We start from the raw sequence: 258,966 nt of genomic DNA on the forward strand, positions 1-258,966 counted from the left end.
TCCTCCAATTTTTCTTTGGTCTCATCCTCTAGGAGACTGGGGTAATAAGGAAATCTGACCAAAAAAAGTACCTAAATGTTTTTTTTTTTAAATGTGGGAAAAAAGTGAGATGCCTTTAAAAAAAGAGTGACCACGTTACACATTCTGGTGTAACTTACAGTAAACTGGTAATGCTACTAGTTTACAAGTTTATGGGGTTCACTGAATGCACCATTAGTCCAACCTAAGCCCATATAACTGTGGACCTCCAGCCATAGTTGGAAAAGGCCCAGCTGGGATTTGAAGTCCCAGCTGCTTGATGGGGACATTTTTAAGAAACTTTTTGGGGTTATATAAGAAACAAGCTATACATACTGCATTGATACCCTTGTAATAAATCTTTTTCGGCCAATTTTTTTCAATATTCTTTGGTTTCATACCTTGTAAAAAATCTCGCTGGACGTGGGGGTGGAGGTCCAGCATGGCCAGTGGAAGCTGCATGACTTGTCTGGAACTGAAAAGGCGTTGCCATTCTGGACTGTCTGAGCTGAAACCATTAATCCATTAATCCATTAGATGTCAACTATTAAATTAATTGCCAACTACATTTTTCGCCATTTTCAGACATTTAATAGACCAAACAACTGACTAACTAATAACTGATCAGTTAATCAAGAAAATAATCAACTGATTAATCAGCAATGAAAATAATCATTTATCGCAGCCCTACCTGCAGGTGGTTGAAAGGTAGGGCCATCCTCATCCCCACAGACCTCACATCTGCAGCCTACACAAACACCATCAATGTAGCCAGTGTGGCCGGGCAACACAACATCCCCACTGTCTGTAATCAAGTAAATGCTGGATGGAATCAGCTTAAAGTACAAGGATGACAAGGTTTTTAAGTTTGATATTTTTCCCATATTCTCTCTCTCACACACACACACACACACGGTCACACCTCACACTTGGTCCCACTGCCAAACTAACTTTCCTCTCCTTCACTCCTGTACACATACACATTCCTCACAGTCCCACTAGCTCTGAAAGTCCAGACGAAACAGCATTTTGAGTGTACATAACTACAATATCGTGACATATTTCCAAGTGAAACAGGATAGACAGGAGGGACATATCGTTAGGAGGAATTTGATTTGAAAATTGAAAAGTGGGTGGCTAACTAAAAGTTGAAGACTGATTGATAGGTGGATGTCATGATATTATTGGTTGAAATTGGTTGGTTCAAGCGTACATAAGAAATTAATTTTTCATATTTAATTTGGCCTTTATCGTTAAATAGGTGCACAATATGACTGGGGATGTGATCTAAAAGGGTTAAAAAGGCATTTTTTATTTCATGTCAATTTTTAAAGTATGTTTCCCAGAGAGGTGAAGAGCTACCTAAACAGCATCACAGAATAATAATACATATCCTCAGATGCATTGTTATATGATGGGGCATGTTGTACAGGGTGTTTACACTGCTTGACATGTGGCCAGTGTTGTAAGTAGGGACAGGAAAAAATATTGCTTGTTACACCATTATTAAGCATTCAATGCTTATTACACACATATACTTGAGAAATAAAATCAAGAAAGGCTGATCAAGTGGCCAGGGAGCTATAAAATCCAAAGTTGAACCAAACTTTACTATTGCTCATCTTTGCAGAAATAATATACAGACAAGATAATCACTGGCAAATTTAGATTTTTGTTTATGCCATTAATGTGCACACACAACCAGGCAAGGCTTAGAGCAAAAACATAATTCAATCTATCAATAAGTGAGGCTACTATTATTGCAAGTACAGTACAATGCAGTTATACTTCAAGAGTACTGCATTTTATGCAATGTTCTCATGTTCAAAATATTGCACAATGCAGTGAAACTGCTGTATGTGTCCTAAATATTACATAATGTATGAAGCCAATTCAGTCATAGACTCAAACATCTATGTTGTGAAACACAACACTACAGGAGGTAGCAATATTACATTTGATTCCCCTTTGGCCACTTTTCACATTAAATCTGCTCAACCACAAAAACCAGGTTCTCTACCTGCCTACAAAGCACCCTTGCCCCACTACATGCGAGGGGGAGTCGAATTCCAGCAGGGAGTCAAATTTTGGCACAACTCCATCTTCCATCAAGTCAGCGTGGTGTCTGTCATCAATTTATATTTTAGTAATAGTGTATGCTTTTTTTATTTATCAAAAATTGGTCAATGAAGAATTGGACAATCTTCAACACATTAATGTTATAGACTAGGCCTTTCTCACAAATGGTTTAACTGCACTCAGCTTGCTAATTCAAGAGGTTAAGGCCCAAGATCAACCCTAACAATATTGTAACCTATTAATGGAAGCATCGGAAAATATGATAACGTTCAGTTCATTACATTTTTTTTCGCAATAAATCAATTAGGTCCTCAAATGATTTTTGTTTATTAATTAGTCTATATACTCTCACCATTTTCATGTTTAAGTGATACATTGTCATGTAATTACAGTACCGTTAATACAAAATATAATTAGTACAAACCTTAAATATTCTTGCTACATTAGCAATTGTGAGGTCCATTTCCCGAATGTTGACTGTCTGGGTTCCACACCAAAGACTAACTCTTTCGTGCTCTTGCTGCATAGTGTAATTGAGTGTTGGTGGAAAAGGCAGAAATCTAGCTAGTTTTTGTCTGCATTTTATAGACAAATGTGCATGCAAACAGGTGTCCTTTAACCTGGACCAAAACAATTCCTTTAAGTCTTTGATGCACAACATGGGTCAAAATATTATTTTGAGGTATTGCTCAATTAACTTGTCTTTGATCACCACTAATCCTTATTTTCATTTTTAATTTCTTACTTTTTGAATAAAAATCAAAATGTCAAAAATTACCCATGTATGCAAGTGTGATTTAAAAAAAAGAGATATACTATAATAATTTTGTTAAAATAATTATTTTAGAATTAATGTGACCAAACACATTTAATATTTGAAATATGTTTGTCACTTTGTCACACATAACACACTTATCACTGATAACTGATAACACTGACACTCTCTCAGCCTTTTGTAGCTTAAGGCTCACTTCTGATCTGAGAAAAACAGTCCAAATATATGTCAGGATTTACAGCTGTTTCTAAGGTGCCTGTGTTTGGGGAGAGAACGGTGCCTGTTGAGGGCAGGAGGTGGTTAATTTTGTCTCTAATAGTTAGAATTTTATCATAAAAGAAGCTCATAAAGTCATTACTACTGAGAGCTATAGGAATACATGGATCAGTAGAGTTATGACTCTTTGTCAGCCTGGCCAAAGTGCTGAGAAGGAACCTAGGGCTGTTTTTATTTTCTTCTATTAATGATGAGTAATAGGCGGCTCTGGCATTACAGAGGGCCTTCCTATATGTTTTAAGACTATCTTGCCAGACTAAGTGAGATTCTTCTACTTTGGTGGAATGCCAAATCCTTTCCAATTTTCGCGATGTTTGCTTTAATTTGCAGGTTTGGGAGTTATACCATGGAGCTAACCTCTTACGTTTTATTATCTTCTTTTTTAAGGGGGCGATGGAGTCGAGTGTTTTTCTTAATGAGAAAATAAAATGGTCTCATAATCAAACACAAAGCACATAACCTTGTTAGTGTTGACTCAAACACAACGGCTCCTGTATTGTCCGAAAGTAAGAGCCGAGTACAATCATTTACTGTTTGTTTGCAACATGAAATGAAACTTCTCCTCACCATTGTTGCACTCACTTAATTAACCTTCCTCTTTGTTCTGTATTTGGCGGTGCAAGGGACGATAGGTTGGTCGAGGTGGTCTATGCCAGTGATATGTAAATGATATGTAACAAAGGCCCTGTTTATACCTAGCATTAATGTGTCTCGGGTGATCCAATCACAAGTGGACAGCTCTAAGTACAGGTGTGAATGCACCCAAGACGCACTGAGGACGCATTGAGATCCGATCACTCAGACGACTTTCAGGGGTGGTCTGGGCTACATGTGGCCACATTCATTTAGCAGTGTAAATGCAATGTGTCCTGGGCCACGCTGAACGACCGCCTACTCAACTGACATCCTCTGTTATCCGGCAGACTAGGCATGAGAATTGAATTGCTGCCTCCTGTGTTCAACTTGTTTGATAACAGTATAAAGAAACACATTATTTTGTTTTTCCGTTTTCATGTGAATTAACAGAACTACAGTTATTAGTTTTGCTGTGCTGCTCAACATAATGGAGCCCAGGATTTATCAGGAGGACAGCTACTTTACTCCAAACAGTATGAACATGGACTGTGTGTGTGTGACAGCTGACCTACTGGATGTGTAGAAGAACACAGAACATTAATTCAAATTCCTGACCACTCCTGTTGGTGTGTCGGAGATTTAAATAATCAATGAAGTTAGGCTGTTGTGTCTTGTGCGTTACTGCGCACAGGATCTCTCAATGGGGAGATGCAGCTGCGGGGAAATCGTTGCATATAACTCTATATTTGTTACACATATATGTTCTGACACGGCACTAGAACAAATCAATATAATGGCCATTTAATTTTTGTGAGGGGGCACATACAATGCATTGTATATTTGTTTATCTTGTTATCAAACAAGTTAAACACAGCTTTGGACAGGACCCCCGAGGCCTGTACTACGAAGCAAGTTCAACATACCCAGGATATTTCATTACCTAGCTTCACTGAACCTTACAGTGGCTGTGCAGATAACCAGTACTTCAAAGCTGGTTATCAACTAGCTCAGTCAACCCGGGATTTTCTTATCCAGCTACGAGCGTGTTCATGTGAAAGAGGCAGGGTTAATTATGAGCGACCTCATCAGAACCATGAATGAAGTACTTTATATGATATGAGATGAAACAATGATACCAAGTACCTGTGGAAAACTTCTGTTTAAGGGACAGCAAAAAGTCACATTCAACAAAGTGAAATGTAAACGATAGACTGTAATCATACAACAGATTAAGAAGATGTAGATACACTAGAAATAATTTCCACATATTAAAAGTAGGCTAAAGCTTAAAATACATAGCCTATAGGAATGATTATATATGGTTTAAGTATAGAGTGAGTATTTTTTGCTATTTAGTTGGATGATGAAGAAACCATGAATATGTCACATAAAAAAAGAAAAAAAGAAAGCAATGCTACACTGTTTCTGTTACCAAAGCAACGATCAGAAAAGTAATTAATGACTGATGAGGTCTATCTGACCCAAATGTTGCATTTATGATTATGGGAGCCAATTCACAGTGTGTGGATCATTTTTCTAATAAAAGACAATATTTCATTTTTATTTCCAGTTATCACAGAGTTATGTTGAGCTGCAGTGATGGAATCAGAGTGTAAAATCATCCATACTGTCAGCTATCACTCTGTGGATAAAATAAACTTCGCACAAATAAAATGAACTTTGCACACTTAAAATGCAGCTAAAATTATCATTATGGGTTTAGTGTTGTAAACCATCTCTCCGTTAGTTAGAAGCTCTGTTTTAAAACCAGAGTGGAAATAGAAAGCCTGGGCCAATAAAATGTTTCCACTGACCTATAACAATATATATTACTCTTTTTTACTTGTCACTTTATTGTAACTCAGGACTTTTGTCCATGTCGAGATCCTGTAGGAGTGATGACTATTTTTTTTATTTTTTTTTTTTTACAGTGATCTGATTGGTTTGTGGCATGGATTCTTATAATACATCCATGGTTACTGGTCGCAGTGTTGTTAGGTTGAGATCCGATCTTCTGAGGTTAAACTGTCCCGGAGCAGGTTAGCTGTTCAGCATAAATTACCATGGTGATGTACCCCGGTAAGAAATGAACCATCGTCGCAGGACTGAAAACCCAGAGTTAAACTGGAAGTTACCTCGCTAACCCCAAATTCTGCTTTGTAGTACAGGCCTCTAGTGTAGGTGTAAACAGAGCCAAGGGGTTTTTGGAGAGCGGTAAATGCAGCCTGGATCTCCGAAAAGGGCCTGTGTGTATATATATTTAAATGTGTGCGTGTGTGTATGTGTATATGTATATATACATACACAGTGGGGTCTAAAAGTCTGAGACCACTTGTCAAGATACTTCTATTTTGCATTTGTTTTGAATGTAATACTAATTTTTTTCATTAAAAATAATAATATCAGCTTAACAATTTGAGTGAAACATTGAGTCTTTGAAAATGTGAATTTCAGAATTTCAGTGGGGCTGAGGTCAGGTGACTGTGGAGGAAAGTCCATGACAGTCAGGACTCCTTGGTCTTCTTTGGTCTTCAAGTAGTTCTTGCAAAACTTTGAGGTGTGTTTGGGGTTATTATCCTGCTGCAGTATGAATCCTTCTCCACAAATATGAAAACCAGAGGGTATAGCATGTCTCTGAAGAATATAGTGGTACTTCTCCTTGGTCAGGATGTAGTCAATTCGGTGCAGGTGTCTAAATCCAGAGTAGGCAAAATACCCCCAGACTTGAATATTCCCACTATCATGTTTCACTCTGGTTTTGATACACTGCGGTATCATTCTCTATCTTGTTCATCTCCTTACATACACCCTTTACTGCCATAAATCTCAAACTTGGATTCATCAGTAAATAGGCCTTTTCTCCAGTCATCCACTGTGAAATGCTGGTATTTCTTAGCTCATCCCAAACGATTGGCCTTGTTTCCCTTCCTGAGAAGTGGTTTAGAAACAGCTACTCGTCCTCTGAGACCACTACAGGACAGCCTTCATTTGACAGTACTTTTCACTTTCACTTAGTTCTGATACCATGTTTCCCACTATCACAATGCTGTTTAGTAAGCAATGATCTGCTGGAAACTTGAGGCAAAGCCATATTTATACTAGGTGAACACTGGTTGCAAGTTGAGTTACTTGAACTTGAAGTTGAGTAGATCAAACCAACCTGAGTGTCATCTCAACCCATGCTTCAATGGTAGGGAAACAACTCAAAGAAATCTAACCTTCTGTACAAAGGAGTTGGTCAGTGCCACAAATTTGCTTAAATTTGATTGCTGACCCAGAAATAGTGCAGAATCTTAAATATTTCTTCTTCATTGTACATGTCATAACTTCTTGTGATTTTAAATGTATCCTCAAATTTTCTGATTATTTCCAGGTTTATGTGAAAATAGTAGAGATTTTCAATGTTTTGAACTCCACTACATATGTGTGTGTGTGTGTGTGTGTGTGTGTGTGTGTGTGTGTGTGTGTGTGTGTGAATGAATGTGTATTTATTACGAGCTTTGTAGAGATGGTAGTTTTATTCTGAAAACGGGAACGGAATCAGACCGGAAGTATAGCTGTTACAGAGCTTTGCAAAAAAAAAAAAAAAACAAACGACAAAAAACCCACAGGTTATTATCGCACCAATAGAGTCGATTGAAAGACGTCCAGCGGCAGCAAACAGGTACCATTTTGTTCTATAAAACATCTGTGTAAAGCCTTTGAAATGTGCAGTCGAGCCAAGGTCCAAGCTAACGTAAGCTTCAAGTTGGCCATCTAAAATGAAACTAATCGGAAGCGATGCCATGTTTAAACTGTCAAAAGCTAGGTTAAGCTCATGTCATAAACCGACATGACAATTTACCTTATTTAACCCAAATTACAACAAAAGTCTGTTATTCATCTTTACAGTTTGCGTGCCTCGATAGAGGAGTCTGGTATGTTCATTTGTGTCTGATAGCGTTAAAGATAGCTATTTTCTTTTGTCGACTCCAGTTCAGACGTGACATCTGTTCATACGTAATGGTGTTTTTCCGTCAAAACAAAAATGCATCATTGCGTTTGAACATGTTGGAATTGATGCAATAAAACACGTCTTGTGCTTGGGGCGTCCTTTATTTACACTCCACCTTTTGCAGATCTTAATTTTCTAATTTATTCAAGCATTAGGTTAGCTACATCTTTGCTAATGTGGGTATTGGCCCGCTGTTACTTAGAAAATTAAACTACAGCCGTGTTCATCAAAATGCTGGAATAGTGAGATGCATATAACTGAGGTTTGAGGTTCTAGGTGGCTGTAGTGGTACATAGTGGTACGTGAACATGTTCAATCAAGAATCCTTTTGCGTTTTCTGGTGGAGTACGTGCTGTAGTCCATGATTGGACTAAGCCCTGTTTCCATAGTTTCCTGAATCGTCTCGGTCGGCTGTGATGTCAGTACAGCACTGCCCTTTCACACTCCCCCTCTCCCCGTTATTTCCACCTCTGATATCAGCGATGAGTCACCTAGCAGGCTGACCGTTTCAATGATTAGGGCCCTAGCACGAAAGTGTCAGGGGCTCAGCGATCCCTGGCACTGACAGTGCGAGGAACCTATTGTTTTTGTTAAGATTATTTGGGCCCGAGCATGAAAGTGCCAGGGCCCAATTGGCATCAAAAAGAAGGTTGTTGTAACTCGGCCTTACATCGTTCAATCTGCCCCAAGAGTCCAGACTTGAACATATCTACATGTCAATTTTGAGTCATAGTCATAGCGCCACCTACTGACAACAGGAAGTCAGCCTTATGTGACAAACTTCATCTGATTTACCTTAAATTTTAATGGTGTGGTCTACACATGAGGTACAACAACATTATGTATAATGGGGTGGTTGTGGGTGTTCTCTAGCACCACAGAATGGCTATTTTTTTGAAGGTGATAATTATCTCCTATATGCAATGTTAAGTATTCATGAAAATGTATATCAGTTGCCTTCTGGTACATGTATTGCTGCATTAATATTTCACTTATGTAGTATTGCAGTGTTTCCTATTTAAAAACAGCTGTGGTGCTTTTGGCTATAATTCTAGTTTTGGACCTTATATGTCACTGTCTGGGTCTAAGTTATGTTAAAAGTTGAGGCTTATTTCTAATTACTACTTCTGAAGCATCTGGACTACACTTTAGTTTTAGATAACATTAGGGCTAAATTGTAATCCTTATTTTGACTTAACATTTATAACATCTTTTGCAGTGGTGGTAATGTTCTTGCTGGGGTGGTGCACCACTGCTAAATGAATGCAGAGGAAACACTCTATTGCTTGACCAGATATCAATCCATCCTCAATACGTCTTGGGTGCATTCACACCTGTACACTTGTGATCGGATCACCCGAGACGGATGTTAATGCCAGGCATAAATAGGGCGGCATGTGGCCACATTCTTTTAGTAATGTAAACACAATGTGTCGTGGACCACATTGTAGGACTGCCTACTCAACTGACGTCCTCTTTTTTCCGGCAGACGAGGCACAGGAATTGCATTGCTGCCTCCTGGTCCAAAGCTGTGTTCAACTTGTTTGATAACAGGATAAACAGACTATTTTGTTTTTCATGTGAATTAAAAACTTAATCCACCTCCCGTTTTTTCCTGTTTTTCCTGTTCCCCTAACTGGTTACCCTCTTCAAATCGACAATTAAAATAGAAATTAAACCAAAACCAGAAACTAACTTGTTTTTCGCTTGTCTGTCTAAAAAAATATTTCAGAAGCTAAACGTTGCTGGATAGTTTCTTCTTTCCTGTCAAGTTGATAACTACAGGTTTTAGTTTTGCTGCGCTGCTCAACATAATGAGCTCCGGATTCAGGAGGGGATGGCTGCTTTACTACAAACTGTATGAACCTGGACTGCGTGTGTAACAGCTGACCTAGTGGATGTGTAGAAGAAAACAGAACATTATTAACATAAGATCCTGACCAATGCTGTTTATGTGTCGGAGATTAAAATAATCAATGCAGTTACGCTGCTGTGCCTCATGCGTAAATGTGCACAGTGTCTCATTGGAGAGATGCAGCTGCAAGAGATCACTGTATATAACTCTCTTTCTCTCTCTCTCTCTCTCTCTCTCTCTCTCTCTATATATATATATATATATATATATATATATATATATATATATATAAATATATATATATATATATATATATATATATATATATATATATATATATAAATATATATATATATATATATATATATATACACACACACACACACATATATATATATATATATTTTGATGCAGCACTAGAGCAAATCAATGGGATGGGCATTTGATTTTCGTGAGGGCGCACAATGCATTGTATATTTGTTTATCCTGTTATCAAACAAGTTGAACACAGCTTTGGACGGAGCGGACACCTGCACCTAACGCCGGTTAATTACGAACGAATTTGGTCTTCGCGAACGGAAATGATGTTCGTGTTTATTTGCATGAAGTGAGATCTGATCACAAGTGGTCACTCAGGACGCATGTTAATGCCAAGTGTGAACTGACGTACTTAAAGCTGTGCACTTGTGATCGGATCACCCAAGACTTAGCCTATGTTAATACCAGGTGTAAACAGGGCCTATGAGCAACAGGAAATGAAGCCTAAATGACACATAGTTCATCAAATGTATACACAATATATAACAGGTCATCTCCAGCACAACATACTGCACAGAGGAAATAATATTTTACCCATTCACACAGTGTCCGATAGTCTTGACAATACAGAGCTGTGTCAACAGACCTCCAATAGTAATACCACGCATGAGCAAGTCTTGAGCTCCATGGTGATATAATAATGATGATAATAATGACATGGCTATGAATTGTCAGGATTATCGGACACTGTGTGAATGGGTAAAATATTATTTCCTGTGTGCATTTTATGGTGCTGGAGATGCCTTATTAGAAATTGTGTGTACATTTGATGAACTATGTGTCATTTAGGCTTCATTTCCTGTTGCCCGTAGACAATAAGAGAAATATTAATGCAGCAGTGCATTTACCAGAGGGTAACTGACATGGATATACATTTACATGAATATTGGACATTGCATGTAGCAGATAACTATCACTTCCTGTGTCCACTATGTGGTGCTAGAGAAAACCCACTAATTATCCGTCATGTTGCTGTATATCATGTGTGGATTGCACCATGTAAATTTCATGTAAAATTGATTTTTGTCACATAAGGCTGCCTTTCCGTTGTCAGTAGGTGGTGCTATGACAATGACTCAATATTGACATGAAGATGTGTTCAGGCCTGGACTCTTATCAAACATGAGAAATTTGGGGCAGATTGGTCAATGTAAAGTGGAGTTACAACAACTTTGTGTTTAATGCTCCAAACATGTTTTGGACAAAATTGTCCAGTACACCACGCCAAGGGCGTTCCATGAAATAGTTGTTCATTAGGGGTTCATTAAAATACAACACCTGTCAATGGCTTCACTCTGCAACAGAAAGCAAAGTAGATTCAAAATGGCAGACTTCCTGTCGGACTTCGGGTATGGCTCCAAGAGGCTTTTTTTTTTAAGTCTGGAGATGTTACATCTGCCTACAAAATTATATACGTCAAATTTAAAGGTGGGGGCTGTGACTTTGAAATTTTCTGGGAGGTTCCCTCGAGCCATTTTGCCACACCCATGCCCAAGACCCATATCAGGTTACATGACTTTTGATGCATGTGCAAAGTTTTTGAGCAGCCCTAGCACCTCAAAAATGCTAAAAGTAATTAGGGGGCACTATAGAGCGGATGTGCCACGCCAAGCCCAATTGTGATTCTAATCACAATACTTACTAATTCAAACATAAGTGCAAAGTTTCATGAGTTTTCGCGCATCCTAAAGGTCTCAAACATGTGTTCGTAAAATGAAAATTGACGAATGAAATCCAAAATGGCTGACTTCCTGTTGGGCGAAAAAATTCAAAATATGTATTATGTCGATAATGACGAAAGCAATGAACCCACCGAATTTCATGCACATCAAAGAAATTTTGTTCCAAAATGGCCTGAGTCCAGTCACTACAGAACTTTGCAATTTCCGCCAGTTCTGACAAGCATCCCAAGCCTCTCAAAAATGCAATGGTGTGGGGGAATAATAATAATAATAATAATAATGTTATTAATAATAATAATAATGATTTTTACAAGAACAATAGGTTCCTCGCACTTTCAGTGCCAGGGACCGTTGGGCCTGTTGGGGGGAGGAGGGGTACATAAAAACACGTTCATGAAAAGCAACCATTTACGGCATACGGCCTTTAGAAACTGAGTACAATTAGCTGTAAACCATTAGGGATGTTCTTAATTATTTTATTATTATTTATTTAATTTTGACCGATTAATACTATTACCTTTGTCTCCCCCTTCTAGCAGTGAGAATAAAAGAGGGCAATCGTCTGTGATTGTCTGACACAGGCATGCAACACACTATTGTGTACGCACTGAATAACAGACACAGAGAGGGCATAAGAACGGATATGTTTTGACAGTCCACTGGCCCAAAAACATGGGATGTGTCCCAGTATGCCCAATGGCCAGTACACCACTGGTCATAACCTACTGTTGTGGCTGTAAAATGGTGGATAAATTGTTTTGAGTGTCACAAAAACTTAGAGGTTGACGTCTGAAAATTGTGACTACAAGTTTCTGTTTTGTTAACCTGTTGTTTTTGATCATGAATAAGCTGGGAGTGAAGGACGAGGAGGGGGAGGTTTTTGCTCTGAATTGAATCTGGAGGAGTGACTGTAGTTATCAACTTAACAGGACAGAGGAAACTATTAAGCAACGTTTAACTTCTGAAGTTTTTTAGACAGACAAGTGAAAAACGTTAGTTATTTTCTGGTTTTGGTTAAATTTCTATTCCAGTATACAATATGAAGAGGAAAACGGGTTAGGGGAACTGGAAAAACAGGAAATAACGGGAGGTGGATTATGTTTTTTTTAATTCACATGAAAAACAAAATAATGCATTTCTTTATCCTGTTATCAAACATGTTGAACACAGCTTGTTGAACAGTGCAATTCCCGTGCCTAGCCTGCAAGAAAATAGAGGACATCAGTTGAGTTGGCAATCCCTCATTGTGGCCCAGGACGCATTGCGTTTAGGCTGCTAAATGAATGTGGCCACATGCAGCCCAGACCACTTCCGAATGTGGTCTGAGTGATCAGATCTCAATGCGTCCTTAATGCGTCTTGGGTGTGTTCACACCTGTACTTAGAGCTTTCCACTTGTGATCAGATCACCCAAGACGCATGTTAATGCCAGGTGTAAACAGGGCTTTACAAACATGAATGCATGTCCTGCAGCTTAGCTTGTTGAACGAGTCACCAAACAACGTCACCGCAAACGTCAATTAGCGGCTAGATAGCTAATTAGCTATCTGTCCATGCTGTCTGTCCATATACAGCAGATTGTATAGTTTGTCTCCAATGAGACATTCACTTTTGAAGTTAATCCGTGGTACACATGCGTGCCAAACCGTGGGGGGTGATCTGTACAGATCATGGATCAGCTACGTTCTGTTACACCACTAGGGGTGTCAGTATGTAGCTTTCAGCCCTTATCTTGTTGAGCTCTGAATGTAGCAGTTAGTGATCAGTGGGCCCATGTGTTGTGATTAAAAGTAATAAATCTCTGCGGCAAGCTGATGTACGACATATACCTCAGAGTAGGGATGGGTATAATTAAGATTTTTAGGGTATTACTACTCTTACTGATACTGCTTATTGATCCAGTACTCTTACTGGTTCTTCTTGTTATTTTTTAAGAGAAACAAATAAATTAAGAATAGCAAAACTGACATTGCACCCATATTTATAGCTAAACCATCAGCTGGCTAATGGTTACTTTAAATTAGTAACCCATGTTTGTATAATTAACCCTGTGTGGGCTCTAGACTGCTAGCATACATAACATACCTGAGGTTGATGGGGCAACAAGAGATAATCTACAAGCTAGGCAGTCAAAAACTGTACATTTCTCTGCCTGTATGTGATGCACTTCGCTAGATGTTTTGAAAGATTGCTTGTGTTTCTGCCCTTACATACAAAGACTTGTTGCACTTGTGGCAATGAGCATTGTCAAATTGACTCTAGTGAAGTGTAACCAGACTTTCGAGTGTTTAGATCTCTCTGCCATTGTCACTAAGAGCAGGGTCTGTGTGTTTGTGTGTTCGTGTGTGTGTGTGAGAGAGAGAGACAGAGAGAGATCTCTCTTCTGGATTGGGAATAGCGAAAATGCATTAGACAGATGTCTTAATCTTATTGCAAATTAGAAACGGAGTTGGTGAGATACGTCATAATTAGGGAGGGCTAGTGAATTTTGATTTCTAAATCAAAGCAGACAGAAATTAGCTAATTTTTAGCTGAAAAAGCAGTTTTTGCACATACAATATGTGTATTGCTGGAAAAACCACATGTATTGAGATCATAATGCCAACATAAGCCTATGTAAACATTGTAAAAAAAAAGATGTTGTGTGTTGTTACCCTTTAAAGGGGCCCAGTGGAGTTTTCTTGTAAACAGACAAAAGTTATTTTTACATGAGAGTTACTCACCAAAACGCATTGTGTCTATCCTTAAGCTCTAACAAAAGCGCTGAATGCTTTTCCTTTGTTATAAAACAAAACCGAAATTTATCAGTATTTCAAACCCTGCATTGTATACATCCATCTTGTTCCAGAAGTTTGAACCATCTTACCCACTGGGAGGAAGCACGAGTAAATTGCAATCCCAACATGCCAAAGGAGTGAGGTCCACCAGAGATATTACCTTCACCTCCCTACTCCTGAACCAAGCCAAGCAAGGAAAACAGGTGAACAGGTGTGACACACTCTGTCTCCTGCAATTAACGTATTTAGCCTTTTCCCACAGGATAGTGTTGATAGCCTCTGTTCCATATTTGCAGGCCAGACAGCAGCAGTAAAACACACTGTGATAACCACAAACATGATGGGAGTCCCTGTGTGCTGTGTGGTCATGCTAGCATTCATTTGTCACAGCCACAGCCTGGAAACACAAAACCCACTGTACAGGCCCAAAAGGTAAGAAAAAGCTTTTAGCTTTTTATTTGTTTACAAATTGAATTTGTTTTTCTTATATCCTGCCTCTTAGTCATTCCTCTTCTTGTGAACTAACACAATTATGTTTACATTCAATGTTTATAACCAAAACACAGTGAGTATTCCTGAAGTCTAACAAAAATGTTGAATGTATAACGTTTGCAAAGCAGATTTAAAAATTTTTTTTTTATCTGTATTGTTTACATTAGCCAGTCTTTCCTCCTTTGTCATGGGTCATTCCTGTCTTTGCTGGTGCATTGCTACATTACTGCCACCATCTATCAATCAGTGGAACAGCACAAAATTATTGGCAGGAATGTGTATTGTGTCGCCTGCATGTGCACAAGATACAAACAAAACAGCAACCTGCTCATAGAAATATTGTTATGTAGTGCTACTAGTGGTCAGAAACTCCTCTGGGAAAGCTTCTGTTACAACAGTTGTATTTCAATTTCTTACATTGCTGCATGTTCTAAATATAAGCAAACATGATAGAGCATCAGAGGGGTGTACTATGAAGCAAGCTCAACATACCCAGGCTTTCTTTGTGTGAGCTGGCTCGACAAACCCTAAACTCACAATCAGAGATAAGTGGTATCATGACGGTGGATATGAACTTTCTTTGTTAACCCAGACTTTCTGCTTCAGGCTCTGTGCGTGTCCCCATAAAAGGGGGCGTTTGGCACGTCATTTGACTCTTTTTCCGCACAAAATGGACCGATCGTGTGCTGCCTGCTTCAGTCAGGAGGAACAAGTCATTAAAACGGAGAGCTACGAATATTATAAATACATTATCACAGCAAATATCACAGTTGCTGCAAATAAGATGAGAGATGAATGCTGGCAGAAAATTGCAAATTCGTTAATTAAAACACTAATTCATTAATTTATTAATAGCAATTCATTTAAATACTTATTTTACCATTCAATGCCCTCTCCGTGCCTCCCACATCCAAAGCTCTTAAACTTTAAATTTGATGCAGCAGATTTAAACATTATACTCAAGAAGTGCATTTAGGTCCGACTCTGTCTCATAATGGAGGATAATCAATCAATCAATCAATTTTTATTTATATAGCGCCAAATCACAACAAAAGTCATCTCAGGGCACTTTTCACATAGAGCAGGTTAAGACCGTACTCTTTAATTAACAGAGACCCAACAATTCCCCCATGAGCAAGCACTTGGCGACAGCGGTAAGGAAAAACTCCCCTTTAACAGGTAGAAACCTCAAGCAGAACCTGGCTCTTGGTGGGCGGCCATCTGCTTTGACCGGTTGGGTTGAGAGAGGAGCTCAGTGCATCATGGGAAGTCCCCCAGCAGTCCAGGCCTATAGCAGCATAACTAAGGGCTGATCCAAGGTGAGCCTGGTTGGCCCTAACTATAAGCTTTATCATAAAGGAAAGTTTTAAGCCTACTCTTAAACATAGATGGTTCCACAGGAGAGGAGCCTGATAGCTGAAGGCTCTGCCTCCCATTCTACTTTTAAAGACTGTAGGAACCACCAGTAAGCTTGCATTCTGGGAGCGCAGTGTTCTAGTGGGATAATACGGTACTATGAGCTCTTAAGTAAGTAGTAAGTGGAAATCACTTTAGATTTTGCCCAAATCAAAGTGAAATTAATATTATAGATTGAATATTATCTGTGATAAATACCAATAGACTAATCAATTTTATTTTATTTTTGTTCAAAGTATTTCTTCATTAGTTTTTTGTTTTTTATTAGTTATTTTTTTCATTATTTGAAATATAGTTTGATCTGTTGTAACTAAATCCCATCCTACAAGTAACCCCAACCTCTTGCACCATTACAAATTTACAATATGGCCTATCAAATCAACGGTAAGTATGATAAAAGACTAATCAGTTTTCTAATCGGTGTTCTAATAGCTGCAGTACCAGCAATGTTAAACAGAACTGGCAGCAAATCAAGTAGTTAGTGAAGCCGAAGCTCGGAACATAACCTACTCCGGACCAGGTTAAGTTTGCAGCATAAGTAACCATAGTGATCTAGCCAGGTTAAAAGAGAGCCACCTTCGAGACATTGAAAACCCTGGCTTTAGTCTCAACGTACCTCGCTAACCCACTAATCTCACTTCATATTACACCCCTCTGGTTGTTCAAGTTGTTGGTGTTGTTAGTGTACAGGGAGAATATCATCAACTAGGTCTGTATCTGATTCAGGACTTGGAATGGGTATCAAAAGGCTTTTATCAAATAGGAAATTAGTTAATAAGATTTTCCATGCCTAATAATGCCAGTTAATGTCCAACCCTGTTGGAGAGGAAGGTCATGAAGGTTGACCCATACAGATAGACAAAGATAAGCTAGGCATAAACCCAAGTCATTGGGTTAGTCTGAACTGGTATCACTCTCTCCCTCCATCTGTCACTCTCCTGCTTTTTTTTCGGCAAGTCAGTTAAATGACAATGGGCCTCATTCAAAACAGTACGTATGCACTGTACTTAAACCATGCGTACAAACTTTTTAAGCACAAATCCAGGATTCATCAATATGTTCTTACTCTGCAAACAAATTTAGAACTGCCTTAGACGATGCATATACACAAATCATAAATGTCCCACGATCTTAAAAAATGATATGGTCAACATTTATTCAGTGTAAACAGTATATTAACCCCATCATTTAAAAAATGATTGGGCCTAATTATACAACAAAAGTGTGAAATTGTTAATAATGCAATTTATTTAGTAATTATAAAATTAATAGCTAAGATGTTGTAATCGATAAATTATCATCATAAATGTAGTGAAATTATTAATATATTAAAATTGTCCTGTTCCCACTTTTAGATGACAGTATATTTAGTTATATATCAGTTATATATCAGAATTTCCATATTGGAATGTGACATTAGTTCATTATCCCCATCAGATTTTGCCACGATATATCATGCTCATAGACTATAAAAAAGTATAGATGTAGTCACTGTGATCTCACCCATTGGTTTGTGAACTGCCATTTTGAAGCCTTGAGTTTAGCAATTTGATCATCGCCATATTGGATTTGGTTGTTGCCATGTTTGATTTTTGGAGCCAGAAGTGACCATATTTGGACAAGAGGGTTGAGCTGACCATAGCGCTAGCTGCTAGCTTGGTTAGCATGATGCATTTACAATCTATGGTTAACAGTGATAATGCTAATGCTAATGCTAATTTCCACTAGTGAAAAACAGGCCTAAAACCATTAAAATGAAATGTACTCACCGGAAAAACTGAACATCCAACTCCTTAGAGGGTCTTAATCACAACCAAACACTGAACAAGACTTTTTTAGGCAACAAAAATGTAATAATTATCTTTTAAGAACTGGAAACGCACTGTGAAATAGCAGCAGCTACGCCTATACTCTGGGGTTACCCCATGGATACGTTACATAATCAATGTTTTCGCTATGGAAGCAACTTGTCAATCGCAACATCACAACATAGCCACGCCCTAAAGCATACGCTGCTTTATCATCTATTTTACTCTAAATGGGACCATAATTTACAAAATGAAGACTTGAAACTAGTGATTGAGACCATAAACGCATTAGGAAACAGTTTAATGAGGTAATAAATCAAGTGAGAAGTAGGGTCATTTTCTCATAGACTTCTATACAATCGAACTTCTTTTTGCAGTCAGTGGAGTCGCCCCCTGATGGCCATTAGAAAGAATGCAGGTTTAAGGCACTTCCGCATTGGCTTCACTTTTCAGGCTGGGAGCTACCCTCTTGGTCCAGACGAATCTATCCATATAAGCCACAACCATTTGTGCCTAGATAGATTTTCCACCATTATGAATTTTGTCCAAATCTGTTTTTTCACTACTCTTCTTACAAATTTTGAGCAATTGGTGTCAAATTTGTTAGATTTTTGATATTGAAATAATACATTTTTAAACCTGTGTCTTTAAGTTCAGTTTTACATAAACTCTCATAAATCAAAAATTGGCTTAAGCAATTGTAACCAAACTTACTGCATATATTTGGATGCTAGATCCAAGCTTCGTTATGCAGACCTGGGATATTCTGCCACCAGGGGGCGCCACAGATAATAAAAGTTTATATTGAAATTTGATATACACAATCTATGTTTATGTGTCAGTTTATGCATAAAATTTGGTAATGCTTGATTAAAATGGGTGTAGCTTATTACAACAAAGTTGAAAGTTTCCAGACATTTCACATTTCAAACTTCAAAAATCAAAATAAATCACCTGTGCTTCCCACAGAGCGGAATTTTTTTCAGCACATCCACTGAATTGTGAAAAAAGTTTGCCCCACTGCAACCTATGGTCCATTCAGAAGTCTGATACGTTATATTTTTCAAAATATGCAAAATCAATTAACATCTACAGTGGGATCCAAAAGTCTAAGATCACATTGAAAATCTCTGATATTTTCACATAAACCTGGAAATAATCATAATCAGTTTGAGGATTCAGAAACATTGATCTCTGTTCTATTTCTGTTTATTCTAAGCAAAAAGGGTTTTAGCATCAAATCATGGCTAGACTAAAGGTTTCTATGGTGGCAGTGAACAGAACCCTAAAACAATTTGCAGAGACCGGATCAGTTGTATCCAAAGCACGATCAGGCATACCAAAAATGACCACACCGCTCAAAGATCAATACATCACGCTTAGTTCTCTGAGAGATAGATAAGCAACTTCATCACAGATACAGAATTTACTAAATAAAGATTGCAAGGCTCCAATCAGCAAAAGAACTGTCAAAAGAAGACTGTCTTGTAGTGGTCTCAGAGGATGAGTAGCAGTCTCTAAATCACTTTTCAGGAGGGGAAACAAAGCCAAATACCTGAGGTGGGCTAAGAAATACCAGCATTTCACAGTGGATGACTGGAAAAAAGTCCTATTTACAGATGAATCCAAGTTTGAGATTTATGGCAGTAACAGAAGGGTGTGTGTAGGGAGACGAACAGGAAAGAGAATAATACTGCAGTGTATCAAAGCCATAGTGAAACATGGTGGTGGGAATATAGTCTGGGTGTTTTGCCTATTCTGGAGTTGGAAACCTGCACCAAATTGTCTACACTCCTTCCCACTCCATCAGAGACATGCTATACCCTCTTGTTTTCATCTTTATGGAGAAGGATTCATTGCTTTGCAAGAACTACTTGAAGACCAAAGAAGACCAGGGAGTCCTGACTGTCATGGACTTTCCTCCACAATCTCCTGACCTCAACCCCACTGAACATTTATGGGAGTACTTGAAGACTGAGAAAGACAAGCATTCTGTGACATCACAAGAAGCTCTTTGGAGTATTGTCAAATCATGCTGAGATAACATGGGTTATCAGGTTTTGTACAAACTTGTGGAGCCCATGCCAGCTCGAGTGCTGTCATTAAAGCAAAAGGACATACCAAATACTAAAAGATATTCTGAAATTCATGTACATTTTTCAAAGATACAACTTTTCACTCAAATTGTTAAGCTAATATTATCATTTGTAATGAAAAAAATAGTATTACATTCAAAACAAATGCAAAATAGTATATATGATGATAGAAGTCTTCATTCATTCATATGCAACCAAAATTGACACAGACATTCTTTGCATACTAGATATAAAGTATTCTAAATGGTGTTCAGATTGGTAAGTCCCACAATGATATTGAATATCTTGCTCTAAATAGTACTGTATGCACAACATTTTCATTTGATCTCATTCTGGTCCAGGGTTTGAATCCCCAGGTGGCCAAGTCCTACGTGCCAATAATATAGCAATTTATTCATGTGATATGTTTTGAAGTGCTTATTGAGGTCATATTAAGTAGAATGCTCACAATGTGTTTGGAACCCCAATCATTGCTGCTAGTGGCTATATTTAGGGATCCAAGCAGCAAAGCTGCTGGGACCCTATTGTATCTGTTAGGATCATCATCATCATTATTATTATTATTATTCTCCTTCTTCTCCTTCTCCTTCTACTACCACTACTACTACTACTACTACTACTACTAGTAGTTCTTCTTCTTCTTCTGCCCTAAAAGTATCTTGGTCTCAGAAACCATAACAGTGACAGTTCCCAAACTTGGCAGATAGGTTGGAAATCTCACCCACTACTCAGACAAACAAGTATACTGATTGGCCCAACGATGGCGCTATTACAACAGACTTTACGTTTTGGCCTATGACTTTTGAACTGTAAGTCTCAGAAACAGACAAAAGATTCACTGAGTGTTTGGTCATGTTACTAAGTGTGGCACGAGATTCAAAAGCCAGTGCACACTCCAGCAACAGCCCGGCACTTTGGCTCAACAGCAGTTAACACAACTCTGAAAAGTCTTACAGTTTTCTCTCAGGTAATGTTACATCTAGCATTAGCACAGTAAAAAAAAAATGAATCAGCCTGGAGCTCCACAGTTAAATAACGTGTAAATGATGGTGCTATAACCAGAAACTTTATGTTTTGGCCTATGACCTTTGAACCTTAAGTATCAGAAACAGAATTCTTTTTTTCCTGGATTCTGTGGATCCAGAAAAATCTATCCATATAAGCCTCCCCCATTTGCACCTTGGCTGATTTTCTGCCATTTTGAATTTTGTCCAAATCTGTGTTTTCACTACTCCTCCTACCAATTTTTTAGCAATCGGTGTCAAATTTGGTACATAGCTAATCTGGACTGAGCCGGGAGAAGGTAGTTTTTCTGATTTTTGATATTCCATACCATTTTGAAATCATACATTTTTAAACCTGTCTTTAAATTCAATTTTACATAAATGCTCTTTAATTAAAATTGGCTTAAGTGATTGTAACCAAACTTGGTTCACATGTTCAGATGCAAGGCTCAAGCTTTGCTATGCAGTCCTAGGATGTAATGTCGGTAGGAGCCGTCACAAATGTGAAAAGTTTATTACTTGTAATCGGCTGCACACATTTGAATGAAATTTGGTTTGCACGGTCTAGGGTAATGACTTAGTCGATGCATAAAATTTGGTAATGATTAATGAAAGTGGGCTTGGCTTATTGCAGCAAATCTAAATTTTAAACTTCAGTAAATCTAAATAAGTGATCTACATGTCCTACAGAGCTGAAATGTTTTCAGCACATCCACTGAATTGTGACAAAAGTTTGCCTCACTGCAACCTATGGTCAATTCAGAAGTCTGTCACTCTATATTTATCAAAGTATGCAAAATCAATTAACGTCTATATCTCCAAAAGTCTTCATTCATATGCTATGCATGTGGCAATTTAAGCATGTGGCATGTTTTCAAATTCTTCTGAAGGTCATATTACGTTGAAGACTGCCCTTTGTGCTTGGACCCCATTCATCACCTTTTGCGGCTATATTTATTGTGAATGCTGATTCGGAATACACACTATTGTTCTTCTAAGCTGTATTAGTGTGAATGCTGAAGCATTCTTACTTTTGTTCTTCAAATCTTTTATTCTGTTTCTTGTACGTTTTTTAATTGCTAACTACTTCTGCATACTTTCAAAATGTTCAGCTCTTTAAGCACATTTCATCTTTCTAGCATATTCTAGTAATTTTATATATTCTTTTAAAATATTAAAATTTCTAATTGAAAGTCTATGGGAGGAATGTTTGAAAGTTTGTATCTTAAAAACTAAAAGTACTGAAGTATTCATACTTCTTGGACAGGTGTCCCTTGTGGAAATACTTAACATATTAAAACATGGTGCCAATGGCACCACCATGTGGTCAGTAATTACATGTTTTACATTTTGGCTCATGAACCGTGAGCAGGGTTTGTGCTAGCTGGCATATGCCGGCTTTTTGCCAGTATCATGTGTAGTTGTCCAGCAGATGAAAAGACCAAAAATGTCCGGCGGGAAATATGCCTATTGCCAAATAAATAAATACCATTATTAATAGCATATTAAATAACCTAATACTGTGTGACCTATAGTATGTTGTCAAGACAACTTAAATATAAACGGATATTATGCAAAAGTTTGTTTTGCCTTCGCTCTGTGACTAAGTGTGGCACAAGATTCAAAAGCCGGTGCACATTGCAGCAACAGCCTGGCGCTTTGGCTCAAAAGCAGTTAACACAACTCCAAAAAGTCTTACCGTTTTCTCTCAGGTAACATTACATCTAGCATTGGCACAGTGAAACAAAAGAACAGTTTTAAAACAGTTAAATAACATATCGTTAGGAAGTTTAACTTTTCAATGGCCCCATTGAGATTGACATGCTCAGGGAGACCACGGCAGGTGGAGGTGGTGGTGGAGCTGTAGCCGCAGGCTGCGCACATGGCTGCATTAAATTAATGATAGCAAAGCTATTTGTTTATTTTATTGTTTTAACCTATATGCTCAGTTTGCAAAGCTTGCGAAGAGTTCATTCTGCTGACTACTTTTAATAAAATACATTTGTTGACTCATTGTTTGTGTTTTTTGTGTTTTATTGCTGTTTAAATGTAGACTATTATATGGCTATTCAAAAGTCCTGTATGGCCAGAATTCTGGAATATTAATGGACATAATGACCGTCAAAAAAAAAAAGCATAAACTCTGACTGTGAGGCCTATCACAACAATATTTGCACAGTATATTCCTTGGATGATGCTGATTTGACTGACATAGGCCACACCCATTTTCACCTGGAAAAATTTCCTGCAACTTTGGATTTTTTGGTTATCATATTTTTTGCTTCTGTTGTAACATATTTAATCTAATCTTCACCAAACTTCGTAAATACCATATTTAGGTGACCCCACATAAAACCTATGAGATCGTTTTTGGGTATCACTTACTGTTTGTCCGTAATTTGTTACCAAAATTTTGAAGGTGTGGCCTGATGCACTTAACAGGCCATAACTCTTCAATGCTAAATTTGATTGCAACCAAATTTGGGAATGTTGTACATATAGCCACACTGCACATGTGTGTAACATTTGATACGATTCTACCTAGAGGGGGAACTACTGTAATATTATAACATGATATTTGTACAATTCTGTTGTCTTTAATAAAATTAAACTTGGTACACAAGTTCTCCAGGAGAATATGCAAGGCATATTGAAGCATTGCACCAACAGCCCCATATATTGGCATTAGTGAAACACCACCATGCTACCTATTAACTGCCATATCTCTTAAATGTAATATTCAAGGGTAACCAAATTCAGCAGAGTTGTACAGATGGTGATGCTGAACAAGTCTGTAGCATTTGTCTGTAGCATTTGATACAATTTCACCTGTAGGTGGAGCTACAAGATTTTAAGAATTTTTTGCTGGAGCAGCAGCTTGCAGCGGCAGTAGCAGCAGCTTGCAGCAGCTAACAGCTTCCAGCTCTTGCTCGCATTTTCTTCAGAAAATGTAAATATTCTAGTGACAAATATTATTCATGGCTCCGCCCAGTTACCACAGTTACATTACAATCAAGCGCACCTGCAGAGCGGCCATCCCAAAGTAAAATGAGGTATCAGCTACATGAGTCTCATGCTTTACGTAAGACTTGTGTTTTAATGCTGTTGTTCTACTTGTGAGATAGAATGTCTATCCCTTGTGGTCTCCTCTTTAGGACCCCTGTCAGAACCGAGGGTGTTTGGGTTTTCCATATAGTAGTATTTGCTATACGGTGCTGCTTGAAAGTTTGTGAACGCTTTAGAATTTTCTGTATTTCTGCATAAATATGACCTGAAATGTGATCAGATATTTACACAAGTCCTAAAACTAGATAAAGGGAACCCAATTAAACAAATGAGACCAAAAAAATCATTTTTTTCCTTTTTTTTCATGTATTTGTTGAAGGCAAAAGTATGTGAACCCTTGCTTTCAGTAACTGATGTGACCCCCTTTGACAGCAATAACTTCAACCAAATATTTCTGGTAACTGTTTATCAGCTCTGCACATCGGCTTGGAGGAATTTTAGCCCATTCCTCCTTACAGAACAGTCTCAACTCAGGGATGTTGGTGGGCTTCTCAACATGAACTACATGCTTCAGGTCCTTCCACAGCATTTCTTTAGGATTAAGGTCAGGACTTTGACTCGGCCATTCCAAAACATTATCTTTCTTCTGCTTTAACCATTCTTTGGTAGAACAACTTGTGTGTTTAGGGTTGTTGTCTTACTGCATGACACATAGTCTGTTGAACTTCAGTTCACAGACAGATACCTTGACATTTTCCTGTAGAATTGACAAGTACAACTCAGAACTCATAGCTCCATCAATGATTGCAAGCTGTCCTGGTTCAGAGGCAGCGAAATAGCCCAAACCATGATACTACCACCACCATGTTTCACAGATGAGTTAAAGTTCTTATGCTGGAATGCAGTGTTTGCTCATTGCCAAACATAACGCTTCTCATTCAAGCCAAAAAGTTCAATTCTGGTCTCATCCATTCACAGAACATTGTTCTAATCACCTTCTGGCTTATCCACGTGGTCTTGAGCAAACCATAGACAGCAGCAGTGTTCTTTGTGGAGAGTTTTGGGTTTCTCCCTGTAACTCTGCCATGCACACCATTGATGTTCAATGTTCTCCTGATGGTGGACTCATTAACATTGACTGTAGCCACCGGAAGAGAGATCTTTAGTTTCATAGACATTACTCTTGGGTGCGTTGTGGCCTCCCGGACTATTGCACGCCTACTCTTGGTGTGATCTTTGTTGTTCGACCACTCCTGGGGAGGGTAACAATGGTGCTGAATTTGTACACGGTCTGCCTTACAGTTGTCTGGTGGAGTCCACACTCTTTAGCAATGGTTTTGTAACCCTTTCCAGCCTGGTGATTATCAACAACTCTTCTTCTAAGATCCTCAGAAATATCCTTTGTTTGAGCCATGATACACTTCCACAAACCTGTGTTGTGAAGCTCGGAGTTTGACAGTGAAGACCCCGATTTCTCTTCTTTAAACAAGGTAGGGCCTCCCAGACTCACACGTGATTGTCATCCCATTGATTGAAACAACTGACTGTAATTTCCCCTTCAAATGAATTGATGATACTAGGGGTTCACATACTTTTGCCATGCACAAACATGAAACACTGGATCATTTTCCTCAATAAATAATGAACCAGTGTAAGGTTTTTGTCTCATTTGTTTAACTGATGTCTCTTTATCTAGTTTTAGGACTTGAATGGAAATGCTGTATTCTAGATTCTTAGCTGTTTTTTTGATATTCATATGGAGATGTTTTTTGATAGATTGTATAATTTAAGCTGTTAAGCTGGTTTTTCATATCTACAGTATATGAAGATGTTTTTTGATAAATTGTATAACCTAGGCTATTTGTCAAATGTATTGGGTTTTTCTAATGATTTTTAAATGGCATATGAATCAGGTACTTGCTCCTCCTACAGTATGTAAATGTGATTGAGGACACTCCTCCCCATGATAGAGCACACCTGTGTCCTATCCCCTATATAATGTCTGTTGAGTTGTTGTGTCCCCTCAATACCCTGAAGAAGACTGTCATGTTGAAACATTGCTAACTTATTTAACTATTCTTGCATTATGTGTACGAGTGTGCGACTACCTTTCTTCACACTTGTACTTTCATTGTGGTCAGCATCTCTATAATACTGGTGTGCATTCCTCTTCTTTCCCATCCTGAAAGTTAATCATTTCTGATGTAAAAAACACCAGATTTCCACACAGTCAGAAGAATAATAACTGTGTGTCCTGGTATTGGTTCAGTTATAAAATCCAAGCACAGCATGAAATATCTCTCCTGCTGGCTGCTGAAAGCTGAAGAGTCACTGGATGGTAAAGGAGGACGGTAAAGGAGGATATGGTTGAGACGGTGCGTGTCTGCTTAAACAGGAATTAGCGAACTTCACTGCATTTAACAATGGAGCTGAGAGCTTGGGGCAGGAAACAGTCGCTCTGCGTCATGCTGTCCTCCATTTCCATCATCCCTCTCTGTTTCCATCACACTTATGTATTTAGGTCATTTAGAGACAAGACTGTAAATGTTTACAGCCTGTCATGGTGTCACCCTTCCTTAATCTGTATATAATAACGTTAAATGACACAAAGAAAACAGTAATTGAAACTGCAAGTCGAATCAGAGGCTCATTGACTGATGCATAGACTCAGCAACTTTTAGGGGCCAACCCTAGTTTATATTATTAGATTCTGTTTCTCACCTTAATTATCATTTCCACCTTATCATGTAACCAGCAGGTCACTCTAGAAAACCAGAAACAGAAACAGGATTTCTGCTTAAATGAATAGCAGGGACTAACAGGGAATAACAGGTACATGTGTGTAAATGGTGCTTATGAATGGTTTACACATCTGGCCCCAGATTTACTTACTTGTAAACCCACTGGAGATGAAAATTTCATATCATGATTATAGTAACCAAAACTATCACAGTTATCAGTATTATTGTTAAAGTGTGCTAAAAATGTTCAAAAAGTACAATACACACACTGTTATCATTTCACAGTATTATATTGAAAACCACATATAAAATTAGCCAATGCCTTTTTACCATTTCAAAACCATATCAAATGTGCATTAACAATAAGGATGGCACTGTGTGGCCATGAGAGGCAACTGCACTTTGCACTGCAGCAAAAAGGAATGCCTGTCTGGTCTACTGTATGCATGTACTATATTCCTGTTCTCATTAAGCTGTCACTTTTCTTTTTCTGACTTTTTCTTGTTGTTCAGTAACATACAGAAACTCCTCAGCTGCATTCAGACTGAAAACAGTCTGAATGACTTTTTCTTGTTGTTCAGTAAAATACAGAAACTCCTCAGCTGCATTCAGACTGAAAACAGACCTGTGTAAAACAAAACAGGGGGTTGTGTTAGTTTTACTGTGGTTTATCGTGAAACTGGTAACAGTTTCATCCGTGAAACCCATGATAAATTTGTGTTTCACCTTTCATTCAATTTGCTCTCACAATCTTTGTGTTATTAGTATATGATTTTCTAAGCTATGTTTGAATTGATTGCCTAATGCAGCTTGTTGCAACATGACTCTTTGGTTGCAGCAAAAGATGAGCTTGTTTCAGTTTCTTGCTGGACAACCCTGCGCTGGTGCCCTCTGTGCCACAGTACCTCTGTGCCTGCCCTGTGGCTAATTGGGATGGATGAGGGCATTGTTTTTTCATGCAGTGCTCATGACAATGTGAATACAGCTTAAGGGTGCATCCAGAAACATTAGCTCTCTGTGGTAAAACTTAGCCCTCTCATTAATTTGAATAGGGGCAGTGCGTTGATGCGGTAGGGGCGCCAATGCAGAGGGTTCGGCAAAACAACCCAGGTTTATCTGACAAAGTTAAATGGCTCAACTTTGCTGCAATGTAATGTCCTCTGGCAAGGTGCTGCTTTGATCAACCACATACATGCAAGCACACATTCCTGGTGGGATTACTCTGTAACATGAATGCTGTAGTGGAGTGTTTACATTGCGATCGTCACAACAAAAGATAAAATAATGGCAGCCCGGACAACTTTCCAGAGTTGTAAGATCCTGTCTGTGAGTATTACAGTTGCCTTAGGCCATAGCTCAATATGCAATCAATGCCTGGTACTGTCATCCACACACATTCTGTAAAGAAGGGCTTAGTAGGCATACATGTAAAAAAAAAAAAAAAAAAAGCATTATATTGTAGCGACTCTTAAAGGACATAATTTACCATAATTGGTGGTTCAGAACAAACAGTTACGTGCTCATTCTATGTATTTTTTGTGACTCTTTTCAACAGTTTGTGTTCAGCAGCTTTTTAGAAAGCAGTGTTAGCTGTGTGAAAAATAAATGACACACACCTTTGAGTCGTCAAAAGAGAAACTGTTCGTCTGTCCTTTCCTGCAACTTCCACACTGGTGACCCTGATGTTTGCCTGCTGGATGTCTCCAGAGACATCTCTTCATGAACATGGTAACAAATGCATTCTCCCACAAGCTGCCTGAGTTCTGGGTATCATCTGCCTTGGCCTGGTTTGCTCAGGCGGAAGCACAATTTGTGTTTCAGGAGATCACTGCTGATGACACAAAATACTATTTGGTGTCAGCCCTCAGGAGTTCAAGAGAAACCAGAATGGCAAGCTTCCTCAAACACCATCCAACAGAGGACAAATATGAAATGCTCAAGGCTCACCTGTTGAAATCCTTTGAACTGTGTGATGCTGAGTGGGCCAGCCGGCTCTTCACTCTGCAAGGGCTCGGCAACTGCAAAATGGTTGAACTTATGGAAAGGATGCTGGATCTCATGGGAGAGCACAAACTGGACTTCCTCCTCCTCCAACTTCTTCTGCAACAAGTGCCATCTCAGGTATGGGCTGCTCTGGCCAACACCACCATCACTGACTGCCAGGCTCTGGCCAAGGAAGCTGATAAATTCTCCCAGCAGGACAACAACATGGTGTGGCTGCGCTGCGCTGGGGCAGGTCCCCCACGGCAGCAAAGTATCATTGGCCTGTGTTTTTACCATGCAAAGTTTGGTCCCAAAGGCAAGTGGTGCTGTACTCCTTGCAGCTTTGTCACGGCAGGAAATACCAGAGCCGGCACACAGTAGTGGCCATGAGCGTCATCTGAACAGGCAGGCTGCTGTTCATCAAAGACGCCATCTCTAGACAGCGGCTCTTGTGCAACACAGGTGCGATGAGAATCCTACCAGCATCAACAGTGGATGTCCTGGCCAATGGATGCCCCCCCCGGCCCTCCTTGGCATGGATTTTCTATGCGCCTATGGACTGCTGGTGGATGTCAAAAACCGCTGTTTAATCCATGCTGTCGCCTTCTGTTCGTATGCATTCAGTGGAGCAGACTCCCTCAGGCTGTCTAGCATGCTCCGAGTTTCTCCCCCTCCTTGCCAAGTTTCCGGACCTTACGCAGCCCACCTTCTTGTCATCCGCCACCAAGCTCGGGGTAGAATACCACGTCATCGCCACCAACCACCAGTCTATGCCCAGGCTCAACACCTCGACCCACCTGCCAGGCTGGAAAAGTCATCTTTTTCAAAGTTGACGTCATCTGTGAGACCACCGGATGCCTGTCCACCCGCCAGACATCCCCAAAACAGCGGTAATCCCACTGTTCAGACTGATTGAGTTCTTGTGCATGCAGTTTGGCCTTAAGAACGCAGCGCAAATCTTCCAGGACCTCATGAACTCTGTGCTAAAGGACTTACCCTTTCTCTCAATCTACCTGGACATCATCCTCGTCGCCAGCACCTCCAAAGCAGAACACATGTCCAACTTCTGGACTCTCATTGAGCGGCTCGGCCAGCACGGGCTGATCGTCAACCCAGCCAAGTGCCAACTCAGGCTGTCCACCATTGACTTCCTTGGATATCGACTCATCAAAGAAGGGGCAGCTCCTCGACCTCTGCCTCGCTTTCCGACACTTCTGCTCTCTGCTGGAGGCTCAACAGTTCATGGTCCTTGTTGACCACAAACTACTTACATTCGTCCTGGCCAAGGTGACCGAGCTGTGGTCCGCCCACCAGTAGCGACAGCTCTCCTACATATCGGAGTTTACTACAGACATTCAACATGTTGCTGGAAAAAAACATTGTCACAGACTACCTCTCCTGAGCCATCACAGGAGCTGTCCACTTGGGGCTTGACTATGCCCACATGGCTGCAGACCAGGCCTCAAGAAAGATATGAGGGACTGGGCTGCCACCTGCGTGGAGTGCCAGTGTGTTAAGGCTCACTGCTACACCACAGCCCCCCTGGCGCAGTTGTCAGTGCCCCCCTCCCACGGTTTCACATACCTCCTCACCATGATGGACAGGACCACTCAATGGCCAGAAGTCCCACTGTCGTCACTGAGGTCTACCAAGGCATTCATTGGGACCTGGGTCGCCCGGTTCGGCACACCATCTGACCTATCCTCTGACTGAGGCCTTCGAGGTCCTCATGTCTGAGCCCTGGAACACAGTTGCAGAAAGCCTCATACCACCTGCAGGCTGAAGGGTTGTGCGAGCAGTTTCATGAAGGCTGCTCTGTGGGCCAGCCTTAGGGACAGCTGTTGCATCGACAGACTCCCATGGGTCATGTTAGGCCTCAGAACTGCCCCCAGGGGCCCCATCTGCTGAAATGGTTTATGGCTAACTGCTGCAGGTCCCGGGGATTTATCCCCAACATCACAGCTCCCTGGTCTGCGACCCACCAACGGACCATGCTCCTGGATAATGCCAGGGTTTTCACACAGGTCCCCACTTCCCAACATGGCCTCCGTCACCCCTGAATTCCACCGGGCGCGTGTGCGCCGCGTTCCGGCTCCAACGCAGCTGCCGGAGCTGATCGCGGCCACTCCAGTCAATGTATCCAATTCCACCGGGCGCACCGCTGCGCGTTTCAGAAGCGTCCCAGAAGCGTCCCAGAAGCGTCCCAGAAGCGGCTCTCCGCTCCACTGGGCTAAAGACAGGTGGCTCGTCTATTTTTTACGGAAGCCGCGTCAAGCAGTGCAGAGCAGATCGAGCTGGGCAGGAAGTCAGACCCAGAAGCAGCATTTTCAAAATAAAACGCCCCGTGCAGACTCCTGGTTGTATATCAACAATAAACTCAATTAAAACAGACGAATAAAGAAATTATTTAACTATGTAGCCTACTTAACAATAGTAGAAGCACAAAAAACAAGGAAAATGACCAAATCAACGAAAGTTTAGCAAGTTAGCAAAATTGGGCAGTTTAGTTGCCCTGCTACTGCAGTAATTACGGTAGCTTCAAGGGACTTTATCAGCTTTGACTAGGCTGCTGTAATTATTGTAGTGGGAGTGCAACTGACTTTAAACGGCGAAAGGCTTCCCGGCAGTGAAGACGCTCCGCTTCTGACATGCTCCCGGTGGAATAGGGCGCTGTGCAGATGACAGAGCAAAACCGCGTCAGAGCCGGAACGCGGCGCACACGCGCCTTGTGGAATCCCGGGGTCAGTCTCACGTCCCCACAAGCATACAACGAAATGGTATGGTACAGTCTTGTATAGAGGATATTCTGGAGGATCTAATAGAAGTGAGTGTACACAAAGTCACATAGTGGAGGAGGGGCCAAACCATTTAAAATTTTATAAACTAGGCACAAATTAGAGAATAATCTAAAATTGTCAAAGCACAGTAAATTGTATTTCTACAGTACCCTACAGTGATAGAAATGCATTGGCTTTTTGTCGAGTGTTTAGAGTTTTTTTGTATAAGGACTCAAGAGGTTTTATGGCTGTTTCTCCAGCCTGCCCCCAACATATGATGCAATAAGACATATGGGAAAGAATCATAGCATGCAAGAATATTTTGGCTGTGTCCAAAGAGAGATAGTTTCTAATATGTCTAAAATTTGCTAAGTTGTACTTTATAGTTTTAACTGATTTTTTAAACATGTTTCTTAAAGTTCAAATTTGGATCCAGTGTCACACCAAGATATGTAAAATCAGTAACTATGTCAGTTTTTTCACCTTTGATGAAAATATCAGCATTAGGAGGTTGTACCATAGTTTTAGAGAAAAATATCCCTCTTGTCTTGTTTACATTTAGACTCAGACATGACTGATCAAGCCAATGTTTGATCCTTTCCAATGCAGTTGTTAGCTTATCAGCAGCTAACTCAGCTGTTTTTGCATGTGTGCACACAACTGTGTCATCTGCATACATTTGTAGTTCTACATCATGACACTGTTGAGGGAGATCATTAATATATAGGCTAAATAATAGGGGACCTAACGCTGATACTTTGTGAAAACCTACTGTGTACTTCATGTTACTGGACAGTGTGAATGTGATTTTTGAACAAACAATGTGTATTACCATCTTCAGGTTATTTTACTATAATAAATAATGCTCTGATCTGTTACTAAACCTGTGCATATATTTGTGGTCATGGATCTATAACAAGCCGTCCAACGAGCTGATGAGGCCTTTTACCAAAAGGTGGGCTACTTTGAAATAATAGTAATAATAGGCTGACTTCATGAAAGCTATACCTCTGCTATAATGAAATAAGCTTGCAAGAAAAGTGTGCTACACATTATTGTACAGATTAAATAAGAACAGCAAAAATAATTAAAGCTGCAAGCAGCGTTGGTCGGGACCTCGCACTCTGGCCGTCGGGATCAGATCATTTTGCTTTTTAAAAATGAGGGATATTTCTTACAAGTGTGGTGTGCTTTTATTTTGAAAGTTTGACAAGATGAGAATTTTCTGCAGGGTGAGACATGTCTGTCTTGCTCATATCTGTGTCATCAAAATCATGCAAGTTTTGGGCCCATTCACTTAAATTTCAATTAGTAAATTGAAAACTCTCGATGAGTTTGTGTGTAAAACATTAATTTCCTAATTTCTAATCCTCTATTTTTAGAAAAGTAAAGACTTTTAACCCACATGACCTGGTCAAAGTTTGATTGAAATCTATATTGTCAGGTGTGTAGAGACAATAAGTAACTGCAGCAGGACCATAGACTGTATAAAAATATGGATGTAGTTACTGCAACATCACCCGTTGGTTTCTGAAGAGCAGTTTTGAAGTTCAAAGTGAGCAGCTCCGGCTGTCGCCATCTTGGCAGTACATGACTCTGCCTAACACCCAGCCAATCAAAAATGGGCAAAGAGGTGGGCTGAATGGCTGAAACGAGCCACTTAGCGGCTGGTGGACCTGTCATTCAAAGCAGCCATGTCTTTCATTATGCAAAACTTTACGGCTTAATAAAATTTAAACGGGCGAGTTATAAAAAAATTCACCCTCCATACAGTTGTAATGAAAGGGGAAATTAGCTATAGAAACCAAAACCAGGCTGTAAACATGTTTATTTTTTGTTGTAAAGTTGGGCATTTTAACATGGGGGTCTATGGGGATTGACGCGCTTTTGGAGCCAGCCTCAAGTGGCCAATCAAGGAACTGCAGTTTTTGGCACTTCTGTATTGGCTTCATTTTTCAGCCCCAGAGGTTGCCGCTTGAGCTGGACACAGATGTAAAAATGCTCATATATTTGAATGGAGAGTGTGAGCGAACCCACACCTTTTTGAACATTTACTGCTTCCACATAGTTTTAGATACAGACTTCATTTGAACTTCAAATGAGTTACGAGACTTTGACCTACAAATCTTGAATTTACATGTTTTTTCTATCTTTTATTGTTTTTAAGATATTAGAGTGTGAGTTTTAAAGTATTTTCTTGCTCCTGTGATTTTATAATGAGTGTATATTGCAGAATGTTTCACAGCACTGAGGGAGTGACATCACCAGGAGCAGTTTGAGAGGAGAATTTTAGAGTACGCTTTTTGTGAAATCTCCTCATAAATCCCATGACTTTGGCCAAATCTTACATTAAAAATCATATTTTGTAGCAGGAAATTTTGTAGCAAATCCATTGATACAGGTTTGAAAGTGGTCAGACTTATAGTTTTGATGTCAGAAGCCTCTGTTTGACACAAAGTTCATTCCCATAGAGTACCTCGCCATTGTTTTACATTTTAAGGTGTGATGTGGCACTGCAACTTATAAAGGGCTTATAAAATCCAAACCGTTTGAGTTATTACAAAGTTTGTAAAAACTTTTTTTCAGCATAGTGTCATAAGTCATGTATCAAAGTTTGAATCCGATACCATTAACCCCTCGGAGGAGATAGCATTTGTTCTGGGTCCAAAATTGGCACAAGTCGTACTTTGATGGGTGTATTGCGGACTTCCTGTTGGATTTAGGTCAGGGGTGTCAGTGTATGATTTGTAGGTCTTGATGAGACGAATAATTGAGTTTTGGTTTGATCTCTCTACAACATTCCTACGGGCCGTGGTGGTCATATTAGTTACATAGGAGGTGCTCTTGAGCACATTTTGGCACTTTGGAGGTTAATTTTTACGTTTTATCAAATTTTTCACCAGACCTGATGTACATGCCAAATTTGGTGAGTTTTTGAGCATGTTTAGGAGATCAAATTTAGGATTTAAGTGGCAGAATAATAAAGAAAGAAACAAATGGAACAAATACAAGAAGGTCTTTGCCCCTTTAGGGCTCAGGCCCTAACAAACAAACACATGAAGAACAACAGGGTCCTCTGCCTTTTGGGTTCAGTCCCTAAGTATGATAATTATGATTACGCCAATGTATGGTATGATAGTTACAGACTATGAGAGGAGGGGTGCGGACTTGGGCAACAGACATCCAGAGGCAGTTCTAGAGTCTGATGCGTCCTCAATCAGAAAATCCCATCCTATGTACTAAATAATCAGATATTAATCAAAAAGCATTTATAGAATCTAAATATTTTTATTTTGACACATTTATATTAACAGTTAAATTCTGTTAGCTGCTAGATGGCATTAGTCATGTTCTTGCATTTTTAAAGACCTTTATTTAATTTTATGATAAAATTTACAAACGCCATCTCCTAAGACGTTAGCTAGGCTACATGTTACATGACATTATGTATCTTTGTTAACTAACTTTTTGGCTTACCGTTTGCTATCAACAATCATCCTTTATCATCATTTGATATTATCTGCTCCACTTACCACTGTCCTGCTTTCTTTTCTGTTCCTCCTCTTTCTTTTCTCGCAAACAGTAGTTATCTGGATGTAACCCTGGCCACCCCTTTAAAACCATGCATGACTACTAATAACCGACTGTCCTGCTGTAAAGCAGGAAATAAATCATGTTATTCTTATGTGTGTCCCTAAGGTCTCAGGAAAATGTCTGGTCCGATCCCAGCGACTGTGTGTTGAGAACAAAGCAGTCACAGGTCTTCACAAACTCTCACAACTTCTCTGTGGATATTCGGATGCCCGGTGTTGTCCCAAGTGTGGTGAGTCTGTTTCTCTGAACCATACTTCTAAGTCTACATTCTCTGACTTCAACAGTATACTCATCATTACAGCTGACACCATTAATCAATTGAATGAATCAATGAATTGAAGGAAATTGATGGTTGTCTTGATAATGGATAAATCTACAACAGTAAACTTCACTGGAATTATTAATTATTATTATTAATGTTGTTATTGTTAATTAGAATTGGCTAGTAATCAAGGGTTCCTACTTTATAGACATAAACAAGGCAGCATGGGGAGCATCCTCATCAGCTTTCACTGTCATTTATTTCTCTCAATATGCATTTCTATTTTTTTTTCTGCAGTTCTAGTCAGCTGTTTTAGAATGTGACATTAGCTAAGGGGATTAGTTAAAGGCAGTGCTTTAAATTTTTGAGATAAACTTCTCAGGCCGATGCAAATGCAAAAATTGCAATGTACAACATGACCACACTAATAAGAAAAAATCGACCCAATAAGATGAAAAGTTACCTAGCGCTGCCTCCTTCTGCCAGCTAAAAGGCTAAAAAAAGCTAAAGGAAGCCCCACCAAAGATACAAATAGTAGCAGTAGTAAGAAGTCTTCCCTCGCAAAAAGTGATATCAAAATGAATGACATCCATTCATGGCAGCAGTTTCCTTGACCTGGGACATGCCATGTTTGTTGACAAGTCTGCCAGCCTTGCCTAACTAATTTGCATATTGAGATCCGATCACAATGCAGGCACAATTGAGAAAACCCTGGTAGCCAAATGGTTTCAGTGCATGTCACATAACTGCAACGTGTGTGGTTTGACCGTCTGAGCATCACTCACTGGTCAAATACAAAATTTGTGGCTGCTACATGTGCACAACTTTATTCACACAGTAAACAAGCATTTGGTGCCACTAGTTTCAATATCTTGTGCCCTATTTTAACCACGCAAGCGCAACAACACACATAGTAGTGCAGCAATGATTATTAAGTAGTGATTATTAAATACTCTCTCAGCCAGTTACATCACTCCTCTCATAGCTCTGAAACAGCTGTGCCAATCACAGTTCGGCGTGATAATTACAGCTCAACAAACTGAAGCTTTTCTTCAGGAAATGTCTGAATGATTCAGAGCGCCACAACATTAAGACACATCACCACAAATCTGCAGTCAAGGACAGAGTATGATTTTTTGAACATCTACACTGTGCGCACAATTACTAGGCAAGTGAGTATTTTGACCATATCATCATTTTTATGCATATTTTCCAACTCCAAGCTGTATAAACTTGACTGCTTATTGGATTTAAGCATATCAGGTGATGTGTATTTGTGTAATGAGGGAGAATGTGGCCTAAGGAGATCAACACCCTATATCAAGGTGTGCATAATTGTTAGGCAGCTTCTTCTCCTCAGGCAAAATGGGCCAAAAAAGAGATTTAACTGACTCTGAAAAGTCAAAAATCGTAAAAAGTCTTGCACATGGATGCAGCACTTGTGAAATTGCTAAGATATTTGGGCGTGATCACAGAACCATCAAATTTTTTGTTGCAAATAGTCAACAGGGTCGCAAGAAACGTGTTGAGAAAAAAAGACGCAAATTAACTGCCAAAGATTTGAGAAGAATCAAACGTGAAGCTACCAGGAACCCATTATCCTCCAGTGCTGTCATATTCCAGGACTGCAACCTACCTGGAGTGCTGAGAAGTACAAGGTGTTCAGTGCTCAGAGACATGGCCAAGACCATGATTTTTATGCAGAACAATGCTCCATCACATGCATTGAAGTACTCCACTGCGTGGCTTGCCAGTAAAGGCCTTAAAGATGAAAGAATAATGACATGGCCCCCTTCCTCACCTGACCTAAACCCTATTGAGAACCTGTGGGCCCTTCTTAAATGGGAGATTTACAGTGAAACAAAACAGTACACCTCTCTGAACAGTGTCAGGGATGCTGTGGTTGCGGCTGCACAAAAAGTTGATCGTCAACAGATCAAGAAACTGACTCCATGAATTGAAGGCTTGTGACTGTTATTGAAAAGAAGGGTGGCTATATTGGTCACTGATTTTTTTTTTGAAATTTCAGAAATGTCTATTTGTAAATTTTGAGTTGTTTGTTTATTATTCTCACTTTAACAGATGAAAATAAACAAGTGAGATGGGAAAATTTGTTTTTTCATTTAGTTGCATAATAATTCTGCGCACTAATAGTTGCCCAATAATTGTGCACACAGAGAACTGTAGTTGTTCAATAATAAAATTGGTCTTCATAAATACAACTTGCCTAATAATTGTGCACATAGTGTAGTTACCATAATAATGATAGAAATAAAAAAAAAGATGAAACCGTTTATATTATTGCATCAGACTGTCACTATTTCAGCTATAATTCCAATGTATCTCACCTTGTAAATTGTCTCATAGTTCAGTAATTAATGTTACACTTCAGTGTGTCTCAAGAATAGAACATGAGATGCTATTTTTGTTAAAAAGAAATTGAAAAAGAGGTTATTATGAGCCCTGGTAACTGGACGTCTAAACAGGCAGAATATTGAGTTATAACTGCCCAGTTAGACTGGTTACTCTGTAGCAGCCTGGTGTCATCAGGTGATTTAATGAAGGTCAACACAGTGAACAGCTGTGCATAATGGCACTGTGCTCTGGCGCAGCACTTCTCTAATTGGAGGCTGCAGATTCATCAACGTATCTGTCCTTCTGCCTTGAGATACTGCATGGATTTAATGAACTTAAGAAGACGTTTGTCTTCTGATAGTATAAAGCAGCTGTGGACAACAGATACTGTAAGAATCACCCACATTCATTTATAGATCAGTGCAGACTGATTTACTGGCTTTCCTGCTTTAACCATATTAAATGTTATATTCTGTGCCAATTTTGGTTGGAGTCTGTTGAACTGAAATATGTTATTTACATTTCTTCAAGGAGGGTTGAATCGAGGGCAGCTGGACTTGGTTGTAGATACCTGAAGATTTTTCGCCTCTCATCCAACAGGCTTCTTCAGTTCTAACTGATTGGTGGGGAGTCCTAGGTATTTAACCCCTGTGGGGTTGTTATCATGGTCATGGATACCACTTGGTTCGTTAGTGCTCCTGACTGTTGTAATGACAGTTGTTAGTCATTGGAGTCTCCTGAGGTGAAAACCTGAGGTGAAGTGTAAATGACAGTCATGGGGGTTGTCACATGAGGCCGAATGTGAATGGTTGTTTAATCTCCTGGGAAGGGATGAAAGGACAGCATTGTAGGTAGGGGATAAGCAGTGTCATAGACTATGTCCATGTTGAGGGATGGTCTACTTTGACATAGAGACCCTCTTTCACTCCTCTTTCAAACCATCTGTCCATCCTTTCCAAAATATGCATGTTGTTGTCCTCGAAAGAGTGTCCCTTATTGTTAAGGTGTAGGTAAACTGCTGAGTCTTGATCTGAGGAGTTGGCCCGCCTGTGTTGAGCTATGCGTTTGTTTAATGGTTGTCAAGTTTCCCAGATATACAAGTCTGTGCATTCCTCACTGCAGTGGACTGCATACACTAGATTGCTTTTCTTGTGTTTAGGTGTGCAGTCTTTCAGGTGGACCAGTTTTTGTCTGAGATGTCTAGAATGTTTACAATAGCTACAGAAGGAGAAAACCATCAATTGCGTACAATATCATTGATTGTTTACTGTAGAAGCCATCCCATGCATATATGTGCTTCCCAAGATTCACAAAGAAGGAGCCCTCCTCAGGCCCATTATTAGCAGCATCAACTCAGTTACTTACAACACTGAAACTGGACCCAGATAAAATCATGGTGTCCCATGATGTGACCTCATTTGAATATGCATCCCAACTATGGATGTGGTGGAAACCACTACATGACATCACCCTTAGTGATAGAACCAACTTCAGCCTAGACCTGATTTGCGAACTGCTGGCCCTCTGTCTGAACATCAGGTATTTCCAGTAAACTGAGGGGTTTTACAGACAAAAGCATGGCTGTGTCACGGGCTCACCAGTATCTCCCATTATGGCCAACCTCTTCATGGAAGAAGGATAAAGCATAGCCCTGAATTCCTTCAGAGGAACAGCACGGAGCCACTGGTTTAGATATGTGGATGACACATGAGTCAAAATTAAAACATAGGAAGTGTAAGCCTTCACAGAACACATTAACTCAGTGGACAGTAACATCAGGTTCACACAAGAGGACATCAGGAACTGTACATATTGAAGAGAACAGGAGTCTCCACGTTGGGGTATACAGGAATCACATACACACAGATCAATACTTACTCTGACTCTCACCACCCACTGGAGCATAAGCTAGGAGTTATCAGAACCCTGCACCACTGAGCTGATAATGTACCCAGGCCCAGGCCCAAGAGAAGGAGCACAAACACCTGAAGGATGCGCTTAAAACTTGAGGATACCCTAACTGGACATTTTTGAAAACAGCCACAAGATCCAGGAAGAACACCAACACTGCAGATGGTGAAGAAAAGAAAAGGATAGATGTGACAACATCATCATTCCATACATGTCTGGAGTATCTGAGAAACTAGCAAGACAGCAAGACACTAACACAGAAAGTGGTCCACCCGAAAGACCGTACAACCAAACACAAGAAAAGCAACCTAGTGTATGCAATCCAATGCACTGAGGAATGTACAGACTTGTATATCAGGGAGAATAAACAACCATTAAACAAACACATGCCTTGACACAGGAGGGCCAATTCTTCAGGTCAAGACTCAGCAGTTTACCTACACCTGAAAGATAAGGGACACTCTTTCAAGGACAACAACATACATATTTTGAATAGGAAAGACAGATGGTTTGAAAGAGGAGTGAAGGAAGCTATCTATATCAAAGTAGAGAAACCATCCCTCAACAGAAGAGGAGATCTATGACACCACTTACAATGCAGGGTTCAATGTTATAGTTTTTTTCACTTGTCCAGTTGTGCAAGAGGGTCAGAGATCAACTTTTCCAAAGTCAATTTTTACTTGCCCCTAGAGATATTGTTTTATTTATTAGCAGTTATCAAATAACAACACAGACTAACGTTAATTGTCATGTTTAATTTTTAAGTAAATTAAACAGAACAAGGACACAGAGTGTAATAGATACGAAGCAACAAACATTCTTGCATATCAAAAACAGTATGGCCCATCCCCTATATTTAACTGAAAACTGAATTCTTTTGATCAGCCCAGTTTCTTTCAAATAATGGAATAGAGTCCGTAAGCTGATGGCAAATACATTTTTTAGATTCATTTCTTCCACTCCAAGCTTCCTGATTTCCCTCTTTAATGTTTCTTATTCTACAGAGGATTTATGGCAGTGAAATATTACATGCTCCACCGATTATCCTATTTGACAGTGCTGACATAATCCTGAGGGATGTTTGTTTCACGCATCACACTACTAGCCTACTCAATTCTTGAATGGCCAATGGCATGTGCCAATATTCTCTGATACGTGCAAGGGGAGGGGGCTATGCTGTGTGCCAGAGAACGAGAACATAATTTATGATACGATGATGATTGAAAAAAATGATTGAAACACTTTTTATTTTATTACTTTTTTTTTACCACTTTCCCAATTGCGCAAGTGGCATTTTACTTGGCCAATTGGGCAAGTGAGTTGCTAGATTTACTAGCCCGATGTGGCATTTTACTTGCCCTGGGCAATTGAGTAAGCCTTATTGTTGAACCATGCAGTGCTTTTCTTTCATCCCTTCCCAGGAGATTTAATAACCATTCACATTCGTCCTTGTGACAGCTCCAACAACTCTTGTTTACACTTGGCCTCAGGTTACTCCAATGACTCTTAACAACTGTCATTACCTGCCAGGAGCACTAAAGAATCAAGTGGTATCAGCAACCTTGATAATGACCCCACAGAGGTTAAATACCTGGGTTTCCTTGGTTTTTGTGGTCTTAAGGACCAGATTATTGCCTGAACCTCACTCAACCAGATGTTGAACCTCCTCTGTAGTGTCTCTTCACTGTCAGATAAATCCTACTATAGTGGTGACTTAAGCAAACTTCACTGCAGTGTTAGAGGAGTGGATGGGGGTGCAGTCATGCGTGAAGAGAATGAAGAGGGCTTGACTAAACGCACAGCCCTGCTGTGCACCTGTGTTCAGGATTAGGGTCGAAGATGTGTGGTTGCCCATTCTGACATTTTGTGGTCTGTTAACGAAGAAGTGGCTAATCCCAGGTTGTTGAGTTTGTCTACCAGTTTATGGAAGATTATAGTATTGAAAGGACTAAGAACCAAAGTCAAAGAATCCTGACATATGTGTTTGAAGTGCGATTGAGACTGCATCCTCTGTAGATCTGTTTCCTCAATAAGCAATCTGGTAGCTGTCCTAATCAGTGGGGATGATGGCCTTGATGTGAGAAATTACAAGCCTCTCAAAGCACTTCATAACTGGTGTTAATGCAACTGGGTGATGGTCATAAAGGCTTTTAACTGCTGTCTTTTTGGGTGGTTTTTAAGACAGGTGGGGACTATAGTCTGTTTTATGGAGAGGTTAAAGATGGTGGTGAACACCCCTGCTAGTTGGTCAGCACATGACTTCAGTGTGTGGCCTGTCACCTTGTCTGGTTCTGCTGCTTTGGTGATCTCTACTTTCGTCAGAGTGGATCTCACCTGGTGGCGCTGTAGGACGAGTACATGCTCCACCTTGGGCGGTGTCATATGAGCTCTCACTCTGCTGATGGTGAGTAACCACATGGCCATCTTAATGATAGTCATGTGGTCCTGTGAATGTTCTACTATTATTCATTCATTAATGTTATTGTATTCTTTAATGTTTCAGTCGGACACTTACCTGTGCATGGCATTTCCTGTGCCAACTAGTCGTGATGCATTTATTGGTGAGTACATTTTTTCAAATATATTTAGTTGATCGACAAACATACAGCGTGTAGCCCTATTCTAAAACCAAAAATCATTAGTAACTACACAGACTAGATGGTACCTTTCTAGGAGATGATGTAGGTCAGCTGCAGTCTGAGTTGTACCAATGGCTACAGTAGTCATTGTAAAGGTAGTTGAAGAAGAGTATTGAGTTTTGGTAGTAGCAGCAGTAGTAGCTGGATTAGTTTTTGCAGACATAACTGTCAACAATGCAAAGGTTAAACTTTAAGAGAAGATATTCAAGCCTATTTGGGGAAAAAACACATTACCCATAAGGGGGGTGACCTAACAAAAGTAAACGTGTTTTAGTTTATAACTCATAATGCAAAATATGCAAAGCCCTCTTTTCATACTAGTCATAACACAGGATTGATTTTATATGTTGTTTACTAGACACATTTGTTTTTTGATGGTACAGTGTCACTTCAAAAAAAATGCTTTATCTCAACCAAAGGAGCTCGAAATTGCACAAAATTGAATGGGCACCACCAGTATGAGCTGCTTATGTAGCATGCCAAGTTTGGTGCAAATCCAACTTTAAGTACTTATAAATACTCCACATAATTACTGATGTTTCTTTCTACAGTACACTTGATCAATGATTAGACATTCTTTTTACAGCCTCTGCCCAGTTACAGCATCTAGTTTGTTGGGCCTAAACCATGTTGTCAGACAAAAGCAGGCTTGTAAACTCTTAAGCCTGGCTACGGGGCTGCCCTTGTCTTTTAATCCCTGAAACAAAGGGAGAGTGCCAAAAGGCAGCTCACACAGACTACAACTGCCAGCCTGCCCCGCAGTTTGCACCTTGGTGCGAAATCTGCGAGAGCCCCAAACTCTCATCTCTCATTGGCAGAGATGCTCCAACGCCACAGGGAGTCCTGGTGACACAGTTGTGACATCACCTCAGCTTTAAATACTGGCTGCACAGATATACTGATTACCTTTCCATTGTAACTGTGCAACAGGAAGCTTGGCTTTCCCCCATGAGCCAGTTTACTAAAGGAGGTATCTCTGTGCATGTGTATTCCCCCTTGCCAAGTTTGAAGATCCTCCCCTCGCTGGATGAACTGAGACTTCTCCCTGAGTTCAACTGAGCACAATTTCCGGATCCGAAGAAGAGACCGCTGTTGCAAGCTAGCGCTCTCCTGTCACCTGCAAAAAGAATAAAAGGATTTCTTCACGAAGACGCAAATAACTTCTATGTACTGCTGCCTTCCGACCAAGTCCACTGTACTGTGTTCCTCGCTGATCACCAGCTGCCTAATAGCCAGCTGGTTATCTGCTCTGACTCCAGCTACACTACTACACTCGTCACATCTTCATTTCTCACTTCTCCATGTGGAACAAAAATGGTATGAGAAACGCCAGGAAAAAGGAAGTCAAACACACTTTCTGGCTTGCGACTTCCTTGTGATGGGCCAGGGAATAACTGTGTATTGGAAGAAGATCAAAGCTCATTCCAAGATCTCTGGTCCTGATAAGGATGGCAACGATCATGGGCGTTTAGCAAGGATTGGCTTCTGATTACCCAGGCCAGTGTGGTAATGCCACCACCTGCCAACAGGCGAGAGAAAGATGAGGGGCCCCTAAACCTGCACAATCTATGTAGATCCTCAGAACCTAGAGATAGCTATTCAAGCTATCTGGCAGCTGGTGGACCTCTCAACCCTCGTCATGCGAGCCCAAAGAGCTGCAAGCTCTATGCCCCATCCAACCTCACCTGAAATCAGACAAGGGCCTGTTGGTCTTTACTCCCGATGGTCAGGGACTGGCTCGCTGGGTCGTCCTGACAGACCATAGGGAGGTGATGTTGGCCCACAATCATGATTCTCCTGTTGGAGGTCACTGGAGCTACAAGGCCACCCTCAGGACCCTTCAGCAGGTTGCCTACTGGCTGTCGATGGCCTGCAACATGCTGCTCTACATCCTGGTTTGCTGCAAGTTCTCGACCCCCACTCCAGAGCCGAGGGATCACCTTTCCGTGGTTCCTCTTTCAAATGGACTGGATCGGCCACTGCCCAATTCCTCTTGAGGTAACATATACCTCTTAATGGTCACATGTGCGTTCACCAAGTGGGTTGAGTGCCTCCCAGCACCCAATGACATGGCCATGACAACCGCTGTCCTGCTGCTGAACCAAGTGTTCAGCTGCTAGGGACTGCCCCCCTCCATCAACTTGGACTGAGGCACTCATTTCCCCGTGGGCGTGGTGACTGCCATGTTTGAGATCCTGGGAGTGGAAGTCAACTTTAATGTCAGATGTCAATGAATATGTCAGCGTGACAACTGCCTATATGGCACACCAGTATGTGACCATCTTCGGGCCATGTTTGCGTGGGCCCAGAAGGACCTGGAAGCCAGTGTCAAAGGAGCCAAAGGAAAACGTCCCACCGTGAATACCATGTACGTGACAAAGTGTTCTATTTCAGGTTTGCCAAGCTGGTAGCTCAGTCCAGGTTCCTACCCAGCTGGTCCGGCCCTTTTGAGGTTGTGAGAAAACTCTCTCAGGTAGCTTCCCGAATCAAGACTGTTCAAACCAAGCCAGGTGCCAGCATACAAATGGGTCTATGCGAATCAGATCAAGCTCTTTAAGCTGCTTTCACTTGTAAGAGGAGAGTTAGCCTGCATGCCTGGAAGGGGGGAGCAAGCTGCATCCCAAGGTGGGGAGGACACCCCACAGTAGCTCTGTAGGGATAGATGCATGCCTCAAATCTCCCTGCTGGCATGCATTCCTAACCCCTACTCCCCTCTCACCATAGTAACTAAACTCTGGTCTGTTCCAGGATGAGACTCCCTTGGGTCCTTGGCATCTTCCTCAGCCTACGAGTCACCCGCTTGCTGATGTGGCTGACCTCAGCCTGCCAACCAGTATCACACCGAGTATGTGTATCTACACCAAGAGAATCTATGTCCAGCTAGATCCCTGGGATGTGTACTACAAACACATCTGCCTGCCTCCATGCCTGACATAGGGCAGATTGAGCAGAACCCAAACACACGACACAGTTAAGCATGCCAAGCAAATGACTGTTTGCTTCCTCAAACAGCTACGGAAGTTCCTGGTCACGGAGGAAGACCTCAGTTGCGGGAAACGTTGAAAGCGATTCTTTGGAGGCCTGTTCACTGCAGTGGCTGCCAACTCTGTCAGCACTAGAGCACTCCAAAGGCAATGAGGACATGCCAGAAATCCAACAGAGACTCCTCCTCCAATGAGAACAGTTATAGGACTTGGGTAAAACCCCTCAGGGTACCTTAGTCACTGTTAACTTTCATTCTGCCTCATTAACAGCACGTTGCATGCCATAGGGACATTGTCAGAGGTGGTTAGAGACAACATAATGTACGTGCATATAGCCAGGGATCTGATGCAGGACCTCATTAGGGAGATTAGCTCCTCAATCAGCAACCTGAGCAGTGGGCAGATACCAGCCTATCTTGTCCCCCCAAGCCTGGTTGAGCAAACCCTTAGATCTGCTACGACCACTGATGTGCAATCCTCTGGCATGTAGTCTTGGCAGTACAATTCCAATCTATGTAGATCCTCAGAACCTAGAGATAGGGTTCATTCTCAACCCTTTCCATCGTAGAATGGCAGAATGTGTACCAGTTAAAATCCATGCTGAGTGTAGGTTTTTGGCAAGGCAACACCAAGCGGCAACCTTTGGGGCTGAAAAATTAAGCCAGTGCAGAAGTGCCAAAAACTGCAGTTCCTTCAATGGCCACTTGAGGCTTGCTCCAAAAGCGAGTCAATCCCCATAGACCCCCATGTTAAAATGTCCTACTTAACAGCAGAAATAAACATGTTTACAGCTTGGAACAAAAAAACAGTTGTGGTCGCTATAGCTAATTTTACCTTTCATGACCACTGCACAATTTTTTTTATAACTCACCTGTTTAAATTTTATCAAGCTGTAAAGTTATGCATAATTAAGAAAGGGGCCGCTTTGAGCCTCTAACCCATCCTGTTCCTGCTCCTCTCCACTTCTCTTCCTTTGGTTTCTACCCTAGTGTCGGTGGTGAACACTGAGTGGTCAGGGATTGTGGTGGATTAACGCCACAGACTGTAACTTAATGTGTTGTGCAATTATGTGATGTGTAGTGTAGTTAAGCTTAGGTAGAAACCATCTGCCCAGATGATGCCTTAGTTTAACTTCTCAGATGCCAGAGCCTCTGCGAAACTCATGGACTACTGAACTGTATGAACTGTCTAACTTTCCTCCCAAGGATAAAGACTTTGTTTTCAAGGACATGGACTGTGTAACCGTCAGATCACACCTCCTACATGGACTAGTTGGTCCTTTAGTTACTCTGAAGACTGGCCAGCACCCCACTCTTCAGACCAAAGGGGGGGATGTTGGACCTCAACCATGTGGTCAGACAAAGGCAGGTCTACTTGTAAACTCTGAAGCCTGACCACAAGGCCGCCTTTGTCCCTCAATTCCTGAAACAAAGGAAGAGTGCCAAAAAGGCTGCTCAAACCACAACTCCCAGCCTGCCCTGCAGTTTGCACCTTGGTGTGAAATCCCCAAACTCTCATCTCTAATTGACAGTCACCTCAGCGAAGTACCAGCTGCACAGATACATCCATTGCCTTTCCCTTATAACCGTGCCACAGGAAGCTTAGCCTTCCCTTGTGAACCAGTTTACTAAAGGAGGTAACCTCAGTGCATGTGTATTTCCCCTCGCCAATTTTGAAGATCCTCCCTTTGCTGGATGAACTGAGACTTCTCCCTGTGTCTTCTCCCAACCAAGCACAATTACTAGATCTGAACAAGAGACCGCTGGTGCAAGCTACCGCTCTTCTGTCACCCGCAGAAGGAAGAAAAGGATTTCTTCACGTAGATGCAGATAACTTCTTCGCCCTGCTGCCCTCTGACAGAGTTGACTCAACTGTATTCTTTGCTGCCCATTGAGAAACCAGTCACTGCTAGTCCTTGAGGAAATGAGGATAGCGCTGCCAGGACCATGCATCAGAGGACCTGTGCTGGACCCCACTGATGGACTAAACATAGCTACATCTGATCGCTTTCTGAAAGTGACCCAAGTAAGAGGCTAACATCTGGGCAGAGACTGTGTTGTGTTTTGTGTTTTGTTAGCTTTATTACTTATTAAGCTTTATTGCTACTGTGTTGTGAATTGATGGACCACCGAGTCCGTGGATACTGGTATCCCTCAGATATTAGCATTCCTAAGTGAACTCCTTTTATGAGACTACCTTATTGTTTGGTTATTGGTTCCCGTTTCCAGGTGGTGCCCCGTTATTATTAATTGATTTTAATAATTAATAATTACCATTGATAATTATGAATCATTGCTAAAACATGCTCCTCCCAGCACTAACAGATTGAGCACTTCAGAGTCAGAGCTGCTCTGTGTCACATTGTCCTCCATTTCCATGATTCCTTTCCGTTTCCATCAAACTTGTATATCTAAAGTGATTTCACTGTGACTTACTATAAATATGATGATGCAGCTAAAGAACAATCATCGACGTTTGGGGGCAGCCCTAACAATAATCTAGCATAGCCTACCTGGTAAACAACACAAGTTTCATGTGGTTATGCAGTATGTCTTCTAGTGTTGTCATACAAAATGCTGGTGAAAATTTTGTTAAAAATGTAATTTTGTATAACATAATTGTATCACATTGCTGTGGTCTCTGGGACTTTACCTGTTGCCTTATTGACCCCCATCTGCCATCCTCACCCATTGCTCTTTCTACCTTGAATGGAGATTTCTTACCACGGACTTGTAGTCAAGCGATTTGAAACTGACAGCTAGTAAGAAGAAGATGGATTCAAGCTTGTTGCACAAAATGTTAAAGGTACAGGGAACTCAAAATCATTAGCTAAATAGGTGTTAATTATGTATAGTATGTTGTCTTGCCATCAGCTTTTATAGAAACATAATGAACCATTGTTAAATGAAACAGCAGCAATAGACCAACACATATTTTACTGTTACAGCTGTTTGACAGTAACATTTAACAGCTTGTCAACCTCGTCCCTCTCTTACCCCATTCAGACCAACCCACTGATGTGTGTTAAACTTGTTTGGGGGTCTATCTGTATAGGACGGTGGACAGGGGGCAGAGGCTACCCTCTTTGATGATCTAGCATTGCTACCAGTAATAGAAATAAGTCCACTGATACGAAATTTCAATTTAATTTAACCAACTACTGAGGGAGTGTGAGAGAAAGAGCATAGGGTTGTGAGAAAAAGAGAGAGAGAAGTGGAGAGAGAGAAAGAAAAGGTGTGCTGGGTAATCAAGAGAGATGGAATGTGCATCTGGACAGAGCACATAGAGCCAAAAGGGACTTAAAACACAGTGTCTGAACCAGGCACTAAAGATAGAATATTTGATGAAGAAACAACATTGAAATTACAGCAGGAAATTTACAGCAATTGACACAGCTGTAATATGTGATTTACTCCAAAACTATAGAATATATCAAAACATAGTATACACAAAATTAACAGAAAGTCATTGAAATTCTTTGGCCGAAATGTGTATGAACCCTGAACTTTGAGATGGCAAGATAGCGCCAGTGTGTCAGCTGCTCCAACTGTTGTGTGTGTTTCTGCTGTTTCTAACACTTGCTGCACATTTCGTCAACACTCTATTGGTGTATGATCGCCAAACGCTGCCAGATCTGAGAATCACCGCCAAAAATCTTGTCAAATTTGATCATTATGGGAGAAAAACTGACCCTCATTTCCTATCGGATATCCCAACATACATCCGCCGCACTCTAGCGCCACCCCCGCGGCGAAAACGGCACCGACGCCAGGGAAAGCGTAGCAGCTGTCTTGTGAGGCTGAGGGCCAGGTTGGTACGTCCTGATCGAGGCGGATATGGAGCTGGGCCTCGCCTGTGTGTCTCTCGACGTTCCCTGGACCCTGTAGCTGCCTGTTTAGTCCCGGTGGTGGGCTCGGATGTGGTGTTCCAGCCCCGCAGATCCTGCTCTCCTTGTCTCCGCTGGTGCGGAGTGAATCTGGGGATCCTGTGGCCTCTGTGTCGGGCCTCCTCGTCAGCTGTTCGCTCTGACCCGCCAGCTCCTGCCAGGTTTGGTCTGGTCAATGCCAGATCACTTGGGAATAAATCATTTATCCTCAAGGATTTCCTCATATCCTGGGAACTGGATTTCCTCTTTATCTCCAAGACTTGGCTGAGTGTTGGTGAGTCCAGTGTCTTCACAGAACTCTTACCTGACGAGTGCTGCTATTTTAATTCTCCTCGGATGTCTGGCTGAGGAGGAGGAATTGCGACTGTTTTTAAGAGTGACTTTAAATGCAAACAGATATCGCTGTCATCCTCCTTCACCAGCTTTGAACTGAGTCTGTTTGAGCTGGGGCATTCTCACACGGTGTTGTGTGCTGTGGTTTATCTGCCTCCTAAATACAACAGAGACTTTTTATCAGATTTTTCTGTGTTCTTGGCTGATATTATGCCTAAGTATGACCGGGTCCTTATCGTTGGAGATTGTAATATTCATGTGTGTTGCCCTGAAAATCCTTTGGTGCGGGACTTTTTAAACATCATTGACTCTTTTAATCTTGTGCAGTCTGTACTTGGGCCTACACATGAACGTGGTCGCACACTTGATCTTGTTTTATCTCATGGTTTGCCTGGTTTGCTTTTTTTCTCTGATCATATGCCTGTACTGTTTGAAGCTGCTGTTTGCTGTCAAACAGTTAAACCTAGCGCTGCTGCTTGCACATGTCGAGTTATTAACCCTTCCACTGCTGCTCACTTCTCAGATGCCTTCAGTCAAAACTGCGTTATGCCTGAATCTGTGTATGAGGATACAGAGGCTCTTAACTCATGGTTTCTCGACACCTGTCAAACTGCCATAGACATTGCGGCTTCATTGAAGACCAGACAGCATAAAACTAAATTGGAGGCGGAGCCCTAGCTGAATGAAACAACCCGTGCTGCCAGGCAGGATTGTCGAAGAGCTGAGCAAAAGTGGAAAAAGGACAAATTGCAAGTGTCTTTTCAAATGTTGAGGGATTACTGGCGTCATTACCAATCCACTGTGAAAGAGGCTAAAAGAAAATATTTTTCTGATATTGTCTTGTTAAACTGCCACAAGCCTCGTGTGTTGTTTAAAGTGATCAACTCTGCTCTGAATGCACCACAGACTGTTGGAATTGAGGCCTCCCCAGCTGTGTGTGAAAAATTTCTTCACTGATAAAGTCACTTCTACCAGAGCATTTATTTCACCTCCTGCCATTGACCCTTCAGTGTCTGTCCCCTGCTCTGCTGGGTTGGACACATTTGAGCCTGTGACCTTGCCCTTTGTTCAGGAGATTGTGGGTCATTTGAAGCCCTCAGGTTCTCCAGATGAAACTGTCCCTCCCCAGACTTTTTAAGGAGGCTTTCCAGACTGTTGGACCATCTTTTCACACAGTTATTAATAGCAGTCTGTCCTCTGGAGTGGTTCCTGTTCATTTTAAACATGCCGTTGTGCAACCTTTGTTAAAAAAACCTGGGCTGGATCCTACTGTTTTGGCAAATTTCAGGCCTATCTCTAAATTGCCTTTCCTCTCTAAAATCTTAGAAAAGGTTGTCTATTCTCAGCTCATGGACTTTTTAAATGAACAAAATATTCTTGAGATTTTCCAATCCGGTTTTAAAACATTGCACAGCACTGAATCAGCGCTTTTAAGAGTTTTTAATGACATCTTTTTAGCTGCTGACTCTGGTCACTGTGTTGTCCTTGTACTTTTAGATTTGACTGTAGCTTTTGATACTGTGGACCATGAAATCCTGATTGCTCGTTTGGAGCAGTGGGTGGGCATCAGTGGCACAGCACTTGAATGGTTCAGGTCCTACCTGTCACATCGAACCTTCTGTGTCAGCCTTGATGACTCTGTGTCCTCCACTGCTCCCCTCTCATATGGGGTACCACAGGGCTCTGTGCTTGGCCCTCTTTTATTTTCCCTCTATCTACTCCCACTTGGTTCAATTCTCAGGAAACATGGCATTTCTTTTCATTGCTATGCGGATGACAGTCAGATCTATGTCCCCCTAAAAAAGTCAGACTCCTACAGTGTTAAGCCATTGCATGAGTGTTTACATGACATTAAAGCCTGGATGTCTCTAAACTTCCTAAATTTTAATGAAAAAAAGACAGAAGTCATGGTCTTTGGTGGCACTTCTGTGACCCCCCTGGTTGATCTGGGTTCTTTGGCACAGTACCACAAGCCAACTGTGCACAATCTGGGGGTAAAAGTGGACACAGACCTTAAATTTGACAGCCAGATTAAAGCTGTGGTGAAGTCAAGCTTTTTCCAGTTGAGGCAGCTGGCAAAAATTAAACCAGTCCTTCAGAGACAGCACTTTGAGACAGTAATCCACGCCATTGTGACCACTCGGCTGGATTACTGCAGTGCACTTGATATGGGGGTTAGTGCGTCCTCCATTGCTCGTCTTCAACTGGTGCAAAATGCCGCTGCACGTCTTTTAACTGGCACAAGCAAGTTTGAGCACATTTCACCTATTTTAGCTTCACTCCACTGGCTGCCTGTCCATTTCAGGATTAATTTTAAAATTATTTTATTTGCTTTTAAAGCCTTGAATGGCCTAGCCCCACCTTACCTCTCAGACCAATAGAAAAGAATAGGCCAAAAAACAGAGGCATCTCACAATTTTAGAGCCGTTATTGTGAAACTAATAGCTTTTGCGCTGTGGACCAACAAAGCTATTACACATTCTGATGTGAGACTCGATTGATTTTTCAAGTGCTATATAATATTTTAACCAGGGTGTTTTTCCTCCTCAGTGGACTTTATACCTCATGCCAGTATGGACACAGTCCATCACATGCTGCTGTTTGGCTGCCAGACTCCATTCTCCACTAGCAACTACTGGTAATATTCAACTTCAGGTCACTGTTCTGTTTTTAGTGTTGAAAATGAACATTTTTTTTATTACATTGTTTTCTTTATTAACATTTTATTCTACCTATTAATGAAAGGCATGCTTGTATTAGTTCAATATAGGCAGGGTGCTTTTTAGGCAATTTGGCTTTTTTTTGGTGCTAATTTCCAAAATTTGTTTGAACACAAAACTGCAGTGACCATGACAAGTAATATTTTTTCCCTGATAGCCTGTGTGTCAGTCCTTTTTATGGAAGTGCCTGCAGGTTTTCTTCCCACCAAACACTAGATTGTTGTTGTGGGAACAGGTGTTTAGAGGTGTACCTTTTGTAATTCACTGTGTTTCCCCATTTGATTGTGTCATTTCTCTCTTAAGGGACTGCGGCAGTGTACAGGGCACTTGTGAGGATGAAGCCTCCATTATGTATGCCTGGGCTCAGAATGCACCACCCACTAAATTACCCAAAGGTATGTCTCTCAAAGGGTTGGTTCACAACTATTAATAATCATATTTATTAACTGACTTCTAGTGGTATCTAGTCATGTGGAGGGTTTTTGCTGTCATTTGTCCAGCTTCTGTCTTTGAGATTTTTGTCTCCTCTTTAATTATTTTGTGGTGCTTACAGCATTGAATTACACATTACTGTATAATCCACTGACCAGTCAAAGTAGGATTGTGTATTGTCAAGTATGGGTTTTCATGTATAGTTATCCATCTTTTCTTTCTTTTGTATCTCAGTTTAGAGTGCCATGTGGATTTGTGTCTTTCTCTTACCTGTTTTTCTCTCTGTTGTCTCATCAGATGTTGGCTTTAAAGTTGGAAGAAATTCAGGCATGTCCTACTTTGTACTGCAGATCCATTATGGAGATGTCAGTGCTTTCAGAGGTAAGTCTCAGTGGAAGTTAAAGTATTGACAACAACTACTGGAACGATTCCCATGTAATTTGGTATAGACATCAGTGGTGCCCAGCTGATGAAACTTAATGAATTTGTTACTTTAACTTTTCATCTAGTAGCACCAGCAGGTCGAAATCTTTGCTTATCCCTGGAATTAGATATCTCAACAGATACCAGTACAGACGTTAATGGTTCTCAAATGATCATTCCTTATGACCTTGGTGATCTCTGTCTTTGCTATAGCAGAATCATAATGTTTACAGTTGTGGCTTTGAATGAAATATCTCAACGCTTATTGGATGAAATTTTGTACAAAAATCCATTCCCTGCCACGGAATAATTGTAATCACTTTGGTGATCCCTTGACTTTTCATCTAGTGCCACCATCACTTTGTCCAATACTTTGGTTAATATAGTTAACATTGTACATTGTAATTGTGAGCATATTAGCTTGCTGATGTTAGCAATTAGCTCAAAGCACAGCTGTGCCTAAGATAGCCTCACAAAGCTGCTAATATTGCAGACTTCTGTAGACTCTGTACACCATATCTACAAAGGAGGTGTAGCGTAAGCAGCACATTGGCAGAGCAACAAAACTCTTAGTCCTCTGTGTCTACACAAGATGCATTCGGGCAGTGTTGAGGGTCTAAGGATACAATGTAATTCAATCCAATACAACAGAACTGCACTGTTCAACATTCTTGACATAGTTTAAGAGGAGTTGACTTCATATCTCTTTGAGGATCTACTTTTTTGTGGTTGTAAATTGGACTGCCATGATAAAAGGTGTTTCTAACATTTCACCCACTTCCGTTTAGGTAATTTACATACAGTACACATCAACTTTGGTAATTATAGTGCTTATTCAGATGAAAAAATAAATTTGGCAGATGCTAAGTCTTGTTTTTTTTCTTTTCTTCTGCAGACCATCATAGAGATTGCTCAGGACTTACCTTAAAAATGACATCCAAACCGTAAGTATTTACTTAAAAGCATCAACCTTTCTGTTGTATAATAAAATACAAAGTCTTGGTAGAGGTACTGTGAAATTAGGTGCTTGTTGGACATGAATAAAGAACGACACGGTGTTCAGCTTGTCTCCTTGAGACTACTATATGTGTGTTTCTTCTAGAGGACCAGGAAGAATGTATGTTTAGAAATCAGCTTGACAAAAAGGAATAGGAAGGAAATGTCAGGCGAAAAGTGATTAAAAATGTGACCAAAACTTTACAGCTTCCTACCCTCTAACTGTGTATCTGTGTGCCCTCCTCAAAGGCAGCCATTCATTGCTGGCATATACCTGCTCATGTCTGTGGACACAGTTATCCTTCCAGGAAAAAGAGGTATGTTTAATGTCTATTTTCTTCTATGTAAATGAGTCAAGTGCAAAGATATGAAATTCTTCTTATAGGCTTCTCTGAGAGACATGTTCTTTCAATATATGTTTTATTATACATACAGTGATAAAACAAAAAGTGGCATAAAGGTGACCATTGGGCATATGGCTCATACAAAGATTATGACAGAACAGACATGAAGTTGAAAGAAGTTAGTTTTTTGTGTGTGTGTGTGTGTGTGTGTGTGTGTGTGTGCACATGATAAAAGGATGTGTATGATTGTTATCTCTAGAACAGTGTATGTCATACGAAGAGGTAAAGAAAAATAGATCAATTAATTGGAGTTAAGTTAAATTTACATATGATTAATAATTAATAGTTATAATATATATATTCATTGTAATATAGGTTCACCACCATCATTATTATCACCATCACAACCATCATCATCACCACCACAATTAGAATTAGAATTATATGAAGGAGTGACATCGTTTTTGGACCGATCTTGGTAATTTGTTGTATAATTGTGTATCTAAGTCACCCAAGGCTGTGTACCAAATTTGAAGTCGATAAAGTCAAAATCAAAGAAGTAGATGTCACACTACTGTTTTTTATGTTATGTAAATTAGCAAAAAATCCATCATGGCGGACTTTTATGGTCCAAGACGCTTTTTTGAAGAGCACATTGAGCTCGACTCCTGTGTGAAATTTCAAGTCAAACCGGACTTATGCTGTGGGGGGCGTGGCCTTTCCAATTTTTCCCAGAGTTTTTCGGCCTTAATTACAGCGCCACCAATATTGGGCTCATATTTCTTGGGAAGCACCTGCATATCATTTGCTGTTACTCAGCCAAGTTTCATGATTTTCCCTCATTCAAGCTCACGGCAATTTGAGCCACTGTGGCAAAAAACAAATGATACTCAGTAGGGCTCCACCCCTTTGGGCTTTGAACCTCAAATATAGCTGCAAGCACCAGATCAGATTATGGGTTCAAACATTTTTGCACTCAACAGAAGGAAGCAGCTCAATCGGCCAGAATTAAAGCTGCAAGCAGCAATGAGCAGGTTCCATTCTTGACAAAGCTGAGCAAAGTCACTTTTTAGTTTAAAGGAGTGAGACCAATCACACACTTATTTCATCAATAACTGAGCACTCAAAGTTCCGGCATTTGTTCCCCTTCATCGGATGTGAACAAAACTCAGTTTGTATGTTCAAGAGATAGTGAGCATGCCACTTCAGATTTTGGTTAATACTTGCCCCCAGAATGTGCACACCAAATTTTGTAAAATTCTGTCCCCCAGGTTTTCAGATACATATCTGTGGAGCCCCCTATGGGCCGGGCTCAAAATGCTATGGTAGACCTATCCCCAATCATGGACTGAAATTATGTCCCAAGATTTATAATAATTGGACAAATTCAGTGGATGTACTGTAACAATTACAGCTCTGTAGGACATACGGGTGGTTTATTTTTTATTTTTTCAAGTTTGGAATGTGAAATGCCTAGAAATTTAGATTTGTTCCAATAAGCCACACACACTTTAATCAATCATTACCAAATTTTGAGTCATGACCAAATGCATGACAAATCTTTAAACTTTTTGCATTCGTGGTGCCCCCTAGTGGCAGAATATCCCAGGACTGTGTAGTGAAGCTTGGACCTAGCATCCGGACATGTGCACAGGTCTAAAAATGTGTAATTTCAAAATGGATTGAAGTATCGAGACTTCCTTGATAGCTTTTGATCCTTAGATGGTGCTGAGCAAGTTTCAGGACGATTGGCCCAATAGTTTCTGAGGAAAATAAGTTTCTGAGTTGTCGAAAATAGGATTTTGAGAAAACTGAGAAAAAGTTGCAAAGCTTGATATTTTCAGAGCAGAAGACTGTTGGAGCAAAGATGCAGTTGAATTGAGAGGTTAAAATGATGAAAGCATTTTGACTCTAAACCATAAACTTGATTGTTACTGCACCACCTTGAGGCCAGTATGTCATCTTATGTGCTTGAGTATTGGGTGGAATTTGCAAGCCACCCGCCAATTTTGGTGACTTATGGTCTTACGGTTTTTGCTACATGAACACTTTAAGTGGAGAAAAACAAAGAAGAAGAAAGCTTCAAGCAGCAATGAATGGGCCCTTGCACCTTGCGTGCATCGGAGGGACCAGCAGCTGTGGTATTGCTACTGGAGGTCAGTTGACATTGTGGAAAAATTATTTGTGTTCCCCAGGTCATTCTCTGGTCATCTTCTGTCCTGGGAGCAGTAGGTGTCTTTCAGAGCAGTTCATCTCTCTGCCTATTGAGGTTGGCTGGTATAAGCAGCTGTCTTGATAAGGCTGGCTGTCTCCTATGTTAATCCAAGGTCAGGGTGAGATATGCTGTGCTTTGTGCAGATGGTCAGACTGGTCTCCTCTTAGAATGGTTACCATTCTAGGGGCCAAGGGTCCCTGGCGCTGAAAATGCAAGGAACCTATTTCTTTTGTAAAGATTATCATTATTATTATTATTATTATTATTATTATTATTATTATCATTATTATTATTATTATTATTATTATTATTATTATTATTATTATTATTATTACCCCATGCCATTGCATTTTGAGGGGCTTAGGATGCTTGAAAACTCTCTCGGACATGGCCAGCTGGCTCCATAGCACCCCTAAACGCAGTGCCATTTTGGAATGAAGTTTCTTTGATGTTCATTAAATTTGGTGGGTTCATTGCTCTCATCATTCTCAACATAAAACATATTTTCTCAAAATTTTTTCGCCCAACAGGAAGTCAGCCATTTTTAATGTGGTGTGTCAATTTTCATTTTACAAACACGTTTTAGGCCTTTAGGATGCCCAAAAACTCATGAAACTATGCACCTATGTTCGAAGTAGTAAATATTTCAATTAGTATCACAGTTTGGCTTGGGTGTGGCTCTTCGGCTCTATAGCACCCCCTAATCACTTTTAGTATTTTTGAGGTGCTAGGGGTGCTCGAAAACTCAAGAAACTTTGCACATGCATCATGCATCATGCGTAACTTGATATCTCATATGGGCCTTGAGTTTGGGTATGGCAAAATGGCTTGAGGGCGCCCCCTAGCCCCAACCTTTAAATTTGACATAGATTTACAAAATTTGATAGGCAGATGTAACATCTCCAGACTCAAAAAAAGTCTCTTGGAGCCATACCTCAAATCCAAAAGGAGGTCAGACATTTTGAATTTACTTTGCAATTTTTGCCCAGTTTTTGCCATTTGCAGGTGTTGTAGTTTAACAAACTCCTCCTAGGGATTTGACCCTATTGACTTCAGATTTGGTCGGTGTCATCTTACGACCTGTGTGAGGAAAAGTTATCAAAATGTTGACTTTTCATGAAATGCCCTTGACGTGGCATGCTGGTAAATTTGTACATTTCACTATGAAACAGGAAGTTGTTCTAACTCCACTGCACTTTGTCCAATCTGCCCCAAATTCCACATGCTTGACTGGAGTCCAGGCCTGAACACTTTGACACAATGAGTCATAGTCATAGCACCACTTACTAACAACAGGAAGTCAGCATTATTTGATAAACATCATCCGATTTACATGGTGTGGTCTACACATGATATACTGCAACATGACATATAATTAGTGAGTGTTCTCTAGTATCACATAGTAGACACAAGAAGTAGTATTTAACTCCTTCGTGCAACATCCGATATTCATGACAATGCATATGCATGTCAGGTGACTTTGACTTAATGTACCCCACTTGGGTAGCACTGCCTTGTGGCAACAGGAAGCAAGCTTTATGTTACAAGCTGATTCTGATCTCCATAAAAACTTCCCACTCTCACCAAGGTCAGAGTCTTCTATGTACTGTTTAAATGTTTCAGTTGAATGGCAGTCCTCTGATGTTACCTGATATTGTTGAGTTCCTGATATTGTTGAGAAGTCATTTATGGAATTCATGACTGTGTCTCCACAGATTATGATTTGTAGAATCACTTAACTGCCTTAATTGCATAAATGTTGTATTTTTCTGAACATGTCAATCTATATTACAATTACAATTACTAAATATTATAAACTGTATTGTACAGTGAAGGGTAAAAACTCGCTTTTAGAGGTGTGTGCACCTCTGTCTGCCAAATGTAGCCACTGTTGGGACGGGCAGTAGTGTGTTTGGTTATTAGCAATAATTGTGTGATGTGACAGGTGTGTATTGTGCTTTATTAAGGCAAGGTTCTTGTCCAGCTGTTTAAATTAATTCAATGTTAAACACTGCTGCATTTGTCGTATTTTCCTTTGTAGAGGATCTCTAATTAAGCCTATTATACTTAATGTTTTATTGGTTACATTACCAACCCTAATTGCAAAAAATTAAGGGACAATCAGCAGTTAGTGTAAGGCACATTGTCCACTCCCCATAAGCCACAGTCCATTACTGCTGTTGAAATGGGAAAAGAGTAGCAAGGGCAGAAATGTTACAGTGTACAGTGATAACAGATTTGGCCTGCCTTGACATTCCTCCTTTTTTCTTTGTCAGTTACAAACGCAGACATTGGCTGTGATTACACTTCATATCCCTTCTACCCGTTTGCCTTCAGGACCCACACACACCACCTTGGTAAGTCATACCAGAGAATTTGGCTTTCAGAGTAACTTTTATCAGTGGTAGTCTAGATGAGTGTTTCTGTCACAGGGAAAGTGGTCAGCGGCTACAGGATCCGAGATGGGAAGTGGAGCCTGATTGGGAGACAATCTCCTCAGCTACCACAGGTACGTTATCACATCAGAGAGCAACTTAAAACCGACATTTTCATGCCACCCAGTAGCGGAATAGTTAAGGCATATACTATTAGAACCGCAATGTCCCATGATTGATTCCAGCAAGGAACCTTTGTTTCTTGTCCTCTCTCTCCTTGTTTCCTGTTTGCCTGTTCACTATCAATAAAGGTAAATATGCCCAAAAATTAAATTTCAACCTTTAAAATGTCATGTTTTATACTGTAACCCACTGCTGCTGTTGCCTTGGACTTTCTATACAGAAACCCAGTCCAGGTTACTCCAGTAGACTCCAGTAGCCTTACTCCTTGTGTCCACATGATCTGGCTGCGTCATGTTCCAGTTGTGCTATGCTCGTTCACTGTTTCAATGTCCACTGGAAATAATTCAGAAGCAGAGCGTCTGTTCTTTAGCTTCTGCATTTCTGATAAAGTTCAGAGTTGTCAACAGGCCAACAGTTATGCCTGGAGGAGATACAAGCATGGATGACCTTTTATAAGTCTGCAGAGTAAATGAAAGACCTGGGGCCATATTCATAAAGCTTCCTAGTACAAAGAGTTGCTCCTAGTGACGAAATTCGAAGAAAATTCTTAGAATTATGTTTTCTACAGTTAATACTAGATCCTGGTAAAGATAAAAGTTATTCACAAAGCATCTTAGCCCATAAGAGAGCTCCTAAGGTGAAAAACTGTTAGGAGAAAGGAGGAGGCCTTTAAAGAGGCTTAGAAGTTTCTTAGGCAGAGGAGGAAATGGCAGAAAGACAAAGAGGTAGGAGAAATATTCTCCAAACACTGAATGACAGTTAATGAAACACTACAGATTAGATTGTGCAGGGATAATGTTTGTAGTCGATCTTATTAGCGATACGCTCACATAGCCTACCTGGCAGCTGGCAGCTGGAGAAAAAAAATTACATGCCAACCAACACTGCTACTTATAGAATGGCCCGCAATCACAGAAATTGTTGAAAGCTTAGCCATTTTTCCCCCAGTAATATCAAATTGATTAAGTACTAAAAGGACCAGCATGGTAAATACATGTAAAAAAAATAAATATAACAACTATCAGCATGTGAAGAGGCTACATGCACAAGTTGTTTTCAAACATTTTGAAGGCTACTTTTAGAGTATGGCTCACAATTTATTCAACAGAGATGTTCATTACATGAAATAGTATTTATAATAACACCATGTCTTAATGGAGACTAAATTCTGTGATTAGGCATATCGATTTCACTGTCCATTCTATGCCCATTATCACTAAGAGTGCTTTTTTTTTTGATCAACCAATCACACACTTAAAAAAAATGTCATACCTAGCAATGGGGTCAACCACACCTCCACACTAAGGTAAAAGTTTCTGTCCCTTCCTTGCTCAGAGTTGCTCTTAGAATTTTCCTAATTCACTCCTAAACTAGGACTACTTGCTAGAAATTTTTAGGCCAAGTTAGGAGCTCTCTGAGAGTATTCTCAGAATGTTTGTGAATATGGCCCCTGATCTTAGTTAGCTGTCTCACTTGGGCAAAGCAGGACTTCAATACTTCAGTCACCTGAGCATCAAAAGACAATTCTGAATCAAAAATAACACCTAGGTTGCAAGCCTCTTGGTGAACATTATTAGACAAGGCACCCAGAATAGAGGAGAGATTGTTAATACTGCTAGTTCTGGGGCCACAGGGTGTAATTATTATAATTTCTGATTTGGAGTCATTCAACTGCAGGAAATTTTGGGACATCCATCTCTTAATTTCAGCAAGGTAGAACATAATACAAGAAACATTGGTGGTACCACGCTTTAGCAGGACATACAATTGGATGTCATCTGCGTAGCAATGGAAATTGATGTCTACGCATGCATTTGCCCTGGGGGTAGCATGTATATAGTGAATAAGAGGGGACCCAAAACAGACCACTGAGGGACCCCACAAAAGAGAGGAGTGCAAGAGGAGGAGGCATCTCCAAGCATTACAGAGAAGGACCTGTTTGACAGATAGGAGATGAACCAATCCAGAGCCACATCACTGATGCCAACATAGTTCTACAGATAGCTGATTAAGATATTATGGTCCACTGTGTCAAAGGCTGAGCTGAGGTCAAGGAGAATTAAAAGAGGAGTACAGGTAGATGTGTGCTTTGTGACTGTACTTGAATATGACAACCCTTTTTGCCTCTAAGGCCACACTTGAGCCCTGCATGAAAAAACATAGCCCTCTCATTCAGTTAAATGGGGGCAGAGCTTTGACGCATTGGAGGGGTGAATGCAGAGAGCTCCTGCAAAGGATTGCGGTCATTTGGCAAAAAAGTTGAACCTGGTTCATCTTTTGCTGCAGAGCATCGTGACGTCATCCAGCAAAGTGCTGCATTGGCCAATCAGATAGATACAAGCGGTCATTCCTGGTGGATTACTTTGTAACATGAATGATGTGTTTCTGCTGTTTATCTCGCAATCATCACAAAGAAAGATAAAGTAGTTGCTGCCACGATAACTTTCCAGAGAAGTTAAATCCTGAGTGTGAGTATTATAGTGCTGCTTTGCAGTGTTTTGGTGTCTGATAATATTTTTTTACGCAGGGCTGTTTTTGGTATGAATGCAGCCTAACTTTCTCTGTTATCACTCATTTTTTTGTATAACGAACGCTTTATTGAATGTTTCAACAAGGTAGCAAAGACAGACAAACGATCATTTCACTTAACAGGGGCCCTATAAATTAACTTGCACATATACACACCTAGATGGAGGTTGGGGGATACACAAACATACACAAACAATGACAGATACGCAGGTTCCAGACCCGGTTGATACTCACTCACTGGATAGAATGGCAGCAAATTATTTCTGGGAGCCATAACAGAGCCGGAATGTGACGCAGCCTGATGCTGTGGACATTGCAGGTTAGCCTGTCACTGGTAAACAGTATAGGATTCTGATCAATCTGGACAGGGCCAGGCTAGCAGTTTCCCCCTTTCTGGTTTTTATTCTAAGATGAGTTAACTGGCTTCTAGCTTAATATTTAGCCAAGAGATATGATAGAGTGGTATCGAGTTTCTCAACTTGGCAAGAAGACATATTTCCCAACATGATGAGCTATTCCTTTAATCAATGGTTTTGATAATTGATCAACCATTTAAGTACTTTATCAAGGTGAGTGTCGGTGAAACAAAACAAGCATTTCAAACTAAAACCAGAATGCAGTAGTTTATGTAATTTTTGCATTATTATGTATTGAAAATTTTGCATTTATTTTTTTCAATAAATTTTCAGTTAGGGTGCTGTATGTTGTTTGCTCAGCAGTGCAAGTATTTTCTCTCCAGGCTTTCTATCCTGCTAACAAGGAAGTGAATGTGAAGTATGGTGACATCATTGCAGCCAGATGTGTGTTTACTGGTGAGGGCAGAATCTCCAAAACATATATTGGGTAAGTTCTGCTTTAAAACCCAATGCACTAATGCGTTTACACCCCATTGTTGATCAGAGTACCTGTATAATAGATGAGCTCTTGTTTGCTTTCCCTGGACTGTGTTAATATTGACATACAATGTAGCTCCTAGGCATTTATCATAGGAATGTAAGATGGGCACTGTGACTTTATTCCCATCATGGTCTGTTCTCCTCTGCCGATGTGACATGTGACATGTATTTCTTGTATGGGCACAAGTCTATGTCACTAGAAACTGAATTTAAATCATTTATATTTGAATTTGAATTGCTCAACTTGAAAAACTGCATTCAAAAATTAATTTGAATCACATAATTTGAATTTGTATCATTTAACTTGAATGATTGTATTGAAAAACTAAATCTGAATAGCATAATTTGAAATTTAATTCATTAGTTTGGAACAGAATTGCAATAAACTTGAAACTAAACTCTCTCCAACTCTCTATATACTTCCACATTCAGTTCTGGTAATTCAAATTCAGTACTTGCAATTCAATTTCAATGCCAAATTGAGAAAGAAAACTTCCATACATATTCTAATTCCTGATTTCCGTTCATAAACGCACCTTATAAAACCAGATATGGGTCATTATCTGTTTTTTGTTTTCCTACTACTGTTTCTAAGTGGAAGTGGTTTGGTTTTCTCATTTTAAAATGAAAAGTACATAGCTTGAAAAGGAGCTCTGTGAATCTGCACTTGATTGCTCTTCCTCAACAACCAGATGTGTGTCTCAGTAAACTGAAATTGAATTGCAAGAACTGAATGTGGAAGTATACAGAGAGTTGAATTTTCAGTTAAGGATAAAATACAGTTTCAGAGCAAATTAATTCAATTTGATAATATTCAATTATAACATTAAATTTCAAATTATGCTATTTAGATTGTTTTTCAGTGCAAGTATTCAAGTTAAACAATACAACTTAAAATTATGTGATTCAAATTCATTTGTTAAATACAATTATTGAAGTTGAGCAATTCAAATTCAAATATAAATGATTCAAATTCAGTTCTAGTGACATATTTCTGCCCATACTCTTGCTATCTAATTGCTCATGCAGTGATACCACGTAAATATATGCTGTATGCACTAATGGGGGAACAAAGCATTATAACCAGGCATTCAAATTAAAGAATACACTGCATTAAAAAATGCTCGGGTCTGTGTTCAGTCATGAAACTTGCCTTCATGAAATACGATTCAGGAAGGCAGATTTGAGTGATACATCCATGAGTTTAATCTAATCAAGACACCAAAAATGCACAAAGGTTTATAATACTGTAGACAGGATAACTGTCCAGATTACAAAGTAATCTACCAGGAATGTGTGCTTGGACACATTCATACTTGCATGCTTCTTTCCGAAAACCTATAAAGTATTCTGTTGGAGGGGTCACACGGCTGGCTTTTCCAAAATTGGAGTACAGTTAGAAAGTTTGTTGTTGAACCAATGGATCTATGACAGTTCAACCAATGTGTATGAGTTAAAATTGTTTTTTTTGTAATCACAATCAAATCCTTAACTGATCCTACATGCATCCAGTATTTCAAAGAAACTTGAAACTAGCTATTGCCTTCACAGTGAGACCAACTGTAATTGAGATATACTATAATATAATAATCTGGAAGCCCCCCTCCCAGTAGGAGCTTGTAGTTTTGAAAGTTTAATTCATACATATTTAAGACCATAAAAATGTAGATATTGCAGTATTAACACATAAGGAAAAAACAACTTACTAACATTATCTTTAATATTAATAAACGAAGATAAATGTCCACAGTACTTCTTTGTTTTATGAATGAAGTGGTACTCGAGTTGAAGCAGCCACAGTGCCTGAGGCCCTATTTACACCTGGCATTAATATCTGTCTTGGGTGATCCAATCACAAGTGGACAGGTCTAAGTACGTCTGTTTACACCTGATATTAACATGAGTCTCTACATGCGTTTTGAGTGACCACTTGTGATCGGATCACTTCCCCGCACTATATGCAAATAAATACATCATTTACGTTTGCAAAGACCAAATTCGTGGTTGTTTTTAACTGGCGGGACGAGAAGGGGTCCATGTATCCTCTGTCCAAAGCTGTGTTCAACTTGTTTGATAACAGGATAAACAAATATACAATGCATCGTGAAATTCAAACGCCCGTCCTATTGATTTGCTCTAGCGCCGCATCTGAACACATATATATATATATAAAATACAGAGTTAAATGCAGCGATCTCCCCGCAGCTATGCGCATTTACGCACAAGGCACAGCAGCATAACTTCATTGATTATTTGAATCTCCGACACGCTGACAGGATTGGTCAGGATCTAATGTTAATTCATATTCTGTGTTCTTCTACACATCCAATAGGTCAGCTGTTACACACACAGTCCAAGTTCACACAGTGAAAATGTTTGGAGTAAAGCAGCTGTTGTCCTGATAAATTCTGCGCTCATTATGTCGAGCAGCGCTGCAAAACTAAAAATGTAGTTATCAACTTGACAGGACAGAGGAAACTATCCAGCAACGTTTAGCCTCTGAAATATTTTTTTAGACGGACAAGTGAAAAATGAATGGTTTAATTTCTATACCAATTGTCGATTTGATGAGGAAAACGGGTTAGGGGAACGAGAAAAAAAAAAAGGACAAAACAGGAAGTGGATTACATTTTTTAATTTACCAGAAAAATGGAAAAACAAAATAATGCATTTATCCTGTTATCAAACAAGTTGAACAACCTCAAACCCTGCCCCCAAAGTTTTGTACTTTTGGAAAGTATCACCCCTGTGAGCAGAGACTTTTTGGAGTTTGAAACAACCTCCTTGGACATCATTTAGATCCTGGTACCTCTGGTTGAAACGCAGGTAGTTGAACTAAGTTCCTGAATAGGTTCCTAGTCCATGGGAAAAGTTACTGCAGTGGAAACGCGTCTTTACAGATCATCTGCCTTTCTGTATGTACTGCAGTGAGTGATGTATTTATCCCCAGGTACTTTTCTCTGTTTTGTCTGCAGTGGTACCTCCGATGATGAAATGTGCAACTTCTATATAATGTACTATATGGACAGCAAGCATGCGATCCCCTACATGAACTGTATGGAGACCGGCTCCAAAGAGCTATTTGAGCATATTCCAGCTGAGGCCAATGTTCCCATTGCTATCAGTCCAGGTCATATGAACTCAATGATGCATATGGGACACTCAACAGGTACAAAGGCATTAAGTACTGTCTCTGTTGTGTACCTCAAACCCAATGTTATTAATTTAAGTATTTCATTTTTTTGTTTTTACATTGGATAAAATGTTAATGTATGCCAATGTAAGGTTCACACTTTTTTCACATGTTTCTCCATTTATGCCTCCATGTCTTGTTGAACTTTAATTATTTTTCAAAATTAACCTGCCTGGCTTTGCTTTTGTCCCAAAGATCATCAAGATAACAGATCACTGATGGATACAAACAAAGGAGGGCAGGCTCTGGATCAGGGTGAGTTCAAAGCCAATGAGCTGCATCACTGTATTATTACAACCATACTAGGGTGTAAAACTATTTACTTGGATATTGAAGTTTTTTTTTTACTACAAGAACCAGGCTGATAATCAGACCACTGTGTTATTCAATCTGATATTGCCCTCTTGGCAGTCATTTTCTGTAGCCATCCACTATGACTAACACTAGCCATATGCCATTTACATTATAAGTCAATACTAAGAGTGTGTTATTAGAGTAGAGTATAGATAGCATAGGTTTACAGAGAACAATAATTGACATAAAGCCTACATGTTTTGGCAGATAACTGTACAACTGGACAACTTGTTCTACAAAATCTGACAGAAATTAACACACTCTCAAATTAATGCACTCTCGACTGCTAAAAGCTCTGGGCACTGTGGAAATTAAAGTTATGGATATATTCCAATTCTGATTTTGAAATATTAAATAGCAGGACAAACTAATGCCATTAATATTGCAATTAAATTGGCTACTATGTACAGTGTATAATAAAACTGAGTACGTCCCTTTGCAATATCACTAAAATGTTAAATGTTTCAGAATTGTATCATCTTACAATAATTGTAGTATTTTTAGGGTTATTTGTTATTAAAAACAGGTTATACTAAATTGAAAACACGAGCCTCAAAGTACAACCTCAATGCAATGAAAGTGAATACACCTGTGACCAATTTAATTCAATTCAATATTTATTTATATAGTGCCAAATCACAGCACTTGGTGACAGTGGCAAGGAAAAACTCCCCTTTAACAGGAAGAAACCGCAAGCAGAACTGGGTTGGGCAGCCGTCTGTCTTGACCGGTTGGGTTGAGCGAGAAAGAGGGGGGGTTGGGGGCACAGAGAATCAGAATAACAACAATAATAACAATAGAGCTATGACTAGTAATAATAATAGCAGCAATAGCTGGAAAAGATCCCAGGGCAGGACACCAACAGGACTGCGCCACCATCCCTGCACCATGATTGATGAGTTGATGATCAGTTTTCTGTAAGATGAGAAAGCACAAAAACTCTGGGGAAGAAGCCAAGTTAGTAACATGCATCAATGGCACATGAATGCATACAGATGGAGAGGAGCTCAGTGTATCATGGGAAGTCCCCCGACAGTCCAGGCCTATAGCAGCATGATTACAGGCTTATCCAAGGCAAGCTTGGTCAGCCCTTACTATAAGCTTTACCAAAAAAGGAAAGTTTTAAGCCTACTCTTAAATGTAGAGAGGGTGAAACCAGTGAAACAAAAGTGAGTACACCTGTGACCACTGATCCAAAAATGATTACACCTGTGACATCCAATTAAGACTAATTACCTGAACAAGGTTATAAAAGAACCTGTGAACACTACAACTTTCTCAGTTTTGGCCTGGGTTGTGCCAAATTCATCATGGCTCCACAAGGTAAGGAATTGCCTGAACAAGTAAGAAACCAGATTGTGAGACTTCATAAAGATGGGAGAGGGTACAAGATCATCAGTAGGCTACTGAACAGAGGCCAACAGAAGTTGCTGTAGTGGTTAGGAGGTACAAGAAGACCCATACTACCAATAACAGAAGGTGTGAAGGCTGTCCTCGAAAATGATGGCTCACACAGTTCGCTATTTACACAACCTTGCATTGAAAAACAGATGGGCTAGTGCCTCCACAACCTCCACAGAGGATTGGTCACAAAACAGCACAAAACTGCATGATTAAACTTTGCCAAAAAACATGAAAAGAAACCTGATGAATATTGGTGGCACATTCTTTGGTCAGATGAAACCAAAATAAATTTGTTTGGCTCAGGTGGGGTCCAGCATGTTTGGCATGGACCTGGTCAGGACTACAACAGTGACTGCTCTGTGCCAACCGTGAAACATGGGGGTGGGAGTGTGCTGATAAGTGTGCTGATATGGGGCTGCATAAGTGCAAAAGGTGTAGGTGAGGTGACATTTATAAGTGGCACTATAAATGCAAGTTTGTATACCCAAATACTCAATGAAAACATGACAATCATCCCAAAATTCAAAAATCACCTAAGAGTTTTTAAAGAAGAAAACAGTTAAAACTATTACCTGGCCAAGTATGTCCCCTGACTGGAATCCAATAGAACACCTTCACAACTGAAAAGAATCATCTGTGAAGAATTTGGGAGATTTGTTCTAGACTGGTATCATTCATGCCCAGGATCATTGAATCTGTTATCAAAAATAAAGAAGGGCATACAATGAAGGGTGTGCTGACTTTTTTTGCAGTTCATTCTCACTGGTTTAACTCTTCTTGGGTATTGTCTAAAAACAAATAAAATTGTATTAAATGAATCAGGTGGTGAGGGACAAACTGAAACCCACAGTGAAGGGGAACAGAGAACATTTTACACACAAGGTCTTCCACTCCAACCTCCTGAGAGAATTTTCCAGCATATCAAGGGAGGTTGGTGGGGGCCCTGTTCAGAGGACTTCAAAAGGACTTCACACAGTTATAGATATGACCATTGTGAACAAGTACAGTAGAAATGTCAGTTTTCATGATGGGTTTATTAGCAGGCAGTGCTTACAGAAACATTGATCAGCCATTTCTAACAGTGCAAAAAAGCTTGACCATCATAAATATTAACCAGTGATATTCACATGATGTTTGGTTAACAATCAATTGTCATTCCAACTCAGTGATATAAACTGTGTTTTAGCCATGAGTTGTAAAACCAGTGTGAACGGGCGAATTTGGGGGCCTTAGGAAAACTCAGTTATGGGGCCTTCTTCACACTTCATTTTCACCCTTTCTCTGATTGAGAATATTGGTATTGGTGGTGGTAGACAAAGTACTTAAGTCTTTAAGCTATTAATACCACACTAACAATACTTTGTTAAAAGTAAAAGTGGAGGTCATTTTAGCAGCTTTATATACTGCTTGATAGCTCAAGCTGTCTCTGTTGATCATATATTTTGTGTGTAAAATCTTAATCTGTAAAGTAACCAGTAACAAGCTCCCAGATAAATGTAGTAGAATGACAAGTACAGTGTTCCCTCTGGAAGAGAAGGAACTGAATCCTCCCAGTAGAAGTGGAATATAAGTAGGCCTATACAGTTTGTATAAAATGGAAATATTGAAGTACATGTACCCCATAACTGCAAGCATAATGCTTGAGTAAATGTACTTGGTTACTTTTCAACGTATGATGATATCCACAACTGCAATCAAATGTTGATGATTTCCATAGCTGCAGTTACCAGGTTTTCCTCTGCTTTTCTGACATGAACTGCTCACTGAACCAGCCTGTGAAGAAAAAAAAAATATTATTATTATTTATTATTATTTATTCAAGTGAGGGAGGCCACTTGTACTTTTGGCTACTTGAATATTATTCTCCTTATGCTGTGTTGGATTGCATGTTACCTCGAGGAGTTTCGCAACCCTATCAACACGTGAGTCAAGTGCTACGCAGTTTCACAGCGGCTCCTCCAGAACAGTCAATTAATCTGTAGAGTGTGGGGGGTGCTGTTTTGCTGTCCTTTTGTACATAATTTTGGGGTATAATGAGTAAGGATAGTAACACAATTTTATATGTTTCATATCTAAACATCATAATAAATCTATAGCTGTTCAGGTGCCCTTTTAGTTGGGGGCCCTAGGCAGTTGCCTACCTTACCTAATGATAAAGTCCGTCCTTGAGTGCAAAGCTGAACTGTGGACAGCAGACAGAATTTCTTGTCTGCTTCCTGCAGACTCTCCCCCTGTAGTGATCTCAGATTTATCGCTTCTGGAGGGCACACATCCTGTTTCTGCATAAAAAAAATTTCAAAAGCTCCAAACGGAAAACAAAATCTGACCACAGATCACACATTTGGTTATACACAAGACTTTAGTGAGTGAGTATATGTTAAAATCCTGTTGTTCGCAGTGGACTTTGGGGAGAAGCCACTCTAGTCAAGCATTCAGAGCTCATTTCCCACAGATTAAATACAATTGGTCAACAAGGAACACCCACAGTAATGTTGAGAGAGGGATGGTTACAATTTGAGTGGCATTTTAGTGGACCAATAGAAAATCCCTTCTGGGACTTTTGAGTCACATGAGGAGAGAGACAATTTTTTGGGAGGCAGTTTTTCTTCTTGGTCGACTGAAGTCCAAAATGAGAGCAGTTTTCCACATAGTCTTTTAGACCGAAAATAGATCAAGTGATGTCTTCTTTACAGGAAAATATATTTCATGATTTCAGTGTTTGTAGTTTGCTTTTTTTTTAATGTGATGTTTTAAATTTTATCTGCCTGTCCTTTTGCCCCCACTATTATTACATTGCGGGCAGAATGTTCAACCTCCCTGTCAAGTATATCTCAGAGTTGTTCCACATGCAGAGGTTCTCAACAACACTCTCATTGTGGGGTGTACTAGGGCTAGACAAGAGGAGAAGTGCAGGGGCCTGGCTGAGGACTTTTTTAAGATGTGGCAGGTGAAACCATCAGTTGAACACTTTCAAGATGGTGGTGGAAAATTGAGGAAAATTATCCAATGTTACATATTTTTGCGTGGCAAAAGTATGTGAACCTGTAGGATTATCAATTTATTTGAAGGGGAAATTAGAGTCGGGTATTTCAATCATTGGGATGACAATCAAGTGTGAGTCTGGGAGGCCCTGCCTTATTCAAAGAAGAGAAATCTGGGTCTTCACTATCAAGGTCTGAGCTTCACAACACAGGCTTATGGAAGTGTTGTCATGGATCAAAGGATATTCCTGAGGAGCTTAGAAGAAGAGTTGTTGATGCTCACCAAGCTGGAAAGGGTTACAAAACCATTCCTAAAGAATTTGGACTCCACCAATTGACAGTCAGTCAGATCGTGTACAAAGTGAAGATGTCCAACACCATTGTTACCCTCCCCAGGAGTGGTTGACCAACAAAGATCACACCAAGAGTCCTGACCTTTATCATATAGAAATGCTGTGGAAGGACCTGAAGCAGGCAGTTCATTCAAAGAAGCCCACCAACATCCCTGAGTTGAGACTGTTCTGTAAGGAGGAATGGGCTAAAATTCCTCCAAGCCAATGTGCAGGGTTGATTAACAGTTACTGGAAACGTTTGGTTGAAGTTATTGCAGCAAAAGGGGGTCACACCAGTTACTTAAAGCAAGGGTTCACATACTTTTGCCTCCCACAAATATGTAAGATAAATAAATGCAAAAGTTTGATGTATTGATCTTCTGATGATGTGGTCACTTTTGGTCTGCCTGATAGTGCTTTGGATACAACTGATCCAGTTTCTGCAAAGCATTTTAGAGTTCCACACACTGTTCCCCTAGAAACAAATTAGTCTAGCCATGATTTGATGCTGAGAAAGCTTCTCTTTGATTAGAATAACAATTTGACTTCTGACACTTTCACTTAGTTCTGCTGCAAGTTAAATTACTTGAACAAGCCTCTGGTGGGTAGATAAATCCACCTGAGTGTCATCTGAACACATGCTTCAATGGAAGCGATACAACTCAAGGAAATCTGCCTTTTGTACAAAGGAGTTAAGTTGGTCAGTGCCACAAATTTGCTTAAAATTAATTGCTGACCTAGAAATAGTGCAGAATGTTAAATATTTCTTCATTTACCGTCATTACTTTTTGTGTTTTTAAATGTTTCTGAAACCTCAAACATTCTGATTATTTCCAGGTTTACGTGAAAATATTAGAGATTTCCAATGCGGTCTCGGACTTTTGGACTTTGGACTTTTGTATCAAAGTCCAAAATTCCTGAATTTTCACACATTTCCATAACACATGAATGAGTGTACCCTCCCCTCTTCATCTCCAGCAGGTAGAGTCATCTTCAAGCTTGGCTTTGTGAAGTCTGGCAGGGATCCAACATAATTTGAATTGTATTAGCCTTGTGCATGCCTCCCATGACATGTACTTCAAGTTACTTTGAATGTTGGCCCATTCCTGCTCTGAAAATACAATAATTTTTCACTAAGGATGGAGAGCTGCACTTCTGCAGTAACATAGAATAAAACATGGATACTTTGTGACCTTTCCATAGCTGGAGAAGATAAGATCTGCACAAACTGAAACTGTCGCTGGAAGTGACTGTAAATGTAATTAAACTTTGGGACTACCATATCATCTTTATTATGTTGGCTCTATCTATATGTAGTTTAAATTGGTCTATCAAATGTTCAGTATTCAGAAGATCTGAAAGATTGTGTGGAAATAAAACAACAAGATATCGAATACCCTAGGCTGGCCACTTAATATGCCCTAATTCAAATACTTTTTTGGGACAGTAGGATGTTATGGGTATGGCCTCAGATTTGGACCAGCTTATCTTGTATCCAGACAGTTTTGAAAAGTTAGTAATAATGGACAGTAAAGATGAAATTCACATCTCTAGGCTCCTGACAAAATTTAAATAACATCTGCATAAAGTATCAATTTATATATTATAGGCCCTATACATATACCTTGGAAGTTACAGTCTGACTGAAAAGCCATGGCTAATGGCTCCAGGGCAAGAGCAAAGATAGCGAGGGAGGTGGGGTCATCCTGACGAGTGCCTCTCCTTAGTCTAAACTATGGAACTATGGGGAGATAAGTCTATTCATTCTCACAGCTGCAGTGGGTTCTTTATAAATCAGGTGCATCCAGCGACAGAAAACCTCTCCCCCCCCATCAAGGTGAGAGAGATTCAGGCTTGACTGCAGTTGGGTGACCACGTTCCCCGCCAGGGAAAAAATCCGTTCGCTTGGGGTACTGGTGGCTGGAATAACAAGCAGCTTTTAGAAAGCTTGGGTAGACGGCAGAAACGGTCCTCGTTACGTGCCTACAACTCCAGTGGGTTTTCAGTTGTGGGAATGTGGGATGTCTGAGAGTAATCCCGTACCTCATCTGCACCGTTCTAGTCTCGCTTTTTTTGCCACTTTGCATCTCCAGTTCAACTTCAAAATTGTCCTCAATGTCAGTCTTGGCATTATGTTTACCTACAGTGAAAATTAGACACATTTATGGCACAATTTTATTTTAACTATTCAACTACTTACCTACAATTATTTGCGCAACACAATCCAAATAGCAAATAGGCTATGGAATAGTCATTGTTATTGCTGTTACTAGTCAGCTAACATTGGTATAATTATAGTTACTTTAGTTAATGTCAGTTAACCTGTAGCTTCAGGCTGTTCCTCCCCTCCGTCTTCTCATATCAGCGAAGTCAGGTGCATGCGGCCATCCTCTCTGTTATTATATGGGAGGAATTTTAGATGTTAAAACCGGGCATGCTGTGATTGGGATGGACTCTGCCAACCTCTGACTCTTAGCGTGTTGTTAGAGAGACAACACGCTGAGAGTGAGGTAGGGGGCGACTTGTGACTTTTAACAGCTTGAAGCCAGGAATGTTAAATATTTCATGTCTGAAAAGGGCTTTAGACAGAGCAGGTACAGTATCAACAGAAACAGCATTACATTGGACTGTTGTGAGTGACCTGAGTCTGAGGGCATTGTTCTTAATTCATCCCTCACCTCATTAGCTATTGGTAGTGAGTGAAATAACTTGACTATGGATACAAACAACTGAAAACAGCTTCCTTCAGATATATCTGGCCTTACCCTTAGGAAAAGAGTGAGGGTGTCCAGTTGTATTATTCCCTGCCCCAGTAATCACAGCAGACTTCTCTCTGTTGTATATAGTTTTTGTGAACAAGGATTTGTTATCATGTTAGGATCTTTAGGATGCACAAATCCATACAAAAATTGACATATGATGTTTCAATGTTCACAAGTTCATTAAGGCTGTTTACACCTGCGCTGAATATGTTCACATTTTTGCAGTCCACCATAATAGTGGAATTAAAACAGCAAATTTCACTGGAAGTTTACATTAATATCATAATTAGAAATTGCAACACAAATACAAAAAAATGACATCGAGATAACATAGATAATATTGAAATATATAAAAATACAGCCAATAAAACTTATAAAAAAAGATACATTATTCTTAGGGCCCTATTTTAACAATCTGAAGCGCATGGTCTGAAGCGCGTGGCGCAATTGCATTGAGGGTGTGTCCAAATCCACTTTTGCTATTTTAACAGCGGAAAAATTGTCGCTGCAGCAGGTGCATGGTTCAAAGGGGTTGTCCATAGTCTCCTAATTAATCATGGGTGTGTTTTCGGTGTAACATGCAATAAACCAATCACAGTGTCATCTCCCATTCCCTTTAAGAGCAAGGTACACTTGCACCTTGGCAGACTGTTATTATGACGATGCATTTGCCAAGTAGTAAGAAGGAGCGCTTCTCTGCAGAGGAAACGGATCTGCTTGTGTGCAAAGTGAAAGCGCACGATCCATAACGAGCACACTGCTGCTCCCGGACCCTCCCGTGGTCAGCCCCAGACCACCAGATTAAGGTCCTGTTCATTAATTTGTTGCCAATTAATCATCGTTTGATTTTTGAAAAGGTTTATTCTCTTAAATTACAGCTTTGGTTTCTTTAAAATCATTTTGTTCAGTAATGGAGTAACAGGTCAAATCAGCAGGGTTTTAATTGCTGAAAGTATGGAAAACTGATTACTGTACTCTCAAAAATGTTAAAGAATATTTGTTAAATATTGTTCAAAAATTAAATCATTAATTTTAATCATGTAAAGAATCATTAACACAGTTATCAGGACTTGATCAGCTCTCCAAGGTGCTGATCCTGCTGCTGGCAGAAGCTAGAAGATGGGCAGATTTATTTCCTTCTCTAGTTTAATCATTGTTTTCACCTCATTTATTTCCTCATGTGTTCCTCATGTTATCATGTATTAATGTAGCAGGAAAGTCGATCTGTGTTTGATCCATTGTTGTTTACTGTTTAAATACCTACGTGTATTGCCATGATTTGGTCAAATAATTAAACAATTTAATCCATCAATTACTGCAATTAGTTAATTCTGATAAATAGTATGACTAAACATTATGACATGTATTTTTTTAAATATATTAATATACATAATAATAATCTTTCACATTGTAATCCTTTTATTTGTTATCTTTTGCATGTTTGTGCGCTGCTACACACAGGACGTGTGTGTAACAAGCAGAGTGCATGGGTGTTTTGTAGGCGCATCTTGATAATGCGCCCTTAAAATAACAGAAACACTGCGCCATTGACTTTGGACCAGTTTTTTGTTGGTCAGTAGCTCTCTGCTTCCTCAAGATAGCAATGCGCCAACAATGCGCCTGACCACACCTTACTTTAAGACTGACACACCCATGGGCGCAAGTGCCATTGCTATTTTAACAACGTGGGCGCTGGACGGGAAAATGACAACTGCGTCGATCTTAAAATAGCAAAGCTGCGCTTAGCGCCGCTCTGCACCTGGCGTAAGATAGGGCCCTTAAAGTCATGAGCCTTGCCAGTTGTAGTCAGCATTAATTCATGTTCATGCAACAAAAGATTCCAATTTTTACCAGTTTATCACCAAGTGTAATAAAGTATAAGTTTTGAAAACTAGAACTTCTCAAACCATTCCAGTGGACACATCCATTTTTCTGCTCTTCATCCGCACTCACCATTTTAAGCCTACAGGGGGTTAATTGATTGTCAAAGATTTTGACTGGAATAGACATTTTTCAAATTTGCATAACAAAAGCTTTTCAAGTGTAGCAGTTCTTTTGTTATTCTTGCTGAGCTGTGTTGCACATCTAGGCCTTACAAATACAAATATGTATGCTGTCTTTTTGCATCTCTACCAGAGAGAGACAACACAATTGATAAAGAGGTACTCCACCGTTTTTCCCGTATCAGCTTGTTTCCGGGTGTTGTAGAGTACTATTGCATATGTGAAAAAGGTTGTATAAAGCTTTTTGTTGCTCCAGAGGGAGCGGTGTGAAAGCTGATAAATTGCCTTAAGTGATTTCACTTGAGTCGGCATTGGGGTCGGGCTTGGTTTGGGCTGCTGCTTTACATTACAGTAATGTTATTGTAGCTTGATAGTTTGGTTAGCTTGACTGCTTATAAAGGCTGCTCAATTATGGCAAAAATCATAATCACGATTAATTTGGTTAATATTGAGATCATGATTATTTAACACGATCACTCACTGACTCATGGAACAGAAATGCTTCCATTTTATGAAATGTATCAATCCACGCAGACTCCGAGACATGTGCGAGTGACATGCATCTCACAAAGACCCCTCGCCTTCTTTAAGCTCCCAGTCTATTTCTGTCACATTTAGTGAAGCGTAATCTGCACAGACAGCTGTATAAATCACACAAATATTCCGCTGTATATGTGTTTTGAACTTATTAATTGTATTTATGTTGATTGATCAAGGCTCCCAGTCTGTCTGTGAGCTGCCTGTTTCACCACAGGCAGATTCCCCTCACTTGCTATGGTGGGCGTGGAAATAAAATCAATGATGCAGTAAATACAAACACTATTGATTTCTTCCTGTGGAGCCGACATGAAAACTATTTCGGTTCAGTAAATTTCTGCTGTCAGTCAGCCTGGTGAAAGCAGTTTGTCCGGCTGCTGTCCTCTCAGCTCCCCTGGAGCTGCGGCTGACAGACGGCCAGTTCTGTGGAAAGAGACGCTGAACGTAGGTTGGAGTTGGTGTATATTGAATGGATAGAGCGCATTTATGAGCTGCTCACATCTCGCTTACTATGTGGATTCGCAGTGAGAGTGAGTTTGGGCTTTTAGGGAGAGTTGAAAGCGCACCGCTGTAACAGAAAAGGGTGCGTGGATTTCTGATAACGCAAGACAAAACGAGAGCATCATTGCAAAATGGAACAAAGTATGATAATCGTTTTATCTTGATTATCTTGTTTTCATAATCGTTGGAAGCCAAAATCATACTTCAAAATAAAATTCAATCAATCACCCAGCCCTACTGCTTATGTATTCCAATTACTGTACACACAATTACTGTAATTAACACCATGCCAGTTAAAGTTCTTCATGCTCTGTCAGACTTTTAAAAGAAAGGCTTTTTACATTTCCAGAGTGAGGGAATCAGGAAAGAGGAGAGAGAAGTGAGGAAGAATTGTGGGATATAATGGTGTTGAAAGAAAAACAAGGAGAAAGTAAAGAACTGATTCAAGAAGGTTCAAGATTAATTTATTGTCATTTTAAAACACAAGATTGTACAATGAAATGTCGTTTGTAGTCCCTTAGTGCTATTCACAAAAACAGAAATTATATAAATGGATGGTACAACAGCGGATACTTCTGTATCTCTTGCCAGATAGCAGCAGGGTGAACAGGCTGTGGTTTGGGTGGGTATCGCCTTTTAGTATCCTTTGTGCTCTATGCAGACTCTTCACCTCACTGATATCATTGAGGCTTGGTAGTGATGGGTACTGATGATGTTCTGGGCAGTTTCAGTCACCCGCTGCAGAGCCATCCTGTCTTGGGCCATGCACATCCCATGCCATTTTGTGATGTTTCTAGTCAGGATGCTTTCTATTGCTCCTCTGTAAAAGTTAACAAGAACTTGAGATGAGAATTTTGCCGTCTTAAGGGTGGAGATGTGTGATGTCCATGACAGGTTCTTTGGAGGTTGGAGGTTCCAGGAACTTAAAACTTTTCACCTGCTCCACTGATGTAGACTGGAGTATGTGTTTTTGCCCCCTTTTTTTATAAAATCAACAATCGGCTCCTTGGTTTTGTTAACATTGAGCAGTAGGGGAGACCAGTGACAGTTGTAACATGGGACGGTTGTAACACCCTGAATTCCACCAATCAGAAACAAGCTACAGTGATTACGCCCATTCTACACATGCTCAGTCAGATTGTCTTCTTGCTTACAAAAAAAGGAGCCACGTTTGAAACTCCCAGACAAAGTTGCCAGCAAAAGTGTTTTTTTGAGGTAAAAATTTAACTTTTCCGTCAGATGTATTTTTTTGGATATTGTCCTGAGATCAAATGTCTAGGAATCCAAATAAGTATTATTAGAATCACTGTTTTGTAAGCTAAAAATAGAAATGGCTAACATGTGTCAAACTAGCAGTCAAGCTAGTTAACATGAGGTGAAAGAATGGCTGGTGATACTGGGACGGTTGTAATGCCTTGTTACAACTGTCTCTAAACCAAGTTTTATTTATAAAAGGCTTACATAAACTGGATGGATGGATGGATGGGTGGATGGATGGATGGATAGATAGATAGATAGCAAATTAAATGTAAAATGTCATAAAATTACATGCTAAGTTAATAATAATCAGTTGCATGCTAATAGTGGAAACACGTGTTTGCTTACAGCAGGCTAAATATCAGAAAGAGGAAGACAGACAGGGGAGTCCCACTTCCTTTGCTGGAGAGGGCTTCAGATGGCATAAAACAGTCAGGAAAGTGGCCAAATCATATGGCATTTGCCATGTGACCCTGTACTGAATGTTGACTTAAACTAATCCATTTTGATTTCATGTTTAAACCTTTTTGAGGATGTGTGTTCTACCCATTAAATAATTTTCTTGCATTATAATTTGATGGCTTCCCCTCTTTTTTGTCATGTAGTGTGAAAAAAGGCCTTCATTATTTTAAAAAAAAGAAGTGAATAGTCACAATAACATGAATGCTAAATAATCTTTTTCATTCCAAGTATTTGATTGATTAATTATGTATATTTTTGACATGTTACAACTGTCCCTGGCATGTGTTACAACTGTCCCAGTGTACAGGAACAGTTGTAACAGTGGAGTGTATTTAAATCAATTTTGCAACCTGTACAGATTTCATAAAACCACTTAAATACATTGTTTCACTAGTTGACACATTGAATGCAAATGGACAGTTCCAGTGTAAATGGTTTTTGATTTATCAGGAAAATTGCAAAAATTGTTACAAATGTCCCTGGTCTCCCCTAGATTGCTCTCTGTGCACCATTCTGCTAGATTGTTGATTTCCTCCCAATACGAACTCTCACCTTTGTTTGATATCCGGCCAATGACGGTGATGTCATCCGCAAACTTCACAAGAGAGTTCTCACCATGTCGGGGGTTGCAGTCATGGCTGTACAGCGTGAATAGGAGGGGGCTGAGCACACAACCCTGGGGGGCTCTGTAGTTGAGCACTAGGGTGGAAGAAGTGTGACCACCAATCCAAACTGTCTGGGGTCTGTTTGTGAGGAAGTCCAATATCCAGTTGCTGAGTGTGGTATTCAAGCCCAGAGTGCCTAGTTTTCCAATCACGGGGGACATTGTATTAAATGCTGAGCGGAAATCAGTTAACAGCATTCTGATGTAGGTGTTGTTATTTTCAAGGTGTGCGAAAACTGAGTGGAGGACAGTGGAGATGGCATCCTCTGTGGATCTATTGGTTCTGTATGCAAACTGGTGAGAGTCCAAGCTGTCTGGGATGTTGTCTTTGAGCTTGAGAACCAGTTTTTCAAAGCACATCACAATAGAAGTGAGTGCCACAGGGCAGTAGTCATTTAGACTAGACACAGACGCAGACTTTTTAGGTACAGGGATGATGGTACAGGTCGTCCACTAATCGGAAGATTGGCGGTTCGATTCCAGGTTCCTCCAGTCCACATGTTGAAGTGTCCTTGGGCAAGATACTGAACCCCAAATTGCTCCTGATGGCTGTGCCATGAGTGTATGAATGTGTGTGAATGATAAGTTCCCTCTGATGGACATGTAAGGACCTTGCATGGAAGACTAGAAAGGCACTATACAAGTACAGTCCATTTACCATTTACCATTTGATGCCAGCTTCCTGACCAAAAGGCAGCTTTTTTGGCTCTGGATAGAGCCCTCACCTCTCCATTGATCCAGGCTCTCTGGTTGGGGAATGATTTTATTGTCTTTGTGATCACCACATCATCAACACATTTGCTAATGTATGATGTCACTGTTGTCCTCAAAATTGATGTGGTTCTCCTGGGTGGCGGCATCTCTGAACATGTGCCAGTCTGTGCACTCAAAACAGTCCTGTAGAGCTGCTATAGCTTCATCTGTCCACACTTTAACAGTTTTTACTGATGGTTTGACCCCTTTTATCAGCTGAGAGTAAGTAGGCAGGAGAAGCAGGGAAATATGGTCTGATAGACCAAAATGGGAACGAGGGCGAGCTTTGTAGCTACCAGAAATGTTTGTATAAAAATGGTCCTGGGTATTGCTTCCCCTGGTGGGGATGTGGACATGTTGGTGGAATTGAGGTAAAACAGTCTGTTTGTTTAAAATCACCAGCTACAATAAAAATACCATCTGGTTGTTTTGTCATGTGAATGCTGATGACCTCATGCAATTCCTCCAGTGCATTTTTTAAATTTTCATCTGGAGGAATGTAAACAGCAACTACAAACACACTGTTGATGTGGTTGACATCTTAACATTAAAAACTCATTATAAACTCGACATCATTTTGTATGTTGACACTGTTTCGATGCTTTCAACTGTTTGTTTGTCAGAATTCTACATTCTGCATTTACAAACAAAATGAAAAAAGTCAATTACAGTCATTTTCACTTGGACAAGTGACTTTTGTGCCTGGACAAGTGAAAGGTAAATTTACTTGTGTGAAGGACAAGTGCCTCAAAAAGTGTCAAGCCCTGCACAATATGTGTATGTAGGTCAGAGTTTAATCGTACAAGATCATATGAGTCTTTTAAAAAAATATTAATGTCTCCTTTCGACTGACTGTAACTTAGCAGGGAAATGGAAGAGATTACAGTATATATAGCAGGTTTTATTGTGTGTACAATAGCTTATACACTGCCCTAGATTTAAATCTATGACTTTCTATTCTAGTCTATTTTTCTTTCTATTGTTTCCCGCTGGCTGACATCTTTCCTTCTCTAGAGTCAGCTTTTCACTGTCCCAACAGAATCTATCCAAATCTCTACTCCTAACCCACTTTTCTGTAGAGGAAAAGTGTTTTTTCCACTACTGGCTATGTAGTAGACAATAAATATTGTACTTTATCATTTCAACTTTACTGTCCCAGTGACATAATATATCTGCCTTCCTAACAATACAACTACATTTGCCCTGTTTAGTAACACAAAGCTTAGTTTCCTTTTCCTTTGTTTCCATTCTTTCCTGTCCTTCTCTGTCTGTCTGTGCAGGTGACCTCTATTCTCTTATGTCCAAGCTGCTAGGACAAGAGAGCAAGGACATAGTTCACATTCATAAATACAACCCCAGCGAGATGAAGAGAGTGAAGGCTGAGTTGGTGACTCAGATTCATAGCTCAATGCAAGAGAAAGACCTGGGCTCTCCCAGTGCCAGACTAGCCTTCCAAATAAGGAAGAATCCTGTTTTGGTGAGGGACAGAGTCCACAAATTCCATCAGCTTGAAGCTACAGTCAAGCCGCCAAGAAGCAAGCTGCTATCTGAAGGACAAGGTGGGTCCAGGATGCTATATTATTGTAATCACTGATGCTGAAAAATAACCCTTTGTTTTTGTCTTTTGGACACCCCTTCAGTTTTGCAGAATAGTCGTGCTATGAAATTACTATATTATTTATATTTTTTGCCCAAGATCTGCGATCTGTGTTATCTATCACATTATCACACTAAAGTTATATTTGTAAGTCTTTTAGTCATTAAAAATTAAAAAGTCATTAAAAAATCATTAAGTCAATTAAAGATAAATATATGAAATAGTATGTATACCTTACTGTTTAAGCAGGACTCTACTGTGAGAGAAAAAATCTTAAGTTTCTCCATTATTTTTTCTCCCTGGCTGTTGCATCCTTTATTTCCCCCTCAATTCTGCCTCCTCTCTCCTCATCTTTTCCTTCAATGTCTGGAAAATTCAAAGATACCTCCCTTTTAAAAATCTGACAGTGCACAAAGCTCTACTTGAACTTGCAGAGTGTTATTACAGTGACAGATGATTAACAATATAATATTGTATTTCAGGCTAACTGTAAGGACCATACCACTGGTTTTCTATGTTTAAGCCAAATAACGGCTATCTGCTTACACTTTCTGTTAGTCCCAAAACATGAAGCCATATTGTAACTTTTGTAATATTTTGCTGAATTCTTTAAATTTTCAAAATGAAATGTTCAGGTGATACACCCACCTTAAAATTAATCGCTTCGCCCATCAAAGCACATGTCCACATTTATAACTCATGGTAATTAGGATTTTTCTTGTAAATTAGGAACACCATACTAATGCTGAACAGGTTCTCTATTGCTCTCAAAACAGCCTGAATTCTTCATGTCATGGATTTCACCAGATGGTGGAAACATTCCTTTCAGATTCAGATCCATGTTGACATGATTGCATTACATAATTTCTGCAGATTTGTCAACATACTACAACATATCACCACTTCACAACATAGTTTTCTCTATGTTGGGAGGTACAGTCATGGGTTCACAGGGTGAACAAGAGGGGACTGAGCACACAGCCCTGGGGGGCTCCAGTGTTTAGCAGTAGAGTAGAGGAGGTGTGACCACCAATCTGAACAGTTTTCTGTGAATCTGTTGGCTCAGAATGCAAACTGGTGAGGGTGCAGGCTGTTTGGGATGTTGTCTTTGATGTGCAAGGGAACTTGTTTCACAAATCACTTCTTAAGAACGGGAGTGAATGCCACAGGGCAGTAGTCATTAAGACTTGACACTGCAGACTTTTTAGGCCCAGGGATGATGGCGTCTGTGTTGAATCAGGTGAGAACACTCTCTTGTGACAGTGATCTGTTAAAAATGCCAGTAATGACATCAGCTAGCTGGTAGGCACATGTTCTCAGTACACAGCCAGTGATGTTATCAGACCTAGCAGCTTTACTCACATTCGCCCCCAGCAGGGTTTTTCTCATATCTGTTGTGGACAGTGAGAGTGGCTGGTCCTCCGGAGGCAGGGCAGATTTGGCAGGTCTCTTTTTGTTGAGGAGATGAGATCAAAGTGAGCAAAGATCTTAAGCTAATCGGTTGGGAGTAGGCTGGCAGGAAAAGCTGAGAGATGTAGTCTCATTGTCCAATATGGGGGCAGGGGAGGGCTTTGTAGCTGCTAGGAATGTTTGTGTAAACATGGTCCAGGGTATTGTTTCCCCTGGTGGGGGTGAGGACATGCTGGTGAAATTTAGGTCAAACACCTCTGAGGTCTGTTTGGTTAAAATGCCCAGCTACAATAAGGATACCGTCCATTTTTTGAACTGTATGATGGCATCATACAGTTCTTGCATTGCACATTTTGAATTTGCTTCTGGGGGATGTAAACAGCAGTAATGAAATCAGTGGTAAATCCTTGTCTTCTGTAGGCAGGGAACGCAGTCTGTTCATCAAGTGCAATGGCTTGATCCAGTATGCTGTGATGGACCCAGGCCTCTGTAAAGATGAGGGCACAGCAGTCTCTGATTTCCTGTCACTGGGTCAGTTTGAACCTTATTTTGTCCATTTTATTTTTCAGCAACCAGACATTGGCCAGAAGTAAACTGGGCAGTTGGGTGGTCAGAGTTAGCTTAGTGTAGCTCTTAGCCCAGCTCTCTTCCCCCACCTCCTGGGATGGTTGCACTGCTTGTGATGGTATTTAGTCTGGCAGATCTGGCTAGGTGTGTCCGGGACATGAAGGCTTGGACAGTAGATGATATGGGCAGTGATCGTCTCTAGGTCCGTCACACTTAATTCAATCCCTGTGTTTCCATTTCCAATGTTGATGGGTGTTGATCTATCATAGGTATAATGTGCTTTGGTATTGGTAACAGCAAAATAAAGTACCAACAATAACAAATTTGTCGCGAAGTTTGAGGGAGCTGCTGGTTGCTGCGTCTACATGCACCACCATCTGTCTTTGTTTATTTTTTTATTTGGTTAAAAATTCAATAAATAAATGAACACAATGCTGTTTTCAGTCTGGTAACTCAGTCTTCCCCTTGGAAACAGCTGATGTCTGTTTGCTCTTGCATCAGTGCAGAGGGTTTGCTTGTTTTAATGGGGGATTTGGTAGAGTTGCATTATGTTCACATGTGGGTACAATGGTCAGCTGTGGCTCAGGAGGGAGAGCAGGTTGTCCACGAATTGCAGGGTTGACAGTTTGATCCCTGGCTTCTGTCCGGTAATCTAAGTGTCCTTGGAAAAGAAACTAGACTCCAAATTGTTCCAATAGACAGGCCAGCACTTTGCATTGTAGCTTGCCATCATCTGAATGTGAGTGTGAGTGAGATTGAATGTATGAGTGAATTGGTGAATGAGAGGCAAATTGTAATTCCAGTCCAATAAAGCTGATTCTCGGCTCTTACTTGGCACTTTAGAATATTACATTATTGTTTTTAAGCCATACCTGTGTAGCTTTGGTTTTACTTTTATGGTTACTGTTTTCCTGGAAAATATATTTTCTCCAAAGTTGCAGCTGTTATTTGAATGCATTCATGTTACTCTCTATTTTCACAACCTTTTTGGGGCCTGCTGCGAAGTGACAGCCCCACTGTGCATTTCTGCCACTGTCAGGTTTTTTTTTTAAAATGCTTTATTGATTCACAAAATACAAACAAAAAAACAAAAGTCATACATTTCTGACAATAAATCAGCGTACAACTTAGACTTACCATTTCTAAACCCCTCCCAACCAATTTACAAATCTAAACCAACCCTATACCAATGCGCCCCTCAAACAATATCAGTCATAAACATCATTGCTATACTTTCATCTTATAGCATAGATAACATGCAGTGTTGATACTGTAGAACAGCACTAATAGAAAAAGAAGGAAACAATCATTAGCCTAGATAAAAAAAAGAAATGAAATGAAATTTTTTAAAAATGAAATAGAATAAACATGGTGGTCTTTTTTTTTATATATATATATATATATATATATATATATATATATATATATATATATATATATTGACATTAATTACTATTCCACTGGCGCCCATGTTTTAGCGTAATCTGTCTCATTATTTTGTAGTCAGAAAGCTACCTTTTCCAATCTAATCATTTCTTCTGCTTCAGTGATCCATTCTTTCTGAGTTGTTGTATTTAAAGCAATCCAGTTATTCATGATTACATTTTTTGTGACCATGCATACTGAAAGAAAGATATTTTTATTCTTTGAAGATACTCTGCAGAAGTTAGGCAAATCTCCCAATATATGTGATTGTGGTGTGAGTGGAATGACTATGTTAGTGTAGTTCATTGCTTTCTTTGTTATCCCAAACCAAAGACCAAAGTTCCTTCCACAGTACCACATTTTATACACTTACTATCATCATTTATGCCCATGTTATATAGCTGTAATGGGGTGTAGTATAATCTATTAAGTATTTTAAATTGCCTTAGCTTGTTTTTTGTACAATGGAACAGCTGCCTTACAGTTTTCCATATATCATTCCTGCCTTAGCGGTTGATTTATTGAGGTAGCTGTGTTAATTCCAATGATCTTTGAGCATCATTTCAAGATGTTAAATGACACTTCAATTGGGCATTCCATGATTTCCTTTGGAAATAGTTACATAACATATAGACATTTCATGTCAATGCATAAGCTTTGTGACATATTTTCTTCTATGTATTTCCGATCTTTGCTTACAGAGGGATCAAATAATTCACTAAAAGGATAGATAGTAGTGAAAAAAGTTGGGTAGCTGTAGTCCACCTTTCTTGTATGAATTAGACATCCTTAAATATGAACATTTGGCCTTTTTACCATGCCATATAAAGGGTGAGATTGTTTTATGCAAATGTTCAAACCAGGTTTTTTGTATTGTGACAGGTAACATCATTAGAGTATAAGTGACAGTAGGACGAGTATTCATCTTTACCATGTTCACACAACCCCACAGAGATATGGGAAGGTTTGACCATCAATCTGTTGATTTGTGTGAGATTTATATCACATGTTTGATAGCTATTTGTTGTAATTCGTAATCCTAAATATATTAGCTCTGTTGGTTTCCATTTAATTTTTGTATTTTGCACAAGTGATATTGCAGTGTTTGTTTAGAGGACATAGCTCACATTTTCCCCATTTTACTTTGTATCCTGAAAGTGAGCCATATTGAGTGATAATCTGATTGATATAACAAAGTGAGGACTGACTCATTGACTTCCAATTTTTATGCCTTTAACATTCTTTTCAAATCTTATTTTCTCAGCTAATGTTTCAATGATTAGATTTAATAAAAGTCCTAAAGCTGGACATCCCTGTTTAGCTCCTCAACATAAAATGAAAGGTTTTGAAATGACATCATTAGTTCTTATTGAAGCCGTGGGCTTTGAGTAGATCATCTTAATCCACTGCATAAAATTGTTACCAAACCCGTATTTCTACAGGGAACTGAACATAAATAGGCTATTCAGTTCGAGCAAAGGCTTTTTCAGCATCTAAAGTAAACAGTGCTGCCAGGTGAAGGAGCTTTTTTGCATAATGAATGATATTGAATGATCTCATTGTGTTGTCAGATGTGTTGTCATGATTTTTCATGAAGCCAGTTTGGTCAGTGTGTATCAGCTTTCCGATTACCTGAACTAATCAGGCTGCAAGAATTTTGGCCAACATTTTATAATGCAAATTTGCTAATGATATTGGACGATAGTTACTACAAATTAAAGTGTCTTTATCTTTTTTATGAATTACAGTAATGTGAATAATGAAACGTAAGTGGAAAACTACCATTGTTGAAAGATGTTTGAAAAGCCTGCACAAGTAGAGGGGATAGGTCCTCGCAAAACCCATGGTGGAATTCTGCATTATAACCATCAGGCCCTGGAGATTTGTTCTTAGAAAATGAGTTAATGGCTTTATTTATGTCAAATAGAGTTATTGGCTCTTCCAATGCATTTTTTAAGCAGGGGAGATAAATATTCTTTAAGAATTCCTGTGGTAGATTTTCATAAAAGTCAGTAAAGGTCTTATTTATTTGATCTGGATCAGCGGTAGTTGAGTTATTTGGTAATCTAATACAAGATATGGTATTTTTAGTCACCGGTTTTTTAAGTCTTGAAGCTGGCAACTTTCCTGCCTTCTCCCCACATTCATGATAATTTACTTTTGATCTTTTTAGTTTATATTCAATTTGTTCCTCATAATGTCATCATATTTCATTTTTAGCTTACACAGTTCAGTTCATATTCCATCCTTATATTCATTTGACAGTGAATTTTGTAACAGCTTGATTTCTGTTAATCTGTTTTCTTCTAGGTGCTGCTTTTTATTCTTTAGGCTACTTATGTTGATTAATTCCTCTCTAAGGCAACATTTTAAAGCTTCCCATATCACTTACACTTTGGGTCTTTTTGGCCAAGTTGATAGTTGAGATCTGGGAATGGAGCAACATGCAAAAAGTCAGACCAGCAATCGACAAGTTGTTCCTTGATATCTACAGGGCCCAGACCATCTTTATGAAAAGATTCACCCTTACCTTTCAGTGCTATCTAAGCTGAAAAATCGTCCATTAAACAAATAGTGCAGTACCAGTGAGTTAAAAAAGGCAACCAAAAAGGCAGCAATACAAATGTATATGAACAAATTCAGGCTTATTTGGTCCTCCAAAACATGCAAATTAGCCTTCTACCTTCAAAACATTGATATACCTTTTGTAAATGACTAATTAATGCTATGATAACATTACAAATATGTTGTAAGTCTCCTATAATTTTTTAATTAATTATGAAATATTCATGAACAAATCATTAGTAATAATAATAACACATTTAATATGTACCACACTTTTCATTCATCGTGAAACTCAAAGTGCTATAGTCTTAATAACATAGATGATTAATGATTCATTGATATATTATGAATCACCTCTGAGCCGTTCAAAACAATTATAAGAAATTATGTTATGATATTATATGAACAAAGCACTGTCTAATAATTCATAGATAATTTGTTTTTATATGGATAAACATTTACAGATTATTTACAGTCAGGGCAAATACAAAGACCTACCACCACAGAAATTTTCAATTCCCAGCTTTCCTGTGTTTTCAGTATTGGCCAGGTGCTTCGTAGAACACAAGTGGTTGTGTTTGTGAGTCTAATGGAGTGGAATAATTTGAACCTGTACGTATTGTGACTTGCCACTATAGCTCCTCATGCAGGTGAACAGTAACCTGTAACAAAGGCTTATGCATATACACAAAACATTATAAAAAAGTGTTACTTTGTTAAAATAAATAAATAAAATTTTAAGAATTAAAAAATGAGGCAATATCTTGCAAGTAAAGAAAAGCAAAAAAGAGGAAAATTAGTTTAACTTTATTAAAGTAAACATGAATATCAATATTTTAATATTTTTACCAACTCTTATTTTTATAGTATAATGTCAAATCTACTTTGAATAATTAGTAAGCATTAGTAAGTTTAATAACCAAATTAGCTCATTCTTGACAGTATCATTGCTTTCTTGTAACACAGCAGTTTAAATTTAACATTATTTAGACTTTAACATGGAAAGACAATATAAACCAAAACAGAGGTCAACAATTCTGACACATTACTACAAACAGACCTGATGTTCCCTCCACAAAAAATACATTTTGACCCTGCAATGTGTTTAGTTGCCAGTAATCAGCTTCCAAAATGACAAACATACAATTTTAAAGTGCTGCTAAATGTCTCATTTATAAAAAAAAGTCCACTCAAACTAGAACTTCAAAAAGCTCCACACATACTGGAACACACAAAAAGCTGTGCACAAGCCATGTCAGGCCAACAGCCATGTTTGATTATGTGAGTCAAGATCATGTAGGCAGATTTTAGCCTCAATAATTTGAGTCTCATAAAGTCTTTGAAAGACTTGAAAAGTTTGGAAAGGATATTTCGGACTGAAGGTGTAAGGCCTGGGAAACACTGCCTACCTCTACTGGCTGGCAACTTTCCTGCCTTCTCCCCACATTCATGATAATTTACTTTTGATCTTTTTAGTTTATATTCAATTTGTTCCTCATAATGTCATCATATTTCATTTTTAGCTTACACAGTTCAGTTCATATTCCATCCTTATATTCATTTGACAGTGAATTTTGTAACAGCTTGATTTCTGTTAATCTGTTTTCTTCTAGGTGCTGCTTTTTATTCTTTAGGCTACTTATGTTGATTAATTCCTCTCTAAGGCAACATTTTAAAGCTTCCCATATCACTTACAGGAGCCCAAGAGCTTATACAAAGTCCTCCCCCCCTTTTCAACAAGTCATAAAAACATACTGAGTCATAAAACAATATAACATCAAATAGACAAAGAAACCTTTATAGCAAAAAACAAGAGAAAAAGAAAAAAATAATCAAAACAGAAATTTGAACACTTTAAACGTGCAAGAAGTGTAATACATACCCAGTCACACAAAATTCTATTTAGATAAAAGATATTTTTTTAAATGTGTTTTTAATGTTATTAAAGAAGATGACGACTTCAAAGTTGTACTTAGTGAATTCCAGAGATGAGGACCTTTAAAGTTGATAAAAAATTGATGATTGGAAGTGCAACAATAAGTTAATCAAAAGTCCTTTGATCGCCTCATTGAATAAGAGTGAATTTCTGATGATAAAAGGAAAAAATTATTAAATATATCTGGAAAATTTTGCCCGTGATATATGAATTTGAACATAAACACACGTTAGAAGAGTATTTACAGAATAAATTGACAAATTTATTTATTTAAATTTCCTAAACAAAGGTGCAGATGGCTCTTGGCTAGTGGAGTTCTTAAAAACCTTTTTTGGATTAAAAGTAACTGATTGAGGTGTGAAGGATATGTAGCAGCCCAAATAATATTACAATAATTGATATATGGATAGATTAAACTATAATACAGAGTTAAATAAGAAGAAGGATGAATCAGAGAACAAACTTTCCTCAATATTCCAATCATTTTCATTGACCTTTTGCAAACATGTTCAAAATGTTTTTTCCAAGTTAATCTTTCATCTACAATAACTCCTAAGAATTAAGTAAATTAAAAACAAACTGTTCAAACTCCCATCGTACAAATCCAAATAAACACCCCTACTTGGGGTGGCTATGATGTAAACACCAATCACAGATAAAGGGCATGTGAAAATCAATTGTTTTTAATCATTTTTTTCAGCTATGCCTCTGAGACCACAAACAGAAATAATGTGTCATTTTTTGTAGCAGACTTCTGAAACATGTTATCATCTGAACATCATGTTAATTACCAATTCTAATAAAATTAGGAAAAGTTGTAAATTATCAAAGTGATAAAACTTGTCAAAAAACAAGTATGTTTTTGAGCTGTCAAAAAGACTCCAAGTTTCCAGAACCCCAAACACAACATTGGAGTTAAAAATGACCAACGATTAGGCCAACTATTCATCTCCAGAGATATACCACAGTCACCTCTGATGCCAATTTGAGAATAACTAAACTGTTTTGTGTGTTTGTTTATGTGCATCTGGTTCTCTGTCTCTGTGTGTGTGGTGTAGACTACCATCTGGAGCAGGTCTCAGCGTGGCCACAGAGTTCTCTCCAGCTGGGTCAGGTATCAGGACTTGCCCTTGACTCAGATTCTAATTTGGTAATTTTCCACAGAGGTGACCACCACTGGGGGACAGAGTAAGTTGCTTGATATGATGCTCATGATATATCCATTTTCTGTTGATACAGGGCTTCTGTGAGTATGCATAATCAGATGTGGCCGAAAATATTGGTACCCTTTCACCTTTTTTTAAAAAAAAACAACTAAAACTTCTCTGTATTAAGTTGAAATGGATAGAAGTATATGGTATCCATCACTTTCATCTTTATTTCACATTGAATATAACTGAAACTTTGCTTTGATTTACAACTTAACATATTATTTAATACAATAACACAAATGAAAATGGCATGGCCAAAAATATTGGAACCTTTAACTTAATATTTTGTAGCACAGCCTTTGGAGGCAATAACTGCAGTCAAGCACTTTCTGTAACTCTGAATAAGAGTTCAGCCCACTCTTCTTGAGCAAACTGCTCCAGTTCTCTCAGGTTTGATGAGCAACATCTCCCAACTGCAAGTTTCAGCTCTCCACAGATATTCAATGGAATTCAGATCAGGACCCATAGCAGGCCACATGAGAACGGTCCAATGTTTCCTTCTCATCCAATCTTGGGGTTTTTTGATGTATGGGGTCATTATCCTGCTAGAAGACCCATTGCCCTGCAACTAAGACACAGCTTTTTGACACTGGGCTGCATGTTTCACTCAAAAATGTGTTGATAGTCTTCTGATTTCATTGTACCCTGCAGAGATTCAAGGCACTCAGTGCCTGAGGCAGCAAAGTAACCCCAAAACATCACTGAGCCTCCTCCATGTTTCACAGTAGGCATGGTGTTCTTTTCTTTGAAGGCTTCATTTTTCCCTCTGTAAACATAGGGTTGGTGTGATTTACCAAAAAGCTCATTTTTCCAAAGCACATTCTCCCAGAAGGACTGTGGCTGGTCAACATGCATTTTGGCAAAGTCCAGTCTGGCTTTTTTGTGTTTCCCTCTTAGAAGTGGGGTCTTCCTGGGTCTTCTACCATAGAGCCCATTTTCATTCAGACAGCGGGAGATGGTGCAACTTAAAACTATCGTATCTTGAGCTTGAAGATCAGCTTGGATCTGTATTGAAGTTTTCTTTGGTTCTTTCTTGACCATTCGAGCAATCCTTCTGTTCAATCTTCGGCCAATTTTCCTCTTGCAAGCACATCCATAGATGTTGGCTACAATTCCATGGGCCTTAAATTTCTTAATAATATTGGCAACAGTGATCCCAGGAACATCAAGTTCTTAGGAGATGGTCTTGTAACCTATATGTTGATTACCTTTTCATTACCTTTTTTTTAAAAATATTATTATTACCTTTTTTCTAATGTCTTCAGACCACTCTCAAGTTTTCCTTCTGTTTTCCATGTTCACTGTGATGCACACAGTGACACAAAACAGCAGAGTGAGTAATTTTCTCCTATTAAATGGGATGCATGAGTGGTTATAAGATTGAAAACACCTATGATACTAATTAAAAGACAATAGTCTGCATGAAGTTTCACTACAAATCAATTATTTCTTACAACTTCTAAAGGGTACCAATAATTTTGTCCAGGCTATTTTAAGATGTCTTTGAAGATTAAGCAAGAATTCAGTTATTTACAACTTTTTTGTTTTGTTCCACTGCAAACCAAACATGCATTGATAATAAAATATCTTTTAATTTCAAATGGCTAATGGTGCATTATTTTAATAAATGTGAGGGTACCAATAATTTCGGCCAGGTCCGTAATGCATCTGACTGGCAGACAGCACTGATCTGGTTTGAATAATTGCCCATATTTCCTAATTTTTAGGCTTGATGCTAATGGATAGCCATGGTATTTTTTTAATATGTTTAAACCATTTTGTAAGCCTGCTATTGCTGGATGCTAATGTCAGTCTTACTCACTCACATACATTCAAAAGCAAAAAAACAACAAAGATCCAAAAGCTGGGGCAGCTGTAGACTACTTTTCACTATGAGTGAGACCTAGCAGAATCGTGGCGCCCTTGCTGAGTTAAGGGACTCAAAAAGCGTGTCTATAAGGAATTACTGGGACTTTTAAAAAAAGAACTACATGAAAACAATCCACCAACATTGTTGTTTCATTAGTACAGCATCTAAATCAGAACAACCGTCCCATTAGAGCAGAGTATGTAAATTATGTTCACTACACAGCACACCCACAGAGCTATATATTCATGAGAGACCAGAAACTACTGACTAATTTGTATCTGTATGTGTGAATGCACTGTTAGACAGGGCATATGGACGCAAATTACATTGATACGATGTTATTGTTGCAAGCACACTGTCAGAGCAATCAGACAAGATGAAATGGGGCTACACTGTGCAGATTTTCTCTGCTGCTGAGAATATGCAGCTGATATTAGGCTCACTTCTTTAACGATATAACAAAACAAAAAATACTGTTATCCTTGCTGAGTTTTTGTTCTGTTTTTTCAGCTCTTTTAACAGCCAGGCTAGATACCAGCAGAGGTCCCTTGGTCCTATTCAGCAGTCTACTATTTTGGTTGTGAACCCCACCAATGGCAACATCCTGAAGGCTTCTGGCAGAAACTTGTAAGTTCTATTGTGCTTTATTCCTCTTGGTTATGAAAGAGAGTGCTGAGTAGGATCAGAAACAGCCAGTTATTGTAGCACACGTGCATATCCTTGATGTACTGTGGCTTGGATTGTACCTCATTTATATGTTGCTTTGCTAATGCCTGCTAATTGAATAAATGTAACACAGTATTTCCTGTATCGTTAAGGCGGCCTGCCCCTAGCTGATCCAGCCAGGCTATTCTGGTCCCAGAGGCACTAGTCACACTAGACAGAGCAGTCAGTGCCTTGTAATCACCCGCTGTAAGGTGATCAATACCCCACAGTTCTGAGCAATGCAACTGGCCCTGGAGAGAATCCCCACAAGTCTAACATACTTGATATTTGCAGTCCTGTCACTGTGGACATTTCAGCATTCAGCCGTGCTTGAAATCTGTAGGGCTGTAGTCAACCAAAGAAAATGTTGGTCGACTAAAATCGTCCATAATCTTCAACTAATCAATCAGTAGCGCGCGTGCATGCGGGGGGGGGGGGGGGGATAATGGGACAGAGTGCACAGTAAACTCAGCAGCCACACATTTCTCTGTTCTGTATTTCTGTCTTCAGGTTAGGCTAACCCATTGTTGCTAACTTTGGAGCTAACCCCCTTCACTTTTCCAGCATTTGGGGAAACAACAGACGTGACTTTTTTGCATTTATTAACTGACACACTGTAGGCTACATCTACTGCCAGACTGGCAACTTACTACTAACCTTTTCCTCTGCTCCGCTTGTGTCCACCGTCACTTCTCTGCCCCTCGCTCTTCCCCACTCGCTAGGCAAACATACTCCTTAACGGAGCCACGCTACCAATAGTTTCCCAGGCAACGACAGAGGTTGACTCACATACCGGAACAACGCTGCACAGAGACTCCCAAACGCTGTCGATTTCAAATCAAAAACCAAATATTAAAAAAAAAATTTTTGGCCTGGTGGGGGGTTCTCGTTGTGTCATTATGGAGAAACACAGATTCAGTAAATGTTCAGTACATTCAATAAACATTGAATATAGTTAGACCCAGCAGTCTCCGAGTTCAAAGTTGTGAAAACAACGGGGGAGTTTTGAATACACCCCTGTTTTCACAGGTAATTTGTTAGTCTGTACCTCTCGCCGCATGAAATAATGGATTACTCCTGGAAAGCTATTGATGTAGTACTTTTCTCCTTATGAAAATAACACAGAGATTATTCGACCAATGAGAATTTAGTCAGACGAGAGCATATCGACCAACTAAGTAATAACTAACTAAGTAACTAAGTAATGAATTGGTTTTGTTTCTTGTAGTTTCTTTTAGTTCTCTTTTTTGTGCTCTTTTTCTCTCCCTCTATCTCAACCTCACTCTCTCTCCCTCACTATTTTCTCGCTAATTTTCTAACAAGACAGAGAGGCTTTTATTTTTAGCTGTATATTTTTTTATTTAGTAAGTAACCACAATGAAAAATAGACAATTTTTTTCAGTTTCCATGTAAGTGTTACTTTTATGTTCATCTACATTCTCTCCCTCACTATTTCCTTTTGCTTATTTTCTAACTTGGTGGTGAGGCACACTGATGGGGTGTGAGAAGGGCAATTTCACCTGTTAGGTGTGCCATAGATTCTTAGGAGTCATCTTCAATGGGGGAACTAACATTTTACATCCTGCATTACAAGCAGAGTGAAACCAGTCTCAGAGCAGTCATTGCTTTCTTCAACTCTTCTAATGAAGCATTTGTCTGATGTTGCAGGTTTTACTTGCCACATGGAATAACTACAGACAAGGAGAATAATTACTGGGTTACTGATGTGGCTCTTCATCAGGTAAGATGCAGGTGATATTCTAGCCTAAATACCACCATTAATCAACTCAAGGCATCTAAGCATTTATAATTACTCTGATTTTTTCTTTATTCTGGAAAGTGCAGCTTTCTTTAAAACATTAGTCAGAAAGTAATTGATGAATTGAAAAAACAAATTAAAGCTGCAAGCAGTGTTGATCAGGCCCTCACACCTTCATGCATGTCGGGGTGCGCCCCAGTGGAAGGGCTTTTGTTGCGGGCATGCAAATGTGTTCAGGACTGGGCTCTTATGGGACACTGCTCAAAGGAATTAAATTATAACTTCCTGTGTCCACTATGTGGTGCTAGAGAGCACCCGCAATATGTCATGTCACTGTGTATCATGTGTAGACCACAGCATGTACATTTCATGTAAACTGGATGATGTTTTTCATATCAGCATGATTTCCTGTTGTCAGTAGGTGGCGCGATGAGTATGACACAATATTGACATGTACAGTGCTGCTTGAAAGTTTGTGAACCCTTCAGAATTTTCTGTATTTCTGCATAAATATGACCTAAAACGTGATCAGATATTCACACAAGTCCTGAAACTAGACAAAGTGAACCCAGTTAAAAAACGAGCAAAAAAAATCTTTTTTTTTCATCTTTTTCATTTATTTATTGAGGAAAATTATCCAATCTTACACATTTGTGGGAGGCTAAAGTATGTGAACCCTTGCTTTCAGTAACTGGTGTGACTCCCTTTTGCAGCAATAACTTCAACCAAACATTTCTGGCAACTGTTTATCAGCCCTGCACATCAGCTTGGAGGAATTTTAGCCCATTCGTCCTTACAGAATAGTCTTAACTCAGGAATGCTGTAGACTTCTTTGCATGAACTACATGCTTCAGGTCCTTCCACAGCATTTCTTTAGGATTAAGGTCAGGACTTTGACTCAACCATTCCAAAACATTATCTTTCTTCTGCTTTAACCATTCTTTCGTAGAACGACTTGTCGTTTAGTGTCGTTGTCTTACTGCATGACCCACTTTCTGTTGAGCTTCAGTTCACAGACAGATACCTTGACATTTTCTTGTAGAATTTGCTGGTACAACTCAGAACTAATAGGTCCATCAATGATTGCAAGCTGTCCTGGTTCAGAGGCAGCAAAGCAGCCCAAACCATCATACTACTATCACCTTGTTTCACAGATAGGATAAGGTTCTTATGCTGGAATGCAGTGTTTGCTCATCGTCAAACAGAACACTTCTCATTCAAGCCAAAAAGTTTGATTTTCGTCTCATCCACCCACAGAACATTGTTCCAATCACCTTCTGACTTATCCATGTGGTCTTGACAGAACCGTAGACGGCAGCAATGTTCTGTTTGGAGAGAAGTGGCTTTTTTCCTTTCAACTTTGCCATGCACACCATTGATGTTCAATGTTCTCCTGATGATGGACTCATTAACATCAACTGTAGCCACTGCAAGAGAGACCTTTAGTTTCTTAGATGTTAATCCGGGGTCCGTTGTGGCCTCCCGGACTATTACGGGTAGGCCCTGGGTAGGGCAACAATGGTGTTGGATGTCTTCAATTTGTATATGATCTGCCTGACAGCTGACTGGTGGAGTCCAAACTCTTCAGAAATGGTGTTGTAACCCTTTATAGCTTGGTGAGCATCAACAACTCTTCTTTTAAGGTCCTCAGAAATCTCCTTTGTTTGAGCCATGACACACTTCCACAAACCTGTGTTGTGAAGCTCAGACTTTGACAGTGAAGACCCAGATTTCTCTTCTTTAAATAAGGCAGGGCCTCCCAGAGTCACACTTGATCGTCATCCCATTGATTGAAACACCCAACTCCAATTTCCCCCTCAAATGAATTGATAATCTTAGGGGTTCACATACTTTTGCCACACACAAATATGTAACATTGGATCATTTTCCTCAATAAATAAATGAACAAGTGCAAAGTTTTTGTCTCATTTGTTTAACTGATGTCTCTTTATCAAGTTTTAGGACTTGAGTGGAAATCTGATCATGTTTTAGGTCATATTTATGCAGAAATAGAGCAAATTCTAAAGGGTTCACAAACTGTCAAGCAGCACTGTATATGTGTTCTGGCCTGGACTCTAGTCATGTGAAATTTGGGTTGATTCGGCAAAGTCCAGTGAAGAACAACAACTTTCTTTTTAATGACAAAACATGAAAATTTATGGGCACACCACTCAAGGGTGTTCTGTGAAAGTCAAGATTTTGATAACTTTTCATTACAAAGGTCTTTAGATGAAACTGACCAAATTTGAAGTCGGTCAAGTTGAATCTCTAGGAGGAGGGCGGGACCTTTATCAAGCATGAGAACTTAAGGGCAGATTGGACGATTTATGTTAAAGTTATAACAACCTCCTGTTTCATGGCGAAACATCAAAGTTTGCCACATTGCCACGGCAAGGGAGCATTTTGAGTAAAAACAAAAAGATTTTGATAACTTTTCATCACAAAGGTCCATAAATGACACTGACCAAATTTGAAGTCGGTCGAGTACTAGGAGTTTGTTAAAATACAATGGCTGCAAATTGCAAAAACTAAAATTGCAAAGTAAATTCAAAATGGCTGACTTCCTGTTGGACTGAAGGCATGGCTCCAAGAGGCTTTTTGTCTGTCTGGCCTACCAAATTTTGTTCATGTACATCAAATTTAAAAGTGGGGGCTTTGAGTTTTACACTCTTTTTTACTCTTACAACTTAGCTGACCAAATTTTAGGTGGATTTGTTTAACCTGCTAGGAGTAGTTAGTAAAACTTAGGGTCTATAACTTCTTATTGCCAGTAGGTGGCGCTATTACTATGATTCAGTATGAGCCTGTACACGTCTTCAGACCAGGACTCTTATCAAACGTGAAATTTGGGAAAGATCTTACCATGTGAAGTCGAGTTGCAACAGTTTGTTTAGCAATGGCGAAACATGGAAATTCGCCGTGTCACTGTGGCAACAGCGTTCAGTGAAAACTCACAATCTTCACAATATGGCATCAGTAAGGTCTTAAGGCTTTTCTAACCAAATTTGAGGTGGATCTGTTCATACTGCTTGGCACAGATCGTAAAAGTACAGCATCTGTAACTTCCTGTTGCCAGTAAGTGGCACTATGACCATGATTCAATATTGACACAGTTGAAGGGCTTTTCTTGCGGGCTCTTACCGGACGTTGCATGAACGACTTACATATCACTTCCTGTGTCCACTGTGTGGCGCTAGAGAACACTCACTAATTATACATCATGTTGCTGTACATCAACTGTAGACCACACCATGTAAATTTCATGTAAATCGGATGACATTTGTCATAAAAGGCTGACTTCCTGTTGTCAGTAGGTGGCGCTATGACTATGACTCAATATTGACATTTAGATGTGTTCAGGCCTGGACTCTTATCAAGCATGAGAAATTTGGCGCAGGTTGGACGATGTACATTCAAGTTACAACAACTTCCTGCTTCAGTGCGAAACATCACCGTATCACGTTCACCGCATCGAAGTTGGTTGGATTAAATCTCTAGGAGGAGTTTGTTAAAATACAAAGGCCAGAAATGGCTAAAAGTTTCCTGTTGGACTTAGGGTATGGCTCCAAGAGGCTTTTTTGTGCATCTGGACATGATACATGTGCCTACCAAATTTCGTTCATCTATGTCAAATTTAAAGGTTGGGGCTTTGACTTTGAAATTTCCTAGGGGGTGCCCTGGAGTCATCCCTGTCATGGCAAAACATCAAAACTCAATGCAATGCCACGGCCACACGGTTCAACGATAGCTAAATCTTTTAAAACCTTTTAATCACAAACTAGTCTAGATCAGGGGCTCTCAACTGGTCTCACTCTGGGACTCACATTTTCCCATGGTCATTAAGTCGCGACCCACTTTTATAGAATTCAAACCAAGCACATTTATTTTTCAAAAATATCCTTCAAAAACACACATATGTCATCTTTTTTTTTAACATAAATACATGTATTTACATGTACAAAGTGCATTTCAGAGCACATTATTAAGAAACTGAGGAGGACCATGACAACTGCATGTACACTAAAATAAATATCAAAACTGCACAAAATAAATAAGGCCACAAAATTAGATATTTTCACTTATATACTTATATCGCTCCATCAAAGCTAAAACAGCCAGAATGTGCATTAGCTTCTTTCCACAAGCTCATGAACAGCCAAGCACCTTAAACCTGTCCATGCAAAAAAAATCAGTTTGGATCCAACCTAAGCACTGAGACCCGGTTTGTTATTCAGGATAAAGTTAGAAGAAGCAGCGGGTCTGTCGGGCAGCTGAGTGAAGTGGAGCCTGCGGAGGAAGCACTGGTTAGCCTTGGCATCACTACAGGCAGATTCACTCGCTACAGTGGGTGAGGAAATAAAACCAATGAATCGATAAGTGCACACACTGTTGATTTCTTCCCGTGGAGCCGACATGCAAACTATTTTGGTTCAGTAAATTTCAGCTGTCAATTAGCCTGGTCAAGGTAGGTAAGTCTGTGGACAGAGACACTCGACGAGTGTTGGAGGCATTTAGGGAGGAGAGAAAGCGCACCGCTGTAAAGGAAAGGGGTTTGCTAGATTTGCAACATAAGACAAAATGAGAGCATCATTGCGAAATGACAATAATAAACAGTAAGTTAATTGTTTTATCTTGATTATCTTGTTTTCATAATTGTTGGAAGCCAAAATTTTAATCGAAAATAAAATTTGATTAATCGCACAGCCCTATTTTGTACTCTCAGTTGCAAGCACTTCATTACATCTCACACACTGGAGTTGCTGCCCCTTTTTATACTCAGTGTACAAAAATTCACATTTTAAATACCCCGGGTCATATTTCCGCGTCGCCATCTTGCCTCCGAACATCAACACAAACTTAAGGTGAACGTCAATCAAATGATGGTTACCATGGCTACAGCGGGAGACTGCTGCACGTCTCTGACGCATGCCTGTCAAAAAAAATTTTTTTCCAAATAAAAGACAAGTCCAACATCAGATGCACATTAAATATTATTTAATTATTATTTATCTATAATAATTATTTTATTTTAGACCCGCTGTCCGCAACCCACCCAGAACGGGTCCGCGACCCAGGTCTAGATGACACACACTGATTTTTAAGTTGTTACGATGAATTCTGTAGGAGGAGTTTGTTAATATACAAGGCATTCAAAATCAAAATTGACCACTAAATTCAAAATTGCTGACTTCCTGTTGGGTGTAAGCTATGGGTCCAAGAGACTTTTTTGTGCGCCCTGGCATGATACATGTTTGTACCAATTTTCGTACATGTAGATCTAACTTGGCACAGGGGCTGCTTCGTTGAAATATTGTAGGGGGCGCTGTTGAGCCATTCTGTCACACCCATGCCCGCCACCTATACAATATTACAGACTTTAAGACCTGTCATATGTGTGCAAAGTTTTCTGAGTTTTCAAGCATGTCTAGCCCCTTAAAACACCTTTGTATTTTGTAGCGAACAATGTGTTGCCATGGCAATTGCTTCTGATGAAAACTCAAAAGCTTCAAGTGTTATCATCATCAAGGTCTTACACCTTGGCTTACCAAATTTGATGTGTTTCTGGCTAACCTGCTAGGAGTAGTTAGCAAAAGAGTGGCACTTAAGACTTCCTGTTGCCAGTAGATGGGGCTATGACTATGACTCAATATGAGCCTCTACTTGCCTTCAGACCAGGACCCTTATCAAGCATGGGAAATTTGGAAAAGATCTAATTATGAAGAGTCAAGTTATAACACTTTGTTTGTTCATGGCAAAACATCGAAATTTGCCGCACCACCAGAGCAAAGGCATCTAGTGAAAACCCACCATTTTCACTATATGTAATCATCAAAGACTTAATTCTTTTCTGACCAAATTTCAGAAAGATCTATTCATGCTGCTTGGTACAGCTCATAAAAGTACAGAACATGTGACTTCCTGTCACCAGTGGGTGGCGCTATGAGTATGTCTCAATATTGACACATAGATGTATTCAGGATGGGACCCTCATGAAGCATGAGAAATGGGGGCACATTGGAAAATATACGTTGGAGTTATAAGGACTTCCTGTTTTAGGGCAAAACAACAACATTCGCTGCAACGGCAAGGGCATTCAGTGAAAATTCATTTTGATGATTTTTGATCACAAATAGTCTAGATGACACACACAAATTTTGAAGTCAATCTGACAAAACCTGTAGGAGGAGTTATTAAAATACAAAGCATGCAAATCACCAAAAATGATCGCTTAATTCAAAATGGCCGACTTCCTGCTGGGTTTACGGTTTTGCTCCAAGAGACTTTTTGTGCATCTGGGCATGATACATGTGCGTACCAATTTCTGTGTGTCGGTGAAACATGCCACAGAGGATACAGTTTGAGGGGCACTGTTGAGCCACTTTGCAACGCCTATGTTCAGGATCTATAAAATATCAATATTATTAATTATTCTAATAATTAGAATTATTATTTCAATCACAAGAGGGGCCTAAATATATTTCTAGTTTAACATGTAGTATATCAGTTAAATCCTCTAACTGAATTAAAGTGTGAGTAATATTTTGGGAATTGGGCCAAAATCACTGTATATGAATTTGTCCTTATTTCACACCAAGAAAATCAAAGGTAATCTCAAGTGTCATATTCAGTGTCATAGACAATATAAGGGTGGAAACACTAGTAATATATTGCTTTAACAATTCACAATGATGATCTGTTAATGATTAATTTATCATTTACACATCATCATCAACAATTATGTATATATAATTGTTGATAATTCATTTAACAGTCTCAAGTCACTCCAGGTCTGGTGCTTAAGTATTAAAAACACAATTCAATACACAGTTCAAATTACAGAAATTGAAAACAGGACCACATAATGCAACCAACAAAGTCCTCCTTCTGTACTCTCATCAGGTGTTAAAAGTGAGCAGTGACGGCAGAGACAGAACCTTGCTGGCACTGGGAGAGGCTTTCACACCAGGAAGTGACAACAACCACTTCTGCCAGCCCACTGATGTGGCTGTTGACACTGACACTGGGAACATCTTTGTGTCTGATGGCTACTGCAATGCCAGGATACTGAAGTTCTCTTCTGATGGCAGATACTTGTCTGAGTGGGGTGCAGGTAGTAATCTGACTGTACACACACACATCACTCACACACACACGCACATACATGCACACACACACACAGTGGAGATATATATATATATAGATATATATAGATATATAGATATATATATATTATAAACCAAGCACATTATATTTATTAAAGTTTAGAATATAATATTTTTTCAAGTAATAGCCTCACAGTTTATCTGGAGTTGAACTGCAGCCAAAGTATATGTTTTGTAATCAAAATTACATTAATCTCATAGAAATCCTACTGCTGAACTTCACCTGAGCTCTCCTTCACTAATAGTGTGTATTTAGAGGGCTGACCCAGATGCAGTGTAAGAGCTGATTGTGTATTGAGCTTTGCCTGTTCAAAATGTGCCTGTTTGGAATGGGCCGATTGCTTGGCCCCCGGCCTCTACTTCAACACATCGGAAAATTAATAGGTACAGTTGATGTTAGGTGTGAATACACCAACAACATGAAAGAAACTAACTGTTATACACAGATGTTATAAATAATAAGTACTTTAATAATAAATAAATGTTTTTTTCTAATTTCAAGTAGCCAAAATGAGGGCTGCATTTAAAAATAAAGTAATGTGCATCATAAAATAAAGTGGATTGATCATATTGGGCTTTTAGATCGTTCCTGTTGTCTGTGCCTTCAGTTTAGATTTGAGTGGGTATGTTTGCTCCAAAGATTTGTGCTTTGTCTGTAGTGGCGCTTCACAATCACCACAGTCTCAGAACATATGAGAAGTACTGTGGACTCTTTACCAGGACTCTTAAAAATATAAGCTTGTGTAGGCCTGTCTTGGCAACTACTCACTCAAGGTAAACTCCATCTTATTGCAATTTCATAAGAATATGTGAAATGACAAGAAGGACATTTCCAACTTTTTTCACAAAAGTTGGTTGCAGTTTCATTTCAGTAGTGGACAAATTACTGGGTAATTATTATTGAATGACTTGCTGATAATTTACTCTAAATAATAAAGCTGGTAACTAGTAAGCAGTTAACTTCATTGATTGTATGACCTGGACTTCCGTGAAAATGGACTTCCATGAAAATCAATAGTGACTTTTAGTCATTATTTGTGGAGATTCTCTAATGTGGAATTCTAGGGCAGTTTATGATGACAAATAATGATCAGGTTTTTGTGGCAGATGAGTTAATTAATGCCCTCATAAATGTATTACATATTATAATACAATAATACTATTATTACAAATGGAAAAATGTGATGTGGACAATAATTTATAATAATATTTTAGACAAGTGTTTAGAGCCTTCACCATCCCAGGATACTTTTTTATTGTAGACTTGTTTGTAACAACTTAAGTTTATCTTTTTAAAATGTAAACCAATCAACTCTAGGGGCCCATTTTCCTGAAATAGGGCACAGGTGCAGACGCAGGTCTCAATTCCTGGCACATGTGGATGTGACCAACACATTTTTTGAAATTTTCTAATTTTTGTTGGTGCAAACTGGGCACAACCAGGCGTAACATGGAAGAGAGGCCAAATACATTATTAGTGGGAAGAATATGGAAACAGCAGGTGAGCTTCAGAAATGACCACACACAGTAATGATCAGATGAGCTCCTTTCATCCCCTTTAAAAGCAGCAACAGGTGAAATGAGGATGAGAGAGTTCCACCAGATATTCCAAAATACAAATTGGACACCCCAAACATTAATATTCATCGCTCCAAATATGGTGACAATGATAGAATGAAATTTCATGTAGTAAGAATCTATTCTGAGTGACCATAAATCAACATCAGACTCGCTGCAAGAAACAGCCTTTTTCTACTGCAGTTCAAGGTTGGACCAATTTTTGATTTCCAACGTTAATACTGAGAGCAGATTATCATTTCCAAATTTCCAGTTTTGGTTGTGTCATGTCTTTAATAATTTTGTTACATATTCCAGTAAATTGTAAGCTATATTTGCTTACATTGCTGCTTTCTTCATAGAATGCAATAATTCAGTGGGTTAATACATCACTGACACCAATGCAGACACAATCTGCACATTAGGGGTGTGGCCGAATCCAAATACATTATTTGGCAAAGCACAAATAGTGGGTTTTTTATGAATATTTGTTTTATACAAATATTTTAAAAAATTATTTTTTGTTTTCGTGAAGAAAAAAAAAACATAGTCACATACCAGTGCGCAGGTCAGTTACATCGCTATCTCAGTCTCTGCCCTCTGCTCCACTGTTACATCTATCAACAGGTCTCAACAAGGGGAGTAGCATCCACCTCCTACATGACACACATTTCCTAATTTGGACATCACTCTCGTTGGGGGTGTTCCCCAGAAATAAAGCAGAGCTACTGACACATGAAGTGCTCCCAAGGGACTCTCCATAACCTGTTGTTCCCCTTCTCTTTTCTACAAAGTTAGGTTGTAAAAAATAGGAAATAAATGAAAAGTGCAAAGCAATAATTTCCTTTGAAGTTCTTCCTTACACGTTACATAAATAGGTAGAGGTCTGTCTGCAATGAGGCAATAACTAAATTTAGCTCAGTAGTCAGCACAGTCATCTATGATCTGGGAGACTCCATTTCAAGACCTGGTGTGGGGATCTCCTTTGTAAGGTAGTTTTTTCATGAACACTTGTAACACTTTATTTTTCTAAAATTAAAAGCACAATAAAAACAAGAACAGGATTTTTAAGCCTCTTTCCACTTTTATTCGAATACAGATACTAATACGAATAATTTTGCTGCCTCAACAAATAGAGACATAAATGCAAATACTGGTCCCTCTGCAAATCCCTACTGCACATATTCAACCATCTTGTCTTATTTTTCTGACTGAAGGCTCATCAGACAGGAGGAGGCGCATACCATTCCGGATTCCCCACAGCCTGGTCTTCCTTCCTGATAGACAGGAAGTGTGTGTGGCTGACAGGGAGAATGGACGAATCCAGTGCTTCATAGCTGAAACTGGAGAGTTTGTCAAGGAAATAAAGAAAGAGGAGTTTGGAGGGGAGGTGTTTGCCATCACTTACAGTCCTGCCGGGGGTGAGTTTACTGACTAAGCTGGCCAGGGACCTTCACATCTCATCCCCTCCCCTCTCTCTTTATTTCTCTCCATTTTCTATTCTTCTATACTCTCATTCACAGTACAAGATTATTACCCTCCAGGAGGCGCCATAACAGTACAAGATCATTACCCTTCAAGAGGCGCCATAAATTATTGCCAACCAGGACAAACCATTTCAAAAATATCTCCTTCCACACTGCAATATAGACCTTAAACCTCTTGGCAACTTAGTACAATGATTTGCCCCCCAACCAAACTGTTGTGCTGTGTGTATTTTTTTAATTATATTTGTCTACTTAGGCACACTTTTTAAGCCTGTGTTGCAAACTGGAGGTGTAACACAGAAAGAGAGGAATTAACAAATGATGCTGCTGAATTTCATTATGGAAAATGTAAGATCCAGTGTTTTTGGAGCTTGATCCATATTAGAGGCTGAAAGTCATCTTAGCCACTTAGCCCCAACTGAAATGCTAGAATATGCCTTTAATACATGTTTTTAATTCAAGTATTCCCTTCATACTGTGTAGTTGTAAGTGCTTAACAATTATTTGTGTTTGTGTTTGTGTGTGTGTGTGTGTGTGTGTGTGTGTGTGTGTGTGTGTGTGTACTCGTCTTTGTGCATGAAGGCTTAATCTTTGCAGTAAATGGGAAATCTCTGTATGGCCATTCAGCTCCACTCAGAGGGTTTGCAATAAATTATTCAACCAAGGATGTTTTGGATACCTTCATCCCAGAAAAAAAGGTAAACACACACACTCCTATCATTCACTCATTCCTATCTAGACTATACTGAAACACAGGTGTATGCTGTATGTGATCAATGCCAGCAACTTATCAAGCCACTACATTGTAGACCATTTGCCTGCCAGAATACCGCAACTATTCCACCCCTTCCATTATCCATACCCGTTTATCCTTTGCAGGGTTGCAGGAGACAGGAGCCTACTCCATCTTTATAAACACCACTACTCCATCTTTATTAGGGGTGTTGATGAAAAAGAAATACTTGACATTATTAAAAAATGTATTTAAAAATAAAAAGTCCATTATTCTGTTTTAAAAACATTACATAAAACACAGTTAATGTAAATGTTGCGACTTTATTTTAAATGTGGTGAACTGTACACGTACATTAATTAAACAATTATATAATTCATCTTGCGGCACCCTTGGCACCACCCAATGCCCCATGGGGGCTTCTGCGTTTCATGAAGGTGGTGAGTGAGTTACTCTATCCTCCACTGATACCAAGCGTGATGAGGATGCATTGTAAATTATGGTTTCAGGGAAACATTCTGCAAAGGGAAGTAGGGAAATGGGAGGAACAGGGGGGAACGAGAGAAGGTGTCTTCCTTCCCCTCAGTGACAGATTCTAACAGTTCAGGAACATGTCCCACAGAGGATGCTGAGGCAGGTTATTCCACAACCCGGTTTGGGTGCTGCCCTTATGGAGGTCGCTCCCTCTAGTGCCTTCTTCAGAAGTGTTCCTCAAATATCTGCTTTCAAGGTTTCTCCCTCTGTGCCATGATTTTCATATATGACCCTATTATATTATATTATATTATATTATATTATATTATATTATATTATATTATATTATATTATATTATATTATATTATATTACATGAATTAATGTTTTTAATTGCTAATGAGTGAATGAGTAGTATTGTTACATAAAAAATGAGACCTTACTCGACTTTCTCAGTTGTCTGTAACACCCTGTGGACAGATTTCTATGTGAAGGACCTGGGCCAGATTTTTGACGTGACGTTTTTGTGCCTCTCTCCCACTAACATCAACAAATGACCAGCATAACCACACTGTACTGGGGCCTGTTTCAGAAAGTGAGTTTAGTGAAAACTCTGAGTTTGTTCACTCTGAGATGAGGGAAACTCTAGGTTTTCAGTTTCACAAAGAAAGTTAACTTAAACTTGGGGTCAGTTACCGCAGTAACTGACTCTGTGAAGCTAACCTGCTCTCTGGCAGGTTTTCGTCAACAAACCCTGATTTTCTTTCTGTCTCCTCATTCATTCAGTCCGTATCAAAGCGCATTCATTAGCAGAGGTTTACTATCTGTCAGAATCTAAATCCTGGTCGGATATTAGTTTAGTTACTCAAGGACTTTCTAAAGTTACCTCTTTCATGCGCATCAGTCATTTCTTTGAACAGTGTTTTTTTTCCTCACATTCAGATATCACACAGCCTGAATTCATCCTCAGCTCAGAAAACCTCTTCATGTCCTTCTGTTATAACTCTGAGACTCTGTCAGTTTGTCAGAGCAGCTCCTGTGCTGAAATGTTTATTGCACATAATGTGTAAGCTCAGTTTAAATTTAAACAATTGTTATGAAGCTTTAGACGTGGGATCAATGAATAATTATCTCTATCACTCATGATGTGATTGGTTGCACTGATGGGACATCATTCCTATAATATTATATGTTAATATGCTGAGTGAGCAGGATTGTGGTGCAGCTGCAGAATGTAGTTTGAAAGTGAGATTTTTAAATAGGGAGCATAATCTTAACGTGTTTTAACAGCATTTCAGTGACAATGTTTAAATTGACTACATTTGTTGAAGTAGCTGAAATAAAGTCACTGAATACTGTTGAGCTGAGATACAAATAGATGTCTAAAAATTTTACATATTCTGTATTTTAACCTTGGCGCCTTTTCAAGTACAAATCACCAAACACATTATTACTGGATCAGACTGGATGTCTCTGTCTTTGATCTATATATGTTTTAAATCTTTAACTATATTTTTCATCTTCAGTTGTTGCCGCCTGTTATTTGTCTGTCAGATTAAAGCTGAACAAATATATTTAAAATGTATGCAGCCTGATACACAATCAGATTCCACTTTATCATCATTAAGGAAATGTAAGTCTGCTAAATGATGAATTAATGGACAACACTGAATAAAACTTTATTGTGTTAACTTATTGACACTTTTCCCATTTATTTATTTTTTTTTAAATATAAATGTGCAGCATCCGCACACACATGCATTAATATCACTACGTCCACTGGATTAAAATGGAGGCTCTGCCTTTTATTTACCTGTTGCCATGGTAGTATCGGGGCTCCATTGATGATGGCTTTTTTTATTCATCACGCACACGCTTAACTAAGAGTGAACATACTCAGAGTTGATTGAACTGACTCTAATCAGCTGTTATGAAATCGAAAACTCTGAGTTTCCCATCAACTCAGAGTTCAGGGTTTGACTTAGAGTTTGCTGAACCTGCTTTCTGAAACAGGCCCCTGTTCTCATTATGTGGCAACACAATTTAACAGCAAGCCAAGCAAGTCCAATAAATTCAAAAGCATTGGGCAGAACACACACAACAACACAGCAAAAACGGTGCTATCCAACCAGAAATACCCTGCAGTTATTAGCTCTCCAGCCAGCAGAGCGATAGCAGAACATAGCTCACCTCTTTTCCAGTTGGAAGTCCAAAAGTCATAATAAGCACACATTTCACAACAAACACACAGCGTGTTGCTCCCCAGCCACAGCTCGTTGCTGCCCGGATACAGCCTGTTGCTCCCTGGCCACAGCTCATTGCTGCCCGACAACAGCTTGTAGCTGCCCAGGTCATAAAATGAGTCTTATTTGTAATAATGGAGTATCTTAAATTTTGAGATGTTGCTTGGTAGCATGATAAAATATCAACCCACAGGATAGGCGGTTCAGCAGCGGATCTTTGTTGTGTGTAAATTCTCAGTGTCTTCTCTCTGTACAAAATGTAACCAGTCAGGCAAAGTGACACAAGTTTTATGTTTAGGAGTTGTGGTAATTTGTGTAAGCTGATGGATTTGGAGAAAGATTATCAGACATTATCCAATGTCAATTTACTGCCCACTACAGTACTTCACCGCAGATCCTGCATGTTTAAAAACTAGTGTATTCTCTTGAGTCATAAGGAATCAGAGTATTAGGTGCTTGTTAACCAGTTGAAGCTTAGTATATGAATAGGACTATTTCTTTTGGCCTTGGTCTTTACGCAGTCTCATTTGGACTCACTTTTTACTTTAAATTGGTGTGTTCAGTCTTTGATGGGGGCAGTTTTGAGAGACCTGTCTGTCTGTGCATTAGGGCAGGGAAATAATTCAATATTATTGTTTATTGAGTGGAATCTTCTCAGCGACATCTTCTTAGTATGTATTTTTGCATTTTGTCAGGGTCATGCCAAAAAGCAGTCACCCACCAGGAACTAATTTCCGTCTGTGTGTGCGTGCAGCCTGTAAAGCTGTATCGCCCAGTTTATTTATGCCTACAGCTGCTTTTATCGTCTTTTGGTGGAAATTAGATTTTGGGTTGGATGAAAAAACAGGTGGAAAGGTGCCATCCTTTTTATATGAAAGTATTTGCTCAAACAGAGTGGGATCCATGACAAATACTGCTCATAAAGATGGGTGAAATTTTTCTAACAAGCTCTATAGTGTGAAGTTATGGCACAGAACCAGTTAAATAGTCAGTTAAACTGTAGGCCAGTGAGCAGTGTGATAGAGGTTGGTGCTGTTCAAACAGTTTTACATCAAGAAATAAATATGATTAAAAATGAAGCAAAAATGCAGTATAAAAGATAAAGCCATAGAAAAATATTACACAGCATAAAACTATAATCCAAACTAAATGGTTAATTCAAAGTGATTGGCGGCAAACACAATGTAAGACTGGGTTGTTTTTTTTAATCAAGGAAAGGGTTTTGCTCAATTGAAATGGAGATAATTTGAGAAAGAGGAAGTTTAGGTTACAAGGTATGAACTGCAATCACTTATTAGCAAGGAGAAAATGAGATTTTACTGGTCATACTGGCCAGGTTTTTAAACTGGTAAAAAGGACTGGATGGCTTATAATCTTTAAAATATAACCCACAGGAATGAAGTAGAATTAATTTGATGGAGAAAAAAAACCTTTCAGTAACAAGGTATGAGCTGCAATTGCTGCAGTTGCCAAGTAGGTTTGCACATACAAGGAAGGTGTTGTGGTGCATAACAGTCAAAATATACACAAAATTAAGTAATCTCAAATAATATGAAAAAAATGTATTTTAAGTGATTAGAGCTGCTACAGATTTAAATTTTATAAAGAAAATGTACCAAATATTGACCAGGAATGTGCAAATGTTCATAGTGTAAACAGTATATGCAGTGTGCAATTAATGATAAAAATAATACAAGTTGTGTTAATGTAATGCACCATGTTATGTTTGGGGGGGTAGAGAAACAGAACAACAACAACAACAATTATGTGACTGTTTATGTAGAAATAGAGTATAGTGCTATGCTGAGCGAGGATTATGTGAAAAAAAGAGGAGGTGTGATGTTTAGTTTTATGTATGTGTGATATTTATTTATTGTGCAATTTGAGTAAATCAGTGAGAATCTCTGTGCATAAGATGGTAGCAGAAAACACTGTGTAGTAATTGTCAACCTGAGGTAATATTTTTGCATTTTGCAGAAAATCATTGTTAAATTTGTTTATCCAATGTAAAGCATAACACAGTTAACTGCATTACATATGATAGTTACATTAAAAGTGTGCAGCAACTCTGTGGGTGTCAGGCTCCTGTATCAGGTGGCTTGCATCACCTAGGTCACATGTGACTTTTTGGTATATGGTCTCCACCTCCTGCACATGCATGTCACCCAGAATTCAGACAACCTTACATACATTGTAACTCTCATTTTATTGTCTAAGTAGTGGGTGAGTCATTGGACTGGCCTACCACGTTTGCTCGCTATACATGTTGCAGTTTCAGATACATTTATGGCCAAATAATAATAATAATGAATTAAAAATATTACAAATCCAAGCATTTCTATACTGTATGAATGAGAAGTTTCCTAATGCACACACAAATTTTAACTACAGTAAGCCAAGCTGAGCCCTCCAGTCTAAACTTATGGCCTACCATTTGGACCAAATAGACATGTTTTATACCCAGACCATTGTGATTAGTTTGGAAATAAGTTTTGGGATGGTGGTGAATCTTTTTTTTTTCCTTCATTTGCAGGAGTTTGAAATGCCTCATGACATAGTTGAAACCAGGGACGGCAGTGTCTTCGTTGGGGATGCAGGCAGCAAATCAGTCTTCAAGTTTACCACTGAGAGTAAGCTCAGCTTCATTAAGACCATTATGAATCAAACTAACTTAACTTGTTACATTCCAAATCACTATTTTCCTCTAGGTATTGGTGATATTGGTGAATATAGATACATTTTTTATTAATGGAGGTTTTAGTTGTGGCATAGCAGATGAACTATCTACCTGTAAATGAATATTGCACCATTATTAAACTTTTTTCATCTCAATTTTCCAGAGGCACATCGCTCTGTCAAGAAGGCTGGAATCGAGGTTCAAGAACTTGAAGGTAGGTTTTGTTGAGCTTTACAGAGATTCAGACTGTATACTGTATTCATCATGTAAATAGATAATAGTTAAAATAAGAATAATAGATAGATAGATAGATAGATAGATATAACTTTATTGATCCCCAAAGGGAAATTCAAATTGTCAAGAGCTCATCAAAATCAAATATAAAAAACAAAAAACTATTCAGTCAATTCAGGATGAATTGAACAGTCTTATTGCTGTGGGGACAAAGGATCTCCTGAAACGCTCCGTTCGGCAGCACAATGAGAGGAGCGGGTTGCTACAGCTACTCCTCTGTCGCTCCAGGAGGCTGTGGAGAGGGTGTCTGCTATTTTCCATTATAGCTTTCAGTTTGTTCAGTTTGCCTCTCTCCACCACAGATCTCTCCACAACTCCCGGATGTTGCTGTGGTGTAAATTTCTTTCAATTTTCTTTTTGTATTCCACCTTTGCCATCTTCAATCTCCTCTTCAACTCATGTTGCACCTGTTTGATCTGTTCTTTGCTTCCTTTTTCTGGTTGAGGATTGCTTTTATGTCACTTGTGATCCAGGGTTTGTTATTGGGGAAACATCGTACAGTCTTTGTAGGTATGACTGTATCTCTACAGAAGTTGATATACTCAGTAAAACAATCAACCTGACTGTCAATGTCCATATTGTTCCCATCTGTTTCCAGCAGCACATTCCAATCTGTGCATTCAAAGCAGTCCCTTAGAGCCTCACTAGCCTCAGGTGTCCATTTCTTGACTGTGAGGGTAGTTGTAGGCTGACTCAGCACACAGGGCTTGTAGCAGGTCTGCAGAAAAAACAGGTTGTGATCTGACCGGCCCAGTGGTGGTAAGGCAGTAGCTCTGTAAGCTTCTTTGACATTGGTATATAGCAGATCAAGTGTTTTACTTTCTCTGGTAGGACAATTAACAAACTGTGTAAATCCAGTCAGGTGGGAAGATACATGGTTGAAATCTCCAGATATTAATACAAGTGCCTCAGGATGTTTAGTCTGTATCCTGGCAACAGTTTCATTGAGAACTTCACATGGAACTTCAGCAGTTGCCTTGGGAAGTATTGTTATGATATGACTGAATTCTCTTGGTACATAGTATGGTCTCATACCAACTGCCAATATTTCAATATCTGGACAGCACATCTTCTCCTTGACAGTAAAATGCAAAGGATTACACCATCTCTGATTCACAAATAAAGCCAGTCCTCATCCTTTCTTTTTTCCACTAGCTTTAGTGTCTCTGTCCATCCGTATGAGAGTGAAACCAGGTAGTTCCACACAGGAATCAGAGATGTTTTGATTCAACCAGGTTTCAGTAAAACACATGAGGCTGCACTCACGGTATACTCTCTGAGTCTTCACCAATATCTCCAGCTCATCACTTTTGTTGGGCAGAGAGTTGACATTTCCCATGATGACCGATGGCAGAAAGGGCTATATCTCCATTTCCTGGCCTTCACCTTTGCACCAGCATGGCAACCACGAAAACACCTCTTTATCTCAGCTATAATAGGATGGTATCCCCTGGAGTAAACTCTTTTCCCCACAGAAACATCCATCAGCAAGCAACAAAAAACAACAAAAATAAAGCAAAATTCAGCAAAAACTGAGAGCTCCTAGACTTTGCTGCTTGTTGAAGTGCATGTTCTAGAACAATTATAATAGTTAAAGTACTTGATGTTACTGAGAGTCCAGCCAGTTGCAACACTTGTTTTCTATGCAAGCCCATAAGACAATGGCATATCCCAAAGATTTGATGCAGCGACCCAAGATGACACTCATCAACTCGCCATATACCTCTGTCCTTTTTCTCACTATGTGTGTCAGTTGATTCTATGTGCCTTTGCAGTAATAAAAACCTGTTAATCATAGAATTTTTATCTGTATAGAAATGGAGACCTTTGTCAAAACTAAGGTGAGGCCGGAGCCTAACATGTCGAAGACAGCAGCCATCCAACAGAAGCAAACTGTCTCTCAACAGTCTCAACCACAGGGAGAGGCAGAAGAGGAGAAGAAGAGTGGACCAAAGCCAAACAAAGAACAAGGTGTACTCCCAGCCATCATCACTACCCTTCTGCTCATCCCTCTGTTGCTGGTCATCTCCATAGGAGTCTTTATCTGCTGGAGGAAAAACAGTATGTATGACACTAAGGCCATGAGGCAGTGTTCAGAAGAGGTTGTTAAAAGTAATGATATTGAAGAACATCAAAATAAACTTAAATTAGGCCTCAGACCTCCATTTGACAAGACTTAAAGGATAGGTTCATATTGTTTCAGGCCCATCTTAATACAATACTCACAAGCCCATATGTCCAGTACATTTAAAGGGCTGTCATTTTTCCTCCTGCTCATACTGGTAGCAAAAAAGATCCCCTCCTAAAGTGATTTCAATGTAAGAGATGAAGGGCAAAATCCACAGCCTTTGTTTTGCGCAAAAGTACATTCTAAAGATCAGCTGAAGATGCTGTAGTTAGGATGTTAGGATGCTGTAATCTGCATTAGACAAATTAAATGAGTGTCTTCCAAAGTTTGTATTTTTATAATTAAATTTCCTCTCTGTGCCACAATGGACATCGTTTACCCACTAAGCCATGGCAGAGGTAGTAGTAACACAAAGTGGGAATTGCGCACTAAAAAGACAGTAACTTTGGAAGATATCTGCTTGACTTGTCTAACTGAGACTGATGCCTCAACATTAGCTTTGGTTGAAGACGAATGAAAAATGAAGAAGCCAATTGCTCACACAGTTTCACAAGCAGTAAGTCCAGGAAACCTTAACGGGCTCTTGAAGATAAAAAAAAAGTTTACAGAAAAGAAAAGGTTCTGAAGGCTCTCTAAGCCAGAGCAAGGAGAGGTTCTTATATTAAGAGCCTATTTAGTCAGGCAGATTGGTTTTGATCTGACAAGTTCTTCATCAGGGCGAAAATAGTCAAGTCAATTTTATTTATATAGCCCAATATCACAAATCACAAATTTGCCTCAAGGGGCTTTACAATCTCTACAACATATGACATCCTTTATCCTTAGATCCTCATATCAAAATATAGTCACAAGTGGCAATGATCGGAGTCCAATCAGATTGTGAAAAATTCCAAAATTTGATGTTTTTAGAGCAGAAGACCAGATGCAGATGACTTGAGAGATTAAAATGAGGAAAAATATTTGACTATAGGCCAAGCTGTTTTTGAGATAACTGCGAAAACCTAAACTTGTTTATTACAGCGTCACCTTGAGGTAGGTGAGTGTCTTTATATGTGTCTGAGTAGTGGGTGGAATTTGCACCCATCTGCCAATTTTTGGTGTTTATAGGTCTTACAGCTTTTGCTGCAAAAACACTTTTATCAGATAAAAATAATAAAACAGAATGTTCAAACGGTCACAATAGGCAACCTTCGACTTAATATGACCTCAGTAAGTACTTGAAAACATAACACATGCATGAAATGCTACACTGTTGGCAAGTAGGACTTGGGGATTTGAACCCTGGACCTTTGTGTACCAGAGAAGGTGACTTACTGATTGCGCCACTAGAGGGAATACTTTCCATACACCTTCTTGTCTGTTTAAACCCAAAACATTAAAACCTGTCAAAATGTTGGAGATAAAATTCTGAAAAAAAATCACACATCATTCTGCTGGTTTCAGGTGTATTGTCAAATATTTTGGTGAAATTTGTTCAAAAATTGGATTAAATAGAAAATGTTGTGCTTACAGTACAAATTAGAGCAAGATACTGAATATCATAAGCACATAATTTGACATGCATATATTGTACAACTTTAAAACAACAAGAGTACACAACAGATGGGCAGAAACCGGAGGATGCATACCCCTTGGTGCCAGGCTGGATTTGAACATGTGACCTTACAGTTATGGGATATGTGCTAAGACCCCAAGACAACACAGCTGTACCTGACAGCAACAGACACTAAACATTAACTTATTTCTCCATACAAGTAGTAAATTACTGCATTGAAGTCAATGAGAGTGAATGACTTGGATGAATGAAACCTGTGTGATGTGTGCAAACAAAACACGAAACCCCAACCCATCTAGCTGGTGGAGGCCTGGGAGGAAGAGAGGAGGAGGAGAGGAGAAAGAGGTTAACAAGGAAGCCACCCAAATAGGCTGAGGCCTATCCTACCCAGGTGCAGATAGTTCCTTAATGCCCTCTCCAACCCCACCCTCTAGCTCCTGAGCAGGAAGCCAAACTAAACTCACAAGTAGAAGACAGAGAGAGCAATATCACAAAACTTAAAAAATTCACAACAATTTAACTGTTGGAAATACAATTCTGGAAAAAAAAGTCACACATCAACCTGCTTTTCTTGAGTGTATTGTCAAATATTTTGGTGAAATTTGTTTAGAAATTAGGTGAAGTAAAAAATGTTGTGCATACAATACAAATTACAACAAGAGAGTGATGGACTTCTGAATTGTCCTTACGTTGCAGTGAGGTTAACTTTTGTCACAATTCAGTGGATGTGCTGAAAAACAATCAGCTCTGTAGCACATATGAGTGATTTATTTTAAGATTTTGAAGTTAGGAATGTGAAATGTCTAGAAATTTAGATTTGCTGTAATAAGCTATGCCCACTTTAATCAGTCATTACCAAATTTTATGCATCAACTGAATCATGACCCTAGATCGTGCAAACCAAATTTCGTCGAATCCATGTAGCCGATTACAAGATATAAACTTTTCACATTTGTGGCGCCCCTAGTGGCAGAATATCCCAAGACTGTGAAGCAAAGCTCAGACCTAGCATCCAAACATGTGTACCAAGTTTGGTTACAATCGCTTAAGCCAATTTTGATATATGAGCATTAATGCTAAAATTGAATTTAAAGACACAGGTCTAAAAATGTGTAATTTCGAAACAGATTGTATTGAAATTTCTGTAACCTGTTTCCTGACAAAGTTTTGGGACAATTGCCCCAACGGTCTCTGACAAGTTGTTAAAAATAGGATTTTGAGAAAATTGAGAAATTGCTCTAAAAATTGAGAAATTGCTCTAAAAATGTTAAATTTATCAGAAGACCATTGGAGCAAAGATGCAGATCAACTGAGATTTTAAAATGATGAAAGAATTTTGACACCAGGCCAAGCTGTTTTCAAGATAATTGCAAAAATGGAAACTTGATTATTACAGTGCCATCTTGAAGTCAATGAGTGCCATTTTATGTGCCTGAGTAGTGGGTGGAATTTGCTTCCCACCTACTGATTTTGGTGACTTTTGGTCTTACGGGTTTTGTTGCACAAACACTTTTAGTGGAGAATAAGAAGAAGAAGAAAGAGAGAAAGAATAATGAGAACAAAAACACTAGGGCTCCAGCAGCGGCTTGGACCCCTAAATAGTAAAAACAGATTATTTACACCTGGTACTACAATAAACAAAACACTGAAAATAGGAAAATAATAAAATGCTCAAAACTATGTCCTTAGGATCAGCTCGGAGGCATATTTTAATGGATTGGTACTGGCTAAAATAAATCCAAACAAATGTAGATTATTGCCTTTGTTTGCTGTGCTCAACTGAGTTTTGATATGATCATATCATATCAATAATTTGAGATGATCAATTTAATAGTTTTGTACCCGGATCTCCAGTATTTGGATTGAGTAGCTTGTGAAAAATAAGACGTCCTAGATTTAGGCTACACCTGTCAATGTGACAGATGAATAATCAATAAAGATTTTTTAAAAAGATAATAAAAATGGTTAAGTTCTATATGATCTAATTTCCAGTTTGCAGCATGAGTTTGCACTCGGCAACTGTGTCTTTTAGATATATCAGCTCCAATTCTATTGGCAGATACCTGTTATTAAAGGATTTGGCTCGGGGTCAGCACACAAAAAGTCAGGACATCCCTACTAAAAACTGTACAACCTGCTCTGCTCTGTATGCTGTTGTCTTTTGTACTCTTAATATTTGGTCAGCATTCAGCAAAATATTGTTTCATATTATTTGTTTGCAGACCAACATGAGGTGAAAACTGAATCCAGCGCTGTGGGAGGGATTTTGGGAAAAATAAGAGGTAAGTCATTTATGACATAAAAATAAAATAAGTATTACATGTATTTTCTTATTTTACTAACTGTATCCTGTCTTGATTATTCTGTGTACAATAAACACACCTTCCCATTCACTTGAATGAGAAAGTGTATCCAAACTTTTGACTGATATTGTACACTTTTTAAAGACACTTAGCAAGCTACTGCTTGTAATATACATTAAACTCAACAGCAAACTTAATACACCACAAAAACAATGCTTACAAGTAATCATTAATAACATTCTAATAACTGACTTGGCACTGACTTTACTTGTTAAAGTTTTGCTGATAACATCTCTAATTTTAGTTGGTATCATTTTGAATGCAGAACTTTTACTTTTGGTGAAGTATTTTTTGCACTGTGGTATTACTACTTTTACTAATATAAAGGATCTTATTAATTCTTCCACCATTGGAACGAGTTGTTGAACATCAAGTTATTGATTATTTTTTTCTTCAATTAAATAACATTGTGGAGCATCCATCACATCAGACTTGTTTAAGACACATGATGACCTAATTTTGGATTGGATTCCAAGTCTGAACAAATCACGGGAATAGATTTGTCTTTATTTTTGATAGGGACATTTTTGTTGGACACAGCTTTAAGTTGAGGTTGCCAGATCATAAAGTCAGCCAACCCCCATATCCTGCTCTTTCACTCTTTATCATCATAACCCACATTTACAGAAAACACACAAACCTGGCAACTCTGCAGAGATCTTACCATTAAGATTATGTACAGTTAAAATGACAAGATCGTTTGAGATCAGTAAAAATATTGGTAGGGACAATTCAACAACACCTTGACATTCTCTACCATCTACACCCATGGAACAGATACTGTATAGAGCTCTGCTGCAAGTACACTGTCCTCTGTAATGTCACAGTATTTTCACAAGACAGATTCATGACATAGGAAGAGTTGTTTATCTTCATTGCACTTTAGAAGTTTTACCCAGACTAAAAAACTCTTGAATATTAAAATATGATTTATTTTCATCTTGACCCTGATCTTACATTGGGTCAGTATAAAAATTCAAAAGTAAATGTTGTACTGCAAGGTCATATATATTCTCCCCTTCGGTGTTTTCCCTCTGGGCAGGTAAAGCAGTGGGCAGTCTGAACCTTGGGAACTTCTTTGCGTCCCATAAGGGTTACAGTCGTCAGGGCTTTGACCAGCTGAGTACTGAAGGCAGCGACCAGGAGAGGAATGACGAGGAGAGCAGCGACTCAGAGAATGAAGAATACTCTGTTCTGCCACCTCCTCGATCCTCCCCTTAGACGCTCAGGGGCTGGTCACCAACCTTCTGCTTACGTTGCCAGGATGTATGAGTGTAACTGTTGTGTTAGCTGCCAATCTTATTGTTTATATATTTAAGTATATACTGTACATAGAAATTATTTGGTATGATTAAGACAATTTATTTAATCTTAATTTAATTTACCCGTGGTCTTGAAACAGCATTGATGACAGGATGACACATACACAAAGATTTGTTTTCCCAAAATCAAACTTCTCTGCCAATGGGCAGAGATAATTCTACTTTTTATTTCTTCCATTTTTCCTTGTTTCATGAGTTTTCTTTAAATGAAATTGAAATGAATGAAATGAGGAACTGAGGAAAATTCTATGAAATTCTTGGAATGAATTGTTTTGTCTTGGAAACAAGTAAAACAAATCTAAACCTATTCCTGGATTTTTATTTTAACTTGTAAGAAAAAAAGTTTTTGAAAAAACTGGGGGAATTTCTATGACTGAAATGTGGTATTTCACTGTTGGTCAGTTGATGTTGTCATTGGTTTGTACTCAAAGCAAACCTTTTGTTTTTTAAACCTTAAGGGCTCTATTTTAGTGGCAGCGCTAAGACTAACACAAGCAATGCTGCAACAGTTGGTATTTTCCTTACTGTGACTTGCTTTGCCTATCTGTTTGCCCGTCGCAGAGGTGGGAGAAGTGCAAACAAATGGAAGCGCAAAGAGGGTTCTTTGAATTTTGGGAGAAATTGGGTCTTAGACCATGCCTGTTTGTGGGGCAAAGTCAATTCACTGCCAATTTGTTGATTCTGTCAACAAGAGCAAACTAAACACTTGGAGATAATGTGAATCAATAATGAAACAATCCCCAAAATGCAAAAAAAATCATTTTAATTAAACACTCTCTGACAGGTAGATGCATATATGGCATAAAAAACATTTAATGTGGTTGAAGCAGGAGCGTCATTAAATCAGTGCACAATCAACAGATGTAAGATATCCTCACCTGTACTTTACTGTTAGAAGTTAGATAGCATTATCATCTGTCCTGTTTCTGTAAACAAATGTGTACTCATTGTAACATTAGAGCCTGCAGGAAACAAATAGGCTGTACATGTCTGCATGTTTAGTGACAGAGATGCCAAGACAAACTACAGCCTGCATGTTTAACTGGGCAATGCTGCTACGTCTATTTGCTAGCATTAGCAATAGCTATGTAGTGCTAAAACATTACAGTTCTTAAGGTTACAACATTAGCAGTACTACTGAGCGGGCAGCTTCTTGTCAGATGGAAATTCATGAAAACATAAATTAGCCTTTTTCCGTTTGTTGTTAGAGCAGTTTGTAACCGTGCAGTGACATTAGCGGCTCCATCACACCAATGACACAAGCTGTCAATCACTTGTTAGGTGGCCTATGGGCACTAAGCCCACCCCCACGTCAAAACAGGATCATCAGCGAGAAAAAAGAGCAAACTGAACTGAGAGCAAAACTGAGGACTGAGAGCAAACAAGGAAAAGACATGTAAAAACACAGAAACAGTCCGAATGGAAATCAGTTACTTAATACAATAATTAGAGAATACATGATTACATAATTGCTGCTTTGGTTGCAAGTGTCTTATTTCTTGTTTATTTCTGGTTTTTACTTACAGGATTTTTTGTAAGGTTTTGGGTACATATTCAGGATTTAGAGAATTTATGTTTTTGATTTATGATATGTTTTTCATGTTTACATTCAGCTGACCTTGTTTAGACCCCATACAGATATGTTGCAAAATCTGCAACCTCTGATTGTGCTGTACCAGAGCACATAGCCATTCATTTTACACACATTTAAGACTGCTCAGTTTTACTCGTTTGCATTGTTGGTTGTATTCTCACTGTTGATGAGGGAGACACCGGATTATCAGGACTCATCAATTCTATGTGCCATTAACATCATTTCCAACCTTAGATACAGCATAATTATGTCTGAAATAGCACTGGACTGATGTGATCATATAAACTGATTGACCAATTTTTTTATATTACTTCTTTCTATTGTTACTGTAGTAATTATCTAAACACCCCCACCATCTGCCTCTGCTCCATTCAGACAAAACTAGGATTTCCTGAAATAGGCATGTCTCCATTTGTTGAGCTAATGTTGTCATACTTCACTGTGATTGGCTTAGGTGTTTCAGAGCTATGATACCAGAGAGGTGACTGGCTGAGAGTGTATTTATTAATCACCACAGCCTCTGATCTATATCCTTCTTCATCTGCACTTTGCACTGCTGCACATACATGAACCAAATAGTGGGTGTGCTTGGCCCCCGCATAGTCTGTGAACTACCACTTTGCGCTGGTCGCTGTGCTTGCGCCATCAAAATAGGGTCCTAAGAAAAAAACAGGAAATTGCTGTTGTCACCTGTTTAGCAGTTGACTGTTTGTTTTGATTTTCAGCATTTTGATTCTGTTAAGCCTGGTTTTAACTTGGATTTTGGGACACCAGAAGGAGACTTAAACTGATTTTCATTAGATTTCAATATCAGAGTAAGAATCAAATTAATCAATGTTGCGATTTTATTGGGATTTTAAGAATGAGTAGTTTAACAGCACTAATATGCAGTATACAGTCACCAAACACTTTTTGTCGACATTGTGAGAAAGGTGATAATTCTTTGAGTGCATTATATTAAAAAGTGTTCCTAATATTTTGCTGCACTCATGTTTATTAATGGAGTGGACAAATTTAGTGCTTGGTGAGTGTATATACAGTTTAATTTTACTGGAAAAGTGCATCCATACTTGCATAGATCAATTCCATGTAATGATGTTAAACACATAGCATTATTTCAACATAAATGTTTGGTCCATGTTTCAGATCAGTAACATTTCACTTGTAATTGTGTGCCTTTATTTTGCCTTTCTTCAGCACATGCCATTACAATATGTACAAAGGGATGAAAACAGCTGCTGTTAATAGAGCTGCTACTATATAGATTTTTTTTTCCTCCATTCAAGTCAACAGGAAAAGTATATAATACATATATGTCTGTATTTTTATGTTTGTGTGTGCACTGTCAATCAAACATTGTTCAACAGCCAGGTCTCAAGCACTGTACCCATTAATACATCAAACTCACTATAAATTCAAATGGTTTGCTGTGAATTGCAAGTATACAATTTTTAGCCAGTGGGATAGAACATGCAAAACAGCTGGTATGGTCCTTTAAATGTTTGTCTTCATTAGGGCTGTCCCTAAGTGCATCTCTGCATTTGAATGAATCTTTATCGGTGATCTAATCATTTGTGTATTGTGAACTAGGATCGTCCCAGTCATGTTTTCTCAACCCTCATCCCAACCTGACTATGAGTATCTGAGTATGATCTGATACTTTCAACTGAAAGACATGGCTGTCCAGTGTAGACTCAAGCTACAACCTGAAAATGAGATAATATAGATCTTTGAATAATTAAATGCATATATGGCACATTAAAATAATAGATGTAGCCTAAATTTACCACGCCTTATTTTTTACAAGCTTCTCAATCCGAATACTGGGAGTATTATACATAGTTCCAAACTATTAAATTGATCAGACCTCCTGAAATTAACTTGATGAGAGGAGACATATCTGCTGGAATTTTTTAGTACATACTGTACCCACACTTGCTGCATGCCCAATTGTACAGTGATGTTACAGAGTGGATGGTTCCTCCTCCACAGCAATCTTTGGCTAAAAGTGAAAAGTTGCTCAGTGAATGTTTTGTACATTGTTCTTTGCAAATAAGCAAGAGAGAGGATATCCTTATTGTGGACCATTGTGCACAGGTACAACAGCTGTCAAAGTCCCATTCCATTTCTGTCCTTACAACTTAGCACAATGCTTGAGACTTATGTTATGAATTGTAATTCATGAATTGAAATGAATGAATGGAAAAATGAGAATATGAAAGTCTGAGAATAGTGATTCAGTGAAATCTGGTGGCACCAATGCAGTGCTCGAGTAGCTTGAAAAACAGTGCAACACTTAATGTCACATCAATAAAGACACCTCATAAAAATACAAAGAGGAAACACAAAGATTGTGGGATGAAGTGTGTTGTTCATCCTTTCAGAATATTCTGAATTTTCATTCCGTATTCTCTGGTTTTATTACATTTATTCGCTATAGTTTCATCCAGTGTTCTCAGACCTTCATTAAATATATCTTCTGTTCTGTTTCTGTCCATATTCTTAAGTTGCCATAAAGTTTGAATGATTTAAATGGATGATTTACTCAATGGCATGCCATAGAAATAGCATTTCTGATGTTAGAGTCACATGTGGGCTATCTGATATTTATTGTGACACACTGGTTTTGCTGCAAAAGTACTATTTTCAGTAACAATGTTATTTGTGTAATAAAGTGTCTGCAAAGCATCACAGTGTCATGGAGGTTGTGGGATCAGACCACTCAGGCAGTTGGTTGGATGACTAATGATTTTGGACTTAGATGTAGAAAACTTGTCCTCCGAGAGGCAATTTGGGGTACAGCACAGAACATATAGACACATTAAAAGCACATCAGATAAACAAAAACAATAGTTAAAGATCATCTACAGCAGACATAAATATAATCACAGTCCATGCAGGTATTTAAAGTGAATGTCAATAACTGTATCCCAACAATTGTAATAAAAATAAATAGATAGTGAATAAACTGCACATCCCCTATGTATCCATGTACTTCACATTGCCTAGTCCATGTAGTCCGAATCCCCTAGTCCATATATTTCCTCTTAGTCCCCATGGCCACCACATCTTGTTAATTGAGTTATTGCCATGAGAATAAATTAGTTTTTTGCTCGGTTGGTTCTGATCTTGGGGTATCTGCGGGTACATCCCAGGTCTCTGATATTTCCTTGCTTCTCGCTTGAACTGTAAGTCGTTGTGGTCCACCATTTAGAAGGCCATCCCAAGTCTCTTATTTGTGCTCCAAGGATCGAGGATTGAGGAGGATTGAGGAGGAGCTAGGTGAGGATACACAAGAACAGCCTACACAAAAGTCTTAGACGACACACCCCCTTATTGGACATCAGTTATTGATTGGCTGTTGCAGCCGATTGGACTGATCTGATACATCACAACATAACTGCAGTTTCATGAAGATGTGGAGACAGATAACAGATTAAACTCAAGTGTATCACTCCCAAGTTTTATTACAACAGTGCCTGGCACTGAAAATGCGAGGAACCTATTGTTTTTGTAGAAATTATTATTATTATTATTATAGTACGGCATTGCATTTGAGGGGCTTGGGAAGCTCAAAAACTCATGAAAATTGGTACACACATCAGAAATGGCGAAAATTGCAAAGTTCTTTAGTCATTGGGCTTGGGCGTGGCCAGCAGGCACCATCACACCCCCAAACGAAGGGCCGCTTTGGAACCAAGTTTATTTGATTTTCATGGAATTCGGTGGGTTCATTGCTCTTATCATTCTCAACATATTACATATCTTTTTTAAATTTTTGTCCAACATGAAGTCAGCCATTTTGGATTTGGATTGTTTGTCAATTTTCATTTTATGAACACGTTTGACGACTTTAGGATGTGCGAACTCACAAAACTTTGCACCCATGATCGAACTAGTAAATATTTCAATTAGTGTCACAATTGGGCTTTGGCGTGGCATTTCGGCTCTATAGTGCCCCCAAATTGATTTTAGCATTTTGAGGTGCTAGGGGTGCTCAAAAACACACAAAACTTTACACATGCATCAGAAGTGGTGTAACTTGATATCTGATAGGAATCATGGATTTGGGTGTGGTTAACTGGCTCAAGGACACCCTCTGGAAAATTTCAAACTCAAAGCCCCCACCTTTAAATTTGACATAGATGTATGAAATTTGGTAGGCAGATGTACCATCTCCAGACTTAAAAAAAGCCTCTTGGACCCATACCCTAAGTCCAGCAGGAAGTCATTTTGTATCTATTGTGCATTTTTTTCGCATACTGAAGCCATTGATATACACTGCTTGCAGCTTTGATAATAATAATAATAATAATAATTATTATTATTATTATTATTATTATTATTATTCCCCCACACCATTGCATTTTTGAGGGCCTTAGGATGCTCGAACACTCATGAAAATTGGCACACATGTCAGAACTGGCGAACATTGTAAAGTTCTGTAGTGATCAGGCTCAGGCGTGGCCAGCAGGCTCCATAGTGCTCCCAAACACAGGGCCATAGTTAGATAAAGTTGCTTGGATATTCATGATATTCAGTGGGTTCATTGCTCTCATCATTCTGGTCATAAAACATAGTTTTTTCGCTATACAGGAAGTCAACCATGTTGGATTTCGTGTGTCAATTTTCATTTTACAAACATGTTTGGGGCCTTTAGGATGCTCACAAACTCGCACCTATTTTCAAACTAGTCAGTATTTCGATTAGTAACAAAATTGGACTTGGATGTGGCATATTGGTACTAAAGCATCCCCTAATTACTTTTAGCATTTTTGAGGTGCAAGGGGTGTTTGAAAACTCACGAAAATTTACACATGTATCAGAGGTGGCGGAACTTGATATATGATATCATGGGCACCTGGTTATGTTTTAAATTGGGGGAGTAAACTTGGAAAGATACATAAATGTTGGGGGGGTCTGGGGGTCCTCCCCCATCAAATACACAATTTCTAATAAGTCATCTCCAGTGCCACATACTGCACACAGGAAATAATATTTTACTTATTCACACAGTGTCCGATAATCCTGACAATTCAGAACTGTCAACAGATCTCCAATAGTGATACCACAGCTGCCGATCCCTCTGATCTGTGCAATGTGCAAGGGCCTGTTCATCACTGCTCGCAGCCTTAATATTTTCTTTGTTTTCTGATTCATCATCTTGTTAAAAATCTGTGTTAATTGTCCATCTGATCAACAAAAGAACTATAAACAACTCTGTTCATTTATTAGAAAGATTTTTCTTTTAACAGTCTGTTATTTCCCCCATTAACTGTTATTATGGATAAAATTAAAGTAAGGAAGAGTCTGTCTGTCAGCAAGAGACACAGTTTAATATTTATATTTTACAAAATTTGTCATCATATCCATTCAGTCACATGAATCAATCATATTCTGGGTTATTAAATAATGAATTAACAATCAGAATATCAATAAATACAGACTCAAATAATTAATAAATAATATGGACACAATCTGCCAGTAGAAATGGTTCCTGTGCCTCTGAGCAGGATACAGTACATAGTATAAATACAGAATGCAGGTTTCTATTCTTGTGCAGGTGTTTGTTTAACAGGTAACAGACTGCAGAGAGAAAACACTGCTGCTCTGGCAGTGATAACTCTACACCTTTATCAGTATTAGCAGCATGTCAGCCCGTTAAGGTTAGCAGTTAGCGATGGCTTCTCTCTCTCCCTCTCGCTCTCCTGCTCTCTCTTGCTTGGTGTGTCATATATTTAGTTATTCCTCCGCCTCCTTTAGTGATAATGGTACATGTAATAAATGTAGTTTATTCGCTCTGCACCATGGAAAACCAATCATCAGTTTATGTAGTTAGCCAGGCCCCAGTAGCCGGGTGTGCCACTCAGTGACATACCTGCTGAGACCAACTCTGATTATTAGCAGTTCCATAGTGAGAAATGTGAAGTTAGTGATACTGGCAACCATAGTCAAATGCATTCCTGGGGCCAGAGCGGGCTACATAGAATCAAATTTAAAACTGCTGGCTAAGGATAAGTGTAACTATGGTACAATTGTTATTCACATCAGCGGGAATGACTCCCAATTACACCAATCAGAGGTCACTAAAATTAATGTTGAGTCGGTGTGTACACTCTGCAGTTTTCTCTGGGCCCCTGCCAAGTCTGACCAGTGATGACAGTGATACAGTGATGTATAGCCGCATTTCATCATTCAACTGCTGGCTGTCAAGGTGGTGTCCAGCAAATGATGAGGGCTTCATAGACGACTTGCGAAGACCCAGTCTGATAAGGAGAGATGGCATACATCCCACTTTCGATGGAGCTGCTCTTATATCTAGAAATATGGCTAAGTTTATTAGCAGACCAAAACCATGACAACCCAAAGTTGAGACCAGGAGGCAGAGCTGCAGTCTTACACGCTTCACTGCGCTTCCATTAGAGCAGTTACCCACTCAAAACCCTATAGAAACTGTCTGTCCCCCGATCACTTAAATCAATTAAATCTAAAGTAAACAGAGGAGGATTCATTCAAAAAAATCTAATAAAAATTAACACCACCATTTCAATAGTACAACAAAATAGGAGAATTAAATGTGGACTCTTCAACATTACAACATCTGTCATCTAAAGCCATAATAATAAACGATCTAATCTCAGATTATCATATTGATTTATTTTGTCTTACTGAAACCTGGCTGTGTCATGAAGAATATGTTAGCCTAAATGAATCCACTCCCCCTAGTCATATTAATACTCACATTCCTCAAACACCAGCCGAGGAGGTGGAGTTGCAGCCATTTTCAACTTAAGCCTAATTATCAACCCTAGACCTAAGTTTAATTATAACTCTTTCAAAAGCTTTGTTCTTAGTCTCTCTCACCCAACTCAATTCCCAAACCCAATTCTGTTTGTTATAGTGTACCATCCTCCTGGCCATACTTTTTATTTGAATTCTCAAACTTAGTCCTTAGTACAGATAAAGTAATTATAGTAGGTGATTTTAATATTCATGTGGATGTCGATAATGATAGCACTGCGTTTATCTCATTATTAGAATCAATTGGCTTCTCTCAGAGTGTAAACAAACCACTTACTGTCTAAACCACACCCCCAAGCTTGTTCTGACTTATGGCATCGAAATTGAACATTGAATAGTTTTTTCACAAAATCCTATCTTATCAGACCATTATTTAATAACTTTTGAATTCCTATTACTAGACTACACATCATTAGACAAAAATGTCTTCACTAGATGTCTATTTGATAGTGCTGTAGCTAAATTTAAGGAAGCAATTCAATGAGTATTGAATTCAATGCCATGTCTCAATACTTAAGAGGTCTCTTATGCTAATTGTAGTCTCTCCCAAATTGATAATCTTGTTGATAGTGCCGCAGGCTTATTGCAAATAATACTCGACTCTGTCACCCCTTTAAAAAGGAAGATAATGAAACATAAGAGTTTAGCCCCATGGTATAGCTCCAAAACCTGAAAATTAAAGCAAACATTGCAAAAATTTGAAAGGATCTGGCATTCCACCAAACTAGGAGAATCTCACTTAGTCTGGCAGTCTTAAAACATATAGGAAGGAGCATTGTTATGCCAGAGCTGCCTATTACTCATCATTAATTGAGTAGGATAAAAACAGCCCTAGATTCCTTTTCAGCACTTTGGCCAGACTAACAAAGAGTCATAACTCTATTGATCCATGTATTCCCATAGCTCTCAGTAGTAAGACTTAATGAGCTTCTTTAATGATTAAATTCTAACTATTAGGGACAAGATTCATCATCTCCTGCCCTAATCAACAGGTGCCAATTTACCCCCAAACACAGGAACCTTAGAAACAGCTGTAAAACCTGATCTATATTTAGACTGTCCCTCTCCAAATGACCTCCCTGTCCTAACTTCAACAATTTCTTCATCTAAACCATCAACCTGTCTCCTAGACCCCATCCCAACTAGGCTGCTTATGGAAGTCTTAAGATTAGTAAGCACTTCTTTACTAGATATGATCAATCTGTCTTTATTAACAGGCTATGTACCACAGTCCTTTAAAGTAGCTGTAATTAAACCTCTTCTTAAGAAGCCTAATCTTTGGCCTCTTATATCTAATCTTCCCTTTTTCTCTAAGATCCTTGAGAAAGTAGTCGCCAGTCAGTTGTGTGACTTTTGACATAACAATAGTTTATTTGAGGATTTTCAGTCAGGATTTAGAGCACATCATAGCACAGAGACGGCACTGGTGAAAGTTACAAACGATCCCCTAACTCCCCTAACTCAGACAAAGGACTTCTCTCTGTACTTGTCTTGGTAGATCTTAGTGCTGCATTTGACACCATTGACCATCACATCCTATTACACAGACTGGAACATTTAATTGGCATTAAAGGAACTGCATTAAGCTGGTTTAAATCCTGTTTATCAGATTGATTTCAGTTTGTATACATTAACGATGAATCCTCCATGCATGCAAAAGTTAGACATGGAGCTCCACAAGGTCTGTGCTTGGACCAATACTATTCACCTTATATATGCTTCCTTTAGGTAATATTATAAATGTTCATTGCTATGCAGATGATACCCAATTATAATTATCATTGAAGCCAGATGAAACCAATCAGTTAATGAAACTCCAAGCATGCCAGAAGGACATAAAGACCTGGATGACCTGCAATTTTCTGTTACTAAACCCAGACAAAACTGAAGTTATTGTGCTTGGTCCTAAACACCTTAGAAACCCACTATTTGGGTTTCTAACCCTCTATGTACATTATTGGTCTCTTGTGTAAAAAATGTTGGGTTGTTTTTAGCATAGATCTATTTTATAATCATTTTTCTCTTTAGAGGTTTAATGGCTTGTACACATATAGTGCAGGTTGTTTCTTTGTTGTGTTTTCAGCAACTGTTTTTTCTGCTCATGGGCATCTTCATGATTTGGATTGCCATTTTTGGACTGTTGCTTTATGTGTGTCTCCTGTCTGGGACATTCAGTCCTGTACGTTGTTTCTCTCAGGCTCACGACACCGGTTGTCTTTCATGTTGATTACTGAGGCCACACTCCCATCTCTCTCCCATTTCTCTTTGACCTAGTTAGTGTTAGCCTTATTATTTGCCATTAATAGGTCATAAGTCATTGAAATATGTTTGCCACTAATTTTTGGGTTAGCAGAGATTCAAGTTGAGAAAGACCCACCCAGTTGTGACTGTATAAAATGTCACAGTTGTACGTATCTATAAAAATGTGTGGCTGGTATTTCGTAGGAGTCTTTTAATTAATGAAATTAGCCTGTCACCATCATACAGGTCATCAAACTTAATTATATTTTTCTGGGCCCATACTTTAAATCCATGGTCTTTCTGGACAAATTCTAAAGAAGAGTTGGACATTATAGGAGTGAGTAGAGATAAAGAAGTGTCTTGTCCTAAATAATGATTGATTTTGTTCCAAATTTTAATTGAATGAATTATAATTGGGTTATCTGTGTATTTCTTTACAGTTTTATTATCAAAACTATATGGGATTTGCAATAAGTCTTCCATATTTAGGATATGACTTTCTATTTCTGTCCAAGAGGGGATTTCGACTTACCCATGTGGTGTATGTCATCTACTGATATATACATGGGAGAGAAACGAAAAGAAAGAGAGAACAAAAATAATAATATGCATGTCCATTGTTTTATTCTCCAATCTTAAAGAGAAAGAAAAATCATCCATCAGCATATTGTCCAAATACTTTCAGAAAAGTCTATAGGTTAGAACCTCACCAACATCAGTAGATGAATAGGTCACTGTATGAGGCCAACGGCGCAGTGTTGGCTGCTTAACTCCACGTGCTCGAGTCCAATCTAAGTGCTTGAGTCAATGACAATGTCCTCTCATGAGAGCCCTCATATTGCTTAGTCCATGCATAATATATGAAGAAAACTGAGTGAACAATAGACTGGCATTCTCCAAATGTTTTTGTGTTTAGTCTGTCATGGACAGGTTTTCAGTGAATTTACGAGCTTCATCTGGGTCCACGTTATTATGGAATTTTCCATCTTTAGGGGTTACAAATTAGGTTACATTGGGTCAAGCCTGGGCCTTGAGGTCACACTGTAATTCTTAAGCACAAAGGAGACATTCTCTCCTCTCCTTGAGACTCCAGAACCCTCTGTGATGTTTTGGGGAAGGCAGAAGCCTCTCTGACTAATTTTTCATATTGTAGCCTGATCTGGTGAGGTTAAAGACTAAGAGTCAGACCTTCAGAGGGCAGAACAGAAAGAGACAGCATCAGAGTTGCAGAAGACTTCGATGTTTGCTATTTCAGTTCTCCTTTATCAAGTGCTTCAATAAACATTTTCCGCTTTCTCCACTGAGGTGCTGACCATCGTTCAAAATATCCACAACACATGTAATTTAGTTCTTTACCAACATGTTTCAGTAGCAGGCGAGCAGGATAAACCAGCCAATATTCCACTCTCTTCTCCTGCAGGATTTTCTTCGTCTTGTTAAATCTTCACCTTTTTTGTTGAAGTTTAAATGAGTAGTCCGGGTAGAGTCAGATGATGTTTTTGTGTTGCAGCATGCCCTGCTGCATGCACCACTGTCAAGGCCCATTCCTTATCCTGGTAACAAAAGAACTCTGCGGTTGGCCTGGCTTCAGCGTCAGAGCAAGTGAACAATAGACACACCCACAGGACACTTGCTCTAGAGGCTGAAGCCAAGACTGATAATTACACTTGAGGTGGACGGGCAGTCCACGCCTTTACTTGAGGGGTTTACCAACTTTTATGTAAACAGTGTCATGGCTCTTGTCAATCAGATGAAAATGTCTTTTTTCCTGTGGGTGTGTTGGAGCTCTACTCCATTTGGAAAGTTGTCTGCCCCCAGGATGTTTTGTAGTAGTTTCTCCACATATTCGGTGGGGTTGCTTTCTTCCGATCCTTCTGGCAGTCCTGTCAAGCGGATATTGCATCTCGTGGAGCGATTTTCCATATCGTCCACCTTTGCTTTTGCTATTTGCTATTTGCAATAGCTTTTTCTTCTACCTTGTGTTCCGCCTGAGCAAGATGCCTGGACAAGTTATCTACGTCACTGTCAATCTTGTTCAAACCGCCCTCCATGTCTTCTTGTTTCTTTTCAATAAGTTTTGTTTTCTGTTGAAAAGTCTTTAGTGTTGAATTTAATTCCTCAATCTTGCTGGTTATCATCAAGTTTCTTTCATTGATAGCTGCAATTATTTCAGCTGAGCTGTACTCCTGCCCTGCACCGTCTTGTTCGGCAGCCATGGTGGGTGACCTGGGCTCTTGGCTAGCAGTTGTAATGTGTGTAGACTATCAATATGTAATGAGTGAACTCTTGTGGGTGTTGCCCCTTCTGATAATCACTGATGAGAACAGGTGACACTTGCCCATTTCCTGGTTTAACAGTCCCTTCAAATGGAGACATGTGGGGCTAGGAGGGAGGTTTTGCCTCACGTTTTCTTGACTTCGGTATTGCTGTTAAGGGTGATGAACATCAGATTAAGGTATCCGCCTTATCTGTTTTCCTTGTGCATGTTATCTGTGCACGTTTTAAGTATTTTCCTGGCATTTTTGCAGGCACTGTTTGCAGTCAGACTGGAGCTAGCTGGAGGTAGCGTTAGCTTTAAATGAAGAGACCAGAAAACCTGTGTGTGTATGTGTGTGCCAGATGACCACCCCAGGGTTGGCTGTTCAATCACTTTTTTTCTTTTCTTTTTTTTTTTTTCTTTTTGATGATGCTAGTGTTCATATAAGATCACAATTTCCCTTGACACCAAAGAGGGGGGTTTATTTTATTGTATTTTTTACTGTTTTATGATTATGAGTATTATTTTGATTCTGTTGACTGTGGTGTGCCAAATAGCTGAAATAAAAAAAATAAGTGTCAAAAATAGGAGCTTGTCATGCTACATATGAAGGGGGATGGAATGCACGCCACTTCTCCAAAAGCATATTACAGAGCCATTTTTATTTTCTTTTATTATCACACAGTTCACAACAGTTACACTACAGATACACTACAGATATTGAACAGTACAGTTCAATATCAGTGTAATCAGTTATCGGTGATAAGTGTGTTATGTGTGACAAAGTGACAAATCAATATTTTTCAAATATTAAATGCAGTATTGCTTGGTCACATTTAATACTAAAATAATTAGTTCCACAAAATTATTATTATATTTGGTCTTCTTTTGTTTAATCACACTTGCATACATTGATCATTTTTTGACCCATGTGTGTAAAACCGATGTAGTACTACAAAAAGTATTTTTGCTCATAAAGAAAGAAAGGAAAAATGAAAACAAATGATTTGTGGTGATCAAAAATATATTTCATGAATACTTTGATTATGAAATGATGAAATACATATATTAAATAAAAATATAGCAAATAAACACTCATGCCATGCATGAAATAACATGGGTCATTTTTGACTCATGTTGTGCATTAGAAGGGTGCTGTTAAAACAAATCATTTTTATTTGAAAAGTAAGAAATGAGCAAATGTTGCAAATGTTACAAGAATTTTTAAGGCTTGTGGTAATTATAATTTGTATTGACGCTACTGTAATTACATGACAATGTGTCACTTAAACATGAAAATAATCGGAGTATATATGTAAAATAATCAAAGAAAATAATTTTAGGACCTTATCGGTTTATAGAGAAAAAAAATGAACAACCTGAATGTAAATCTTATCATATCGTCTGATGCTGCCATTAATAGGTTACATTAATGTTAGGGTTGGTCTTGGGCCTTAACTGTTGATAGCGCTGTTAAACCCCATGTGAGTAAGGCCTAGTCTATAACATTAACCTGTTGAAGATCCAATTCTTCAATGAACAATTCTTGATGAATAAAAAACATTTAGTGTTTTACTTAAACATCAATAAATGACAGACACCAAGCTGACTTAGGTCAATGAGGGAGTTGTGCCTTAATTCGACACCTTTCACATATAGCAGGGCAAGGTTTCTGCATAGGCAGGTAGAGATCCTTGTTTTTTGTGGTTGAGCAGATTAAATGTAAAAAAGTGGCCAAAGGGGAATCAGATGCGTCACAATGTAGATGACTGAGTATGTCTGACCGAAGTATGAAGTATGATTTATTTTGAACATTATTCAATATTTCAGAGACATAAAGCAGTTTTATAACATGAGAATATTGTATTGGACTTGGAATAATGCTAGCCTCTAAATTTGCCTGTGATTATCTTGTCTGTATATTAATCTGCAAAGATGGTTGGTTCATCTTTTTTATAGCTCCCTGGACACTTTGTCCATATTTCTTTATATTTCTCAAGCATATATGTGTAATAAGAATGAATTTCTTTATAATAATGTAACATGCTATATTTTTTCCTGTCCCTACTTATGACACTCGTCACATCTCAAGCAGTGTAGACACCCCGTACAACATGCTCCATCATATAACAATGCATCTGACAAGTCAAGGCAGGTCACAACAATTGATTAGTACCACTTAGTAGCAATGTTCTGATCATACTCCAAAGTTCACCTGCCAACTGAGTCCAAACTCTTATACTGCTTTATGTATTTTTATACTGTAAAGCCATTTAGCTAGCTCTGAATTACTGATGCCACACAATTTGACTCCTCACTTCTCTGGTGAACACACTTTTAAAGTGGAGATGAAATGAAAAATGCCTTTTCAACCCTTTTAGATCACATCCCTGGCCATTTTGTGCACCTATTTAACAATAAAGGCCCAATAAAATATGAAAAATCTTTTTTTTGTGTTATAATATCAAATCTAATTATGTTTTCTCCCTGAAATATGTTTTACAAAATATGTTTGACATTGAACCCATCAATGTCAACCAATAATATCACAACAGACACCCATCAATCAATCTTCAACTTTTAGCAGCACAGAGCTGAGATTCATTAGTTAGCTGCCCACTTTTAAACGTTAAAATCAAATTCCTCCCAATGTTATGTCCCTCCTGTCGATCCTGTTTTATTTGGAAATACATCACAATATGGAATTTCGATACTCTTGAAAAGCTGTTTCATCTGGACTTTCATCTGGACAAAGAGCTAGTGGGACTGTGAGGGATGTGTATGTGTACAGGACTGAAGGAGAGGAAAGTTAGTTAGGTAGTAGGACTAGGTGTGAGGTGTTTGTGTGAGAGTGAGTGAGATAGAGAGAAAAAATGTGGGGAAAATATCAAACTTAATTAAAGCTGCAAGCAGTGTTGAACGGGCCTTCGCACCCTTGGGCACATGGGGCCGTGGCGCAGTCACCTAAGCCTCTGGGAACCAAGAAAACGTTTGGAGATGATCAGTGTGAGAGTCTTTTGACACACAATACTAACCAGTTTCTCTCTGTGAGCCCACCCCTCTGTTTATCACAGATAATTATGAATTATGAAATCAAAATATTGTTAACCTTAATCAATAATTCGGGCACCAACTGTATGATCTGTGAGGAACACAGTTGATTATTTGCAATAATTATCAATTATCAAAGATTATTAACTAATTATAACAATTAATAGAATTATTAATATGAACTAACAAATACGGAGCACCACCCGGAAACCGGGACCAATAACTGAACAAGGTAGACTCATAAATGGGAGTTCACCTAGAATGTTAATATCTGAGCGATATCAACATTCAAGGGTAAACAAAGAAGGGTTGAATTCAAGCTCTGACTCCTTCAATCAGCCACTTTTCACAATATGTTACACACAATAATGACAAAAGAACTTCTCTTTAAAGACATAACATTGTTTATTAAACTTAGCAAAATCAACAAAGTTAACAAATGAATTCTAGAGGGATTGAAAGTTGAAACGACGGATACAGGAAGTGGCGACGCATGTAAGGGCAGCGGAGCGTTAACTGCAGCATGACCGAAAGAAGCACAACCAGTTAGCCTCTGCTAGCCTCTCAGCTAACCCCGGCTCTCTGTTTAGATCCAAACGGAGCACCGAGTCCCGATTTGTTATTCAGGTTAAAGCGGAGAGAATCAGCGGGTCTGTCGGCCAGCTGAGTGAAGTGAAACCTGCAGAAAAACACCGTGACCATCACGGTGAAACAGTCCGTAGAGAACTACTGTGTTCAGCTGCACAGATAGGAAATCCCTCGGCTGACAGGATGTACCACTCTGTGAGGAAAAATATTTTACCCTCCCCTTTTTGGTTTATAACAATGGTTGGCAACCAGCATATTAGGTGCATTACTGCCACCCTCTTCCTGAGTTTTTCCCTCATATAAGCTATAGTCTTAGTACAATATATGATTACATGTGTAATAGTCTCCTCAGCCAAGTGGGAAAAAATATGTGCATATATGAACAACAGCAATTGGAGAGGATGACAGTCAAAAAGTAATCATGTTAAATAATCATGATCTCAATATTGAACAAAAATGATCGTGATTATAATTTTTGCCATAATCAAGCACCCCTAAAAACAACAAATTGTGATTTACATACACACACACACACACACACACACACACACACAGAGTTTAAATATGTATGTGATAAATTGTAAATATGTATGTAATGAATTGTTTTCTTTAAGAAACTGTTACTTGAACATTTTTCAGTGTGCTCCTAAAGTTATATGTATGCTCCTAATTTCTTTCATTTAGGAGCACATGTACTCCTTGAAAAAAAGTAAGGATTGAACGCTGCTGTCAGATGTGTAGAAACACTAAGTAAGTGGAGTGTGGCCAGTCCAAGGGCTTCTGTCACAGGCAGTAGATGTTTACTTTACCCATCCCCCCCCCTCCCATTCTCTCTCTCCCTCTCAGTTGGAAGGAAGGATTTCAAAGTGATCTTCTTGTGAAATATCCTCATAAATCCCATAACTTTGGCCAAATCCTACATAAAAATCACATTTTTTTGTAGGAATTTTTGTCGCGAATCCATTGATACAGGTTTGAAAGTGGTCGGACTTATAGTTTAGACGCCAGATGCCCCAGTTTGGCACAAAGTCCATGCCCAGAGATTGCCTCCCCATTGGTTTACATTGTAAGGTGTAATGTCGCACTCCAACTTTCAGGGCTTACTAAATCTAAACCGTTCGAGTTATTACAAAGTTTTTAATAACTTCTTCTCAACACAGTGTGATAAGTCATGTATTGAAGTTTGAAGCCGATACCATTAATGCCCTAGGAGGAGATAGCGTTCATTCAAGGTCCAAAATTGGCAAAAAATCGTATTTTGAAATTGACATTGCGGACTTCCTGTTGGATTTAGGTCAGGGGTGTCAGCATATGATTTGTAGGTCTTGATGAGACGAATAATTGAGTTTTGGTTCGATCTCTCTACGACATTCCTACGGGCCGTGGCGGCCGTTTTAGATACATAGGTGGCGCTCTCGAGCACATTTTGGCACTTTGGGGGTTAATTTTTACATTTTATCAAATATTTCACCAGACCTGATGTGCGTGCCAAATTTGGTGAGTTTTTGAGCATGTTTAGGGGGTCAAATTTAGAGTTAAAGTGGCGTAACAAGAAAGAAGAAAGAAACAAACACACGAAAAACAATCGGGTCTTCGCCCCTTGGGCTCAGGCCCTAAAAATCTTGTCATCACTTTACTTCCAGCTGATTCCATCCAGCATCTATTTGATTATGGACAGCGGGGATGTTGTGTTGCCTGGCCCCACCGGCTACATTGATGATGTCAGTGTAGGCCAGAGATGTGGGGCCTGTGGGGATGAGGATGGCCCCCCATCTCAACTACCTGCAAGTAGGACTGCAATAAACAATTGTTTTCATTGTAGATTAATCAGTTGATTATTTTCTCGATTAATCAATTTGATGTTTGGTCAATAAAATGTCTGAAAATGTCAAAAATTTTCAGTCATTGTTAACCAAAGCCCGAGATGACGTCCTCACATGTATGGCTTTGTCTACAACCTAGAGATATTCATCTTACTGTCATAGAGGACTAAAGAAACCAGAAAATATTCATGTTTAAGAATCAGAAAATTTTGTTTTATTTTTTTAAATACTGAAATCGATTAATCAATTATATACAATGACATAGTATATAATTGATTCCATGATTCCAAGATTCCATGTTGGTTTTCCTCCCCTCCAGCCACCACTGGCAAGAATCCATCTTAACAGGCTTCAAGTTATGTGCTTGTGTCCAAACCACTGGTGGTTCGGATCAATCAGTGCCGCAAATCCAGCTGCCTTGCAAGGTAAGACGGCAGCAGACGGTGATCATCCAATCACCTTCCAAGTATTTTTTGGAAGTGCCTTCCCTTTTCCAAACAGTTGTCAGGGATGACTTCTCAGATGATTCAGTGTAATAAACCATCTGGCGTGTTAGATTACCATTTAACTACCTGTTAAAAAAGAATTGAAACCTCAATTAGATTCAGATCCCTCAACGAAGGTTCTGAACTACAAAGCATTCAGCTGGAGCTACAGACTACCGATAACTGACTTACTCCCCATTGTTGACGAATGACTGTATTCCAGGGCTCTGACTCTGTTTTGTACGACTACTATCTGTAATGATAGACCTTTGTAAATATCCAGGCCATTTATCAAAATCATCAGCATTTCTATATGTAGCTGTAGCCTACTATAAAATAAAGCATGCAGCAATGTGACAGTATGAGCAGACATGCTGACAGGTTCATGGTACAAAACCAAAATCACATGGAAAACAAATACATTGATAGTCCTCATATAAATTAAACAGCTAGTGGCATTAGGTAGCCTAGCCTGACAAGCATCCTTGTGCCTTTCATACTCACACAGAAATGTATGTGAAAGTGTGTGCCATATAATATACATAGAACAAGTAAACACACACTAATTAATGTCACTGTATGACATTAACATAAATGTGAATGCACATTACTTATCTTTACTCCAGTATGAAACTGCAATGATGTTGTGATGTATCAGATCAGTCCAATCAACTTCAGCATCCAATCAATAACTGATATCCAATAGCGTGTTGGCCGGTAAAAGACTTCTGTGAAGGCTGCTTCATGTATCCTCACTCATAGCTACTCATAGATCCCTCCCCACTCCTCGCTCCTCAACAGAAATTAGAGCTTTGAGACGGCGTTCATGATGACGGACCGGCATGACAAGGTTCAAGCAAGGATCGAGGAGCGAGGAAAGATCAAGTAAGAGACTTGAGGTGTTCCCTGTTTCTAACGTTTCATCCTTCTGCCATCGGTGTTGCAGTTTCTCATTTCTCCGGTTTATGTGTGTACGCATGGATCAGAGGTTCTGTGAAGGACCGCACATTTTCCCGTCAAGTTTGTTTTTTTATAAGTCCCAAAGTTTCCTTGGAAAGTGGCATATGCCTTCTTTTGTGTGTACGCAACAGCCCCTGGTGATAATCGTCAGTCCATGAAACTGGTGTTGCTGAGGGTAACTGTCCATGCTTTCCTTTATTTATTTTCACTTTTTTTGACACTTTGGAACTTTGTGGAGGTGTTGGGGCAGTGGGTGGAGCTTCTAACAGTTCAAACAAGGGCTTAGCTTTGTGAGAAATATTTTGAATGTATAATCTGCAGTAGGGCAGGAATACGGAAGACACATATGAAAAAATGATTTGAGTTGAGATTAAAGTCAGAAATCTGAGTTTTACTTTTTTCAGAAAACTCAGAATTCTGACTCTTTTCTCAGAACTCAAATAATTTTTTCACATGTGGCCCTAATCCTCTTCCGTACAGGAAGCCCTGTGCTGACTTCTCCCACTGTGCTGGGGTGTCTTTCTGTTGGAGCCTGTACAGGAGCCACTTCTGCTGGGTCTATACTATGACAGTCTTTTTACACCATCCTGCCCAAAAATCAAACTTTGGACTTAAACAGTTCACATTTCTTTGCTGTGAGCTTTACTCTGTGTTGCTGGTCGCAGGACTGCTCTCATGTGTTCTCTAACGAACCTACTGTGCACCAAATTATCATCCAGATAAGGCGGGCAAATGTCATCCTGGAAACAGACACTCCTCTGTGTGTCTCTGAAATTCACCAGGTACTGAACTCAGGCCAAAAGACAGCTGACTTTCTTCATCCAAGAAGCATTGGTGGCACGTCTTGCCTTGATCCATGTCTTGAATATGTGTCATGTTAGTGTTGCAGCCAGAGACTCAGGTGGACACTGAGATATAGTATATCTTGCAATGTCTTTATCTTCGCACTTAACAACAAAAGCAAAGCAATATATTTTTGCTTACAGTCCGCCAGCATGTTTTCTCTGCTGCTAAAAATGACTACTTTTGTACTACCTACTGCAATGTACAACAACAATGGAGAAAGTTGTTCTCCTACTACTTCGACTTCAAAACTTGCTCGACTTACTGAATGGCACAACCTGGTTGCGGAAGCCATGCAGCACATCCACAAATATTAACACTGCATAAAGTACTTATGTATTATGTATGAATGTGTATCATGTAGTATGGTCTTGGACATGTTGGATCAGTACATCTTGGATTATAACTATTACCTGCATAGAAATAAATATGTATGCGATTGCAAATTAACCTCTTAAATTATTCATTTTGATTATACTCAAAACATAAATTGTTTTGCGTGCATCCTTTATTGTTTGTTAATGGAAAACATGCTCATAAATGCAGTCCAATTATTTCAGGCCACACCCTAACCAGTGACATCACAGCAGTGTGTTCCCTGAGCTGCTGATGACAAAACAGGACTGAAAGTCTCAAAACACAGCAGAGAGCAGTGCTGCAGCACTTTGTCCTATGATTCAGTATTGATTAAAAACCATCCATGACATGCAATTTTTTTCCCTACCATATGGTTTTTAAAGAAATGAATTCAGCAGTTTATCAACCACCAATAAGCCATATACCAGACCACTTTCTTTTTTTTTTTTAAAGCTCAGCATTTATTTTATGCAATAAGAAACATAATTTGATCAAAAGACATGATTTAAACATGTAGGACCATGTTTAAACAAACAGCTACAGTATCTTTTATATTTTATAACAGTTATCCTCATCTGCCAGTGGAAAACCATTGGCACTGAATAAACAAGCTTCACACTGACATCACCAGTGGCTCATGAGATTAGATGTAATAAGCTGCTTTGGGTTGAGAATAGAAACAATAAGAAGTGGAGCAGTCTGAGACGCACGGACAATGTGAACAGTGGGGAAGAGCAGCAGCTGCTCATAGACTGTCTGTCTATCTTCTTCATATCTGACATTTAAAGGTTTAATAGCACCTATCAGGATTTGACACCAAAAGGTAAGTCACCTGTTTATTTGAGTTTCTGAAGGCATGTGCAAAACATCATTCACCTGGTCTGGCTAAAGTAAATGGTAGTTGTATGTAAGATGTTGTCAATATCACCGACAGAGATCCAAGCTTTTTAACATGCATTCCAATAACATAGTAACTTGCTAGTAGGGTTCTTTGATTTGCAAATTATCCAGAAAGTGTCTGATTGACTTTACAGTTTATTTCCCAAAAAAATGTCTTAATATAAATTATATTAATGTTGCTGTAATTATTTGACATTAAAATATTTCAGTTTTATATATAATATACAAATTTTTCAGTTTTATCTATTTATAGGTGGTGTTCATTCAGACAGAATTAATCTTTTCCTTTACAGCTGCTTAATCAGGGATCTGTTCAGTGTTTTGGCAGGAGCAGTATTGTGGGCACAAATAACAGGCATAAAGATTTGAATCTCATAAACAACTGAATACCTAATTTTGAAATGTAATCATGACTGAATACATGATATTTATGTGGTCTGAATTCTCCTCTTTGAAAATGTAAATAATCAGTTTCAAGTTGTGCAATTTCAAATGTTATTTCCAGTATATAGATATTTTCAGGGTTCCCAAATTCAGATAGAAAATTCAAGTGCCCATTATTCAAAATCTATATTCAAATTGCTCAAATTCAGTAAGCTCAATTCCGGACTATTATAAAATTCTCATATGATATTACTAAAAAGGTTTAAAAGAAACATATCATCATGGGAACTGCCTTACTACATCTACATCCCAATATGGCACTATAAAGTTTTTAAAGCTGCATCCAACTACTTCTGGAAGCAGCAAAATCAGTCTCACAAATGAGAATAGGGAAAGTTTATTATTTGAAGAGCTTAGAAAGAAATATAATTTGAATAGCGATGCTTTCTTACAGTATGCCCAATTTACGTCATCACAACTGTTACACCATTTTGAAATCCAAGTAAGGGCTTATATTACTCACTCCACACTTGAAAAATGGACTTAAAATAATCTGATCTTTGCTGGCAAGGTTATGTACAAATGGGCAATGAAATCCATATGAAATCAAATTAAATACAATTTCAGGTTACTCCACATTTAAACCTAAAACCACATTCACTTTCAAATTGAACATTCACATTTTGACAGAATATTCAGAACTCCAGTATAGTTTGTCCATAAAGGATTGGTCCATCAGTTTCATATTTACTTGCTCCAGATTTGCTGCTTTAAGTCCATAGACAGCAATCAAAAAATATATGCTTTAAACTGAACCCAGAACACTATGTTAGCTGAATTATAGCAGTCTTGACCTTGGTTATTTTCCTCCATCATGTTCCTCATATACAGTTCAAATAGAGACAGAATGCAAAGCCGTCAGTTTTGGCCAAGCTACTTGGAAAGTGTTGTAAGTTAAGCTACCAATTACACTACATTAAACAAAGCTCCACTAAATTGAAACTATCCCCCAGAGAAATGTAGCAAGCTAAGCTACAGCAACATGACAAAAGTAGTTTGCTACATTATTATTATTATTATTATTATTATTATTATTATTATTATTATTATTATTATTATTATTATTATTATGTTTTATATGATTTACAGTTTAAAAAGTGGTATTTTTATTAGGCCCACTCTGTACTAGTAGCTATATCTACATAAATAAGCAAATAATTTTGCCTAGCCACCATATATATTGAGACTTGCATTTTTGTTGTACTCTCTGCTGGTTAATGTTAAAAAAAACTACAAAAGTGATTTTTCAGAGTAATCAAAACCTTTCCTCTGGTCACTCATTTCCCCCCATCTCTCCCCCCCTATATATAATTGTTTTTGTATTTTACTTTGTCTTTTGCATCCTCCTACCTCCCCACGATTAATTTTATTAATTATCTGCCTACAGAAAGAGAAAATATTGTAGCTAGCTAGTAGTCAGCTGTTGACAAGTTGATAACTGCTAATTTGTATTAAACGTCTTGAAAGATGAGAGCAGCTTCTTCTTTGGATTGCACAGTTAACACCTGATCACATAATTAATCTCAATTGTTTTGGTTAAACTCATGTATTTGTCAAGGTATGGCCACAGCGACTACTTCAGGATCAATTCCTCTCTATCCTCAATGTTACAGGTTCCCTCTGCCATTTTTCCATCAAGTAAACTCAAGCTCATGCCTGTACTCCTGCACCAGAGATGTTGTAGGCATCAGCCCAAGAATTTGTATGTTATGTCACTGTCATATGGAAGTGCTTTCGTTGGCTACACACTCATGTTTCAGACTGCAGTAGAAAGCTCCACTGTGCTAGAGCTTCAGAAATGCTTGGGAAAATGTAGCTTGCATGGATGCTACCTCACTACTTGGCAAAAGAGTTTTGCTACCGAAAAGCTATTTGATTCAGAAAACAGCAACATTATCACCACACTACTGGGAAATGTACTTAAACTAGTAGTACTGCTACTTGTTGTAACACTACTGTTTTTCGTACATGTAGGTTTAATGTGGCATGGGGGCTGCTTTGAAGTTCAGCGCATCACTACATCAAGGATGTTTGATGAAAACTTGTGATTTTGATAACTTTTCATTGCAAAGACACTGACCAAATTTGAAGCTGATATGGTTAAATCTCTAGGAGGAGTTTGTTAAAATAGAAGGCCTGGAAATGCCAAAAATTGCGCAAAAATCGTAAAGTAAATTCAAAATAGTGGACTTCCTGTTGGACCTGTCTGGACATGATACATGGGCCTTCCAAATTTTGTTCATCTATGTCAAATTTAAAGGAGGGGGCTTTGACTTTGAAATTTTCTAGGGGGCACCCTTGGTTCAACTAAATATACCCCTTCTGATGCATGTGCCAAGTTTCGTGTGTTTTTGAGCACCCCTAGCCCTTCAAACATGGCTTCCTGTTTCATGGTGAATAATGCGTCACCATGGCTTTTGATGAAAATTCAAAAGCTTCATCATTTAGCATCATCAATGTTTTACAACTTAGCTAACCAAATCTTAGGTGGATCTGGTTAACCTGCTGGGAGTAGTTAGTAAAACTATGGGGCTTATAACTTACTGTTGCCTGTAGATGGCGCTATTACTATGATTCAATATGGGCCTGTACATGTCTTCAGGCTGGGACTCTTATTAAACATGTGAAATTTTGGAAAGATCTGACCATGTTGAGTTGAGTTACAACAGTTTGTTTTGCAATGGCGAAACATCGAAATTCCCCACAATGCCATGGCAACAGAGTTCAACGAAAACACAATCTTCATAATATAGCGTCATCAAGGTCTTGAAAAAATTTTAGGTCGATCAGTTCAACCTGCTACACAGAGGTCATAAAAGTACAGCACCTGTAACCTTGTGGTTGCCAGTAGGTGGCACTGACTATAAGTCAATATTTACACATAGATGTGTTCAGAGAGGGCCCTTTATGAAGCATGAGTAATTTTGGGCAGATTGGACGATGTACGTTTAAGTTATAACAACTTCCTGTTTCATGGCGAAAAATCAAAGTTCACTGCATCGCTGCATCGCTACATCGCCACAGCAACAGCATTCGATGAAAACTCAAGATTTTGATCACTTTTCATAGCAAAGGTGTTAAGATGACACTGACCAAATTTGAAGTTGTTCGCATTAAATCTCTAGGAGTTTGTTAAAATACAACGCCTGGAAATGGCAAAAAATACACAAAAATCCCAAATTTAATTCAAAATGGCCAACTTCCTGTTGGATTTAGGATATGGCTCCAAGAGGCTTCTTTGTGCATCTGGACATGATACATGTGCATACCAACTTTCATTCATCTACGTCAAATTTAATAGCCAGTATGAACAGGAGGAATGACTGCCGTGAGGGAAACCTCTTTCAGTGTTCATATGGACACCTCACAGTTGTTGTTGAGAAATTGTTTCCCCTTTAAATAGTAAAAGTTTGTAATGTCACCATGTCTGGTCTGGATGTGATCTGAACTCAACTGGACACATTGACATCCCCTTGGGGTAATCTTCCTTACTTAATTTCAACTCTGGTATTTTAGCCCCTCTTTTGGGCACCAAACCAAAAATAAATCTAATCACAATAAATCAAAAGAAAATATTCTCATAATGACAAAACCCCTATTTTCTTTGACTTGTTTTGCAGTTGATGTGAGGCTGTGGTGGATTTAAGAATGAGCAAGAGGGGAAGGAGGAGAAACAGCAAGAGGAGGAAGAGCTCCAGCAGCAGTAAACGTGAGTCTAAGCTTTGGGTGGAGTGTTGGATGGAGTGAGGTTAATCTTGTGCTTAGCTGAGTCACATTTTTCACAAACTTGAATGCAGTTTGCCAATAGTTAGACTTGTTTAGATTAAGAAAAGGGCTAGTACTCAGTCTAGCAGGTGTAAAATAAGTTCTTATTAACCATTTGTATTGTAATAACTTAATTTTGTATTAAAATTAAACTGAGTCTTGGCCTTCAAAAAATCCTGTTTCTCACTCTGCTTCTTGAATATCGTCCTTTGTATTATTCTCCATGCCTTTAGTTTTCTGGAAGAGCAGTCTGTTAAAGCTATAGTACATTCAAGCCCTTGTCAAACGAGCTCACAAAATGCTGAATAAGCCTATCATGGCCAGGTAAATATCTCTGTATTTTTAATCTGGTGTCTGGTTTGACATTCCAACGCTGGCCGGATGAATGCATACTGACTCTTGTCAGCCAAGCAGACTAACTTCTGGTTAGCCCTTTGCTAGCTTGAATGCGGATAAAATAATTTAATTGTGTGGCTCTTCTAGACTTTCCAAATGTTATAGGACCGAATGGATTCTGATTCTGGAAATTCTGATAGTGAAATTAGTCATTTTGCAGGGGTTGTGCGATGCTCATGTTGGGTCTCACAGGTCAACCACATGTTTCAACAAGAAACAAAGAGAGTCCTTAAGAAACTCAATTTCTCAGAGTCCTTGGTTGTTTGAACCCAAGTGTGAACTCCACCCATGGACCCAGGCTAACAAAGCCAGAGCTCCCCCTCTCCACTCTCTCTTTCTCCCATTGCTGCTGCTGGGAGCAGCAAGAATTGCTCCTCTCTTTCTCCTAACTGCTGCTGAGGGAGCAGCTCAGCAGCTCAGCTCTCACGTGTGGCCTGCTCACAGCAGACACACACAGAACTCTTTTCTTTACGGCAGAAGATGCGAGAGCCTGCCTGAGACCTGAGTCTGAATCAAGACCTGACATTCCTGCGCTTGCCGGATGGATGCATCCGGCCAGTGGCTACTACACAAGTCTGCTGGCTGATTTTACAAGCACAGGAGCCATGAAGCAGAGTTAGCTTGCTGCTTAACCGTAAGGACTTAACAAAGGAGCAACCTGGGCCCTCTGGCCTGCACGGTTGGATCACTGACAGCCCAGCAAAGCCTGCACCTTTCAGCCTTGGAGTCACAGCTCGTCTCAGCCTTACTCACCCATGGATCGCCAGCTCAATAAAGCAGCACCTCTCTCGCTCCAAACACTGGTAACAACTGGGCCTAGCCTAGCAAAGCATTGCACAGCACACATTGCTGTCTCTATAATGACTCCAAAAGCCTCAATTACATTTATTAATTGGGGAATTATTGTCTTTTAAATTCATTAGAAATAGTATGACATCATCTGTGTACAGATAAATGTGATTTTCATGACCACCAATAGTTACACCTGAGACAACTTCATGTGCTCTTATAGCACAATTCTCCCCATATGGAAACTACAGACCAATCTCTATAATCTGTACCCTTGCCAAAATTTTTGAGAAACTTATCTTTAATCAATTATATCAGTACATCAATCTGCAATGTAATATTCTATCTCCAACCCAATCTGACTTTAGACCTAATTTCTCTCCCACAACAGCCCTTCTAAATTCACCAGTGATGTGTTCTCCTCCTTTGATAAAGGCCTACTCACAGGTGCAATTTTTATTGATCTTTCCAAAGCTTTTGATTTGGTTGATCACTACCTCCTCCTTGATAAGCTCTGTTCTATTGGTCTATCTCAAAATGCTCTCCTCTAGTTTAATGCCCATCTTCATAATAGACATCAGTGTGTTGTCTTTCAAGGTTCTCAGTCTGATTATTTAACTGTTGATAAAGGTATTCGACAAGGCTCCACTCTTGAACCACTTCTTTTCTCTATCTTTATTAATGATTTTCCACAAATATCCTTAAATAGTCTTATTCATCCATATGCTGATGATACTGTTATATATACCTCTAACTCTGATTTATTACATGTCCAGAACTCCTTTCAATTTGACTTTAATTTGGTTCAAAAATGGCTTCATAATAACAGACTCATATTGAATAAGAAGGAGTCCTGCAGCATGGTGTTTGGCATGCGACAAAGATGTTCACATCCCTGTGGCTTTCATATTAATTTTGATGATGGATCTCCCCTTGAGAGAGTTAATTCCTCTAAATATCTCGAACTTTGGATTGACCCTGAACTCTGATTTAAGCCCGACACTGATTTTATAATGAATCAAACATATGGTTGTCTGTGCTCACTCTATTGCTCAATTAATGGTTTTTCATTTCATGTCAGAAAAAGAATAATCTCTCAGTTAATTTTACCTATGATTGATTATGCTGACATTGTCTATATGAACACCTCTGATACTTAGGTTAGACCCCTACATGTATTATATAACTCTCTGTGTAGATTTATTTTGAGGTGCTCATCATTGCTTTATGTATGAATCATTTAATTGGCTGCAGCCTAAAGCTAGAAGGCAGTTTTATTAGGTTCAGTTGATCTGTAAATGTGTTTCCTTTAATTATCCTTCCTATTTGAAACACTTTTGGTATTTTTCAGTACAAAGCTCCAGCCGACAGGAATGATCTTCCTGTTTCTCTGAGATCTATTAACTCTTTTTGCTGCTTCAGGACTTCTTTATTCTGTCATCTTAAAACAACCTGTTCATGCTTTTAATTTGTGTGTATTTGCAATTAGAAGATGGATTGTTTCAAGTGCTCTTGGTACTGATGAAACTGATCTGATTTTGCGGGTCATTTCTCATTTCTTGTATCCAGTTTCTTGTGCAACTGCTGAGGGTGGGGGATGTGGGTGGGAGATGGTGAGAGAGCTGTCTGTATCTGTGATTTGTAGTCTATGTTGTAAGTATTGTAAGTATGTGTTATATTCTGTATTTTTTGTTTTTTAGGACCCCCTTGAAAATGAGATGTTACATCTCAAGGGGCTATCCTATTAATAAATTCAAATTTATAGCCATAGATAAAGGTTCAGTAGCTAAGACAAATTTCTGGTGACTAGACTCCTTGTCCAGTCGAACAGTGGAGATTAAATTAATTAAAGGAAACATTGTTATTGGTAAATATCTCAGCAGTTGGGTCTGTGTATAGAGGCTGAATCCTTGAATCCTCTAGAAAATGTATACCAATACCAAAGCTTGGAACCACATTGAAAAATTAATTAATGTTGCAATATGGATTTACATTGTGAGCTGTAAAATCCATTGAAATGTTGATGGAAATCTCATGGTGTCTTTAGTCCTGTCACCAAACCTTGATTAAAATAGAAATGCAAGTGAATGCCAGAATTATGAAAGTTATTTTAAATCTAAATCCATTAGTATTAGTATGATATAACTGGTATTATTTTAATATATTTAACATATGTTGTTTTTTGTTTTACTTTCAGAGAGTGTCTCACCATACATCTTTCAAAAGCAGAGGAAAAGTAACAGTGAAGGCTATAGAGATGATATTGTTGAAAAGGGTGAAACAGACAGTCTTCGACAAGAAAATGTTCTGTTAGGATCTGAGGATGAGGAAAAATACCACAATGCACCACCCAAGGAGAAAAGATTTAAACAAGATTATCATGTGAATTCATTTCCAAACCAAAGGAGTATTTATACCACAACAACAGAAGACAAAGAGAAAGGAATGAAGATAGTAACATCAGTGTCTGTTACTGAGAAGGAGGATTCATCCCCAAAGATCATCTTTCAGCAGTCACATGAACTCTTATCTGACAATCTGACCCACCCATCAACACCAGTTACTGACATGAAAATTAACTACACTGGATCACACATGAAAGTTGAAATTCAAGAAGTTCGACAACATAATACTTTTGACATCAAGACCACAGTTGTTTTCATGAATGAAACAGGAGATGGTGCTGAGAGGTTTTTAAAGGGAAAATGTGAAAGGGTGGGATATCCAAACAGTGAGTTATCTGAGCAGCCATCACAAAATGTGACCAATCTCAATAGAAGTCAGAACACAACAAATTACAGATTTACCTTTGGTGGTATGAGCGAACAAACAGTGGCTCATAGTGGTTCAAAATCTGTCAGTCCAGCAAAAATCTGGGGCAATCCAAACTACTGTAAATGCTACAGTGATCACAAACAACAAATGTCAACAGATTTTACATTTACAGACCATCCATCAAGCCCACCACCAATGTTAAATATCAAACCTCAAGGGAAGTGGAAGCATTTTTGCAAAAGCTTCAGTAGTGATCAGTTCTGGGACATTCCTCCACCCCGAGAGTTTGCAGACATCAAATATAACACTTTAGAGGACCTAACACATGACCTGGCTTCCTGTAGGATTGGTGCCTGTAGCCTAGCTGGCAAACAGCAAAGGGAATTTCACCCAACACCTAACACAACCTGTAATGAAGAATCTGGATTCCCATTTTCTGTTGAGGAGAAGGAAAAAGCAGATCTGCCACCTTCGTATGATCAATTATCAGAATCTGACAACTATGAGCCCATGTCCATGAGACTGTCTTTGTCAACTAACAGGTCCAGCTTCACCAAAGATTTCATCAACTATCAAAAGAGAAAATCCTGGATCAGAAACAACAGTATTGCCACTGTAGAACACAGAGCATGTTCCATACCAAAGAAAAGACGTCAAACTTTTCCTGGGTTGTCAGAGGGTCCAGGGTTGTTTCAAGAAGATCTTCTGGGCAGCAGATATAATGAATCTTTTGCCTCAGACACCATCTCCTCTTCGATCATGTGCTCATTTCCTCTCCAAACTGACAGACTGGGAAGGATTCACCAGTGCAATGACAGGTTTTCTGCATTTGGAATAGGAAATTATAATTCCTCACAAACCACGGGGAGTTCTAAACCTGTCTCGGAAATCCCAAACAACCATGATGAAAAGCAATCATTGCTCGGGCCATTCTACATGACCAGCTCTGAGGATAATCCTGATGATGTGTTTATTGTCAATGAACAGTGTCAAAGACAAAGTGGCATCAGATGCCATTATAAAGATCTCAGACAGCAAGACACAGACTCAAAACAGAGCGTTTGTAAGTACATGGAAAGTCGAGACACTGATAATTGTGGAGATAAATTGGATCAAGGTGAAGTAGCAGATAGTGGATTTGAACAAGAAATGGGGGAAGTAGAATATCACAGCCCAGAGCTCCTCACAGATGAGTTCAGTAGAAGAGCCTTCTCTATACAAGTCATTCCTCCGTCCTGTAGTGGCTCAGAGGAACAAATTCTACAGAGCCATCCTGTAAAATTATTCCAGAACAATGAGGTTGAAAATGCAGGCCAAGAGGATTCAGTCTCAGTTTCACCCAAACATAGTAACTCCTCAGTCTTGACAGTTGGTGCAGTTGAGCAAAGATTCCTGCAGATGGACTCAAGATTGACACTGGGTAGATTGCAGGGCATGGATGTTCATTCATTAAACACCAATGAGGTTACAGAGGAGATTCAACCTAAACTATTAGGTGAAAAAACAGGTAATACCCAGCCTTCTCTGTCACTAATGATTGAAGAGACAAATGGTCTGCAACTGAACACAGGAAGAAGGGGTAAAGAGGATTCAGAAAAACCTGTAGTCACTGCATCATGTCCTGCCAAAGGTTCTACAGACATAGAAATCCACACGGAAGAGCAGCTCAGTAAAAGTGATAAGGCAGATAAACAGACTGTATCCAGATGTAAGTTACAGTAATGTTTGATGCTTTCAAATAAATATTGAACAACAACAAATTTAAGGTTTTAGAATTTTTAAATGGAATGTTTAGGATATTCATCTTCATTTCCAGCTTCCTCAGAGGCCAAAGAGCATCTGAAACCTGTGATTTATAAAGACCCAGACAGCAGTGGCTCTGACCATTGGGCCAAGAGGCGAAAGCTTTTCAAGGAGAGCAAGCAGTGGAGCTCAGCTGGAGGAAGCTCAATAACCAGTGACATCACAGAGGAATCAGGTAACTTCTGGGCTGAGCCTGGACATATCTCTAAGACTCAAGGCAGGTAGCAAAATAATTACTGCTATATATTTAGTTAGAATATATAGTATGATTGTAGTGAAATGTATCTTAGGACATCCATTCAGGTACTGTACTTCAGTGCAATTTTGTGGCACTCAGTATTCCAGGATGCTAGCACATGATTGGGCTATAAGCTCATTGATCTATCTGTGTTAGGGGGTATAAGTTACAAGGTAATGTGTTACTTTAATGTCATTAATTTTCACTGTAGTGAAGGTCCTGAAATTGCTGACAAACAGTATTTTTATGACCGGGAATATGTTTTTGGCTTTGATGATAAATTTATTTTGGTCGAAGAGCTAGGTTAAATGACACTTGAAGACACAATGTGCTGAGAGGGGGAGTTGCCTTTATTGATATGTCAAATGTCAACCTTTGTCTTGACCAGGTGTGGCCCCAGGTATGGCGTACAACTGCAATGGAGTAGATTTCTTATAAGGCTATTGATAACATGGGCTGGTCAAGATGATTGAACTCAGGTGCCTAGGCGCCTAAAAACTATTCCCAAAAGCCTTTGGAGGGAACAGCATCAGTAAATATTTAAAGGGATGCTCCTGACGCCTCTTTGTTCTGATAGAAGAATGAGATACCATTCCATTAATTTAGAAAAGCTTTCCAAAACACCACATCTGGCAAGAATCTGTCATCAAAGCTAACGCAATCAAGTAGAGACTCAGTGCTAGAGACAAAAGGAGATGGGACACAAAGGGTCTGCCCTGAAGTATGATACACATAGCAAAGATAAAATAGCAGAGGAGGGATAGAAGATCATGTTTAGTGATGGATTCTTGGAGGGGAAATGAATTGATCATAGATATGAGATGAGCCAATTTATCCAATGGGAAAGATGCTTTCATTTCCATGTGATAGTGAGAAACTCTAAGCAAGTAGATGGTCTGATTGTTTTGTCAGTTGACAAGGGGACATAGAGTGACTGAATCAGGGTGGCAAGTTTAGACAGAGTAGGGCTTGGATTTGGAGATGGAAAATCTATTTGTGGGAACTGTTGAGGAGATGAAGGATGTGTGGAAAGTGTATCTTGTTAAGCAGGATCCAGCACACAGATTCAGAAAGGGAGTTAAAAATATGACAGCTGACAGTGAGGCATGGCACCGTGCCCTGCAACTTTGAGCAGCTTGACAGCATCGTCAATGGAGAGTGGAGAGAAAAGTGTTCACTTGGAATCACGCCATTTACAATAGAACCAGGACCATTAAGACTTATCAAGTTTTTCTTTCCCCCTGAGTATTTGTATGTGGCTATGCTGAGGGTTTGTCTGAAAAATGGGGAAGAGAGAACATGGGACCAATCATGAAACCTTTTTGACATCTTTATCCAGAAGAGCATAAACTACTTCAGGAACACTAAGAGCTGACTGCAGGTGTGGGAAAATATGAGTTGTAGTGAGAAGCGAGAGGACCCCAACCTGATATCCCCATGATCAGGAAGAGTTGCAGCTAATTCTGGAATATTGATAGGAGTATAGATGGTTGTTGTTGGAGGTTTTTTAGCTCTAAAAAGGCTTCCTAAATCTGGGCTCTTTTTCTGCAATATGAGACAAGTGACAGCCTTGGAAAGTGCACACATTTTCATTGAAATCATTGCAGATCTGAAATCCTGAACAGCTTCTTATAGCTGTGTGAATCTTTCATGTTTTCATATAGAGAGGAAGAGAGATAGGGAGCTGGAGTCTGTCCTGGTTTGGGGGTGATAAGTGATTATGGGCAATACCCTGATGAACAACTAGACAGAGGGAGCATGAAAAGGGGCCATGACCACCCACATGGAGGATGAGATAAGGACAGAAAACTGATCCTCTGTAGTGGCATATAATCTCGCAAACAAGAAAAATGTCTGCACCCAACTCAACACAACATTTTGGATAGACATCACAGATGAAATCTCTCTATATTGAATGCAGCAACAAACTCTTCAATATTCAGAGGATGGTGAGATGGGGGTTGGAGGATTTCACAGGAATAGAAAATGATTCATTGCCAACTAAACACTAGGCACTAAGGAGCGGTGGGAACTGCAGTAGATACTTAGAAGTTCAGATGGGGCGCACAGTGGTAGAACTTGATGGCTTGGCTTGATGGCTCCTTTGAGGTGCTAGATGCAGGGACATTGAGTGTGCTGACAGAGTGCAAGAAAATTGAAATAAGAGCGAATCTGAATGATATATTTGAATACATTTATGTATTTGATCATTTGTTTATTTGTATATTCATTTGACTGTTTCATTAATTGTATTATTTATTTACTTAGCTTTATTACGGGTTCAACCTATAGCTTACTGATGACATTTATTTATGTACCTTAATCAGTGCACCAGGAGGAAAATTGATTTAATAATTGTACAGGATGCAGGATAATACACACTCCCTCCTTAGGTGCAAATGCACTCGAGCAAAATGAGGAGACTGAATACGAGGTAAAGCGTGAGGAGGCCCAGTGAGGGGATAAACATACTATACCAAATCAGACAATCAACTGACATCATGTCTGCCTGCAAAAAAGACAGCGGGGAAAAGGGCTGTTTATGACCTGGGAGAGGCATAATAAAAGGCCTAAACATATGCAGTGATTGAATAAACAAGATGAAGTAGGAGGTTGGAGGAGAGAGGAGTGGCTGGACCAAAGTGAAAGGCATGAATGCCTGGCTCAGTATTATCATTGAACAAAAGTAAACTTCCAATAAATCAACTGAAAGGGAAGACTTTAATACATAGAAGCAGATGTAAATGACAATGCTGCTTAAGGTAAGTGCAGCAGGTACATAAAAGAAAAAAAGTATGAAAATAGGACCCTTTGCATGTCTTCCTTTTTGCTTCTAATGTCTCACTGTTAGCAGTCACTCTTGTTAGCACTCATTCTGTCCTATTTGTTATTAAGGAAGGCCAGTCGTCCTTAATTTTATTAGCTCCATACCAATGCTCTTATTTGCCCATGTGGAAGATTGGATACAGAGGATTCATATTTTGAAATGTCATTTAACGTATGCATAGGTGTTGCCAGGATCAACCAGACTAAAAACAGTGGTTGACAGTCAAAATCTGCACTCCAGTGACAACTGGGCAACTGTTGCTGTGAAATCCTGTACTCTTAGCAACTCAACAATTGATCAGAACAATTGTGTGTCATTATGTATCTTATATGTACTGAACTCTATCATGTATTGGTTTGTAATAGACCTGTATTTTTTTCCAGTATCGGAGGATACTCACTCTGTAGATATGACAATTCGAGACAATGAAGACAGGGGCTTTTATACAGAGACTTTCCACTCTGCAGCATGGATTTACCAAGGAGATGATGGGGACTCAGGGGCCATTCCTCCCAGCCTCATCACTAGAACTCGTACTATCTCAAGTAAGTCAGAGATTTTGTGATTTTGCAAGATGTACTTTCTTATGGTCACATCTTGTAAACACCATGCAATATTGTACACCAAAATAGTCAAATACATACATATCTTCCTACACTAAATTAAACTTTCTCCTTCTTTTCAGTTCGTGAGAGGACTGTCAAGATCAGCAAAGGAACAGGAGAGTATCCTTGGGGCTTTCGAATACAGTTTTCTAAACCAATTGTCGTTACAGAGGTTGACACAAGTAAGTGAATTCCTAACTTTCAGTGCTGACTCATCTTGGTGTTGTAGTCTCTGAACTGAGAGGTTTAGTTTTTCTGACTTGTTGGCATTCAGGTATTCACACAATTAAAAACAGTAGCTAATCTGGATTTGAAACTATGGCAATATACTGTTGTTAAAAATGTTAGTCCTCTGCAAAGTGATATTAGTCATGTTTTGTCAAGCCTGGAAACTCCATTTTATAGGTCATCTCCATTGCTCTCATTTTATCGCATTGCTAGCAACTGTCATCTAACGGCTTGATCCCACCAGGCGCATGTGCGCCACGTTCCAGCTCCGACGTGACCGCTGGAGCTGATTGCAGCCACTCTAGTCAATGCTTGTGATCCCACCGGGCACGTTTCAGAAGTGTCCCAGAGACGGCTCTCCGCTTCGCTGCATTAAAGATATGTGCCCCGTCTATTTTTGAAGCTGCGTCAAGCTGCACAGGGCAGTTGGACCTCAGCAGGAAGTCATACAGAAACAGAATTGAGCATCAATTTTCAAAATAAAACACCCCGCGCAGACCTGATCATATATCAACAATAACTATGTACACAACTCAACCATAGTAGAAGCACACAAATCAAGGAAAATGACCAAATTAACGAAAGCTGAGCAAGTTAACAAAATCAGGCAGTTTAGTTGCCCTGCTACTGCAGTAATTATGGTAGCCTAAAGGCGCTTTATCAGCTTTGACTGGGCTGCTGTAATTACTGTAGTAGGAGTGCAACTGAATTTAAAAGGTGGATGGCTTCACCGCAGTCAAGCTGCTTAGCTTTTGAAAAGCTTCCGGGGGGATAGGATGTCGTGCAAAGGCCGGAGCTAAACGCGTCGGAGCCGGAACGCAGCTCACACGCACTCAGTGGGATCCGAGCATAAGGCAGCAAATGTAGCAATACAATAATTATAACTTCAATAAATTAGCTTCACTGTTTATTACTCCACTGGAAATACAGTGGTGGACATGTGTAAATGTCAAACAAAAAGCTATCTATGAAATGAAATCTGGGTACCAATTATGGATGCTAGTGTAATGTAATCACCTGTGGGCAAGATACGGAAAAGTAAAGACCTTTAAATTGTCATTCTATTCATGTTTAAACCACTTATGCTGTTCAGTGTCACAAATGGCTGTCGCAGCATGCAGTGCGGGGGTAAGAATACACCTTAATTAAACTGACGGGTTCTCACCATGCCCAGAGTAATAAGCATTAACTAACAGTTAATCAACAGTTAACTAATGTGTTTAGTTGTCATTTACTAATGGTGTTCGTTGTAGTGGAGAATTGCTTGATCCCTCAATAAACACACAAGAGAGAATTGTCAGGTTTTGAATAATAGTTCTGGGGGAGCAGAGTCAGTCCCCTCCTGTCCACAGACAGGCAGGTGCAATTCCTGAATGTGGTTATTCTTTTAATCAAAGTATTTACAGTTTCATAATTTTGTATTTTTGAAAGTAGCTTTAGTGTTCTGAAAGTGAAACAAGCAGAATGGTACTAAACATGATAGTGTTATCAAGGATGATGGAATTATGTTTGTGGTACATTTCTTGGCTTAAAGGCAGTGGAATAAAAGTCTAACTAAAGTAGATAACACATATTGTGATATACAGACACATACTAACATACAGTATTAATTGTTCTTAGACAAAATCTAAAACTACATTTTTAAGTCCATGGGTTTTACAGTCCTCTGTCCTCCTTGATCTGACTGCAAATGGCAGGGATCCATGTCATTTGAGAGTATGTGTATGTTTGTGTGTGTGTGTGTGTGTGTGTGTGTGTGTGTGTGTGTGTGTGTGTGTGTGTGTGTTTGTGTGTGTTCTGCTAAATGTCTGTGAGTGTCTACATGTCACTGGAGCATGACATATTGTGCAGCATGTCTTGTGCCTTATGCTGGTTTGCCCAGTGATCAGTTCTTAGGTTGGTTATTCAAGTCCTGAAAGTCAAAATCCGCAGTGGGATTAAAGTTGGTGCCAGCTTGTCTCTGTGTGTGACTGGCTCTTAGAGGTGAGTGATGATAATCAATGGTGGGGGTCATTTATCCAAATGGTACTATCAGTTCACGCTGGGGTGTGAATTGATCTTCCCATCTTGCTGGCTCTTGTAGCTTGATGGATCAAAGGTGGTTTGGGTCAGTAGTCTGGTTTGGTGACCATGCAGGAGATGGGGGTCCCTTATCTGATCCTTTCTGTTTGCATGAGGTTGTTTAGATGGTCAGGTCACCACAAGGACTGGCTTCATGTTCAACCCAATCGCCAGAAGAAAAAGTTGGCATTGAATGTTTCTTCAAACCACAGAAACGTTGAATATATAAGTTCAACACGTGAAATACGTATCATATCAATATTTCTACAAACGTAGCATATTAACATTTCTACCCGTTGAATAATGAGGTTCTATGGTGTGACAACGCTGTGGTTAATGTCTGGATAGGTTTAGGCACAAAGGCCACTTGGTTAGGGTTAGGGAAAGATCATGGTTTGGGTTAAAATAAAAATAAAAAACAAAATAAAAACGGCCAATGTCTCTCTAAAAACAGTCGGTTTTCTTACCAGAAAAACAGCTGCACATGTCCTGACGTCTCGCTTTTGTCGGTTGAAACGGGAAGCGGACATTGGTTTCGAGGTGGTCTTGAACCGTACCTTCTGTTGACTTCCAACTTGCTGCCAAGAAACTTACTAAGCATCCACCTGCCCCTCCTCCTCATAAGAGGAAAGATCAGCTTATATAGATCGCATGTGAACTACGTCACTTTAGAAATGTTGAGATGATACGTTTTGTATCAATAAATCATTTATCATTCTTCTGATGTTTAATAATGATGACTGACAATGTCATCATCATGTCAATCAGTCGTTTCAAATATCCACAGCAGCCATGCGTAATGATCAGCTGTTGGAGAGCCTGTGCGTAATTCTCACTGAGGTCTGATGAGCGGAACGGACACAACTGTTGACGTACAAACGGTTTAAAGACCTTTACATCCATTTTTGGCTCACTGTGACAGCAAATGAGGCTCGTGCATGTGATTCCACAGTGTGTGACATTAAAAAAACAGAATCAGGTGTATCTGCGTCTTTCTAAGTCTGGCAGATAATAATGTATGTGCATATTTCTGTCACATAATGCCACGTTGTTAAGTGAATTAAAAGTTAATATATACGTTTTCATGAACACACTTATGTTTATCCGACAGAGATCATAAATACAGAGTGTAACAAAACACCATACAGCTGATGCTGCTGTGCCACACGTCATATTTGATTTGACAACGCCGCTAGCTTCGCAGTGCCCGCTGCATCCATGGAGTTATTATAGAAAGTAAAAGCCAATAAATAACGCCTCCATGGCTGCATCCCATGGTTTGCAGCCATGGAGGTGCAAACCATGGGATAATGGTGTCCCACTGTCCCGGCTTCATGTTCTCCACGTTTGCTCTGCAATGATGTGACATTCACGGACAAATTATTCGAAAAAATCTTTTGGGTGAATGGAATGTACTGAATCATTTGCGGAAAGAGATTTATTACTCAAAACATTTTACTCCATAGTAAATGCCTTGCACAATAAACATTAAAAGGATATTTCTTTGCCATTGATATTTGATGCCATTTGTTTCACTTGTTTCTATGACTACGTTTACAACAACAAAAGCACGGCGGGTAATGAACAACCCGATAGTAGTCGCCTTTTTGAAATGTTGATATGATACGTTTTGTTGAAATGTTAATATGCTACGTATTTCACGTGTTGAAACGTAGATACTCAACGTTTCTGTGGTTTGCAGAAACGTAAACTGCCAACGTTTCATTCTGGTGACCAGGCTGTCATGTTCCAGCAAAGAGTTTTCCAGGGTCATCAAAAAACCAATCTGCATGTACAGAATAAGTCAGATATATCACCATAAAGTCTACTTTCAAATGAGATTTCATCCACTTCCAAACTCAGTTTCACAACTCTTTTGTTTAGGGATGCAGGATAATTCAACTCATTGGAGTTTCCAGAGTAAGAAAAAAAACACAATCCAATTCCCTTGGCTACGGTGAACAGATGTCCCAGTTTCAAGGTGGGTGTCCCGAGTCCCAACAACTATCTGTAAAACACGATAATTTCCTGGTTTTCAACATTCACCACCAAATTGTCCGGGTTTTCGCCGCAATTAAAATAATAATTATAATATTATACTTGTGTTCAGCACTTACATAGGTGTTTATCATGTTCTTTCCCACTCATTATTACCTAACTCAATATAAAAGCATCATGCGTCTGAATTCAACACTGATTTGTCTATGTGTCTCAATCAATCAATGTGTCTAAGAAGAAAGACTGCAAAGCGTAAAGTAGCCTTTGAGGTAACTTTCTTTAAAGGGTCTTTCTCAGTTTTTCTTATTATCAAGGTGCAATTGTGATTTAATGTTTTGATGTTTAAATCTTTGTAAACTTGGAACCAGCTCATGGCATAGCATTGTGAAGAGGAAAGTTAAAGTTGTTTTTATGTTATAGCCTATAAAGATAGGCCACAAAGAGATCTGTACCTTGTTTTGTTTTTAAAAAAAAAAAAAAGAATCTGGCAGAGAATGTGTCACAGTCGGCCATTTAGCTGGCTGCCTGCACTTGTGCACAGTGACACATACCTTGGTGGATTTTGGGAGACAAAACATAATTTTTTTGAAGAAGATTGTAGGGAGAAAGTTTGAGTTTACGGAGCACATTCTGAGAGGGTCCAGTGGGAGGCTGATGACAAGGGTTTTGTAAGGGATTATTTAAGGGAAGGAGAGGGAAGACAACACATACTGTGGCTTGATGACATAAAGAGATGGAGCAGAGAAAGAAGATATGAACAACTCAAGAGAAAGGCATGAAAGCCAACCTTTGGATTGGAGGTTGCACAAATAATTGATTGATTTATCATATGAGCAATGCCTCGTTTTACTGATACCAGATGAAGTTAATTTTTGTTGGATTACTATAAAATTATAAGACAAATCCCTAGACAATAGGGTTGTGAAATTGAGTTTTGAGGAAGTAGATGAGATCTCATTTGAAAGTAGACTGTATAATGATTTATCTAATGTATTCTATACTGTACATGCAGAATGATTTTTTGATGACCCTAAATTTGTAGCTTGGAATTAACTCTTTGCTGGATCATTGTGGCAAGCCCGTCCCAGTGGTGAAACATTCTGAAAGAATACTGGAAGCCATGTGGCCAGGTGATTCAAATCCAATTCTAAAAGACACAAAAATGACAACAGATTTTCAGAAAATTGCCAGATAAGGGATGATCATTACCCACCAATTTATCCTACCTGGATAGTAGGGGTGTGCCTGAATACAAATATGTTATTTGTCAAAGCACATATAGTGGGGGTTTTTACAAATATTTATGTCATACAAATATTTTTAAAATTATTTGTTTTCGGGAAGAAAAAATAAAAAAACATGTCAAATACAAGCACACAGATCGGTTACATTGCTATCCTCTGCTCCGATGTTACGTCTATCAGCAGGTCTAAACGAGGGGAGTCACATCCACCAGCACCTTTCCTGATTTGGACATCACTCCTGGAGTAGGGGGTGTTCCCCAGAGATAAAGCTAAGCTACTGACACACGCAAAGTGCTCCCAAGGGACTCTCAATAACCTTTTGTTCCCCTTCTCCTTTCCACAAAGTTAGGTAAAATAGGCAATAAATGAAAAATGCAAATCAATAATCGCCTTTGAAGTCCTTCCCTACAAGTTATGAGACCTGGTGTGGAGACCTCCTTTGTAAGGTAGTTTATTCATGAACTCTTATTGTAACATTTAAATTTTCTAAAATTAAAAGTGTGATAAAAACAAAAACAAAAATAGGATTTTTAAGCCTCTTTCCACCTTTATTCGAATACAAATAACAAATATAAATATGCTGCCGCAACAAATATAGATACAACCACAAAATACATCCCTACTGGATAGAGAGACATTTAAGGGGAAAAAAAGAGAGACACTAAGGACATTTTATTTTCATTTCATTTTATTTTTGGTTACAAGAGCTCTTTTTATTGTGGGTTTTTTTTCAACTTTTGTAAACTGTAAGAGAAATGTTGAATGAAGCATAATAAACCTGACAACTGTTAACCACTTGATCTTTTCATATTTACTCCTCAGAGCCCAGGTAGCATCATAACCTAAGTTGAATGCAAGTGCTACAGTAGAGAGTTGTCTCTTTGAACCCAGTGGCCATTAAATGTATAATAGTTATATATTTACATGGTAACAACAATTTAAGCTTTGTGTTGGTACATATTGTTACGTTGTATAATCACGTTTATTATTTAATCCTTACATGACAAACACACTTTTTTTAGTACATAATAGTATGTATTAGTTAGTAACACTATGGTACATAGAACAGGTCTGTCTATTCCATGGGAAAGGAAACCATCCATTATGTGGTTCCAAAGCTGTGATACAGACTTCATAATACCATGGGATTAAACATTGCTTTCTTTTACTATACAGTTTCAGTTTACTGAAACTTACAGTACTTTACAGTACTCTGTAAATTGCAATCTCTTACTTAGTAATGTCAAACATAGTGCAGTTCCCATTCAAAATGTGCCTGTTTGGAACAGGCAAATTTCTCAATACCTAGAGAGAACAGTGCCTGTGCCCTAAAGCCTCTCATGCAGACTAGCGGTAGATTCTACAATTTACCAATACTAACCTCACAGGCAGGCTGTCGGTATACACTACAATTTACCAATGCTCCCTAAATGCCTAGCATGCAGACTATCGGGAGACTACAATTTCGAGCTGAGCTGAAGTTGATTGGATGAATTGCAGTGCCTGTTCAAAATGTGCTTGAGACATCCTGCACTATGTCTTGAACATTTATTCTGAACGGAAATAGTGGAGCTCTGAACTTTTTCAATTCATTCTCTATGGTAGTTCTTGTCACTATGGATGTAATCCCCCCTCTGACCACAATGTGGGTTGCAACAGCAAAGTGATGCTGTCCACATTTCCTCTCATTGATCCACAGGCAGAAGAAAAAGCAGAGACAATGTTGTCAATTAGGTATTTTTATGTATTTCTCGAGAACTGCTCATCCAAACAACTTCACACTTGACACTGCACTTTCTTGGGCCCTGAGCAGTACACCTGCCAAGTGTGAAGTGTGAAGAGATACGCAAAAGACACACATACATACAGACAGACAGGTTAATTCCTCTTGGAGGCTCTTCAATTTTAGTTGAAAATTTAGTTTTCAAAATAACTTGCAAGCAGCATGCCTGTAAGAAAAAATGTTTTTGTCAATTTTTTTGCATAGAACAGTGAATTACTTAAATCACTTTTTTGTTATTCCTTTCAAAGAATGCCAAAATTGTTAATTTTTCTAAATAAAATAATTGCATTCTCTTTTAACATGAAACATCTTTTTAAATTTGGAATGATTCATGTTGATAACAGATGGTTGTCATGATGAATTGATTTCCAGTGTAAATGTTTAACTAATGTTTAATAGCTGTGCTTGTTTCAAATTTACAAGGGCCACAAAGAACATTTATACATGGTTAATTCAGTACTTATGCATTTATGAAGTGTTACTTAAGAGACACACAGTTTCAACTTTACAGTAAGGGTCACAAAGAGTATTTATACATGGTTAATTATGGTTAAGTAATGCTTATTCAGCATTCTTATGCATTTATGAAGTGTTACTTAAGGAATACACGTTTTCATCTTAACAGTAAGGGACACAAAGAACATTCATTAATGGACAATTATATAATTATATAAATAATTAAGTAATGCTTATACAGTAAAACATGCACAATAATTAGGCTATAGTTAGTCTATAAGTTAAGAAACGTTTACATGAAGATAAAGGAACAAGGAAGGGACCTCTACTTGAAGACCATATAGTGTGTCCACTGATCTCAACCTTAACAAAAAATAAGTCATAAGTTGAGGGATGGACAAGTAAGTGGACAATCACCACCCTTAAATAAACACTCATAAGAATAAACAGTTTTCTCTTAATGAAATGGTTTAGCTGTGAACTTCATGACATACATGTTAATTAACATCTTTCTCAATCATTTACTAGTATTAATTAATACCTTAATGTAAACATGTAAACCCTTAATACATGTTAACAGGACACATTTGTTAACAGCTACTTAATGCTTATTATTGTATTAATTAACTGTCAGTTAATGCTTATTACTGCATTAACTAATCTTTATAAACAATTAATTAATACACTATTAGTAAATAATTACTAGACAAATTAGTTAACTTAATTAACTATTAGTTAATGATTATTACTGCATTAACTAACGTTAATTAATGTATCCTTTTTATAAAGTGTTACTGAATTAATTCTCTGGTCACTCTCTGGTCCACTGCAAGCCAAGCCACACACATTATGGCCTGCCAGCCACCCCAAGCCTACCAACTATGCATCTGCTCTGACTTGCAAGACTTGTGCAATGGTCACTTGTCTCTGTATCCACAAGTTAGGTTTTGGGGGGTCTGCAAAGCCCGGAAGCCATGGTAGATCCTTTCCGAAGCCTTCCTACACTGTTGCCATCACCCTTCCCCATCATTACTGTCTGCCAGTCACTGCTTGTTCTTATTCAATGAGCAATTTATTCCCATCTCAGCTGATGATGGTCATTGTTTGTGAACGGTGGCTTATATAAATATATGTGCTCTGTAAGCTAAATTTTCTATTTCTGTGGTTTCAGATGGGGCAGCTGAGGAAGCTGGGTTGATGGTAGGAGACTATGTCCTGGCTGTCAATGGAACTGATGTCACCAGCATCCCTCATTCTGAGGCTGCTGATTTGGCTAGGCAAGGTATGCTGTTTTCAGACCTGTTAATGCATGATTATAGGGGCACTTGCACATTTGTAGCCTTGATACACAAAGTAATTTTATGTAGAGTAAATGCATGTTTCAGCTAGCCAATGTTTCAGCATGCTGAGACTATCAGAATGCTTGGTCAGGTTTAGGAGGATTAGAAACACATAACAGTGATTTGAGGCAAAATATTAACAATATGACAATATGATCATGTCTTGAATGAACTGAGTTTTTTTTTCCAATTTTGCCAAATTAGAACATTGAGGGCCAGATGTACTAAGAAAATGCACGCTGTGGTTTTCACTCAGTTTGCAGTCACAATACGAGAGAGATCCAATTTACTACGGCTGTTGCTCATTCAGTCAATCAGGGAATGGACAGCCCACTAATCGCAATTAGCACATGAGGCAGCCATAACAATGCACAGCTTAGGGGTATAACCTAAGCATCAACCAATACAGAGAGAAAAAGAAAGTGTAAACTCACTGACACTGAAATAGACATGTTGATCAACCAGCTAATGGCATACAAACATACTCTCCAGGGACACAAATCCATTTCAAATGAAAAAAATAAAACCTGTGCCACAACTGCCAATACAATATGTGCGGTGGCAGTCACAAAACAAACTCCTGGCCAGGTCAAAATGAAGTGCTGACAGCAGTGGAGCAAGTTGTCCAGCAAACCTTAATATGAGAGCAGGTGGAAGGCGTGGAGGGGATCAGCATGACTGGCAAGTCCATACAATCCCAAAGTAATAAGACTATGTCATTAAAACTATGGGTGAACATCTCCATTTTGCAGGAGTAACACACTGCATATGTATATTTTTTGCATTCAATTATTTTTGTGTTTTTGAGAGTCTATTGAAACTGCACAAATGTAATAAATAACTTTTGTGATCATATAAAAAAATCACTGTGCTCATCAAAGAATTTATCTACACATACAAACTGCTGCTAGGGTCTATCCTATCTAGTGTTTCAAAACAACACTTGTTGTCTGGCATATCTGTTGCCGATAATACCGTAGATGCTGCTGAAGATGAAGCTGTCATGAACTGACCCAGGGTACTTTGCCAGAACGTTAGTGATCCTCTATTTTGCATCACATATTACTTTGACATTCATTGAATATATGTGCCCTATGTTTCTGTAGATGTGTTTATGGAGGGCAGGGGGTATGAGTATACCACTCATGTGTTATGTCAAAAAAAAAATCCTGTGTGCGCTGGATATCTTCTTTGATTGTGGGGAACCTGATGTATGCACTAGTACGCTGTAGGAGCGCATCCAGTACCACTGGAAACGCATGTCTAAATGTAGATCGAGATATGCAGTTGCAGATTAAAATAATCCAGTGGCCAAGTCGCCAAAAGCTTAAATGGGAGGTTCCAGCTCGTTGTTCACTTCATCTAGGACTGTGATTGTTCCGTGACTGGTCTATCTATATCTTGTAACAATTTCTTGTTTAGGCAGTTAAAATAATGTAATCTGGGTTATAAAGATCCTTTCATTGCACCATTGAGGCCTGTGCCTATGTCTGTGTCTAGCTGTAATTACTGCTGCCATTGGCTAGGGAAGTCATCCCTACAAAAACACAATTTTTATAGGCCACTGCAAATTAACGCCTACTTGTCGGAAGTAGAGAATTCTCCCCACAAAACTGGGAATTGCAAATTGTGTGGCCTTAAATCCAACGGAATTCATAATCAAACTCTGTTGACGTGTGATGGAAAACTGCCATTCCATGATCAAACGAATATGCCAGTGAGAGTGCAGAGATAGCATTATGCCAATAAGAGACAGTTCCTAGGGAGTTAGCAAGAAGGCTAATCTGTGATATAGCAATTTGGTTTTCTGTGTGAAATGATTAAAGGCTGCCAGGTTCATTTTTAGTGTGAGAAAAAGGTGGAAGATGCTGAGGCAGTAATTTTTAAGATAAGTCACACTTGTATTATCACCAAAGTGTCAAGGCCACTTATGAACTCAGAAATAATGCCCAGTCAGTTGAATATAATTAAAAATGAGGTGGAGACTAAAAACTAAGCTCCACAATAGGAGAGGTTATGAAAAGTATATAATATGAGGTTTTATGATTTTGCATCAGGTTTTTCTTTGTCCTGGGATAAAGGCCTTGGTTTGCTCTGTATTTCTTTATGCACAGTAAACTTATTCACATTGAAGTCTACCAGCCTCCAGTGTATTTTTGAGTCTCTCTCTTTCTTATAAATTTTTGAGTTTTGTGTTGAGTCATGAGTAATCTGAAGATTTATTGGCCCATTTGAAGATTTTGAAGACTGCGCGGGGACTTTCCGTGATGCACTGAGCTCTTCTCTCCTCCTCTCCATCTGTATGATTTCATGTCCTATTAAAGCATGTTACTAACTTGGCGTCCTTCCTGTAGTTTTGTCCTTTCTCATCTCGCTATGGATCCAGGGTTGTAGATCGCCTGCTGCCCCTGTGGTCCTGTTGATGCCCACTGCTACTACTATTATTATTAGTCATATTATTATTATTATTGTTGTTGCTGTGCATCTCTGTGTCTCTCTTGCTCTCTCTCTCTCTCTCCCTCTCCCCCTCCCTTTTTCTCTTTTAAACCAACCGGTCAAGGCAGATGGTTGCGCCCCTTTTGTTCAAGGTTTCTTCTCGCTAAAGAGGAGTTTTTCCTTGCAGCTATTGCCTTGCTCATGGGGGAATGTTGGGTCCCTGTAAATTGAAGAGTACGCAATAGACCTGCTCTATATAAACAGTGCCCTGAGATAAATTCGGTTGTGATTTTGGGCTATATAAATAAAATTGACTTGACTTGACTTGATGCCTCCTAATATTTGTGTGGTCCTCCCCTAAATGCATATGCAATGAGGAGAGAGGTGCACCTTGCAGATAGTCACACTCATGACTTGCAGACTAGGACTCTAGACTGCTGCATCAGCTTGGTAAATATGGCTCATGTGTTTAGGGTAGAATGCGTCTGTTCCTTAGTACATCTGACCCTGAATGTTTATGTATAGAATCAAAATACTTGATGTGAATTTTTATTAAAATAATGTTAATATCATAGGTCCAGATGTTCTAACGTTGACCATTGGGTCAGACATTGCTCGTGGTCCTAATACGCCAAGACCAGCTTGTCGTGGTTATCTTCACAAGCGTACCCAGTCTGGTCTGATTAAAGGCTGGAGGAAGAGGTGGTTTGTACTCACACATGACTGCTGCCTTTACTACTACAGACACAAACGGGTGAGCAGGGACCAGTCATCATCATTCTAGTCATTTAAAGCAACAGTGTACACAAAATTTAAAGAAGTGTATGTTTGACATTACTTCATGTACATTACAGGATGAAGGCAAGAGGCAGGCTTTATCTGCAGTAAAGCTGGAAGGGGCTGATGTGGGACCAGATATTTCGCTGGGAAAACCATTTGTGATGAGGTGCCGCCCTCAGTCTGGTAATCGGGTGTACTTCTTCTGTGCTACTTCCAACCAGGAAATGAAAAGGTATGGTACAAATAACAACTTTCTAAACCAAAAGAAAGTATGTTGACATGTACCTGTTTCATGTGTATTGTAAATTTGCAGAAACGCTGAATGGAAAAACTTCAAATAAAAATACAAACATTGTATCCATAATCATACCTATAAATACTGCAAAAAAGTTTTATGCTTGGCTGAAGTGGAAAACCTGGTGTTTCCAATAAAGAGACGTGACAAAGCTTGAAGGTGTATTCATAGAGAAATCCTTTGCCCTTTTGTTCTTGATGAGATTCAGACATCATTAACATTAAAAAATATTTGGACTTTGGGGTGCACATCAGGACATGTATGTTTAAGCTGTATCGTTGTGATTTTAGGTGGCTGGAGGCTATGGAGAAAGCTATTCATCCAATCACACAGGTAACATCTAACTGTCATAAATCAAATGGACCTTGGTATAGCATTATTTAAAAAAGCATGTTGTTATGACTGTAACATTTATCAGAGAGGGGGATAAGAATGACTGTCAGGCTGTTGCTCACATTGGCTTATTGCCTGTTATATTTAGCTCTCAAGCTAACACTAATCTCAATTAACTCATGTTTCAGAACCACGTGTGGGTGGATGTCACCAGACATAACTCTAATTTGCCCCCACTGGCTGTGAAAAACCCTGATTGTCTTGGATTGCTTCATAAAATGGACAGAGACAAGGACATGTGGTTGCAGCACTACTGCATTCTGAAGGATGGTTGCCTCTACATGTACAGTGGCATCCGCGCTACTCATGCACTTGGTATTGATATACTGAATGTTGTTTCAAATGCTTACATGCAACATGGTAGCATTTTTGTGGGAGTGCAGATTCTAAACTAAAATGGACCTTTTTTTTTTTATATAACTAGCTTCCCTTAATTATCTATTTAGCATATGTTTACATATAGTCTCCTGAATAACTGGTCTATTGTAGTGGATGTGTTTTTTCAAATTTTCAATTTTTCATCACTCTCATCACACACATCTCATCACCTTAAAGACGTATAAGGGATATGAAGAGGCAATAAAGCTCCAGAAAAAAACATATCAACATACAGTATATTCATAATTTTTATATATTATTAATTCATATTTAATTACATGATATTTTAAAGCTGCATTAATTGATTTTTTGGCCACTTGGGGGCAGCAGGATAAATTTGGAATGATGTTTTAGCTCTAGTTTCATCTTCACTAACCTGGCTAACCTGGTGCCAACCTGGCTCTTTAGCTGCTAAATGCTCCACTTCCATCACTAGCTTTGTCTATGCTGGGCAGGTACAGTGGGTTTATCAGAGCTTCACTAAGACATCTGCCTGCTGCTGGAAACAAGGTTGATGATAGCAGAGTTTGCAGGCTAAATTTCACTCTGCTGAAATGCAGTGATTATATTGTTCACATCCAAGTCAATTTTTCCCTGTTTTTACCTGCGAAAAGACAGCTTCAGCCAATTACAACAAGCAACATCACATGTGGTAACAGCTACATGGCAACATTATAATAGCAGAACACCTTATTATTTAAGTCTCCCAGCAGTTGGCTCTCTTTGATAAAAGGATATGGTTGGAGATTTTCTATATTTTTCTTAAAAACAACAAGCCACAAGGCTGCTTTGGTTGACATGTTCCTTCACCCCTGAAGAGTGTGATTATGGTAGTTGTTTAGAAACAGCTCCAAAGAGTAATAACAGCGATTATGTTTTCATCTCTCTCAGAGAGCATTTCTTGTAAGGCAGACGCCACTGCACATGCATCGGAAGGCAGCTCTGTTTGCAGAGCTTCGCTAGATTGTTGTGCTACATATCACAACTTCTTCACTTTGTACTGAAGTTCTTAGTATGGTTGTATGTTTGGTTTTTCACAGTCTCTGTGGATTTTAGGCTACGGAGCCCCTGACAATGAGTCTGGGCTGATCTTTCCTCTGTCCGCTGACACAGACTGTAATGTACTTGTCAGAGTAGGTATTGCTGATATGAGTGTCTCTTCTCAAATGTGGGGCTCGCATCTCCATGTTTTCACCATCCTTACGTGGTGCAAAACTTAATAAAGGGACTGACTGTCCTTAATTCACATTGGGATAGATGTTAATACTTAAGATGCTTTTTCCAGTGAATATTTTTGCTATTTTGATTTTTTGTTTATTTGCCATGTTAAATGTAAAAACATATAGTGTTACTGAGTGACCCTACACTGCATCAATCTTTTCTTTATATATTTGACAACTTTTTTCTCTCAGCTAATTCTTTACTGAACCTCTATAGTGATGAGATTGGTGAAATAAAACCTCAGAACAAAGAGGTTGTAAATTGATCAATACACATCATCTGTATCTTCAGGTGGGATCTACCTTCATGGGTACATGGTGCGAGAGCAACCTTTTGGATTCAAGAAATCCACCATTGAGCTGAAACCTCCATCGGATGAGTTCAAGACTTTCTACCTCTGTGCTGAAAATCCTAATGAGAATAAACGGTGAGGAGCTGAGTCTGATTTTCTTTACAGGAACCTTTGTACAGTAGAATTTTAGATTTTAAGGACTTTTGAGACTTTGGTGTAAGGTATTGGTTTTTCTTTGCATTTCCATTTTATTCACAACCAAGTACAGCGGTACTTTGTTGTGGTCCTTGATTTTTCCATAATCTATCACAAGTTTCTAATTTATTTATGTAATTTATATTAATAATCTATCTTTACCTTAATTTTGAGATATCCTCTGTAACACCGTTTTTTTTTTTTCTTGGCCCAGTATATTTGAACATAGCCCTCTTTAGCTGTGTTGTGGATGTGTTATGATTAGCAGGTAATAACTGGGCAGATCTGCACTGTTGAGCTGGACTTATTGAGTTTAATTACTGTACTGCTAATGCAAAGCAAACATCTACTAGCTGCATCTACTAGCTATAGAGTTTTTCACTGGGGTGGCTTTTATTGTGAAGGAGAGAGAGTTGCTAGTTGCCAAAAGCTACTGTCCTAGGAAACCTGGTCTGCACAACAAGATATGGACATAACTGGCACTATTTAGTCAGTGGGTCGGTTTTAATTATTTTGGGGATAATGAAGTAAGATAATGTTAAATGCAGAGCTATTTCCACAGGCTATTAGTGAGGTTTGTGCAAACCAGCACACCTCCAACACCACAACAAGATAACCCAACACTCTTACTTTGTTGTGTTGTCCTGTGGAAAACCACTCACATCATGCCAGCATGTTTGGATGGTCAAGGTTACTCAAGGCTCAGTTCAGTCTGGCACAGGTATCCCCACGTATACATGATGAAGGATACGTTTGTTTTTTTGTGACCCAACACATTTGCTTGACTATTCATTATCAGCATCACCTGAAAGTACCTGAAAATTGGACTTGGTATCACATCCTGAGTACAGCCAAAATGTCCTTTGTACCATCAAATATGTTTTGTAACATGATGTCACCTGAATCATGTTTTTACCAACAAGAGGAGGAAACATTTTCAATTAACCCATTTGCAAAATCCCCAAATCTTCATGTTTGACTGGAAACAAAAGCATGATTAATGTTGTTATGGTTATGTTTAGGCACTCATAGCAGTTGGCTAAGGTTAGGGAATCAGCCTTAGTATTAGTAGCATTAGTATTAGAATTTTATTTTATTTTATTTTTCTTACAATACTAGCCCTAGTCATGTTACATGTTCCATTAAGCTCCTGTGTAACCCAGAGGTATTGAGTGAGGAATTTGTTGAAGACATTCAGCACAGATGTTGTCATGTTTTTTTACAGATGGATCATAGCTATCAAAGCTTCAATAAAGAAGTGGCTGCCTTTACATCAGGCCCTTCAGGACTACATAAATGGACCACCAGAAGAGACCAGGATGTGAGACACACTGTACTCTGTGATTACTGTCAGGAGTCTGACTCATCCTGTGGAGCATTGGATGAGCATTCTGTTTGTAGATTACTGCACTTTTTTATGGAGGATAATTTCACTGAGGAAAATTCTTCTGCTATAGAGAATAACTGTAGGCCACAGTGAGCAGAGCCCTCAGTCCACGAGTCATCATTTACATACAGCACAAAAAGTCAAATGGTAAACTGCAAAGTGGTAACGCAAATATGAGTGATGAGACCAAAAACTTACAAAAACACTTTTATATTCTGCACTTATTTCCCTTTTCAGTTTTCCTCCATGACTTTTCCCTTTGTACAATTTTTCATTTAAGCTCTTCCATTTGAACTTTTAGCTCAAGCATTTCAATTTCAGGTTTTTTCAATTTCACCATGCATTTTCAGATTATCGTTTTGTATCAATTTGTCATATCAGTATTAAATGTACTTTTTAAAATTCCCTTTTGTGGTACACTTGTGCATACATGAAGACATGGTCGCATACATATAACATAATGATAAAAAAAATAATAACCACTGAATCTTCTTCTTTTCCATATTCTTTGTGAAATTATCCTCCTCCTCTGCATTACAATTTCTTTCAGCAACATCTACTAGCACTTTATCTAAGCAGTCACAAGGTTATATTATGTATTGTTTTGGACATTTGGTTTGTGCCATAAGGCTTTCCAAATAAGGTTTAGAAATAAATGCAGCTACTTGTATATGGAAGATGCCTAAATTAAAACAAATTGTTATATGTATTTACTTTTTATGTATGGATTTACTGTTACAAATAAAAAGCACCCCTCCACCTCCTCATGAACACCACTGACAGTGTTTTGTTTTTGACTTAGTATTGGTATGTCTATGCTGCTCTCTGCTGGACAAAAATGCATGCACTACACCTCCTCACTTTATTTTCTGTGTTGAGATTTGATTTGAATGCAGCGTGGAAAATGTGTGTCACAGTAAAAAAACTCTCAGTAAAAATTCTCATGTCAATATACATAAATGCCAACATTTATTGACAGACATGAAATTAATATTTAATGACACATTGCATTTTGTTACTGACCTTTTCATTACAGACATATGGAAAAACATTTTTTTCTTAAGAAGAAAATGTCAGATTGTTCACAAACGGCTGTCTGTTCCGTAGGCTTTGTTGCTAAGGTTGTTCCATGGATTGTTTGTTTGTTTGTGTGTTTGTGTACTCACATATTTTGGATTGGATTTCATCTCAAACATGTATGATAGATTTGAGAAGTTTACATTTTGAGTAAAGAATGAAAAGAAGTGAAATCCTGTTACAATTTGTTTATGTACCCTCCAGAGCCAGCGGAAGTCTGCTGAGGAACAGCTTCTGGAAGCTAACCAATCAGAAGAGGATTGCTCATTGGGAGAGGGGCCCTAGAGAGACAGGAGCTGAAATGGCTGGTTTCAGACAGAGGCTGAACTGAGGGGCTGCATAAAGTGCCAGTTTAAGATGAATAAGGGGTTTTTTGAACTGTAAATCATGCAAAGATATTCCAGTAGAGCCCCAGAATAAAATATAGACCTGGAAATGGGCATGATATGTCCCCTACATACATAATACATATATAAAATGGCAATACATATAAAAATGTGTATTTATTTCTTTGTTTAATTTGTTTTACTTTAGGCATTTTAAATCTGATCGTCTTTGTTGTCCTGTTTGCTAAGAGTACGAAAAGAAGTTTTTCTAAAACTATGCTGCACATTTTTACTTATAACCAAACTCTTTCCTTAAAATGATTCTGAGACTGAGACTAACAATGAAAATACTGAAGATATTGATTATTGCAGCATGTTCATTCATTCTAACCAATACCCATGATGGTCTTGTTGCACGTAATTTCCAAGGGCCTCGTACATGCTGTGTTTGGATTTTCCAAAAGTATTTGCAGAATTTTCAGTCCGTTACTATGAAATACTAGCATTTCTAAGCTTTTAAATATATTCTGTATTATGCACTATATTCCTACGTATTTCTGAGTATAAATGTACTCTCATGCTTTTGATACTTTTACTCACTGTATAACGAATAGTAATCCATTAATCTGTAAGCCAAATAAATTCTGCATCAAGTTTTTGTCTGCTACTTAAATGTTTTTTGTTTTCTTTGCTTTGCTTTTCGTTAATAGTCAAATTAATCAAGGGAACTATCTGCACTATCTAAACTGTAAACTTTCTGTAACATACTTCAGGCTTTAAAATGCTGTAGGATGCTGCATTTGTCACACATACTGTATTGTACTCTTTGTGTAGGACCCTGATTGAGAAAATAGGTTTTCAGAGCCTTTGACTTTTATTGCCTTTGTGGATTTTTGCATCATCTTGGAGAAACTTTTTTTTCAATGTCTAACGCTTCATATTCTTTCCTCATAATCAGAACGTTAAAAAATATTTTTGTTTGGTGATCATCACCTTATAGCTAAAACCACTCAGAAGGTCTTAATTCAGTGATGATGATCTTTCTCCCCCAAGGTAGAGACACAAAAATGTTTGAAATAAGCTTTAATCTTGTACTGTAACAGTCATTGGTTAACATCAAGTGTACATTTTCTGTTTGGCTTAAGAAAACAATAGAAGAAGAGGTGACTTCACATACAGCATACAGTGAAACAGTTTGCACACCCTTTGAGTTTTGAATCAAAGTTTCAAAATGTCTGAAAAATGAATTATTTTAATGATTTTTTCAAATAGTTGTTAAAATTGGTGTTATACAATAAAGCTCTAATATGTAGAATGCTTAAATATTCCAAGTCCAGCAACAGTTGAAACTTTACATCATCAGTAGCAGTAGTCTTTACAGCAATTTTCAACACAACAGCATAAAAAGGACAGCTGTCACAAGGTCCACATTCAAATTGCAAGTAGGCTGCATTCTACGATGGAACATTGCTACATTATGATATTCACTTCAGTATTGAAAATCATTACATCTCACGTTCATGTTTTTCACATTGATTCAAATGGTTCAAGTTTTTCAGACCAAATCCAAAATTTCAAAAGGTGTATACATTTTAAATAAAAAAAATGGAGAGACAATGGTCCTATCTGAAAATGTATAAATATTTGTATTATATATTTTAAGCCCCTATGTGTTGGATTTGAACATTTCTGACTGGTGACTTCCAGATGTGCTGTGGCAGACATCAATGCCCCCTTTGGATCTGACCCAGGAATACTCAGATGATCAGGCTGAAGTAACTCTAGTTAGCACTGGTTTTACTGAGACTGTCTCATAACAAACAAAAACTTATTTCAACAGAATAATTGGAAAGATGCCATTTGATACAGAGGCTCCAAATGTTCCACATTCATAAAATAAATGGAATTCTCTACTCCTTTAGAAGTTCTGAAACAAAGAAATCAAAATTTCCTTTCAAAGCAGAACAAAGTGAGCAAAAACTAAAGGGGTGTACAATTTTTTTCACAGATCTAAGTGTTCCCATGGCTTGCTTATATACAGTACTTCAGTGTTTTATGTTAACTCCTTATTGATGGTGGTGACAATATCAAGGTGCACTGATGTTTCCACAAATAATCTGTAGTAGATGTACAACAGTGCAATCAGGTGCAGAAAACAAACATTTTCTGCAGTAGAGGGATTTGAACACATCCATTTCCAGCTGTAAGGGGAACATACACACTCATACAAAAGACACACATCTACATACTGTTGTGCCCCTATAACCAATGTACAAAACTAGAGATGCACCAATATGATTTTCAAAAGCCAATATATTCCCAAACATATTTGACAGCAATAAACAGATGAAAAAATCTTATGGGGGTGACTGTTTGATACTAGTATTTTTTTTTCAATTCTAGTTTAAAACAATGCACATATTCCATATGAACTTTGCGTCACTGATTGCTGTAATCATTCATCCTGTCCATACTGGCTATGAAATGATCCCCCTAGTGTGACTAACTGTATGAGATGGAGGAAAAAATCCACACTGCTCTTTCTGTGTAAAAATACATTCTATAATTCAGCTGAAGCTAAAATGAGAAGTCTGAGTTAGACAATTGGAAAAACTCTCTCCCCCACCTTTTTTTCCAGGGTAGTCATATTAGGAAGGGGCCATTTGGGGACATCTTTGTGACTAATGGTCTAAGGCACTGACCATGTAATCGCAAAGTATGTGGTTCAAGTCCGTCCAGGTCTGTTGCATGTCATCCCTCCTCCTCTTTCTGATACCCCTCCACTGCTAGCTATTGAGTAAAGACAAAATACTTACTTATATTTAAAAAACAGAAGGAATATGGGCAGAGAGAATGATTACAGTGACCAATACTTCCTCTTTAGTGTATATATGGCATTTATCATTAAAATAGACTTTATTAAATTTATCACAGATAAAAATCTTTACTGATTTTGAATGGAGTGTCACAAAAATCTTTTACATGTGCCCATCTTATGGTAAATAGGTGGTTTAAAATGCATCCATGTTGATTTACAACAATAAAATAGCAATAAATAAAAAAATAATCAACCTAATAAAATGATCTTGCTAATATGAATGCAGTGCTATACTGTGAAAAAAAAAATCACAAAATACCCACTAACACAACTCCTCATAGAAGGCAGTAAAACTGGACTAATAGCAATGTTGCATTTGAAAGCCGACAGTATGTGATATGTGCTTGTATCAACTGTAAGCTGATACATCAGTGCATCTCTGACCAGTACAAACACACAACACTGTCAATAAATAGCTTTGCCAGTTATTGCTAAGTTTATATAATTCATTTTTTTTTACCTCAACAACCTCATTACAGTGTAAGGACTAATTTAAGAATTTTCTTCAACATTATGTGTACAGTGAAGGGTATAACCCCCGTTAATGATGTAACAAGATTATCAGACTGTCTTGTTATAGAACTGCTTATAATCTGAGTACAAAGAAACAGAGCTAGAAATAGCACCCACATCCCCAAGAGGGTGAAAGAGGCCTGAATAATGCCATCTTCTTTACTTTTATGTCTTGTTTCTGGTGAACATGCGCTCCCCTCGCAGGGTGAGGTGCTGCAGTTGGTACTGTAACACCTCAGTGTCTGATGACTCTTTGATACTTATTTTGTCCAGATTAAGGTAGTCCAGAGACTTGGACTGGGTCCTCTTCCCTTTAAGTAGACAGAGGGGTAGTGGAGCATGCAGACCCCTCCCAGGCTCCCCATGGGCCAGGGACCTGAGGAAGGTGTCACTTGAGCTGGGCATACGCCTCCGTCTCCGCCCGTTGGCAGAAGGAATGTCGTATGGTTGGTAGTAGCGACTTTTGGCTTTGGAGATCCGTGAAGACCGGTGGATGCCCAAGTCCACAGACTTTGGGACAGTGGTCTGGATGGAGCTAGGCACAGCCTCTGATAACAAACTCTTCTCTGGAGTGCTTTCTGACCATTTGTGGGCCAGTTTGAGCAGCTCCTCACCAGTAGTGAAGCCTACCAGATAGTTTGAGTCCATGTGGAGAATCTGGTATCCTGCAACAGTACCTCTGATGGGTGAACAGGGGGTGCTGGCACAGCGAGGTCTTTCTGCTTCTGCTTTCAATGTGGCTTTGATGTCAGCTGCAGGTAGAATGGAGACATGTGCCCTTGACATTCCACTGATTTCCATTTCCATCTTTACAGACATATCCTGACTGATGAAAAGTAGAGGAAAAAAAAACATTACTCTCACATCTCACTCTTGTGTCTGGGAGTAGTGTTGGCAATACAGCAGTTAACCAAATTACATACACTGCTTCCAGCAGATATAGCTAAATACACTAATAGTTAATGCTGCTCTGAGTGTTTGGAACCAACTAAACATACAAATTAAATCAAAGGATGATAGACATGCACCTTAACTACTACAGTACCAATCCTTGTAGTGCAGTTATGCAATTAGTAAGTCTTCTTTAATTAATACTATTTTCTGTCATTCTGACAACTGAAGGGTTGAGAGTATTCAGCCATTACTTTTACATCAGCTTTTTACTCCATATAGCACCCTACATAACTCACTACAGTTGCTGCAGTGCAGCTTTATTGGGCATCATAATTAAGCACTATTGTGTTAGGTACTGAAAAGGCTAAAGAAACTAAATTCACTGAATTTATTGGCAATGGAAATTGCAGTCACAGCTCATACTACAGAAAAGCAGCATTTTTTAAAGGGAGCTGGCATGGTAAAGTAGGACTATTATGATGGCGTAAGAGTTCTCTGCACACAACAATGTTAAATACAGCATTGTGACATTATTATTATTCTGTGGGATAATAGTGTGTTGTGTATAAAACCCTTTGGGGGTTTGATACATCAGGTCCTTGTAAGTCTTAACTGTATCATTTCACCATTTCAGTGACAGGGTCAGTGTCAGGTGCCAGGTTTCCCATAATTTTTTCTGCGTGTAAGATACTGAGTGTGTGAGAGAAGACGGAGTCAGAGTAAACAGAGTCATAATGCTTTATTGGCACTTGGCCTACAAATATATAGTACAGTAACTCTTGAGGAACACAAACAGACCAACTACAGAAACCTAAGTCACATAGAGCGCAACTCACAATAATACATGAAACTACGTTTCAACATTTCTTCGATATAGCTACAATTAAACCAACTAAATATGAATTGCCTTATTTAATTACTGCAAACCAAACAAGTCACAGTCTCCATTGTCACCGCTATGTATGTCTCTCTCAAACAACTGTGGGCATGTCTTGCATCTTCTTATGTTTTTTTAATGTGGGGCAAAAAACAAACAAACAAAAAAAGTGTTATTTCCTGCCCTGACAGAGAGCGGAACCTCTGTCAGAACCATCCCCACAGAGGAAACCTGCAGTCAAACCCCTCTTTGATTTTTTATTTTATTTCATTTTTTAAACAGGACACAGGAGAATAGTCAGACCTTCTTTGTTTGGCTATCAGTGATATGAATAACAATAACTTAATTATTATATTTTTACTTGGGGGGAGGATGATTAAATACCATTGCCTGCTGAAAGTATAAGGGAAGACGAGAACACAAGTTGTAGTCAAGATGAGAAATGATTACCAATCTTTTTTTCCTTTTTTTTTGCCATCAGGAAACCAAAATAAGTCTTATTTGATTTTCACATGTGGGTAGGATTTAGGCTTACAAGCCCATATAACTCGCCATATAAGACTGCCATAGGTGATAGCCATTTATTTTACATCATTGTTGGTATCCTGACCAACAAATGACTAGTATATAATTATGCAATCCACAGACATCACTGTCAACACTTTGCATAAGAAGTACCTTCAACCAAAGAAAACTGTTGGCAGTTTATTCTGTGGATTATGAGTCCTATTTCTGAAAGAGCTGTTGCTGTTGAATTTAAATGTAATTGTCAATGCTGTAAACACCCCAAACTAAATCAAATAACAAAGTAATAATTTGTTTTTTTAACCATAAAGTAAATAGGAAGGGTCTGGGTTGATTTATAGAGTTTATACTTTATATAAATATATGAAACCCCTTTTTTTAACTGTTTTTTTTTTATTATTTCGGTTGCTCTCATTATCGCGGTGAAATCGCATTATTGCATTGTTTACCAGCACATTGCAGATGAGAGCGGCTAGGAGCTGCAGTAGAATGCCTATTAAGTATGAACGCCATGGCGAGGCTAAACCGTGTCATAGTGAGCCAGTGGAAAATGGGCAATACTGACCAGGCTGCAGAAAACCCTCCCAGTATGTGTAAGACCCATAATAGGCGTGATTCAGTTGCTAATATCAATTGTCTCATTTGAAAAACTGTGTGGAATATAATATTTTAAAAAAACTGTTGCAACAACAGGCCGAGTTCATCCTGCCCCCTGCTGAACTGGAAGCCCAGTAAAATTGCACTGCCAGGATCATGAACAACGTCTTAACACGGTATTTTCATTACTCTAAGTTACCACCATGGTTAAAATAGGATGCATTGAGCATTTGAAACACCGAGTCGTAAGACTTGCTTGACAAGATCGAACCACAGGCGCACTTGACCACCGTTTATATAGATGGAAGAAGCACCTTCATCCTCCCTATTTCACCCCCATTAAAGATCTCCTGATTTCATAACCTCTTTGTGGAAAGACACTTTGTAAGGAAATACACGAAAATGAGTAAAACACGAACCTGTTTAACTGCAGCGAGTCCGACGTTCAACCTTCCCGTCTATGTGGTCTCCGGCCTCCGTCACGCCTGTTGCGTCACCAGCAACGAAAGGAACACTTCCGGTCTCCGTTTTTTCATAAAAAAAGCCAAAAGTCCAAATATTCATTATTTGTGGTATTTTTAGGTCGTAATGGTCGTAATAAACAGACTTCAATTCCAATGAGTCTCTCTACTTACAAAAAATAGAAACTAAAATAAATAGTCTGCTCTTCTGCTCTGTCATCACGTGAATGCATGTATGACCAGAGTGTAGAGTGTAACCATGTCCTCCTTTTGCTAGACAAGAGTGGTTGTGCAACAACACTGTAAATTAAAATTCAATTCAAAATTCTTACGTTCAAATCCAGTCGAAAACCACCTTTGCTACAATAAATAATTACTAATAACTGACCTAGAATAAAAAATAAATTGCTAATCCAATCATGTCAGACATTAATCTGACTTTATCTGAAGTGTTGTTGCACATTCACTTTAGAATCCACTTGGAGTGCATTGACAAATATTTGTTTGTTGTGTTCATGCTATCAATTGTCAAACAGAGGAGGTTAAATAGGGTAGAAGGAGAGGACGTTGCTCCTCCTCTATTTTTTGAGAGGCAAGAGGGAGATAAAAATATAAAAAAGAATACCTGGTTGAAATAAACCATTACCAAATTTCAGTATCATTTATAAAATATTTTTTCTTTTTTCTTTGGAAAAAATGCATTATTGAAATTCTGATTAAAAGGCTTCAACAGTGACACCTGTAGGGCAGGAGGAGAAAGGGCAGTCTGCATGAAGCGGTGGTGGGGGGCAGTGGACGGGCTCCTGTTGCCCTCTTAACCCCTGGGACACACTGGATGCGTGAGCAGCGCACATGCATCGTGGAACCTCTTGCTTTTCATTTCAGTGCCCATGTTAACAGGTTAGAGCTGCCACAGTCACATACGTCTCCCGCAAGGCTGTTGCGTCGCTTCATCTAGATATTCGAGGTCTGGCCTATTTTCTCTGCATGACGCGTGCGGTTCTCAGCAGAAATAGACAGGGAAACCGAGAAAGATAGGGCTGCCAGTGGCAGAAGCGCCGCAGCAGACACGCATCCAGTGTGGACGCTGCAAGCGTGAGAGACGCAGCAGTTCAGCGACGCACACACACTGCTGAGGTTCACGCATCCAGTGTGTTATCCCTAAATTCCACTGGATGCGTGTGTGCCGCGTTCCGGCTCCGACGCGGCCACCGGAGCTGATTGCGGCCACTCTAGTCAATGCATCTGATTCTACCAGGCGCACTGCGGCGCGTTTCAGAAGCGTCACAGAAGCGGCTCTCTGCTCCGCTGCGCCTCATCTATTTTTTACAGAGGCCGCGTCAAGCAGCACAGAGCAGATCAAACTGGGCAGGAAGTCAGACACAGAAACAGCATTGAGCATCTGGTCAATTTTCAAAAACACGTAAAACACCCTGTGCAGACTCCTGGTCGTATATCAACAATAAACGCAATTAACACAGCCGAATAAAGAAACCATTTAACTACATAGCCTACTCAACCATAGTAGAAGCACAAAAATCAAGGAAAATGACCAAATCAATGAAAGCTGAGGAAGTTAACAAAATTGGGCAGCTTAGTTGCCCTGCTACTGCAGTAATTACGGTAGCCTTAAGGCACTTTATCAGCTTTGACTAGGCTGCTGTAATTACTGTAGTAGGAGTGCAACTGACTTTAAATAGCAGATGGCTTCCCCACAGTGAAGATGCTCCGCTTCTGACACACTCCCGATGGAATAGGGCGCTGTGCAGAGGACAGCGCACACGCACCCAGTGGAATCCTGGGGTTAGGGCGGGATCTCTTACATCAATTTAATGTACTTAATTTTTTTTCATGCTAATCTATGATTGGGTAATACACTTAAAATGATGCTCCAAGGGAGGACGTCCTCCTTAACCAATCAACAACCAGAATACAATGCTCCAATGATAGTTTCCAGATTTCATCTTCAGCTCTCTACCACTGTAACATACCTGAGTGTGACAAACTGGTAAGAGAAGACCGGTAAAATATAGATAAATTGATAGAGTAGCATATTAGAAAATAAATTATAATGTGCAAATTGCGAACTATATTTTTAAACACATCAGTAAAATATTATGTCTTCTTTAGGCCCTTTCAACAACCAATTTCCTTCTTTCAGATTTAGAGGTTATATTTCACTTCTTTTATTGATCTGTTCCTTTAGCCAAAGCCCTGAAGGATTGTTAAGGACTGTTGTTAAGCTAACGGGAGAATGGATTTGGACTGGGTGGTGCAGCAGCAGCAGGACGCCACCTCAGGGCGGCAGCAGTGGCAGGACGCCACCTCAGGGCGGTTGGAGAGCTCCGCTCTGCTGGTGCAGCCTCAGGCCTCACTGCCTCAGCTGTCCAGACTGGACCCTCAGTGGGACTACAGTGATGTGCTGTGGCCCAACATACCACTGCTCTGAAGTGAACTCCTCTCAACAACAATAGAAATCTAACAACATAATTTAAATCAAACAACCAGGATAGTTAGCTTGTCTGTCATAGTTGCTAATTGTATCAGACTGGTTAACCAGCAGCCACAAAGTTCTGTTAATAATAATACATTTTATTTGGAGGCGCCTTTCAAGTCACCCAAGGTCACCTTACAAGAAATAAAAGCAAAACATCAATTAAAACAAAACATCAGCATAAAAACAGGTGAGGTGCACAGTGTCCAGTTATAGGGAGTATGTCAGTTTGAACAGGTGAGTTTTGAGGTGGGACTTAAATAAGGTGATGGAGTCTGACAGTCTTATATGTGGGGGGAGAGAGTTCCAGAGCCTGGGTGCTGAGCAGCTGAAGGTTCGGGCACCCATGGTACTGAGGTGTGACGTGGATATGATTGAGAGTCCAGTAGAGGTTGAGAGGAGGGTGCGGGAGGGAGTGTATTCATGAAGGAGGCCGTGGAGGTAAGTCAGGGCTAGGTTGTGGAGAGCTTTATAAGTGAGGAGGAGGTTTTTGTAGTGGATGCGGTATTGTACAGGGAGCCAGTGAAGTTGAATGAGAACAGGGTGATGTGGTCGGATGATTTGGTATGGGTGATGATCCGGACGGCCGAGTTCTGAATCATTTGCAGTCTGTTGATGAGTTTGGTGGGGACTCCGGTGAGGAGGGCGTTGCAGTAGTCAATGCGGGATGTGACAAATGAGTGAACCAGGATTTTGGTGCTGGATCGTTAACTAACCACCAAGACGACCAACAGCCACAAATGGACGTTATGATATGGATACTTCATCTCCATGAACGAAAGAAGACATCAGATCACATGAGTCAGATACAGCTTCTCTGTCTCTGTCTCTTTTGTCGCTAATTTTATCTCTGATGGTTAAATGTCTTTCTGTGGCTTTTGTGAATTTATCTCCTTAACAAGAATGCAGCAAAGAGATCATATAATGTGCAGTGGGTAGTTTGCTTGTTGAAGTTACAGTGAGCTGTCTGCACTCATTAATTAATTTGGAATTGATGCAGTTTTTAATTGAGTGGTTGTTCAGTCACCTGTTGATGTTGTGTGCAACCTTTTCACCACTCAGGGGTTTTTGTTTTTGAAAGCAAATTGTTTTATTGGCATATAAAATTGCTCCCCACCTCTCCAATTTCATCAGGTGGGGCCAATGATATAGTATGATGCAGTTTGTTATAAGATGCCATGTTGGTTTTCCTCCTGTCCTCCCCAATTTTTTGAGTCACCAGCTTCCACTGATGTAGAGGTATACTCACATTCAGCCAAATACATAAAAACTTATTGGACCATATTTCATCATTCAACAGGACAACCATCTTGATACAGACACAGCAACCATGACACAGCTTTTCAGGGTGAAAAGGTGGAATATCCTTGACTGATTGAGTCAATCACCTAATCTCAGTCCAACTGAGCTGCATTCCACCTGCTGAAGGCGGAAAGACCCCACAACAAGCAAAAGCTGAAGGTGTCTGCAGTGAAGGCCTGCAGGGAAGATACAAAGCATCGACCTGCTGATATCTATGGCTCCAAGACTTCTTCATCGACTGCAAAGGATTTTCCATTAAATATTAAATATGATTATTTTGTTTGATTTCATGTGTATCTGTCAAGTCAGGTCAAGTCAAGTCAATTTCATTTATATAGCACCAACTCACAACAGACTTAATCTCAGGGCACGTTTCACATAGAGCAGGTATAGACCATGCTCTTTAATTTACAGAGACCCAACATTCAAGCACTTGGCGACAGTGGCAAGGAAAAACTCCCCTTTAATGGGAAGAAACTTCAAACAGAACAAGGCTCTAGGTGGGCGGCCATCTGCATTGTCCAATTACATTTGAACCCCTAAACTTTGTGCACCATGTGTTAAAAGGGCTAAATCTCCAACTCAGTTCTTTCTATATTGATGTAAACCTAACACAGATCTAAAAGTCTAGTGACCAAAATTGAATCAAGCAAACGAAGGAAGAATCCACTTTAATTTTATAAACATATATTATTAACTACTCACCACAATTAAACAACTAAACAAACAAAGAGAAAAGACAATACACAAATAGATAAACCAACTAATACAAGAAAGTAAGTTGTAAGCTCTAACATGAATGGAGAAATTAGACTGGTATAATTAACAGAGAAAATTAATGAGCATTGAGATGGATATTGACCAAAATTATACTCTTGCAGGGATTGTTACCTGAGAGACCAAGATATAAAATCTGACATAAAAAGTATCTAAAAGCACCAGGGTCTTCAACAAGGTACAATGGAGTGCTGATCATTATTGCGTATGCCATTGGGGCAGTGTTGCAGTGGTTGGAAGGAAATCTGGCAGTGGGTCTTGTAGCCGGCTGGAGCTGAGTTGTTTATAACAGAGAGGATTGTTGAAGGAGGGAACTCTGGTAGTGGGCTCTGTTTCATAAGCTCTATGCAGAAGGGGTGACATATCTCTTGTCATACTTGTCACACTCAAAGGTTTCATCTCAGGTTGACACCCCCAGACTAAGACTGGATCAAGGTTCTAAATGCACAGGCCAGACATCACTCATCTGTTAGCCATTATCTGGCCAGACAATTTTGGGAGTTAGAGTAATTACTTAGGCTATGTTCACATAGGGACCTTAATGCTCACTTCCGATTGTCCAATTACAGTCAGATCAGATCTTTTTGTGTTAATGGTTAACATTAATGTTTTTAAGTGACATGTATCCAGCTCAGGTGTGAACACCACTGAAGTCCTAAACTGCATGTGCAGATTTAACTGAAATGTGCCTTAGTCTTAAGAGAATGTTATATTCATAAGACTTGCATAATTAATTTTGGAACACTGCTAAGGTCAGATTTGGAAACTCTATAATAATAAGAAAATGATACCAAACACAACATGGGTAAACCCAAAGATGTTGGTATTATTAATGATTAGACAAATCAACATAAATCATATGCTGGCATTCCTAAAATACTTCCATTAAATGATTGGCACAAGTTGTAAACTAAACACATACAACAGTGACTTTAAATGGACAACAATACAAGAATTCCTTTAAGTCTTAAAGTCAGGCATCCTTCATATCTGTGACATAGGGGTTACTGTAGGTCTGCTCACGATATAGAAGAGGTTCTGGCAGTGGTGTGTGCATGTGTGTGTTAATGTGAATGCAATTTGTTTTTTTTCATAATGATAACTTCAAGGTTTTCCTGGTGTCTAACCTCTTGTGCAGAGGAAACTGGTAAATCGTCTGTTTTTACAGAAGTCCTGGAAAAGTTCAAGCTGACTGGCATGTCCTCAGGTCACAAGCTGGACAGTTTGATTGCTTGGGGTAATCAGCTGGTTTCCCCTTCCATGGCTTGCTACTATGTCACCAGTGGAATGGTCTGAGAGCATGAAATTGAACCTCCAGTCCTGGTAAACAGCGCTCAAATACTGGCAAGAGGTGATTGGTGCCTTGGTGATTACATGTAGTGATCAAAGAAACCTTAGGCATGTTACAGGCTTCTTGTGTGGGAGAGTTGAAAAGTTTTATTCCCTAAGTCTCAGAGGTCGAAGGAAAGTGCATTTTCTTATTTGGGTTTTGGTTTATGCAGCAGTGAAGAGTTGGCAGCAGTTACTACTACTACTACTACTACAGCAGTAACTTAAACAAGCTGGTGTTCTGTTATTTGGGAAATATTGTCTCTTTCCCAAAGCCACTGTTTCTGTTCAAGAGTGGTCCTTCACTTTGGATATGAGTTCCGTAGCTACATGTAGGTCACATGATGATTCAGATATCACTATGACAACTGAGAAAAAAACATCCACTGCAGAAGACCGTGAGATGTGGTTGAAAGTGCCAGAAAAAGTGACTGCAGTAAAACTACAAGCACAAGGAATAGTGGTTCATTTGGCAGAGCACAATATTATGCATCACAAACTCAGGGCCCAAACTTTCAGATGCAGATAGATTTGAGAAGCTCTTCATTTCAAACATACTGACACCTTTATTTTCTTACCTCAGAGTTAGGCTTATCTCTACATTTTCTGTGCAGTTTTAGACGCATTTCTACTTTCCTTTCTCGTGCAGCTGACAGCTAAACTTTTTGCTATCTTTACCTACAGATTAATACTAAAGCCTGACTGATACAGGATTTTAAGGCTGATGGCAATTTTGATATTTGAAAAAAAAATCTGACAACGTATCGGCTGATATTCATTTTTTAACAGAAACATGTAACATAAACACATTTTATAAGGATCCCTTACATTTAGTTATTGAGTTCCATACAAGATATGTACTCAGTTGGACATTATGCAGTTGAAAAATAAATTTGGCTTATTGTCAAAAACATAACAACAACTGCAACAGTAAACCTGACTCTAGTTATCATCATTGTTGCTGTTGTTATTTATATACAGTTATTTCCTAATAATCCCTTTATTATTACCAATTCTAGACTTCTTCTGTTATGTGATGATCAGACATTAGCTTAGGAACTGGCACAGTTCCTGGAGTAACTCAGAAAAAGCCCTGTGTCTAAGCTTTAAACTTTTAAGATAAACTACCAGTATAACTTTTCTGATGAAATGCAAGTCGCGGGTATACTTACTTGAATAATTTACTAGAATAGGTAGAATGAGTACAACGCTGTACTTTAACAACTCATTAGCTATCTTCAGTTTACCGCCATGAGAGCAGCTAGCTTACTGGCTTACTAGTTTAGCAACACATAAACTGTGAGCATGTGTTTTACAGCATCTGTGAACATTATACTGATGAGAGAAAATTATAGGGCCTTTGCTTATTTACTCGCCAGAACTCTTGCTGACTGATACTTACTGACAAATAAAAATAAAACAGAGTTTGTCAATAAGTTTTACAGCACTCATCTGCTGTCCTGTATGAGAGGAGGTGACTGACTGTGGTGGCGTACTGTAGCAAAACCAGGCATGACTGACATGACTGCTGCCAGGCTTATTTAGTTTATACAATAAGGGGAAATGAGGAGGTGTGGTTTATTATCATTTAGATCATGTTTTCCACTTGCAAATGAGCACCTTACCATGAAGATACATAACAGACATAGGTTCTGCTCTGCAGTGGTAAGCTGAGCTGTTAAGTGTGTTGCCTACAGTGTAGTCGCAGCGCTCTCTGATGGACAAATTATGCAATAGCGTATAGTTGGGCTCTAAATAATTAATAATTAATAATCTGTAAATTGGTATTTGGTGCTTTTTAAATCTACTACAATAAGAAAAAATGTTAACAAAATTTCAAAGGCAATGTTCAGGTATCTTGTAACCTGGTGATTATTTTGGATGTTTCATGGTGTGGGTGCTGGACTGCATGGCAGACATTGTCTCTCTGTATATGTGGGGATTAATACTGACAAATTGGCTTCTATAGAGGTGTGCTTGTTGCTGGCATAGCCCCATCCGGCTCAGCAACATCAGAATGTCTCGGTGAAATGCCTTTGTGAGGATAGCATAAAAAAATGGGTGTGCACAAGAGTTGAGAGGATAGAACAGCACCAGCAGCACCTGCAAAGAACACACACATCAGCCTTTATTTTAAATAGAAAAAATTCTGGATTAGGGTTCAAGAAGAAGTCACACCTTGGAATCTGTGATGGTGATCAATGGTTGGTGGAGAGCTGCAGACAAGCCGTAGAAGCAAATGGGAGCCAGACAGAGGAAGTTGGTGAATATGAGAACAGCCATGCGTTTGGCCATGATGGTATCACATCTGTTGGACTGGTGCTGGGGAGTGTGCACCATACAGTAGATGTGAAGATAACATAAGCACACCACTATAACAGCAATGACATTAACCATCAGGACAGAGACCACATATGCCCATGCAGCAGTTGTCTTAGTATCCATAGGTAAGCAGATGCTCACTTTCTGGTAACTGCTCACACCGATCACTGGCAGCAGTGCTAGGATTATGCACAACAACCAGCCGATGAGCATTAACACAACTGCATGGCGTAATCTCAATTTTCTGTCTGGCCTCATTGCGTAGAAGATGGCGTGCCAGCGCTGAAAACTTATTAAAGTTAATGTGTAAACAGATAGCTCACTGGCGAAAACTGATAATGTGCCTGCTAGATTGCAGCCAGTTCCTGTTTGCCAGGCAATAGCATAGTGGTAATAATGGGAGCGTGTGTAGATGTCGACAGATGCAATGAGCAGCACGTACATCCCCATACAAAAATCTGCAAACACCAGGTGACCCATGAGAAAACGGGTAATGGACAACTTCTGTCGGCTAGTTAACAGAATGATCATCACCAGGAAGTTGGCTGAAATGGCTAACAGACTGACCACCCAGACCAACACCCTCAGGAAGCTTTGACTGATCACATCCTCACAGGGGTTGAAGGCATCAGGGACAGGGCTGCATGAGAGTCCATGATCATCTGTGTGAAGTTCATTACACAGTGCAAAGTCAAAATCTTCATGGGAATGTTCTTCAGATAACTCAACATTAAACAAACCCTCATTTTGAGACTGTTCATTTGGGCAAATGGGGCTGTTGTAGTGATGATTGTGACTTGTGCTGCCAGCAGTTGGGAGATCGAAGCTGTCTCTTAGATGTTCATAGATTTTCCGAGAGAAACCTGCAGAAGATTCATGCTGCTTTCCCAAAGCAGTCCTGGTCAAGTTGCAAATAACGGCCTCAGAGTGTCTTGAACACAGATGATAAGAATATTAATAGACTCCTTTCACGGCAGGCATTTTGACTTGTCAAAGCAGGTGTAAATAATAATAATGATGTCTCCATTCAACTAAGTGTACCAGTAAGCCATGTCAGTAAGTGAGCATGCACAGTACCAAGCCCAGTAATTGGCTCACCTAAATGGAGTGCAGGCATCATTACTGTTATTAATACCACCTGTGTTTTCCCTGCTTTGATGAGTCAAAATGTCTGACAAAAGGGTCCATTAGAAAATCGACAACAACAAATTTTTATATGCATGCAAATGTATAAATATTATATTACGTTCTTCCACACCCGAAAGTGACCACATTACACTTCCATCAATATGCACTATGTTCGGAAATTGAGTTATTTTTCTACCAGTACATTACACCAGTACATTATCACACTACTAGAGTACAAGACTGGGAAACTTGAATACAATTGTTGATCACTTGTATTCACTTTGTTCATGGCATTTCACTCCTCAGACCTTAATCAGATAAAATTCATAGGCAGCACCAGCACAAATAAACAGTCAGCCACCAGCAGCAAATTAAGGTCAATGGCAAATTAAGGTGAATTAGCTTTTCTAATTGTAAACAAGTATATCACATTTAAAAAAGATAAACTAAGTAAATAGAATCCGGTAGAATACTTAAGTACAGAACCAGAACCAGGTACAAAAACAATAGAGAATTTCACTGTCACAAGATGAGAGTATGCAAATAAATGGAGAATTTCAAGAACATTACATTAGATCAAAAGGAGCAGAATTTGATATAATAATGATTAATATTATGAACACTATTTAGTGAAGGTTGAAAAACAGTGAAAACCAATATTGCCTTACTCATGGTAGGAAAAATTATCAAAGCCTGTAATAATCAGTGCGTCAAACAATCAGCAATCACAATATCTTGATCTTCTGGTTAGGGTTTGATATTACAATTAGAAAAGCTAATTTAACCTAAATCATGATTGCCAGGAGTTGCTGCTGGTGCCCACTAATAGTTTTTTGTTTGCCCCTCAACCCTCACAATCAAATGTGTAAATATAAAATCATTACAAGATTAAAAATGAACTCTGCATTGATTTAATTTAAATCACTCTAGGATGGCACAGCTTTTGTGGGTACTTATTACATTGGGGCCTAGTCTGGTATGTAAAGGACAAACAAACAAGGAAAAGAAACCATGGTGGGAAAATATTTCCAAACACTTTCAATTCTCTTACTTACCCTCTCCATCTTTTCAACTTTTTGAGACCACAGCAATGGCTTTGGAAGGTCAGTTCAGCACTCTGTAAATGGAGAAAGGCTCTAAAGGGGGGTAGTGCTTTGAGGGCCCAAGTGTTTTTAGCTTGGAGCTTTTCAATGGTCTTCATACCTATTGAAGGCAAAGAGCTAACTTTGGTTTCTGAGAGGTCTCTGGAAACACAGACAAAGAGTTTAGATTAATTCATTTGGACACAAAGCTCAGGCTGTTCTCAGGAATAGCCTGAGCTTTGTGACACAACCTCAGCATGTGCTATAGTGGCAAAATAAAGATATTATTTGAAGTAAAATAAAAACACAAAGCAATGTTACTTCTACATTATTCTAGCTAATTCTATACATTTCAGTCACTCACAAGTGAATTGGGCCGTGAATTACGCCATAAAACGCAAATTCATCTATTCGCTCCAAATCCACATTCCTGTGAAGATACCTGAAGAATGAAGAATAGATGAGGGGCAAGGTACTGTGCTGAATGTATGTTTATTGTATGTTTATTAATAACTAATAATTCCTGTCTAATACTAATAAATATCACACTGTTCACAATCACAATGTTTTCTGTAATAATAGTAAGTCAATCTGCCGGCCAGCAGGTTGTTAAAGTACAAACACATGAATAAAGAGGCCGAATAAAACACCAAAAAATTGCATACACTTCTTCCAGTCTGCTCCCATTGAAGGCATAGGGCTGGATCTCTTTCACACCATTACTATTCAGCATGCTAAAAATAGGGGAAAAAAAGAATATACTGTGAACCTTCCATTCACAACACATACTTGCAGACTACTTATGGTGTGTCCCAGCTGTTGCAAACATTTTCCTCATTTAAATTAAAAAAACAAAACAACTAAATTCTGGACAATTTTGGGTAAAAAGACAATGTGACACCATCACCATCAATTCTGTTTTGTAAAACAGACTGACTGAGGAGTTTGATTCTTTTAGATGGTATATAAGATGGGCGATGCGTCAATACATAAACATACAAAAGTAAAGCCATAATATTGCTAATAATGATACATTTCATGCATTGCATAGCGATGAGGTTATGTATCTGTTTGTGGCTGTTTGTATCTGCTTGTACGATTAATTGTAATATGACGATTGTGAAACAAAGTAAAATTTGTTTTAGTGCCGTTCATACACCTATGTTACATGAAAGAATTCATTCACACCAAATCCAGCAATGCAGCACCTTCCCACGGAGGTGTACTCATGCTTTAGTACGTAACCACCGTGAAACAATCAGAAAATAATGTTTTATTTCTCTCATTCACTACTTAATTCTTGCTACTGCCATTCCCTCTTCATTCAATCTCTAGCTCGCTTGAGCACCACTGCTCTTGCTCTCTCTCTTACTCTATCTCTCGCCTCTTTAAAATGAGTCGGGACAACAAGTCTAACTTTGCTTTTAATGTTATCAAACAAAGAGAAATGTCCTCCCCTCGTCCTAGTAATGTCTTTGTACTCCCTCATGCTACAATGCTACATGTAAAGTAAACAAACATAGGCTCTTCTGGTCTGCATGCTATAAATCGTTTTGTCTGATTTTGTAGGGTATCCAACCTGGTGGCAGGCATTTAGAATAACTAAACATAGCACAAAAAGTAAGGAAATTTGTGTTTGGTAGATTATTTCTTTAATGTAACAATGCCTCTTGGCAATAAGTCTTATACCATTGGAAAGCCTGTTTATTTCCCTTTTAAATGGTGCCACATTTGTAAGGAACATGCATTTGTGGGATGAGCAGCAGAGCTGAGTATGTGGGTTGCGCCCATGAAAAATATGCCAAATCTTCTCTGCCAATGCCAAACTGCTTATTTTGCTGTTGCTATTGACTCTTGTTTTGAGCTTCTGGTACCCCCAGCGAGCATGGGCCCTGTGAGCATCGGCATGCCATGTTTTGACTGATCTGGATAGGGCCTGTGCGATAGAGCAACTCCAAGTTGGTGTTCCACAAAACCAAATTGAGGCAGTATTTGGAGTGAGCCCTAGTACCATGTCCAAAGTGAAGGCCAAGCTCCATATAACAGGGGATGCCAGAGACAGGCCGCGAAGTGGGCGTCCCAAGAAGACGACACCCCAAGAAGACCGTTTCCTCACCCTGTCAGCACTTAGGTACCGCAGGCTGTTTTCTACAGATTTGCAGTCAAGGTTTGCAGGACGATATGGCCGACAGCTCTCTGCCCAGGCAATCCGGGTCAGACTGCACGCAGCCAATCTCCGGTCTCATAGGGCGGAGGAACATTATGTTCAGTGATGAGTCCAGATTCTGCCTACGGCAGTTGGATTGTAGGGTCAAAGTGTGGAGAAGACACGGAGAACGCTATGCTGATTGCTGCACCAATAGAATAACATCTTTTGCTGGAGGCAGTGTTATGGTGTGGGGTGGCATCTCCCTCACTGGTAAAACGAGGCTTGTCATCATCGGAGGCAATCTCAGGGTTTATCAGAGACTACCTCCAGAATTTGGGAGTGGAGAGGATGGAATGGCCTGCCAGCGGTCCTGACCTCAACCCCATAGAACACTTGTGGGATCAGCTTGGGCGTGCTGTTCGCGCCAGAGTGACCAACACAACCACGTTGGCTGACTTGCGACAAATGCTGGTTGAAGAATGGGATGCCATCTCACAGCAGTGTGTGACCAGGCTGGTGACCAGCATGAGGAGGAGGTGCCAGGCTGTTGTGGCTGTGTATGCTTCTTCCACATGCTACTGAGGCTCCTGTTTGTTAAATGAATAAATTGTTAAATTGCCAATATGTCTTGTTTCTTCAAACTTCAATCATCCAATCCACCAAACACCAAACAAGAGTCAATGGCAGAATAAGCTGTTTGGCATTGGCAGAGAAGATTTGGCATAAACAAAAGAAAAGTCATTCATAAAAATCTAATAAAAATTAAAACCACTACTGCAATAGTACAACAAAATAAGAGAATTAAATGTGGACTCTTGAACATTAGATCTCTGTCATCTAAAGCCATATTAGTAAATGATTTAATCTCAGATCATCATATTGATTTATTTTGTCTTACTGAAACCTGGCTGTGTCATGAAGAATTTGTCAGCTTAAATGAATCCACACCCCCAGTCATATTAATACTCACATTCCTCAAGACACTGGCCGAGGAGGTGGAGTTGCAGCCATTTTCAACTCAAGCCTAATCATCTACCCTAGACCTAAATTTAATTATAACTCATTCGAAAGCCTTGTTCTTAATCTCTCTCACCCAACCTGGAAACTTTACAGCCAGTTCTATGTGTTATATTGTACCGTCCTCCTGGTCCATACTCTGAATTCCTATCTGAATTCTCAGAGATTTTATCAAACTTAGTCTTTAGTATCGATAAAGTAATTATAGTAGGTGATTTTAATAGTCATGTGGACGTTGATAATGATAGTCTCAGTACTGCGTTTATTTCATTATTAGACTCAATTGGCTTCTCTCAGTGTGTAAATACTCCCACTCACTGTCTTAACCACACCCTCAATCTTGTTCTGATTTATGGGATTGAAATTGAACATTTAATAATTTTTCCACAAAATCCTATTTTATCAGATCATTTTTTAATAACTTTTTAATTCCTATTACTGGATTACACACCATTAGACAAAAATGTCTTCACTAGATGTCTATTTGATAGTGCTGTAGCTAAATTTAAGGAAGCAATTCCATCAGTTCTGAATTCAATGCCATGTCTCAATACTGCAGAGGACTCTTATGTTAACTTTAGTCTCTCCCAAATTGATAATCTTGTTGATAGTGTTGCAGGCTCATTACGAATAACACTTGACTCCATTGCCCCCTTAAAAAGGAAGATAATAAAACGTAAGAGGTTAGCTCCATGGTATAACTCCCAAACCCGCAAATTATAGCAAACATCGCGAAAATTGGAAAGGACTTGGCGTTCCACCAAAGTGGAAGAATCTCGCTTAGTCTGGCAAGATAGTCTTAAAACATATAGGAAGGCCCTCTGTAATGCCAGAGCCGCCTATTAGTCAGCATTAATAGAAGAGAATAAAAACAGCCCTTGGTTCCTTTTCAGCACTTTGGCCAGGCTGACAAAGAATCATAACTCTATTGATCCATGTATTCCTATAGCTCTCAGTAGTAATGACTTTATGAGCTTCTTTAATGATAAAATTCTAACTATTAGAGGCAAAATTCACCACCTCCTGCCCTCAACAGGCACCGATTTCTCCCCAAACACAGGCACCTTAGAAACAGCTGTAAATCCTGACATATATTTGGACTGTTTTTCTCCAGTCGACTTTTCTGATCTAACTACAATGATTTGTTCAGCTAAACCATCAACCTGTCTCTTAGACACCATCCCAACTAGGTTGCTTAAGGAAGCCTTACCCTTAGTTAGCGCTTCTTTACTAGATATGATCAATCTGTCTTTAGTAACAGGCTATGTACCACAGTCCTTTCAAGTAGCTGTAATTAAACCTCTTCTTAAGAAGCCTACTCTTGATTCAGGCATTTTAGCCAATAAATAGACCTATTTCTAACCTTCCATTTCTCTCTAAGATCCTTGAGAAAGCAGTCTCCAATCAGTTATGTGACCTTCTACATAACAATAGTTTATTTGAGGATTTTCAGCCAGGATTTAGAGCGCATCATGGCACAGAGACAGCACTGGAGAAAGTCACAAATGACCTCCTAACTGCATCAGACAAAGGATTTCTCTCCATACTTGTCCTGTTAGATCTTAGTGCCGCATTCAACACAATTGACCATCAAATCCTTTTGCAGAGACTGGAACATTTAATTGGCATTAAAGGAACTGCATTAAGCTGGTTTCAGTCCTATTTATCAGACCGATTTCAGTTTGTACATGTTAATGATGAATCCTCCATGAAGGCAAAAGTTAGACACGAAGTTCCACACTATTCCGAAGTTCCAATACTATTCACCTTGTATATGCTTCCTTTAGGTAATATTATTAGGAAACAGATGATGCCCAATTATATTTATCAATGAAGCCTGATGAAACCAATCAGTTAAACAAACTCCAAGTATGCCTTAAGGACATAAAGACCTAGATGACCTGCAATTTTCTTCTACTAAACTCAGATAAAACTGAAGTTATTGTGCTTGGCCCTAAACACCTTAGAAAGACATTATCTAATGATATAGCTACTCTGGATGGCATTACCCTGGACTGCCCTAAACGTGTTTAAACTATAGCTCCACTTTATATTGTCCAGTCTACCAAAATTTCTCATGTTTGATAAGAGTCAAGGCCTGAACACATATATATGCTCATATTGAGTCATAGTCATTGCACCAACTAATGGCAACAGCAATTCAGCCTTATGTGACAAACGTCATCATGAAGTTTACATGGTGTGGTCTACACATGATATACATATGACATGACGTCTGGGTGTGGGTGTTGTCTAGTGCCACATAGTGGACACAGGAAGTAATAGTTATTTCCTACATGCAATGTCAAATATTCATGAAAATGTATATTATTTGCCTTTTGGTAAATGTATTGTTGAATTAATATTTAACTTATTTAGTATTGCCTAAGTGCAACAGGAAGTGAGACTTAAATGACACATAGTTCATCAAATATATACACAATTTCCAATGAGTCATCGCCAGCACCATATACTGCAGGCAATAATATTTTACCCATTCACACAATGTCTGATAATCCTGACATTTCAGAGTTGTGTCAACAGACCTCCAATAGTGATACCACAGCTGCCACTCCCTCCAACACACGTGAGGTGTGAGGGCCCGTCCATCGCTGCTTCCAGCTTTAATTATTACTATTATTCCCCCATGCCGTTGCATTTTTGAGGGGCTTAGGATGCTCGAAAACTCACAAAAATTGGCATACAGAACTGACGAAAATTCAAATTTGATTGGTTACATATAAAGCAGTGGTGGCTGGTGACTCAAAAAATTGGCAAGGACAGGAGGAAAACCAATATGGAATCTTACAACAAATCGCATCATACTATATCATTGTCCCCCACCCAATGAAATTGGGGGTGTGGGGGGCAATTTTATATGCCAATAAAACAATTGCTTTCAAAAACAAAAACCCCTGAGTTGTGAAAAGGTTGCTTTTTTGAAGACATTTAGCATATACATACTGTTTCTAAACAAAGAAGTGCTCATTTCAGCCCTGAAGTGGTTCAGATGTGTCATTTTACCAACAAAATTAAGTTCTAATTCATAGTATTGTTCTATTGTGACAAGGGATTTATGTTCTCATCAAAAACAGACAACATATCACATGATTTACACATTTCCTGTGTATTTTCTGGTATTCAAAAATATATAAAGTACCACAAATCTTATAATCTGATACAGGTACAGATCAGTGCTGAATATGAGAAAGACTGAATACTAAAAACATTCACAGATCTAAAAGTGTGGGTTCACATCAAAAAGTACTGATGCATGTATCAAATACATGACTTACACACTCTTATCTATATGCACAACATACAAAATATTGTCTACAAAGCTGACACGTTAACGTTTCTTGTTCTAGTTACTTTAAGCTTTACTCAATATGCGGCTCAGCCTAAAAACGAATGAAGAAAGCAAGCAGCAAGACCTCCTTCACACTCATTCACAAATCACACATCAACAGGTTACTGAACAACCACTCAGTTAAAAACTGGATCAATTCAAAATGAATGAGTGAGTCCAGACAGCTCACTGTAACTTCAACAAGCAAACTAATTAAGATTAAATTAGGGTGAGGGTCCAGCCCAAACAGCTGAGGCAGCAAGGCCCGGGGATGCTCCAGCCACTCCCCGGTGGCGTCCTGCTGCAACCCCCCAGTCCAAATCCATTCTCCCATTAGCTTAACAACAGGCTACAACAAGCCAAATGTTGCATTGGCTAACAGAAGCAGCTATCTACTGCTCGATAAAAGAAGTGAAACGTAACTGCTAAATCTGAAAAAAGGAGATTTGGACTACCACTTTACCAAATACAGTTGTAGAGATTTGAAGGGGAAATTTGGAAACTGTCCTTGGACCAGCGTGATGTCAATACTATATTCTGGTTGTTGATTAGGGAGGACATCCTCCCTTGGAGCATCATTTTACGTATTTTGACCAATCATAGATTAGCATGAAAAAAAATGAAGTACATTAAACTGAGATAAGAGATCCCACCCTAAGGAGGACAGCACAAATTTCACCTGCTTGATTGGAGTCCAGGCCTGAACACATCTATATTTCAACACTGAGTCATAGTTATAGCGCCACCAACTGACAACACAAAGTCAGCGGCCATTTTGGAACAAAATTACTTTGATTTTCATGAAATTCAGTGGGATCATTGCTCTTATCATCCTGCCCAGAATTTCTTTTTTAAATTTTTTCCCTCTGATCTTTAGGATGTGCAAAAATTCACAAAACTTTGCAAGTGTTTGAAGTAGCATGTGTCTTGATTTGGTATCTTAATTGGGCTTGGGTGTGGGACATCGGTTATATAGCGCCCCCCCAATTACTTTTAGCATTTTTGCGGTGGTGGGGGTGCTCTAAAACTGAAGTGTTGAAACCTGACAATTAATATGGGTCTTGGGTGTGACTAAATTGCTTACTAAATGGTCCACTACAAAATTTCAAAGTCCAATCCCCCACCTTTAACCACCATTTTACACCAAACCTGTGCCAAAGCTTATTTCCTAAGGTGCTCCAAAGCATATATCAACAGCATGTTCGCTGGCAAACATGCTAAAGGCTGATTTATGGTAGGTCATTCAACACTTTTGACAAGTGTCACTCAACAGAAAAGACGTATTTTCGACAGAAAAAAGTGTTGCTCAACAGAATTTTGTTAGGTTGTGCACACTGTCATATTTGTTATTTCACAGTGTGTTTTCAGTTCACTAAAGTTAATTGTGACATTTTGGTCACCTAAAAACAGTCTTGTTCAGCACTTGGTTGTAATAAAAGAGCCATCAATGAGTTGGATGATCAGTTTTTCCAGTGAGTACGTTTTGTTTGAACGGTTTTAGGCCTGTTTTTCACTAACGAAAATTAGCATTAGCATCAGCATTATCACTGTTAACCATAGATTGTAAATGCACCGTGCTAACCAAGCTAGATATGGTCAGCTCCACCCTCTCGTCCAAATATGGTGATGGTCAAATCGCTACACTCGAGACTTCAAAACGGCAGTTCGCAAACCAGTGGGTGATGTCACAGTGATTACATCCATATTTTTTACAGTCTATGATACAAAGTCAATGCAAAACCTGAACCTACATACCTGAAATTCACATCATTCATGTATTTGTGCAAGTTGAAAATATTGAACTTGGAAGCATATTGGTGCTGCTGCTGATAATTTCTGGAGGAATAAACACTACCCAGAACACCACAGCAGTCACACCAGATTCTGCTCTAATCCAGAGACATTTACCAGCAGGAGTTTATTTTTTAAAGTTTTGGGATTAAAAATTGATTTATCTTCACTTTCACTTCTCAACCTAACTTAGCCGGAGCTAACACTGGAGTCACATACCCCTCTCAGCTGCTGTCATCAATAATAAACATCTTAAATGCTGGTCAGTTTATATAATTCTAAAGTTACACAGTATGTAGATATCTATGTGTTCGAACATGTCACTGCTGTGTTGTGGGGTGGCTGTGGCTCAGGAGGTAGAGCGGGTTGTCCACTAATTGGAAGATTGGTGGTTCGATTCCCAGCTCCTCCAGTCCGCATGTCGAAGTGTCCTTGGGCAAGATACTGAACCCCAAATTGCTCCTGATGCTGTGCCATGAGTGTATAAATGTGTGTGAATGGTTAGTTTCCTCTGATGGGCAGGGACCTTGCATGGCAGCCCCTGTACCCATTTAGCGTGTGAATGGGTGAATGTGGCTCATAGTGTTCGAGTGGTCGGAAGACTAGAAAGGCGCTATACAAGTACAGTCCCTTAACCATCTATGCCTTTAGATGATATTTTTGGATGGAGCAGCTAATATTTGCAAATCTGGTCTGAACTTCTGCAGAAAATAAGCATTTTAAAAGTTTTTTGCTTTTCATCCTGTAGACAGACCGGACAAAGCATGAATTCAGACTACATGTCGGTATCATGATGTAGTTATTTCAGCATCCATTTGATTTGTTTATTGCTATTTAATCACAGCAAAATCTAAGTTTATTTTGGGTTCATACCACTTTAAGGTCTGTAGTTGTCATCTAGGAAGTGCAGTAAATTAATGGATTTTTGGGAGGAGTTTGGTGTGACTGGTTAATGCAGTTTATCACAGCAAAAGAAACAGAAGAGTTGCCACTGGATCTCTCAGTGTTTACAGATAAGTGTTGGTATCACTGCTGTTAGTAGGAGGAATGAGCCATCACGATGGCAGGCAGGCTGAGCTTAAACAACATCGTGACATCACCGTGCTGGCTCTCATTGCCCAGGTGGGGACTAGTCAGTGCCTGCCATTGCTTGCTGGCAAGCTGGTAAGTACAAGGCTGAAAAGTGAAGCCAATGTGGAAGTGACTTAAACCTGCATTCTCTCTAATGGCCAGCAGGGAGCAACTCCACTGGCTCCAAAAAGAAGTCTGATTGTATGGAAGTCTATGAGAAAATGACCCTATTTCTCACTTGATTTATTACCTCAGTAAACAGTTTCCTGTCTTCTTCAATACATCATGATGTTCATTTTGTAAATTATGGTCCCATTTAGAGTAAAATAGATGATAAAGTAGGGCATGCTTTAGAGCCTGGCTACATTGTCAATAATCAACACTAGACCTACATTTAATTATAATTCATTCAAAAGCCTTTTTCTAAGTCTCTCCCACCCAACCTGGAAAACTTTATGGCCAATTCTATTTGTTATAGTGTACCATCCACTTTCCCTGTTTTCATCTGAATTCTCAGAGTGTTCATCAAATCTAGTCCTTAGAACAGATAAAGTAATTATAGTAGGTGACTTTAATATTCATGTGGATGTTGATAATGATAGCCTTAGCACTGGTTTATCTAATTATTAGGCTCAATTGGCTTCTCTCAGAGTGTAAATAAATCCACTCACTGTCTTAAGCACTCCCTCAACTTTGTTCTGACATATGGCATTGAAATCGAACATTTAATAGTTTTTCCACAAAATCCTATCTTATCAGACCATTACTTAACAACTTTTGAATTCCTATTACTAGACTACACATTAGATAAGAAGGTCTTCACTAGATCTCTATATGACAGTAGTGTATCAGTCAACTTCCCATGACGCACTGAGCTCCTCTGTCCTCCTCCTCCTCTCCATCTGTATGCATTCATGTACCATCAATGCATGTTACTAATTTGGCTTCTTCTCCTTCCCCAGCTATTGTTGCTGTTATTGTTATTGATATGATTGTTATTATTCTGTCCCCCCCCCCTCTCTCCCTCCTCTTTCTTTCTCTCTCTCAACCCAACCGGTCAAAGAAGATGGCCGCCCACCAAGAGCCAGGTTCTGCTTGAGGTTTCTACCTGTTAAAGGGGAGTTTTTCCTTACCGCTATCACCAAGTGCTTGCTCATGGGGGAATTGTTGGGTCTCTGTAAATTAAAGAGTACAGTCTAGACCTGCTCTATGTGAAAAGTGCCCTGAGATGGCTTTTGTTGTGATTTAGCGCTATATAAATAAAAACTGACTGAATTGATTGATTGTTCAATCAATCAGACTTTATTTGTATAGCACTTTTCATATAAATACAATGTAACACAAAGTGCTTTGGACTATAAAAACAACACAATCCCCACCACACTGTAACCGCTTCAGTGCCAGTAACTAAGACTTCAGTTTGTCCTGGTTGAACTGTAAAAAATTCTCTGTCATCCATAATATGATATTTGGAATACAGTTAAAAAGGGCATCGATTGGCCCTGGATAATCATGAGAGATGGCGATGATAAAGCTGTGTGTTATCAGCATAGCTATGGAAACTGATGCTGTGCCTCCTGATGATGTTTCCAAATGGCAACATGTAAAGGTTAAAAAGTGTAGGACCTAAAATTGAATCTTGTGGCATCAACAGTAGGGAAAACATGCATCTGAAGAGAAGAATTTACAATGGTAAGCAAATCGTCATAAAATTATTTTAAAAAGGATGTGGGAATGGGATCTAGAAAGCAGGTTGCTAGTTTTAATTGAGAAATAACTTTGCCAAGCATCTCAGCATCAACCAGGACACATTTTCAAGTGTTTCCTCATGTAAAAACAAAGGTTCTGGGGTGTTAAAATTTATATGCTGAAATTGAGGTCAAGTCTATCTAATAATGTCTATTTTTCTTCTGAAGTGGACTGCAAAATCTTCCAACTACAATTATGTCTTCCAACTACATTTGTAGTTGGAAGACATACTGCCAGACTGTGTAAAAGCAGGGTTAATTAGACGATCAGTGGTTGAGAAGAGGATCTTGGGGTCAGTTATAAATTTTGAATAGTGAGCTTGTCTTGCCCATTTGATTTCCTTATTGTAAATACTCAGCTGTTAATGGAAAATTAGGTAATTGACTGTTAATTATTCTTTCTCCACCTTCTCTCTGCTGTGCGACAATTTCCTTTTTAATTGCTTAATTTTTTCGTTTCTCCAGGGAGCTGTTGGATTAGTGATAATCTTTTTCAGTCTTAGTGGGACTACTGTGTTGAAGGTTGACCTTAGTTTTGACCTTAGTTTTGTTAAAATTATCTACAATGAAATCACGAGGGGGGTAAAATGTCTGCAGGAATGTCACCTAAAAGATCAATAAAATTTGCAGCCACTTCAGTAGTAAGATAACGTTTCCCGAGTTCATTCTGAAATATCCTGTTGTATAAAACCATTGACAGTAAAAAAGAAACAGAGGTGATCTGACAAGCCCACATCCACAACTGAAGAGATACTAGCAGATAGGCCATAGGTTATTACAAGGTTTAACATCTGGCCTCTGTTATGAGTAGTCTGAATAACATGTTGAGTAAAATTCATACAGTTAAGCAAATTTGAAAATTCTGGAGCAAAAGAGTCTAATTGATTGTCCACATGCAAGTTAAAATCACCTAAAATAAAAATTATTTGTAGTTGACGTGGATAATTGACAGTAATTCTGGTCTGAAATAAAAGAAGTGCATCGTTTGGGTGGTCTGTAAAGTGTCATACACAGTATAGAAGGGCTGCTAAAAATGAAGGAGTAATGTTCAAAAGATGTGTATTCATCAAATGTAATGTCTTTAAAACCAAGTGACGCTGAGAGGATGGTTGCTGTACCGCCACCTTTTTACCTTTCTATGGTAATATGAAAAATTGAAGTTTGGTGGTGAGGCTTCAGTGAGAATAGCTGGTCCATCGGTGTTAAGCCATGTCTCACTTAAAAACATACAGTCAATATTATTATCTAAAATCAGGTCATTAATAATAAATGTCTTGTTTAAAACAAATCTGACGTTTAAAAGTGCCATATTCAGGGTCACTGGCAAGGTATTCTTGAGTGGTGATTATCAGATGGTGGTTTATGTGAGTATACAGATCTGAGATTATTAAAATCAACACTGTTTGATGTTATGTTGTTTAGTGTTATGTTTGTTGGTGATAACGACGGGAATTATTGAATTGTTAGGAAAATCAATGGGTCTGAGTTTGGTAGAAAAAGTATTACTGTTAGATGCGGAAGCAGCTAAATTTAAGGAAGCAATTCCATCAGCACTGAATTCAATGCCATGTCTCAATTCTACAGAGCCCTCATATGCTAACTTTAGTCCCTCCCAAATTGATAACCTTTAGTCTGTCCCTTGCGTGCGTGGCTCTACACGAAGTGACAGATAGCTAAACAGGTGTACTAGGCACTGAAAGGTTTAAATGATGACTCAGATGTGGAAGTAAAGTTGACGTCTGTTTACTTGTATATTACATTTAATTTATGTAAGTAAAAAGAGTGTAGAAATATAAATACTTGCTTAGTACTACACAATTAAACCAACGTTTGCGCTATATTTGGGGATTTAGGTAATTATCTATAAATCTCCCCAAATATTAAATAAAACAACAAAATATGCATCAATCCTTATCTATAAAGATAAAACATGTAATATAAACTTACAAACAAAGCTTCTCCAAGGTTCAACACAGGTGGATGCAAAGGATTAAACAGAGAGACTTCTGGAGCACCTTGCTGTGCAAAATTTCAATCAAAATGGCCGGTCTCAGACTACGACCTTACCCATGTGATCACAAATAACCAATAGAGAACAAGTACAATGAGCTGACAATAATCTCCAAAGCAACCACTAGGAGATGCTAAAATGCGCTTTAACTACATGTAACAAAATAACCTTGTTGATAGTGCCGCAGGCTCATTGCGAATGACAACTGACTCCGTCGCCCTTTTCAAAAAGAAGATAATAAAACATAAGAGGTTAGCTCCATGATATAACTCCCAAACTTGCATATTAAAGCAAACATCACAAAAATTTGAAAGGATAAGGAATTCCACCAAACCGGAACAATCTCGCTTAGTCTGGCAAGATAATTTTAAAACATATAGGAAGGCTCTCTGCAATGCCAGAGCCGCCTATTACTCATCATCAGTAGACGAGAATAAAAACAGCCTCAGGTTCCTTTTCAGCACTTTGGCCAGACTGACAAAGAGTCACAACTGTATTGATCTATGTATTCCTATTCGGTCTTTAAGTGTGACGTAACACCCTTTCAAAATACTATTTCCGGATCCAAATGCTCTGTCAGATACTCAAAACAAACGACAATGGTGGAACCAGTGAACCTGTTTACAATCACTTCTTTCCTCAGTGAGGTACCTGCGAGAGTAGAAAAAGGTTTAAATTCCTTCAGTACTAACAGAGTGGTCAGTGTAGCTGTTCTGCATGGTGGAATAATAAAGGATAGCATCCAGGTATCACAGAAAAAGAGAGTTTACAAGGTTGAGGTGAGTTAGAAGTTTGCAGTAAGCCAGCTAGCTAGTTGACATCTAAAGATGATATGCCAAAAAAAAAAAAAGTGCTATAACTTCGGATGTAAACGAAGATGAAAAACTTCAAATGTACCAGCTATGTTTTGGAGTGCTAGTGAAGTTAGCAACAGAAGTATTGTTAGGCTAATATCTTTTAGATGTGTTAGGGTGAGGGTTGAATTGTTTTCAATACAATGTTAGGTTCATGTTGAGGGACAGGCAGTAAGGTACAGCAGCTGCCAGTGCCCAGTCGGCCGAGACAAGTTCCACCATATGGCAGCTCTGCTGATTTGGGTAGAAAAAAATGTGTCCCACACTGATGTTGAGTGTGTGTGGAAGAGGGTAAAGATGCCGAGGACGGAAATATCAGCGAAGAGAGTGAGATGGCACCATCCCCAACACAAGGTTTGTAATTAATTTGCAAATGATGCTGTCTGATGTTGTTGCTTGTTTTGAATTATTTACTTAATGTAATATGTTGTTTAAAGCTATTGTATTATGTGAAGATGAATCATATTTAATATAACATACACTCATGGTGTATCATGTCATACAATTATTTCAGATGGAATCAAAAGACCTGTCACCCAGGAGGACAAGGACTGGGTATGGGCATCCCTGTCACAGCTTGGGCATTTTACTGGGATGAGGTGGATTTTGAGTCCAGAAACTCCTCGGGTATGACTTATGTCTTTTGTACTTTGATATTACAGATATCAGACTGTCCACTTTAATTGAAAGCAGACAGTCATACTGTATACACTATGTCGCCACCTAATTGACAAGGAAATCAACTATTTGTATTTGTAAAACTGTTTGCTTAACTTTAAATCTAGACTCTCCCTATCAAGACATTTGAGGGGCTGTTGACCAACCCAGGTTATAACCAAGCAGAGGACAAGGCTCTTTATTTGCTGTCATCACTTGCAGTCACTGAGCAGGAGAAGCAGCAGATAGAGAGAGCCACAGTTGGGCAGGCAAAGAACACATTGTGGTAGGAAAGTGCATTAATAAAAACAGAAGAAGATACAAGCTGAAACAATACAAAACTAGTTATTGAAACTGCTCTACTTTTCAGAAACTTTGTACAGAAACTGTTAGAAATTGTAGCAACTGCTGCAGAGAGTCAGATTGTTTTTACATGTAAATCTAATGCCAGTTGTTAAGCAAGAACTGTCAAGGTCAGTAGTCACTGCTTGGCCAGTACAACCTCAAAGAAGGATCCAAAGTAAGTTGTGGGTAATAAGTGATTATTTAAATTGAAGGTATATGTGTTCCTAAGAATACACTTAATAAGTCAGTGGTCACCAACCCTGCTTGTGCATATTTTAGGTATCACCTCACTCTAACAGACCTTATCCTAATTATTAACCTGTTATCAAGCCCTTGGCAAGCTTCAGCTGCTTGATAACAAGTTAATGGTTAGAATCAGGTGTGTTAGAGTGGGGCGATACCTCAAACATGTAGGGCAGTAGCTCTCCAGGAGCAGGGTTGGTGACCACTGTAATAGATGTTATATTTTTTGTTTTGTTTTTTTAAAGGCGTGTGATCATCCTCCATGAGCCAAGGGCAAAGCAGCAATACACCGAGCGCACAGGTGTTGTTATCCAGGAGAGAGGATTGTTCCTGTCTGACAGCAGTGTACTTGGTGGATCTCCAGATGGGACAGTGTCTGACGATTGCATTATAGGGGTGAAATGTCCGTGGTCAGCCAGAGCCAAGACCATCCTACAAGCAGCAGAGAGTAAGGACTTCTTCCTGGAGTTGGATGAAGAAACTGGTTCCCTGACACTAAAACAACTCCATAACCACTGGCATCAGATCCAGGGCAACCTACACCTGACTGGAGCTAACAGTTGTCACCTAATTGTATGGACTCCTCTTGACCTTGTCATCCTGCCAGTGCTCAACGATCCGACATGGGCTCTTAACATTGACACTGGAAATATTTTATAAAGTTTCCTTCCTAACATTATGTCACAAGTTAACCCTCACATACTGTTCAGGGTCGAATTCAGTGCTGGAAAGTAACTAAGTACATTTACTCAAGTATTGTACTTAAGCACAGTTCTGAGGTACTTGTATTTTACTTGAGTATTTCCGTTTGATGCTACTTTATATTTCCACTCCACTACATTTCAGAGGGAAATATTGTACTTTCTACTCCACTACATTTATTTGACATTGTCAGCTTTCAGATGAAGACACAAAAGATAATCCGTTATATTATGTTCTCCTGTTTTATGTAACATAGGACATTATATAGAGTGATTGTAAATGTTTTTTTATGCTTATATCTGCACTTGCACTTACCCTGCATTCATGATCTGTAAATACTAATGTCATTTGAATCAATCTGAACTGTTATATGAAATGAAGTTTTTGGCACTTAATGCAATGTTTGTAACACTTAATACAATATGTCTTTGACAAATATAGGTTTCATGATATAAAGAACAGTAACATCTTTTACGTGGTATTACTTTTTTAATTAGTTTTCTGCAAAACAAATCATTCATGAAAATCAATTTACAAGAATATACATTTATCTCAAAGGTCTTCATACCATGTCAATAAGCTATTTCAATCATGTCCTTATATAAACTGAGCACAAAAAGTTAGGAAATTAGTGTTTAGTAGATATTTCTTTGTTGTAACAATGCCTCTTGGCAATAAATCTTATACCGTTGGAAAGCCTGTTTATTTCCCCTTTAAATGGTGCCACATTTGTAAGGAACATGCATTTGTGTGATAAGCAGCAGAGCTGAGTATGTGGCTTGCGCCCATGAAAAATATGCCAAATCTTCTCTGCCAATGCCAAACAGCTTATTTTGCTGTTGCTATATACTCTTGTTTTGAGCTTCTGGTACCCCCAGTGAGCATGGGCCCTGTGAGCATCAGCATGCCACGTTTGACTGATCTGGATAGGGCCCGTACGATAGGGTAACTTCAAGCTGGCATTATTTGGAGTTAGCCCTAGTACCATCTCCAAGGTGAAGGCCAAGTTCCATATAATGGGGGATGTCAGAGACAGGCCGCGAAGTGGGCGTCTCAAGAAGACGACACCCCAAGACGACTGTTTCCTCACCCTCTCAGCACTTAGGTACCGTAGGCTGTCTCCTATAGATTTGCAGTCAAGGTTTGCAGGACGATATGGCCGATGGCTCTCTGCCCAGACAATCCGGAACAGACTGCATGCAGCCCATCTCCAGTCTCCAGTCTAGGGCTGCCAGGAGGCCTGCCATGACTGCCGTTCACAATCAGGCCTGTTTACGCTGGTGTCAGCAACACGTGCACTGGAACCTGAACATGTGGAGGAACATTATGTTCAGCAATGAGTCCAGATTCTGCCTACGGCAGTTGGATCATAGGGTCAAAGTGTGGAGAAGGCGTGGAGAAGGCTATGCTGATTGCTGCACCAATAGAGTAACATTGGTGGAGGCAGTGTGATGGTGTGGTGGTGTAGCATCTCCCTCACTGGAAAAACAAGGCTTGTCATCATTGGAGGCAATCTCAATGCAGAGAGATATTGAGATGAGATTCTGCAACCAGTGGCAATCCCATATCTCCACAGTCTGGGAATGAACTCTATCCTCCAAGATGACAACGCTCGTCCCCACAGGGCAGGTTTGCCAGAATTTGGGAGCGGAGAGGATGGAATGGCCTGCCAGCAGTCCTGACCTCAACCCCATTGAACACTTGTGGGATCAGCTTGGGCGTGCTGTTCATGCCAGTATGACCAACACAACCACGTCGGCTGACTTGCAATAAATGCTGGTTGAAGAACGGGATGCCATCCCACAGCAGTGTGTGACCAGGCTGGTGACCAGCATGAGGAGGAGGTGCCAGGCTGTTGTGGCTGTGTATGCTTCTTCCACACACTACTGAGGCACCTGTTTGTTAAATGAATAAATTGTTAAATTGCCAATATGTCTTGTTTCTTCAAACTTCTTCAAATATTATCCAATCCACCAAACACCAAACAAAGGTCAATGGCAAAATAGACTGTTTCGCATTGGCAAAGAAGATTTGGCAAATTTTTCATGGGCGCAACCCACATACTCAGCTCTGCTGCTCATCCCACACAGGCATGTTCCTTACAAATGTGGCACCATTTAAAAGGGGAATAAACAGGCTTTCAAATGGTATGAGATTTATTGCCAAGAAGCATTGTTACAACAAAGAAATAATCTACCAAACACAAATTTCCTTACTTTTTGTGCTAAGTTTACATGTAACAAATCCTTATGGCCACTGGGAAACAGTCCTCCACATCTTTTAACACACTGACAATCGTTCATTCCATTTCGTGGAGAATGGATGTTTGCAAATTTGTAAGACACACACATACTTTCAGTATCTTGTTAATGTTTTTCCTGAACTGGTGTGGGATGTGGTGCAAAATTCTGTACAATTTCAGCCTCTGAGTGGAACGCTCCACATGCATCCTTGCACTGGAGATTAGCCTGTTATTGTTCACTTCCTCCTGTGTGAACTGTCGGTTTACGCGGAAAAACGGAATGTTCAGCAGCAACTCCCTCTGGCAAAATGTCCCGTATTGTGAAGCCCTTGTCTGCCATGACCATATCACTTGGCTGTAGATGCTGGAGAAGTCCATAGTCAGCTGTTAAGGCCTTGTCTGAGGCACTCCCACCATACAGTGAAGGTAATTACCCCATTGGGAGCCACACCAATTAGAGCCTTCAGAGTGGTCCGTCCTTTGTACTGGCTGTACAAATGTCTCTGTGTGTCCAGGTTCTCTGTGTTAGAGACTGCAACCTCAGTGCAGTCAAGAACTATCCGATTGTTGAGAAAGGGCCGGAGCCAGTCTGGCAGTGATGTTTGGTTCTTGGCTGTTGAGGGGATGTTGTTCTCAAGTATACCAACTACAAAATGTCATACAGTGCACTAACGATAGTGATAAAGATGTTTGTTACCGTGGCTGTGCTACAATTAAACCTTGTTGCAAGGTCTATATGGCCGCAATTAAGTTTGAGTTTCATTAATGTCAGGAGCAACTGATCTACTAGGGGCATAATTTGGACAGTTCAATCAGAATGATATTGTAGCTCAAAGTTAGAAAGAAGTGCTTCCAAAACAGAACGGTGGCAGCATCGGGCAATCTGGTGAAATATTGGACTCTGTCAGGATTGGAGGAAATTTGGCTGAAGGAGAAAGTTTGCTTTTGTTTGTCCAATTTTTTTTCTAAATTTCTCATTCTCTTTTCTCATCATGTCATTCTGTATCTCAAGAACCACAAGACTTTGGGAAGTATCAGGGGTCTGTGCAGATGTTGGTTGATCAGTTGCTTCATCTTCACCACTGGTAGGAACCATTTCTTTCCTTCATTTAGGGGTATGGCTGAGGTGGTCAGGGAACTGGAAAGTCTTCCCATCATTCCATGCAAATGTGATGGCCCAGCAGCTTTGCCATCTGGGAAATGCCAACTGCACAACCTCGAGTTGCAGTTTGGTGTGAAGTTTTCACGCCTGTAAGAGAAATTGATCATCATTACTTTAGTTCTCTATTAGTTGTGCACAACAATTACAGTGAAGCAGTCACTGGCAATGGAAATCTTAAATCTCAGGCTGCCTCTAATAATGCTCAAATAATATGTATAGAAAAGAAGAAGATGCAAGCAAAAGTAAAAATAAGGATCTCAGATATAATATAGTGTAGAAGTTAAAATATAGTAATAAAATAGAATACAAGGGTAAAAATATAATACTGTAGTAGCATGTGCACAGAGTAATAATAAACTGCAATTTAGATAGGTTGTGCACTCTAAGAGATGGTGGAGATGAATGTGGCCTCTTTAACCAAGGAGAACATAAACATTAACAGTTTCACAACCAGTATATGCATAATGAGAACTAGTAAGGACAGGTAAAAATGGATTGTAAACAGATAACGTTAACTGGATGTAGACAGTAGTATCAGCTGTGCTCTTGCTTGGTTCGAACAAAAACACTGTAAAAAACCCATAACATTTATCAGGGATATCCGCAAAGAGTTGGTTTGGCTTTTGCAAGTAGGTGCAAAAGCTAGTGCTAACCTAGCCAAAATTTTGTTTTTCTTCATTCATTTAAGAATTGTAACTCACCTTATTAACTGCAGCCATTTCCTCTTCTCTTTCTTGTCACTAGGAAAGCGGGGTCGTTTTTTTTTACTCAGATCTGTTTGAACAACGAGGAACACAGCACTGCGGCATATTGAAACGTTGAGGCTTGGACCCAGAAATAGTATTCTGAAAAGGTGTTACGTCACGACTTAAAGACCAGATAACGCTCAGTAGCAACAACCTAATGAGCTTCTTTAATGATAAAATTCTAACTATTACAGACAAAATTCATCACCTCCAGCCTTCAAATACTACTGATTTACCCTCAAACACAAGAACTTTAGAAACAGCTGTAAAACCTGATATATATTTAGACTGTTTTTCTCCAATCGACCTTCTTGAACTAACTTCAACGATTTCTTCATCTAAACCATTAACCTGTCTCTTAGACCCCATCCCAACTAGGCTACTTAAGGAAGTCTCACTCTTAGTTAGCACTTCTTTACTAGATATTATCAATCTGTCTTTATTAACAGGCTATGTACCACAGTCCTTTCAAGTAGCTGTAATTAGACCTCTTCTTAAAATGCCTCTTCTTGATTCAGGCATTTTAACCAACTGTAGAGCTATATCTAACTTTCCCTTTCTCTCTAAGATCCTTGAGAAATTAGTTGCAAATCAGTTGTGTGACTTTCTGCATAACTATAGTTTATTTGAGGATTTTTTTTGCATTAAACTCGTTCAAATCCTATTTATCAGATCAATTTCAGTTTGTACACATTAACCATGAATCCTCCATGCATGTAAAAAGTTAGACAAGGAGTTCCACAAGGCTCTGTGCTTGGACCAATACTGGTCACCTTATATATGCTTCCTTTAAGTAATGTTATTTGGGAACATCCCATAAATTTTCATTGCTATGCAGATGATACCCAATCATATTTATCAATGAAGCCAGATGAATCCAATCAGTTAACTAAACTAAGCATGCCTTAAGGACATAAAGACCTGGATGACCTGCAATTTTCTGCCACTAAACTCAGACAAAACACTCCAAGGAATCTGATCTTTGATCAGGATATGTCCTTTAACTCCAACATAAAACAAATTTCAAGGACTGCCTTTTCTCAGCTACGTAATATTGCAAAAAATCAGGCACATCCTGTCTCAACTTTTTGATGCAGAAAAAGTATTCCACTCATTTGTTACTTCTAGGCTGGATAATTACAATTCTTTATTATCAGGCTGCCCTAAAGACTCTCCAACTGGTCCAGAACGCAGCTGCATGTGTACTGACAAAAACTAGGAAGAGAGATCATATTTCTCTCATTTTAGCTTCACTGCATTGGCTTCCTGTAAAATCCAGAATAGAATTTAAAATCCTTCTCCTCACCTACAAAGCCCTGGTCAGGCATGATCATATCTTAAAGAGCTCATAGTACCCTATTATCCCACTAGAACACTGCGCTCCAATAATACAGGCTTACTTGTGGTTCCTAGAGTCTCTAAAAGTAGACTGGGAGGCAGAGACTTCAGCTATGAGGCTCCTCTCCTGTGGAACCATCTTCCAGATTCCGTCCAAGGGCCAGACACCCAGGCTTAAAACTTTCTTTTTTGATAAAGCTTATAGTCAGGGCCAGCCAGGCTTGCCTCTCTCTCTCTCTCTCTCTCTCTCTCTCTCTCTCTAGCCCCTCCCTCACACACATAAGATGCCATTGTAACCCGGGTCACAAAGGGTTAACAACACAGAAATGCCTCAGCCAATCAGTGTGCAGGTCCACAGCACCGCAGGCAAGCTACACAGCGTACACTAGTTAGACGCTGGGTGACACTGTTGAGAGAGGACCTGCTGCTGAACGGTAAAAATATAACTCAGATAAAACAGTAAAAACACCATATAATGTTGTTAAAACAGAACAGTATAAGCCTGTACTTTGTTGTAAGCTCATAGAGGTGTGTGTGTGAGAGGCTGCTCACTGAAACCTGCCGAGTAACACAGAGGAACTCCCGAATTGGTGAGTCGTACTAAAAGTAAACAATTTAATGCTGCGCCACACGATGCTGGGCTAAGCTGGCTAGCTCAAGTGAATGAGCCTAGAGCTAACAAAAATTAGCATTTAGTGCTGAACAGTGCAATTAGCCGACTGTTGTAGAGCTTAAATAAACTAAAACTGTTTGACAACTCAATTGTAACAAATATAAAGATGTGACATGTGGAGTATTTAATTGCTCAATGTTTTCTGTGGCTGGTAAAGATGCTGAACTGTTAATACTGAAGCAACATACTAAATTATGTTTTGTCGGGTATTATATGTCATTGGTATAATGAATCTGATTTAAAGAACAGAAGACATAAGAATATAGAGTGTAAGATTCACACTGTTGGTCTGTAATTCATGTAATATTGTTTTAATTTAAAAATACCAGGTTAAGATAAAAAATAGTAATTTAGTTCATTTTACTAAGAAATTCATTTACTGTAAAGGTTATTTAAAATGTGTTGATTGTTTACATTATATGTATATATTTTGTTGAGGTTTAAGGAATTAATCATTCCTGACAAATCAGAATGGCAATTGATTAATGATCATTACTGGCCATGTCAATGACTGCAGGTCAGGTTTTTTGAGTCAAAACAGAAAAGTAGTTGAAAAGAATTCAGTGGTTCAAAACCAAAAGAAAAAATGACAGAAGAAATAATTTGTTGCTAAATTGAAACTGAGAAACTGACTTTGTGGAATCGAACTATTAACTGAACTTAAAGTTATTTTATTAATTTCATTTGTTTATTAAAAAGATATTAATAATACAAGGTACCAGTTTGCAGCTTCTTCTCTCATGTGGTCATTTAATGTTGCAAATAGCCATTTCTGCCTGAGAAACTTTGATCCCCTGTTATGGATGGTGAGGACCATGGCTGCAGGGATGCCATGGTGGCGTGGACCTGTGGGCGTCCTGCCTCAACACCCACTCCTGCTATTATTATTATATTTCTATTATTATTGTTATTATTGTTGTTATTTTGCTTCTCTGTGTCTCTCTCTCCCCTCTCCCCCAACCATAAAGGCAGATGCTGCCCACCTAGAGCCCGGTTCTGCTTGAGGTTTCTTGCTATTAAAGGGGAGTTTTTCCTTGCTGCTGTCACCAAGTGGTTGCTCATGGGAGAATGTTGGGTCTCTGTAAATTAAAGAGTATAGTCTAGACCTGCTCTGTGTGAAAAGTGAACTGTTATGATTTGGTGCATGAATTGAACTGATTTGTGATGGACAAGTCACTACCACTGCAACAACATTAGTTAGGTAATGTAAGCATGGCTTAACCCAGATTCACAGAGTATAGGTGTAACTGTTGCTATTTAAGTGTGTTTTCAGTTCAAGAAAGTTAATTGTAACATTTTGGTCACCTAAAAAAGTCTCATTCAGCATTTTATAGTTTATGCAATGCGACTTTTATCCGGAAGCTACTGATCATCTGATCAATCATTTATCATATCTACTCTCTCTCTCACACACATACACAGAATACCCTCATGTTTTTTTTAAGGATTAATCCAAGGAGTTCACCCACATCCTTTTTTACTTGGTGAGTTTACAGTTTATTCAATGCTACTTTGTCTGGAAAACACCAATCATCTCATCAATCATTTATTATGTCGACTTTCTGTCTGTCTGTCTCTCTCTATCTCTCTCACTCTCTTTCCCCCTCACACACACACAGGATGCAATTACTTGTTTTAGGATTCATCACAGTGGAGTATACAATTTTGCAATGACACTTTTTGAAAGTATTTATCATGTTTTCTCACTCTTAACTTTTCTTGATTCCCTCTTACTCATTACACTGCTTTAGTGTTTTTAGGGAGTGGCACACTTGGTATACATATTCAAAGGGAGCACAAAGATGGGTGGTGTGTGATTGATTGTGGTAGGCCAGTCTTGGCCAAAATGCCAGGGCCAATTTTTTTGTCCCAGTCCAACCCTGGCAATAAGTCAAGTGCCTATTTGTGTGATGTATTTCCAGTAACATCCCAAGCCCAAGTGGCTGTTGAGAGTGTGGACATTTATCAGAACTCACTGGGACACACTTGATTAATGGGGACATCCTGTCACTTGTGCAAATACAAATCCTGTACATGGTATAATTGAGCTCACATGATTTGTTGGAACTGTGTAGAATCAGCCATGCAGTACTACAATGTGTTAGATGACAGTAAAAAAAAAAAAAGCCTTTAGGAGCTGAGAGGAGAAATGAAATGAGCAAAAACCTTAAACCACGGAGCCACTGTTAACCTCAATCAGTATTAACAGCAAACATGTAAGATACTCACAACCCAGGAAAACACTAACAAAAAAATCCTACTTACATGGTCAAAGAGTTGTCAGATATTCCCATGAAAGAATTAGCAGGTATGACTTGAATGAAGACATTCTCCACTATCTCCCTGTTAAAAATGTATGAAGAAGAAACATTTTTTACAAGCTAAAAGTTCATGAATTTTAGCTGACAAAAGACACTGAAGTTAATAAGTATATTTAAGTGCTACATACAAAATAAAATCCTCTTGTGTGGACTGAATATACTGTAGTCCAGGAAAGGAAGTGAGACCTGTGTTGGTGATCCCACTGTATTGAAACAAATCTCAGTCAGCAATGCTTAACAAGAAACAGCATTGCATCAGAAATGTCAGCTACTACTTTATCATCTTTATATTGTTTTCTTGTGAAAATATGATATGCAATGATATGCTAAGACTATAATAAGAAAATAAAATTTTACTTACAGGTACTTTAATTTAGGCAGATCCTTAAATGCCTCTGGGTCAATGTATGACAGTGTTTTGATAGCAGTTAGTTGTCTATCGGACACATAAATACATACACACACAAATCTTATTTTCACTTCAAGTCTGGCATAATAAAAATAAATACTTGTGGTAAATCATAATTTTGGCTTACTCATAATTTTAATTCTGACTTACCATTTGTTTTGGGGGGGGGTTGTTGTTGATGTTGTTTTTATCATGCACAACTTTTCATTTTTTATTCCTTGCAGAAAAATGTTCACAATAGTTGAACTCACTGCCACTACACATAATGCTCTGACCAGTTATCTATTGTAAAACGTCTATTTTCTTATGCATGTTTTAAGCAGTACAAGGCAGATAAAAGGGCTTCTCCCTTGAATTATAAATATAATATGGCATTGTGGGCAGTTTAGTACTGCAAGGTCTACTGCAGGAGAGAGGCAGCATGATATGAGACTTCTACAAAAACTGCTCTGTATGAGTATGTGTATTCATGCATGTGAGGGTTCATTTTCATCACAGTGTTCAAAGCGTACATACATGTGGGTGATCCAGGACAGGTTGTGAAAAGAATGCCTTTCAAGATATCTTAAAGTGTCATCATCAGAGATGTATCTAAAAAAAATACACACACAAACACAATACAATAAAATATACAATCTAGACTTAAGTACTGTTTTTGGATATGCAGTGTTTTGCACTTATTGGGCCTAATGATGGCATCCTTCCCTGGCTATTGCTGCTTATACTTATTGTTATTGTTATGATTGTTGTTCTTTTGTCCCCCCTCCCCCTTTCCCTCTCTCTTTCTCTCTCTCAACCCAACCGGTCAAAGCAGATGGCCGCCCACCAAGAGCCGGGTTCTGCTTGAGGTTTCTACCCATTAAAGGGGAGTTTTTCCTTACCGCTGTCGCCAAGTGCTTGCTCATGGGGGAATTGTTGGGTCTCTGTAAATTAAAGAGTACAGTCTTGACCTGCTCTATGTGAAAAGTGCCGTGAGATGACTTTTGTTGTGATATGGCGCTATATAAATAAAAATTGATTGATTGATTGATAATGCAAGAACCACTTGTACAAACTGATTTGTTCATCAGTGGCACGTATACAGCAAGTAATTTAAGCTTAAAGGAAATGGATGATAAAACAAGAACATTCATAAATGAATGCCAGATACTGATAATAGCTGCAATTCATTTCAGAAATGTAAGAGAGTGTCTGGGATGTTAGGAAGTCAAAGACACAGGCAATCAGAAAGCTGGGTAATGTAACAATACATACAGAAATATGAATAGCCTATCAAAACCTGCATATGGACTCTCAGTCAGTGCATGCTCTGCTGTGATGATCCATGTAGGCATGTTTTGGCAAGTCTCAGATCAACTGTCAATAAGAGCTCAGCGCTGCAACCAGAGGCTGGCAGCTACAGACCACTTACCAATAGCCTATAGCCTATTTGTATTGGGTTTTTTGTTTGTTTTATAACTGAGTGTCTCAAATTAGTTGCAAAAGATTTCTTCCTCTTCTTGGTGGCCCTGTAACTGGTGGTGCCTTAGGCGATCACCTAGCTCACCTTTGCCTAAAACAGTCCTGTCACCAAGATAACTAAGAGTACACTTATTGATGCATCCATCTCTTATCCTCAGATGACAGGGCTTATATCAGATTTTTAAAATTTTTTCCCTTTTGTGTCCTGACTGTGTTGCTATAACTTGATTGAGAGGAAAGTGGGAGGAGGAGCTGGGAATGGAGTTAACAGATGCTGTTAACTCCATTCCTGTTACCTGCGGAAGGATGTTCTTGACAGGGTAAACTCTACCTCCTCCTTTGTTGTTGGTTGTTCAATAGTGACTTAAAACCCCTTGAAAACCTTTATTTGCTGACATCCAGTGGTTTCACCAGGCTCACTGATAGCAGAAATTTACTGAACCAAAATAGTTCTTATGTAGGCTCCATGGAAAGAAACTGACAGTGTCTGTCAGTGGCAAACTGTGGCCCTGCACCCTGGGTCTTCAAGACCACATGTGACAATAGAAAAACAAACATAGCAATAAAAAATAATATCCAGAGCCCTGTCACATGGCAGTTCAGCATATTAAAGGTTTCTTTGCCCTAACTGGCTTCACAACACACAAAGGTGATTCCGGAAAACCAGTCACATGAAGCTGGCTATTATGATATCACTAAATTAATTATGACATGAAAATGACTAGACCTATATTATTTTGTGAGAATAAATGAAACAAGCAAATCACATTGATTTATTTGATATATTTGTTTAGCTGGAATGAAAGTAAAATATCTAGAATTAAAGCTGCAAGCAGTGATGAACGGGCCCTCGCACCTCGTGCGTGGAGCAGCAGCTGTGGTATCGCTATTATAGGTTTGTTGACACAGCTCTGAATTTTCAGGACAACCGGACACTATTAAAATGGGTAAAATTTTGTTTCTGGAGTGCAGTACATGACACTGGAGATGAAATATTGGAAATTGCATATACATTTGATGAACTATGTGTCATTTAGGCTTCACTTCCTGTGTTCGTAGACAATATTACATAAGTGAAATATTAATGCACCAGTACATGTACCAGAAGGCAACTGACATGGATTTACATTTTCATGAATATTTGATATTGCATGTAGGAGATAACTATCACTTCCTGTGTCCACTGTGTGACGCTAGAGAACACCCACTAATTATACATGATGTTGCTGTATATCATGTGTAGACCACACCATGTAAATTCCATGTAAATCGGGTGAGGTCTGTCATATATGGCTGACTTCCTGTTGTCAGTAAGTGGAGCTATGACTATGATTCAATACTGACATGTAAATGTGATCAGGCCAGGACTGCTATCAAACATGAGAAATTTGGTTTCTTCAAAATGGCCGACTTCCTGTTGAACTTAGGATATAGCATTAAGAGGCTTTTTTGTGCATCTGGATATGATACATGTGACTGCCAAATTTCGTTCATCTATGTTAAAATTAAAGGTGGGGATTTTGACTGAAATGTTCTAGGGGGTGCCCCTAGAAAAAGTCATTTTGCCACATTGGAGCCCTAGACACATATAAGACAAGTAAATACTGCCCTTCTGACGCGTGTGCCAAGTTTAATGAATTTTCGAGCACCCCTAGCTAGTAACTTATGCCACACAGCTGTACTTGTGAATGGTAAAAGAGTACCAAACCAATAGGAACGGGACTTCACTAAACTGTGGCCAAGGCTCTTAAGCAGCCAGATTGACACTTGCATTACATTCTGGGGAATCATCAGAACCAGTTAACACATGTCATATTGGAATTTTCATTTTTTATGTGGCAGGTTTGTTTAGACAAACCTATTTTAAATGGTTTTTGATATGCTAGATTATTAAGATGAGTGTTTCATCTGAAGAATACTTTGGAAAACAGAAAATGTATTCCTGGAGATAGCCAGGCTTGACAAGAACTAGACAAGAACACTGCAGCATATTTGGCATATTGAGAGTACACAATATAGAGGAGGGTTTTTTTCTACAGTAATTGTAATTTTTTGGTCTACAATCTGTCAAGACATCCACTGCATTGATTAAATGTGGTTAATGTTGTTAACATTTTCTATAATTATACAATAAATGTAGTGGATTGGTTTCTTTCTTTGGGATGGGTTTCATATTGTTTATTTTCTTGGTAAGTGACATTCTCTGATGTTGCTAGTTATGATAATATTAAAAAGAAATGGTTAGTGTTGGGGAAAGAAAATCTTACATGTGAGAAATGTTGGCCAAACTGGCAAAGGCATTCTGAGGAATAGAAGAAAGTTTTGTCTCCACAAGCCACCTAAAACAGAAATGAACAGTCTAGAGGGATTTTTAGGATTTTTTGAAATCAAAGTTAAAAGACTTTGTTACTTACACCTCTTCTGTGCTGGCATGGAAAACAGGCATGATCTCAGCTCCAAAACATGACACACTGCGTATGTTCCAGTCACACTGGCAATGAGTTGGACAATATTCCAGAGGTAGAGTGACCTCAACAGTGATGAAAATGAAAAAAAGGACATTCAAATGAGAATTCATTGTAAGAGCAGTGATTCAGTGGTGGAGACTCCCAGGTTATGCTGCACAGTGAGAAAAGTTTAGACAGAGTACTGGATTTTGGCCAATAGTGGAAGTCTAGCAAGATTACATACACACTAGCACTTCTGGTCAAGACCTTCAAAATAAGAACCTAATTGATAAACATGTTTAATGTTTCCTTATGTAATACAAATTACGACAGCAAAAGCAAAAAAAAGTATATGTAAATTCTAAAGAAAGAATACATACACTAAGAAAGAAACATGTAAAAAAGAAAACAAACTAAAGAATGTAACACAAATGTGATCCTGTCTAAATCTGACTGTCTATAGTCAACTATCCCCCTCCTGCCGTATAGATACCTATACACCATAGAAATATGCAAATTACACATTAAAGGAGGGTATAGAAATTACACTGATTATAACATCAGGTGGTAAAGATGGCAGGTTATAACATATCTGCAGTTCTTTTCCCCTCCTGGGCAATGGGGAGCACACTGTCTAAATTATTCTTCAGCTTGAGTGGTATTTATTTATTAATATAATTAGGGGTCCATGCAGCGAAGCTCACTTCTGGAGACCTATTGTTTTTGTTCTTATTCTAATTCTTCTTTCTTCCTTTCTTTCTTTCTTGCTCGCTTGCAAGAAGCAAGGTCTTATTTTTCTAGGTGGGTTGCAAATTCCACCCACTATTCTGGCACATGATACTCATTGACTTCAAGGTAGCACTGTAAAAATCAAGTTTACATTTTCACAATTATCTCGAAGACGACTTGGCCTGGCATCAAAATTCATTCATTATTTTAATCTTTCAATTCATCCATATCTTTGCTCCAATGGTCTTCAGCTATAATAATGTCAAATTTTGCGACTTCTCAATTTCCTCAAAAACCTATTTTCGAGAACTCGTTCGGAAATTGTTGGGCCACAGATGCAAAAAGTTTATAAATTTCTAGAGGTTTCACATTCCAAAATTCAAAAAATCTAAATAAATCAATTCAGCTTTGTACGTCCTACAGAGCTGAATTTTTTTCAGCACATCCCCTGAATGAATTTGTCTCATTGCAACCTATGGTCAATTCAGAAGTCCGTCACTCTATATTTTTCAAAATATGCAAAATCAATTAACATCTATATCTCCACAAGTCTTCATTCAATTGCAACCAAAATTCTCTTGGACAATCTTTGGATACTAGATATCATGTTTCAAATGGTGTTCAGATCAGTCAAACGATGAGTCTGCAGTGATATAAAATGTCTTAATGTAATTTGTACTGAAAACACAACATTTACTATTTCATCCAATTTTTTGGAGTTTTGTGACATCCCTCTCTCTGCCTTCTGTTTGAGAAGTTGGTTTGGTTTCCTGGCTCAAGAGTCGGGGGCAGGGTTGGAGAGGCCATGAGGAAACTCCCTGCACCTGGGTAGTTGTGGCTTCCTTGTTAACCTCTTTCTCTTGTCTTCCTCCCAGGCCTCCACCAGCCAGATGGGTTAGGGTTTTCCCTGTCAATGAGGCATCAGAGAGCAAAGGGCGGAAGTCATAGCAGCAGAGAGAAAATGGCATAAATCCGAAAAGCCCAATGACTATCAGGGTCTCCTAGCCTCATTCTCCTCCAGTTGCTAAGATTGCTTACCATCAGAACAAGATCTGTGGCACCACAGACACTCAGAAAATGTCCTCTGCTTTTAACTCACTCTTCAATCCACCTCCTCCTCTGCCGTCCACTCCGCTCACTGCAGACATATTGGCCTCGTTTTTTACTGATAAGGTCTCTGCATCAGTAACCAGTTCTCTGAGCCTGACCGACTCAGTCTGCAGCTGCCAGCTAACAGAGCCACAATCTACTCATCTTCCCCTCTGACCAAGGAGGAAGTCTCCAAACATCTGCTGGAGTCTCATCCCACTACCTGTCCACTGGACCCAATACCATCCAACCTTCTACAGACCATTCCCCTGCACTTAACCCCGCAGTCACACACATCAACTCTTCACTTACAACGGGTGTGCTCCCCTACGCATTTAAGCAAGATCGAGTCACCCTGCCTCTCAAAAAGCCTACACTCAACCCAGCCCAGGTTGAAAACTACAGACTGGATTCACTCCTACCCTTCCTATCAAAAGTACTTCAACACACAGAACCAAGTCTCTGAATTGCCTTCTGAATTCCTTTCCTGTATGACCCAAATCAGTCTGGCTTTAAGCGGGGACACTCTGCCAAGACTGCATTCCTCCTCCTTCCAGTTATGGAATCACTACGTTCAGCTGGAGCTGCTGGTCAGTCCTCAGCTCTATTGCTGCTAGGTCTGTCAGCTGCCTTTGACATGGTTAACCACCAAATCCTCCTCTCCACACTCACTGAGCTTGGTATCTTAGGATCTGCCCTGTCAGAGAGATATTTTTGCATCTTGGAAGGAAGAAGTGTTCAAACTGCACAGCTTATCCATAGGGGTTCCTCAAGGGTCAGTGCTCGGTCCCCTTCTCTTCTCAATATACACCACCTCACCTGGCACAATAATTTGCTCCCATGGTTTCTCATACCATTGCTATGCTGACAATACCCAGCTCTTCCTGTCATTCCTGCCAGAAAACCACAAAGTCTTGGCTCAGATCTCATCATGCCTTGCTGATATATCAACATGGATGAAAGAACACCACTTTCAACTTAACCTCTCTAAGACTGAGCTCCTTAGAGCTGGTCCCTCTATACAACAAGACATTAGCATCCAGTTCGAATCAATTCAACTTATGACCACAAAGTCTGCCTGAAACTTGGGTGTCATGATCAATGACCAGCTAACCTTTAAGGCTCATGTGGCCTCAGTTGCTCGGTCATGTCTATTTGCCCTATACAACCTGTCTGTCCACATACACACACAAACTGGTATTTCATGGGGACTTTTACTAACACACACATACAAACACACATACACACTCACAGCCTGTTTTTTCTGTCTTTATGGGGACTTTTACGTATACATACACACACAAACTGGTTTTCCAATCTTTTTGCAATTCAATTTGATTAAATTTTACTTAAATAGTGCCAAATAAATAATAATAATAATAAATAATAACAAAAGTTATCTCAGGGCACTTTTCACATAGAGCAGGTCTCGACCATACTCATTAATTTACAGAGACCCAACATTAAAAATAATATTGGGCACCCCTTTCTGATACCCCGTTTTGTGTCATTGTGCTGCTATTGGGTCCATCCTATACCCGTTACAGTACAATCTGACCAATTATGGATCCAGCGCACGAACCCTCACCGCTGAGTCGCCTTGAAAGGATTGAAGGCGTCCTTCAACAGCATGAGGCCATGATGACAACAGCTGTGGCTGAAACCAAACAGGCAGCAGCAGCCCATGAGCAGGCGCTAACAATGTTAGCTGGACAGCTGCAGCAGTTAACAGCCCTGCTAACCCAAGCCCCTCAAGCCTCTGGGGCTGCTTCTCCTCCTGCTCCGCCTGCTACCGCTCCTGCACTTGCTCCAGCTCCTTTGCCACCCATGGATGCCCCTGAGCCCCGGGTGGGAATCCCGGAGCGCTACGAGGGTGACCGAGAGACCTGTGGCCCTTTCCTCACCAACTGCTCTCTCCTGTTTGCTCTGCAGCCCCGCACCTTCGCCACTGAGGGAGCGAGGGTTGCATTCGTCATCAACCATCTGACGGGCAGAGCTCGGTTATGGGGGACAGCCGAGTGGGAGAGACGGTCACCAGCCTGTGCTTCCTTTGACCTGTTTGCCACAGAGCTTCGCAAAGTGTTTGGCTTGGATACCTGTGGTCCTGAGGCAATCGGAGGTCTGATTGGACTGAAACAGGGCGAGAGAACAGTGGCAGACTATTCCATAGACTTTCGCACCAGAGCCAGCCGAAGCAAGTGGAACAACTCGGCCCTCTGCGACGCATTCCTCAACGGGTTGGCCGACTACATCAAGGATGAACTGGTTTCCCATGACCTGCCCACCACATTGGATGGTGTGGTTGAGTTGGCCACCCGCATCGACCTCCGCATCCAGGCCCGGCGACGAGAGAAGCGTCAAGGGGGAGGCCATCGCCCTCTGCCGTCCCGCTCCCATGGGGGTGCCGTCGCAGTCAACTCTGCCTCTTCTTCAGCTCTGCAGACAGGGGATCCTGAGCCTATGCAGCTGGGACGCACCTCCCTCACCCCAGAGGAGAAGGAGCATCACCGTAAGGCCAACCTCTGCCTTTACTGTGGAGCAGCAGGGCACTTCATCTCCAGATGTCCAGCAAAGAAAAGCCAGGGCTCATCAGTAATGGGGGAGATCCTGGTGAGCCCAACTTCCCTAGTGTCTCCCCGTCCCCAAAGAGCTCTGCTCCAGGCCCGGCTCCTCCTTCCAGACGGTCCCCACACCATGGCTACCTTCATTGACTCTGGGGCTGATGCCTGCATTATTGACGAGGAGCTGGCCCTTCAGTTGGGGCTCGGGCAGGTTCCTTTGCCACAACCGGTTCCCGCTAGAGCCCTAGATGGACACATCTTGGGCAACATCACACATCAAACCTCCCCTGTCCATCTGCTGCTCTCTGGCAACCACCACGAAACAATCCAGTTTCACATCCTGAGCTCACTCCGTCTGCCTCTCATCCTGGGGTATCCTTGGCTCCGTCTTCACAACCCTCACATCGACTGGGTCACGGGGGCCATTCAAGGGTGGAGCCCCTCCTGTCATCTCAGGTGCCTGCAGCAAGCCTCCTTGCCACTTCACTCCCCCAGCCCCAGCTCCTCGCCCGATCTCTCCAGGGTGCCGCCGGAGTACCACGACTTCTGCCTAGTCTTCAGTAAAGCCAAAGCCACATCTCTGCCTCCGCACCGTCCCTACGACTGCGCTATTGACCTCTTGCCTGGGACTTCACCCCCCAAGGGGCGCCTATACTCCTTGTCTGAGCCTGAGAGAAAAGCCATGGAGACTTATATCAATGACTCTCTGGCTGCGGGTCTCATCCGTCCTTCTTCCTCTCCTGCCGGGGTGGGTTTTTTCTTCGTGGAGAAGAAGGACAAGACCCTGAGACCCTGCATTGACTACCGAGGGCTAAATGACATTACTATCAAGAACAGGTACCCGCTGCCACTCATCTCCTCCGCCTTCGAGCTGCTCCAGGGGGCCACCATTTTCACCAAGCTCGACCTGCGTAACGCCTATCACCTTGTCCGCATCAGAGAGGGAGACGAGTGGAAGACGGCCTTCAACACCCCGACAGGGCACTACGAGTACCTCGTCATGCCATTCGGCCTCACCAATGCCCCCGCCGTCTTCCAGGCCCTGGTAAATGACGTTCTTCGAGACATGCTCAACCGGTTCGTCTTTGTCTACCTGGATGACATTCTCATCTTCTCCCAGTCCAGAGATGAACACATTCACCATGTCCAAGCCGTCCTCCAGCGCCTCCTTGAGAACTCCCTGTTTGTTAAAGCTGAGAAGTGTGAGTTCCATGCCTCCTCAGTGTCCTTCCTGGGGTACATAGTTGCAAAAGACAGTTTACAGTTGGACCCAGCTAAAGTCTCTGCCGTCACCTCCTGGCCTGTTCCTGAGTCCCGCAAACAGCTTCAGTGCTTCCTGGGTTTTGCCAATTTCTACCGCCGCTTCATCCGCAATTACAGCTCCGTGGCAGCTCCTCTCACCGCCCTGACCTCCTCCAAGGTGCCTTTTCAGTGGTCACCTTCCACTGACAAAGCCTTCCAAACTCAAGACACAGTTCACCTCAGCACCCATCCTTCAGATGCCCGACCCTGATCGCCAGTTCATTGTGGAGGTGGATGCCTCTGATGTGGGGATAGGGGGTGTCCTGTCCCAGCGCTCTGCCACTGACCAGAAGCTCCACCCATGTGCCTTCTTCTCTCGGCTTTGTCGCCTGCTGAGAGGAATTATGATATTGGCAACAGGGAGTTGCTGGCGGTGAAGATGGCTCTTGAAGAGTGGCGGCATTGGTTGGAGGGTACCAAAGAGCCTTTTCTGGTCTGGACTGACCACAAGAACTTGGAGTACATCCGATCAGCTAAAAGACTGAATTCCCGCCAAGCCCGTTGGTGCCTGTTCTTTGCCCGGTTCAACTTCACCCTCTCCTACCGCCCTGGGTCTCGTAATGCCAAGCCCGACGCCCTGTCCGGGCAATTCCAGAGAGTGGAGGAATCTGGAGAGAGGCCAGAGTCCATCCTCCCTGGGTCCTGTCTTATCGCCGCGGTGACCTGGGACATCGAGGAGAGGGTGAGAGCAGCGGCTGAGGGACAGCCTGGTCCCAGCTCCTGCCCGCCAAACTGCTTGTTCGTCCCTCCAGCCTTGAGGTCAGAGGTGCTGCAGTGGGCCCACTCCTCCAAGCTCTCCTGCCACCCTGGTGCTCGACGGACACAGCACGCCCTCCTCCAGCGCTTCTGGTGGCCCAGCTTGAAAGAGGACACCCAGGACTTCGTCAAAGCCTGCCCGGTCTGTAATCAACACAAGACCTCCCGCCGGGCCCCAGCAGGACTTCTGCAGTCTCTTCCTGTTCCCCACCACCCATGGTCCCACATCTCCATGGACTTTGTGACAGGCCTTCCCTCTTCTGAAGGCCATACTGTCATCCTGACCATTGTGGACTGCTTCAGTAAAATGGCCCACTTCGTGCCTCTGCCCAAGCTCCCTTCAGCCAAGAGAACTGCTCAGTTGGTCCTGCTCCACATATTCCGTCTTCATGGCCTCCCTGTTGATGTGGTGTCAGACCGTGGGCCTCAATTTGCCTCTGTTTTTTGGAGAGAGTTCTGCAGTCTCCTGGGTGCCACCGCCAGTCTGTCCTCCGGCTTCCACCCTCAGACCAATGGGCAAACGGAGCGCATGAACCAGGAGTTGGAAACGGCCCTGCGGTGCATGGCCTCCCAGAACCCCTCCTCCTGGTCCTCACAGCTGTTGTGGGTAGAATATGCCCACAACTCCCTCATCTGCTCTGCCACCGGCCTCTCTCCTTTCCAATGTGCATACGGCTATCAACCACCGTTGTTCCCCACCCAGGAGAAGGAGGTTTCCTGCCCGTCTGTCCAAGCCTTCATCCGCCGCTGCCGCAGAACCTGGCTCCAGGCCCGTTCCATCCTCCTTCGGTCTGTGGACCGCTACACTGCCGCTGCCAACCGCCGCCGCACCCCTGCACCTACTTACCAAGCGGGTCAGCGAGTGTGGCTCTCCACTCGAGACCTGCCCCTCCGCGTGGAATCCAGGAAGATGGCACCTAAACACACCTAAACACACTTCACTATACAGAAAGTCATCAATCCCGTTGCAGTACGGTTGAAGCTCCCGCGCTCTATGCGCGTCCATCCAACCTTCCATGTCTCCAAGGTGAAGCCGGTCCATGACAGTCCCTTGGTCCCTGCAGCACCGCCACCACCTCCTCCACGCATTGTTGACGGGGGTCCGGTCTACACGGTGCACCGCCTGATGCGCTCCCGCCGGCGGGGGAGAGGCCTTCAGTACTTGGTGGACTGGGAGGGGTATGGCCCAGAAGAGAGATCCTGGGTTCCTGCTCGTTTCATCATTGACTCCAACCTCATTGCTGATTTTCATCGGTGTCATCCTGACCAGCCAGCTAAGATGCCTGCCCGTCGGGGAGCCCGCACTTTGCCTCCACCAGACTGGCCTCTGGGGGACCGTTCCTTGGGGGAAGCTACAGATGATGCCTTCCTGGTTTCTGATCAGCTTGTCTTCGACCATCGCTCCTCGTCTCTGCCCCGGTAAACCCACCAGCCTTCTGTCCCTGACTCTGAGTTCTGCCTGCCTGTTCCCTGGTCTTTGTCTGCTGTGGGAGTGGAAGATCGGGGTTCAATTTCCGGTGGAGTCATACTCCTTAGAACTGTGTTTCTCCGACCGTGCTTATATTGCCTTGACATCGTGTGAAATAAAGACTACTAAGTTTATACCAGTGTCATTTGTGCTGCTATTGGGTTCATCCTATACCCATTACACGTTTAACATCGAAATGAGGAGAAGTACCATTAACTAGAGAGACACTGCTGTTGATATTTTTGTAGAGTGTGTGAACCATCTTTCTGAAATTTTCCTCAAAGCAAAAATGAATTACAGCTTCACTTATGAATGGGTGTTCCACAGTATCGAAGGCTTTGTGAAATTAAATCCGAATAATCTAATATATCTAGAATTAAACAGATATTATTGCTTATGTGTCTGTCCTTCATAAACCCAGACTGAGTAGGTGATATAATTTCATTCAGAGAGGGTTTCAGTCTTTTAGCATAAAGTAAAGCGAACAATTTATAATCTGAATTTAATAATGATATGGGACGCTAATTATCTAAATATAAATTATCTTTGTTTGGCTTAGGGATTAGAGCAATGAGGCCTTGTTTCATTGATTCAGTTAGCTCTCTGTTCTCAATACATTCATTAAAAACGGTCAAAATCATTTCTTTAATGTCCTCCCAGAAAGTTCTATAAAATTCAAATGGCAACCCATCGCGTCCAGGGCTTTTGTTGGAGGGGGGCTTTCTTGATAACAGCATCAAGTTCATTAATAGTTAAAGGACTTTCACATAGTTCAATACTTTCTTGAGTTATCTTAGAAATAAATGAACAGGCTTTATCAAAGAAGGAGCTGCAAGAAAAGTCAAAAGAAGAAGTATATAATTTTTGGTTGTTGGGCTTTGGCTACAAGTTTGGCTATCAGCAATAATTAACGATTATCTTTGATAATCGTTAATTATTAAAATCAATAAAATTATTAATAAGAATTAATAACGGGGCACCACCCTGGACTCAGTCTCAAAGTGTACTAATCTATGAATTTGGGACTTTGATTAATAATTAATTTAATAACTATAAACAAAATCACCATATCAGTAGTTAGTTATGGTTGAAGGATTTGGAGTTCTTTACAGAGCAGAGGTTGGCAAAACTCATTCTTGTGCAACATTAAAACAGACAACAGGTATATCCAAAAGCATTTATTTAACAAAGGGTAAAAGCAAAACACACAATACTAATCTAGCTAAGTGTACCTATATACAAGTGTGAGTGTGTGTGAGTGCGTGTGTGTGTGTGTGTGTGTGTGTGTGTGTGTGTGTGTGTGTGTGTGTGTGTAGGGAAGACAATAGCAAGATGGCTGCATTCACCTGGTGACTGAGCACATGGCATGCCGACAATTTGGCTAATAAAGGGAACTACAGAGATAAAAGGCCAGACCATGTGGTGTCTTGAACCACATGTGCTGCCTGAACCAAAGTTTGCCAAACTAGGTTTTAACCTCTTAACTGTGTGATTCTCTATTCAAGGCCAATTTCTGTATGCTAAAGGTGCCAGGTTAAAACAAGGTTAGTTGCATGCAAGGCCTAGTTACTGGATGTAACATGTGTTAAGCATGTTATCATTAACGGTGTGGCCTCTAGCGGTGTGGCTATGCAATAACCTGACTATGAACAACAAGGACATCACAACAATAGTTCAATGAATAACCTTAGCCAAATCAATACATGTACAGTACATTGATTAAGTTAAACATTCTTGCTTAGCCGTGCTATGCTTCACTATGTTGCTAGGCTATGGCCAGTTGTTACCAGTCCATGAAGAAAGAGATGCTTTGTGGTGCACTGCTTCTTAGCTGGTGAATCTGTGGAAGAGACAGGCTGAGAAGGGTTTGGCTCCAAACCTGAAAGGATGCAGAATTATCTGTGTTGGTCTGGTGCTCCAGTCGTGCAGGTCAGAGGGCCCAGGTCCAGTCCTCTGTGTAGAGTTAGTGGGAAGCTGACTCTGTTTCATGGCTCCTGTACTTGTACAACCAACCAGCAGACTTGTGTGGTAGCTGCTGGCACTAGAAAACTTAGTTTCTGAGTCTTAGGCAGGCTCTCGCGTCTTCTGCCGTAAAGAAAGAGTTCTGTGTGTGTCTGCTGTGAGAAGGCCACATAAGAGAGCAGAGAGAGCTGTGAGGAGAAAAAGGGGCTGAGAGATAAGAGGGGAATATCTAGTTTTGATGACCTGGATCCATGGGTGGAGCTTCACACTTTGTGTGCGAACCCCCAGGGCTCAGGTTTCTTGGAGTATTGAAACATGTGGTCCACATGTAGTCCCAACATGCTAAAAATTAAAAATAAAAGCTGCAATTGTTTTCTTATCAGAGGTAAGAGTGTTATTGACATATAATGAAGAAATCTTTTTAGTTTCTGGTTGAGGTTTCTTCCCGTTAAAGGGGAATTTTTCCTTACCGCTGTCGCCAAGTGCTTGCTCATGGGGGAATTGTTGGGTCTCTATAAATTAAAGAGTACGGTCTAGACCTGCTCTATGTGAAAAGTGCCCTGAGATGACTTTTTGTTGTGATTTGGCGCTATATAAAATTGATTGATTGACTGATTGACTGAGATAAGTCAGCCTTGAACCATGTAAACCATGAATCTGATAAGTTTGGATATACAAACCTAAATGCATCTATTAATGATAGGTGACTACAAAAATTTTTAATAACTAAATTTAAGTTATTTGTTCTGCCTCTTGGGGGAGATCTGTAAATGTACAAATCTAGGGCCTCATTGAAGTCACCGCCAATAATGAGTGTGGCTGAGGGAAATTTATTTTTTAGAGTGAGTATCTTGGTAGACAATTCTTGAAGGTGCGTGTTATTTAAAGTGGTCCTACTAAAACCATAAACATGGGCTAAACATTAACAAATCACCAATTTGAATAACAATTAAAATCCGTCCATTGAAAGCTGAGATTCAATAATAGATCCACTGAAGTTACGGTCAAATAAGATCAAAATGCCCCCTGAGTGATTAGAACCATGACAAAGAAGCTTTGATTGTGCCAAAATGTTTCATCTCTTTGACAAGAATGTGTTTCTTGTAAAAAATAAATATCTTTTTTTTGTGCTTTACAGAACAAAAATAAGGCTTTTCTTTTGGTTATTTCTCTTATCACTCGTACATTAAAAGAACAACAAGAAAGAAAGAATTGTGACATAATACTAAAAAAAAAGAACAAAATTACCTTGTAGGTATAACTTGAATGTGTGTAACCTTTTGAAAATGTGGAAAAAAGTGCAAAAACTTTTAATTTTTAATGCACCCCTGAATTAAATTGTGCTGCAGACATGGTATAGCAAAATTGAAAAAGAGAGATATTTTCTCCAATATTATGAAGGAAATCATGGGATGAAACTTCTTGACAGCTGAAGACAAAAAATAAAGTAAAAAGTACTAAAATTAATGAGTACTGCCCCCCAACAAGACATTAAAAAAAGGAATAGGGAGTATAGTATCTTTCATTGGCTTAGCCCAAATATAGAGGAATTCATTCAGGCTCTTTTTCATTGGACAAAAATTAAGGTCAGTAAATGAACAGACTCATTAGGAAAGAATATTAGTTATCTTGCAAGAAGTAGTTGCAGGCTAGGAGGCAAGTACTGTATAGAAAGTGACTGGTGCCTCCTTCCGATAATAAAAAAAAAATAGATATATATATAGAAATAAAACAGAAAATGTATCTGACCTTTCTGAAAAAGTCCAGTGCCTTCTCTCCAAATAGTACAGATAAATGCAAAGTTCTTGAGTCCCATCAAGTCCTCAGAGATAAGTGTCTCCACAAACTGACAATGACCTCAGTCATCACAAACCTCAGCAAATGAACATAATCAACCCTCCTCTAAGGGATTCTCCTTTAAAATAAAGTTAATCTCCATTTAATGATTCTCTAAATAATAGAGATCATTCAGAAACATCAGTGGAGAGAGCATAGTATATCAATTAGAAACCTTAGCATACGGTAAGGCAGCTGTAGAACCACCTGGTGCTGTGGTGACATCTTGTCCTCCTTCTAGCTATGATAGCGAATGGACCACTGTAGCCAGCCAGCTTCCCTTCTTTTCTCACTCTCACGGGGTGTGCGTGATAGAAACTGTACAATAAAGCATCGAAGTTGTGTATTAGTATCACTTCTGCTGCTCTTATCCTTCTTGGGCCCAGTTCAATGTGCCACATCCACAGAGTTTTGGAGGGAATCCTTAATCCCTGGTGAGATTCTCGACAGTAGATCAATCACGGTCATCTTGACATTTTGGCTTTCTTGTTCTGGTACACCGGATATCTTCAAATTCCATCTTCTCTTGTAGGCATACATTTCATTTACCTGTTCTCCTAGCACATTGTTCTCTGTCGTTAGTGATTTGACCTTCTGCTCCAACTCTGCCATGTTAGTAGTGAGACCCCTCACCTGCTCTCTCGTATCTCCAACAGAAGTGGATAGAGTGCGGATGGCGTCAGTGTTCTCATTGACACATTTCTCAATACACTATAGTTTCTCGAGAAAAGAGTCTGATTCTCACCTATCTTGTTGTTTGCGGCGAGCAGGGTATTGTTATGTTGTTGTTTCACGTAGTCGTGTACACGTTTTACTGTCTCCACTGCATCTCCATATCTACTTCCTCATTTACTTGGTTTCCATCATCCATTTCGTTCAGTCTTCCAGGCAAATGTAATGTTGAGTTAAAGTTAAGCTAGCAAGAGCAAATCGTTAACAAGCACAATTTCTTTAAAAAAAGTAGCAAAAATTTGGTCAGAAGCGTATTAAAGAGTTGTCACTGAAATCACTTCTTCATCAGGCAGCTTTTTTCAGTTGTTTTAACATCCAATGGGGAAATTAAATCCAAGTTTTTCACTAAGTGATAGTCTGCTGCATACAAGAGCGTCTTACTCCGGTGCCATCTTGGGCATCCCCTGCCCGGAAGCTCCGGAAGCTAGAAACTTTTTTTGGCATATGCTGTAACTGCCCGATTTGCATCACTGCCTGATTTGCATTGTGCATGTGCATCATCTTTGACAGCTACATATGGCAACTCCATTTGGACAAACAAAATTAGAGTGGAGTTTAACAGTCCTCTGTCACTGCTCGATAACTACTGTACTACTACATCAACAACAACAAAAAGGTTTTGAGTATTATCAGCTTTTGAGAGATTACATCTCTAATGGTGTATTCCACCTCAGCCTATCCATCCATAAGGTTAGAGTGCTTCAGATCACATCTAACATCCGTCTGTTCTGAATTACTTTGTAAGGAAAATAATTTGCAAGATATATGTTTAAGTTTACATCTCCCTTGTACAGATTGATGTTGTTTACATTTTTTTTGTTTATTTTATTTTATTAATATGTTATTAGTTATTGATGTTTGAATATACATGGAAGGTGTTAAAATTATCATTTGTGTGTCAGCGTGATGATATGAAAGATGTATCTTTGTACAATATATCAAATTCAAATTCAAATTCAAATAAGCTTTATTGGCATGACAGATCAGAAACCTACATTGCCAAATCAGTACAGCAAATTAAAAACACTGACAGATGATTAATAATCATACAATAATATGAAAATATAAACAATAATATTAAATACAATATAATAAAAGGCATTTTTACAGATGTAATCACACAGAAACATTTACTACAGAGCTTGTTTCTCTCAGATTATGACGAGATGTAATATATTTTGCAGCTATTACTGCACATTGACTTTTCTCCCCACAAAAATAGGACAGTTTCTGGAGATCAGGGAGGTGGATAAATTCAGGATATATATGATTCATTTATTTATGTATTTATTTATGTATTTATACATACATATATATATATATATATATTTTTTTTTTTTTTTTTTTAAATTACATTTGTGCATGTGCGACGCAGATTGGGCAGTGAGAGTGCATGCGCGAGTGTAAATGGTATAATTTGAACATTATAAATAAATATATATAATATATATTGTACAAAGATACATTAACTTACTGGCGTCAATTTGTTGAAGCTTTGATAAATTAACAGAGCAACATCAATCCAGAACTCCTGAGAGTAAATACATTCATAGAATAACTGAAAAATTGATTCAATTTCTGTTTTACAGAAGGGGCATACTGGAGAAATATCTACTTTAAATTTATGCACTAATTTATTGCAAGGGTAATATCTATGTGATTCCTTAATTAATGTGAATTTCTTTTGGAATGAGGAATTTATTGGGGTCTGACCTAACTTTCTTTGCTGAGATTTCTGGAAAAGTTAGTTTACATAAAATAGTTTCCATAAAAGAGTCGATTTGGGAAAACAACTGGTCTGAGGTCAGTATTTTTCTCATATGACGATTATTACACGTACAATCTGATAGGTCTATAACACCAGCTAAGAGTTTGTGCATTTCTACACTTTTAGGGCCATGCACTTTTGATGAGAGACTTTGTTTAAACACATTTAATGCTTGTTATTGACGATGTTCACATCGTCTATGCATTTCCACTTTATTTTTTTTGTGTGATGCGGCTGATATCATGCAGCCTAAAAGCACAGATAGGTTGCACAACTGCTTTTGTTTTGTTAATATTCATTGTTTTGTTAACATTATTTTGAAAAGATGCTTTACTAAATTACACAGTGATTAATGCAGAAATAAAAGGAATATGATGACACAAGGCCACTGAATGGATAGTTTTTTATTTGTCCATGTCACAACACACACTTCCTTTTAGGCTATCTGCACCTGTGGTGAATGTAGCATGAAGAATGAAGTCTGAGCCTCTCTCACTCTTACCGCAAGCACCTTCCAGCATCCTACATTCTCCAAGGGCCTCCTACCTTGCTCTCCCCATTCCCCCTACGTGATGACTTTACTGTTGTAGGGCCCTACTGACTATCACTCTAACACTCAACTGTCATCAACTCTCACATTATAGCTGCTGTTGGATGTTTGGGATATTGTCACCCTGATGATGGACATAAACACTGATTGAGATTAGTTTTTTTAATTCATACATTATCACAGACAAATGTTTAGTCAATCATTAATATGATTATGATTAGATGGATATGTCACTTGCCAGTTTATCCTGAAGAGGACCCAAGTCCTTCTCCCATTTCTGTCCTGGGCAAGCATACAGATGGTCCTTCCTTGCTCAGATGTGCAATATTGGTAGTCTTGAAGAGATACCACCTTGGTCAGTCCACGATCTGATGACACACCAAAAATATTTGTGTCCATCACCAGTAATAGGAATTTAAAATCTAAGTATTGCTGGACTTGGCACCCTAAAATTTGGTTTAATAAAGGGCAGCGGCAAACAGAAAAGTCTTCAGCTGTGATTTAAAAGAACTGAGAGTTGCAGCAGACCTGGAATTTTCTGGGAGTTTGTTCCAGATATGTGGAGCATTAAAACTGAAAGCTGCTTCTCCATGTTTAGTTTTTACTCTGGGGACAAAAAGCAGACCTGTCCCAGACGACCTGAGAGGTCTGGATGGTTCATAATGTAGAAGCAGATCAGAAATGTACTTTGGTCCTAAACCATTCAGTGCTTTATAAACCAACAGCAGTATTATAAAATCAATTATTTGACAGACAGGAAGCCAGTGTAAAAATCTGAGAACTGGAGTTATATTATCCACTTTCTTGGTCTTAGTGAGGACTCGAGCAGAAGCACTCTGAATCATCTGCAGCTGTCTGATCGATATTTTAGGGAGACCTGTGAAGACAGCATTACAGTAGTCAAGTCTACTGAAGATAAATGCATGGACAAGTTTTTTCCAAATCCTGCTGAGACATAAGTCCTTTAATTCTTGATATATTTTTCAGATGATAGTAGGCTGACTTTGTAATTGTCTTAATGTGGCTGTTGAAATTCTGGTCTGAGTCCATGACTACACCAAGATTTCTGGCTTGGTTTGTGGTTTGTAACATTATCGACTGAAGCTGAGTGCTGACTTTTAATCGTCCTTCCTTTGCTCCAAAAACAATTACTTCAGTTTTATCTTTGTTTAACTGAAGAAAATTATGGCACATTCAATCGTTGATTTGTTCAATGCACTTACTTGTTTTAGACCATAGTCTCCTGGTGATATGGTTATGTAAATTTGTGTGTCATCATTTCTGTGTCAACTGTGGTAACATATTTTGTTGTTTTCTATAATCTGAGCTAGTGGGAGCATGTAGGTGTTGAACAGAAGAGGACCCAGAATGGAGCCTTGGGGAACTCCACATGTCATTTTTGTCCGCTCAGATGTGTAATTACGTATAGACACAAAGTAGTCCCTGTCCATTCTTCTTTGGCTCCAAAAACAATTACTTCAGTTTTGTCTTTGTTTAATTGAAGACAATTCTGGCACATCCAATCATTGATTTGTTCAATGCACTTACTCAGTGCTTGTATTGGACCTTAGTCCCGTGGTGATATGGTTATGTAAATTTGTGTGTCATCCGCATAACTGTGGTAGCATATTATGTTGTTTTCCATAATCTGAGCTAGTGGGAGCATGTAGATATTGAACAGAAGAGGCCCCAGAATGGAGCCTTGGGGAACTCTGCATGTCATTTTTGTCTGCTTAGTATTGTGCCAGAAAGTCCCACCCAGTTTTCCATTCTGTCTAGTAATGTGTTGTGGTCAACCATGTCAAATGCGACACTGAGATCCAGTAATACTAACACTGTTATTCTGCCACTGTCAGTGTTTAAGTGAAGACCTTAACAAGAGCAGTCTCAGTGCTGTGGTGTGGTCGAAATCCTGACTGGAAGACATCAAAACAGTTTAGTCCCACAAAGTTGTTCAAAGTTGTTGGGCCTATAGTTGCTCACACACAACAGTTGCAGGAAAAGCAATTTCACTGCTATTCCACACAAACTAGTCATTTTTCATCCAATTTGAGACAGTCTCATACCAAATCACTGATTCTACTAGCAGTCATGGCACACAACATATGCTTTTTTATGTGTTTCCAGCAATTTCACTGATATTCCACACAAACTAGTCATTTTTCATCCGATTTGAGCCAGACTCATCCCAAATGCTTAATTCTACTAGCAGAGTCATGGCACACACAACAGTTGCAGGAAAAGCAATTTCACTGCTATTCCACACAAACTAGTCATTTTGCATCTGATTTGAGCCAGACGCATCCCAATTGCTTAATTCTACTAGCAGAGTCATGGCACACACAACAGTTGCAGGAAAAGCAATTTCACTGCTATTCCACACAACCTAGTCATTTTTCATCCGATTTGAGCCAGACTCATCCCAAATGCTTAATTCTACTAGCAGAGTCATGACGCACACAACAGTTGCAGTAAAAGCAATTTCACTGCTATTCCACACAAATTAGTCATTTTTCATCCAATTTGAGACAGCCTCATACCAAATCACTGATTCTACTAGCAGTCATGGCACACAACATATGCTTTTTTATGTGTTTCTAGCAATTTCACTGCTATTCCACACAAACTAGTCATTTTTCGTCAGATTTCAGCCAGTCTCATCCCAAATGCTTAATTCTACTAGCAGAGTCATGGCACACACAACAGTTGCAGGATAAGCAATTTCACTGCTATTCCACACAAACTAGTTCTAATTATTCATCAGATATGAGCCAGTCTCATACCAAATCACTGATTCTACTAGCGGAGTCATGGCACACACAACATATGCTTTTTTATGTGTTTCTAGCAATTTTACTGCTATTCCACACAAACTAGTCATTTTTCATCCGATTTGAGCCAGACTCATCCCAAATACTAGCAGAGTGATGGCACACACAACAGTTGCAGGACAAGCAATTTCACTGCTATTCCACACAAACTAGTCATTTTTCATCCGATTTGAGCCAGGCGCATCCCAAATGCTTAACCCTCCTGTCGCCCTTCCTGTTCCGTACACACCCGATGTCCTCTCGCGCCGGGTCAAACCGACCCACAGCTCCAAGGACGAGCAGCCGGAGAAGTTGGCACACGCGGGGCAGCACAGGAGCGCACAGCCTCCGCATACACATCCCTCCTGTCGCCCCTTCCCGTTCCGTACACACCCGGTGTCCTCTCGCGCCGGGTCAAACCGACCCACGCTCCAAGGACGAGCAGTGGGAGGAGTTGGCACACGCGGGGCAGTACAGGAGCGCACAGCCTCTGCATATGTATTTCTCGCAGCCACGGCAGACGTTGTGCGTTTTACAGTCCTTCTTGGAGGGACAGACCTGACACCTCTTCCTCTTACTCGCAGGGATGGGCGGTTTGACAGGGGCCCGGGCCCGGGCGTGGACCTGGGCCTGGACCTGGGTCGAGGCGGGAGGCTCAACCCCCAGCGAAGGAGCAGACACGGAGTAGCAGCTAGCAGCACCTTGCCTAGCTGCTCGAGAAACACCCTCCTCTTGTTGCGCTTGCCGGGCAGCCAGTCGGGGTTGAGCTCTCTCCATATCACGAAGGCGTTGTAGGAGGACACGTCGAGAACGTTGTGGAAGACGGCGAGGGGCCAGCGCGCCGTCATCCTCCTGCAGCTGTAGGTGGCGACGACTTTGTCCAGGTTGTCCACGCCGCCTTTGTTGGAGTTGTAGTCCAGAACGACGGCGGGCTTCTTGTCGGCACGCTGCCGCCGGCCTACGACATCTGCGGTCCGCGCGTGGAACGTGCTGAGCAGCAACACGTTCTTGTTTTTTTGATTCAGGCACGGTCACATTTATCAGCTTTTCTAAAACATGGGTTTTAGAAATTCTTTTTTCTCATCATATAGAGAAGGAAAAAAGAGAGGGGTTGCAATATTAATTTCAAATTCGGTTTGCTTCGAAGTGGTCTCGGAACATAAAGATAAGGAGGGTAGATTTGTTCTGGTAAAGGGCAAATTGGAACATAAAAAAGTCACTCTGTTCTATTCAATCTGATTTCCATAGAAGCATATGGTACCCTCATATGTGCAGGGGATTTTAATATGCTTCTGAACCTAAAATTAGACACAACTAACAAAACAAGAAGAAAGAATCCCTTAGAAAAAGAATGTCTAATGTCCTATTTCTGCAACAGAATCTGAAAGTTCAGTTTGACTTTGGCTGTCTATAGAAGAATGGACCGAGAAATGCAGTCCACCTGTGTGCTCCTATTTGCATCAGTGCCGCTCATATTTTGTTAAATTTGTATATCAATTTTTAAAAAGCTATACATCTGAAAAAATAAACAAACAAAAAAAAACAATGCAATAACTAAAAAAAAGAGCCAGTTCAAATGTGGGATATATGCTTGGGATAATAAAAGACAAATTCAACTTATAGTTTCTTTTATCAGACATGATGAATTTTTATTGTGATGTAATCACATCATATGCATCAATTGTACATGCTTGGAATCCAGCATCATTTTCAGAAATTGTTGGTAAATTAATTAAGCAGTGCAGGTTCCTGAAGTCTTGTAGTCACAGTGAAGTTATCAGGCTTGGCACCATCATGTCTATACAAAAGTCAAACCAAAACCTGTGCTGGCAACCCATGCTACAGGGCTGGGCTGATGGATAAACAGTTCATCATTACATACAGTAGGTAGTTTCATAGAAATATATACAATATGAAATTCAGTACAATGACTTTGCTACAAAAAGCTGATTCTCTTCATCTGCCATCATACATACATTTTGGATTTAAGAACATTCTCTTACTCTTAGAAGATTGTCAGATCCTCCATTTGATAATATTCCTGTTATATGTATATGTCATTTATGATCCAGGTGTGTGTTTGCAGTGAGATGAGGATAAAAAGCTGGAGTTGGTGGAATGCATCCGGCCAGCGTCACTCCTGATCTTAGATGAACCTCCTACCTTGACCTCTCAGGGAGCTGCTTTCCTTTAGCAGGAAGGGTCATGTTGTCATTGCTACACGCATGCCAAGATAAACACAGCCAACTGAAGACTTTTCCACATTCGACCGGACTGCCTGCTTTGCTTTCCTGACTAAATGATTTAGTACGATTTACAGCACTGCGCTGGTGCTGATAGGTGGTGTATGCTGAAGTAGGAGTCCTCAAACTTTTGAGAATGTTTCAACAAATCTGGTGAGTCCGAGCTGCGAGAGTAAGAAATTCTATCTTTCATGAGAGCAGAAAATGAAAACAGATATTGAAATCTGTGTCTCTGACCATGGATGTGCCTGCTCTGGAATTCTCACAGATTTTACAGACACCCTGTGTTGTCTCCAGGACCTGGCTCATCTGGGAAATATTAGAAAAGGCCATCTGTGAAAAATCTACAACTGCTACATGTTTGTTCAAATAATTAGCTTAACTGAAAGATCAGCAGTGTTGAAATATTGTGAGTCAGGTTGTGGATCTCACTGACTTTTTGATTTAGGATAGAAAAATGAAGCAAAATACAATATGCTATCCCTTTGCTATAGAAACTGAGAGAGCACAGTCAAAAGCTTTTCAGATGTGTATTTGTTCAGTCCTAGTTAAATGTGTGTAATAATGTGATGGTAACCTTTGTAAGTCTAATACCACAGTGTGACAGTGGAAAGTAGAATATGCAGCCAGGGAATTTTCTCATGCTCAGGAAGTTGTTCAGATTGGGCAGATTATGGCTGAATGAGACTGGATGATGAAACACAGGAAACCACAAGCCCTCCAATAAACTGGCCGGGGAGCCTGACTGACAGCTGTTTTACCCATTTAGAGCTACACTTGGTGGACTAAGATCCACTTTGACTATTTGTGGTGTGAGGGAATTGCCTGCCTGACCAAGACAGGAAAGTGCACAAACAAAGTGACTTCACACCTGGAATGCTCAGATGTTGAGACATATTTCACACTGAACTAGCTCTCATTTCATTTTATAAAATATATTTATAAATGTATTTCATTGTTGAAAAAGCCTTGTAGCGACAAATTTAGTGAGTTGGCAAGTTGTATTTTTAATAAATCTGACATAGCAATCAGCGGTTGAAAGTAGCTAAGTACATTTACTCAAGTACTGTATTTTTTGTACCATACAGCTTTGAGGCACTTGTACTTTACTTGAGTATTTCCATTTGATACCACTTCCATTCGATACTCCACTACATTTCAGAGGGAAATATTGTACTTTTTTTGTATCAAATTGTTGCAGAAAAAGGTACCAGAGCAAAAAACTCTCTCTTGAAAATAAAAAGGGAGTCAGAGGTCCAAGCAGCAAAGTGTTCTTTTATTGCCGGCAAAAAAAGGGGAGCAAGTAGCACTTTTACAAAGAACCAAATCGCTCCAAAGGTTTTTTCTTTGGGGCATTGTTTTTATGTCCTTGGGTCGGCTTAGGTCACACCTTATCATCCACCCTCCCTAATTTTTGACCAATTATTATGTTACTTTTATCTCCGTCACTCGTTGTTGGTCAAAACTCTTCAAAACAGGTTTTGAGCTGTTTGAGGATATGTACTGGCATATTCAATTCTACCTGATTATATCCAATTTTTATATATAAGTATTGGGAATCATTTTACACCATTATTGCCAAGTTGTCTTCTGGCCTCTTATTTTTTTTTATAAGTTATTCTAGTCATTTTACACCCTTATTTCTTGATCTCCTCCAGAGAGTATTTTTTTTAGAAGGTGAAGACTTTAATGCAGACCCAAGCAAAGTGACATGTAATACAAACACACTCAAATTTCTCCAGTGTATGATTATGATTCTTCTACCGTGCCTCTATACATACATTGTGATTAAATATGGTTCATGAGATTATAACTACACCAATACAAATTGTATCACACTAGCCCTTATTGCTTATAAACTTATAAAATCAATCTGCATAGCTTAATATTGTCTTTAAGCACACCAATGACATTTAATGAAAATACACCACACTTTCTACTCCAATACATTTATTTGACAGCTTTAGTTACTTTTTCAGATGAAGACTTGACACAATGGAAAACATAACAAGCTTTTAAAATACAACACATTGTTATAGATGAAACTAGTGCTTTCCAACCTTTTTGGCTTTTGACATCTTACAAAAAGCAGTGTGTAGTCAGGGTCACATTTCAGATGTCTATGAGTTTTTAACAGCTCCACCAAATAGTGATTTTTTTCCTCAAAACTTCTCACATGATTTCTTTTCAGTAAATGTTCACATTATCCAATATTTAAACAGAAATCAAAGATTAGAGAAAAAGTCCAAAAACTGAAAACATATTTGTGTATCAGAACTTTGTTTTTTCTTTTGTCCTCTCCCATTAAGCATCTCACGACCCCTCAGATTTATCTGGTGACCCTTCGGAGGGGCCAGACCCCTAGGTTGGGAACCTAAACTAGCTAACTGTATATAAAATAGTTTAAACTAGCTCCACCTCCAGCAGCTACAACAGTAACATGCTGCTTACACACTGATGCTTCAGTCTCAATAATCTTATGATGTTGTATATAAAAATATATCAGACAGAGGGACCAAACCACTAGGGGAGGCCAGGGACAGTTGTAACATGAGACAGTCGTAACACCTTGAATTCCTCCAATCAGAAACAAGCTACAGTGATTACACTCACTCTACACATGCTCAGTTAGATTGTCTTCTTCCTTACAAAAAAGGAGGCACTTTGAAAGTTACCAGAAAAAGTGTTTTTTTGAGGTAAAACTTTAACTTGTTACATTTTAACAGATGTATTTGGATACTGTCCTGAGATCAAATGTCTAGGAATCCAAACAAGTATTATTTGAATCACTGTTTTGTAAGCTAAAAATAGAAATGGCCAGCGTGTGTCAAACTAGCAGTCAACCTAGTTCACATGAGTTGAAAGCATGGCTAGTGATACTGGGATGGTTGTAACGCCTTGTTACCTAAACCAAGTTTAATTCATATAAGACCTACATTAACTGGATGGATGGATGGATGGATGGATGGATGATTGGATGGATGGATGGATGGACAGATAGAAAATGAAATGTAAAATGTCATAAAATTACATACTAAGTTAATGATAATTAGTTGCATGCTAATAGTCAGTGGAAACACGTGTTTGCTTACAGCATGCTAAATATCAGAAAGAGGAAGATACACAGGGGAGTCCCACTTCTTTTGCTGGAGAGGGCTTCAGATGGCATAAAACAGGATAAATGAGTCAGGACAGTGGCCAAATCATATGGCATTTGCCATGTGACCCTGTACTGAATGTTGTCCTCAAACTAATCCATTTTGATTTCATGTTTAAACCTTTTTGAGGATGTGTGTTCTACCCATTAAATAATTTTCTTGCATTATAATTTGATGGCTTCCCCTCTTTTTTGTCATGTAGTATGAAAAAAGGTATTCATTATTTTTTAAAAAAAGAAATGAATAGTCACAATAACATGGATGTTAAATAATCTTTTTCATTCTGAGTATTTGATTGATTAATTATGTATATTTTAGACATGTTACAACTGTCCCTGTACACTGGGACAGTTGTAACAATGGAGTGACTGTATTTAAATCAATTTTGCAACCTGTACATATTTCATTTAAATACATTTTTTCACTAGTTGACACATTGAAGTATAATATAGCAAATTAACTATTCCAGTGTAAATGGTTTTTGATTTATCAGGAAAATTGCAAAAAGTGTTACAACTGTCCCTGGTCTCCCCTACTGCAATACTGTAACTACATCAAGCTGATAATACTTACATACTTTTACTTCAGTAGGATTTTTCATGCAGGACTTTCACTTGTAATGGCATTTTTAAAATTGCTGTATTGGTACTTTTACTTAAGTAAAGGATCTGAATACTTCTTCCACAGGTCATATCAGTTAACTGAAATATCTTTCACAGTTCAAACAATTCTGGCTTACTTCTATTTGGAACCTCTAACTAGTTGCCTTGTGCAGCATACATTTGTAATTTAACTACACCACTCTCTGAATTTGTAGATATGTCCAGTTCTAAACCCTAATTGAAAAAAAACCTTAGTAAATAAACTGAAAACAAAAACTCAGTATTTAACTTTTTAAATCATTCTTGGCCTTGGCAGTTAGTTTCTTGCTCTGGAGCAAAAGCGGCTCAATTACCTGGCATTGCTATCATTAGAACCCAACACCAGCTTGGCTAAATTAAAACACATCACTATACAGTTCCTGAGAACTGTATTGTATTTCTCTTTTTCTCAGACTGAGTTTGACTTGTGTGGTTAGGAGTTGTCAGGAGATTGCACATATTTTCCTGACTACACTGTATACTGCGGTCAAAGAAGACCTTTACAGAGCAGAGCAGTCCTCCCATCTCTGGGCTTAGTGCCCACACACCTGCACTGTCTGTGTTCCTATTGTATTACTAACTGTATTCCCTGTCTGATGAACTGTTTGTGAAGGCCTTTTTAATAAGTTGATCATTTTGCGTGTTGCTCCACACAGAGCATACAAGACAATAAGGTAACTAGCTACAACACCCTGTTGCTTCAGGACTCTGGTCTCAGCTCAAGACAACAGCTGAGAACAACTGATGACACTTTTTAACACAACTGCAACTACAGAAACAGAACAGCTCTGAAAATGCACTGCCACCATGCATTTGTATAAAATGTACCACAAAACCTCTAAGGCACTAAAAAAGTTCATAAACACACTACTTATTAGAATTTGTTCAAAAAAAAAAAATGTCTCCGGACTTGGAATAAAATACCCTATGTAATTAGAGTTGCCTCATCAGAATTTCCATAATAATATTGCTTGTTGTCACCTTAAATATGCTCTCTCCTACCAACCAAAATTGAATCTACCACATAAATAAGATTTAATTACTTTGTATAAAGTCATGTAAGTCAACCTAAGCTTAACAGCTACACCACTAGAAAGTATATAACCAGATTTGTATTGTAATGCTTACATTATCATTATATTACATGTACTGTATGTTATAAGCATGTATTTCAAACTTGCATCATCAGAATTTGCATTTACTGTGTAAAACGTATATTTTACATCAAATGCGTCATTGTTATAACACCTTAGCAAATACATCATTATACATTTAAACAAACCTTAAAACTCACCATTAAATAATTTAGTCTTGCAAAAGTAATTCATTGATAAATTAAATTAATGAAACAACTCATGTGAATGTAAAACATGTTCAGTTAATGTTTTCTTGATGTTTGCTGTTTAGACTCTGACCTCATTACTCTTCACAAGTACAACAGCAAGCTCAACACAACATGACAGCAGGCATGCAGCAAAAGAGTGAGCAGAGCGCAGAGCGACAGTTTTAGTACACCAGTGTTGTATGTTTGTTGCAGTAATAAGATAATGGCATGTGAGTGTAGTGGCAGATTTGAACTGCCTGAACTAGTTCAAAGGCTTCACTTCATTTGCATAAAAAACTGTAAACTCAAATTTGCTGAAAAAATAACTTTATCATCTTTATCTGCATAAGGTCAAACACATCAACACATGCAGTATAATTGCACTCAAAAATGTTACATCACTATTATTTGCAACACTCTCCCACAGAACATGAATTTAAAATTCACTACTTCTCTCTAACTGACATTTTTCCTCCTTTATTTTGATAAAAATCACATCCAATGAACCCCTTTGCTTTCTGTATTTGTACCATTTTATATACTGAACTTTAATTCAAATTTAGGTTATATAGTTAAACTGTAACTGCAGTCTTCAGATGATAATGATAAATCAGGTTCAGCAACTTCCATTTCCTCCTCCCATATTTTGTGCTCTAAAAAAGGAATGCTCTAAAATGAAAATGAATGCAGCCCCTCAGTAAATATGGACAAAGGCAATATGACTTTTTATGTGTTCAGAAAATGAGTGCAAATCCTTAGTAAATAAGTCACAATTTTTGTTGCAATTTGTTAATGCCAGAAGTGTTCACAACTGTAACTGGCAAGATTATCTGTTTGACTGTGACCCTAGAGTCTCTGCTGGTTTCCCAGCAAACTCACTGTGATGACACAACTCCAGGAAGTGACTGTGCTTGGCAAAGAAAAAAAACACGACACATAATCCCAATGTAAAGCAGGTTGTTTTTACATTTTGGCAGCGTTTGTATGGATTAAACAAATTAGATATAATGTGTTACTTAAAGGTGAGGATTTTGTTGCCTTTGAAGGAAGCAGGCTATAAGTTTCCCCCAGTTTCCTGTCTTTGTAGAAAATTTGTCAAACTATTCTTTACTGGTTCATGATCTGTTACAAACACTGTCCAAGGAAACACAAAGAGGGCCACTTGATATGACTAACTTGATAAGACTACTGAAGCTTCATATAAGCTTCAGAACAATTTTTTTTGCATTTTTGTGCATTATGACATTGGTTGTCTTCTTTTATTACCACTGTGGTGCTGATTTTCTTAAGTCTTATAGATCACCAAATCTCTCTGGCTAGTACCTGCAAGGTGCATGTGGCTGCATGAAGTTTAGGAACTGTCTCGCCCACTCTATTCCGCCTACATTTTGAATATGTTTTTGTGCCCTTCAAACTCCAGTCTTAACTTCAAAATCATGGACTGACAGACATGCACAAACTGTAGCTGTGCTTTGGCAGTGAGCCTCAGTCTTTATGTTGAACACTCTCAAGAGGAAAATGCATACAAACATTTTAGTGGATTTACTAAAGGAAACAGATTTACAGCCCTAAAGCAGATGGTTTAGAAGCTCCAGATGTTGTGTTAAGTGTTTTCACTGGCCGGGTTACTTTACCTGCATGGCGGTACAGGCAGGGGCTGAAGAACTGAGATGTTAAACAATATTACAGTTGGAGATGATTTTGAAAAATTCATTAGTAATTGTGTCGTTGTCTGTGTGCTCACATATATGCATTTATCATTTAAATGAAAAAATACAGCAGTCTCTAGACAGGAAGGTGGCCTTGTTGAAAATAAATAAAGTGTCATGTGACATAGAAATAGACAACTATGTCACCCACATTTTCCTTTACATCTGTCTCTGCTGTTTTTTTCCTGGGGATTTCCAGGGTCTTCCCTCTTCCAGAAATCTAATTTCTCCACCATACTTCATTCAGCTCAGTGTGCTCTTCCCAGTCACTGTGCAATTTTCCAGGGTTTTGTTTTCCAGTCATCAGGATGTTTTACCACTATAGAGCCAGTCTCCTCTGCTGCCAAAGTGCCACATGCTGTCATTGCCATGTGTCAACGTCCCACACAACCTCAAATAACAAGACTGCACTGAAGAGGTCTTTTCCTCCCTTTTCCTTTTTTCTTCTTATGGTTAAGGTGCATAGCATCTAATTAATACAACCAATCTCTACAGAAAATTCAGGAAATCTACTGAAAATTCTACAGTGCCCTTAGAAAAAAGAAACAGGAACATCAGACGCAGACAGAGGGGACTGACAGAAAGGCTAAATAAAAGGCTGGCTGGTCTTTGGGGGCTAAATAAAGCTGAAGAAGGAAAAGGATGGAAGTGAAACAGAGCAGGTTGCTGACAGATAAACCCCCATTCTGGCCATCACCATCCTGGGGAGTCGACCAGGCTCAAGTCCTGTCAGAGATCCAAATCTCCAAATGTCTCTCTATAGTAAGGGATTTATTGATTTAAACTTCAAAGAAAAGAGAAACACTCCAATATAGTCTGTGATATGAAATGCCATGTGTATCAAACATTTCTTGGTGAAGAACAGTGAAAATTCTGGCTGTTCTCTGTTGTTGATAAAAACTCCCTGCTCCTGGGTCAGTGGTGGACATCAAGATTGTGTGAGATTATGTGTTAAGTAAGGAGTTTTTCCATAGTTAGCTTAGCTTTGCATAAATACTGGAAATGGGATAACAGCTAGGCTGGCTCTGTCCAAAGATACCTCCTGTACATTTTAATGTGGATGTGTCTGCTTGGTGTTTTGAATTGGACTAGTTGTTGTCTCATTGATGTTTGGTCTTGTGGGTGTATTGCTTGTGACTTGTCTCTGTCTTGTGGGTGTTTTTTGACTTAGACTTGTCTTGATTCTCTAAGAATTTTAAATGAGAGGCTCTGTTCTTTTATTTGTCTTGTTCAAGTCCAGTTGGAATTTTTTCCTCTCTTGAGGACCACAGTATGAAGAATACTAAATGGACACTGGTCTCAGTCTTGCCTGTCTCAAGCCCGTTTGAACCATATACTGTAAGATGGACGTAGCGAGGTGTGATGTCACCCGTTGGTTTGCACTGAAGCCAGTTTGAAGCCCAGAGTTGCAGCTTATGGTAGAGGTGCCATCTTTTCCATTTCATGCTCTGGAAACACGCCCCATGTCTCGTTACCTCGAGTGCAAGCTAATGCTAGCTTACTCTGAGCATCACCGAGCACTGCACACTTGGGCTAATGTTAGCTACTTTAGCTAAATTGTATTAACAGGGCAGGTATCATAGTCAAGTAAATTTGAACTTAGTGAAATATTGCGACAATAGTCCAAATCAGTGCAAGTCCTGGAGCTGGGGACAGCAGCAGGTGAGCTAACTCTCAATCACAGCTGTCAATCAACGCCCACACAGCAGACATCAAAGCTACTATAATTCTTCAAATATAATTAACATAGCAATTATTTCCAAAATGACCACCAACAGAGTCTGAATTTAAAGATTGAGACCATAATGACTCATTGAAAAAATTGATTAATTTAGTATTTCTAGATAAAAGATAAGGCTTTTTGAATGGGCCGCCTGGCACTTTAAGGTACTTCTGTATTGGCTTCAGCCTCAAGTTGTAGTAGCTGTCGCTTGGTTTGAACATACTTGGACTTCAATCAGACTTAACTTAAGCAGTCTTAACAAGAGCCATAGTTAATTATTCAACAAGATCTTAAAGTCAATATTCCCTCCAATCCTTCACCATAATCTTGTCTGAGGCTGCTCTCTTCATACATAATAAGTCTAGAAAATTCTAAACCATTGTTCTTTTCAGTATTTGAACCACGACCTATGCTGTCATCCTTCCTGGTGAGGACAGTCTCTGTATTCATACAGCTAGTCTTAAAAGTCTGTATTTATCTTCCAAGAACTGCCTTCAAATATCTACCACAAGTTCCAAACAAATTGTGACCATGTCAAACCTGTCCAAAACAAACCTGTTCCCCCACAATGGTCCTCCGCCATCAAGAGCCCCAACTGATGAATAAATAAACTGAAGCCATTCCTCTCAAACTTTAATATTGAAAAAATACATATGCTAGAAGCACATGTGCTATACAAAATAAAGTCTGATGTGCCAACGGCTGTCTCTTGCACATGTTTAATATGGTCTTTCATCACTTTGTCTCTTTTTCCCCATACACATTTCAGAAGAGGTCTGGCATGTGTTTAACTGTCCAGAATATGAGGAGGAGAGAGCTAAATGGAGGGAGACAAAAACTGAGAAGGAGAGCGTGAACGTAGGCCAAGGTGGGTGGGAGGCTAGTAGAAAAAGTAAATACAGAGTAAAACAGAATTAATGAAATCTTCTTTGTGTTAGTTGAAGTATTGCACTCAGTTTGAAATCTGTATTCCAGAGCCATGGTCAACAGAGGGGAAAGTTCAAAGAGTGTCAGGACTGGGCCTGGTGCTGTCTGCATGCTCATGGTTGCAGGGTATCACTCTGCTCAGTCAGGATGCTGTGATCACAGCTGGGCTTTGGGGACAAAGTCATTACAAAAAAATTGCCAAAGTCATTACTGCATTACTGTATTCTGTCAGGGCTTTACACAAGACCCACTCAGACTGGAGGTGAATTTAAGGTGGATCAAATAGCATAGTAATCAATCAATTGACAATTAGACTAATTGATCCAGATGTCCCATTTCATTCTAAATTGACACTTTTAGAGGATTAGAAGTAAAGTAAGTACAGTGATGAGAAGTAACTATGAATATTTACTCAAGTACTGTACTGAAGTCCAACATTAGGTTCATGAACCTAACCTTACTTGATTATTTCCATTTAAGCTACTTCTGCTCCACTACATTTTAGGGTCAAATATTGTACTCTGTACTCCATCACATTTATGGTATACTGGTATACTGAAGTTACTACTTTGACAGGTTCACTCATCAACAGTCAGGTGCCCTTATGAACACTGAAAGATGTTTTTCTCCCTGTAATCATTCCTCCTAATCATACTGGTTATTAAAAGATCCCCTTCAAATGTGATTTCAATGCAAGTGAATGGGGCCAGAATCCACGGTGTGTCCACACAGTCATTTAGTGCAAAAATGCATTTAAATATTTACCTATATTTATCTATCTCTTAACTAAACTCTTAAATGAGGGGTGTGAAATGTAAAGTTCAGTTTTATAACTACGTCTTCATCCCGTTTACACACACGCGCGGCTGTCGCTGGCGTCTTCACCATAGCAACGGTCGCTGAGGATCATGGGTAGGCTAATGTAGTCGCTGTCTTGATGTCTGCAGATCTGTTCGATACTCAATCCAAAAAGGAATAACGATAAAACGAATCGGAAAAACCAATAATGGGCCAGTTTTGATTGGTTTTTCGTTATGTGATTCTGACACCAAAAACGTTTTTTGTTTTTTGTTTTGGAACAAATAACAGATTTACCGTTTTTTTTAGTTTTTGAATTACAAATGAATTATGAATTATCTGATGATACCCAGACCCAGTAGCCCCACTGCAGCATCATTTGAAATATTTCACAGTTGATTGGCTCTCTGTCTGATAGATAGCCAATCAGATAGCTCTCTGTCTGACAGATTTTGAATTTGACAGCCATTCAAACTGTGAAATATTTCAAATGATGCTGCAGTGGGGCTACAGCGCGGGCTTGGAATTTACAGTCGGCAAAAGAGGGGAGACTTTCTTAGCTAACACCAGCTAACTTGGAAAAATTAAAGTGGATTTCATACTTGAGCACACGTCATAAACCCTTTATTTGGAGGAGAAACTGGAATTAAAGCGCCTCGGAGTCCACCAACCACGGAATACTGTCATCACTCAAACTGCTGGTAAAATTAACCGCGGATTCAACGCGGTGAAGTTTGTCCAGAGGAAAAACCGCCATGCTGTCCTTTTCTGAGCCGTCAGCTGGTGAGTGAAAGCATATTTTATCATCCTGCCTTGGTGGTTCTGGTCTGTGCATTGGCCATATTGTTGTGCTTGATTGATTGATATAGATGGTGACGAGTGTCAGTGTGTCCATGCTTATCTATTGAGGTTGTTGTCATAAAGTTGTCACAGAATGGGCTAGTATCCTTAAAAAGTTGTCTGTGCACTTCGTTGTGGTGTTGAGCTCTTTGATGTTCGCTTATGGCCCTGTAGGCTCATATGTTCTGAGCTTTGTTGTGTCGGCTTATGACGATAGAATATCACATTCTTAATTAAACAATATTACAGAGGGGATGTGCTTCGGTGATGCAGTCGAGCGCCCAACTTGGGCTAATGCTTTCTAGAAATCATGGCGTTTCCCAAACTGAATAAATACCTCACATATAAACACAAAGCTGCCTTGCTAGCTCAATCTTGTTGTAACTAAGACATCGTTGATTTGATCCATTAATTTTTCAATGGATAGACTTAGCTACTACATCCGCAAACTTCACATATATTTTTAAGCTAGCTGCGCCGCCGTGTCACCGGAACCGCTGATGGAGAATGCCGGAGTGGGAGCTGAGATATGATCTCAACTGAAGGGTGGTTAAGTTTTGCTGTGTATGAGTGAGTAACGATAAAGAGTGGAGAAGGGTTCGGGTTTTTAGGTGTGTGAGAGGGTGTAACCCCTGGGACCTTCTACCTTCTATACTACCTTCTGGGGTCTATACTACCTTCTGGGGTTTGCTCGGAGAACGCACGCCAACACATGCGCAGTAGATCGCCGTCAACAGGAACATAACGTTGTGACCGCACGGATAGGTGCGGAGAGGTCCGCACATACACAACAATTTGCAGATCCCACACGCACACCCTGTGATGACGAGATTTATGTCATGCGGACCCTCACGGACTCGCGGACGCCGCAATTATAATTTGAGTTTCACGCGGGCTGTGTGGATGCTCTAACCTGTTAACATGGGCGCCGAAATGAAAAACAAGAGGTTCCGCGACGCACACGCGCTGCACACGCATCCAGTATGTCCCAGGCGTAATTCGTCTCACAGTCTCGAGTTCAATCCATTCGGTAAAGGGTCCGTATTGTTTTCCCCACAACTCCTAATCAGTTCAGTTCAATCCAGTTTCACAAACATAAAAGAAAGACAACTCAAAACTCCGCCCCGGGTTTTCACCGCTGATCCCCACAAAACAAAACAAACCACAGACACTAACAAAGCAACACAGTACATACAATAAAGCCAGCAGAAACGTCAGATAGGTCGGACCACCGTGATTAAATATATTATTTTAAACGTTACGGTTACGTATGGAAGCCCATTTCCGCCACTGTGATGAAAAAAAAGATCCTGTAAGTCATTATAATGAGAAACTATCTCAAAATAATGACGTAATATCTCATAATAATGACTTAGTATCTCATAATAATGACTTAGCCTACTATCTCATAATAATGACTTAGTATCTCATAATAATGACTAAGTGGCATAACGCCTGTAGATGGCGTTGTTAAGTCATTTTCAAGCTAATTCATGAACTGAAAAACATTAATAGGGGAAGATGAAATGAGAATGAATCGTGGAATTAAATGGTCTTTAATTGATTTACAGTCCTAAATTTTGATTATTTTAACAATAACATTTTTTTTCTCATTACCCTTACTCGTGGAAAACTGATTTTAAGTCTTGTTGCTATTCCTGCCTATTTCTTGTCATAGAATCAGTGATTTTGGATGATTTTCACTCAGAGGTGATGAAAATCCACTCATATTTCATTGATGACAGTGGAAAGGCTAGTAGGTTGAATATGGTCATAAAATTACTGATTTGGGATGATTCTGGCTCAAATCTAATGAAAAATTATGAGTTTGTGTGGAACAGCAGTGAAATTGATTTTCTTGCAACTGCTGTGTGTGCGATGATTCTGCTAGTAGAATTACTGATTTCCTATGATTCTGGTTCGAATCTTATGAAAAATGACTAGTTTGTGTGGAATACCAGTGAAATTGATAGAAACATATAAAAAAAGCATATGCTGTGTGTGCCACCACTCTGCTAGCAGAATCATGCATTCGGTGAGAGTCTGCATCGAATATGATGAAAAGTGACTAGTTAGAGTGGAATAACACTGAAATTGATAGAAACATATGAAAAAGCATATGCTGTGTGTGCCTTGACTCTGCTAGCAGAATCACGCATTAGGTGTGAGTCTGGATCGAATATGATGAAAAAGTGACTAGTTTGTGTCAAATAACATTGAAATTGATAGAAACATATAAAAAAGCATATGCTGTGTGTGCCTTCACTCTGCTAGCAGAACCAAGCATTAGGTGTGAGTCTGGATCGAATATGATGAAAAGTGACTAGTTTGAGTGGAATGACATTGAAATTGATAGAAACACATAAAAAAGGATATGCTGTGTGTGGCTTGACTCTTCTAATACAATCAAGCGTTTGGTGTGAGTCTGGATCGAATATGATGACAAGTGACTAGTTTGAGTGGAATGACATTGAAATTGATAGAAACATATAAAAAAAGCATATGCTGTGTGTGCCGTCACTCTGCTAGCAGAATCATGCATTCGGTGAGAGTCTGCATCGAATATGATGAAAAGTGACTAGTTAGAGTGGAATAACACTGAAATTGATAGAAACATATGAAAAAGCATATGCTGTGTGTGCCTTGACTCTGCTAGCAGAATCACGCATTACGTGTGAGTCTGGATCGAATATGATGAAAAGTGACTAGTTTGTGTCGAATAACATTGAAATTGATAGAAACATATAAAAAAGCATATGCTGTGTGTGCCTTCACTCTGCTAGCAGAACCAAGCATTAGGTGTGAGTCTGGATCGAATATGATGAAAAGTGACTAGTTTGAGTGGAATGACATTGAAATTGATAGAAACACATAAAAAAGGATATGCTGTGTGTGCCTTGACTCTTCTAATACAATCAAGCGTTCGGTGTGAGTCTGGATCGAATATGATGAAAAGTGACTAGTTTGAGTGGAATGACATTGAAATTGATAGAAACACATAAAAAAGGATATGCTGTGTGTGCCTTGACTCTTCTAATACAATCAAGCGTTCGGTGTGAGTCTGCATCGAATATGATGAAAAGTGACTAGTTTGAGTGGAATGACATTGAAATTGATAGAAACATATAAAAAAAGCATATGCTGTGTGTGCCGTCACTCTGCTAGCAGAATCATGCATTCGGTGAGAGTCTGCATCGAATATGATGAAAAGTGACTAGTTAGAGTGGAATAACACTGAAATTGATAGAAACATATGAAAAAGCATATGCTGTGTGTGCCTTGACTCTGCTAGCAGAATCACGCATTACGTGTGAGTCTGGATCGAATATTATGAAAAGTGACTAGTTTGTGTCGAATAACATTGAAATTGATAGAAACATATAAAAAAGCATATGCTGTGTGTGCCTTCACTCTGCTAGCAGAACCAAGCATTAGGTGTGAGTCTGGATCGAATATGATGAAAAGTGACTAGTTTGAGTGGAATGACATTGAAATTGATAGAAACACATAAAAAAGGATATGCTGTGTGTGCCTTGACTCTTCTAATACAATCAAGCGTTCGGTGTGAATCTGGATCGAATATGATGAAAAGTGACTAGTTTGAGTGGAATGACATTGAAATTGATAGAAACATATAAAAAAAGCATATGCTGTGTGTGCCGTCACTCTGCTAGCAGAATCATGCATTCGGTGAGAGTCTGCATCGAATATGATGAAAAGTGACTAGTTAGAGTGGAATAACACTGAAATTGATAGAAACATATGAAAATGCATATACTGTGTGTGCCGTCACTCTACTACTACAACACAGTGTTTTGGAGGAGTCTGCATCGATTCTGATGAAAAGTGACTAGTTTGTGTCCAATAACACTGAAATTGATAGAAACATATAAAAAAGCATAGGCTGTGTGTGCCATGACTCTGCCAGCAGAATCACGCGTTCGGTGTGAGTCTGGATCGAATATGATGAAAAGTGACTAGTTCGTGTCGAATAACATTGAGATTGATAAAAACATATAAAAAAGCATATGCTGTGCGTGCCTTCACTCTGCTAGCAGAACCAAGCATTAGGTAAGAGTCCGGATCGAATATGATGAAAAGTGACTAGTTTGGGCCCAATAACACTGAAATTGATAGAAACATATGAAAATGCATACAATATGTGTGCCGTCACTCTACCAGTGCAGCAGAGAGTTTTGGGTGAGTCTGCATCGATTCTGATGAAAATTGACTAGTTTGTGTCTGATAACACTGAAAATGATAGAAACACATGAAAATGCATGTACTGTGTGTGACGTGACTGCCAGTGCAGCAGAGCATTTTGGGTGAGTCTGCATCGATTCTGTTGAAAAGTGACTAGTTTGGGCCCAATAACACTGAAATTGACAGAAACACATGAAAATGCATGTACGGTGTGTGCCGTGAATCTGCTACTACAACAGAGAGTTTTGGACGAGTCTGCATCGATTGTGATGAAAAGTGAGTAGTATGTGTCCGATAACACTGAAATTGACAGAAACACAAGAAAATGCATGTACGGTGTGTGCCGTGACTCTGCCAGTGCAGCAGAGCGTTTTGGGTGAGTCTGCATCGATTCTGATGAAAAGTGACTAGTTTGTGTCTAATAACACTGAAATTGATAGAAACATATGAAAATGCATATACGGTGTATAGCGTGACTCTGCCAGTGCAGCAGAGCGTTTTGGGTGAGTCTGCATCGATTCTGATGAAAAGTGACTAGTTTGGGCCCAATAACACTGAAATTGATAGAAACATATGAAAATGCATATAATATGTGTGCCGTCACTCTACCAGTGCAGCAGAGCGTTTTGGGTGACTATGCATCGATTCTAATGAAAAGTGACTAGTTTGTGTCTGATAACACTGAAATTGACAGAAACACATGAAAATGCATGTACGGTGTGTGCCGTGACTCTGCTACTACAACAGAGCGTTTTGGGTGAGTCTGCATCGATTCTGATGAAAAGTGACTAGTTTGGGCCCAATAACACTGAAATTGATAGAAACACATGAAAATGCATGTACTCTGTGTGCCGTGACTCTTCCAGTGCAGCAGAGCGTTTTGGGTGAGTCTGCATCGATTCTGATGAAAAGTGACTAGTTTGTGTCTGATAACACTGAAATTGTTCGAAACATATGAAAATGCATACAATATGTGTGCCGTCACTCTACCAGTGCAGCAGAGAGTTTTAGGTGAGTCTGCATCGATTCTGATGAAAAGTGACTAGTTTGGGCCCAATAACACTGAAATTGATAGAAACATATGAAAATGCATACAATATGTGTGCCGTCACTCTACCAGTGCAGCAGAGTGTTTTGGGTGAGTCTGCATCGATTCTAATGAAAAGTGACTAGTTTGTGTCTGATAAAACTGAAATTGACAGAAACACATGAAAATGCATGTACGGTGTGTGCCGTGACTCTGCACCTACAACAGAGCGTTTTGGGTGAGTCTGCATCGATTCTGATGAAAAGTGACTAGTTTGGGCCCAATAACACTGAAATTGATAGAAACACATGAAAATGCATGTACTCTGTGTGCCGTGACTCTTCCAGTGCAGCAGAGCGTTTTGGGTGAGTCTGCATCGATTCTGATGAAAAGTGACTAGTTTGTGTCTAATAACACTGAAATTGTTCGAAACATATGAAAATGCATACAATATGTGTGCCGTCACTCTACCAGTGCAGCAGAGAGTTTTGGGTGAGTCTGCATCGATTCTGATGAAAATTGACTAGTTTGTGTCTGATAACACTGAAAATGATAGAAACACATGAAAATGCATGTACTGTGTGTGCCGTGAATGCCAGTGCAGCAGAGCATTTTGGGTGAGTCTGCATCGATTCTGTTGAAAAGTGACTAGTTTGGGCCCAATATCACTGAAATTGACAGAAACACATGAAAATGCATGTACGGTGTGTGCCGTGAATCTGCTACTACAACAGAGAGTTTTGGACGAGTCTGCATCGATTGTGATGAAAAGTGAGTAGTATGTGTCCGATAACACTGAAATTGATGGAAACATATGAAAATGCATATAAGGTGTGTAGCGTGACTCTGACAGTGCAGCAGAGCGTTTTGGGTGAGTCTGCGTCGATTCTGATGAAAAGTGACTAGTTTGTCTCTGATAACACTGAAATTGATAGAAACATATGAAAATGCATATACTGTGTGTGCCGTGACTCTGCCAGTGCAGCAGAGCGTTTTGGGTGAGTCTGCATCGATTCTGATGAAAAGTGACTAGTTTGTGTCTAATAACACTGAAATTGATAGAAACATATGAAAATGCATACAATATGTGTTCCGTCAATCTGCCAGTGCAGCAGAGAGTTTTGGGTGAGTCTGCATCGATTCTGATGAAAAGGTACTAGTTTGTGTCTAATAACACTGAAATTGATAGAAACACATGAAGATGTATATACGGTATATAGCGTGACTCTGCCAGTGCAGTAGAGCGTTTTGGGTGAGTCTGCATCGATTCTGATGAAAAGTGACTAGTTTGGGCCCGATAACACTGAAATTGACAGAAACACATGAAAATGCATGTACGGTGTGTGCCGTGACTCTGCTAGCAGAACCGAGCATTAGGTGTGAGTCTGGATCGAATATGATGAAAAGTGACTAGTTTCTATCTGATAACACTGAAATTGAAAGAAACACATGAAAATGCATATTCTCTGTGTGTCTTCACTCTGCTAGCAGAACCAAGCATTAGGTGTGAGTCTGGATCGAATATGATGAAAAGTGACTAGTTTGGGCCCAATAACACTGAAATTGATAGAAACACATGAAAATGCATATACTGTGTGTGCCTTCACTCTGCTAGCAGAACCAAGCATTAGGTGTGAGTCTGGATCGAATATGATGAAAAGTGATTAGTTTGGGCCCGATAACACTGAAATTGACAGAAACACATGGAAATGCATGTACCGTGTGTGCCGTGACTCTGCCAGTGCAGCAGAGCGTTTTGGGTGAGTCTGCATCGATTCTGATGAAAAGTGACTGTTTTGTGTCCGATAACACTGAAATTGACAGAAACACAAGAAAATGCATGTACGGTGTGTGCCGTGACTCTGCTAGCAGAACCGAGTATTGGGTGTGAGTCTGGATCGAATATGATGAAAAGTGACTAGTTTCTGTCTGATAACACTGAAATTGAAAGAAACACATGAAAATGCATATTCTCTGTGTGTCTTCACTCTCCTTGCAGAACCAAGCATTAGGTGTGAGTCTGGATCGAATATGATGAAAAGTGACTGGTTTCTGTCCGATAACACTGAAATTGATAGAAACACATGAAAATGCATGTACGGTGTGTGCCGTGACTCTGCCAGTGCAGCAGAGCGTTTTGGGTGAGTCTGCATCGATTCTGATGAAAAGTGACTGGTTTGTGTCCGATAACACTGAAATTCATAGAAACACATGAAAATGCATGTACGGTGTGTGCCGTGACTCTGCCAGTACAGCAGAGCGTTTTGGGTGAGTCTGCATCGATTCTGATGAAAAGTGACTAATTTTGGCCCGATAACACTGAAATTGACAGAAACACAAGAAAATGCATGTACGGTGTGTGCCGTGACTCTGCTAGCAGAACCGAGTATTGGGTGTGAGTCTGGATCGAATATGATGAAAAGTGACTAGTTTCTGTCTGATGACACAGAAATTGAAAGAAACACATGAAAATGCATATTCTCTGTGTGTCTTCACTCTCCTTGCAGAACCAAGCATTAGGTGTGAGTCTGGATCGAATATGATGAAAAGTGACTGGTTTCTGTCCGATAACACTGAAATTGATAGAAACACATGAAATGCATGTACGGTGTGTGCCGTGACTCTGCCAGTGCAGCAGAGCGTTTTTGGGTGAGTCTGCATTGATTCTGATGAAAAGTGACTGGTTTGTGTCCGATAACACTGAAATTCATAGAAACACATGAAAATGCATGTACGGTGTGTGCCGTGACTCTGCCAGCACAGCAGAGCATTTTGGGTGAGTCTGCATCGATTCTGATAAAAAGTGATTGGTTTGGGCCCAATAATACTGAAATTGATAGAAACATATGAAAATGCATATACTGTGTGTGCCGTGACTCTGCTAGAAGAACCAAGTATTAGGTGTGAGTCTGGATCGAATATGATGAAAAGTGACTAGTTTCTGTCTGATAACACTGAAATTGATAGAAACACATGAAAATGCATATTCTCTGTGTGTCTTCACGCTGCTAGCAGAACCAAGCATTAGGTGTGAGTCTGCATCGAATATGATGAAAAGTGACTAGTTTGGTCCCAATAACACTGAAATTGATAGAAACACATGAAAATGCATATTCTCTGTGTGTCTTCACTCTGCTAGCAGAACCAAGCATTAGGTGTGAGTCTGCATCGAATATGATGAAAAGTGACTAGTTTGGTCCCAATAACACTGAAATTGATAGAAACACATGAAAATGCATATACTGTGTGTGCCTTCACTCTGCTAGCAGAACCAAGCATTAGGTGTGAGTTTGGATCGAATATGATGAAAAGTGACTAGTTTGGGCCCAATAACACTGAAATTGATAGAAACACATGAAAATGCATATACTGTGTGTGCCTTCACTCTGCTAGCAGAACCAAGCATTAGGTGTGAGTCTGGATCGAATATGATGAAAAGTGACTAGTTTGGGCCCAATAACACTGAAATTGATAGAAACACATGAAAATGCATATACTGTGTGTGCCGTCACCCTGCTAGCAGAACCAACCATTAGGTGTGAGTCTGGATCGAATATGATGAAAAGTGACTAGTTTGGGCCCAATAACACTGAAATTGATAGAAACACATGAAAATGCATATACTGTGTGAGCCTTCACTCTACTAGCAGAACCGAGTATTAGGTGTGAGTCTGGATCGAATATGATGAAAAGTGACTGTTTTCTGTCCGATAACAGTGAAATTGATAGAAACACATGAAAATGCATGTACGGTGTGTGCCGTGACTCTGCCAGTGCAGCATAGCGTTTTGGGTGAGTCTGCATCGATTCTGATGAAAAGTGACTGGTTTGTGTCCGATAACACTGAAATTGATAGAAACACATGAAAATGCATGTACGGTGTGTGCCGTGACTCTGCCAGTACAGCAGAGCGTTTTGCGTGAGTCTGCATCGATTCTGATGAAAAGTGATTGGTTTGGGCCCAATAACACTGAAATTGATAAAAACACATGAAAATGCATGTACGGTGTGTGCCATGACTCTGCCAGTACAGCAGAGCGTTTTGGGTGAGTCTGCATCGACTCTGATGAAAAGTGACTAGTTTGAGCCAGATAACACTGAAATTGACAGAAACATATGAAAATGCATATACTGTGTGTGCCTTCCTCTGCTAGCAGAACCAAGCATTAGGTGTGAGTCTGGATCGAATATGATGAAAAAGTGACTAGTTTGGTGTCCGATAACACTGAAATTGATAGAAACACATGAAAATGCATATTCTCTGTGTGTCTTCCACTCTGCCTAGCAGAACCAAGCATTAGGTGTGAGTCTGGATCGAATATGATGAAAAGTGACTAGTTTGGGCCCCGATAACACTGAAATTGACAGGAAACACATGAAAAATGCATGTACGGTGTGTGCCGTGACTCTGCTAGCAGAACCGAGCATTAGGTGTGAGTCTGGATCGAATATGATGAAAAGTGACTAGTTT

The 258,966-nt window shown here is 39.4% G+C and overlaps 4 protein-coding genes across 9 annotated transcripts; 2 read left to right on the forward strand and 2 right to left on the reverse strand.

Annotated features, from left to right (window-relative positions):
- The first annotated feature begins 7,293 nt into the window (after positions 1-7,293).
- pam (peptidylglycine alpha-amidating monooxygenase) lies at positions 7,294-123,274 on the forward strand. Of its 6 annotated transcripts, none has more exons than XM_044332663.1 (27): positions 7,294-7,388; positions 14,421-14,560; positions 14,646-14,781; positions 35,372-35,495; positions 42,298-42,355; positions 52,187-52,274; positions 52,660-52,751; positions 53,086-53,169; positions 54,107-54,155; positions 54,457-54,524; positions 59,043-59,123; positions 59,199-59,275; positions 62,593-62,696; positions 65,725-65,918; positions 66,138-66,197; positions 81,233-81,511; positions 90,511-90,640; positions 93,044-93,160; positions 94,907-94,979; positions 101,898-102,108; positions 104,935-105,138; positions 105,787-105,902; positions 111,187-111,283; positions 111,494-111,544; positions 113,440-113,685; positions 117,530-117,589; positions 118,713-123,274. In XM_044332663.1, exons 3-27 carry the CDS (start codon positions 14,687-14,689, stop codon positions 118,889-118,891), a joined length of 2,937 nt encoding a protein of 978 aa, XP_044188598.1. In that variant the 5' UTR covers positions 7,294-7,388; positions 14,421-14,560; positions 14,646-14,686; the 3' UTR covers positions 118,892-123,274. The 6 variants fall into 6 exon arrangements, with proteins under 6 accessions (XP_044188598.1, XP_044188599.1, XP_044188600.1 ...); XM_044332664.1 differs by having other exon boundaries at positions 14,421-14,552; XM_044332665.1 differs by having other exon boundaries at positions 14,424-14,560.
- Positions 123,275-140,700: 17,426 nt separating this feature from the next.
- pdzph1 (PDZ and pleckstrin homology domains 1) lies at positions 140,701-173,089 on the forward strand. Its single transcript, XM_044332700.1, has 14 exons — positions 140,701-140,815; positions 144,957-145,045; positions 148,484-150,769; positions 150,878-151,039; positions 154,313-154,474; positions 154,615-154,716; positions 163,476-163,586; positions 166,656-166,834; positions 166,935-167,092; positions 167,446-167,488; positions 167,677-167,863; positions 169,439-169,574; positions 170,860-170,955; positions 172,303-173,089. The coding sequence occupies exons 2-14, from the start codon at positions 144,985-144,987 to the stop codon at positions 172,427-172,429; spliced, it is 3,810 nt and encodes a 1,269-aa protein (XP_044188635.1). The 5' UTR covers positions 140,701-140,815; positions 144,957-144,984; the 3' UTR covers positions 172,430-173,089.
- A 401-nt stretch (positions 173,090-173,490) lies between these two features.
- macir (macrophage immunometabolism regulator) lies at positions 173,491-179,222 on the reverse strand. Its single transcript, XM_044334285.1, has 2 exons — positions 179,128-179,222; positions 173,491-176,641 (listed from the first exon to the last, which is right to left on the reverse strand). Exon 2 carries the CDS (start codon positions 176,632-176,634, stop codon positions 175,981-175,983), a length of 654 nt encoding a protein of 217 aa, XP_044190220.1. The 5' UTR covers positions 176,635-176,641; positions 179,128-179,222; the 3' UTR covers positions 173,491-175,980.
- Positions 179,223-185,897: 6,675 nt separating this feature from the next.
- Positions 185,898-218,470, reverse strand: LOC122969054 (thyrotropin receptor-like). The gene is made up of 11 exons (XM_044334632.1): positions 218,307-218,470; positions 218,160-218,231; positions 214,948-215,022; positions 214,384-214,458; positions 214,151-214,225; positions 213,967-214,044; positions 190,269-190,337; positions 189,968-190,045; positions 189,577-189,765; positions 187,250-188,324; positions 185,898-187,174 (listed from the first exon to the last, which is right to left on the reverse strand). The coding sequence occupies exons 1-11, from the start codon at positions 218,468-218,470 to the stop codon at positions 186,944-186,946; spliced, it is 2,181 nt and encodes a 726-aa protein (XP_044190567.1). The 3' UTR covers positions 185,898-186,943.
- Positions 218,471-258,966: the final 40,496 nt, after the last annotated feature.

Source organism: Thunnus albacares, chromosome 18 (assembly GCF_914725855.1).
Source record: "Thunnus albacares chromosome 18, fThuAlb1.1, whole genome shotgun sequence".
NCBI lineage: Eukaryota > Metazoa > Chordata > Actinopteri > Scombriformes > Scombridae > Thunnus > Thunnus albacares.

What these genes read in the sequence shown, in the direction of transcription:
- pam (XM_044332663.1), top strand. Translation starts at nt 14,687, where the DNA reads ATGATGGGAGTCCCTGTGTGCTGTGTGGTCATGCTAGCATTCATTTGT. An exon ending in ACCCACTAAATTACCCAAAG is followed by an intron (nt 52,752 to 53,085) that starts GTATGTCTCTCA and finishes TTGTCTCATCAG; the next exon opens with ATGTTGGCTTTAAAGTTGGA. An exon ending in TTAAAAATGACATCCAAACC is followed by an intron (nt 54,156 to 54,456) that starts GTAAGTATTTAC and finishes CCCTCCTCAAAG; the next exon opens with GCAGCCATTCATTGCTGGCA.
- macir (XM_044334285.1), bottom strand. Translation starts at nt 176,634, where the DNA reads ATGTCTGTAAAGATGGAAATGGAAATCAGTGGAATGTCAAGGGCACAT.
- pdzph1 (XM_044332700.1), top strand. Translation starts at nt 144,985, where the DNA reads ATGAGCAAGAGGGGAAGGAGGAGAAACAGCAAGAGGAGGAAGAGCTCC. An exon ending in TAGAACTCGTACTATCTCAA is followed by an intron (nt 154,475 to 154,614) that starts GTAAGTCAGAGA and finishes CCTTCTTTTCAG; the next exon opens with TTCGTGAGAGGACTGTCAAG. An exon ending in ACTACTACAGACACAAACGG is followed by an intron (nt 166,835 to 166,934) that starts GTGAGCAGGGAC and finishes TGTACATTACAG; the next exon opens with GATGAAGGCAAGAGGCAGGC.
- LOC122969054 (XM_044334632.1), bottom strand. Translation starts at nt 218,470, where the DNA reads ATGAATTCTCATTTGAATGTCCTTTTTTTCATTTTCATCACTGTTGAG. An exon ending in TCTGACAACTCTTTGACCAT is followed by an intron (nt 190,338 to 213,966) that starts GTAAGTAGGATT and finishes CCCTATTTTTAG; the next exon opens with CATGCTGAATAGTAATGGTG. An exon ending in TCACCATCACAGATTCCAAG is followed by an intron (nt 187,175 to 187,249) that starts GTGTGACTTCTT and finishes TGTTCTTTGCAG; the next exon opens with GTGCTGCTGGTGCTGTTCTA.